The 288,358-nt window shown below is 32.9% G+C and overlaps 13 protein-coding genes and 1 long non-coding RNA gene across 27 annotated transcripts in view; 7 read left to right on the forward strand and 7 right to left on the reverse strand.

Moving 5' to 3' along the window:
• Nucleotides 1-506: 506 nt before the first annotated feature.
• LOC144854866 (signal peptide peptidase-like) lies at nucleotides 507-84,247 on the reverse strand. 2 transcript variants are annotated; one of them, XR_013614712.1, is made up of 10 exons: nucleotides 84,027-84,247; nucleotides 83,517-83,615; nucleotides 82,271-82,353; nucleotides 81,908-81,993; nucleotides 81,525-81,610; nucleotides 80,673-80,856; nucleotides 80,286-80,406; nucleotides 79,534-79,722; nucleotides 77,681-78,945; nucleotides 507-529 (listed from the first exon to the last, which is right to left on the reverse strand). XR_013614712.1 is itself a non-coding variant. In XM_078712866.1 (9 exons), exons 1-9 carry the CDS (start codon nucleotides 84,213-84,215, stop codon nucleotides 78,858-78,860), a joined length of 1,125 nt encoding a protein of 374 aa, XP_078568992.1. In that variant the 5' UTR covers nucleotides 84,216-84,247; the 3' UTR covers nucleotides 76,821-78,857. The 2 variants fall into 2 exon arrangements, 1 of the variants encoding a protein (XP_078568992.1); XM_078712866.1 differs by lacking the exon at nucleotides 507-529 and having other exon boundaries at nucleotides 76,821-78,945.
• Nucleotides 1,348-9,611, reverse strand: LOC144854855 (ATP-dependent RNA helicase DDX24-like). 2 transcript variants are annotated; one of them, XM_078712853.1, is made up of 14 exons: nucleotides 9,243-9,611; nucleotides 8,541-8,751; nucleotides 8,029-8,183; nucleotides 6,848-7,165; nucleotides 6,650-6,760; nucleotides 6,259-6,377; nucleotides 5,611-5,732; nucleotides 5,337-5,455; nucleotides 4,703-4,984; nucleotides 4,281-4,398; nucleotides 3,821-3,995; nucleotides 3,195-3,259; nucleotides 2,722-2,820; nucleotides 1,348-2,378 (listed from the first exon to the last, which is right to left on the reverse strand). In XM_078712853.1, exons 1-14 carry the CDS (start codon nucleotides 9,498-9,500, stop codon nucleotides 2,269-2,271), a joined length of 2,262 nt encoding a protein of 753 aa, XP_078568979.1. In that variant the 5' UTR covers nucleotides 9,501-9,611; the 3' UTR covers nucleotides 1,348-2,268. The 2 variants fall into 2 exon arrangements, with proteins under 2 accessions (XP_078568979.1, XP_078568978.1); XM_078712852.1 differs by having other exon boundaries at nucleotides 8,541-8,754; nucleotides 9,243-9,609.
• LOC144854868 (replication termination factor 2-like) lies at nucleotides 9,599-13,371 on the forward strand. 2 transcript variants are annotated; one of them, XM_078712868.1, is made up of 8 exons: nucleotides 9,599-9,715; nucleotides 10,286-10,380; nucleotides 10,493-10,580; nucleotides 11,082-11,221; nucleotides 11,665-11,743; nucleotides 11,970-12,080; nucleotides 12,217-12,280; nucleotides 12,521-13,371. In XM_078712868.1, coding segments are annotated over exons 2-8 (738 nt in total). In that variant the 5' UTR covers nucleotides 9,599-9,715; nucleotides 10,286-10,378; the 3' UTR covers nucleotides 12,775-13,371. The 2 variants fall into 2 exon arrangements, with proteins under 2 accessions (XP_078568994.1, XP_078568993.1); XM_078712867.1 differs by having other exon boundaries at nucleotides 9,640-9,843.
• LOC144854871 (MRG/MORF4L-binding protein-like) lies at nucleotides 11,009-17,466 on the reverse strand. 2 transcript variants are annotated; one of them, XR_013614714.1, is made up of 5 exons: nucleotides 17,275-17,466; nucleotides 16,250-16,371; nucleotides 15,683-15,803; nucleotides 13,958-14,892; nucleotides 11,009-11,034 (listed from the first exon to the last, which is right to left on the reverse strand). XR_013614714.1 is itself a non-coding variant. In XM_078712873.1 (4 exons), the coding sequence occupies exons 1-4, from the start codon at nucleotides 17,360-17,362 to the stop codon at nucleotides 14,750-14,752; spliced, it is 474 nt and encodes a 157-aa protein (XP_078568999.1). In that variant the 5' UTR covers nucleotides 17,363-17,466; the 3' UTR covers nucleotides 13,304-14,749. The 2 variants fall into 2 exon arrangements, 1 of the variants encoding a protein (XP_078568999.1); XM_078712873.1 differs by lacking the exon at nucleotides 11,009-11,034 and having other exon boundaries at nucleotides 13,304-14,892.
• LOC144854859 (uncharacterized) lies at nucleotides 17,524-23,967 on the forward strand. Its single transcript, XM_078712858.1, has 10 exons — nucleotides 17,524-17,616; nucleotides 18,391-18,527; nucleotides 18,713-19,617; nucleotides 19,934-20,163; nucleotides 20,646-20,777; nucleotides 20,976-21,065; nucleotides 21,838-21,915; nucleotides 22,153-22,218; nucleotides 22,492-22,685; nucleotides 23,282-23,967. The coding sequence occupies exons 2-10, from the start codon at nucleotides 18,394-18,396 to the stop codon at nucleotides 23,409-23,411; spliced, it is 1,959 nt and encodes a 652-aa protein (XP_078568984.1). The 5' UTR covers nucleotides 17,524-17,616; nucleotides 18,391-18,393; the 3' UTR covers nucleotides 23,412-23,967.
• Nucleotides 24,358-30,950, reverse strand: LOC144853937 (uncharacterized). The gene is made up of 6 exons (XM_078711806.1): nucleotides 30,827-30,950; nucleotides 30,314-30,500; nucleotides 29,642-29,832; nucleotides 28,869-29,078; nucleotides 28,018-28,299; nucleotides 24,358-27,580 (listed from the first exon to the last, which is right to left on the reverse strand). The coding sequence occupies exons 1-6, from the start codon at nucleotides 30,840-30,842 to the stop codon at nucleotides 25,800-25,802; spliced, it is 2,667 nt and encodes an 888-aa protein (XP_078567932.1). The 5' UTR covers nucleotides 30,843-30,950; the 3' UTR covers nucleotides 24,358-25,799.
• On the reverse strand, nucleotides 31,105-35,227 carry LOC144853574 (ADP-ribosylation factor-related protein 1-like). 2 transcript variants are annotated; one of them, XM_078711283.1, is made up of 8 exons: nucleotides 35,176-35,227; nucleotides 34,535-34,641; nucleotides 33,946-34,033; nucleotides 33,726-33,808; nucleotides 33,151-33,232; nucleotides 32,926-32,996; nucleotides 32,545-32,645; nucleotides 31,105-31,931 (listed from the first exon to the last, which is right to left on the reverse strand). In XM_078711283.1, exons 2-8 carry the CDS (start codon nucleotides 34,625-34,627, stop codon nucleotides 31,841-31,843), a joined length of 609 nt encoding a protein of 202 aa, XP_078567409.1. In that variant the 5' UTR covers nucleotides 34,628-34,641; nucleotides 35,176-35,227; the 3' UTR covers nucleotides 31,105-31,840. The 2 variants fall into 2 exon arrangements, with proteins under 2 accessions (XP_078567409.1, XP_078567408.1); XM_078711282.1 differs by having other exon boundaries at nucleotides 35,132-35,219.
• Nucleotides 49,016-52,428, reverse strand: LOC144854140 (uncharacterized). The gene is made up of 3 exons (XM_078712031.1): nucleotides 51,951-52,428; nucleotides 50,885-50,983; nucleotides 49,016-50,376 (listed from the first exon to the last, which is right to left on the reverse strand). The coding sequence occupies exons 1-2, from the start codon at nucleotides 52,311-52,313 to the stop codon at nucleotides 50,906-50,908; spliced, it is 441 nt and encodes a 146-aa protein (XP_078568157.1). The 5' UTR covers nucleotides 52,314-52,428; the 3' UTR covers nucleotides 49,016-50,376; nucleotides 50,885-50,905.
• Nucleotides 84,248-84,359: 112 nt separating the features above from the next.
• LOC144854843 (cytosolic carboxypeptidase 1-like) lies at nucleotides 84,360-115,300 on the forward strand. Of its 4 annotated transcripts, none has more exons than XM_078712833.1 (27): nucleotides 84,360-84,435; nucleotides 88,329-88,400; nucleotides 95,387-95,502; nucleotides 95,833-95,900; nucleotides 96,172-96,376; nucleotides 96,774-96,905; nucleotides 97,328-97,421; nucleotides 97,805-97,842; nucleotides 98,213-98,359; nucleotides 98,844-98,918; nucleotides 99,287-99,451; nucleotides 100,071-100,147; nucleotides 100,334-100,351; nucleotides 101,187-101,285; nucleotides 102,671-102,769; nucleotides 103,402-104,093; nucleotides 104,694-104,828; nucleotides 105,147-105,222; nucleotides 105,578-105,734; nucleotides 106,242-106,474; nucleotides 107,094-107,250; nucleotides 109,740-109,920; nucleotides 110,446-110,575; nucleotides 110,988-111,122; nucleotides 111,670-111,846; nucleotides 112,046-112,200; nucleotides 112,829-115,300. In XM_078712833.1, exons 2-27 carry the CDS (start codon nucleotides 88,384-88,386, stop codon nucleotides 113,007-113,009), a joined length of 3,759 nt encoding a protein of 1,252 aa, XP_078568959.1. In that variant the 5' UTR covers nucleotides 84,360-84,435; nucleotides 88,329-88,383; the 3' UTR covers nucleotides 113,010-115,300. The 4 variants fall into 4 exon arrangements, with proteins under 4 accessions (XP_078568959.1, XP_078568958.1, XP_078568960.1 ...); XM_078712832.1 differs by having other exon boundaries at nucleotides 84,406-84,463; XM_078712834.1 differs by lacking the exon at nucleotides 100,334-100,351 and having other exon boundaries at nucleotides 84,406-84,463.
• Nucleotides 115,301-116,108: 808 nt separating this feature from the next.
• Nucleotides 116,109-169,261, reverse strand: LOC144854688 (BDNF/NT-3 growth factors receptor-like). Of its 2 annotated transcripts, none has more exons than XM_078712628.1 (13): nucleotides 168,108-169,261; nucleotides 139,888-139,962; nucleotides 138,150-138,221; nucleotides 137,039-137,110; nucleotides 130,613-130,770; nucleotides 129,777-130,037; nucleotides 127,269-127,586; nucleotides 126,429-126,535; nucleotides 124,304-124,490; nucleotides 122,452-122,758; nucleotides 121,940-122,177; nucleotides 120,632-120,790; nucleotides 116,109-120,176 (listed from the first exon to the last, which is right to left on the reverse strand). In XM_078712628.1, exons 1-13 carry the CDS (start codon nucleotides 168,302-168,304, stop codon nucleotides 119,976-119,978), a joined length of 2,352 nt encoding a protein of 783 aa, XP_078568754.1. In that variant the 5' UTR covers nucleotides 168,305-169,261; the 3' UTR covers nucleotides 116,109-119,975. The 2 variants fall into 2 exon arrangements, with proteins under 2 accessions (XP_078568754.1, XP_078568753.1); XM_078712627.1 differs by having other exon boundaries at nucleotides 122,452-122,773; nucleotides 168,108-169,260.
• Nucleotides 169,262-191,951: 22,690 nt separating this feature from the next.
• LOC144854689 (uncharacterized) lies at nucleotides 191,952-250,070 on the forward strand. 5 transcript variants are annotated; one of them, XM_078712629.1, is made up of 17 exons: nucleotides 191,952-192,014; nucleotides 197,693-197,872; nucleotides 202,829-202,934; nucleotides 203,017-203,987; nucleotides 221,553-221,621; nucleotides 225,851-225,979; nucleotides 240,083-240,143; nucleotides 240,549-240,627; nucleotides 242,503-242,606; nucleotides 243,215-243,310; nucleotides 244,058-244,144; nucleotides 244,714-244,797; nucleotides 246,317-246,467; nucleotides 246,784-246,883; nucleotides 247,413-247,520; nucleotides 248,069-248,159; nucleotides 249,086-250,070. In XM_078712629.1, the coding sequence occupies exons 4-17, from the start codon at nucleotides 203,050-203,052 to the stop codon at nucleotides 249,188-249,190; spliced, it is 2,202 nt and encodes a 733-aa protein (XP_078568755.1). In that variant the 5' UTR covers nucleotides 191,952-192,014; nucleotides 197,693-197,872; nucleotides 202,829-202,934; nucleotides 203,017-203,049; the 3' UTR covers nucleotides 249,191-250,070. The 5 variants fall into 5 exon arrangements, with proteins under 5 accessions (XP_078568755.1, XP_078568756.1, XP_078568759.1 ...); XM_078712630.1 differs by lacking the exon at nucleotides 202,829-202,934; XM_078712631.1 differs by lacking the exons at nucleotides 191,952-192,014; nucleotides 197,693-197,872; nucleotides 202,829-202,934; nucleotides 203,017-203,987 and adding exons at nucleotides 207,586-207,680; nucleotides 214,241-214,378.
• A 343-nt stretch (nucleotides 250,071-250,413) lies between these two features.
• LOC144853870 (uncharacterized) lies at nucleotides 250,414-254,511 on the forward strand. Its single transcript, XR_013614448.1, has 2 exons — nucleotides 250,414-253,375; nucleotides 253,576-254,511. It is a non-coding gene; the product is annotated as an uncharacterized LOC144853870 (long non-coding RNA).
• Nucleotides 254,512-256,199: 1,688 nt separating this feature from the next.
• On the forward strand, nucleotides 256,200-262,455 carry LOC144853510 (serine/threonine-protein kinase ATR-like). Its single transcript, XM_078711204.1, has 12 exons — nucleotides 256,200-256,254; nucleotides 256,408-256,502; nucleotides 257,063-257,239; nucleotides 257,808-257,978; nucleotides 258,434-258,546; nucleotides 258,786-258,880; nucleotides 259,239-259,353; nucleotides 259,937-260,073; nucleotides 260,500-260,666; nucleotides 261,094-261,248; nucleotides 261,742-261,879; nucleotides 262,222-262,455. The coding sequence occupies exons 1-12, from the start codon at nucleotides 256,235-256,237 to the stop codon at nucleotides 262,453-262,455; spliced, it is 1,617 nt and encodes a 538-aa protein (XP_078567330.1). The 5' UTR covers nucleotides 256,200-256,234.
• Nucleotides 262,185-288,358, forward strand: part of LOC144853573 (serine/threonine-protein kinase ATR-like) — a 30,964-nt gene continuing 4,790 nt past the window's right edge. The window contains exons 1-41 of the mRNA XM_078711281.1: nucleotides 262,185-262,427; nucleotides 262,814-262,913; nucleotides 263,417-263,747; nucleotides 264,130-264,197; nucleotides 264,447-264,537; nucleotides 264,750-264,844; nucleotides 265,071-265,174; nucleotides 265,608-265,706; nucleotides 266,145-266,320; nucleotides 266,871-267,003; nucleotides 267,511-267,669; nucleotides 271,460-271,556; nucleotides 271,921-272,115; nucleotides 272,837-272,929; nucleotides 273,539-273,640; nucleotides 274,223-274,492; nucleotides 274,655-274,812; nucleotides 274,949-275,068; nucleotides 276,301-276,520; nucleotides 277,085-277,153; nucleotides 277,615-277,752; nucleotides 277,879-278,033; nucleotides 278,472-278,661; nucleotides 279,045-279,182; nucleotides 279,843-280,023; nucleotides 280,572-280,747; nucleotides 281,336-281,441; nucleotides 281,698-281,848; nucleotides 281,945-282,101; nucleotides 282,614-282,729; nucleotides 283,231-283,431; nucleotides 283,667-283,735; nucleotides 283,861-283,960; nucleotides 284,514-284,633; nucleotides 285,233-285,411; nucleotides 285,917-286,088; nucleotides 286,439-286,549; nucleotides 286,924-286,992; nucleotides 287,111-287,197; nucleotides 287,771-288,019; nucleotides 288,248-288,337. Of these exons, the coding sequence (XP_078567407.1) occupies nucleotides 262,911-262,913; nucleotides 263,417-263,747; nucleotides 264,130-264,197; nucleotides 264,447-264,537; nucleotides 264,750-264,844; nucleotides 265,071-265,174; nucleotides 265,608-265,706; nucleotides 266,145-266,320; nucleotides 266,871-267,003; nucleotides 267,511-267,669; nucleotides 271,460-271,556; nucleotides 271,921-272,115; nucleotides 272,837-272,929; nucleotides 273,539-273,640; nucleotides 274,223-274,492; nucleotides 274,655-274,812; nucleotides 274,949-275,068; nucleotides 276,301-276,520; nucleotides 277,085-277,153; nucleotides 277,615-277,752; nucleotides 277,879-278,033; nucleotides 278,472-278,661; nucleotides 279,045-279,182; nucleotides 279,843-280,023; nucleotides 280,572-280,747; nucleotides 281,336-281,441; nucleotides 281,698-281,848; nucleotides 281,945-282,101; nucleotides 282,614-282,729; nucleotides 283,231-283,431; nucleotides 283,667-283,735; nucleotides 283,861-283,960; nucleotides 284,514-284,633; nucleotides 285,233-285,411; nucleotides 285,917-286,088; nucleotides 286,439-286,549; nucleotides 286,924-286,992; nucleotides 287,111-287,197; nucleotides 287,771-288,019; nucleotides 288,248-288,337 (5,538 nt within the window). The 5' untranslated portion in view covers nucleotides 262,185-262,427; nucleotides 262,814-262,910. The remainder of the gene's footprint in view (nucleotides 262,428-262,813; nucleotides 262,914-263,416; nucleotides 263,748-264,129; nucleotides 264,198-264,446; nucleotides 264,538-264,749; nucleotides 264,845-265,070; nucleotides 265,175-265,607; nucleotides 265,707-266,144; nucleotides 266,321-266,870; nucleotides 267,004-267,510; nucleotides 267,670-271,459; nucleotides 271,557-271,920; nucleotides 272,116-272,836; nucleotides 272,930-273,538; nucleotides 273,641-274,222; nucleotides 274,493-274,654; nucleotides 274,813-274,948; nucleotides 275,069-276,300; nucleotides 276,521-277,084; nucleotides 277,154-277,614; nucleotides 277,753-277,878; nucleotides 278,034-278,471; nucleotides 278,662-279,044; nucleotides 279,183-279,842; nucleotides 280,024-280,571; nucleotides 280,748-281,335; nucleotides 281,442-281,697; nucleotides 281,849-281,944; nucleotides 282,102-282,613; nucleotides 282,730-283,230; nucleotides 283,432-283,666; nucleotides 283,736-283,860; nucleotides 283,961-284,513; nucleotides 284,634-285,232; nucleotides 285,412-285,916; nucleotides 286,089-286,438; nucleotides 286,550-286,923; nucleotides 286,993-287,110; nucleotides 287,198-287,770; nucleotides 288,020-288,247; nucleotides 288,338-288,358) is intronic.

Below are 288,358 nucleotides of genomic sequence, written 5' to 3' on the forward strand. Positions count from 1 at the left end.
TGAAAATATAAATTCAAATTGACTTTCGTGTTGTGCGAATAAAAATTATTATGCCGATTATGTCACAAGCAGCGAACCTATGCATAATTTCACTAGCAAATTCTGGTACTCATTAATTTATGAACCTCGGCCGTTTTTAAGATAGGCCTACAGTACCTAATAAACGAAATATAAAAGTTTGCTTTTATAGAATATATTTATAGTTTCAATTCTCCCGGATTGACAAAAATAAAGCCACGTGGCTCTTTTACAATTTGCTATTTAAAAGAAATACGGTAGTCGTTCGTGAAAAAAAAAAAACTTTTCATCAGTATTGCACGATCGGCAATCGTTAGTTACCGACGTACCAAAATAAGTTAGACGGTTAGATATCACGATGTTTAGTTGGGAGTTTGGAGCTAAACTATGGCTAAAGCTCTGTCTACACTATCAAACTAGTTTGACAAAAAAGTGTGCCCAAATATGGTAATGATATGCTTAAATATTGTAGTGATGTTACATCATCATGTCCATATATGGGCACATCACACTTTTTTGTCACATAAAGTTTGATAGTATACACAAGGTTTTATCAGGGAAAAATATGTTATGGCTTTTTATAAAAAAAAAAACCCCCCTCTTCTAATTCTGAACGTGAAACTAACATTTTTTAGTTGGCTTTACTCCTTCACCAATTGGCCTTCTTAAAACCAAAACTACTCAATAGGCCTAGTCAGGATATGATCATTCTACCTCAATACTACTCCATACGTTTACGCTATTTACACACTAATCGGACAAGAAGGGATTCATCTAATGTTTTTATTGCATGAAACAAAGGCACTTCATCTCAGACAATTCTAGTTTTGAAGTTGCTGACTTCCTGCCTTGGCCAAATTCTCGGAAATTATTCATCGTCTTGCACAATGCAACTAAAAAAAGTAGAATCCTTTATAGGCTATTATTCTAATTTAATAAAAAACGTGGAGTTCATTTGCCAATTATGTGCTGTGCTATATTTTACTCTACGGATGTGAATGAACCAGGGAAATTATAAATAACGAACATATTAAATATGTTAGAAATATAGTAGTTGGCCTTCCTTGTTTAATTGCTTCCTATCGCTGTCTCTTCTCTCTGAGATGGCCATTTTAATTTATTGTATTAATTAATTTCCATTTTGATTTATTTATTTATTTTAAAAATGTTTATGAATTCTATTTATTTAAATTTAATTATTATTTTTGTATGTTAATGTCAAAATGTATTTTTGTGAGGGTCTCTAATGATGGACCACTCTCGTACATAAAATAAATAAATACACAAGTCGACATACACTACTATAACAAAAAGACAAACATATTATCAGACTTAACAAGTTCATATTTAATATTTTAACATCCTCTGGTGATACACGCAAGATATGACATTGAAAAATAACCTTCTGTTTAAATCATATTTATTGTATTGCTTTCCTGCATTTGACTAAATATGCATTAGTCACGAAAAATGTTTAATTTTACTCTTTTTGTTATTGAAACTAGTGTTTTTATGGATCTTTGGTGTCCTCCCCACAATTGCATGGGGACTCGCCGCCTGGAGAGACACAGGGACTCGCCACCTGGAGAGACACAGGGACTCACCGCCGGGAGAGACACAGGGACTCGCCGCCTGGAAAGACACAGGGACTCGCCACCTTGAGAGACACAGAGACTTGCTGTCTGGAGAGACACGGTGACTCGCCACCTGGAGAGACATGGGGACTTGCCGCCTGGAGAGACCAAGGACTCGCCGTCTAAAGAGACATGGGGACTTGCCGCCTGGAGAGACCAAGGACTCGCCGCCTGGAGAGACAGGGGACTTGCTGCCGGGAGAGACACAGGGACTCGCCGTCTGGAGAGACCATGGACTCGCCGCCTGGAGAAACATGGGGACTTGCCACCTGGAGAGACCAAGGACTCGCCGCCTGGAGAGACAGGGGACTTGCTGCCGGGAGAGACACAGGGACTCGCCACCTGGAGAGACATGGGGACTTGCCGCCTGGAGAGACCAAGGACTCGCTGCCTGGAGAGACACAGGGACTTGCTGCCGGGAGAGACACAGGGACTCGCCGTCTGAAGAGACACATGGACTTGCTGCCTGGAGAGACCAAGGACTCACCGCCTGGAGAGACAGGAGGACTCACCACCTGGAGAGACACGGGGACTCACCGCCTGGATTCTGATTATTTTATCTCTTCTTTTTTAACTTTCATCATTGTATTCTGATTATTATATCTCCTCTTCTTATTTACTTTCGTTTATACTTTCTTTTTCTTGTTCGTTTGTTCAGTGTTACTGGTTCTTGTATACTTTGTTTTCCTTTAGCTGTTTGTAACGCATCATTGCTTTCAGTTGAACCTGTGAATGGCATTAGTGACAGATTGTAACATTCATTTAAGTTTTGTCTACACTATCAAACTAGTTTGACAAAAAGAGTGTGCCCAAATATGGTAGTGATATGACACTATCATGTCCATATATGGGCACATCACATTTTTTTTGTCACATAAGGTTTGATAGTGTAGACAGAGCTTTACAGTAGAACCCCTCTTTTGAGATACTTCTATTGTTATTAAAGGGACACGAAAAATACATGTTTTAACACTAAAGGGACATCACTTAGGTGAAATTTTGTTGGGTTCTACCTCTTAATAGGAGATCTATTGTATTACATAAACAGCAACAATTTCTTTTAATTTACCTTGCATGAACGGTATGGAGAGGTGACCTCCTGATGTCAAATAAAGTTGTGAAGATCCTCTTGGAAAAATAGGTGCCTTTAGCATTGCAGTTAACTCTTCTATAAGGGAAATTGCAAAAGTTAACCACATCATATATCATACTGTACAATTGTCAACATTTTGTGTACAAAAGACTTTCCTTACTTGTTAGCTAATGATAATTTACTCATGATAATGTATTGCATGGCTGTGGTGAGTCTGTTGTATTCACAGTGAATAGAAACGAAAGCATAGGGTACATTTCTATTGAGGTAAATTAACATAAAGGTTTTTGCACACATTGTCCCACACCATGTCATGTTAAGGGGCTTGGAACTGATCGTGTTGCAGCCACAGATAAACCCTTCCATCTCCGAAGCTCAGCATCCTGTTATTAGATTGCCCAGCTCTGATTCAAGCTACTTTAAAGTAGTAATTACTCTATTTTACTTACTTTTCTTTCTTTTCATTTCTACTGACTGATGTTTTTGTTGATGAGCATCTCCTAAATCATTATGTCTAAACATCCAGCAGATAAGGCAAATCAAATGACATCAAAATGAATGATTAATTTTGGCAATATTTAGGGGTTTTTATTATTATACAATATTGTTGGGAAATCTTATAAAAATAATTAATTGATATGCCTAGAGAGGAGATAGGCACCACTTGGAGATATGGCTTATGCCTGTGTATCGTATCATAAGTACAACTACTGTATCTCATCTGCTATGCCCCTACGATCCTCTAAGTCATGGGACAACTAGAATTATAACTAGAATTGATATGATATGAAGAGATTATTCTAGCAAATAATCATTAGTGTGTCTTGTAAAAAAGTGGTCATGTTTTAATGTTTTGCATAAAACTACCTTCTAAGGCTGATTGAACATATTTTAAAGCTCTGTCTACACTATCAAGCTTTATTTAAAAAAAATGTCAATTTCATATACGGACACAATGATGAATATCACTATACCATATTTGGGCACATCACACTTTTTTTGTGAAACAAGTTTACAGTGTAGATAGAGCTTTAATAGAAGTTTTGTGATTATTTAAACTCTAATGAAAGGATACAGGAGGTCTTCATCCAGTTGAACATCCATCTCTTTAGCTGCCTTGATGAACCAATCATTATGATGTCGCTTTTTAGCCAGACGATGCTCAATTGTTTCCAGGTCACGAACAGCATCAACACGACCTTTCACCTCTCGTAAATATCTGATTTCAGTTGGGAAAAGAGGAAGATCCTCTGTAAAGAATAATAACATCATTGATAGTTACAAAATTCAAACTGATTATATTATATAATATTATTTATTTATTAGAACTCAATACTATACATATCCAGTGGAATAATAGCTATGAGCGCTCACTGACTAAACCCAGGGGGGCCCATAAACAGTGTCCAGGGAAAAAAACAGGCCCTAACATATGCCGAAAAGACCCAGGGCCTCCAGCGTTGGAACCTGGAGGGCCACTTAGGTTTTCGTAACGCCTCTGCGTTATGCCACTGGTCAGATCGTAATATTATTACCTCTGTTCAAAGTCTTGCAAACTCGCTTGAAGGAAGAGACCTCAACTGGTGACACCAGCATCAAACTAAGTCCTTCTTTGTTGGCTCTTGCAGTTCTACCGCTTCGATGTACATACGACTATATAGACAAACATTTTTTTTTTGTCTTAATCTTTTTTTTTTAATACTACTTTTTCACATACACTAGCAAATACATTATCATTATAAATTATAAAAATCTGTCTTTTTATTGAATAGAAGAAATAAAACCAGTCTAAAGCTCTGTCTACACTATCAAACTAGTTTGACAAAAAAAGTGTGATGTGCTCAAATATGGTAGTGATATGCCCAACTATATTAGTGGTATGACATCATCATGTCCATATATGGGCACATCACATTTTTTTGTCACATAAAGTTTGATAGAGTAGACAGAGCCTTACCTCTGATGTGCGTGGTACTTGATAATGTATAACGTGTTGTACGTTTGGAATGTCTAGGCCTCTGGCAGCTACATCAGTCGCTAATAACACACCCTTAGGGTTAGCGGCAAACCGTTCTAAGTTCTTCAAACGCTGTCTTTGATGCATGGAAGAGTGCAGAGGTAAAGGACAACACTGTAGAAGGGTGAATACTGACACCAATCGTCGTATACAGTCAATACTGTTACTGAAAATGAGTGTTCTTCCAGGATACTGAAGTAAAAAGTAGTATAGGTAGATATCCTAAAAGAAGAAAAAGTAGAATAAAAAGCGACAAAATCAGTAATGATCACATACATTATGATTGATGCAACACTTCCCATATATGGTGTCTGTTGAAATGTTAATAAACATTCATGAAATACATGTTCTTTTTAAAACATTATAAATATGGTAACAGTTTATTGGCATTTTTATCATTAGACTTATTTTATATAGGCCAACCATGCATAATGTACCTGGCTGTGTAGGCTTATGATCACAAGAATTGGATAGAAACCATCAAAAACAGTGAGAGACCATACTTGAACAAAGTATTTTTTTCGAACTACTCTCGTTCTAGCTTCTCTTTGAACAAAATACATAAAGTACTAACCTTCTCATCTACATCACAAACAATCTTCGTTTCAATCAGTCTTTCAGCTGTTCCCTGTTTTCTTGTTAAATCACATAACTTTGCATCAGAACGAACACCTATTTTTTCCATTAATGAATCTAAAAATATTATAAATATAAGTTCAATTTATCATATAGAAAATATAAGCATAACACAGACATTTTTACACCAGTCAGTTGTAATTACAACTCCCTGTTCACACTACATATAAACTATTTCACATATGTGTTTTAAATGTAAACAAAATTAGTACCTAATTTTTCTTTCTTATCTGATTTATATCGATTTAAAAACTTCTTTCGATTTGGACCCAAGTGGATGAGGCTCAAAGTTGCTGAAAACACAAATGACTGTCGTTTATTGCGAATACTTGACCTAAAAATAAAAAAAACAATATTTAATTTATTACAAATTACATGATGATGTTTTTCAATAACGAAGCAAACTAAATAATGTTTTTATCAAGTTATGAGGTGTTCAAAGACCAGTATAACAAAGTTTTATAGACTTCTGAATAATACCTTACAAGTACGTAGTGTACATGCCATTGTAATAAGGTTTTGCACTTTATTGCTTGGAGATTGTATTTATTATATATTTATTTATTTCATACTCATCCAACAGTGAGCACAAACTCGCCAATTACAGGATGGATAAACTATTAAAGTATAATTTGAGGCTTAGAGAGTGGAGTTGAAAGAGTCGTGAGTTACAACTCTGGCACTAGGTCAGGATTGAACCCTGAACCTTGGGATTGGAAGGCAAGCATATTAACGACAAGCTACAGCTCCACTCCATATTTTTACCAAGTATTCATATAAAATATAAATTTCTGTATCAGTACAGAGATAAGTACTCAAGCTTCTATAAAACAGTGAAACAATATAAGAAAAAAACTTGCCCATTCAGGATATCTAGAATATTGGTAAGTTCTGCATAATGGCCTTTCTCCACCATCCTATCTGCTTCATCAATTACAAGAAAACGAGTCTGCGACATGTGCTTAACGTGTGGTGCCCCCTATACAGATCAAGAACATAACATAGTAGTAGTGTATGTCAGTAGAAAAAGTACAAAAATATTATTTACAAGTGATTAAAAATTGTTCCTGTCTATTTTACTATTACCTGTACTCTTTTCTGTATTCAGAGTGCTATCTAGGGTAGGGGTCAACAATAGAAATGGGCACAGAAAAAAATAAATAAAAACATATATTGCAACCACCATATGTGGCATTAATATCTACATTGTTACAGACAATTTTAAAACTGTTTTAAGACGAGCTAACTTACAGATTCATATAATTCCCACAACCTGCCAGGTGTTGCCACGACAATCTCTGGTCGCTTCTTCAGTATACGCAACTGTTTCTCTGGTGCCATTCCACCAACAACAACTGCAATCTATGAATAAAAACAAAGCATTCCATGCAGTTTAAATTATTGTAAAACTAAACTGATAACAGACATAATATGTATGTTAACATTTACCTTAATGTCTGTATATTTAGACACATTTTGTAGATGTTTGGCAACTTGAACAGCCAACTCTCTCGTCGGTGTTAGCATCAGACACATAAACGTTTCATCCTCATTTATCTTCTTTATTTTCGGCATCCAATCTTCATTCTCAATATCATCATCAACTTTAACCAGCCCTACATCCTCTGTGTCTATTGCCACATCTTCCTCCTCTTGCATATCTTCTGGTTTTGTATTAGCTGTTATTTTTATTTCACTTATACTTTTCTTAAGATGAAGAATGTGACTGAGGATGGGCAGACTAAATGCAAGTGTTTTACCACTGCCCTGTGGAAAGTATGAAAAATTAATTATATTCATTCTTTATTTAGCAATAGCAAAGCAAAGAAAATAGCTTTTGCTAATCAAAGGTTTGCCCCATACTAACAAATACATTTACTAAGAAGAATAACACTGAAATAGCAAAAGCATACATATCAATGAAATTAACATACACTAATAAAGGACATAAACAAAACAACAACAGAAACAAACGATGGGCCACCATTAATCAGTATCTTGATTATAAAAGTTCTGTTACATTTTTAACATTATTTTTAGACTTAATATTCTTTATATCTGAAGGCAGGTTGTTCCAAAATATTGAAAAAGTGTAAGAGATTTTAAATTGGTGTGTGTTATCTTGAAGACAATATAAAGTGTAAAACTTCAGCAACACTACACTTAATAAACAACCGATTCAGTCAAAGCTAAATTGTTTAATAATTAAGAAGGAGGATCTTAATAACTTAAGTTTTTAGTATTGTAGGCCTTCTTTGATGTTTATTAACCAATTAATTAATATTTCCTGTCACCCATTGGTGTTTGTTGTTTTTGTATAATTTGATCACTTGATCTTGAAAATGGCTCCATGATGGTTCCGAAATGTCGATCTTTTTGTTTTTTGTCATTAAATTTTATTGTAAAGTTATATAGTAAGCGTCTATTTATTCGTAAAATGTTAATGTAGAAAATAACTAAAACACTAAAAGCCAGAATTTTTACAGAAAAAAGGGGAAAACATCGTCATGATCAAGTGTAGTTATGGCAAATTTATCATCAGTTCTTTAAAATGGGGCTTCAGGCTAATCTTCAACATCCATATATTTTCAAATAAAGAAACTGAAGAAAATTAATTGTTGATATCTTACAGTTTCTGCTGCACCTATGATGTCACTCTTGTTGTTCATAGCTGTTGGGATTGTTTCATTCTGGATAGGTGTAGGGGTTGTGAAACCTTGTTCTTTAAGTGCTTTCAGTAAAACGTCTGGTAGTTGCATCTCCTGCCAAGCTGACATGTCAACCTCTACAATGTAAATTGTACCATTAAACTAATGGGGGTGTTCTAATATATATTTTGAGTCGTACTGTAGTTATCTTTTTGACAGAACAAGGTCAATATAAGTTTATCTGTGTAAGCTATGCCAAAATTTGCTTAAATTTTACTATTAATGAAACTGTGTTTGTAGCTAGTGTTCAATACTTACTTGATTAACATTTACCATTATTTTACATATTCTATTACAATAACAAATATGAATAAGATTCAAATATTTTTTTGGGACACAAATCAGTCATACAAATTTGGTTACAATACTAGTAAACATGATTGTACTTGACACAATAAGAGGACGTTTGAAAAGCTCTCAGAAATTAAATGTACCAGGTATATTTTGAACTTTGTGTTCTCTCTTCTTCTTTCCCTGCCGTCGTCTTATCTCTTCAATGATCTTTTGCTTGGGAGTTTTCTTCAACGTTTTCTTTTCTTTAGTTTGTTTCAAGTCCAATTTGGCCCTTTTAGATGGCAAGGTATAACTTTCGCCATTGTCTTTCTTGGTGACATCATTTGTTCTCTTTTTAGTTTGCTTGGCTTTCTTCTTTATAAACACAAAGAAAAATAATCTATCAATCAGTTATTTTTAATCACTGTGGCAAAATATGAGAAATATAAAATAAATCAAGTACTGGTGGAATAGTATTAGTACCATATCTCTAGAGATAACAAGAAGTTTTAGTTAAATATATTCGATTAGTTTAAACTAATTAAACAATGAATAAACCCCATGGAGAAAATTAGAATTTTACTTTACAATATAGGCCTAGGACTAATAATAAATAATATTTGATAATAAAAACAAAAAAATGTAACCAAATACTAGGCCTATAAATAGTATACATAAATATTTCAAGTTTTCCAAAGTAAAAGTAAATACAACAGTTACATTAATAATTATTATATTATTATTTATTATAGGTTTATATAGATTGATCGATAATTGTATAATTATGTGGCTGACAAATATCCTTGTAAACTGTGTAGGCATAATGATTGCAAAAAAAGGGTCGAAACGACCATACTCTGTACCTTCTTAGTGAGTTTTGTCGTCTGTGAGATTGGTTCACTTTTTGATTTTGATGAAGCTAGGCCTGACTCACTAACTCCCGTAATTTCATAATCAGTAAGAACTTCTAGTCCCATAAAACCATCAAAGTCTCCATCTGAAAGTAAATTGGTATCCAAATCGACTGGTTTCCATTGTCCTTTCTCAATTATATACCCAGAATTTTCTGCTTGTTTGACTTTCACTTTTTTCCTCATGTTAAACTTTGTGGAGGCTGACATGTTGGGTCATAGGGCATTTAAAAGACGTCTATGGCCGACTATTCCATTTCAATGGAGGGTAAGTCTTCCTGAGAAACGTTATTGTCATACATGACGAAAGGCACAAACATTATTCGGCTGTTCATACTTTGATCACTTCCTGCAGCGCATTTATGTCTTGTGTTACGATGCGAGTGACTCCTCAATCAAAAGAAGTCAAAGGCTGGCCTAGCTAGGTAGATCAATACCAGATAATTTTGTTTTAAATACTGATTAATTAATATTCTTAATTTTAATGGGAGGAGATGGAGGAAGTATACCTGGTCGTCAGGACCTTGTTCGGACAAAAAAAAAACCGGAACAGGTATTTCATTTCTTATTAAAACACTAAAGACTAATATGTAAAGACTAAAGTTTCTAAAGTTAGGGGCCTAGGCTAGCTAGCCTAGGCCTAGGCTATTCTAAATTCTAGGCCTAGGCTAGGGCCATGCACGGTTTAGGGAAGACTACGTGGTGTGGTCAGATATGGTACCAGGCCTAGGCCTAGACATTTAAATTTAAATAGAGTCATATGATACAAGGTGTGTTTTGAAGTATGGATATGTCTTCATTCAAACATTTTATTTATAAATTCTAGGCCTAGTACATTTTCTTTTTGATTTTTTGTAAAATATAAATGTTAAATGTATTTAATTAATTAATAATAATATTGTTTATTTTATTTTTTAAAAAGTATTAATATTAAATTTTACACAGTTTGATAATTTAAATATGTACTTATTTAGCCTACTATTTTATTATTTTAGGCTCAAAAAGAGTTTGAACGTGTTGCTAAGTGGAGACATTGTAGTATCACCCAAGAACCACTCAGGCAGCCAATTGTGGCGTGTCAACTTGGAATGTAAGTTTAAAATACTTTTTATCCATGACAATTAAAAGTAAAGAGGAAAGCTATGGTTGCAATATTGCATACAGTTAACATATTTTAATTATAAATCTTTTTTTTCTATCAGGTTATACAACAAAGAATCGGTGTTAGAATTTTTGATAGAAGTTGAAAAACCAGCCAATAGCAATTGTGACCACATCAAGTCATTAAAGGTATTTATTTTTTTTTTCATTTTTATCTGAAATCAGCCACATGATTTTAATTGTAAACTGTTCAACCTATTAACCTCTAAATAATCAATTAACCTAAATAAGTTGAATCTAAACCTCTTAATAATCTCTTTAATTTAACAAAAATGTTGCACCCAATCTTATAGTACTGTACATGCTTGGAGTGTACATTTCTTGGAACAATCTGCTTACGATTTAGCAGTTTTTAATACTGCTTTTTGTCTTATATTTTCAAATTACAGTATAAGTTGTAATATTAATTCCTAAGTATACAGCAGGTATAGGCTTTTACTTATTATTCTCATTGACAAAATTAGGAATCTTATATAATTATACTTTGGTATTTTAATTTCTGTATCTAATGCTCATAGGCTCAAAAGGCGTATCACTACCATATTATATGGGCATATCACTACCATATTTGGACATATCACTACTATATTTGGGCATATCAAACAAAGATTAAACTTATTTTTCCTGTAGGATATAAAAGACCTGAATCTGACAGATAATCCTACATTTAAAAAAGATGAGATAATGAAAGGTGGCGGTGTTTACAATGACACTTTAATAGCGGAATACATTTGTCCAATCACAGGCTTAGAAATGAATGGACGATACAAGTAAGTTGCAAATTGTTTTCAGGTAGAATGATGCAAATGGTTCAATTAGATAATTAACAAACAAGACGCATATTCACCAATTATAATAGGATAACATACAATTCAGTCTCATATGAGACTTAGGCAGTCACACCCTTTTTTGGGCTGTAAAGCTCCATCTACACTATTAAACTTTATGTGACAATAAAATGTGATGTGCCCATATATGGACATGTCATATCACTACCATATTTGGGCACATCACATTTTTTTTGTCAAACTAGCTTAAACAGAGCTTAAGGAAAATCTTGTTACCGCAACACTTGAACCCTAGATTAGTAAGCAAGCATGTTTCAAATGCATCAAAATTCACTTCAACCACAACATCTTTCAAAGAATGTTATACAGGAATCTTTTTAAATTCAAATTAAATGAGTTAATGTATGAACTTATTTATTTTGCAGATTTGGTTTTCGTTGGAAATGTGGATGTGTGTTTGCAGAACGGGCCTTAAAAGAAATCAAGTCAGATACTTGTCATAATGTAAGTTCTTAAGCTCTGTCTACACTATCAAACTAGTTTGACACAAAAAGTGTGATGTGCCCAAAAATGGCAGTGATATGCCCAAATATGGCAGTGATATGACATCATCATGCACATCACATTTTTTTGTCACATAAAGTTTGATAGCGTAGACAGAGTTTACATTTTTTTTTATAATTTAGATACATACTTACATTGATAAAATCGTTATTGATTTCTTCGACAGTGTGGTAAACCATTTGATGAAGATTGGATAATTTTAAATGGAAGTGACGAAGATGTTGATTTAATGCGAACAAAGATGGAAGAGCGCAAGGCACGGCTTAAAGCAGAAAAGGTAAACAAAAATTAAAGTTAGTATGGTATACTCTATTTCTACTGTCATTAAAATGCTCAAAAATAGCTATATGTTGATACCACTAATAATCTGTGCGATATAAAATAAATGTTAAAATATTCTTTCATTTTGACAGAAAGCAAAGAAGGCCCAAAAAAGGAAGTTAACAGATTCGTTAGAGCAACCACAAACATCTACAGGTAAAACATAATATTTTCTTATTCATCATGAGACCATCAATTACTTTAAACATTGTCCATTGAACTACTGGATGATCGTGTTTTCACATTTACGTTATCTTAAATGCAACTCCCCTACCACTTCCACTAAAACATGGCATATAAATTGTTTTTCAGGATATTTTGGTGAAAAATTAATAGAAACCTATTATTTCATTCCTTATATACTAATTAATTTGTACTGTGTGTGTTTGTTTTTAGGCTCAACTGAAGATCAAAAAACTATAGACACAGTTAGTAAAGGGGTGGAAGAAAAGAGCAAAGATGTGTTCAAAGTACCTGCTGTTTTAACCTCATCAACAAAGAAAACACACCTCAATAAGAAGGTTGAAACCGATAAAGAAAAGACACTTGAAAAGAAAATGAAAAAGCAAAAAGAATTGAAAGACATTGAAAAGAAAAAAAGAGATTACAATCCAGAAAAGAGTGAAGTTTATAAATCATTATTTTATTAATGGAACTTGACATTTGAATTGGAATAAAAAAGGGGCGAAATATGTACATTTTATAGTTTAATCTTTGGCATCATGGCCAATAAACAGGTAAAATGATTTATACATTGCTATAAGAACTTCATATGGTAAACTATCAAAAATAAAAGGGAGACTATTAAAAGTTTTGTAAAGTAGATTTGTAAATATTGTACAGTACTTACTTACCAATTAAATAGCAAGTTAGTACACTATTTTTTAAAAAAGTGTTATATTATGCCAAAAGGCGACGAAGGAAAATGTCTATTTTTATCATATGGGCACTTGATTTCATCCGTGATAACCCCTCCCCAAACTAATCTTTTGGATCAGTTCTCCCAGAGAGGGAGCATGCTGCTCATACAGTAGTAGAATGAGTTCCTAATAGAATACACAGCCGTTCAACTGGGCAGCTTACAAAGGATCTGCTATACATAGAGAAGTGTATACTGTTTAGATTGTATATGTGCTATATAAAGTATAATATAAATGATCAAATAGTGTGGTGTGTAATCAAATTAAAAGACAATTGAGTTTGCAAAGGAATGTATTTTATTTTAATAAATCATGGCAGCAATTTCACCTTACTTGAATTTATATCTTCTGATATTTATGCATTGCCCATGGCAACATATTACATACAATAAAAAAAACTGTAGCATACTCAAGGTATAATCATAGAGATATGATTATATGACTATAATATCTCTATGGTATAATTCATGTTTCAACATTTCTTTAAAAACGTTAGATTTAATTGTAACTGTAAATCGGACATTAACCACCCAGTCCAAAGCAATCTCATTCAATAATAGACTCCCATTGTTAAAGTTGGGTGGGGACAATGTTGGGTGGGATTGTTTTATCTACTGTAGCCCTACAATAGATTGTAAATACATTGTCACTTCTTATTCATTCCATTCTTATAGAATTCCAGGATCGATCCCAATTCCACAAGATAATTCAATTTAATGTATTTTAAATTGCAAATATCACTGGTGGCTTATGTCCTTTGAAACTAAACTGTAACAAACTAAGAAACCAATTTATAAAGCCCTACCTACACTATCATACTTTATGTGACAAAAAATGTGATGTGCCCATATATGGACATGATGTCATACCACTATCATATTTGGGCATCACTACTATATTTGGGCAGGCAAACTAGTTTGGTAGTGTAGACAGAGCCTTAGGGAAAAAAATCATGTTTCTTTGCTATACGATTACAATAAATGTTTCTTTTTTCAAATTATATTTGAAGTTTAAATTATTTGTTTATACTTATTGTTTGTAATACTATGTAAACATCTAGAGCAAGCAAAATATTTAATTTGAATACACATACATTATAAATAACGGCATAAAGCATAGATAATATCCCTGTCCATAAAGTATGATATAAAAAAGTATATAAAAAAATATACATTGATTAAAAGCAACAATATAAGGTAATTAGAAAATAACCATAGGTGCAGCTTACTGTAACATTAACTTCCCAAAGTCTCCCTGATTTTCTAGGCAGTGTCTCAAGAGAGAAACTAACATTTTGTTTTAAATGTTGAATTAAAATTGTCTATCAGCAGGCTATAAATTATTAGTTACTCTTTAGCAAAGATTGATCATACCGACTGCATGATATTGTTGGGACAGTATCACATCGCTCCTCTCATTCCTATCTACTGCATATACTGCATCAATCCTCGTCATTTCTGTTTTAATTAATTATTTAATTTAATTAATTAATTTTGCCTGAACTTTATAGACAGCTAGGCATTTAGTTGCTCAAGAATTAAATTCACTTTAGAGGTACTATAAATAAAGCTAGAGAATACTGTTTTGTTTCACGTTTTTGGCAACCAGCATACTTTATTTGCTGAATAGCGCCACCTATAAAAGCGCATAAAATTGCAAGATCTTGGAGAATTCACGGCAGAATCAAATTCTGTTGCCGTTATCTTCATCTGCGACGTTTCACTACTACAGGATCACTTGGACTTGCTGCATTGTTTCGTGTTCGTTTGCCTCTCTTTGGTGTGTCTTTTTCTCCACCTAGTCCAGGTGGAATGGCTGAGGGCGGTCTTGAGGGTGACTTTACACTGCCTGAATTGTTTTAAGAAAAGCATTGCAATTATGTTTTCTTGAAGATGAATACATATACATGTCATTATATCCAACTTATTAGTGGACCCAGCCGGTCAGTTATATGTTTAATTAGTAGTGAGGTGGAGTAATAATACTAAAAAACCACTGAAGTAAAAATCACTTATGAATTTGCTCAGTCAATCCTTTTATTGTAAAACATAAATCTATCATTTTAATTAACTATGTTATTGTTTATTCTCAATTTGCTATTTCTGTTTCAATCACTGTGACCATTTCCTGTCTATTGTCTTGTACACAATAAGGTAGCTTTTTTTCTAAATTCTTTATAAATAAACAGAAGTGTAGTATGCTTTTATTTGGCATATAGAACTTTGGCTAGAAACATCCAAGACATCTTAGACGTGTATTCAATCTACTGTATTTTTTTGGCTCCAGCATTTTTTAGGTAAGCTTGTATTAGTGTTTTTTTTCTTTAAAAAGGTCTTTTTTTGTATTTAGGCCTACAGTATTAATAATTGTTATGATTCTGTACTTTGTTAATTACAATAATTGTCATTTCTATTTGGTTGCTTTGTTTTGTGGAATCTTGTTTTGGAATAACATACAGTATTTCAATATTAAGACTAACATTAACTTTTATGTTCTTGTTTAACTTTAACTTAAAATATATTGTATATGCATCAACATGTTATGCACATTTACTGGTAATTCCATTTACTCAGCTCTGCATTGCTTGATTTTGTTTGTGCTAAAAATGAAATAGGAAGACTGAAATAAAATACAGTACCTTCATCATTGGTTAATATTGTTGACGTCTCATCTTTGGCTCTCATTAAATAACCAAAATCTGATTGTGGCAAGTCAAAATCTTTTTCCTTATTTGGAAATGGTACAATCTCAGACTCGTGCTAAGAAGAAAGTACATTTTAGATATGAATACTGAATGTTATTAAAAATGGTCACTAACTCATAATTTGTCAAGGTTTACTCAAAGTTAGTTTGAAAATAAATCATAAATTAAGATGTATTGTCCCTCGAAAACATGAAAAATGAAGATTAATTAAATCAGACATTGAATAGGTTATTTTGTAGTTTTAATGAAGTTAATCACTTTCATAGTCACTTTGCTTTAAATTACAGTTTTTTTAGGTAAATATATTTTTTTGCGATCCAATTTTTGGTCAAAGTGGATAACTATTAGGTGATATTAAAATGGCATATTAAAAAAACAAAATTGAGAATTTTTTATTCAGGGCGACAATAAATCTTTAATTTAAGCTTACTGTAGTAGATCTTTTTGGGAAAATCAATATTGTCTAGGCCTATAATATGAATTTGAACCGGTCAAACCTACCAGAGCTGCAAGGTCATACATTGTAGATAGGTGTTTCCATATTTGTTGTGATGTTAATTTCTTTCCAGTCATTTGAGTGAGTTTTTCATGAATGCACAACATGTGAAAGTTTTTGTTTACACCTGATAATAAGATTATTCAAATTAAAATGATTTCAATATACAGCAGTGCAATAATATACAAATAATTAACGTTTATAAGGGAGTGCGATGGTTCAAATAATTTCATGAGGTGAAAGATTAAATTCTATTTTCACAAGGTGAAGCCTGGGTGTGAAAATAGAAATTCATATTTTGCCGATTTTTGTACCATTACATTTATAAACATACATTATTTGTTTTATAACTTTTCTTGTTGTAAAGGATAGATTGTGCCGTGCGCATCACTGTTCCGCTATTGGAATGAAAAATAAGTATTATTCCACAATCATTATTTATAGTACGTACTATTGCATGCCATGTGATGCACAATGGTCCTATCAAATGAAATTTATTTAGGTGTTTAATATTTATTATAACACACCTGGAGTAGATTCTCGTCATTTTATTGGAGGATTGTGGGTCATGTAATAATATTCTAATAGCTAAAACTTCAATGAATTGAATTTTAGTTAGACTACATGATTAAAAAATCAATGGCATCTAAATATAGTAAAGCCAACTCAGACAGCGTTTTAAGATGAGATCCGATGAGGCCTCTAGTCAGAAGAAAAATACATGGATGTTTTTATTTTTTTCTGATACTATAGATAGTTGATGGTATTCACTATTTTTGGATAAATACAACATCGCAAGCCATCCATTCGCTTTTCCAAACACAAGACCAGGAATTCAGTAGAAACATTTAAAACTGTACTGTTGTACAGTAATTTAGTCATGTGTGGGAGCTGTTTGCTTCATGTTTTAAAGTCCATCAAGTTGCACATGCGCCCCCGCCTCGCCTATCTTTCCCTATCATCTGCTCCTCTCTCCGCTATGCACCTGCAAAAAAAAAACTTCGTTTAGTCATGCACATGTTATGCCTACCGACGGGTTTGTGGCCTCTCATCGCGTGAAATAAATTGACCTCCATATCTACAGTCCAATTTAATGGCTCCTCTCCAATAATTGCCATTTTTAAATGATATTTTAAAGAAAATTGTCTCGTTGACTTTTTTTTATTGTGTTGTGTTGACTAAACTACACATCATTATTGTTAGCTACACACAGTGTGTGGATCGTGCCGTTCCACCACTATTTAGTAAGTTGTATGTTGTTGGAATTCATGACCTTTGAACTTATTTCCGCGCGCGGTTTGTATATTTCGCGCGAGATAATCGTTTATACATTTGTTTGTGTTTTCTACTTAAAATTTACCTGTTTTGCTTGGTACGTATATGCCTAGATTGTCTAATAATAAAGATTAAAGATTTTGTTACAACAAATATTGAAATTAAATTGTGTAAAATGTGTTGTTTTTTGTATTTTACTGCATGCTGTAGTGATAATATTAAAGTTAGGTAGTAGGCTAGTAGCTTAGCCTTAGTTAGGCAGGCTCTAAAAAAGAGTAGGCATAGCCATAGCCTAGCCTCGGTGGTAGATACTACAAAAGATAACCTACACTTTTCAGCCACACGACACCACAACAGATGCCTGCCAGAGAGCAAGGGGCAGAAAGAAAGAGGGACAGTGCTAGTGCAACAAAACAACCTTTTGATTTAGGCCTAGGTAGGCCTAATGCACTTGTCAATTGTATGACCCACTATACGACCCCCGGGAGAGGTGCGTCATTTGTCCGATGTGCGTCATACCTTTGAATACCATGACACACCAGTGCGTCAAAAATGTGACTTACCTTTAGGTGACCATGACGCACCCATTTTGACGCACTGTGACCATGTTGTTTATGATATGGTGGGTGGTAAAGTGACGGACATTGACACACCTTGTTCATTGATGTGACGTACCTTCTAGGTTTTTTGACGCACCCCTGCGTCAGTAATTATATGTAAATGACGCACCCATGACGCACCTCTCCCGGGGGTCGTATAGTGGGTCATACAATTGATAAGTGCATAACTAAACTTTGATTCATACAAAAATAAAAACACGCCGGTCATTTAATAATAATTATTTATTATAAACTGTTTTATTTTGAAATAGAATATGATCGGGATGTCCACTCGAAAAGGACGTAAACGAAAGATTGTAAGTTCACCCCTGAGACTTTTAGGTGAATCACCAATACGTAAGGTTCGAAAATCCAGCATAGATGATGGCAATGATGAGGTCATCATATCGTAAGTACTTGCTTGGTTAATAATAAATATTAATAATTTTTCATCACAAAATTTTACTTTTAAACTAAACTTTTTCTCTTTTCCTACATAAAATGGTAAAAAAAATTAAATATAAATTAAAAAATATATATATTTTAAACTGTTTTGTATATATTATTTATGTTAATCATATTTATTTTAAACAGAAAACAACAACAAATTCAGAAGAGCTTATCCGCAGAATTTTTAAGCAAAAATGAATCAGATTCTGCAACATCAGCTGATGAATTGCTATCACCAATTGCTACAAAATCATTCTACAATAAAGGTACAAGCTGTAATTACCTAACACCACTCGAACGCAAGACACAAAGAGATCTTTTTGAGAGCGTAATCACTATACTTCCAGAACGGTTGAGTCAGACAGACAAGAACAAAGTGTCAAAATCGTCCAAGAAACAGTCAAAATCTAACAGTGTGCGAAAGACTACCAGTTCATCAAAACGCCTGAGTACAACTAGAAACAAAAAACTCAAAACAAAAGAAAGTAAATTGTTGAAGAAAAAGTCGTTGAAAGAAATTGATCCTGATAGTCAATCATCTCGAAAATCTGAAACAGAACTAAACAGTACCACATCAAAAGATTCCTCAAATAGTGATCAAGGATCACCAGAAGTGTCACCCATTAGGGATCCATTAAGAAAACATGTCTACCACAAAGGAACACCTACATCAAAATCCAAACGATCTAAGGTAAAAACAACTGGACAATTTGCACAAAAAGGAATACAAATGTATGTATCAGGATTGAGTAAAGGGAAGAAAAGTAGTTGCGGAAAAGTTGTGAAAGGGCAGCGCATAACAAAAGAAGTAAAGAAAAATTCCATGTCGAAATACCAAAAGCGAATGAGCAGTTTTGAAGATGAACTCAAAATTGAAGGAATTGAACCTTTGGAGCCAGTTAATGTACACTCGCCAAAGAAAGTAATTCATTCACCTCGTAGATCACCAAGGAAGCCTGTAACCAAGATTGATAGCCCTGATAAAGTTAAGGAGACGCAAGAGAATGTGATCATAGAAACGCCAGAAAGTTTGTCACATTTCTCTCAAAGTAAGTCTCACTGATTGATCATGTTTTAGATATTAAACTAAATTTGCTCTTAAAAATGCTACATATTGCTAAAATACAGTAAAACCACTATTAATAAAGGTAAACATCCGGGACTACTCAAATAATTGTCCCTTTAATAGGGGTGTCCCCTGAATAGGGGATTACATGGGGGAAAACCTAAAATAAACAATAGTTTGACCTGTACTTAAGAAATTGAGAAGAATTGAACATTTAGCAGCCACCATTTATTTCCCCATTGACAACTGTCAAAGATGAATGTGCATGCGTAAATTTTCTTGGTTTTTAATTTTTGTAGGTCCAATTGGTAATAAGCTAGTTGGTGACGCAACGTCTAATAAAGCATCAGTCAAGTTGTTCCCAGTGTTCACCCCTCCCACTAGTCCAAGTAGTGGAACATCGACACCATCACGGTCAAAATCTTCTAAAGAATTGCCAGCCACAAGTACACCTCAAACAGTAAAAAAAACGGGCAGACAGTTTATTACTAAGCTGAAGGATAAACAAGGCTTGGAACAGATGACATTGGTGAGTAGTGTATGGTACTAATATTTGCCTTTATAACACACCTGATTGTATTCTTGCAATTTGATTGGTCATTTAGGCATCATGGAAAAGTAATATCTAATGGTGATAATGAACGGTTCTGCTTTCTGTAAACGTTTTGAGAATTTTTGCCATGCGACGTTGTTGATTGATCACGTTCGGAAATCAACTTGCGCGCCGTCTATAACTGTTCTACTCCGCGTCTAAAGTTGGAACACTGCCTTTTTTAAGGGCCTAGCTTCCCGGCCTAGCATTCATCAATGATTTATGTTGGATAACTTGATGGATAACACACAGTAAACCCCCATGCTCCTCCCCTTCTAAATTCCAAAAAAATACAATTCTAACGATTGAAGATTGGGTTAAATGCAGTACATCATTTAGTTCCTGGTTTATCCTCCTCCACTGGAGGATCCTGAACTTGTTCAAATTATTTAAAAAAATACAAATTGTTGTTTTTATAGGATGCTGGTCAAAAGCAATTTGGTGCATTAAAATGTCAAACTTGTGGAATGGTGTATACGACAGGCCATCCAGAGGACGAGGCAGATCATGCTCAATTTCATAAGAAGTTCTTATCATTTGTCAAGTTTCCTGTAAGTATTTGAAAAATGGTTTAAAAAATTAAGAAATTGATGATTTTTTTATATGTGATATATATACATATGTTATATGAATATTGAATAAATTGATTGAATCAGATTAATAGACTAAACAGTTTCCAGGTATTTGGTGTTGCCTTTTGAACATATTTAACATATCATTTTATGTTGTATTATTGAATGTTTGTACAGGGTTGGAAAATTGAAAACATTCTTGAAGTATTTGATGATGGTAGAATTATACAAATCACTGAAAACGACCCAAAATATTGCAAGAAAAAGGTAAGTTACTTTGCAATAAATTTCTAGGAAAGATACCTGCCATAAACCAAATGTACTATAAAACTTCCCCAGTACAATTCTGGCCATTTTACAATACCCAATGTGTATGATGCGTGCAAGAGTTCAGTTTATGTCGCTTAGAGGTTTCACAACATTAGGCGCTATATAAATCCAGGATATTATTATTATTAAGAGCAAACTGTACATCCCTCTTTTAAAGTATAAATCCAAACGCAAATTACAGAAAAAATGACAATGCTGTGGGTATCAGTGGCTAGATCTCAATAATAATAATAATAATAATAAATAACATTTATAAAGCGCAAGAGACAAAGGTTTCAAAGCGCTGTGTTTTCCAAGATATGTGCAAGTAGTAGCGTGTGATTATGCTTCTCTGAAGAGATGAGTTTTGAGTTTAGTTTTAAATGTGATTACAGATTTTGATGAGCGTATTTCGAGGGGTAGAGTGTTCCAGAGTTTCAATGGAGATACAAAGTAAAAAAAGCTAAATCAAAACTATATACAGCCTGTAAAAACAGTCTCTTTTAAAGTATATATTTTCATTGTCAATAACAATTTGTTAATATAGATGAATAGGATACACACACACACACTAGCCTACTGTATGATCAAATTGGCTGTAAATAGATGACTTTATGACTACAATATTCATGATATTTCTTAGCACAACACATTTTTTATGATAATAGAATGCTGATAATGTATTCCATATGTATTATATTCACACCACCATTTATGGTTTTATTTGTAGGTTGATGAAGTTCGAGAGTTAGTTGATCATGAGCTTGGGTTCCCTAATGGCGGACACCCGTGCAGTCCATCTTCAAGGGTAATTAAACATTGTTTAATATTATTTAATAGTAATAAAATATCTGTTAAAATGCTTAATGTTGTCTACTTTTTAAAAATACATTACCAAAATAAACACCAAAGAAATGACTTTTGCCTCATGTTTTGTACTCACATAATAACAATTTGTCTAAACATTTAGGTTTTTTTATTTAACTGTATTTTCTAATAGAATTCTTCACATTTTCTACTATTTATTATTTTTATTCTTTCTTAGACACTGCTATTTATTTCCATCGACAACAAGGTTGCTGGTTGCCTAATAGCTGAAGAAATAAAAGAGGTGAGTTCTTTGCATGTACAAAATATTAACTATAGGTGTATGTAAACATAAAAATTAGGACTGTTTAACCAACAAGATAATATGTAGATAGCTCTGTCAAAATACAATATTACAGTAGTCAAATTATGTTATATTATAGGAACAATGTCACATGTGATGATTGTATTAAACCTAACTGTAAAAATAATTCCATGATACAGAATTAACATGTGACATATGACACGAAAAAAGTGATATTCAATTTTCTAACAACAATTTTTGAATATTCTAAAGGGTTATCGTGTGATACCAGAAAGCACTGAAGAGGACACGTTATTGAGTACAGGAGATGAGGTAACAGATGAGAAACAGAAAGCCTGGTGCTGTAGTAACAAAGCAGAACCAGTTGTATGCGGAGTCAGCAGAATTTGGTCATCGGTGCAGATGCGAAGAAGGAACATTGCTAGTAGGATGGTGGACTCTTTAAGGTTGGCACACTAACATGTTCTTTCATTTTGTAAACTAGTATTGTACAGTACCAATCAATATCCTTATCATATTGGTGCAGTTGTGGTAGCCAAGTGGTTAGGACACTTGACTATCATACTGAAAGACCCAGGTTCCTTTTAACAAAGACTCCACTCACCTGTAAATTAGTACCTGGTTGAAGGATGCTAGTGAGGATAAAGTTGATTTTCCACTAGGCGAATTTGTTCCCGCGAATCAAAAACATCAGCTTACATGCATGCGTATTCATGATACATCTTCCAAATCCCTCTCTACTCATGCATATAAGCTGGCGCTTTCGATTCGCACAAACAAATTCGCATGGTGGAAAGTCAGCTTAAGGCAGTTTGGAAAGAACTGGTCACCATACTACACAGTGCTATACTAATTACAGTACCCTACATTCATATAACGCAGGACTTGCTTTTCTTTTACCTTTACACATATAATATATGGTTTCTATTGCTGGTGAAAAGGTAATTTGAATCTGTTTCAGTATCTTTATTTACACCAGAATGAAAAGAAACAAACAGAAAAATATTTCAAGTTTTAATTGTATAATTTTTTTTATTCTCAGAATGAACTACATCTTTGGAACAACGCTCAGTAAGGATGATATTGCATTCTCGGATCCAACTCCGGACGGTAAAATCTTTGCGTCCTCCTACTGCGGAACTAAATCGTTTTTAGTCTACAAATATCAATAGATAGCATTACATATACAACAGTAGAACCTCTATTAAGGGGACACCTTCAAGACCAAACAAAGTTTCCCCTTATTTGGTGTGTCCCCTGAATAGAGGTTGATAGTAGTGTTAAAACATATAACCTCTCGTGTGTTTCTCAAAAGAGGGGTTCCACTGTATAACCTTAAAATTCAATTTGCTGATATTAATACAAATTTGCATGAAAACAGATTTAAGATTTTAATTAATATATTTTAATCTCTGTAATTAACATGTGTAGATATAGAACAGATCATCTTGCTGTAGATTAGATTGTAATTAATATGGTTTAACTAATCAAACTTATTATTTGACAAGCAAATTAAATGATAAACCTTAGTATGCTTGTCTTATAGAAAGATGTTAACAAATAAAAAAATTATGTTGAATGATAAACAGAAGCATAGTATTTGGTGTGTGTGCTAGAATCGGTTCGAAGATTTGGATGGAAAAAACATGTAAATATTAGAACAAGTAATTTGTTTACACTTGTAGTAGTGTTTAGACCTTGAGAATTAAAAATATAATTATTCATAAATGTTTATCTACTCTTTTTTTTCCAACTTGATGATGTAGTCTAGCAAATGGGGCAACATGGAAGTGTTTCGTTAGGGAGACTCCTCCCACCAGCTGCAGGGTAGGCTACACCAAAAGAAAAAGAGTGCCTACCCTATCAAGTTCAACAAAAATCCCCCATTTCTGGTTTCAAAAACAAAGAAAAAAAGGGCTTGGTTCCTGCCTTTACACTTATCCGGTGAAAACTTGTCTGTTGCCATTTTCTAAACTTGAATTCAATCTCTATAAGATGTACCTGTCACTGACGCTCCCCACCGAAAATAAAGCTCTGTCTTCGCTATCAATATAGTTTGACAAAAAAAGTGTGATGTACCCAAATAGGGTAGTTATATGCTTAAATATGGTAGTGATATGACATCATCATGTCCCTATATGGGCACATCACATTTTTTAGTACAAAGTTTGATAGTGTAGACAGACAGAAAAGGACATACTCTATCCACAAGACATTGTTTGCCAGATTGATAGCCTGCTATAGCCATTTATTTAATGAGCTAACAGAAGCAATTACAAACAAATCCCTTAACCATATTTTAAAAAAAAGCTTAAGATGCGCAGCATCAAACAAAACAACAGAAATTTCAAAGGTTCTTTTAAAGACAAATTTCATCTAATCGATACCTGAAACACATATTTATAATAATTATTACAGTAATAATGCTTTTTTATGTTGGGCTATCCTTGCTAATAAGAATATCCATACAACATAATTTCTATTAATAATTTGCATTTTGTCTTGATTATTAAAAAAAAATTATTAATTATAAAAAATATACAACCGTACAAATAGAGTTGTTCATTCGTTAAATATTACTGTACAATAGATTTTATCTAATATATTTTAAAAATAAAGTCATAGTATATCAAACTCATCATTCTATAACATACTTTTAATATTGTGGTTTATGATTAACTATCTAATTAGTTGCATTATCTATATATAATCATGAAACAAAAGATACTTCTGGATTAGCATGTTTTTGGATATTTTTTAATTATTATTATGTTAGCATCATCATATGAAATTGACAATGATAATTCGCAGTGATTTATTTAAAAACATTTATATTATTTTCTAAAAATTTCAAAAATATAAATATCATATTACAGTATTTATCCCAATTTAATAATTACAGTATAAAATTACTTAAACTACAATTTATAAAAGTTTGTATAAAAAATAAATATACATCACTCACAGGTTAATATTATTCATTAGGGACTTGTGAAACTTATTCTACTGCAGTAACTACAGTCTTTATTAACTGCAATAAACAGTGTGTATGATTTCCCATAAAATAGCTAAATAAAATGTTAAATGTATTTATTCTGGTCCTCAAGCTTAACTGGAAATTATTAGGCCCTCCATGGACCCACGGCAGCCAGCAGTGCAGCGCCTACCAGATCAGCATACCGGAGATGATCTCCTACTCTTTGCGAATAGTGTATCAAGTTCTTTAACATGCACTATATGTACACGGGACCAACTGCTTTACATCCCATCCGAAGGATGAGGCAATGAGAGTAAAGCATCTTGCCTAAGGATGCAATCAGTATGGTACAGATAGGCTTGAACCCATTCTATGCCTATCACAAATAATTGTACAAACGGGAAACTGCCATGCATCACCCTCCTGATTTTTTTCGTTCGGAATACTTAGATCTGTGCCTCTAGACTTAACTATTTTTCATTGAATATATACATTATAAAACGTGTATAAAAGTACAAAAATATTATGCAAGTTTCCAATCAGTTAATTTCATGATTAATATTTGGTTTGTATGTAGAATCGTCTAATTCGTAAACATACTAATCTTGTGAGCAACAGTATTAAGTGGGATCTTCCCAAGCGACCGTCTGCCTTTTTTCTCCGCAGTTCCTGGAGATTTTGTATTATTAGGACTGAAGAGTGAGAGTTGTAAACTTCTTACAGATGGAGATGAATATGCTTGTTTGCTATCAAACGTAGAAGTGACATTGGTGGGTTTTGATGCATGAGCATTGGCAGACGTTACTTCACGGAGAACAGTATGGAAGGTTTTGGGATCTTTCTTGCTGTTTGACGATTTACAGGGACTATTTTCTTTGTTATCAATGCTTGGCTTCATAGATGATGATTTAAAGCTGTTTGTACGTCTTGCACTTCTTATGACTGAAGATTTGAAACTGTGTTTACGGCTTGGAGTAGCCTCACTCAAAACTGACGATTTGAAGCTTTGTTTACGGCTTGGAATATTTTCACTGGTAACTGAAGATTTGAAACAGTGTTTACGACTTGGAGTAGCCTCACTTAAAACTGATGATTTAAAACTATGCTTTCGCATTGGTCTTATACTGCTTTTAAGCCCTGGACTAGTCTCACATCCTTGAGGTCTTCCATGTCCAAGACTAAGCCTAATATCTGTTTTCTCCTTTGTTTGGAATGTCTTGTGATAATCCACATTTGGTGCCAATATTGGTTCCACTCGTTTGGATTGATAATTTGGTGGGTTAACTTCTTTCAAAATACAAGTTGGCAAATCTACATTTACTGAATTCGTTTCACATTCATTTTTACATTCTCCGTCATGATTAACCATGATCTCTTCATTGTCGTTATTTAGCTTAGTTGAACTGTTTTTCTTTGTATCAGGAATGTTGTCATGCTGTCCTTCTGTCACCTTGATTTCTTTCTCATCAGTTGCCACATCTTTACTTTGTTTATCCAGCTTCCATAAAATGTAAGGCTTCTGTTTCTTTTTTATCCTTTCTGTAGTTGGCTCCACAACAGGTTTCTTCATCATTTCCTTAGATTCTTCTATCTTTCTTGACATATCTTCTCTCGATTTGAAAACTAATTTTCTTTGAGATGGCACAGAGGGTCGTCCTTGTTCAAGAATATCCAGATAAATCTTCTCTGCTTCATACCTGGTCATCAAACCTGGTGACTGTAAAGACATGTTTGGCATGTCCTTCAAGGATAACCCTTGTGTCATATCAAGAGAATCCTCTAAATCTTGATTACTTCTTGCATGAGTACATTCTTGGTGGTTTTCTAAACTTTTATTCTGAAGACTACTATCCATTAAAACGTTCTCTTTAGCCGCATCATAATGCTCAGCTAGAATACTTGCAAAACCAGTACAATTCAATCGATAGTCTGTGAAAGTGAGCCCAAGTTCATAAGTTATATCTTCCTGAACGAGGCAATTTATATTTGACATCTCCAGCTCCTTCTGGGTTTCCATTCTGGTGGTGAGATCAAGCAGACAACTATCACTAACACTTCTCTGAATGGCTAGCTTACAAGAGTCGTATGAATGCTGCATGTGGGTCGATTTCTCTGATGTAGCGCTGTAGTTTAACTGGTAAATACTGCCACTGTTGAAGCTGAAGTCTCTCGGTGATTTGTGCGGAGAGACTGACCTCGATCTGAACGATATCTCAGCATCTAGGCCACAAGATCCAGGTGTTGATTCAGAGTATACATGATCATGAGGGCAGTGCTTTTCGATGTCTTTGAGAATAGTGGTAGAGAGTGAAATGTGTCCACTTGGGTGGAAACACCTGTAGTATAATACCATGCTTAGAATTCCTGCAAGAAAACAAGTAAACCATCAGTTTGTAAATCTGGGCTCAGGTTTCTATGCATGAAACAGGTGTAAGATGTAATGAACTTCAATAGTGTATCGGCTGAGCAAGGAAGGTTTAAATACAGTCAACTATCCAAATAACGGACACCCTTAGGCTGGCCTATGTCTGGTTTTCCGGAAAGTGTAATATTCGGAATGAATTTCTAATGGTAAAAAAGAATTTGTGACCCTTTGAACCTCGAGATAAACTGTATAGCCATAAAGGAAATATATAGACATAAAATATATTTTAAATGTGGATGAAAAAATTACAAACAAAGAGCAGGTTTGGAAAAACCGTAACAAAAATGACATACTATTTTTGTTGTTGAAATGCTTTAAAAAATTAATTTATAAATCATTTGTACAATAATAAACAAGAAAAAGCATTCCGACTAACCTACAAAAAATCCACCAAAAACAATTGTATAGCCAGCCACATTATACTGATTATTTGGTTCGCTGTAAAGACTCCAAAGAATTACAAGAATCATGTCTTCTATAAATATGATGGAATAAAATGCAACTATACGGAATCTAGAGCTACCCTCCTTCAAGTTGAAGAAACAGAAGATGTAGATAATGCTGATGGTGACGTTGAAGAGACGCTCCTCAGGCCATGTTGCGCAGAAGTCAGTGTCTTGTTGATAAACCCACAAGAACATTACTAACCAATGGGCAGCTGAGAAGGCAACAGAATTATTATTAGAACATACTACAAGCGAACAATATAATTCTTCAATATATGAAATTCAAGAGTAAAAAAATAAAATCTAAAAAAATTCTATTTATAAAAACAAACAAATTACAGTCAGAAGCACATTGTTCCAAAAACAATATAGCATTAAGAAAAGATGGGACTATAGCATACTTAATAAATGAATGCATGTTATTAGTCAATACACAAACTGTTGTACATCAATGTAGGCCTACATAAGTCATTGAATATTCAATTTGTTATTAGTACTAATTTGAGGTGGGTCTTATCCAGTGTAAATTTGTTCCCCCAGCATATGTAACATTTCTGTCACCAAGTCAATGTCTGTTAGTAAAGATTTTTGTCTGTTACTAGAACTAGCTCAGGTATACATGAAATGCCATGTGTGTCAAAATGTTTATATTTTTACCAATACTATGTCAAATCTCTGTCTAGAATATCTAGTTTAGTACTGTTGTCCACCTTTGCCTTTTTTACATGTACCATAACTTTTATTAATTTTCCAAGAAAAATTGTAAAACAATAATAATTACCAACAACAGGAAAGATGTAGGCCTTAAATATGGAAGCAAACAGTACTAGTGACATTACACGTGATGAAACCATTCCAATCCGCCATATCGTCTGGAAGACGAGACCTGGCCATGAGATGTGAGCCTTGTCAATGCGCATCTTGCGTTGTGCTTTGCTGTAAGCTGCAATTGCCCAGCATAGGGATATGAGTGATACAGCAGCTGATACACCTACAACATGACATTTTATAATTTATAGAAAATGATTGAAATTGCATTTATAAAGGGGATTTTATTCTTCAATTAAAAAATTAAATTAAAAATTATATATTCAACCATAAGATGTCCTTGTTTGTGCATATAGGTTTTTGTTTTTTCACCAATATTTATATTAATTTACAGATTTATATTTATTACAGATTGAATCAAACAAGGTAGGTCCCGAAATTTTGCACAGAGAAATCTGAATTACACTGTATGTAACAGTGTGTAAAAAATATAATATGTATTTATAACACTAAAAATAACTACTACTAGACATTAAGAACATCAGCATCTAACATTTGAACATGTCAACATTTTAACTTGTTAGATGTTAGGGGTAGGGGTAATAACCTATGACTTGCAGCCTAACTGGGCTGAATTGCGTTCAGGTGTGGACGGCACATTTACAGTAACTTTCTTCTCTCCTAAGGGTCCACCAAACAGCACCCGTTCGTCTGTCAACAACGACAGGGGCTGAATGGACCAGTACACCGGGGTAACTACTACTCTGATGTCTTATTACTATGTACCTGTAAAGTAGTTCTCATCATTTGTGGCAACCATTATGTAGAGTTGAAGAACAAGTTGCGGAGCAGACTCCATGAACGACTCAAATAAACGTAGCATTGAAACATCGCTTTGTTGATGATACAGAAGTTCAAAATCACTAGAGTCGTGAGAATGCCTTGCGTCCATACCAGTCTGGAACACACATACATATCTGAACAGAAAAGAGAAAACAAATATTAATGAGAAAGGAGAAATACCACAAACCTTGTGGCTTGGTGGATGTGATGCTACAAGGCTACCAATCTAAGGGTCCTGGGTTCAAGTCCTGCCATATGTCAGGATTTTTTTCTAATGACAAATTACAACTCCACTCCCAAAGACTTGTAATAAGACTTTGTTTATGTAGAGAATCTTGTTTATATGTTTGTCTTGTGAACGGGATTTAAGAAGAATAGTGAATCATAATGAATTCGCTTATGTATGGTTATCCTTGACAATTTGCCTAAATTATAAAAACAAAACAACCTTACATTACTACTAGACTAGTTTTTTATTCACCATCATTAAATAACAATATTTTATGACAAATTTGAATGCAAGGAGACCAAAAGGCAAAGCTCGCAAAATATAAAAATACATTTACTAATATTTAGTCTAACTAGTACATTGTCATTACTGCAAAACTGTCTCACCTTTTGAGGGTACCGAGTTGAAATATGTGTAGCAGCCAATCAGATGTGGTCATGTCATCATCATCTAACAGATACCAGCGAGCGCTGAACACATGCACAATGACAGATGGAACGAGTGTGAAAAACAATGTAAGAAATCCCCAGAAGTACTCGGGCGCGCTGAAGTATTGCACACATACGATCATATCTATTTTTAAATTAAAATGATTCATAAACAATTTTGTTTTTGTTTCACACACACACAGCAGAAAAAAATGCAAAATGAATATGGAATAAAAATGTAAATTATTTTTTTTCACTTGGTTGGCATAGCCTAGTTATTAATTAGGACCTCTAAACCGCCAGCTCGCTAAAAGCGGTTGTGTATGCTCACAGTAATATAATAGGTAATGATTGTCCTAGCTAGGCTAGCCCAAGTCTAGGTTTGTACACCGGGCCAGGGCACACATCATGCATGGCCGCAGTGCGATGTTTGTGCTGACTGCGAGTGCTAGGCCTAGCCTTTAGACCTACCTGTAACGATATCCATTAAATATGTGGCCACAGAAATTCCAAGGAATGTAGCATCAAACAAATTGAACGTTGAATTTTGATAAAAGAAATACTTTTCACAGTGTTCACATGGTGGAACTGTCTCATCAAGAAAGGAAGGAACATCGCCTTGTTTTTTTCGCGGTGACATTTTGAATTTTTTCTAAACAAACTATATCAAAGTATAGAGGGCGCGCGGTAGAAAAAACTTTGCATCAGAATAAAAATGTACAGTGACATAAACACTCACATTTTAAAGGTACAGTAAGCAAATTACAATAACTTTATTCCATAAATATTTCTAATGGTTTACAAGTATTTATCAATATACACATATTATAATTTATGACCGGTTTCATACCATATAAAAAGTAATAGTGAATTATAAGTAGTTTAAACAATTTTGAATGCTGTACACATATTTTGTGTTTTAATATTTTCTAATAATATTATTACAGTCAAAAGTTGGCAAGTTATAGGTTAGAATTAGGAGAAGCATTCACCACCCCACTATGCATTTTCAAAAAGGTATTTCAATTAATATATTGATCCCTTTTTTGTCAACAATTTTTAAATAGACTAACAGAACAAAAATTGAAAAAAAAGAGATTTTTTTTCCAGAATGCAGAAGTTCGACAAACTTCAGAAAGTGAGCGGGAAAAAGACCTTTAATGAGGACGTTCCTTAGCCAATACTTTGGCAGCTCTGCCAAACTAAGTGGGATTGTATACTGAATAAGGGTGTTGTCATTTCTAAGACTAAGACATAAGAAATATTAGTAGGAATTGGGGTGAAGAATGGGGGGCGTGGGGTTAAGAATGGGGGATGTGGGGTGAAGAATGGGGGATGACTCGACTCATAATAGAAATATTTTGGAGCAGATTTAAAATGCTACATAGTTTATATAATAAACAAATTGACTAAAATATATTTATTTATACAGTATATTCCACTAATGGTACTCTTGTGTCGTATTAACATAGAGGAGAATCAATATCAGGTAATGTCCTTCTCAGTTGGGGGTCTTCGTATTGTATTTCTAACTACCATGTTCTTCATCCAATCAATGCATTCATGAATACCATCCCTAGAAAAAGAAGTATAAGTCTTAAGCTCTGTCTACACTGTAAAACCAGTTTGACAAAAAAAGTGTGATGTGCCCACATATGGTAGTGATATGACATCATCGTGTCCATATATGGGCACATCACATTTTTTTGCCACATAAAGTTTGATAGCGCAGACAGAGCTTTAAGTGTAAATTAAAACTCACAAATCACTTTGGTCCTGAAGGTGTCCCCTTAATAGGGGTTCTAATGTACTTACTCAAAACTCCTAATGCACTTGTGAATTGTATGACCCACCATACGACCACCGAAAGAGGTGCGTATCGGACATATGAATGCCATAACTTGCCTTTACGTGACCATGACGCACCCATTTTGACGAACTTTGACCATGTTGTTTATAATATGATGGGTGGTAAAGTGACGGACATTAACACACCATTGTTCGTTGATGTACCATTTAGGTTCTTTGACGTTAATAATAATTTGTAAATGACGCATCCATGAAGCACCTCTCCCGGGGGTCGTATAAAGTACATAGTAGGATACATCTATAATGTAATTTCACTCTTACTTGGTAGTACATTATAGTAGTAAAACAACTAGTAGAAATAATAGTTCTGTACAACTTACCCAGTTTTTGCTGAAATTGCTTGTACATGGCAATCCCGTCTGCCAATCTTTGTTGAACTCTGATTAAAAGTTTCCTTGATAGTATCAACGGATAAACAACCCTAAAAAGTGGGACAAAAACATAATATATAAAAGGTACACATCAATAGATCCAATACAGGACACTCCCAACAGTTTTAAAGCTCTGTCCACACTATCAAACTAGTTTGATGTGCCAAATATGGTAGTGATATACATAAATATGGTAGTGATATGACATCATCATGTCCATATATGGGCACATCACATTTGTTTTTGTCACATAAAGTTTGATAGTGTAGACAAGGCTTTAAACGCATTCAGAATTTGTAAATGCTGAATCAATTAATTATTTATTCTTACATCAACATCTTGTTTATTGGCAAGCACCAGTAGCGGAACTCCATTCAATGTCTCATGAGTAAGCATCTCATCTGAAAATAATAATTTACAAATATTGTGAAAATGTAAACATTGTGTCTAGCACAAAGCGTCTAGCTCACAAATATAGAACAGGTGTCTAGCACATGCGTCCGCTTACATGTCTAGCACATGCGTCTAGCTCACACACAAACACAAGCCACTCACCAAATGCCTCTCTTGATTCGTCTAATCTGCTACTATCCGATGAATCAATGACGTAGATCACACCATGTGACTCTGCATAGTACTATACAATGAGGTAAGACTAGAGTTAGTTTGAGCCAAAAAACTGTAATGTCTAAAGCTCTGTCTACACTATCAAACTAGTTTGACAAAAAAAGTGTGATGTGCCCAAATATAGTAGTGATATGACATACATCATTATGTCCATATATCGTATGTATTTTTTGTCACATAAAGTGCCACATAGTGTAGAGTGAGCTTAAAGCTCTGTCCACACTTTCAAACTTCATGTGACAACAAAATGTGATGTGATGATATGGACATGATGATGTCATATCACTACCATATTTGGGTACGTCACTCTTTTTTTGTCGAACTAGTTCGATAGTGTAGACAAAGCTTAACATTAAGATGTGAACAGTTCAAATAAAATTTGGGAAATTGGGGAAGAGAATTTAATTTTCTAGGCCCTATCATTCTACTTGCATAAGGCAGGGAGTTACATCTCCCTGCATAAGGTAATGTATATGTAAAATAAGGTAAATTGTAAATGTTACCTTATCCCATAGAGCCTGGAGTTCCTCTTGACCTCCCAGATCCCAGAAATTCAATCTGACATGACCCCTATCAATTTTACCAACTGCAATAAAACAAGTCAAAAACATTGTAAGAGCATGGGATCAATACATGGTTCAGCCTGGCCACCTGTGTGACAGTGTGTTCAGCCACCTGTGTGCACATTTTACCACGTATCACAAAAATGATTTTACTTCTTACTGTTTAATCCAACTGTTGTTGTAATTTTGTCAAGTTGTCCACCTTTGTAATGTTTATCAAACTGCATTTGTGATTGTTCCAAGTATGTCTGTTATAAACAAAAAGAGGCACACATTCAAATACAAAATAACTTCACAGTTTATTGGTTATCAATCATCGGTACATCTAAAAAATTATGTTATTAAAAAATATAATACATCATATATCAATAAATGTTATTGTAATATAAAATAATGTATATCTATAAGAGGATAGCAGGGTTTTCAACTTTGTATAATTTCAGCCTTGATAACAAATGTTATTGTTTGTATTATAATGTACATGCACACACAGAATTATTTTTTGACTCAACAGCTACAGCATCACACAAAAATAAAAAGTTAATTATTCTCTATTATAGATACAAATTTTCAAAAACAAGGGTATTTTGTAGCGTAGATCATAATTATCGTGTTTAATCAGGGGTTTATATTTTTGTATAGGTTAAAAAATAACATAAAATTCTTTCCATAATTCGCGAATTCGCATAGTAATTACAAATGTTCGGTGGTACTTGGAATGCTGGGTATATGGCTTGATGTTCACTTACTGTTTTGCCTGCATTGTCCAAACCAAGAATCAAGATGTAATATTCATCTTTCCTAAACATGAACTTCCAAAGGCCAGATAGAAGAGCAAACATTTTGTTTTCGTATCCTTAAAAAAATAATAACTTGATTAACGATAACATGAAACACATTTTTATTCATTAATAATAATATTAATATAATACTAGGCCTCGAATAATACTAATAGTAGTTCATTATATATGAATCAATGACAATAAATAATATAATACTAGGCCTAATAGCCTACTGGACCTGTATAAATAAAAATGATTGTTTTCAGTTTTCGTCTGTGAGTTAGTCTATTTAGGGCCTAGGCCTATGCAATTTTTTAAAACCCGATCATCTCTAATGGACCCGATCGTCCATGCAGACCCAATCGTCTGTCACCCGTCCGTAGGTAGGTGTAGCTAGCCTAGCTAGGCCCTCCTCCTAGCTAGCTAGCTAGTAGGCCTAGGCTAGGCCTAGTAAGAAAGGGTCCTAAATGTATGACATAAGCTAGGCCTATGTTATTATGCTAGATGGAATTGGCACTAGGCCTAGCCTAGGGAGGGCACTAAGTATGTTACTAGGCTACATACTAGGCAGCAAACGCTAATGCTAGGCCTAGGCTAGGCCTACCTACCTATATTATTTTATTCCACGTCCACACCACCACATCATTCATTCAATTCAACGTGTTCAAATGAAGCAATTCGCGTCGCGTCGTGTAGCTAAACGCGTCATATTTCTCATCGCGTTTATAAGAAAAATCCATTATAGATCATGGTCGATCGCCCTCTTTTGCATTATTTTTTATCATAAATTGGTTGGTCACGTAATATTTGTCAGTATTAATTACTATTCACTATAATTTACAATCATTTTAAACAATTTTAATGATATTATTAAGTTTCTATTGTTATTAGTATCAACTTAATTATGTTTACTATTCATATGATAATATCATTATTAATATTAATTATAGGTACCAATTGAAAATTCTGTGAGATGGCAAAAAGTATTAATCAATTCAGCGGCACTCTGTCACAAAATAAAAATATAAATTAATATAAAGCATTGATTTATATATTTCTTGCTAGCGCATATGCTGCTTGAATTCGTCACTGGGAGTATAATCGGTGAAGAACAATTTTGTCCATTGTTGGCCTAGAAAGTTTCCAAGTACTTACGTTTTAGTACCATTTATAAGGAAATCCGGCGCCTTAGAAACCGTTTGTATTATATTTTAATAACAAATTTACTTTTACATCCCCTAAATAGGATGTTATAATATGGCATAATAATGGTTTTCTCTGCAATTAGATAGACCTAAATTCTGCTCGGCACACAGTCAACTTTTATTTCAAGTGGTATACATCAATAAGTACATCTTATGGTGTTGAATTAGGTTTAATTATTAATTGTAAATATTTATTTAATATTTCGATTAGGCCGCGCCTATTCCGATCCTAGTTTCATGCACTTTCACAATCTTCCTCTACCACCGCTAGGTGGCGGTATTTATATTCCTACTATTAGATTATTACGTTGAACAATACAGAGAGCTGCAACAGGATTAGCCCCCACTTTTATTGAGCTGTTTTAACATAATTAAAATCATAATTATGAAGACTATTATTCCGTTAGCAGTACCCTGTGTTTAAACTAAGTAAATTACAATAAATTAATATTAAAAGTTATTTGTTTTACATGCCCGTACTTTCTTTTAACAATAAATTTAACAAACATGAATTGTTCATGTACCAGCTTAATTCACGTATTACCATATCATAATGTAATTAAATAAGTAAAGTAAGCACCACTATATCATTTTAGTGTGTAATATTATTTCAGGCACACCGTCTATAATTACATTTTAATTTATACTGTGTTTTGCTGGTTTTAATAATACAACCGTACTCGTGTTCTCACCATTTTTCAAAACCTACTGGTACTTCGTAGTATAGTAAAGCATGTAATGTATCCGACCTTTGTCTCTATTTAGGCCTACTGTCTTAGTATGTGATCTTTTGTAGCAAAATCTGTGCCCATTGATTCGCAACCGTTAAAGCTCTGTCTACACTATCAATCTAGTTTGACAAAAAAAAGTGTGATGTGATGCCCAATGGTATAGTGATAATGCTTAATGGTAGTGATATGATGTCTTATATATGGGCACATCACATGTTTTTGTCACATAAAGTTTGATAGAGTAGACGAGAAGGAAGCTGTGAAATAAAATCAATTTAGAGACATTCTCTTGTAAGGAACCCACAAGAAAATAAGGTTGTTTATCATGAAAGAGATGTTCAACAAGTTTTTGTTTCCATAGAAAACATTTACTCTTCCCTCACGTTTGTAATAGACACATAATGAGATCGAATTGAAATTAATGAACGCATTACATTATACACTGTTAAGATATTGCTACACAAAAAAGCTCACTTTTCTATACTCTCATTTTTCTGACTACCAAAGGTTTTATTCATCAAAAACATTGTGTGTAAATCGAATTACGTTGCCTGTGATTTCAAAATAATCGTACCATTGTGAAACATTACCTATACAATGGTACGCAAGAAGATATTGCTGTGCAATATGAAACTTCTGTATTTTTTGATAGAATTTTTAGGCTTCTTTATGAATTTTTATTGGTGTGCTATTTGTGTCTAGTTTATTGTAACATATTTTAGATTTTTATGATGATGATTGTGCTTGTATTGTTGTGTGCTTTTTTGTTAACGTATTTTATGAATACTTTTTTTGTATCACCACAATCAAATGGATTAAGCCTACCCAGTTGGGATAATACAGTTTTATTGATTTGAATTTAACAGAACTCTACAATACGTCTTCTGTACAAGTGCAATTTGCATCATGCAAGCAGCAGCAAAGAAAACTGGAATTAGGAAAAATTGAAGTTAGGTTTTGGTTTAGCTGCAGTCTCAGAGACAAAGCGAAACGCAACATCTCTCTTATTGCCGTAGGTAATAACACAATCTAGACTTATGAAAACAAAAACCAAACATCAACAGATTAATAATAATAAATAGTTTCAAATACTGTGATAATCTATTTTGAAAACAATTTTAAAGGGCATCGATTTTTAAGAATAACAATTCCATATAATGATAACATTGTTAAGATGGTTATATGATTTCACAGAAACCTCGATAAACATTAATGTTAAGCATATGCTTTCACAAAAACGTCTATAAACATTAATGTTATATGAATCAGTGTTTATATTAAGCGAGACATTGTAGGCCTACTGTATATGGAAAAATAATAATATAATATAGGCTAATTAAATTGGTCTCAAGACCTTCAAATCCACCTATTCAAACTCTACATTAATGTTTCCATGCTACGACTTCTAATTCATCTAAAATTTAAATTAAAGTAATGCATCTTAGTTGATCATGCTTCGGTAAGACAAAATAATATGAGATCGTGCGCAAGGCCAATTCATTAATAATAACATCAACAATACAAAAACATTGCGGGAATATGGATAAACGACATATTACAATTATGACCCATTTCTTGATTAACGCGCACAATGCTGGATACTATAGTGCATTGTTCCCAGACAAAGGATGAATGCCGAATTGCTTTGATAACTATTTTAGCCTAGGCATAAAAGATCGTTTCAAACTATATCTTGAACACGTGCAGCAATCTGTATGATCATTCATTTCCGTTATTGCGAGTCGAAACTCATTTACCGCTAATAAAATCCAATCAGTGGATTCGAAGAGCTCGATCGATCGCTATGGAAACGCACTTAGTCTTCGCGTGTTTTAAGTGATTATTAAGCATGCGTCGTATTTGAATGTCTAATGAAGAGCGAAGGGCGTGATGTTAAATTCGATGCTTTTCTGTCCCAAGTACTGATTTGAAGGAGAATATCATGGCCACTACTTTTCTATGAATAAATTTAAGCTGACGACAAAGAAAATTAAATTTTAGAAATTGCTATAACATGGAATTTACTTTTTCTAGGTTTTTTTTCTTCTAAATAGGCCTAGCACAAAATGGTGTATTATTATGATAACCTTGTGGAGTTTTCATAACTATTATTATACAGGTTTAATAATATTTCTCCATGATATTACAAATACTGTACGATATGCTTAAAACAAAATCATTTGTCAAACTGTCCTGATTAATATATTTTATTATTTTGGCACTGAAATGTCATAATAAGCGTTTCTGTTTTTAAGTGACCGCAAAAAAAACCAAAAAAACAAAACCAGCCAGAATATCACAGCAAACTGAAACTATTTGGTATCACATCATTCAAAACAGTCACAATTTATGTTTTCAAAGTAAGATATGAAAACATAATAATGGTGGTGCTGATAATGACAACGACAATGGCGATGGTGATGATGATAAAGGATAAAGAGTACGGCTGATAAGAATGTCGATGATGACGATGATGAGAATGACGATGATGATGATGAGGTTGATGAGAATGACGATGGTGATGGTGATAGTGATGATGTTGATGATGATGATGTTGATGAAAATGACGTCAATGTTGATGAGAATGATGACGATGATGATGATGTTGATGATGATGAAGATTATGATGATGATAAATGATGATGATGATGATAATTATAACGTCGATGTAGGCCTAATAACGATGATGATGACGATTATGATGAAGATGATGATAATGACGTCGATGTTGAAGAGACGACGATGATAATGAAAATGTTGAAAATCCCGCAACAACCAGGAGGGGGTATGTTTTCCACAACTAGGAATGTTTAATTTCACTCTTGTTTGAAAGGCACTTCAGGAAAAGTGGGGTTGGTTCGCTCCATGGTTTAATGTAGCTGGCCTAATATTATATGGGCGTACAAGATTATCATATGTTAGCAATGCATAATAATACTGAATAAGAATAAAACAATAAATATTTAATACAAATAATTAATAATAATAAACATCAGTCGATCTAAACCAAAATGATGTCCTTTGTTTCACAAACACTTGTTTGTAGTCGTGCAACGTTACGTCAAGCATGTTAATTCCACTGATTGGTTCAAGTTAATTAACTTTCATTTAATCTATGACTCCTGCTTGTTTCTCAATTGAAATCTATACTTCTCAGTGACAGGATATTGCGATTGTTAAAGCGGATAACAGGCTTGGGAATCGTACAGGTGCGGCGGAAACATACCCAAGATATCCAGTTACTTATAGAATATTAATAAAAATTTTAAAAAAAAACTTGATCAAATTTACTTGTATGTGTGACGACTATCATAACAGGGAGTAGAAAAAAAATCACCTCCCTGATCATAACATCATAGTTCTTGTAATGTCTTCCTTATATCATTCCTATTTATATTGTATAGTTTTGTTATCTATTGTGTAATTTAATAATAGTTTTTATTGAAATTGATTTTCACCAAATAGATGAATTAACGAATTATATGAACAGACAAGCACACGATTTCACCCGTGTTATTTTCCATTTCCCCGTTTGTCCTTCGTAGTTTTAAGCTATAGTTTTATTCCAGTTTAACTCCCATAATTATTACTGTTTGTTATCTTTATCTATTGTTTGAGTATTAATTGGATAGTTCTATTAAAATAGATTTCAACCAAATAAATGAATGATGTAGGTTACGGACAAGGTTTCTCTCAGTTGTTTTTTATTTTTCCAATCATACCCAAATGGGTTTTTTTCTTCGTATAGGCCTAGTTTAAGGTTATGATTTTTTTTAAGCAGAAAGATTTTACGGTTTATCATAATCTATTAAATTTTTAGTATAGGCCTAAATGCTATCATTCATTTTAATCCTGGTAGACACTTGGGGGAGCGACTGAACGAGCAACGAATCCAATTATTATATATCTAACTATTCACATGGGCCTAGGCCTACACGAATTTCGTTTTTCAATACTTCTTTTTCTTCTTATACAAAATTATATGAACATTTGTCATGTCAAATCTTCAAACTTCATCTCGTTTTCTTTAACCTGTGTCAGTACCACTATTTAAAAGATACAATTTGTTTACTGCAGTGACAGTTCTACATTGAAAAAAAATAAATCAGTGAGAAGATGTAGTTACTGCAGTAATAGAATAATTTCGACATGGTCCCTGATAATTCCTTAATAAACCTCTTGGTACTTTACCAGGTGTCTGTGACACAAATCTCTTTTGATTGGCATCGATTTACTTGTTTCTAATGCGAAAATCAAACATCATCAATTGATATTAAATACAAGATCAAATTCATAGTTTTCCCAGTCGCACTTATTTCGGATTAGTACGTTTAAAGCAAATATAATATGGTTACAAGTGTTGAAGGATTAGGTAAAATGCTGTAAACAAAAGCCAAGCAGCTGTGGTATAGAGATTGTCATCCACATGGTGTGGCTGAGCGCTGTATTGTATAATCCTGTGTGGGAATAATCCAAAACACCACCTACCTATCTTTTTTTTCATCCGCACAAACTCTTTAGCTTCCAAGCCTCAACTTCGAAGTAAAGGAGGGCTTCAGCAAGATGGGGAAGGGATGGGTGTAAACAAGTAGGCTATATGCTCGGCAATCTTGATTTTATTCAAAGACAAAACGAGGCAATTATTTTAAATCATAATGTTCACTTTATAGTCTTTATTATTTGTTTTTATTGGCTCGATATGAATGTTTGATTATCGTATATTATAGTTGTCTAAGATTGTATAGTCCTAATCGTCGTGCGTATAATGCATTCCTCATATCGAGCCTGTCATTAATATATGATGAGTGGCTTTACTAGGCCTACTCAAACTACTCCAATAAAAGTCAAGTAATATTTATATTAATATCAATATGTAGCCACTTGTTGTCCATCTTTTGTTTACTTTGAGAGAATCTAATATTAAACTTATAAACAAAGTCCGAACATACAAGTGTGGCCAACGAGAATGTTGTAACACTAACATTATAACCATCTGCATTACAAGTGTAATTAACACTGGTGACAGTTGCTAGGAATACAGTACAATTAAGATAGAACTTTTAATTTTATATACCGATACCCTCAATCGCAATATTGTCAGCACGTGGATGAGTTTACTCGTTTAAACTACCCATTGTCCCGAATGAAATTACTTTTTTGTGACGGTACAGGTACAGCATAATATTATAGGCTATCGAATCTTAAATAAATCGCAATTGTTGACATTTGAAACTGTTAAGTTATCAATTATTAATATCCAAACGTGTTCCGGTGTCTTCACCTTAATTAAATATTGATGAAGTTGTTGTCATTTATTTTGCGGCTCATCCGATATCATTGTAAGGTGTTTAAAGACTTGATCGATTTAATTGTAATACTGAAACCACATACATTTTGCCATGAAACTAACCCCAGCGAGTCAACTGCATATTGTTCTTCGTATTGTTCAAAGCTATCCTATTGGTGTACATTTTCAATGATGGAAATGGTATTATTTTCATCAACGAAAAACAAAATAAACACCAACAAAAGACTTAGTATACGGTGCACTAAAAACATAGGAAGGGACACGGCTTGACGCACGTGGGTAAAAATGGTGCCATCCATGCGGGGAAAATCGTTTACACACTCTTCTCTGTCGGAGTTAAATTAGGCCTACATCGTGCGTTCAAATGGATCTGAACTAAACGTTACATCCGATATGGCCCTGAAGCCTCGTAGTTACCAATAGGGAGGAATACGAGAGTTAAATAAATCTAATGTGGTTTAACCCGTCGTGCGTTCAAATGGATATGGGGGTGGGGAGGTTTGGTATGGTCTAAACGTTACATCCGATATAGCCCTGAAACCTATCGGAGTTATCGGATAGGAACATCGGAGTTGCAATAGGGAGGAATACGAGAGTTACGGTTAGCCTACCGATAACACGAGCACTTTCTTTTACGTTGTTGGTTGTATCGGATTTAGGTTCAGCTTGTGCGAGTAAGAACATTTTAACAATAAAAAAAACACTTCCAATGCATGCAAAATGACATTTTATCAAAAAACAAATACAAAGATATTGGTTGTTGAGAGGTAACAGAGTCTGCGATTTACCGGTAGGCCTACAGTTCGCAAACTCGTGCGAATTAGGCTTAGTTCTTCAAAAAATCGACAAAAATATAAATGATAACATTATTCAATGCTCATCAAAGAACAACATGCATGATCAATTTCCAGTAAAAACAGATAAACAAAATATCGTTTGGATTTGATGTGCTGGCACCGAATTATCTTACTATTTCAGTTCTTCATGTGTTTTTTTAACTTGAAAAGTAATATTTCAATATGTGTATTTTTTGTCTTTACAGAAAAAATATAAAGTGCATCTTTAATTGGCGGCGGAGGTTTTAGAATGAGATGGGGTGTATTCATTCGGTGGCATCGGTCCACTTGATAAAGGAACGTTGATATTTTAATTGCAATTTTCAACACATTTGTTTACAACACACTTTTGATGTGGATGCATGGAGGAATAATGGTTGATGCGTGTTTCTAATAACAGTTGCATCAATGAAGTACCGCACGACACGTTGGATGAAATTTATTAGATGATACGGTAATTAATCGAATTCAATTTTCTATGTATTTACACAGGTGCACGAGCAATGAATATGGAATTGGGGGCGTGATGTAATCAACATCGATTCTGAATCAAAACGTTTGTTATTGTCTTCATTTTGCACGTGTTATACTAAATTGTCCTGATTAAATGACGTCATAATTAACATAGATGCAGAAATTGAGATACAGGTATCAGCATAAATCGGGGAGGTATACAATCAATTAATTTACTTTAGGCCTATACCGTTTTTATTTATTTTAACATTATTTAGTATACTCCAGGATTTTAAAATCAGGTAAAAAACCTGTTTTACATTGTGGTCTTTTATATAATATGTGTTGTATCCATATATGGGCATGATGATGTCATATCACTACCATGTTTGGGAATATCACTACCATATTTGGAAACATCACACTTTTGTCAAACTAGTTTGATAGTGTAACAGAGCTTTAGAATATGACTGTTCCTGTTGTTAACATTAATCTTAAATAATATGAATGCAGTATTACCTTTTGTTTACTGATTTCTGAGTGATCAAACCAACCACGTGCAACAATTAAATCGGCGCCTGTAAACGCCACACGTGCGAAAATCACTTATGAACGAAGCAGTTACAACACGAACTCCTCAGCTGTAGTAGGCCTATTTATTTATTATTAATTAAGACTACGAAATATGAATATAAAGAAGAAACACCTACAGCACAGCTGTATGCCTACATGCTTTTGCAATAATAGTCTATGGTTAATATAGGCCTATGGTTATAAAATACTTCATTTGTATAGACCTACTGTATGTTAATAATATTACACTTTAGTCTTAAAGGGACGGTACCGATACAAGACCATTTCAACATTTCATTTCACATCAAAATAACTCATTTAATGGTTTTATTTACAAAGTGAGTCAGGCCCTTAGAAAAGAATACAGTACTTTGTATTTTAATAAAACCTAACACTGTAATAAATCATTATTGTTTTAGTTACCAGTGACGTCATGCGTATCATGTTAGGCGTCAATGCTGAATGTCATCTTCATTATTAATTACCTATCAATAATAAGAAATAATTATCATAATGACATAGGCCTATTTGATATCATCTAACCATCCAAAGTCTGTCTGCATATAGAAGATTCCTTTCAAATCTTGTTTGGGGCGATTTTACTTTTTTTTTTCACGCCTACTGTATTATTTCATATTGCTGGTTTCTCTTCTGTTAAAATTGTGACAATAATAATATATAATACCTTTTATCATTCATGCATCATATGACAGACATTATTATGGATAAAAGTTATGACATTATGGGAATTGGAATCGAAAGAAAATTATGTTATTGTTATTGTAAGATAAAGCTAAAACATCGTACCATCTCACAGATACTATTTCATTAGTTTCAGTTTAATTCCTCGGGCGTTTTTGTCTTTTTTATGCATTTATCTGCAAATTCTATTTGGTGTCTAAACAAAAATGATTGTGGTTAGACTATTAAATATAATAAATCATCATTAGAAAGTATAATAAACTATATAAATATGTATAGTGTGTTTGTATAAATTGTAATCTTTTTATACAAAAGGGGAAGAGAAATATTGTTTTAAAACTAAATTCACCAGGTGTCCACCAAGGCCCAGAACAATGATTCTTCAACCTCAAACAAGCTTTCTACACGCAACTTTGTGGTCAGTCGTCACGGTATAAATTTCTTTAAATTAATATAATACAATAGTATTAAGTGTATTATAAACCCAAGAAATGATTAAATTGTTGTAAATGCCGGTATCTATCACAGCAATTGATAACAACTCTGTGAAGATGTCTTCGAACGTACAAACGGTCATTGAAAAATACAAAACGTTATGAAAATATATTTATAGAAAATCGAAGTTGAATTTCTTATAAAAAGGATTGAAAATTGGTAAGTTATTCTCCCACGCCTGACCGGCCGTGGCTTTAGCAGACAAACAGACAACCAACAGACGAAGGAATGAGTGGCCGGCGTGGAAGGGTGGACTGGAATATTTGTTAGCATTATCACTGGACATGGATTGAAATACATGATACATATTTAGTGACTGAAACTAATTAACCTACAATTTATACTCCATGTTGCAAGAAAATAAACGCTAAAATGTGGGAAAAACTGAACTGAACCATCCAAGTGCTATTAGTATTAGGCCTAGGCCTATAGGCCTGTAAAATAGACACAGGGCATAGAAGAACGACTGCATTAATTCAGGCCTAACTTAACTGTTTAGCAGCTTTAAAATGTGAATAATAGTAGGCCTAGAATTATTTAATTCCAGCCACAATCTCAACAAAATAATTAAATAAAGAAAATGCTATGTGTAGACTTCAAATTGCATATGCGGCGTACGAGTTGAGACGAACAGTATGTGAATGTCCAATTAGATTATGTATACGTAAACGTGCTTTTCAATTCGATTACAAGATTGCTTATTCCATAATTTAAAAATCTGCTCGGTATTTATTTACATAGGTCAAAGGTCGTAGTATAATTACTCCTTATTTGTATGCATAAAGAACGCATGCTAAATCATGATTAAAGATTCTACATTTGCTTCCGTCATCTTGTCGTGCGTGCGTATAACATTGATGATAAATGACATTCGGATTTTTAACGGCAAACAAGTGAACGTGTTTGCTTTTTCATACGATTTACGATCTTACACCCGTCTACTGAGATTTGGCTAAATATTGAAAACGTGTAGAGAATTATGAAGCTGAGTAACGTTAAACACTCAGTTCTTGTTCTTTTCACCTATTTGTATCATTCTTTCGAAATTTAATGACTTAGTCAAAGTCAAATTTACAATTGCAAAACATTGAACAACAGAAATGGCATTGACTGATATTGTATAGTGGGCGATATTTCTGTCTCGTCGGTAAATTATGTTATTAAAACGTGGATTATGCATACAGGTAATAAATTTGGCATTGAAATGATGTATTGTTAAATAACTTACTATTTATAGATTCATTTACTTTCAATAAAGACACTAATAAATAAGAAAAGTACTTTAACTAAAATATCGGCTGCATTCCAGACAAGTTAAAAACATAGGCACGGATTGAGTCGAATCTATTTTTGCAATTTCAAAAGTGTGAAATACAAAAATAAGTTGTAGTTATATTCACAGTAATACTGGTACATACATTAATATACTAATAATCATTCATAATTTTCAATTGTAAGGTATAATATTGAGTGTAGGCCTATAATAGGTCATAGCGCCCCCTGTAATTTTTCTGAGCGATACTCTGAATTTTGCTCAATAATTATTGTTACGGTTATTAGTATTGCATTGTGGTAATAATGACAAAGATATATTATGTGAATCATTAATGGTGGTTAGGAAAGAAAGAACTATAGAAAAACCTGCTCTTGAGGAATATGATGATGATGATGATGATGATGATGATGATGATGATGATGATGAGAATCAAATCAAGATGATCATAATTATGATGATACTGAAGACGATAATCATGTGGCCGATCATCATACTCATAGAGATGATTGAGATGACGGTGACTCAATTATGATGATGATAATGATGATGATGATGATAATGATGAGAATGAGAATGATGATGATGAGAATGATGATGATAATGATGATAATGATAATGATGATGATGATAATGATGATGATGATGATGATGATGATGACGATAATGATGATGATGATGATGGTGATGATGATGATGAGGATGATGAGGATGATGATGATGATTATGATGATGATGATGATAATGATGATAATGATGATGGTCCGATAATGATGATATTGATGGTGATAATATTGATGATGATGATGATGATGATGATAATGATGATGATAACCATGATGATGATGATGTTGATTATGACTATGATGACGATGATTAATGAATCTGATAAACGTAAGAATATTTTCTCATTTTTTCTAAAATCTTTTTCCACTGTATTCATACTCAATGCATTAGGCTATTATCAACGAACAACGTTTTTCTTTCATTAATTTTCCTCGCAGCTCTCGGAAAAGCAACAAGGTAATCTAATATGGCGTCAACTGTCTTCTTTCTCGAAAAAGGATAATAATGATGATAAATGATAATTAGAATAAAGCATCGCTCTCAAACGTACTTGCCTTTTCAAAATAAGAAAGCAAGAAAATGCAAAATCGCCATGACAACGACTTGACTAATGGATTTGCAATCATTCTCTCCGCCATCATCTAATACTTGAAACTGTTTCTCTTTGTTACAATGAGCTTTTAAATAAAGTTAATCACATTAAATTACTTTCAAAAAAGGTGGTCACCTCTTAGTGAATGCACACCCGGTGTGTAGTTATTATGAATGTTGCATTTCGTATTGTATGTAGTCAATGAGTTCATGTTTTACGGTATGCAGTACTCATCATAATTAAGATATAGGATTACTGTTACCATACGGTTGAAGATTTGAGCTACAAAAACAGCAAAGTACAACAGAAATAAAGGATGTGCATTTTATCGCCACATACTGTGGATTAATATTTATAAGTACAAATGTACTGTAGGCCTATATATAATATGAAAAACACATTGTTTACTGTTTCTCTATTGTTATTTAAAATCAGATTTTATTTCAACAAGTGACTCTATGCTCATATTTACAATGAATTTACAACATCATAAGTACAAAACATAAATTAACGATAGAAAGTTATAATTGATAACCGACTTAAAAGTAGAAGAGCTCAACAAACATTAATGTTATTAATATTATGAACCGGGCAAATTTCCAACACAATCGTAATACTCATGTTCAATGGTAAAAGCCGTGCTTTAAAAAAATAGAGGAATTGTGGTTGTATTATTCAATGGAAAATGATTCTAAGAATCAAGAATTCTAGGCCCTACCACCTGTGTCAAAACTTAACTGTGTTCCGCTATGATTGGGGGTAGGTCGTCGTGGTTGCGTGTTGTCAACACAACAGCACGCGTCTCCACGAATCAGCAACACAAGTAGAAACATAAGGGACAACTGTGTCAACAATGGAAAACACATAACAACGACAACAACATACCTTACTCGTCCATCGATTCCATTAGGGAATGTTTTATATGTGTAGTACTATATAAAAATGATATGTTATTTTGGTGGCGAATAGTACTATCGTATTGTATCGTAATGTTATTAGAATTAGTGATCTGGCTTACAATATTTAAACGTATAAGCTCTCTAATCATTCTCTTTTATTGAAAGAGCCTTCGATGAAAAGTGTAAATTAAAATAAGAAAAAAACTTAAGTTGGATACATATATAAAACAGAAACTAAGAACATGTCCATATAATATGTAGTATATTCAATGATTTTATTGTCAGTATCGGCTGTATTTTGTATAGTCACGTCAAATGTCAAATGTTAAATGGTAGCCTACAGAATATCCATGTTTGGTTTCTTATTCGTCTTTCCTCTAAAAAAGTGCATGATTTTGGCGTTGATTGTACGCATTCATGTACGAGGCATATTTTGTAATATCAACGTACTAAAATGTATGTTTTATCGGTTTAGTCGTACTACAGTATTACACTACAGTAAGACGTATTGAAGAAATTATAATATAAGCTGGTATGATTAAAACTCGTAGGTTTCATTCCATTAAGTGTAATGTATACATTGTAAATTGGATTTCAGATTTGTGCAGGCAATATACATTTACTGCAATAAAATAAACATAAATCGCTCATATTTCATACGAGGTCATTGTTGAAAATCCAATTACTGTAGCCTGACGACTTTCGTATTCAAGCTATGAGCTACTTTGACACAGCGCCCCCTTTTCTTTGCCATTTTCGTAAAGACCTGCTGCAGTCAAAATGTCGTAAGATCAAAATAAAAAGGCAAAAGACGTTTTCAAGTTTTCATTCATTTATAGCTATACAAAATTTATTTCTCTATACAAATATACAAACAGTAACAAATAAAATCGACTATTCTTAGTCTTATAAACAATTAATTTAACTTCATTTTCAAACCATTTTCCCAAATGATCTTTTCTCGACCTAAATCGTCGATGCTGCAAAATAATATTAATGCAAGGCTTTTTAATTTTACAAATCTTAATTTTATATTTGTTCTAGTGAGTTAATGAAGTAAATGTTGGTCACGTGGCTATATTTAAGCTTGGTCCCATTTGGTTGATATTTTAGAAGCAGAAGAAACAGAGGATGTAACTCAAGATAAGGTTAATTATGTTGTAGTCCCTTTTGGCTATGTTTTTGTATACAATTACAACATACTAGGGCCAGGCATCGTATTATGAGCTACCCTAATTTATCGTACGTTTTTAACAAAATAAACTAAAGAATTGTGTCGCCATTACAAGGCGACTAACGCCCTGTAAGTGGCCGTAACACTTTACAACATTTTTAAAACACAACAAAAAATAGTAGAAACTGAAAATGTTATTAAACACAGTTTTAAACTATTGTTTAGTCGAAAAAGAATTTGCAAAACAGCCGTCATGGATTTTACGAGCCGAGTGTTATTAAAGGAATGCCCCAAATCATTAAAGCCCGGCGTGAGATCTGTCAAACCGACATTCCTGTGGAGTGGCAAGTCAACCGGCGTGCAAATTCTCTTTCGACACCTGTTTCACTGGGGCCTAGCCCCCTACCACCTGCTTCTAAAATAAGTGGTTATTAGAAATGTCATTATGAATATTATTGATTGGAATCTGTTTATTCAACATTACTAAAACCCAAGAAACAGTTGAACACAAGAGAGTTAATCCATTGCTATTGTACAATGTCACTGTAGGCCTAACTTACACAATTGACAATATAAAAATCATTCATGATTTTGTCGGATATTGCAGTATACAAGGTTAAGAAGAGTTCCGGGATAGACGTCACTCAACAACCATGTACTGACATCCGACAAATTGAATAGGATATTTAACTATCGATAAAGTAAAATATAGGTGTTAGGGTGTTTCAATAAACAAGCCAGCAAAATGTTCTAATACAAATAACTGCCAGTGTTCACGTTTCCACGGATTTCACTTCCCTTTGTTCAGTAAGTTTAGTTCTTGTTTCATTTTGATCGGATATTATTTAGAAATGTGTTCATTGAAAGCGTCTGTGCATATCAAGTTTTTGTTCTCTTCTACTTTTGGCATCATTATATGAAATTCTTCGTTCTTCTCGTAGTGAGAATGTCATCCGCATCGAAGGTGACACCACCAAGGAGTTATCCATAAACTAATTCACCTGGAAAATAGAAGAAATTAGAAATTTAATAAAATACGAGTAATAATAATTCAACTGATGAAAAGATATTAGGCTAAGTATTACAAGATGGTTCGGTTAGAAACCCCTGCCATGGGAACTGGTTGTACGGATTAGCACAATCGTAAGCTATCAATCTTATAAGTGTTTCATAGCTGAATATTATAATACGATTGTTGAAAGGAATTCTCGAAAATGTGAAGCACCAGCTGGTTATAATATAATCAGCATGGTCCTGTTTTTAGTCCGCATGGGAACCTGAACAAAATTGGGCATGTGTGCTAAGATTAGAATGATAGTAATCCCAAGCGATCTCTATATTATAATTGTAGTTTCACACACATTTGGAAAGCACCTGACAGAGCGCTAAATTTGATCCAATATCTAGTGGAACTGGTTCACATTTAACCATCAAAACCGAAACCCGTTCTGGTGCCATGAATATTATGTGATCTGTATGTTTTGAATTACATTGGGTTAGCATGCTTACCTCAATAATTTAAGACGGTATTCAACAGCTGCCACAGGGGCTAGACAAAGGAGATGATTCTGGGGTTTCGTATGCTTCTAGTGCTTTAGCTAGTTTTTCCTGCAAGATAAAGAATTAAGAAAACATTTAGTCATGATGAACAATCGATACTGTGTTGATATAAATGTACTTCTTGGTAATTCTATAGGAAGTATATTAAATCTCATTAAAATGGCATAATACTTTTATTAAAACAATAATGATTTAAAAGACGAATGTCACACAATGACCCCATATATGATACATCATTTAAATATGCTGAAGCAAATACTACTAAATAACTACATATTAATTACATTCAATTTAAAATTAAATTCAACAGATTGCAATAAAAGACACGCTAGTGTAACTGAGAAGCGTATCAATGAATATTATTAAGTCTAATTAATTTACAAATTTATTAACTTATCATAATTTTGTTATCTATTTCCACCAGTAATTATAATTTGACCAAACTTCCTCGCTCTTTATCTGTTTACAACACCACGAACGAAGAAATCGTTTTGGAACAGTATTACTACAGTATTAGTTAAATTCATTGACATTTTTATCTAGGCTCTCACTACATACTCGAGTAGTAATCGCAGGAAATTTGTTAATTAGAATCCGTATCAACTTCATTAGGTATATACACATTACCAAGTAACCGTATCATGAATCTCATACTTCCTTGTTTTTAAATCTATGCCCATGGCCAAAGGCAACATGGGATATGGCAGAGACAGGCCTCTAAAATACTTCCGTCAAAAATGCATTTTATCAAATTTACTAATTTACATAAATAAAAAATAAACCTAATGCAAAAGTGAAAATAATCTGATTTTTTATCTTTTTAATACATAAATATAGTTTAACGTAAATAAAAGAGGGAATTTCTACTCAGCAATGTTAGTATAAATCTGTGTTTTTGTAGACTGTTATTGCAAAATACCAATTTAAGTCAAAATGGACTAAAGAAACTACACTGTAGAGAGTATAATATATATAAACAATAACAACAAATATGTTAAAATGTAAAATTACTTACTTTTAATTCTGCTGTCCTATCTGGAGTGTTTTGTAATGAAAGTGACGTCAGTGGATTCCTGTTATTCGTTGATCCTGATCGAATGCCACAAAAACTAATATTTTGTTTTTCAAGTTCAGTTTGAAGATCTTGAATATAGTCAATGACATGTTGTAATATCTCCACCTGAGAAAGTTTTCTATCTTTGGGTATCGTGGGTACGATTTCCCTCAATTTTTCAAAACAGTCCTGCATGCTGAAGTTGCCAAGTGAATCTGTGCTGCTGTGTTTACTGCGTTTTTTATGAATTCCAGAATTCTGTTGCAATCTGTGTGCGCAGACATGGTTGTGGGTCTCCAGCTGAGCTACGTGAGTTTTCGTCATCTTTCAATATGATTCTAACCTGTCGAAATTAATAATATGTCAGTAAAACGATCGAATTGTGCCTTCTAGTAATTTTAAGCTAATCGTGTTCAGTTAGCAAGATCTAAGCTGAAAATGATCGTTCTACAGCTGTGAACACAACTTGTAGTATCTGATCGCATCAAGGTGACCAATCACAGAGCGGTAAGTCACATGATTAATTAAGAATAAACACATTGAGAACTGTATTACTCGATTGACATACATCACACATCTCTCGACCAATCAGCGTTCAGCATTGTCAATACGACCCGTCAATCGCGTTCGCCTACAGGCAACTTATCAACACAATACTTGATAGTTCTGTTCTTTCTAATCATTCCATATACAACTCCTAAATCCTTTCATGAAACCGCAATTAACATAATTTAAAATATTCAGTTCCTTTTTATGGAAAGTATTTCCTTTTACAAATATTAATACTATTGTTTGATTTAATATATAACCACAACAGCATTGTTGCGGGGATAGCTAAATCATGGAGGTACCTCCATCGTTTGTTTTTGTAACAATTTTACATGTTCAATACCAGGCAAAGTTATTAAAAAGTATACATATTTCATGAGCCGTTTCTAAGAACATTTTAATTTTATGAAGATTTATGCAACGCTATAAATATGTTTTATAAAGATAAGAACACTTTAGCATTACAATAGTTTTATTTTCGACCTTTGTTTGGAAATATTTAACCAACGGTAATATATTTTTTATTATAAAAATATATATTTTAACCCAAAAGCAAATTCCTCAAAAAATGGCTGAAGATAAAAATGAAATAAGCTAAATCAACACGACAGTCAGAAAGATATGCATTTTTAACAAAAAGGTTAAAATATGATATGAAACTGTACATTATTGCATACACTTAAAATTAGTTTTAATGATTCAGTCACTTTTGTTTCCCTGCCCACCTTAGGACCGTCATGTTTATTATTTTTTCTATTAGATATGTAATTTAAAGTGTGTAATTAATACATAAAAAAATAACATTGGATTTACTAAAACTTTTTCGCCAGTTTTTGTAGGCCTAATAGTTTCCTAATTGAAATTCAGTCAGTAATATACCCATGGGATTTGTTTTTTTCAGGGTGGTAATTTAAAAAAAACACGGCAAACAGTTAGGCCTACCCCAAACAAACTATAAACACAGATATTGTTTACTATTTGATGTATTGGAATTTTGGAGGAAGTATGTAAAAAATATAAATCAAACGTTTTATGATTTTAGCTAACGTTTTCAAGTAGCATGTATGTTTATAATAGCTTCGTGGTTTGTCATACAAATTCAAAAACATTTTTGCGGTGAGATACCATGGAGCTAAATAAATGGTGAGCCCAAAACATTCAAAAGTATTTCTCAAGCGGGTTAAAATAGCCAATGAACATCTGTGAGCACTTTGGCTATGTATTTACTTTAAAGTACTGGTATAGTATAGACTTGTGATTAATCGTATAGAGATTGTCACAATCAACAAGTCCGTTCTCGACAGTCTGGCGCCGGATTTATGACGTCATCCATTCATTGCCCATTGAGTGCTGTCAGATAGGCGACGGACTGGCGGTCGTCATGGGAACAACTATGCCAATCAGGATCTGGTTGAAGGGGACCGCTTTGAATCAATTACAAGTTAGCTATTCAAAACTGATAAAATACCTTTTTGAAATCATCACCTTTGCATCGGTATCGCTTGCATCTTAACGCACCTGCATGCTTGTTGGTGTTAACTCAGTTCCTGTAGCGCTAATTACACTATTTGACCGACAACTTACCTTGTTGACCTTACGACTCTTCACAGTCCCAAACATGCTGATAGACTTTTAACAACTTATTACATAATATTCACCTATGATTTTAATTATAAGATATGCATTTTTTCGTATATGATATTGATATATAGAATTAATTTTTTTTTCATTACAATAATATTTAAAACAGTAATTTGAATTGTATTGAAATATTGAAAATGTTTACCAAAAGTTTTTTATAATTAATAATAAATACATAATAATATAAATTTTTTTTTCGATTTTGTATAAAATAAATAATAATAATACTAATATGAGTGTCATTTACTGGCACAAGCTTTCAATCGCATCGAGTGAAAATATCAACAACTCAAAAAAAGTTGATTAATATTATTGTAATATACATAATTTTATCTGCAAGTCATTGAAGTTGAGCTTAAAAAATAGTTTGTTTATCAAAAACATTCGATACTATATTCTATAGTTTTTTTAAATGAGCCGTTTTTAATAACCATAGTATAAAAAGACATAAGTAAGCAGTAGGCCTATATTGGTATCACAGCGACACTAATTAAGGATAATTATCAGTCTGTTGAGTAACATTACGTAGGCCAACACATAATTAATAACAGATGAGATAATAATAATTAAGCGTAGGCCTATTTCAAGGAATTTATGTAGATAATCAACTAATTACTGTACATTTAAAGCAATTAAATAAAATAATAAACAATAATTGGAACTAACATTAACAAAGAGTTTTATTAGGACCAGATATAGTTGTAATCAATTATATTAGGTCTATGGGTCATTAGAGATACTGAGACGCCATTGTCCAGATGTGCCTCAAATATCATAACTATTATATATAGGCCTATTTATTTTTCTTAATATGTATTCCAGCACCCCCATCCCCCTACCTTATTGTCAATGTCATACCTTTTTTATTTCTTCGATAAGGTTTAGGTTTTACTCAAGGCGTAAAGATTTGTCTTAATTGAAGTTTGCCGTAACCTTTCATTTTTAACATTAAAATTACTACATCAGTTTTAAAATGCTATAATATGGATTGATGCACGTGTGGTAATAGATAAAGTAAATGGAAAGTAGACAGCAAGATGATCCTTTTTTTAAAGTTCTTGACGTAGGAGGATAGAACAATTATTTAGGTTTTTCTTTATCTGTAAAGTCAGTTTTTTTTTAACTGAGGAGGTTACCCAGTATAAAGAAAAAATAAATAAAAATGGTCAAGCACATGGGTGCACGTTGAGGGTTCAAATCTACATCTATTTGACTCATTCTCATAAACCTTGAAAGCATTATTTCTGATTTACACCACTACTAGGCCATATCAGTCCCTGGTAATGAGTGATCCTCCCTAATTAGGCTGCGTTGCAGGTATTATTAGTATAATTCATAGTTGCTCTTCAGTCAATTTTCTTTTCTGTTTAATGATTTTTTCTACGTTTTTCTACTTTCTCCTAAAATTATAGTTTTTCAAGTTTATAATAATAATATGCAGAAGTATCTCACTAATATATAGAAAGATTACTATGAGATGAAATACTTTATAATCTTTATACCAGCAAAGTCCTGAATTAAGTACTACTGAAAGTATGTGCTTGTTATGATCACTGGAGGAATTCCTCTACGCTCTGATTAAACTTGTTATTTTTAGTTACGGTAAATATAACGTTCAAGTCATTGAATAGATTCGTCAGCAGATCTAGAAATTAGAACAGTCGCAAAATGGGATTTTTGACAACACGATAGAATTGGTACTTGAGCTATAAGTAGCACGGCTGATTCAGATTATAGGATCGTTTTGGAGGGTCAATAGAGAAAAGGCAAAACACGTGTGATTGCAACACCTTTTGTCTATGTATACACTATCCGAACGCCCGGCGCCAGCCTGGCGCCGATAGAGATAAACTCCTGGAATTTATCACAAAAGGTCTATGGTGTTGAGTAGGGGGTTTGCAGTTAGGCCTAAACACAGCTGTGCTGGCCCAAGTAGGCAAACAAACTTTAAAAGGTAAAGATAGATTGACATGATACTCAAAACTTCAAATCTATCGGAATGCAGATAATAAATATTCAATTAATACTGTACAATCGAATACGAAAATACATTACACGTCAAATCGGTGGTAGAATTACATAGGTTTGTTTACATTATGTTGAATAGCATGTTGTTAATCCTGCTAGATAGCCATAGTAATGACGCAATAATACCATTATGTAGGTTATTGATTGGTTTAATTGAAATCTGTCTAAGCCAGACAAGACGTGGGAAAAGATTACCTTAACACCTACAACCAATTCTGTCTCATGAGTGCTGCAGGGACGATTTGCAAAAGAATAAAAAAATTAGGCCTAATTTCCCAGAACACTGTTATTAGTATTGCATTTTCATAGATAACTAATTTGCAGCAGCATGTAAACAACAGGTATATTTGTATTGGTTCTATGTAGAACAGTATTAAAGTGTTAATGACATTATGGTCCCAAACTCTATTGTAAACCGTTCTGTATAAAAACTTGATTAAAAGTTGCAACCAAATTGATTAAGGTAGAGACACATTGTATAGAATTTAATCTCACTTGTAATGTGTATCTTTAGCAATAGAGCAAAGCAAAACGAAGGTTGAGACAAGTCGATAAGCTATAAAAGTTAATTAATTCATGAAGTGAATAGAAGAATTAGCGTACCTAGATGTAGGCTTAAGATTATACATAAAATTTCCAAAGTTTGATTCGTTTAATCGGTCATCAAAATCGTCAGGTGTGCATGTTGTGCTTTTGAAATTCCTCAAATTATTAGAAATAAAGACTTTTAATATCATATTTATTGATAACAAATGAAGCAAATAAATTGTCAAAACTGTTGTGATTATATTTCGATTTTTTACGCCTCAGTAGTGGTTAGTCGTAGCGTCCATACCTACGACACACGTTCGAAACATTCCTTGACACTTTAAAACAATCTTCTAACTTTGAGCCTACAATGTCTCTTTACAGAGTATGCGTAGAAGCGTGTGAACTGAATTCCTGATATTAATTTAGCATGTTAAACACAATCATTCAAAATGCGATTAAGAAGCTATGCTTTCTTTTAGTCATAGCGTCAAACTATTCAACACAAATGTACACGTGGTTTGCCTTCTTCATATTTGTTGATTTACAATATTTTACGGTTTTGTGGTTGCCTAGAATGCAACAAAATGCTAGCAATACAATTGTATTGGTATTTCTAAAACTCCAGATGGTAAACTACTGAATTCATGTTTTTATATTTTAAATCTTACTCAAAATAAAAGAACAATATTTAAACACCTGAAATGAACAATACGTTGTTTTTTTCTTATTCTTCTTCTTAACAACAATAGGCAAGGGAATAGTGTTTCCGAAAGTTTGACACTTTCTTCCTGGCTGATTTACTTAATCTTATTTTTAGGTAGGCCTAGGCCTATATGAAACATGGATTTATGTTTTCTAAATGTCCTATTATTATCTAGAGAATGAATACTCTAACGAGGTATGTAACCAATAACCCTCCCTTATTTGTTTCAGTCACTCTTATTGTTCACACCCCATGCCGATTAATAACAAATATTTGTCACAATACAGATTTTATATAGAACTGTGATGAATGTAGAAGCACACCTGGGTGGGACGGTAAAACGCCTTGCAGAGCAAATTAAATCAACAATAGGCAAAATTTGTGTAACAGAATTTTAATTATATACACCTGCAGACCTATTTATCACTTTTTGATCATCTATTGTATTCGTTGGTGTTATTAAATACTTGTTGACATTTTATTGTATGCATCAGTAACGGCTTTTACATGTGTATAGGCCTATACAAGGAAACACATTTATTTTTTTTTACCTAAAAATCGAATTTCTCGAGGCGAGTCGAAACTTTGATAATGTTGACAATGACAACTTGTTTTTATTTCCTTTGTACGATTGCAAATATGACAAAAAACAATATTTCTATCTTATATTTTTTAAAAACTACAATTACATTTATATATAAGTTAGGTTATTTTGTTTTCTCCTAAAAAGTTTATATCCAATACCAATAGGCCACTGATTAACAGCTGCAGTGAAAATGGTGTTATAAACAAACCATGTACCTATTATAGGTCCCATGAACAAACAAAAAGATAATCGTTTTTGGCTCAGGTGTGTTAACAAGAACCAATACCTTAATCTAGGAGCTATTATAATTTGTGCATACATTACTATATTCTAATCAAAACATTGCAAACGATATATAACGATAAAGGGTCAGAATTTGTGGATTGTAATAGTTGAAAACAAAGTACTTGAAACGAACAGAAGTTGCTAAATTATTATTTCTTTTCTTACTATTTATGTAATAATTGAATATATATAATACATTTTAATTTATATTATTGTTTTGACAAAAAAAAGCGAGAATGTATGTTTATTTTTTTAACAACATCTTTATACAGGATTACACAATCAGGTAAAAGAAACCTGTTTTGCATTGTGGTCCTGTCTTGAATAAAAAAAAAATCAGGGCAAAAATGTTTAGTTTTGCGAGAAAAATTAGATGTAATACTAATAGGCAAACATAAGTTAGGCCCATTTATCGTGACGGATTGTAAAATTTAAAAAGATTAATGGTCTTAAATGAGGTGATATATGGGTATGTAAATAGGTATTTAAAAGAATTAATAAAATGATCAGTACAAAAATGATGAGGAGGAAGACTATATCGCCGACTTTGACAATATTGCTGACTTTGACGATATTAATAGAAGAATTCACCGGTGAAGAATTACAAATGAATGGTAAAGATGTATATAATTATTCTAAAAAATAGATAAAAATGATATATGCTAAAATGATACGAATGCTGCTGATGAATCGCATCCAGTTCACGGAATTGATGAATACGGTAACTTGTAAGGTGGGAACATGTTACGCCCAAGACAATGGGTTGGAATGTCAAGAATGAAGATCAGTTGAACGTGTAAAATATCTGAATCCTTTCTTTTTGTATCATCAAACTAACAGATGTCCAACAATCAATAGATCAAAAGTACAAGTAGAATCAAATTAAAGTAATTTACTCATTTAAATGTGTGTCTGTGTGTGAACACACCTAATAAAATATGAAATGAGGTGTTAAAAGAATGTCGACAATAGTCACGTTCGTAGCCACAAAAACGAAACCTTAGGACGATTGAAGCATTGACTAAGAAAATAATATACCAAACTTTTGTTGTATTATTTTGAAGTCAGTCTCAAACTTGTTTATTTAGTTGTTGTTACAATTGGGGTATTGGACACGCTTATAAATATGAAACATGCTTTGGTCTAACAACAACTGTCCTCATTATTGTATATATTATAGCAATAGGCCTAAACCAACATTTTTTTTAATGTTTTTTTTTAGTTTTCTCTATACATTGGATAAAAAAATAAAGATTTTGTTCGTCGAAACTTTTTTTGGTAAGTTCTTCCAACTTCTATTTCATCAGATATATAAAGAATATGGTAAAATCCACGGTATATTATTAATAACAATTTATCGAATATGCAATTGAAGATTTTCCATTGAATTTAAAACCACTTATGGCAAATGATTTTATTTTCTACATATATTTTATAAAAGTTGTGAGTGATGGTCTAACGTCAATCATCTACATTGTACTACAACCAAGAGTTAAAAGTATTTTTTAATTTTCGAAATTTAGGGGGCCTTCACGAAAATTAAAATTAGCTGATGTTTTATCTAAGGGCCTGTTCGTAGGGGTTGAAAATACCAGCTTATTCCCGATTTCCGTTCGCGTGACCCAATTAACTTTTGCCTCAGGCTACAAAAAATTCGAGGCAAAATGTTCACCAAATTTGCAGGTTATTTCAGCGATAATCCAATTATACTCGGCCTTCGAGGATAATAAATCTCCGATAGAGGCAATGTGTCAAATTTTGACAAACGTTCGCCCGTCATCTCTCCTACGAAGCTCTTCCATACACGCTTCGAGAGCGATCGTCAGCTGGTGCTGTCCTTGTTGGTGTAGACCGCTTAGTAGGCCTAGCTGGTCGGTGGTGTTTCGTGTAACATTGGGCTCAAATTCTTCGTCTAACAAGGAGTAAAATAATGGTCGTCAGGAGAAGGCATATTTCGGCAGGATTATCGGCGTTAAGAGGCATAAGGTTTGTCGCAAGGATAAGCAGTGTAAAAGGTAGCAAGTAATTGTTATTGTAAAAAAAGATCGCGAGTAAAAAATATACAACACGAAACTAGCGTGCGAAAATGGGGTCGTAGGTTGTAAAGACAACTGACCTTATAACGTAATTTCCGGTTTGTGATTCGTCGATTAAGCATTTATAAGCGGTTAAATATTTCAAGTACGAACAACGCTCAATTTATAACCCGAGGCATGGGTGAAATTAAGCGCTTATTTTAACCACCGTACGAACACGACCTAAGAAACTGTTAGCTACATATGAATAATTAAATCATAATTAACGAAAAACAGAAAAAAAAGGATATAATTCAAGATCCGTTTTCAATGTAATCGGTACTCAGCAGTTTCCGCTTAATTGAAGCCGAATGCATCCTGACTGAAAATCTAAAAATACGGTAATTAATATTCGCATTTATTTTGAACTTGTACATCTTTTATTTGGGTTTATTTGTGGACGTGATGAACTTCATCGAGAGACACATACCTCGCTTTGTTGTGGAAATGTTTACTCAGCGAATACTAGAAAACAAAATACAAGCCAAGCGGAATCGAACGGGGAAAACAATGGAAGATACTTGAATTGAACTTAAATCATTCGGTCGGAAATACACCCTTAACCTTGGTTCTACTCAAACGACTTCCCTAAACCCATAACTACATACAATGGAAAATCATAATCTAGAAACACCTGTACGCCTAAAAAGTACTTATGAACTGAAAAAAAAACTCTAGTTCCGGTATTGTTTGTTAGAACATGGAGAAAATAAAGGTTAGAAGAACAAGTTGTGAAATGTCAGAATCTTCTTTCAGAACTTCCTGCTTCTTTGTACACTATTTTAAAGTTTTGTATAAGTTACATTAAGAATCATAAAAATCGAATAAAACTATTAAGCCATTTTGGTTCATTATTTTATTCTTTATTTCACCAGGAATTAATATGACAGTCAGAGAACATTTAGATATGCAAATTAGCCAACGACATGACCTGTTGCTGCAACATTTAACTGTATACGAAATTTATTTCAAACTTTGAAATTCAGGTCTCTTTATTAATTTGCCGCTTTGTTGCTCAACAAGCCTATAAGGATTTTGTCAATTTATTCTCATTTTAGTAGGCCTAAACATTTGATTTAATTTCACTTTCTTAAGTACTATGCGTAGTGTTTTATTGACATTTTAGTGCGGCATAATGACTAAAATATTTGGGCATAACTTGCTAAAAAGTTGTACAAGCTTAATTATTAGTTTGTAACTATGAAATGAAGTAATTAATATCGTTAGTTCAAATGGTCTAATAGATACGGGGTCCTTGAAAGTTTCCCGGATACGGTTTACAAAATCCAACATCCTTCCTCTCCAATAAAACTTAACTCATGGTCATAATTACCTGACTGCCTATCTCGTAAAATATTTACAATTAATAAAACAATTGCTACTGATTTATCATTGTTGAAGTCAATGCATCATTCATAGCACAGAAGAAGCGTGATCATATTTTTGATGACGTCACACGCAGACCAAGATCTTTAACTAATGAGACTTCGTTATGGCATTAAGAAAATTAAATTAATTAAATTATTAAGCTAGACCTATCTCGATTCCGGGGCCGGACGAGGAAGTCGGCCAGTTTTTAAAACGTTTCAGACCGTCTTAATAAATGTTCACAAATAATTAGGTCGCCTTTTTATTTAAGCCTTGATTGATATAAAAAATATATGTTAAAATACTAGGAACGTGATTAATGACAGAATTGAAAGGACTCCCAATCATTGACTCCGCTTGACGAAATTAAAAATGCTTTCCGGCAGATGATAACATGGTAGGATAAGGTTCCTGTTGTCTGATTCCCACGCGGGCTTGTTACGGTTCTCGAAGATGTGCTCATCTTCACTGTTGGTTACTGCCATTCTCAAACAGGTGCCCGAGATTTTATATAAAATCCTAAGTAAGAATTCTCTGAACAAAGACGGGAATATTACGAAACTGTGATCGCCTCAAACAGCTGTTGTACATGCAAGTTGCTTGAAACTTGAATTAGTATGTCCTCGCGTATAAGAAGCAATTTCACAAAACAATACTTGAATATATTCCATTATAAAGTTGATCAAAATCCAACGAATGTATAAAAATCCAAGCAATTATTGACGGCAACTGAGGTTTGGGCTTACGATGTGGATGAGCCCATTCGCGTGCCGTTTGTGGTACATTAATCCTGTCGCGTGCCTGTTGTATTGAAAGTGGTAGGCAGCTTACAAATAATCTATTGTTCCGGTTCATCCATGACAATTACGGCACGCGACAATTCAGATAAAGTTAGAATTAGACCAATCGCAGATCCCCACGATTTGTGCTGCTAATCGAAGCGTGACGTGAACCTAAAGTTCTTGTTTATTTAGGGGTTCAAATTGTTCACTTTCTTTCCTTACTTTTTTTACTAGGCATATACGGTATTATAATATTGATCTCTTGTTTCGAACATTATGAAATCACAAGTAGCCACACACAGTAATCCAAAAACAAAATGCTTAAAACTAAAACTTGTTCTTTAACGGATAACTTTCACTTCGTGGCATTTATATAATGTCAATAAGTGATATGAATGATTTATCAAATTATGAAATAAATAATTATGAAGTTTGTAATTTAGTTTCGTTTAGGCATAGCCAAGTGTAGGTAGTTTTCCTCAACACATTGAATGTAACTTGAAATAATTCGTCTAAATGCGGTTTACACGGTTGGTTGTAATTGTATTATTTGGCTTAACATGGCCTCTGTTTAATGGTGTAGCATCGTGTAGAATACCAATTAATGGACACCTTTCGAGGCCAAACTAGCACCAAGTGCCCTCTGAATGGAGATTGACCGTAGTGTTAAATATTACCCCTCGTTCATTTCAGGGAAAAAAGTCCACTTTATAAGTGTGTCCCCTGAACATGGTGTCCCAAATGAGGGGTTCTTATAGGTCGTAGTTTTAGGACTATTTGGTGATCTTTTCCATTCTTAAATTGTTAAAATAAACGGTTAAATATTGTACAAAGCGAAAGGCGTGAATCTATATCAAACAAAACAACATGTTTAGATGCAAGTGCCAAGAAAATCATAAAAACAGTTTAAATAATATATAGTCCCACATCCGGGCAACTGACAACATAATCGAGAGAAACACACTGTGTTTAAAATTGATAATATTTTAGAAGGAGATTTCCCAGTTTACCTCGCCTTCAATCATTTTAAAACTTCTTCATTCTATTTTAATAGAAAGTTTGAAGAAAGTATAACAGGTGGTTAAGTAAGGAAACATGTTTTTTTTCTTCTGTGATATAAAACATGTTACTGTACAAATAAAATACAGATCTTTTTTAATGATCCGTGACACTGTAAAAGATGATGGTGAGAACTTATGGAGAAGTTAGGGTCCTTCTTTTTTATTACTATAAGCTTTGTGGGCTATACTGGTAAAACTTCTATAAATATAGGCCTACTGTATGTTAAATAGTTAATGTTTTCACTTTATGCCATTGATTTAAATAATGATTGATTTTCAATACTAATCAAACAGTCTATACATAAGATTAAAGAATAGAATACAAGAATGTATCAAATACTCGCAGGTTCACGTGATTATTCACTTAACTAAGTGGGGAGAGCATCTGAGCGGGAAAATGTAGGTCTCTGCAAATATTTCAGGCCAAATAATATATTATAATAATAAATTGATCATATATAATTGTATTTTGGAAGGCTATTTCGTATGGTCGTTGTTTAATATGAACAAATGGTTAATATATCGAAATATGACTTGAAGTGATGACGTAATCATAACGATAGTGAGTACAGCCTTGAGAGTCGGTTATATAAATTATCATGATACATCATATTTTAAAAATATAACCCACACATGTGGATATAGATTCAAGTAAATCAGTCAGCTTAAAGGGGTTTATACTGCTTTCAAGACGTATTCACTCAAATCAGACTTGGCGTCGTTTTCTCTTGACTTTCAGCTTCCGTCGAAATAAGTACCATCATGCAACACGCGATCTATTATTAATTGAATACCTGAAGTAATCGCCATATGATTATTTATGGTATTTTTAAGTACTCTTGAGATTTTTTTTGTGACGTCAAAATCACAGATGTATGCTTATTTTTAGATGTTCATGACGTCATCTACCACCCTCCTACATCTTAGGAGGTTCCTTGTCCGTATAAGAGTCATATATGTTGCCATGGTAACACTAACAACTTATCTATCACAATAGAAGCATTCTTGGTATTGTATGTAGTGATTAAATAGCTATTTTCCATTTTAAATTGCACTAGACCTATTTATGATAACTGAACATATTAATATAATTACAAATGTCATGTTTGTGATACGGGAAACATGCTCTCACGCTATTTGTAATTGAAGTCGTCGAGTGAGATATTAAAGAAGTTCTATATATACCGTATTGTTTTTATTTCTCATAAGACATCGCCATGTACATGATCAATAGTTTTTTTTTTTATATTTTATTTCACCTTCTTCCAACAGCGACCAAAGTCGCCCATAACAGGATTGAATCAATAAATATAATTTATATAGATACTTAATTAAACAACACAATTAGCTAAAATTACAGGTATTTCAATACCATAGCAAATTGTCACAAAGAAAGTAATTAAATAGATTAATTTATTAATTATGAACCTGACGTGTGTATGCGTATAGAAAAATGTATATTTTAGTAGATTTTTTAATTGCAACGTTGTCGCACTTTTCCTAACCCGTTGTTATTGATTTAGCGTTTGGAGTTACATAAAACACCAAAGTTAATTGTAAAATACATATAGTGATGATTATGAATTTCAACAGCTCAGTTACTAATATTTCAAAGTTCGTTTTTTTACAAACTACGACAGGTTTTAAAGTGCGACAGAACAAACAAACGTTCGTCCTTTGTCTTGAAACGAAAACTCACTAAATAATATTAATAATTAATATAATTTAATAAATAATATTAATAAATAATACCTCTTTGAACACCATTCACATGCTTATGCCTATTGGTATGAACATAGCGATAAATAATTTGTATAATGATAAATATCTTGAACTAATTCTGGAATATAAATGCGCATTTTAAATCTGTCTAATTATATTATATACATATTTTAATGTTGTTCCTTATTGGATAATAAGTACATTGCAACGACTGTGGGAAAATTAAATATTTCTTACAATAATTGCTAAAAGTCCTTGAAATAAAAGAATTAATAATAAAAGTAAATCTGTAGTCCGCCTTTGGGGAAAAAGATTTATCGTTCCTTACTTGCAATTCGCCATAATACTGTGAAACAAATCATAGGTCTAGTTTAATCGTCCACGAACAATACGTCTTCACTGATGGGGCCTGGGGTAGATTTTGCTTCATTAGTTATGGATATTGTTGAAACTAAATTGTAAAACATATCCTCAAGTTAATTATATTTCATTTAAAACATGACCGGAATAACCTTTCAACATCTGTTGATGTGTTACCGATTGCTCAATATATTTTTAGTACATACGTTTTCTTTAACAAGGGTAGGCTAGGCTAAAACACAATGGGCATGTAAGGACCCAATATAGAGTATATGGCATTATGTGTGTTACCGTACCGGTATATGATAGAATGTCTACTTTTATCAATAGAGGTCCAGACTTAGAAGCCAGTCCTTCAGTCTCCAAGAATAACATTTTTTTCTGTATGCTGTTTTTAAAATTGTTTTCCGTACTTTTATAGTGATAATTCAAGCGCTGCTTGTGTATTTAATGATAGGCTGTTGATCTGCATGGCATTGTATTTCTAAAATTAAATTCACAAACTGGGCATAAGGCCAATATAAAATCAATTTTGTTCACCTTCCGATCTTCAAAATGTGGACCCACTGTTTTTTTTTACTATAAACAGCTATTTTTTATTTTAATATTTATTTTATTTTTGAACGGTCGTATATTAAGGAAGTTGTTGAAAGAATCTTTCACTTTATACATCGAAAATGCATGATCGCGATCGCATCGTATTATTGCAAGACATAGGCCTACTAACTATCATTATGTTTGGTACATCGCAATAGCAAGTACATAGCCAAATTTTAAATTTTTATATAATAATGTTTTGCTATAAGAACGATGTAATAAAAGAACAATTGGATTTAAAACCGACAGGTTAAAAGTATGTAATGACATCTGGTGGATAATATTGGTGCCAAAAATGTGTCATCATTACCATACGATTTTATTAACAAGTGTTAACAATACGTCACTAAAACAATTGCTTTTTGAAGAATCTTCTAGGAATTTGGTCATTCCTTCAGACGTCCCAGGTGTTGAAGAAACCATACAGACGTGGTAGAAACATGCAGACAAATTCTGTCACTCCTACCAGTAAAGAATGCCAATTGGGTTTATCTTAGTTGGGTATCGCTATGTTAGTCCATTGTTCCACCGTATGTTGGGCCAGACAACTGGCGCCGTCGAGTGGAGTTTACAATACCTGTGGATTCTTGAGTAAAGAGAGTACATACACGTGTTCAGACCAAGTAACTGGATAACAATACGTTTCGCTCCGGTGTCGTTATAAACAAACAATGGAGATCAGCGAAGATTGTGGTTACACAATACCTCGAGGAAGGTGATTAAACGCCCCCATTAAGAATAGCCCTGAATATCAACTTTGAAAAAATACCCTATCTATGTATACAATCAGTACCACAATATGAAGGTTATTGGTACTAAGCTACACAGAATTTAATTACTTGTGTTTTCAATTTGTTTTATTAAGTATAATGAAATAAAAAAGCGCCCTCACAAAAGTGGTTAACTTTTAATTGATTACGATTCAATCCAATTTCAAAGGGAATACCGAAAGCATCCGCCTTTAAACAGATAATTATGATTTGGAGGAGTAGCCTATATACTATTTTGTTCTTTTAAAAAAAAGTGACGTCAGCATACAGACGGTACAAGTTGATAATTGTAAATGAAAATGCTAGTCTACTACTCTATTCACACATTGAAAATAGGCCTACATAAAATAATAATTATATAAATACGTAAGATAATAATTAATAAAAACATAGTATGTGTGGAAGGAAACCTATACAACTTTACGCCAAGGCTACCAGAAAAAAGTTAAAAAAAGTTGGGAAGAAAAAGAAACAAAATACGATATATTACGATATAATAAAAAGGGAAAAGAAGGAGAAGCACTCATATTTCTGACTTAAATTTGGCTAAACTATGGTGCGACGATAATAATATAATGGACGATGATGCAATAAAACCGAAGAAACTTTAAAATAATCATTGAAAAATCCTCAGTAGAGGAGAGAGTTGGTTGGGGTTGGTTTCTCTTGTAGAAGTGATGGGAAGGAACGGAATAAAAGCACCAAGCACTGCATTTATGGCAATAAAAGCTAGCTTAACTATTAATATTACACTATAAATTGATATTCTAACCTACAATTTTTAAACGTATTTTGTAAATCAAATTTAGTCTTGAAAAGATTTTCTAAATGTTTGATAGAACTCAACTGTGGTTTTGAAGAAAACTTACTTCAGCTTATATTGTAATGTTCGTTGAAAAGGTTCATTTTCGTTCTTAACTTATCAAAATTTGATTTTAAATTTTTGAATTGTTTCGAGTACAAGGTTAAGAACCGTTGAGATACCTGTTGTTTAATTATGCAAAAACATAAACACATTTATGAAAAGAATATAGGAAACGAGTCTTGTGTCTTAAACCTGTTATCGCATACCGTACGACCAGCGACCTGTACGGGATAACTGCAAAATAGTGGTATACAATGAACGAGTTAGCTAAATCACTACACTCCTGGTATTCGCTAACACTACAATCTTTTGTTATATTTCACAAATATACTCACTATATAATAGACTGCAGTTAAACTATCCTGGGAAAATTAAGAAAATAGTGTAATGCTATTTAATCGAATTTTTCTCCGGCAGGTGCAAGTTTTAAAATACAGTGTTAACATTATGGCTTATAAAAATGGGGAAGTTCGTTAAACCTCTTGACATTCCGTAACAGTTTTTCTCTTGGGAACATATTGTATTGTTGAATTTACTGTATGACCCAATTTTATTTTTAATATTGAAAATGTTGGAAAAAATAACTTCTGCAAAGGCCTACCTTTTTGTCAGGTTACGTCAAGATATAGCTTAGCCACCAGTAGTTTGATTTGACTGAAATTTCTGCAAAAGAACATTTTCCAAAACATCTGATTGGCATTCGATTCCTGACAAAAAGAATATTTCATCCTAAAATTCACCCGTTCATTGATTCATTTTGCATCGTAGTTATTTTGTCTGCTTTCAAAGAAGCATTTGTTGGTATACGGCATTCATTGTTGATCACTTTGTTTCAGAATAAATATTCCATATATACAACAAATACAAAAACGGAAAATCATATATGATTTTCAAAATTCTTGTTGCAGATTTTGACAAACTTAATAGAGGTTAAAATATCTTTAACTTACAGTATTTATCCGAAGTTACCTACTAACATTAAATCCTGGGCCTACTACAAGGTATGTCCGTTTATTAATTAATTTTAATTAAATATCATAGGCCTAATATGGTATAAATTAAACAGTTATTTACATAGGCCTAAACCTTACTATTACTATTATCTTAGGACCATCCTCGATTTTCTGATATTTTGACAAAAAATATATTGTTTTGTTCCTTAGAAGTCTTTTTTTCCAATTAAAAAATGTTACCGGTACTGTAGGCCTATATTGTACGGGTACATCCAATTTTAACGTCATTATATAGGCCTACGGTATATTTTTAAAAGAAATTGTTTATAGGTCTAACAATTTCTTTTAAAAAGTAAATACTGTATATATAGGCCTAATATATTAAAATATAAACTTTATATATCATCTCTTGCTCGTGTTTTTCTGCAATTAATGTTTAATTTATTGACATTTTATAACATTTTCATTTATTTCTTGTTATGGATGAATGCTGTACCGTGGATTAAATTAAAATAATAAAGATATAAAGTATAGTTTTATATTTATTATAATATAACATTAATAAGCATATCAATAATTTGGAACGTGAGTAAGGTATTAAAACCTCGACCCAGTTCATTGACATTTACTGGCTTATATCTACACACAGGTGTTCAGGCTGGTGATGTGTTTACAAATGAACCCACAACAATGCATTTCTCTGTATGTATTTGATCGCTTCGATAGACAGGTATAGTATAAAAGTTGATAATTATCGTTTAGTTGCCGTTGGCGACTCACTTTTCGAGACTCACTCGTAGGTCTCGGGGCACTGGCTCCGTTCGTCCGTAAGCCCAAAACGGTCAGTAACCAGTAACCAGAAGTATTTGAAATTCTCGGAATTTTTTTTTTCTCCAAAACTGCACCCATTTTTAGTGGGGAGCCAGTATTTAATTAATGTCATGAGAATTTAATTAAAAAATTGATTTGTGTATTTTTGGTTTTGTAGAATGTGTCACTTGTCAGGCAATGAAAGAAATAGCATGCACATTATTGACAATGTGGAAAGACAGGTATATTCGATTCGTCATATCCCAAAAGTGAAGGGTTTAAATGTTATTAGCACAGCAAACCGTAAGTCACAAATGCAGGTGTTTCGATCGAGTTCTGTTATCATTGTTCGGGTTTTTAAGTGTTGTACATCAACAACTTACATTCTATAGGTGTGTTGACTTACCTAGCTGCCAAGTTCACCTGTTGTCGGTCAATTTCTTTGATCATTTGGTATCGATTTGTTTACAGTCATCTTTTTCTTTGATGAACAGAAACTCGTGTATTATTTACATTTCAATAAGGCCTAATGAATGCTGGGAGAATAAATTCAAGTGTTGGAATAATTTACCTCTGTTGATATCAAACAAAATGTGACTTAGGCCTAGGCCTAGTAATTTTACCTTTTCCATACCTGTCCACAAAATCCGATAACTTAGGCCTAATACCCATTCTATCAAGGCAATAACATACAGATCTATCAACTGAACACTCCAAGCCTAGGCCTATATACAAATTTATTAACGTAGGTCTATCGAGACAAAGAAAGAACCTCTAACATGAGACTTGATCTTTTATAACTTTAGGCCTATTTAAACTTTCCATTTTCGTATGATTTAATGTTCTCGTGAGAAGCATGACTCATTCTACATATTTCTACATCAAGTTACATGGCCAACAAAAGAATGTTCAGAAAACACATTAAAGAAACTTAATAACTTATATCCAAATTGTTTTGTATATAGTTACCCCAGGTACGGAAGAGGAATGTGGTGATTCATTAGAAAGGTCCTCAATTCTTTTTTTTTTTTGGTATTAAAAACACATTCGGGATTCTGTAGGCCTACCACACAGCACATGTTTTGTCCAGTTGGCTATTGAGGACATCAATATGCAGAAAACCAGCAATAACCCCAACAAACATCATATCAGTAGGCCTACAGTAGTAAAATAACTGTTACCATACAGTGACAGTGTCAAATCAATCAAATATTATTTGGGTTTGATTACCCACGTGTGGTAGATTAGCGCCTTATTAGAAACCACAGGTTTTGGAATGTGGAGCTATATGATCCTTGAGCTAGCGCCAATGTGTGCAATGACGCGTGAAGTGTGCAACTGGACGCTGGGAACACGTGCGTTTGCAGACGATCTCTAAACATTTTTAAGAAGTGATAACCACTAATTATTAGTATTACGAAGCGCACGGGTTGCACCTGGCGCCTAAAAGTGTCTCACTCGGCCCATGAGGTATAATCTTTTTCGTCTTGTCAATATTCCTTTAATTTGACAGAAAAAATTTGCTAATTAGAGAAGCGTGTTCAACTTTCAGAGAAGGTCAAACTACAAATAAATCATCAGAATCATTATTTTAAACTAATTAATGTCGATTCAATCACATAGGCCGTTGTTTGTGATACAAATCATGGAGAATCGAAGTTTAGGCCTATTTGTATTTACTATATACTACAGTATAGACTTATGTGGTAAAAAGTTATTTTTTTCAACAACACAACAAACGACATGGTTGACAAATTGACAAAATTCGGACGGTAAAAATTGTTCAAAGCCTAATGTAAAGTGAAGGAAAGGTGGCGCTATTTCAATTTCACCAAAGGGACCACATTTTAAGTGCTATTGTAATGCTGTAGGTACTTACATCTTAAAAATATGGATAACACGCAAAGAATAAAAAGAGACGCCCAATACTCTTCAATCGGATCCGCTAAACCCTTTTTATCAAAAGCACACAAGCCCACTTTGCATAGAAGAAGAAGGGACATAAGATTTTAAAACACAAAGACATTTTCTCATGCTTTTTTTTTCTCAACGGAATAATCATAATCAAAAGCAAAGATAGAATCTGTTACGTAATCCCAATAAAGTAATTCCTAATGATGCAATATTGTTCTTCATCTTACTGATCTGTATAGATTAATTAAGCGCGCGGAGATTCATCATGATGTCACTGGCTTTCTTTCTTTCTTTCTTTTCAATCTTTCTACATAGCAAAAAAACAAACATAATATAAGTATAACAGGGGAGTAGCGGAAAAGCAAAAGTATAAAACTGTCATCTTGTGATGTGCTTGACCAGCCCCTGTCAACTTAATAAACGATTCCAATGTTTTCGGATGTCCTTCTGGGCCTCAGCATTGGTCTGCACTTTACTATCTATACTCTATCTTTAATGATTATACAAACAAATATCAATGTTAGTCTCAATAGTATTAAAATTAGTCTGGGTTCCAGACGAAGTTTTGACTTAATATTGGTAGATAAATATTTTGGCACATATGGCGTTTCATAATTGAAATAAGAAAGACAAAAAATACAGACTTGGGGAAAGTGGTGAGCAGTCAAAAACATTACAGATTTTGATTTCCGCAACCATTCAACGCCAGCTTATGGTATCTTACGGTACTCTATACCCAAATGCTGTTCCTGGTTCACACTTGGAACGCAGCGCAAGGACGCCAACGCAACGCAAGCGATTTAACCAATGACAAGCGGCAGCTCGAATCAATTGCCGAATTACGTTGAGCTTACATTGCGTTGCGGCCCTTGTGGAAATCAGTGTTTTATATTGGTTTACTTCTTTTTATTTATACTGTTGAATACGCTTTTTCATACATGTATTTTAGTAGAAATATATTAGGCCTTGCATTAATCTTGGAATTGAAAAAAAAGCTGTAATTTATAAGTGACATTCGATTACAGTTGCGGACCACATTTAATTATGATATTTGATCTCCCCGCTTTGACGACATCTTCTTGCTTGTAAAAAATATCCATCCTATTAAAATTCTTTTGGATATCTAAAACCATGATCTCTGTTTACACATGTAAAACACACAAACGTAACATTTATCAAAACGTGTATCAACATTTATCTTGTTTTCCATCAAATTGATCCATGTTGTAAATCACACTTTCTACATCTGTTCTCACAGCAACTGATAAGAGATCGGCATCTCTTTGTTATGTTGTTATGGCAATTAGTGTGTTTCTCGGCAACAATTAACACAGAAACGCGGTATTGTAGTTTTTAAATCATAGATGTCAAAACAATCTCATTAGTCGCATTTCTAAAAGGAACATCATCAGTAAAATTGATTGTTAGAGGCGTTATTAAATCACACATCCACATTCTCGTGCCCCTTCCTTCAACCAGGGAGATGTTATAAAAAAAATGTATTAACCTGCTATATGAGGCCTAACGCCTTGTCTACACTATCAAACTTTATGTGACAAAAAAATGTGATGTGTCCATATATGGACATGATGATGTCATATCACTACCATAATGTGGGCACATATACGCACATGCTATGGCTACGAGTTTATTTTTATATAGAAATACTGAAAAGTAAAATGGAGATATTGAACTTTGCGCCTCGGTGTCTTTCTTCTCATTATTATAAATGGAATATCATCGAGAGAGTCATTGCCTTCGAATACGAAAACAAATGGAAAATTAAAAGTATTTTATATTAAAGTTAAAGACCCGAAATATGTCCACATGCAAAATGGCAGAACACGACTCGAAAAAACAAAAGATGTGTCTCAACCGATGTTTCAACTTTCTTTCAATTGGCAGATGTAAATATAGGTTTATTTCTTGGAAGGACTTATTTCAAGTCACGTCTAACAGTTCAAATAAATATTTTATACAATTAATCAAAAATTATCAGTTAAACAATTAAAAAAATGTCAATACAAATGGGACGTTGTATTTAAGGGATTCCAGTGAGTAGGAGTGAGCATGCTAAGAGTTTTTGAAGTGCTCACTTCTAGATAAAATGAAGTGTGATGACCTTGCCTCGTGGCGTACAGGATTGTTGTAACTCTTACAAAACAGTGCTCTGATCTCGGCATTTGAACGAATGGGGCTAAGAAAAGTACTCTTGAACTTTTAGTTTATTACTGTATGAATAGTAATATGTATACCTATTATAGGGAAGAGTGAAATAGGCCTATACCTTTTATTTTACAATAGCCAAAGCTCTATCTACACATAAACTTTATGTGACAAAAAATGTGATGTACCCATATTATGGACACCATGATGCCATATCACTACCATATTTGGGCGTATCACTGCCATATTTGGGCACATTTTTTTTGGTCAAACTAGTTTGATAGTGTAGACAGAGCTTAACTTTAAAGACGAACTTGTGATCGAGCGAGGTAAATAAAGTTCTGTCATCCGGTTAGAGGAGGTTTGATAGTGAGGCAGAGGTCCTGGAGAGTTTTAACTTAATGTATTTATGCCTAACTTGTATTCTTTTGTATGAATTTTCCTTATCAATACGATATTTTAAAATAACAATTTATAAGAGAGATGATTTGTACAATAAACAGTTGCTCAACTTAATTTTTATCATCAGGACGTGAACTTCATACAACGATGATCGACCACACATGCACCACCATCGATGACATGCACTTTCATACGTTCGAAGAAGTCGTTAATAAATACTCACAAAATTGTAAGCACCGTAAAACAGTTGTGACAAATGATACACAGGGGTACGATTCCTCATGCAAGATAAAAAAACATCTGAAAATGGTGGTGTTCCCAGTTTGGAAGGTAAGAGGTTATATACAATGATAACATTATATGGTAGGACTGGCATCATCACCTTGATAGACAACGATGAAAAATAATAATAGGAGTGGGGAGGGAGGCAGAACCAATGTTATTGATAAATTAGCAATGGATGATGGTAAGTCAAGGTTGACACGGATAATGAGAACTCACCACATCACGACGAGAATCGTTTCAGATAAAATAATATGCAACTGCTCCAAATAAAGAGTACTCTTTTTATCGTGAGCACGGCAAATATTAGGATGTCTTGTTTGGAGTTATTTTATCTCAAATTATTCTGTGTCCACGTCTGTGGATTATCCACTTCATGACGTCACGGCAGCCTGATAACGGTGATAAAAATCATGTTGATTATCTTCATACACGTGAATTATCCCCAACATTACAGTGTTGATTTAGATATGTAGGCCCCTAATGATTAAGGTATCTATCATGATCTATCGTGACGAAGGTAGAGACAACATGAACGATGGGGAATGATGGACAAAAATAAATGATTAGAATTATGGGAATGATTTGTTAAATTTCCCAAACCTAAACTTGTTTGTTGTGTATAGTAATGTTGTCCTTCCATTATCATGCTCTTAATAGATGCATTTCTATTTGTCACCATCTATTCATCTGTGTGGTATAGGTAATCTAATGAGTCAATTAAAAACACGCTTTAAGAAGGACCTCCGCGGTGAAGGCCCTATCGTAATGATTGCCTATTCTTCGTTGAAATCTATCGCTAGGATAACTTACTAATTGGTCTCAGATTATCACTCAGTACTCGCCTAATCTAATCTGCCTTTTGTTGTTCAATAAAGATTTCAGGGTAGGCACAACAGGTGCTGTGGTGCATTCACACCCGCTACAAAACAAGGCGGCAGTCCATCTAGTGGGTGGTATGTTACCCTCTCAAGTGATATATGGGTAGCTTTAATTAGTATTGACTGTTTGTAGTTTTACAAACCCATTGACGATTTTTTATAAACAGAAAGCTTGATTTTTGTTTTGTGTAGTCCCGATTGTTCAGTTCCAAATTCATTGAAGGGTTTGGCTTCAATGAAACTGTATAGTAGGCCTAAAAGAAGAGCTTAATGATTATTAGGTAACAAAAGAGTAGGAACGTGGGAAAATGTTCTCAGTATGGGGTTTACAAAATTAAAATGAATAGGCCTACTACTAACTACTGCTGTTGGTTTTTCCTTTCATTTTCCTGTGTACAATGTATATCTACACATCATTGTTCTCACTTAAATGTTGGTGGAGTTCCTTACACAGCGTGTTCTTTTTAATAAATACAAATTTAAGGTCATTATTTTTTATCGCACAGCACTGAACATAAAATTATACAATTTTTTAGCCAAAAGGCCAAGGGGACAACGTGTCACACACACGTACGCCGTAGTGTCAAGGATATTGCTTAAAATAAATTGAAACATTACATCATACATTGATGTTTGCCAGATACGTATTGACAAGATAAAAGTGACCCCTGACGTTTGGTGAAAACTCACGGGAGTCCGGGTGCGTCTGGGATAGGAGGATAATGAGTTTTTTATATAGGGCTAAAGCTATAAGGTAAGTTAATCATGACATTTTGTAATGTGATTTCCTACATTGATGGATACAAGTTGACCATTTCTAGGATTGATTTTACACCTAAATAAGCAGTCATTATGATAACAATCACCAGAGTCGACTGTCTTATATCCCCCTCTCCCGACCACCAGGTGACTGCCTTTGACAGGTGCAAGACCCCCGGTTCGGTAATATCTCGGGTTATATGTCTCAATATCTAACACAAAATGGACACGAGGGGGTCGCCATGCTTATGTGAGGGGGATGACAAGCGAGGTGACAAGTAAGAGTTTTGCTGATTCATGTGTGTAGGCAAGACGTTAGGGGGGTTAGCAACAGGTGGTTAAAGTTGCCCCGAATGCGAGATTTCGGTTTTTTTTACTGAGACCGAAACTGTATTTCGCGCCACAGATTCGGTGCGGATGCATTAAGCAATATACCTAACCGATGGTGACACAATACAGGGTACACGGGCAGCGCATTTAAGCGTTACGTAGTTTTATCTTAATTGTGAACGGCCATTGTTTATTAATATCTATAGGATATACTATGGATAAAATAATATTCATCATTCTGTCCACGGATAGGCCTATCAAAGATAGTGTAGTATGTAGTATACAGAGTTAAGATTGTTCAAATGAGTAGAGGGCAGTATACACGATTTTAGAAACACATTTCGTATTTTGACGTGTCGTCTTTTGACGAGGAACATTTTCAGTAAATTAATCCAACTCCAGAAATTTGAAATGATGAATTTATTCTCCAAAAACAAATATTAATGTGCAAAATATTTCAAATTAAAACGAACAAATAAAAAGCTGACATTTATGAGTTAATGTAAATGGTCATGCTTATAAGAATATACTTTGTAATAGCACTTAATATAAAGAGGAAAAATGTTTCAACAGATTTAAATAAATAATGTTTAGCTCCAATCATGAATAGAAATTTAATTATTTAAATTAAACTTGTATTTATTGATTTAGATACCAACACTATTTTTATCCATTGAAACATTTTTAGTCTTCAGTTTAAAAAAAGGTAAGAACAAAATTGTAAATAAATAGAATTTTAGATTAAAATATAAACCATATGAAGAATACAGTGCACGGTTACAAACCTCTTTTCAAATATTTTTAGCTGCAAGTTACTATATTTTATAGGCCTATAGATAATGATATGCTAATATTAAAACGCATTAAAATGTTTACTTAATGACATATGAGATGAAGTGTGTGACTAGAGTGGTGCTTAATGTAATCATTCTGTCACCTCTAAACGCAATGAGCATTTAACAAAACCTATTTATACTCTAGCATAACATATACAAATATAAAATGGAAAAACCACTGCCCAACATTATTATATCAACATAACATATTATACAATTAATATAAAATGGAAAACACTGGCCAAAACTTCTGGATTTTAAACGAATAAAATGGAATCCAATGACAAAATGTTATTATTGTTTATGTAAAGCTCTGTCTACACTATCAAACTAGTTTGACAAAAAAAATGTAATGTGCCCAAATATGGTAGTGACATGACATTATCATGTCCATATATGGGCACATCACATTTTTTGTCACATAAAGTTTAGAGCTTAAGATCAACATCAATAGAGCAATAAAATTGAATCCACTTGCCAAAACATTTTATTCTTTATGTTATATTCTTATTCAATAAATTGTTCCATTTTCAAAACGCCATTTCAACGGTCATTGCTCATGGCGCTGTCGAAAAGAAAATTTAAAAAAAGTGACTTAAAACTGACCCAAGATGACAAGTTTCAAATTGTAAAGACAGATTGTTCCAACAATAGCATTATTGATGTAAATAAATAATAATTTTAAATGCACAAGTTTTAATTATTTACTTTTTTACATGAATAAATAAAAAGTAATAAAAAGCTTTAAGAAAGTGTGTGTATACAACAAAAAATATTCAATGAATAATATTTTGTAATACAGGAAAAAAAAATAATACAGGAATATTAAATTTGAATATTATAATTTAATATGGAGAAGCTATACAAAGTGATACATGTAATCATTTGTGGATAAGAATCATGGGATTTCGATCAAAACGAGAAAAAATTATGTCATTTGTGTTTCCAGGTTGTTTAATAACATGCCGAGATGTGGACACTCAACCGGGGAAACCGAGAACACCGAATCTCAGACGTCACACATACAATCTGGCGTCGTCATTCCCTGATGGGGTAGATGAAAATCTCCAGACATAAGTTACAAATAAGTTTTTTTCTTCAGATAACAATTTTGATGACATGTAATAAAATATGATTAAGTGACAAGTTACAACTTATGTTGATGTTTCAGTGTGGTATTTTTTTTTTATATCAAAATATTGTCATATGAAAGGCGCAAATCCTGACTGGATGGACATTTTGGGACATAAAAAATTAAAATTGAGGATTTATCTTAAAATTTATGACCTTGAAGAATATGTAATAAAATATGATTGAATAAGTGCTGTGGTTTCAGTGTGGTATTTTTTCATTATTAGTTATCATTACGAAAAAAAGGTTTGGATAAAACGACAAATTAACGACAGCAACGTGTACCAGCAAGCCATTTTTGCGCAATACTAACGACACGGATAGAAGCATATTAAGTACAGTACAATGAACGCAACGAAAGCTATTTCCTTAAGGTTGCCGTGATTGGCGATAATTTCGTTTTCTGCCTCATTTTACTCATTATGTGGAATTGTACGACAGCATACTGAACATTGTAATCGCACCCATTAGTAGTGCGAGTCTATTTTGATTTCTTCTCGTCACTTTCTTCTTTTATACTTTCTTCATTGTCCGTTTCATGTTTAGTTCCTTCTGGGCTATCTTCATATCTAATAAAAACAATTTTACCGTTAATGTTCTGAAACTTGTATGAATGGTGTTTTGTGTATAACTATTATGAATTGTGCACAGTACCAACATGCACAATTGTTTCTATTGTTTATTGATAATACAATAACAAAAGTAATTAATATAACTTACACTACTGCATACTCGGTATTTATAGCGATAATAGAAAGAAAGTTTAGCTAAATTTAAATTTGGCATTTTGTCAGTTACAGAGCATTGTTTAATATACTATTATTATTACTATTACCATACATCCTCTGGTATAATCCCCTCCTCCCTCCCGCTAGAACACGACATTGGACCGACTTTGGGGGGTGGGACTATACGTGGGGAATCTCTGGTTTAGGAAAAAAATGATTGGTAAGCATTTCTTGTAAAAACTCATCTGAACTGGCTAAAGAGAGAGGCCTACAACCAAACTGAATATCTGGTGATATGCCTGTTTATGAAATCAGACCCAAAGTGGGATTACCCGAGGATATACAGCAGATTACCAAAGACATTCATAAGTGAGTTCATTCACCGATATTAATGCTCTTAAATTTTATTGAAATAAAAAGAACACTTACTTTAAAATATCTTTAATTTCACCACGGATAAGAGCTACAAACAAGGGGAATCCAATGCACATTGGCACAAGGTATAGCAGAGCTGGCTGAGCATGTTTGTAGAAATGCATCACGCCAATGGTGGTTACAAGTCCAGATATGTACGCAAAAAATCCACAATAAAAATACAAATGACTGTTTGTCTTCTTACTATAGTAAATGAAATATAAAAAAAAATATGATAAAAACAAGAATAACAATAAGTGTACAGTACCAGTAGGGGAAAGACCACCTACTTAAAACAGTTTTAAAAGATTCTAGAAACATGACAGTCAACCAAACTACAATACAAGTATATATTTCATTTTCTTTGAGTAGGGTAGCTCTGTCAATAGTATTAATAAAACTGCTATTCTATGGGAATCATTTAACAATACAACAAAACTTAAAAAAGCATGGTTCCCACATCACTGACAACTGGCGCAAGGCAATTACCACCCAGGATAACTACACCTGAACAAACTGTCCTACTACCTACTAACCACCTATATGGAAAACTACCACCATCAACACCCACACAACAATTGCCCTATAATACTAGAACATATCTTAATTTTGACATCTTCATAAATAAATGACAAGTATGATATCCTAGATAAGTTACAACTAAAACTAAAAAGCTTGAAGGCTGTAATGAATTATGTGTCCAATAGAATGTTGTGCCCAACTCCAATTTATTTATAAGAGACAAATTTGAAAAGGAAAAAAATTACCTAACATCAAATCGAAGAAGTAGAGCAATAAAGATTCCAGGGATAACAATATCTCCTAGACCAAGCATTGCAAAGTTATTGGCAGCAAGACCATTTTCCAACAAATCCTGCGGGAATACCACTGGAAAGAAATAAAATATACAAGGATGACGTTTAAGGTTTATCGCAAATAGCTTGCCTTCTCAAGGAACGTCATTGCACATTGCACAAAACAAATCATGTACGTACATGTCATGGCGTTTGAAGTATTGCATTGAATATGACATTAACATTATTCATTCTAATGGGATTGTAACCCAACAATCAATTCAATTGATTATACAGTTTCATTTAAAATTATAATTGATTCTAAATTTTAAAAAAATGTAATGAAAACAAAACTCTTACATTTGATTGGTGCCTCGAAAGACTTGGCAACAGTAACCATGACGTCGGTACCAAAGACCCAAAAGATATCGTAGAAAAATAGACCACCCAGTAAAATGCAACCAGTGATGACAGTGTTGAGTTGAAGAAATTCAACAGCATTCACCGAGAATGCAAGACCAAACACATTGTTTGCAATCCAGTGCTATAGACAAGAAATGTATTGTAATTAGTAAATTATAGTATATAAATTACTTGTTGAGAAGGGAAAGCAATCAATCTACCACTGTAGATCTTGAAGGTTTTAGGACTATGTTATAACATTATGGATAAAACACAATAGTAAGTCACATGGGTATAGAGATGTGCACTAGAAGAGTTTCTCTGGAAGTTGACTTTATTATGTCGACCTTTCATTTTCACAAAAATATGGCACGCAACCCAAGAGTCATTTTGTGCATGTTAATATGTATTACCGTGTAATGTGCAGAATGTATATTTGACACCACAGGCAAGCAGTCTAGTGGCGCATCATAAAAAGAGAGGTCTCTATTATATCTGCTAAGGAGGTTATGTTTTCATGTCTGGTTTCTTTGGCAGTGTATGACTTTTCTGGGCAGGTCTGTCTGAGGCAAAAGAACAACTTTGGTCCAGATGTGGGCACTTATGTTACTCAATAAATATTAGGTTTTTGTCAATTTACATTTGGGCAGAGTTACATATGCTCTCTAGGAGTACTCACAATGTAATTGTGTGGGTTGGAAGAAAAAAGATCACAAAATTGTTTTGATTTAGATTGTAGTTAAACTATAGAAAGAGAAGCAGGAGTTGAGGATAAATTTTAATGTATACAAATTAAAGGCTCAATCATACTTTTTGAACAAGGTACCAAATACCAAATCCAGCTGATACCACCAACGCCAAGAGGTCTTTGCGATCAAATTCTTGATTTACTATTTCTGAAAAATAATATAATAAAAAGTATATTTTAATGACAATAGTCTTTCAGTGCAATAGTGTTTAATGGAACGAAATTATTCAATTATTCATCACGATTGTGTAATTAATGTAATAAATAAAAACATTAACATATCATTGAAACAATGAAATTAGTAGTAGTATCACAGAAAGGTATAAATTAACCTCATAAATAAATTCATTAAATATTTTATAAAAACATACATATTTAATTTAATCCATTCAGTTCATTTGCATACTTTTGTAGAGAAAACAAATAGATCAGTACTTTACATTACCTTCCTTTTGTTCCCCTTCTCCTTGTGTGAATATCATGTGGTATGGAACATTTGTGAAAATGTCTGGAAGTTTGTGTACCACAGGGCTATCAAAAGAAAAACAAAACAGTTATCAATGAATGAAAAAGTCTATAAAGCTCTGTCTACACTATAAAACTTTATGTGACAACAAAATGTGAGATGACGTCATACAATATTTAAGCATATCACTACCATATGGATACATCACACTTTTTTTCACATAAAGTTTTGGTAGTGTAGACAGAGATTAAGATATAAATGTGATTATATATGTGATTTTCACAATTTGAATGAAACTGTACTAAAATCCAGTCAGGCCAGGTAATTATTTTTATAACTCACCTAAGAATGTGGGCAATAGCAAGTACTCCAAGACAGAAGAAATAAAACGTCAGTAAAAGGTTTATGTATTCCTTGGAAAAAAACTAAAATACAAAAATAAAACAACTATTATTTAATTAGTTCAATGGCTTATTTCTCAATGCTTATACAAAAGATTATGTCTGCTGTAAAGATAAGATTTACAAAGATAATGTCTGCTGTAAAGATAAGATTTACAAAGATAAGGTCTGTTCAATTAGAACAAAACACTTCCTTAATTCTTGTATTGTATTCTCTATTCAGGCTGTTTAATCAATTCAGTAAAATCACCATTAATTGTTTTGAATATTTTTGTAGCTATGTTTTAATTATCTTTGTCTGTTTCCACTAGGTGAATCTGTTCGTGCGGAACAAAAGCGGCAGCTTATACGTATACATATTTTGTAGGAAGGTGGAAAAAACATGAATATGCATGCGTATAAGCTGACACACTTTTGATTCGTGTGAACAAATTCGACTAGTGTAAAATAGGCTTTAGTTAATCTTCAAATGAATTTCTTTTTGGACAAATATATTGAACTACTATGATGATATGTACAGTAAGTATAAAGACTCTTCTGATAAAAACATTTAATTCAGTGATACTATTATTTCTTTGAGTGAATTTTTTATACAAAAGAATAAATTTCATTTTGCTTCTGTTAAAAGTGGTAGAATGTGGTAGACATTTATACATGTTAATTGATACTTACATCAGTGTACTGTAGGCTACACTGTACAATAAAAACATGTAATATTAGATAACTAAGTCATTAGATAATTTAATAACTGTGGATTAGCAAACCCAATTAAGGTTAATCTTCAGAGTATTAGAAAATTAATCCCTGCAATATGTTAATGTGAAAAATAATATCATAAATGTATCAGTGCATTTATATAATGGTGAAATCAAACAACCACAAATGAAAACAATGTTAAAAATAATGTTAATATTCTTGAAATTGTGAAAAAAATATGAAAGAAAATATATTGACTATCAAAAGAATTAAGTTTAAAAAGAGATGGAGGACAATAGGACAGGTCAACAGTTGGTCGAAGAGAAGCAAGTTTCTAAGCAAGGATTAAGATTTAAGAAGTTCGAAAGATTGAATTAGTTAATACAAAGCATACATACTATGTTTTTGTTGACCCTATCATCGCAAGGTTCCCAATTGTTAGTGGTCTTTCCCCTACTACCAAAAGTTCTGAATGTTATGGTGGTGTTTACCTTAAATACCAAGTAAATACCAAACAGAGCAGCACTGGCATAAACAGGGAACATTGCCGCATCTTTACTTGTCATCGTTTCAACTGCTTCTCCATTTAGCTACAAAAAACAAAAACATACTTATCATCAGTGTATTATTGACATATTGTATAATTATTTTATATTAATAACTATTTTATTTATAAATGAAAGACCATCATGACATAATATCATTATTATTTATCAGATTCACATCATCAATCAAATCAATTTAGCATAAAAATGTTAAATCAAATCTAAAAATATTTAAAACTTTTAGTTGTATACACGCACGGTAAACAGTGCCGATAGAAAATAATAATAAATTACACCAATAACCACTTTATTATTTGTGCTTAGCAATCCAGCTGTTCGCACTCAGCCCCAGGCAGGACCTAGCCTAGGCCTATCAATCCGGTGGATTCGAACAGGCTGCTGCACCCTGCACCCATTCGTTCCCGTCCCGTATGGTGCGTGGTGAAATCGGCTTACCTTGCGGTCTTTTAAAAACTTAACAGAACGAAAAGATCCAACAAATATAGGTAGTAAAGCCATTATTAAAAGGCTGCTGTATGCCACAGCCATTCCTTCGGGAGTAGATGGGATTCTACCGGTGGCATTTGCCAAAGTTTCATTTAAAGTAGCGTTTTCCATGCTAACATCTGCTTCCGAATTCGCCATTGTTGCTTCAGATCCTCTGCTGAAAAAAATACTAATGCTGACGTGAAAAAAGTACCCCCTCTATAACAACAACATAAATGGTTTTTTTCCTGCTTAGATATAACATGTCGCCCTCTCTAAAGAAAAAAAAAAAGGGGGCGGGGATAGAGGGCCGAAATCTAAAATTATAAAAAAAAAAACAAGCAACCCGCGCCGTGGATGGAAACAGAAATAGGCCTAGGTTTGTAAACAATAATTGTTCTTTTTAGGTAATTACTCGTTAATATAAAGCCAATCTATTATTTAAAAGTTAGGCTAGCAAGTACCTAGGCCTAGAGCCTACCCCTGTCAGTAGTGCGAGCTAGGCCTATAATACTAGGGGCCTAACTACTAGCCTAGCCTCTCTAGCTAGTAGGGCCCTAGCTAGGCCCTACTAGGCCTAGGCTAGGCTAGCTAGGGCCGGGACGGATCTAGCTAAGTCCTAAAAATGAAAGTCCAGGCTAGCCTACTCTCTCATACCTAAGGCATAGATTAGTAGTAGGCCTAGGCTAGTAATACTAAATAATTATATAGGCTAGTACTTAGTAGAAAGCGTAGGCTAGTAGTAGGCCTACTAGAATGGAAGGCTAGGTAGGTAGATTAGGGCTGCAAGTATTGTAAACTCTAATTTAACAGTAATTAAGGCGCTAATGCAGTTTCGTACCCACCCCTTAAAATTACTCAAAATTGTTTCAATACTTCATCTAACCTACTCACGAGTTGTCTACAACATTCTGCAAGCATAAAATTGTAAAATATCGATAATTTTTTTATTTATAAATATTTTTAATCAATTAGGCCTAATAATTGAGCACCCTTCAGAAATCCATCGCCAGCTTAGCTTCGCTAGGCAGGCCGAAAAAGTACGGAGGCCTTAGCCACTTTTAATAATTAAAGTAAAGTTCCATTTGTTTGCACACAGTCAGAGTCTTATTGATGTGTTGTGAGTAAAAGGGAAGTACTTGAAATATTAGTTTAAACAAGGCAAAACTACTGTATAGTCCATACTGCACTCTTGAAGCTCTGTCTACACTATCAAATTGTATGTGACAAAAAATGTAATGTGCCCATATATGGACATGATGATGTCATATCACTACCATATTTAATCACTAACATATTTGGGCACATCACACTTCCTCCGTCAAACTAGTTTGATAGTGTAGACAGAGCTTAAAAAAGCATGTTTCCTGCTTACAGTACATTGTTGCATCCAAGTGGAAACCAACCTTAAATATTGAATGTGGTTGATTTCTTTATATCATATCATTTATTTCGCCAAATTTCAAATACAGTACAAAGTAACACATAAAAACAGTACAAAAAGTAAAAATAACCGTCTAGAGGCTCTCCACATAGAAATACTAAACATAAAATGAATTACACACATAGAAAACATGAATTTCTATAATATTAAGATAACATTTTTAAATTCTGCAATTTATATTTATAAACTCTATCTATTCTCTATGATATGCCCTAGTAGCCTTAAATCAAAGCAAACCATTGAAATATGGAAAAATAAATTTAAAATTAATAGAAAACTATAATATCACTGAATTTTTTATCACTGTATTAATCAGTTTGTATTCATACAATGTCTTTTAAATTTTATGTGTGGTTTTGCTGTGAATTTATCTATTTTTGGTCCGTCATTTTTAATGTTTTAATCTTCGTACTATTGTCAGACTTACAGTATGTCTGCTTTTTGTTCAGTTTTTGTATTATACCTACAAAAAAAAAGATGTAACCTTTGAGTGAACAAAATACTGTATGTTGTTATTCTACTATGCGGAAAAAAAGAGAAGAGGTGCTCTAAGAAACTCTGAACTTAGGATTAGGAAGCCCTATTATTAGAAGCAATTTATTTTCAAATAGAAAAGTATATAGTAGTAGTCCATTCCAAACAATGATAATTATAAAGAAGACAAAAAGTGAATAAATAAATTCTAAATAATGATTTACAATGAATTTGTATGACTAATTCACAATTACAATTTATTACTGAATATTTCAGAGGCCATAAACGGGTGATGCTCAAAATAAAATGTTTGATTAGCTACTGAACATTTATACATTTGCTGTTTATCATTACTGACTCATTATTATTTGCTCTTGAAATCTAACTGATGTAATGTTTACAATTTCTACTATTGCTGGTATGATTGTGTTGTATTGCTTGATGCTAGTTACCATGTAGTCTAATTTCTGTATCCTTTATTCAAACATGATTGAGTGGTTCTAGTCTCTCACCTAGTTTAAATAGTGTTTTCTAATATTGGCTCAGTTGACTAAATATATATAAACTGCTGATAGTTCAACTGTCCTTCGGATGGTACAATACAAATATCTTTGTAATTACTGGTGGTTAAAGTTACACAGTAAGACTTAAGAAAAAAATTAAATCTCTTGAAACGTTTTCCGTCATTCCGACATTATGCTTTCCACGATTTGTTCCCACATTTTTCTGTTTTTGGCAAGATGGTTTGTTATTGTGCTAAAGTCTACATTTTTTCCTTAAAATCTTTTTTTTATTTGGTTTATCCAGTTTCCTTTTGGTCTGCCTGATGGTCTTTGTACTTTCTTTTATTGACTGTAACTTGAGTAAATGTATAGTACAGTATGTATGAGCAATTACCACTAGTAATCAAAAATATAAAAAATTATGCCATGGAGGATTAAGATATTTAAAAAATAATATTCTATTCTATCCTTCTCTTATCACCAAGTCATCTGGCGCAAATACTGTACATGACCTCTTGTGACCTTGCTTGTTGTTGCTGCAATCAAGTATATTATTTTTGTGGTCCTGCTGTTGAAATAAGAAAACATAATTCATGTCAAATTATTTATGACTCCTTGCTTCAGATTCCGTTGATCAGAATAGATTAATTAACTTCACACAGTCGTAACAAAATTTATTCCTAATTATAATAATATATGCAAAGGCTAGTTTAGGTCAATCAATATTCGTGTTTTGACCTGAAATAAATATTTTTTAATTTTGTGCAATACTATACTTTTCATTTTCAATTTTCAGCATTCTTTTCATCTTTAAAACTGCCCTATCAAGGATTCATCTTCGAGATGAAATATGTTATTAATATATAGCACTTAATGCACAAAACCTTGAAGTTCTTCACATTATTGCCCCGGTCAATTTTAGGAACTAACATGCAACTAACATATAGATTTGTGTTTTGACCTTACCAGGTACCCATTTGTACACCTGGGTGGAAAGAGGAAAAGTGTCTTGCCTAAGGATAAAAGCAATACAATGAGCGTTGGATTCGATTTCACGATAAGTTACTACAATGTCCAACACATTGCTCCACACCCCCTCAGGGCTGTCTCTTGAATACAGTTGGGTTGATTTGTAGATAGTGTTAAAACATGTATATTATCCCTGTTATGTTCGTTTCATTGGAAAGTATCCCCTTAATACGTGTCTCTCAAAGAAGGGGTTTCACTATAATTAATTTAATTTAAAATCAGCGTAAATTGGCTGTCGCAGGCCTATTAGGCAAAAATTGCAATTTACACAAACCTACTGCAAATTAATTGAATCTCTAACTTAATTACCTCAAATACATTTTTAGGCTCAAGCAGATCGGCTTACCACCATTCATATATTCTATTTAATGAACCAAATTATCATTGCAGACAATAAAATGCGTCTCTCTTATTAACTGCATTCCTTAGTTAAAGCTATAGGTAAATTAATGTATGCCATGTCGGACAATGAAAGAATGTGCTTCATAAATATCTTCTTTTTTTTAAGCCAATGTTTTTTAGTTTTTTTTTATTTAAAAAAATCATCAAATAGATAAATGTAAATACTGCTGTAAATAAATTTACATAATGGAATCAATATTTTATTATAATATAATAAACATTAATATTTTTTTATGATAATTAATACATTAATAATATTGATTTAAATGAAGTTTAATCGATTTCTTCATATTATTTTTGATTTAATCTATTCTTGCCATACTACTGTGTTATAAATAATTTACTGTCATCTCCCATTGGGCATTGGCTAGATGCATAATGAAACGACACGGTTAAAGACATACATTCCTTATTTTACAGATGCCACCAGAATGCCAAGTGAATGCTTCTGTAGAATGATCAATGCCACTGCTCTATGATGTCTGCAACAAGGTAACAACATACTTCTTTATATTTATAAAATATTATAATTTATTTCTAGTTTTTTATGATTGAAATATAATATTTTTTGTCTTCTGTCTAAAAGCCAACGTAAATTGGAACAATCCATGTTGAAAGAATGATAATTTTATTTGATGATAAATTAGATGTGTGTGTTTCATTTTATTTTTACGAATTGTATAGGGTTTTATTCACAAATATTTTTTATTACAGTAAATAAAGGCATTAAAAATGGAAAAAAAAGAAGTCTATGAAATGTATTATACATTGCATTAATATAAATTTAAAGGGCCTGTTTGGTTTATGATTTATACTACAGAGTGTATGTGGAATACAGGACTTTGTGTGTGTGTGACATGTAGAATTTTATTGTAAATAAAATATACTACAATTTGACCTAATTTTAGGTACAAAATAAATAAATATTGTCCATTCTTTTTTTAACATAGAATCTTTAAAAAATAATGTAATTATTTAGTCTATACCTATCCACGTATCATTTTAAATATTTTTATCTTTTATTTAAGTTGTTGTTGACTTTTATTGTAGGGTATTGTCCTTTGATAATTGTACTTTTTATGTTGTTGTATGTTACAGGGGGCAGTGGCGTAACGTAGAGACCCTGGTTTAGGAACCCTAAGTGGCCTTCCAACGCTAGAGGTCTCTGGCATTTTTAGCCTTTTTCGACATATTTTAATGCATGTTTATTCCTCTGGGCACTGCTCAGGGGCCCCATAAGCTCAGGGGCCCTGGGTTTGCCAGTGAGCGCTCATAGCCGTTACGTCACTGATAAGGGATATCCATGTGTTACTCTCTGTTGAAGATCATGTAATACAGTATCTTGACTACTACTAGTGGATTAAATAAGTAAATTAAATGAAAAACTAAAATTGTAAAAGTAATCCAAATTTCTGAGGTGTACAGTACTTAAATAATTTTAATTTTTGAATCATTGTATCGTAGAAAGAATTGGTCATATTCTTGAATAAGCATGCATAATTTCTTCACATCTATCATAGATATTATGTATGTAAACCGTAACAACTTGTGAAATCTTAATAGTCCAGTCAAAAATCACCCTCACCATGGTATAAGAACGTACCCTAATAAAATTTCATCTGTAGGTTCTATGTATATAGGTAATAACATTTCTTGATGTTGCGTCTTGCAAAACTTGGGATTTTACGAGAAAATTAGACTTTTATACCCAATTTATAACCGCCTCATGTCGTATTATTGTGTACAGCGAATGCGACGAAGCGTGACTGAAATTACGAGACGCCGTTAGCGCCCGTTGAAAAATGCATTAACAAAGCTAAAAACCTACACAATTAATAGTTTATACAATAAGTTCAGTATAGTTTACAATAAATTATGTAATAAAATACATAACATATAAAGAAAACCCAAGTATAAACTAAAATATTTACAGATATGTGTTTAAAAATGTAAAAATAAAAATGGCCTTCCATAAAATAAAGTGCGCCCTCACGCGTCATACTTTTATCGGACTTGTATGGATGGTTATACAAGCATTAATAGAAACGATAATTATACGAAACCCGATGCGATTTGTTAGTTATTTCCTCTGCAAGAGGCAGAATATTATATTTTCACAACTATATTTCTATTTTTTATCATGGAAAAAAAGGATTGTATATTTAAACACATTACAACCTCCAGTATACCATCATGATGGATTAAGTGAAGCGCCGTATTGTATATCTGCTAACGCGTAATGATCTCCTAGTTATGTGGTTTTATTTTGGACATTCTTTTTTTTCACAGCATTACTTGCGTGGATATCACAATGCATTGTATATTCGCGATTATAGTCAATGTTAATTTGAGTAAGAATCATTTTTAAATGACAGTCCATTTCGCGTATACGATAATAAAAATTAAATGAATAAAGTCGTCTGAAATATGTTCTCATTGGTTACCCGCAACAAAGTTAATCCTTGTGATTGTTAGTTTTGTTTAAGTTTCTTTGAATTGTCTATTGGCATCCATATCGTATGATGTGTGAGACAATTTCGTGTTTTAGAAAATGTAATCCTGCCACCGAAGATTCTTTATAATGTTCGAAGACGTCTGACGGATAACTATGTTATTCTTTTACATTTTGTTAATTAATTAATTAATCTTCATCTTGACTTTTAGGGACAATAGCCTACATCTTTTAAGTTTAAAACGTCATTTATAAGCATTTGAATAAGCCAACAAATTAAACTACTGTGTTCTCCCAAGCTTTTTAAATATTATTTAAATGCATTAAAATGCGTCGGACTCGGCGGATAACAATATTTGAAATAAATGCACATAAAAACTTTTGTTTTGGGCTTTACTTTCTCGTCCCAAGTGAGAACTCAGGGCGTGGAGGTGAACCGATCGTTTATGACATGCTTTTGTGTATAAAATGTCCAATAATAATTATCATTGTAGGACTACTCTCCACCAAAAAACTTTATATTAGAATGTATTTAATACGTCGATCACGTCTTAAAAAAAGGAGAATTGGGATAATACAGTATGTCGTTTCTCGCGAATCTTACATCACACTCCAACATTATTTAGTGAAATGTGAATGGAAAAACGGGAAAATACTTTAACTTTAGAATACTTTGAATTCTGGAAGACGACTTCGAACTTAAAGAATCGTCATGAATGACGTTTATTGGCTCAAACTTCACACATCGGTACGATGTGGAGGCCACACGGATTCAGGGAGGATCAAACCGGCTCCTCCTCCCCATTGGCAGTGGGGGCAGCGGTGGGTGGCGGCGGGTGAAAGGGGAAAATGTAAAATGTTGATTCAGACAAATCCCAACCAGCCCCTTTGATACGCTCTTAATAATTGTTGGAAAGTGAAAAGTAGACCTACTTGAGGTAGTATCTTTCGCATAGGCCTATGCGAAATGTATTATCCTTAAATGATTGGTTCTTACTCTAATTAAGATTACAAATCGCGAATGATAGTTCAAAATATGCAATGCATTGTGATATTTACGCAAGCAATGCTGTGAAAAAAAAAAGAATGTTTAGAATAAAACCAGATAACTAGGAGATCATTACACGTTAGCAGATATACAATATGCACTTAATCCATCATGATGGTATACTGGAGGTTGTAATGTGTTTAAATATATAAAATCCTTTTTTTCCATGATAAAAATTATAAATAAATTTGTGAAAATAAAATATTCTGCCTCTTGCGTAAAAAAAAGGCAATAAGTAACAAACCGCATCGGGTTTCGTATAATTATTATTAATGCCTTGTATAACCATCCATACAAGTCCGATAAAAGTATGACGCGTGAGGGCGCACTTTATTTTATGGAAGGCCATTTTTATTTGTACATTTTTTAAACACATATCTGTAAATATTTTAGTTTATACTTGGGTTTTCTTTATATGTTATGTATTTTATTATATAATTTATTGTAAACTATACTTAACTTATTGTATAAACTATTAATTTTGTAGGTTTTATAGTTTTGTTAATGTATTTTTCAACGGGCGCTAACGGCGTCTCGTAATTTCAGTCACGCTTCGTCGCATTCGCTGTACACAATAATACGACATGAGGCGGTTATAAATTGGGTATAAAAGTCTAATTTTCTCGTAAAATCCCAAGTTTTGCAAGACGCAACATCAAGAAATGTTATTACCTATATACATAGAACCTACGGATGAAATTTTATTAGGGTACGTTCTTATACCATGGTGAGGGTGATTTTTGACTGGACCATAACAGCTTCTAGACAGATATGCTAGAATTTCGTCCAATTAAACAATCAATCAATCTGACAATCAGTATTGGCCAAGCCTACTGTATTGATCCTTGTAAAGCTATTCCTAACTGATAACCTAAAAGCCAGTTTATGCTTCGAGCAAATAACCGTTTAATAATGTGGCCTGTGTGAATAAATTACCCCCAATTTCTTGGCAGCAAAATGTTTTAATGGTGTTTCTTAATAATGTTTAAACACCCAATTGAGTGTTTGAACGCCATTTAGCCAGTTACGGCTGTGCAACTTTCAGCTGCAATGCAAAATAATGGTTACTGTTGATTAAGTGGTTTGTTGTAGCATTTTAAACATTTATTACATCTATTCCATTTTGTGTAACAATAACAACATTGAAATTTAAAATAAAAATTTGGTCTTTAGATACATTTTATTTTCTAAGCATTCGGTATTAAGATTGGGCCCAACTAGAAAAAAAATCCTGCCGCAATCACTGTTACGCTGTAAGCAAAGCAGAAAACGGTGTTGAATACACGTCTACGGCACCGTGCTTACGAAGTCGATTCCCACTTGTGACGCCAAGATTATGTTCAAGCCTATGGCACTTTACATCAATATGTAATGTTGCATCTATGTCCTAGTGAGAACTAAGCTTTAGGCAGTAGAAACAGGGCCTAAAATGGATACTACATTTCTTTCATTGCTCAGTATCATACTGTAGATTTTGTAAATTTGTCTGTCAGTGTACTAACTGTGTTTTGTAAATAATCAATATTTAACTGGCCTAGTATAGTTAAACATTCTATTTGTTCCTTAATCCTGTATTGTATCCATCTCATTACAAGACAAATGAATGTATTATTGATCTGTTGAAATATAATAAATACACACTCAGGGCAATGAATTAGATAATAACATGTCAATTTGTTTGTACTGCAATTATTGCACTATATTGCATTGTACTACATTTTGTTTACTTTAAACCTGTTAATGCAATTATTTAGCTTAGCTAGTTTTTAAATTGTATAAATTATACACAAGTGACACTGTTGTTTATTGAAGAAACATTTTGAGTTTAATTGATACTAACCAAAAAAAAAGTATTGGTAATAGTTTAAACCAATCAATACTGGATACAGTATTTCAGTAATTTTGACATGATCTCTTTCACTAGTTTCAAGATAAGTAAAATGTATGTTATTGTTAAAGTAATAATAGACGCCTTGAGCCATACTTTAGACAACAAAATGTGCTTTCTGTTGTTACTCTTTTTGGTATTGTAATGACATTTTGTATGAGAGGAAAAAGTTAATAAGAGAAATTATAATGAAAATAATAATATTAATACTTAATAGTAAAAAGAATGTAAAAAAATAGTACAGAAACATATTAAGTAGCTTCAAAGAAAAATTATTGATAGGGGTAACTATGTAAACTAATTAATTGAAAATTCATTAAAATCCTATTAATGCTGAAATGATGCTAATCTACAGTTAATGAAGATGTCATCCTAGTAACACAATCAACTCATAGCAACCAAAGTATTTTATCTTGTTTAGTTAGAATAGTGTTTACAAATCAACGATAGAGGAAATAGGTTTCATTTACAGCTACATTGTTCTTCTACTGATATACGAGCTTTGAAACCTGTAAACGTTTATTCAAGAACAGTTGTTGGTTACTAGACTAGACTTACGGCGTTCTAACACCAAATTGCATGGGTGTTTATAACCGGTTATTTTGCGCTGCCTTCTAACCAGATACTACAAATTTGTCCTGCTTCTGCTCCCAAGAAAATGGAATTAATTTATTCACACCAATTTTAACCGGTTATTTTTATGCAACAGAAACAGGCCCTTAGATTATTCGGTTTAAGATCGTGTATAAATTTGGATGATTCCGGTTAGTTGGATATAATATGGATCGAACTAAGCCACTGAAACCTGTTCGTCGGCGTCGTAGAAAATTGAAAAAAGTTGTGAAAAAGAGAGGACTTTTACTGAAGGTTTTTGAAGGAGTTATTGGGTTTGAGTATGTTTTTATATTTATAAGAATTAGAATTTGTTTTTTTGACAGCATATTGAGTGTTTTACTCTATAGTTTAGTTTTGGAGAACAGACATATTTTTTTAACATTTTGGAATAAGAATTTCTGAGGTTTGAATTTCAAAAATGTAAAGGAAGAAATATGTTGATTCAAAATTGCATTCTACTTCGATGTTATGGCTTGATATAAATGTCTATTTTTAGAATAACTATCTGTCTTTGTCTAATTTTCCTTGAGTTGTATTTTGTAGTTAAAATGTAATGTAGACTACTAGTAGACATTAGTATGAACATTCTTGTGTTGGAATAATGTGATTACAGCAATACACACAATCATAATGCAGCCAATCATTATGCTGTATGTATGTATGTTTGTGTAGTGGAACAAGCCCGCACAATCAAGACATTCCATGTAGGCCTAGTGCATAATATTATTAGTTTGATGTTTCAACTTTCAATTGCAGCAATGACACAGTAACATTAAGCAAAATGTCTGAAATTATCTTCTGTTTTAATTAACTACTCATTAATATTATTATTATATATATACTTTCAAAACGAAAGGTTGATAATAAACTGATTCTTTTATTTGAATATAATAAAACCCTATTAAGGGACACACTGAGGACACAACAAAGTGTCCCCTTAATAGTGGTGTCTCATGAATAGGCAATGGCCGTAGTGACATTTTTATTGCCCCTCATTCATTTCATTGTGTCATAATATCCTGGATATAATATAATATATCCTGAATTTATATAGCGCCTAATGTTGTGAAACCTCTAAGCGCTGAACATTATTACCCCAGTGTCATTTGGGATCAAAACACGTATGGAAACATACTCCCATAATGCAGCTACTAATCAGCGCAAAGTTGTGTCTTGATCTAACCGGGTACCCATTTATACACCTGAGTGGAGAGAGGCAAACATAAGTAAAGTATCTTGCCTAAGGATACAAGCAATGCAGCGAGAGTTGGATTCACACCTCGATTTTATGATCCCACTGAGCCACACGCCCTCACTTTTCATGTCATGTCATGTGTCGCCTTAATAATACGGGTGTTCCAAAGAAGGGGTTCTACTTTACCAACATGTACATTCAGGTTACATATACTATTTTACAAATTTAATTTCTATATAACAAAATATAATAATTAAAACAAAAATATTGATATTTTCAGTGCCAGAGCATGTGGGATGCTCCAGACTCTTGAGAAGCTGAATACACAAAGTTCTGAAGATGTTGAACAAATACGCTACTTGACATCACGGCTACAAGCTCTGATAAGAGATCAAGGTGAGAGGATGGGATGGGAAATGGGATGGGAAATTTCCGGTGCCTAAAATTGTATGTCTACTATTCGCTAGTTTAAGCTTCTCACTGTATTATATTATGTACTTATATATTGAACACCATGTAATGGCTGTATGCCGTTTATCAATAGAGACACAGGTTGAAAATGACTTAACCTTGTGTATTGAGTTTGCTTGAGGAACTTTGGCTGTATGCCGAATTAGTAATTATTGTCTTATAAGGTAAAGCTGTGTGCTATGATTATAATATACCCAATATATATTACATACTTTATTTGTATAAATAACTTTTGCTTTTATGTTTTCCTTTCAGAAAAAGTAAGAAAGGATGTTGTGTCCAAGACCACAAATGGCTTACATATACTTTTAGCAACGTTAGAGGTAATTTATTTTATGTTTACAAATTGGAGAAAATTGTATATATTATTTTTTACTCTAGAATTTGTTCATAGTAGTGGCTCTCTCCAAAGTAATGTTAATAACAGTCACAAATCACACACGATTTTTTTACTTAAACTCTGTGTACACTATCAAACTAGTTTGACAAAAAAAGTGTGATGTGCTTTGAAGTCAAGGATAGTTGATATTCACTTCCCAATAATGATCATGTTTTAATTTAAAACTTTTATGCAATTTTTTTTATTGATTTCAGAGTTCAAAGGACACTCAAGTGTCCATCAATATTGTGCAATGTTTTCTGGAACTCTTGCATTCTGGGAAAAGAGCTTCACTCTTGGTATCCCATGGTGCAACACAGATCCTACTGGGCATGCTCAGTTCTACATTCCAGCAACAACCAGTCAACGATGAATTGATGAAGATACTCCATCAAGTCCTTGCCAAGATTGGTCCAAAAGGTAAAAAAGGTTAATTTTTATTTAACCTAATAGTAGAAAAGAAAATTTATGTGGAAGTTGATAGTGATGGAACTAAGAGAAAATTTATGACACCACAATATTCAGGAGCTTTCGTTTTTCAATGATCTAAGAACTAGCTACGCCATGTTAGTTCATTGTGCACATATGAGTACATTGAGATGTGCCTCCTCATGTTGATTCCTTGATATCAATTTGGTTGATTCTAGGCCTACCAACCAACTCATAATATGCATACAGTAGGTTCTAGGTCAAATCAAAATCTCTCTAATATCACATTAAGTTCTCTATCCTGTTCAGACTAATCAGAAAATGTTTTGTAAACACTATTTATATATAATGTGTTGCTTTCTATTTACTATGACTGTTCTGTTCTTAGATCGTAAGTTTGGAGTGAAAGCAAGACTGTCAGGAGCTTTATCCATCACCTTGGGGATTGTAAGAACTCACACCAGCTCATTCTCAATACTTTTACCTTGTTTACTGGTGCTCAAAGTATATACCACTAATGGTAAGCACATGTCATCATCATTATCATCATCATCATCATCATCACTCTCTCATCTTTATAATCATGTTCACTCTCTCATCAGCATTATTTAAACTATTATCTATATTGCTAAGGACAAACAATCATGTGATTTTTTAATGTGTGGGAGTACGGCTTGCAGCCTACTGGCCTGAATTGTGTACAGGTGTGGACGACACAATAAACAACTTTCTTCTCCCTTATGGGTCCCTTTGTATTGTACAGCCATCACCAAATGACACTCAACGACAGCGGCTGAAATGGACCAGTACACTGGGGTAACCCTATACTCTTCCGCAAGATCATCTCAACCATCGTTATCATTATTAACCCCATCATTTTCGTTATTGTAATTAATGCTTTATATACATTGTACATTATTATTATTATTTTACTTTTTGCAGCTGTAAATTGTTCACACCTTGGCAAGTCCGGAGCTGTCACTACTATGTTGAAAATAATCACCATTTGCAGTAGAAAACAACATCATATTATGAAGTATGTATTAAGCTCTGTCTACAGTATCAAACTCTATGTGACAAAAAAATGTGATTTGCCCATATATTGACACGATGACATCATATCACTACCATATTTGAGCACATCACTACCATATTTGGACACATCACACTTTTTTGGTCAAACTAGTTTGATAGTGTAGACAGAGCTTAAGAAAATAATGTCATGAATATATAATTATATAGATGCTAGATATTATGTTTTTACTTTGACTATTTGGCACCAATGAAGCAACCCTGGGTAATATTTTAAGAAATATGACACACTATCAGTAATGTGATAGAGTAAAATTGTTTTTTTGGGATATGAAGTGTATGTATGACATTTATTTATTGACATGAAATATAATTTATATCTTACAGACATGCCCTTGATACTCTTAGTCACTTAGTAAAATCAAGTAAGTATTTGCAGTATATCGAAGAAACAGATATGATTTCAGGACTGTTGTAATATGCTATTTATAATCAAACATTATATATGCACCACACACTGTATGCACAAAGTGGAACTGCAACAGCTATAGCCAGTGGAGCAGTAGCCTTCAACTATGAAGTTTGCTTCTAATTGGAGAAGAAGAAGAAACTTAACATATATGTCCTTGTTTAGATAACATTACCACATAACATGATTAAATACTAAATAACAACAACACTAACAATGTGGAGGAGAGGTGGTGGTGGTAGGAATGCTATCTTTTATTTTTGTGTATTTATCGCAATAATAGTCTTATTTTGGTAATAAATACACCATATTCTAACATTTTTCAGAGAGTAATTCAGCTAGAGCCATTGGTCAGGGTGGAATGGCTGTACTACTATCAACATATGCAGAGTGGCATAAAGAAGATACACGTAACAGGCATATCACTATACGCAAAGGACTACTGGTCTCATTGAAAAATATCACAGCCCTGAGTAAGTAGAAGGGGTATTCACGACCCAAAAAGATTGAAGAAAAAAAATCAACTTCACCCAAAATAGAAGCCTTTATAGGTTGAGAGGCTGTTCCAAAACCATATTTCCCAAATAATAGTAATGTTCAATTTATATAGCGCAAAATGCAGGGTGCCTCTAAGCACTGAACAATAGACAGAATATGTAAGAAGCACAAAATAAATTAATGTTAGAAGTGCAAATTAAAACGGTGGGATTTGAGGAGTTGTTTGAATGTGGCGAGTTATTCAGTTTTCGTGAATCCATTTGAATTTCTGCTATTCTAAATTCTAAAAACCTGACATAGTTGAAGGTTGGGGTGCCAAAATGATAACGTGGGACCAAAAAAAAAGTTAGATGGGTTTCGGATGACTACTATTATATTTATGATATCTAAATACCATCAAAGACTTTTTTAATTGGCTTATATTCAATAGTTTTCTAATTAGAATGTACTCTATTGTAGAATCTGGTCGTAAGGCATTCATTGAAGCAGATGGGATTAAGATTTTATACAGTGCTGCCAAGGAAATGTCAGAAAGTATGTTATCAATTTGATTTCATTTCAATTTCATATTCATTATATTATTATGCCTATTTACACAGATGAGTGCTAACGGTAAGCGGAAAACCGCATAGCTTGTCCCACGTACAATATGTATCTATCCTGATACATATACCGCCCGCTCCGCATTGTGTGTAAATGGTCATAAGGAATAAGAGATTCTATATTTTTATTACCGTTACTGCTCGTCTGTGTAAATTGGCCTTATGGTGTTATTTTAAACACAAAATCTTCACTACAAAACAGTATCATGTAGCACTGGTCAGTCATATTTGACCACCCTGAAAGATTTTATATATAAACATTTACGAGTAATTAATTCATTTTTCACATTTCTTTACTAGTGTATGTCCCAGGAAAAGACCTTGAAAGCCTAACCTCTTCAATCAGTGTAATTCTGCGAAAGTGCTTTCCAAGGAATCGTCTTCCAGTACCAACCATTAGAAGCTGTGTTCCTTTCTCACTGCCAGAATCACCCACCATGCCTAAACTTGATCTTGTACAAGCAGGTAATATTTATTTCTCTATTACTTACTTACTTACCCAACCCAAACTTATAACAATGACTAGATTCCTCCATAACTTCCTATCTGCCATTGTGACAGCCAGTTCATCTCTCTGCATACCAGTCCATCTCTAGTACAGCAATGTATGTGAGTGCTGGTTTATTATAATGTGATTAAAACATTTTAAAATTCTATCATTAAATATACCAAATTAACAAAATACAGTAGCTTGATTAGCAAAAGGCAAATGAACATAGTAATCATTGAATGTGTATTAAAGATATTGTCCCCCTGAAAAAAAGAAATTAAAAATTTGTCAATGTCGCATAATAGTCAAAAATTGGATGATAAAAAATATGATTTACCTGAGAAAAATGTAATTTAAAGCAAAAAATAGTCAAATTGTCTGTCAGACAATTAATTTTTGGTTAAATTTAACTTGTTTATGTTGTCTTTTTATAAGTGAAATAATTTTTCGTTTTTTTCTTATGGAAGTGAATAACTTCATTAATACTGCAAAATGGCCTACTCAAAGTCTGAATTCATAAATCTTTATTTTTCATGATTTTGGGAGACAATACATCTTTAAATTGTAATGGATATCTAATAATTCTATTTTTAGCTGATGACGTAATCGATGAAAGCGAAGATGGAGATGATGATCTTAGTAGTGGGGATGAAATAGCAAAGGAACCTCAGGTATGTCACCTACTTATAAAAACACATTTTATACATCACCAAGTATACTTTTGTAGTAAATAATAATATAAAGAAATACAATAGAACTAAATTTTATACAGATGAAAATTTTTTTTCTTTGAGTTTCTTGTATAAATTTCTTCTTATTTTGCAATTTTTTTTAAAATTATCTTATCCTTACTTTAGGACGGTTTTGAGTTTCAGGTAAGAAATTATTAGTAATATAATTTATTAGAATTTGTTAACACCCTCACAAATATTGCAAACGTTGAAGAAAGTCAGTGTTCTCTATAGGCCCTTTATCATGGAACCTTAATAATGTATGTATGCCAGAAAGTATCCACTATATGTCCTTTAGGATTGAAATAATATTTATTTTATAAATAATATATTATTAATATTTGGAATCGCCATGCAACTGTGGCCTAGAGAGAACACTGCATTTAACATTGGTTTGATAACCACAAATAACAATTAATTTTAACAGATATTAGATGCATTCAAATGTTTGTTTATTAACTTCTTGATTTCAATTGATGGCATAGTAAATAATATAAACAGTTGAGGAAACCATTTAAGAATATGATTCAGCAAAATATTATTTCAAATTTATTTTTGCAATTAATACAATCTTTTTTTCCCCTACATTCGTCATAGGAATTTAATATGTGTGAGTCGTATATGGGTCATATACACGTGTATTCGAGCCATATAGGGCCGTGTACTTACATTAACTTTCTGTTATACTTCCAATATTTCGTGTATGTTTGTATATGAACAAATGGAATATTATATGAAACTTTATACGAAAAGTTATTTTTTGCAAAGCGAAACAATTATTATAATATGGTATTGTCAACTCTTCCAAAATCAGACACCCAAGGTATTATTGTCACCTAGAAACAGGATACTTTCTCAAAACACAATTTAACCCCAGTCTGTACTGTGTATTACATTTATAAGTATTTTTGTAACTGTAAATGTCAAAAGAAACAACATCAGCAACAAGAATAAATGTGATAATTTCTACTGACTGCAGGGAGCTAGTTTGACCTGTGAGGCTGACCTTGCTGGCACACTTGTTGAGAAACTAGCAACTTCTGACCAACGCTGTCTCTGTAAAGATTGTCTGCAACTGGTATGCCCCATGTGTTTCACTGTCGTTTTGTCTGTTTAATAGTTGTAGATGTTTGAGGTGAAATGTTTTTCTTTATGAGTGTACTCTTAGCGTCACTGGGTGATTCATTGCCAATTTACCCTTAACAAGACTCTTTGATTAACTTTTCCCAACCTCGCCCTTTTGTTTGATTCTTGTATGTGTAAAAACCCTTTTTCTAAAGTTGTGTCTACAATTTCGAACTTTATGTGACAAGAACATTTTATGTGCCCATATATGGACATGATGATGTCATATCACTACCGTATTTGAGCACATCACACTTTGTTTGTCAAACTAGTTTGATAGTGTAGACAGAGCTTTAGCGCATTACAATAGAAAAAGTATGAATTTAGTTTGTATTGGATTTGGTCACTCCACCAGTGTAAACTCAGCATGCATACCAAACCTACTTCACCCTGACATAATTTCTGTTCAAAAACTCACATTATGAAATGTGTAGAAGAAGTTGCAAAACATTTAATATTCATTTTCTTTTCAGTGGTTGACTTTTAATGAACATTTCTCTCTTTGTTTCTCATTCACATGTGTGTTGGATTCTAGTGCATGTTTTGATTGGTTGTAATTTTCCACAGTAAATGTTTTTTAAGGACAAGGGAGTGGAGGTGTGGCTTAAGCTCTGTCTACACTATCAAACTCTATGTGACAACAAAATGTGATGTGCCCATATATGGACATGATGATATCATATCACTACCATATTTGGGAATATCACTACCATATTTGGGCACATCACATTTTGTTGTCACATAAAGTTTGATAGTGTAGACAGAGCTTTATACCTGTGAGTGAGCATACCCTCGTCGGTACAGCACTAGAAGTCATGGGCTTGGAACTTTAACCCATATCACTGAATGATAACATACACTTTCAACTTTTTTTTTTAATGTCATATATTAATCCATTGACTATTTGCAGTTGTATAACCATTTTAATTTATTGATGTGTTTATTTCAGATGTTTTGTCTGTGTTTCATATGTGTTACTAATGATTTAATTTTGTGTTGATAGTTAGTAATAATACAGTACTGCATACAAAGTTTAAAATGTTTTTTAGGTTTTTAATTTAAATTGTATTTTTGTTGTTGATCTATGAGTAAGATAAGAAATAGCTTGATATAATCCTTGTTATGAAAGTAACTCCTGCTAACAGCATTTAAACACCAAATATTATGTGCTGGATAACATATTTAAATATATATGCCATAATATAGTAAACCCTGACAGATGTTGGTTCTATCATTATCCCATAAGTTACATTAATAGGATAATATTCTAGGTACCATCTATAACTATAAAGAAAAAGTAGTTTGTCAATTAACAGAACGAATATTGTTTTTCAATAGGAAATCGAAGGTGAATGTCCATTGTACATGTGCAAACGCTCATTGCAAGAGCTTCAGATCTACAACAAGTTTTTCCCTGAGATGACTGACTTTGAAGAGGTAGTTATAATGTGCCTAGGCCTACTTGTAGTTATATTGAGTAACATCACTTTTAATTACAAAAAAATGACAAAAAGCTAAATCAAAGCGATAAAATAAAACAGTAAAAATAAGTAAGATAGAGTGAATAATGTATGTAGTTCATGTCAGTATTGTATCATACATGACCAAGTATAGGAACCTGGTTTCAATTTTGGCAAAAATTAGGAAGTTAGATTTTATACTTGGATTACACACAATGGATTTACCAAAGTATATGATTTTAGCTAGAATTAAGGTGTAGGATTATACTGGAGCTTGGAATTGTACTCTGTCATATTAAGGTAATCTAACAACAGGATGATGAGCTCTGGAGATCAAAGGGTTTATCTGTGGCTACAACACTATCAGTTCCACGACCCTAAACAGACACCGCGCGCCACAGAGAATGTACATTGTACTGTTGCTATTTGTTGCAGCCAGACATAAGATCAAAGGATTGTTACGAGTTCATATCTTGGCAAGGCGAGCTTAATGTCCTGTTGTTAGGTTGTCATGGTCATATACAGTATATGATGCCAACTTTTTGTGCTAATAACTTTAAACGAATTTGATATAATGTACCCTTTTATTATTCCTTTTGCTGAATGTAGATAATTGCACAAAATGTGGATAAAAGTGAACTTGAACAGGATGAAAAATCTACTAGAATACCAACACCTATTGTGATACCAACAGGTGCAACAGAAAATGCAGAACCGCAGTCTTCATTTGACACAAGCCAACAAAATGGCGGGAAAAATGAACTAAATGATGTAAAAGAACATCGGAAAAACGTACCCAATTTGGATCAAAATCCTTCGGTATCTGAAGAAGACACGGTAGAAACAAACGGAAGTAAAACGTCGTCGGTGTCTGATTCTGCAAATAGAAGTACTCAAAAAGGTAAACAGCACAAAGTTAAAAAATCCACAAAAGGAAGCAAATCACCAGTAAAGATACGGAAACTTTCAAAGTCGTTGACGCATGTAAAGCATTCAAGTCCTGAACGAACATGCGTAAAATCCAACTCCTGCACTAACACATCGTTAGACTTTGCCTCGTCAATGATCGTATCCAGAATGACTCTTTCCAGTCCTGATAAACAAGATAAGACTTTGGAAAATATTTGGAACTTCACAGATGACGATGCAAACATGAATGTTACTCCAGAAATGTACGCTAAACTTGAAGAGTCGACAAAATCGGTTTTACCTGTAAGCAAAATAAGTTTTCCAGATATACATGGACATATCAGCCCACCATTTAGTGAAGAGTACAATGATAAACAAAGCAATATACAAAAGTAAGTACAGTACTGTATTTTGCATCAGTAAAAGGGACCTGGAAATGAAGATGTAGATAGAGAGACACATTAAATAAGGTGTTAAGAAACTTTTTGATCTGATTTATTTCGATACAATACAATACAGATAAAAACGAAACAAAAAACGCATTTTGTATGGTACCGGGGATAGCCCTCTAACTCACTAGGGAATACATCCTGAGGGGATCCCCTTTTGCAGCCAGGGGACTGTTATGAGATATACATAACCACCAAAATAAACTATAAAGTTGATTTTAGTGAAAATGTGTACCTCTATGGTGACTATGTTAAAATTCAAGACGGCTACCATGTATCACAAAATGTCTTAGACCTATATATAGAGAAGCTAGGAACATTTTGCAGCCACATAGAAAGATTTGGAAGCCTATGTAGATCTAATAGAGGATAACTGATGAATTATATTTTCATTGAGCCTCGGACCAAGCACTACCTATGGCAATGCAGCATATTAAAGAAAAATCATTTACCATTAACGTTCTTGCCCACTGTACCTCTACTTCTATAAAATATATAAAAGATGACTTTATACCTTAAGGAGAATTTCTTTCTTGTCAACAGGTCCTTGGTGTTTGAGGATATTGATAGATTAATATATCCAGAAGGGATTATTGACCGTGTCGTGTATGATCTTGACGCCATTATGAATGGCGATGGCTCCACACTTAACAGCAACCCAATGTCTCCTAAAGCAAGGTATATTTTATTAAATTTGTTTATGAAAACTATAATTATAGTAATCAGATTATGATAATGATTATAATGAAGATAAGAGAGATGATAGATTGTAAAATATGTTTTAGCATCTTTTAAAATAGAATAACCTTTCAATTTAAAATAGATATCAATATCAGAATACATTTGTCCTTACTTGACTATACCATCTGAACTTATTTAATGAAATACTAAAAGCTCTTGTTTAGTTTTAAATCATTAAGTTGTTTAAGTAGTTCTTTTGTATATAGTTATTCTGAATTTCTGAAAATATTCAATGCTAGATTTTCCTTATTCTAGAATATCAAATGGAACAGCGAACGGACTGAAATTCAACTCATTGTTTGAGTGTGGAAATTTACGAAAAGCCATCTGGGTGAGTTTCATTAAATTTATATTTTTTGCAAAGTTTATGTTTGTTTATGTCATATAATGTTGTTAAATGTATACAATTTCTGCATAAGTTTTGCCGAGGTTTTTTTCTCGCATACAACTTGGTAACTTTGTTTTAATAAAGACTGTGTTAGTTACAGTAGAACCTTTGGGACACTGCTTTTAAGGGGACAATTATAATAAGGGGACATTTTACCGTGAAATGAATGAGGCCCAATATACATTTAACGCTAAGGTCAATCCTTATTAAGAGGACACTGTGCTGAGTCCCGAAGATATCCTCTTAATAGGGTTTCTAGTGTATTTGTACTGTCTATCTGATCATATTTTTTTTGTAGGTACGCCAACATGAGTATGACCTCATCTTGAATTCTGATGTCAATTGTAATCATCATCATCAATGGTTTTATTTTGAAGTGTCCAACATGACACCAGGAGTACCCTACAGGTTTAATGTTATCAACTGTGAGAAACCAAATAGTCAATTTAACTATGGTAAGTTTTACAGTTGTTTTGTTTCTTTTCATCCCAAAAGAATTTAGAAGAGTTTCCATTAATACATGGGTATGATTGTGTTGGATAAAATGACAATGTTTTTCATCCACCCATTCAAAGGTAGGTAAGATCTTCCACCCACTTTCATCAGGGACTTTTCGATTTACGACTACAGACGACCAAACTATGTCATGTTAGTATTATGTGTGGTGTGTGGAGATATTGGAACGTGTGTCCTCTCTCCTCACCTCAACACAGGTTTGATGGTTTTTATGTCTAGGCAACGACTGATGACACTTCAGTTGACCTGACCTTGGCTAGTCGTCGATCATCACGAATCAAAAGCTCCTTATTTTCACCCAACCTGAGATGTTGTTATCGCTGAATTTAAAAATAATAATATTTACTTATGCTCCAGCAATGGCCAATACCATTATTAAAATAATTTAATAAAATGTATTAGTTATATTAATTTACTACTGTACATAATAAATGTGTTTTTAAAAGGAATGCAACCAGTAATGTATTCTGTGAAAGAAGCAATGCAAGGCAGACCAAGCTGGAAGAGATCCGGAATCAAGATCTGTTACTATAGGAACCACTTCTCAAGAAGCTCAGCTGCCACTGGTGGTCAGAAGGGAAAGAGTTACTTTACATTGAGCTTCAGTATCACATTTCAAGATGAAGATGATATGTGCTACTTAGCCTACCACTATCCTTACACATATACCATGCTTCAGGTATGTTGCCCAATACTATGCTACTTTGCATACCACTATCCTTACTCATATACCATGCTTCATGCATGTTGCCCAATACTATGCTACTTAGCCTACCACTATCCTTACTCATATACCATGCTTCATGCATGTTGCCCAATACTATGCTACTTAGCCTACCACTATCCTTACTCATATACCATGCTTCAGGTATATTGCCCAATACAATGGCAATGCTACTTAGCCTACCACTATCCTTACTCATATACCATGCTTCAGGTATGTTGCCCAATACTATGCTACTTAGCCTACCACTATCCTTACTCATATACCATGCTTCAGGTATATTGCCCAATACAATGGCAATGCTACTTAGCCTACCACTATCCTTACTCATATACCATGCTTCAGGTTTGTTGCCCAATACTATGCTACTTTGCCTACCACTATCCTTACTCATATACCATGCTTCAGGTTTGTTGCCCAATACTATGCTACTTAGCCTACCACCATCCTCACTCATATACCATGCTTCAGGTATATTTCACAATGTACTTCTTATACCACTGTAGTATAAGCATGGACCGATCAATCAAGTCTAATTTTATCATGATCTATATTCTTTTCTTCTTGTTTACAGGCTCATTTGTGGAAACTAGAGTCAAATTTAAAAGAATTAAACAACATCTATTATAAAAGGCAAACATTGTGTCAAACTCTTGGTGGAAACAGCTGCACATTGCTAACAATCACATCAAATCCTCTAACACTAGATTCAGATGGTATTCAGCAATTCAGTAGGTTTTGTTTGTTTTAATCTTGTTTACCATACACAAATAAAATAAAAATATCTATACTATAATACGGAGAGTTGGTACATACAAATTTTTGCTCAAGCATGTATTCATCCACATGCAGTATCAAAATTGCTGGGTTTGTACTGGGAAGGTTTTAAACTAGATTTAAATTTACCTTGGGCATGGATCTTTTCTAGTACAAGATATGTTTATAAGTGATACAAAAAACTCTTATATAAAGTGTTTTGTAACTTGCAAGTATAAGAGAAACAATCAATGATAGTAAAGTGGTACATAGGCCTATTTGCTTCAACGGGTGTAGCATAACAACCGAAAGCCAATCATATAAAGATATTGTGGAACCACGTCAGGTCAAGTTCAATATTGAATATCGAAACGTGGCAGGCTGAAGGCTCTTGACCTTTGACAAGATCGCCTAAATTTTTTAGTTTTTTAACATTACAATACTTAGTGTTGTATATTCTGGTACAGCCGCTCCATGATCTCTTTGCTTTTCTTCCTTATATCTTTACTCTTATTAAAAGTTTTACTAACAAATTTTATTCTATTTATATTTTTGCTTTATGTACACATCAACTAACGATAAAATAACAGTTTTCTCATCGCAACTTGTACAATGTAATTTAGAAAACTACAACCATTTTTCAATAAACATAGGCCTACACATCATACAACGTACATTTCTAGCCAAAAAAATTGTCAAAACTTTCTATTTTTTAAAAGTCGAAGATAGGTGGGAACACGAACGCTAGTTGATCATACCCAGTACCGTTTTGATCGTACGATTAATCGGGAAACCACCTCACGACGTTAGCTAAGTCATTCATTCTTTTTAAATGTGGCAACTGTTCACAGACAAACACATACACAAGATGCTCTACATAAACAAAGTCTTATTACAAGTCTTGGAGAGTAGAGTTATTTTTTAACCATGACAAAAATCGTAACATACATCTGACAAGATTTGAACCCAGGATTGGTAGCTGAGCATCTTTACCACCAACCCCCCCCCCCCCCCCCATTCTCAAATTTATTTCCTTTTTGGAAACATAATGGTGTACTGCAAGACCTGACTTTACCAGTGTTTATTCACCATGCAAACCTTTCAATAGTATTTCTCAATAGCATTGATATGATATAGTTTTTTCACCATGTTTCTGCATATCACAAATGTGAACATAATCGGAAGTTAAATATAAACAAAGCACTATAATAACACAGCAAGAGTACATTAGCATAGTACAGTTCTTTGGAGGTTCAGCAACCATTTTAAAATAAATGTTAAATGAGGCAAATGATGACTCGTTGGTAATTGTCTGTTAAATAGCTAGATCACACTAAATAATGCACTCATTAAAAGTACATATAGATCTTAACCGCAATTACATTTTTCTAGAATTAATACAAAAGTATTTTGTAAAGACTTTATGTTTTATTCATTGTGCATAGATTATTTACTATTTACTAGCTATTTCCCATCAAATGACTTTGAAAAGCGCTGATTTTAAACAACTTTTGACAACCCCTACAAACATCAAAGATATTTAAATCAAATTGTGCCATTTACATTTTGTGATTTATAATTATAAACCAATAAAATGGTAATAACACTTAGCAATAGTGTACAATTTATGAAAATTTAACCATGTGTATATTAAAATGTGTATGTATTGATTTGACCTTTAGCTGCAAATGAAAGATATAATATTAATAATAAAAAGGAAAATTGTTTATATTTTTGATTTAATCTTATACATAGAAGGTGACCCTTATGCTGACAATCAAGGGACTCTCATAAACATATAAAACAAACATATATGGAAAAAAACCAATAACTATTAAACTATACAAAAATATACTATGCAACTATACAAAAATATACTATACACTATATGCGATTTTTATTCGGTATCAAATATTTTTTTTAGAACAGAAATTTAGTAACACCACATTTCTCAGTTCAGAGGATAGCATATTTAGATTGGTGCTCTGTAAATATAACTGTTCCTGAAATTTTCTTTCACAGACACTTTGAATATAAGTATTAATGTCCTGGTTATTTTCAAATGAAGGATTTGTTAATGAATAGCAGCGCTATATTATTATTATTATAAAACAGACAATGTAGCATAGATAACAACAATTGTTTTCTCTCACTTTAACAAGGATCAATGTAAAACCTTTTATAATTCCAGTTTAGTTTATATTCGAAATGAAAAAAAAACAGTGACCTTCTGTGAAGTAATTGGTTTACCATAATACCGCCTCCGTACTACCCACAATTTAGAAGCTAGTTATGAAAATTAATATCTTCTTATTAAATTGTGAGTTAAATATAGATAGACATAATTAGTTTTCTTATCATAGATCAATTTATGATTATCATTCATGAAAACAATATCACTACAATATTATAGTACATTCATATACATCATCAATTTTATTCTAAAATTATTTTGTATTCACAGGAAACAGACCGTACATATTTCTATCAGCACGCGTTCATCCAGGAGAGAGCAATGCATCATGGGTAATGAAGGGCTCCCTCAAGTTTCTGCTTAGTTCACATCCAATTGCACAAGTTTTGAGAGACACGTTTATATTTAAGATAGTTCCAATGTTAAATCCTGATGGGGTCATCAATGGAAAGTAAGTCTTCTTCAATTATATTGATCTATCAATCAAAATTTGATATTTAATATTTTATTTAATCATACTGTACTTTAGTACCTTAATACCCCTTAATTGGTTGTTCACAGAATATGGGTTAACAGGAATAGGGGTGTCCCAAAGGATTCTTCTGAGTAAGCGAGCAGCCAAGCGGTTAAAACAGTGGAACCGTAATACATAGCCATAACATCGGCAAGGGTTCGCTTCATGGTTCTGGTGTTAGAACTTCTGTAATAAGGACTATGAACCGTAGGTCCAGTGTACACATCTGGCTCATGTGCACTTTAAAGAACCTAGTACATCTTTCGAGATTAGTAGTGGTGTACTAGTTCACACACAGCCACTGTCACAAACTCATATTCACAAATACACTGGGCCTTTTGAGATAACAGTCTTTGACTGAAGAGGCTACCCAGTATAAAGATTAAATAATAATAATAATTCTGTATTTGATATTAACAACCATTTTCAACTTCAAATATCGTTGTGTTTTTTTTTTTCAAGTCATCGATGTTCTCTTACCGGTGAAGATTTGAATCGACGTTGGATCAGTCCAAACCCTGAATTCCATCCAACTATCTACCACACTAAGGGATTATTACAGTACTTAAAAAACAACCAACGGCAACCATTGGTATGTACTCGGCACTGGCATAATGGCTATGAGCACTCACTGACTAAACCCAGGGGCTTCGGAGCTTATGAGCAGTGCTTATAGGAAAAAACAGGCATTAAAATATGTTGAAAAAGGCTAGAAATGCCCGAGGCCTCCAGCGTTGGAGGGCCACTTAGGGTTCCTAAAACAGGGCCTCATGTCTCTACGTTACACCACTGGTGCTCTGCCCTTCTTTTCAACTCAAAATTCCAAAGATAATTAGAATCTGTTTATATTACGCTTTTTCGATTTGATTTAATTCTATTTATGTTTGTCTATAGTTTCTTTTACTGTGATTTGGTGTCAACAACTCAAATTTCATGTATACCTAGAAATAAATGTGATAAAAAATGTATCTTTATCTTATTACTATTATGCATATTTCTTTTAGGTATTTTGCGATTTTCATGGACACTCTCGGAAAAAGAATGTGTTTATGTATGGGTGTAGTACAACGCAGTCGTACCTAGAAGAAGATCTGAATATGTATCAAATGGGAGACAATATTGAAGACACCAGTTACAAGGTAATCGGTTTTTGTTATTTTGATTAAAAAAATGTAATTTGAATAATTATATGTGTATTCATGTCCTGGTCTTGGTTTTTAAACTTGCTGGTGTGCAAACAAATGTAAACAAATTCATAGCTTATGTTTTATTGTTTTTAGTGTAGATTAATATCTTGTGTTATAAATACATTACCATTATTTAATTCATGGAACAAATTGTAAAATGTTTTCATTTGAAATTGGTTCATTATTCATTTATTCAGCTGAAAAATATAAGAAAAGAATTTCATCTCCGGCCAAGGATAGCAAAAGTTAACTAAATTACTATAACCTGCGGGCATGGCAGTCCAAACACAGAAAATCAATTTAAAGATTAATATTTTTAAAAGAATACGATAGAAAAAGATATAAAATGTTGCAGGTAGCCTAATGATAAATGATTGTCAAATAAATTCATTTTAGTGTTATGTTTTTATTCAGTAGTAATGTTATATATTTCTTTATTATGTGGAATGTGTAAAAGTGCACTACATGAGGTGTTTCATAATTAAATATTATATTGTAGACTCTACCACGACTGCTGGGCCAAATAGCGCCATCATTTGCTTTGAGTAATTGCAGTTTTACCGTAGACAAGGGTAAAGAATCGACAGCAAGAGTTGTAGTGTGGCGCGAGATTGGCGTGCTTAGAAGTTACACAATGGAGAGTACATACTGTGGATGTGATAACGGTCCCTACAAGGTAAGTAAAATGGGCAACGAAAAGCTGTAGAATATTATAAATAATTTCTGTAGCTAGTATAATATTTTAATGTGGTAGTTTTTTTTAAATATATACAAAAGAACTCTCTACCAAACAGATTGTGCTGATGGATTGTTTAATCAACAAATTTAAAAAAAAGTTAAATAAATTTAATGTTAATTTTATATTTATCTTTTAGGGTCTCCAAATCAATACAGCCATGTTAGAAGAAATGGGTCAAAAGTTTTGCGAGGGTTTGTTGAAATTAAAACGAGCTTCAACATCAAAGACGATGTTGGGCACTCAACCAATCTACCAGTATATACTTACATCGTCAGAGAAAGAAGATGACAGGTTAGGCTTGTGCACTTTCACATCATTCTTTAATCTTATTAAGAATATCCGTTTAATGCACTTGATAATTGTATGACCCACCATACAACCCCCGGGAGAGGTGCGTCATTTGTTCCATGTGCGTCACCCCTGCATCAAAAAAGTGGCTTACCTTTAGGTGACCATGACACACCCTATTTGAAGAACCATGTGACCATGTTGATCATGATATGGTGGGTGGTAAATCAACGGACATTGACACACCATTGTTTATTGATGTGATGTACCATCTAGGTTTTTTTTACGCACCCCTGTGTCAATAATTGTTATCCATGACACACCTCCCCGGTGGTCGTATAGAAGTAGAGAATTGCTTAATTGATGACAACTACTACTACTACTTTTCATCATGTTGGTGTAGTTACTGCTGCTCCCATTTACTTGAATCAGCACAAGGTCAGGTTTACCAGGCTGGTAATCTGGAGGTTGTGGGTTCGAGCCTTGGAATTAGTTACAAATTTGTTCCAAAAGTATACAATTTCAGCAAAACATCTAACCAAACTTAAACTTAATATAGTTTTAAAATTATCAAAGCAATGTATTTTCACATACAGCACAGATTTTAAAGTAACAATGTGCTCTTTTACAGTTTGGAAGAGACCCCATTGTCACCTCCACCTCCTTCTCCATCAGCTGCGGACATCGCTGTTGATGACGAAGACATCAGTCTAGATGAGGATGGAGATGAAAGTGATGATGAGGATGAAGATGATGATATTACCGGTATCCCAATTGAGGGCGCCACATCATCTAGGAATGGGTATTCATAAAGTCTAGTGTGATTGAGAAATAATGATGTGAAAAGGACACAGACTTATAATTACCCAATGTGACAGCAGTTAAAGTATATCAAGTACAACGTCAGTTACATGTCAGCAGTTATATAAAGTATGACAGCAGTTATATAAAGTATGACAGCAGTTATATAAAGTATGACAGCAGTTATATGAAGTACAACACCAGTTATATGAAGTATGACAGCAGTTATATAAAGTATGACAGCAGTTATATGAAGTACAACACCAGTTATATAAAGTATGACAGCAGTTATATAAAGTATGACAGCAGTTATATAAAGTACAACAGCAGTTATATAAAGTAGAACGGCAGTTATATAAAGTAGAACGGAAGTTATATAACGTACAACAGCAGTTATATAAAGTACAACAGCAGTTATATAAAGTATTACAGCAGTTATATAAAGTACGACAGCAGTTATATAAAGTATGACAGCAGTTATATGAAGTATGACAGCAGTTATATAAAGTATGACAGCATGAAGTACGATGTCAGTTATATAGTGTAAGGTATTACCAAGCGCTACATTGGAAAGTAAACACCTAGCCACAGTGTAGATGTCCTTGGAAGTGTGTCATACAGACAACACAAATAATTATTTAGTCATTTATGGTATATTTAAAAAAATCCTCAAATTCATTCAATAATTTTGATGGAAAAGGGTTTTTTTGCGCTTTAAAAACAGAGCTATAAAACATTCAGCTGTAGGTTAATGAAGTCACATGATTTTTCAATATATTGATAGTCTATTTTAAAATATTTTAATATTTTTAATTCATGCTTTCACATCACTTAACTGCTTTCAAGGAAAATCAACACAAAATATTTTAAGCTGATTAATTTCCTTTAGCTTTCCAAATCTAAATTAGTGCATTACATTTTGTCTTTCATATAGACGCACCTTTACTTCTTGTTAATTTAGTGTTTAATTTACTAAAATATGATTTGCCAGTATTGGTATTAATTAATAACTGTAAAATTGTAAATTGTAAAAAAATGAATTGATAAAACATTTACTCATGGATACAGCATTCAGAAAAGAGGCTTGCTTCACCAGCAACCAGATTATAATTTAATTAAAAAAAATAGGACACATAATTACTATGTTGATATGGCCTTTAAAAGTGGTCTCAACCACCCTCTCCCCCTCCCAACGGCAACAAATGGGGGAGGTAACACCTACTTCCCAAACTTGTTCATTTCTTTTGTGCTACTCAAGCAAATAAATCTTGGATTTGTTCTTTCTAATGAAATTTATTTTAATATAATATTGATTGGTTGGTTCTAGTACAAACATATCTGTAAAATAAATTTAGTGTCTGTGTCAAATATGTGATATATTACATTATGAATTAGATGTTGGTAAAATGCACCCTGCAGTGTCTGTTATATCCACCATAGAGATTTGATTTCTAGTAAATATAACCCATGAAATTATTTTGCCAATGCACTTCTATGACAGAACCCACAGTATGCAGAATATCATTTTAAAGTAAATGTAATTGAACCTCTATATAGGGGACACCTCCATGATCCTACATATAGTAGGGGTGTCCCTTGATAGAGGCATATCCCGAATAGTGGTGTCCCCTGAATAGGAATGTCCCAAAAGGAGGGGTTGTACATCATATTTGGACCTGATACATTGTTTCAATTACATGTACATACAAACATGTGATTATATTTCAGTTGAAAACAAATGCAAAGTATTTAATCAGATTACGGTGGTTTATGGTAATTCAAAGTATTGTAACAAAGTGCATGTAGTGTGCTGTGTTAGTACTATTACGTCTTTGCTTCTATTTTAAGCAACAGTTTATTGGTTACTTTATAATTATATGCATGTTAAAAAAAGAGGAATGTACATTCTGTGTTTTATGTAACAATTGCCAAATAGAATAAATATAATTGTGTAACTGAGCTTGTGGTTTATATGATAGGAAGACTGAAAACCACAATATTAGGAAATATATAAAAAAAAAGTTTTATTTGACATTTTTAATAGTATTTTTAATGCATTTTATTTATTTACTTCGTTTTACATTCATTCCATTTTATTTAAAATGTTAATTATAAATTTTATATAATATTGATATTCAAATAGGCCTACTTTCTTTAGTACTAATCCATTGGATAAGGTTGATTGTTCATTTTTTTTTTTGTATAATGTATTAGATACAATGCAAATGATATAGAAAAGTCTATAGTACTTGCTGTGATTACTTGTTGCATCTTTCAATAATTAAAATAATAAATAACTAAATATTTATGGAAATTTGTTTATTTATTATAGTAGAGTCGTATTCCACAACAATAATAATCATATTATAATGCATAGTTTAAAAAAAAAAGGAGATGGATGCGATCTGCAATTGTTTGACGTTCATTCGTAAGAGTATGCGCACCGGACGTGACGTGCTTCAAATCAGACGATAATACGTCGAACTACTGACCAATCAGAAATATCCATTGAGGATCGAGACGAAGACGTCGACACGAAAGGAAATAAAAAGAAAGAAAATTGGTAAGTTTAACTGTTTATTTAGTTATATTTTATCTAATTTCATATTTAAAGAATTGTATTTTGCTTTGATAGCATCAGGACTACGGTGAATCTAAAAGATTAAAGTGAAAACGTCAGTTTGTGGTCTAGCATAGGTGGCTAAGCCTAAGCATGGAGGCTCCATGGTGTAAGTAGCCTAGGCCCAGCTAAGGTAGGCCTAGACTCTAGACCAGGCTAGGCTAGACCATCGCGTCGTAGGATGCGAGTTAGGGATAGCATGAGAGACCCACACCACCGAAATTGCTGAGACTTAACTTGTCCACGCTACCGCATGTTGTTAACATTTTTACCAAATGTGAGCGATTATCTTTATATTACGCATTTACGAATTGGTATTACGTTTAAAACTGAAAACCACAGCACGACACCGGTCGCAATCACAACAAAAAGCGAGTTGGCGTAGGCTTCTTTACACGTGCGTTTATGGAATATTTATATTCAGTATATTATGTTTTATGAATATACTCAAGTGACTCAAAAGGCAATAGTTAACACAAAGAAAAACATATCTTTTGATACTTTCTTTATTATGTACTGTCTCGCTGTATGGTAACAATGCTTTTTTTCAAACACAATACTTTTTACTGTGTTTTCATTCAGGGCTGCTTCTATTTAAAGACAATCATATCCTTTGACCTTTATAATCTATTACATACATACATTAATTTCAACTGCGCTATAAACTAGCGTTTTAACGTTAATTAACATGTTTCATAGGATTTTCAATAACAATAATAGTTGAAACAAAACAGCGATAATTTAATTATAATTTGGAACAAATTAAGCATTTCAATTAACAATCAATATAACAACTTCGTAACATTTTTAAATGTGTGATAATAATTTTGATTAATTTTGAAAAATAATTAATTATACGTGCATTTTAAATGAAAACACTAGGATATTATAATTATTCCAAATGCATTAAAATGGATATCAAATTAGTATAAATCAGAACATTATTCGGAAACGAAATTTTCAAATTTCTATACACAATACTATTTGGTCTTTTTATACAGATATATGTTAAAATAAATAACTTTTCTTGAAACATTACAAATGAAAAATATAATATTTATATCTATATTATACGCAGACCGGGAGTAATATTAGGCCTACGGTATCTTTCAACTAACCAAGGAAGACACACGAAAAAATAAATAAAATGTATAACTTTTGTGCATAAGCTAAGATCGACACATCCTTTACACCAGACTAGCCATTTGAAAATCTTCAAATGTGGCTGTGTTACACCCTACGTCATTGCATTGCGTCCAAGTAAGTGGGAAACAATTTTAACAAAGATGTCTGGATATTTTCACGGGACCAATATATCTTCAATGCACATTTATGCTAGTCGGGTGGCCGGAAAGGTAACCAAAATGAACGGTGGTTTCGAGAAAATCAAAATTACATACATCGGTCTTAATATGTGTCGAAAACAATATAGAAATAGTTTACTCTGACTCATCTAATCCAACAGAAAATGAACTAAGTCTGAACTTATTAAGCTGTGGTTCTTAGCGTTTATAAGGCATTATTAAACTGTCTTGAGTTCGGCAACACCGATGTTATAACATACAAATGTTGGCTATACGGGTGGATAGACAGTGATAAGGGTGAATAGACAGATGAGGGTAAATAGCACGTTTGTACAACTTACACTGGCTACTTGAATAAAAATAGAAATCTATCGTCATAGCTACGGCTCTCTGTACATAATTTTACAATCCTAATCGTTGAAATACTTAAGAATAGGCCTCAAAACCAACCATAAACTCATTAAAAATAGGCCTATACCTTTATAATGTGTAACATAAATACATAGCTTGTTGTTTTATCATGCCTGCATATAAATAATAATAATATAGCAATTGATATTTTTTATATAAACTTAATTATAATTTCTTATATCATTAAAGGGCAAATCCGGATTTTTTTTTCTAACACCGGTTAATGTCTTAAGCACCCCGACAAGGCTCGCTCTGCTTCACGGTACTATCAACCGAACCCGGAGTTGCCCTTAAATTCTCACAACTATACCATGTTCCTGGTGATGATCTAAGAACATGATGTCATCAATACTTACATCTCATTGACTTACAGTATGATATAATAATGTATAATGTTGTACAATAATGTCAGTCCAATGTTAATTGTATATGTAAAGTATATTAATGTATAAATATGATGCATGCACATACTCATGTAAACTCCGTACCCAAGTCCTCCGTATACGTTATGCATATGTTATAATGCATAGTTATGTGTTTATACTATTCGTACGTATTCGATATGTAAAATATAATTTATTTATTACCTGACATTAGAGACTTTACTGTCTCAAATTATGTCTAGACTAAGATAATAGGGCAAACTCAATAATGTGTTAACTATGGGATTTTCGGACTATTAATTTGGCTTCATTTCTTTACCGTACAAGAAATCATCATCTACCAATGAATTAGTAGCGCAGTTAAACATGTTGCGCATGTCTTAAGTCCCCAGTTTTAATTAATTCTGAAATTATTTCTAATAATTTATTCGCACGTCTACTTTCAGTAGACCACTGGTTTGTCGATAATAACAGTATCTCAAATGTATCTTTACTCTATAGTTTTCATCAATAAAGTAATAATACCAGTATTAACACCTTAATCATAATGATAACTTTGTATATACCTTATAGATAGATTACTTTATGGTGGCAAGTATTTAAAATCCTATATTATTATACAATATGTTGACAAGATGAAGCGGTAAGTCCGGACTTGCATCAATTAAGCATGTCCACTATACGATTTATTAAAGAGAAATTCCGGGTTTCTAAAATGTCTATTGTTAAATAACTGTAGATAATTATCATAATTTGTGTGCATGTTTCATAATAGTTAACACTACACAGACCCAACAGCGACCCAAGAATTAAACAATCAAAGTTACAATAATATATTGTATTATTCCATACTGTTAGTATTAGGCCTATTTTAGTATTTATTTAATGTACGTCATTTTTTTAAAGGGCCTTATTTCATGACGCTGTCTTTGCTTTGTTACTGTCTGAAAGCAAGTCAAAACGTTTGATTGCAAATTATCATATTTATAATAAACAATATAAATGTTAAACCCGGATATACCCATTAATTCAACCGTAACCTTTAAACTAGATTTCTTAAAGTATTTACATGTATAACGTATTTACTCTGATCACATTTTCCTTTTAAAAATAATAATACTTAACACAATCATTATATACATCTGTTTTAAACAATCTTTCTTATAAATACTCTTTTAAAAGAAAATCGGCGTCAGATTAAAAACACGTCTAAATAATTCATATATTTAAATTATAACATTAAAGATGTATTTTCCCCCAAAAACATGAAATCAAGATTAATAAAACCAGACTTTGAATAGATTATTTTGTAGTTTTAATCACTTCCGTAGAAAAAAAACCCGGGGAAAATTAATGTTTTCACTTATATTTCACTTATATTTTTTGCTTTAAATTACAGTTTTTAGGTGAATATTTTTTTTGTCCAATTTTTGGTCAAAGTGGATAAATATTTTCAGGGGACAATACATCTTTATTGTTTCACTGCAAATATCAATAATACCGTAAAACGGATTTAAAATCATATAAAATGTTTTTGTTATCATTAGAAATCCACTAATCTTTATTAATATTTAAGCCTATATTATGTATAACACGAGATGATTTAATATACCTTTTTATGATTTTCAAGATTAAATAGATTAAAAAATGTTGACATCACAAAACCTTTATAATTTTAATATCACAAATAAACATTTGAGGAATCTTAAAACAAATTAAGTTAAACTGAGTTGATCTTACGGACAAGCCGATCAATAGGCTTATTAAATTACATAACATACTCGTGCTATACGTTCTTCTTTAGGATTCTATTTACCCGTCTTATTTAGACACCGTTTCTTCCATTGTCGTCGCACATTTTACGTCGTGAAAGACCGAAATAAACGTATTTGTAACTAATCTATACAATGAACACAACTTATAGTTTCGTCTTTATTCCATTCACCAACCAGGTGTCTTTTATAATATACAAATACAATGTCGCTTTTCAAGTTGTGTCTTGCTGGAACTGTTCAACAATTACAACTGTACATAGTCGGTTATGACACCTTAACATATTGGTTGTCATAACATTATTTTGAATATACAATAATTACACGTGAAACATCTACTGGTTTCCGTATGCGTTAATCGTCAATGTACGTGCTGCCACTGTATGGCACTTCCCATCCTTACGTCTACTACCGTGTTTAGATACAGTATCGGTCAAAACGTAGCATTTTAAGTACGGTAAACGAACAATTACGCTTGTTGAACGTTTTATACAAGAGTATTCTTTCCTGACATATCTAGAAAGGGCGGCATTTCCTCGGAGAACCTGGAAATCCTTTCGAAGATCTCCTTTATTGGTAACCTGTCTTGCGGCTTCCTCTCCCAACATCCTTTGATAATTTCGAATATTTCTTTGGGACAGGCCTTTGGACATTCAAGTTGCTGGTTACTAAGGATCTTCTCAATGACCTGCAAAAGAAACACATGTATTTAAAAAAATATTTTATGTATTTTTACACATTTTTTTTTCGTGAATTTGTTAGTTGAAGAGTACAGCATGTACATCAAACGATTTTGTTTCTATGAAACGATTAAAGTTTCTTCTATCTTGTATATTGTAAAGCTTATCAAACTATTTTTACAAAATAATTGTGATGTGTCCGAATATGGTAGTGACATCATGTCCATATATGGGTACATCATTTTTTGTCACATAAAGTTTGATAGTGTAGACAGGGTTTAACAAACATATTCAAACTACGTTAATATTTATGAAAATTTACAGAAACGTATACATTTAACACATAGACTATACAGTCTATTTGTATATCTGCAATTTCATAATGTTGATACATTTACTTTCCTATATCGGAAATTACAGTTTGCGCCGCCAGTGAATTAAGATAAATATTAGACTAGACTACCTCCACGTTTGAGAGTCCAAACCATGGTTGCTTTCCGTATTCAAATATTTCCCAAAGAACAACTCCATAACTCCAAACATCACTTTCTATTGTGTTGGTTCTGTAGTTAATACTTTCAGGCGGCATCCATCGCACGGGAAGCATCGTCTGACCACCGATCTAAAACGAAATTCAATCAAAAGAATTAGTCTTTACTTTTTACTAACTAAACATTTATATACGATATCGAATGGAAAAACATCATCAAGACCATTAATTGTGTAGGCCTACCACGTGTGTTGGTATTTCGAGTTTTGAGTTTGAGGTGCTTTATTAAGTAATCAAGGTCAATTAAAATACTGTACATAAATATCAAAATAAAACTTAAATAGAAAATATTTTGCGCAAAGGAACAGACCTTAGCCAAGAAAAGTTTCCTTATTTTCAATAACCGTTAACGAGCAAATGACTTGTTAAACAAACAAACATTTGTTGGAGAGTGTCTCAATTATTATTGTTGCTAAAACATTTAGGTAATCCTGTAATTGATCTATTTCTGTGTTCATGTTGTATGTACTGTAAATTGGCAAAATAATGATATGATAAACTTGATTTGCAATTGAAGAGTTGATTTGTTTCGTTAGATTGGTCAACTTTTTATTTGTGAATGGCTTCATACATGTGAGATAAATTGAGGACACCACAGCTGAGTTCAAATTAGTGTGAAGACAGTATAAACATTTCAACAGCATATGAAACGATTATCTACAAAGAAGCCTTTCTTCGATGAAAGTAAATATTAATAATCCTCGCATTAAAAAAGCGATATTTCTATGTCCTTAGCTTTCCTGTTATCTGCACTTAAAGTACTTTTTTTAAGTAGACAGGTTTGATATTTCTAAATATCTTTCTCGGTTTAGACTCCCACGCTAACAATTCTACTCTGGTAAGTCTATAAGATTATTTTGGAAATAAACGCATTGGTCGAGAGCAATGTACCGCTGTCGTTGTCATACATGAGTAGTCAAATAGTCAAATATTGTTGAATGATGGTGATATTAAATGTGTCCTCTTTTTTGCGTTTCCAAAATAGAAAATTGAATAGGTATATTAAACATGTAAGTAAGTAATAATGTTAATGAAAATAATTAATTTAGTAAAGCTCTGTCTACACTATCAAACTAGTTTGACACAAAAAATAAGTGTGATGTACCCAAATATGACATCATCATGTCCACATATGGGTACATCACATATTTTTGTCACAAAATTTGATAGTGTAGACAGAGCTTTAGAAGAAAAAACATTTGAAAAATTATATTAACTCACCCTATAATAATCTGTGCTATATACATCTCTTGACATACCGAAATCAGCTATTTTCACGACAAGTCGTTCACCTACAAGGCAGTTTCGCGTAGCCATATCACGGTGTACGAAATGCTGAGATGCCATGTACACCATTCCAGAGGCAATCTGCTTCGATATGTAGAGCAACTCGTTATACGTTAAGGGTAATAGGGATACTTCATCCTTTGTCAAACAATCAGCATCGGGACCTCGACATCTAGAAAAAAAAAGTTGAAACAGTTTACAAAAATGTCTAATACATGGAATAAACCCCGAAAATGCATGTGCCAATCGGATACCGAATAAGGTCTCTATGATCACGAGACACTTCACTCATGTCAGTCCGTTTGACGTATAGATTTTAGAACAATTTTGGCCGAAAAAGTAACGTTTTAATAATTTTCATGTCACAAGTCTTTCAATGGGGAAAACGATAACTTATAAAAAAGTAACAATATTTTTTTTTTAAATCGAAGGCTAAATACACTAACCGTAGGTAATTGTTGAGGTCACCATTTTCCATGTATTCGAACACCATCAGAAATGGTTCTTTTTCCATACAAACACCGTAGAACGTTACAATATTGTCGTGCTGTAAGTTTGCGAGTAGTTCGGCTTCCCGTTCGAAGTCTTTGCGAGCATCTCCACGTGCCGCGTCTTTCAAACGCTTGACTGCTACACGTGTGTCATGTAGTGGATCATTGATGCATTTGTATGTTCCGAGGTACACCAGGCCAAACGCCCCCTCACCAAGAGCTTTCATGAAATGAATCTTGTTTCTGTCAATGTGATGCGTTTCTAAAGAAAAAACAACTTTAAAAACTACAAAATTTAAATTACGTTGTCTCAGGATTATATACTAAACTAACTAAATGTCATGTTTGCCTATTTTTGTAGTCATGAAAATAAAGAATTATCTGAACTGTTCTTAGATAGAAATAGAAACACAGTTCTCGATTATTTTGTGACACTGTGAAACGCGTACAAAATGACGAATGAACAATGATAACACAGTAGAACCCCATAAAAGGATTTAATAAAGTAAGTGGGGTGTAATCTGAATAGGTAGTGGGTGGGGGGGGGGGGGGCATAGTATTTAAACATTATATTACCCTTGTTTGTTTCCCTGAGGAGAGTTTATGTGGCACAAGCGTTCTTTTCCTCCGAACGAGTACGAGATGAATATTTGTGAACGAATTGTAAACAAAATGATTTAAGTGACAAGCGACAATACATGTTTGAAAAAACAATATAACGCTGTTTGTTTTCCGAATGTATCATTGAAGATTAAGAGTGTATTGATAATTGTCTGTTGGATTACAACAGATTCTCCATAATGTATTATTAACCAAAACAACGTTATACATCACTTCGCCCACCTTTAAAACGGAAGATGATAATTATAAAACTAGCCTAATACTAGTTAATGATATCATTGACGCAAACCACTTATGTTCTGTTATATAAGCAATTCTTTATTAGTTTGCTTTCCAGTCTGCTACGACCACAAGTAGCACCGAGGGAAACCCGTCTTTAAATTCGCTAAGACGATAGATCTCATTTTTATTCATTCCATCAAGCCGCGATTTGTAAGAACTTATAGATGCTCAACACAATAGTCAATTTGTTGCGACCTTTTGCAGGGACATTGAATCTCTTCAGGATCGTCTACTGGACATATAATCCGCCACAACTGTGACGAAGCACATCCAAATGTCTCATAAGTAATACATAACATAACAAGTTTTAGGTCGTTGCAAGGCTACCCATTGTTAAATTGCGTGCCAATTGCGTCTACGTATTTGCGCTGCCACTATACCATGAATAGTATAATTCAATTCAATTCTTTATTAATACATCAAAAACAAATTTGATCAAATTAACACTGCAAGAAGGTAAGCAACAAAGCAAAAAAATAAACAACATCGAAACTTTAAAAAACAATTAATTATTTATCCTAAAAATAACTTTAAGTAAAACAGCACTATCAAAACAGGACCTGGATTTAGTGACGTTACTGATGTGTTTTTTTTATTAGGCCGAATATACATTTTTATAGGCCTCTCTACACCAAACATATCTTATTGTACTTGTAGTTAAAATTAATACATGTATTTTAGTTACATGATTGCCTTATAATCCCAAGGTCCGGGGTTCAATCCTGACCTAGTGCCAGGGTTGTTACTCACGACTCTTTCAACTCCACCCACTAAGCCTCAAATGAGACTTAGTTTATAAGCACGATAAATGATTAAATAGTTTATCCATCCTGTAATTGGCGAGTAACTAACGCTGTTGGATGCATATGAAATAAAAACAAAATATATAAAACGTGGAACTTACGTATTCCATTAAGATAGTTTGGATTTTCCACCATCGGTAATGTCGGGGCGTGTGGTCGTAAAGGATCCAGTACTTCACCATTTTCAAACGCATGATGATGGCGACGACTTTTCTTATGTCGAAACTTGATGAAACACGCCACTAAGACTATTATAGCAGCGATAATAGCTAGCACTATTACATATGGCTGGGAAAGTTTAAATAAATCAAATTATAAATTGGAAAATTATATGTTGGATCAGTTATAGTGAGATAAGAGCAGACAGATATCTCCCTGAGTTTGGGACACTTAATGGTACTTATTCTGGATGTTCACGGACAAGATTGTTTTCATAATTTTGATTATGGAAAACATATTTAAATGTATAAATAGATATCAACTTTATCAATGCATAAACAATGATAATTATGAAATCATTACAAATAAAATAGGTCTACTTTTCATATCAAAGGAACTAACATCTGTTAGGCAACTATGTTAAATTAATATAGTTAGTTAATTATAAATGTAATCACACAGAAGCTACTTAATTTATAGTCAGGGGAAATGGCAAAATCAGGACTGTGGTCATGTTACAGATGTCAAAACAATATATACTATCTGATACCTTAATCATATTATTTAGCCTTTTGCCATTTTCCCCTGACTGTAGTGAGGAAATAGCATAATGAAATCATGCATCTATCAGAGAAAAAGCAGATGATAGAACAGAATATTATGGAAGGAAGAAATTAGCCGTTTAAAAAACTTAAGTTTAATCCAAGCTTAACACAAAGCTTAGTTCGCACACTAAAACGTGGTTCCCACTAGGACGCAACGCAAGGACGTAAGCCGAAACTCGAGCGAATTTACCTATTAAAAACGATAGTTCGAATAATAATCCATCGCGTTGCGGCTTACGTCCTTGCGTTGCGTCCTAGTAGGAACCAATCTTAAAAAGGCGCAACGCAAAGACATAAGTACACGCAACACAGGATAATCCGAAATGTCACTTGTGATTGGTAAAAGTTTTGTTTTGTGTCGCGCCCTGGACGCAGAGTGGGAACCAAGCTTAAAATAAACATGCAAGGAAAAGTTAAGTAAAAACAGCAGAAATAAGTCATTAAAGATATAGGTGTTTATAGTTACAAAATAAAACCACCAATGTCCTGTTTTTATTATGATTTGTGGTATCCAGTATTGGGCCTACGTGGATAAATTAAACAATGATAGTGCCTATTATACAATATCTAAATATGTACCGCAGTTTATGTTAAAAGTAGTATTTTTTACCTATAATATACCTATAATACAGTAGAACCCTTATTAAGGGGACACCTTCTGGACGCAACAAGAAGTTCCTACGCAAGGACGTAACGCAACGCACAGTGATTTGACCAATGCGATGGATTAATCACACAGTCGCATGTGATTGGTAAACTCGCTTGCGTTGCGTCTACGTCCTTGCGCTGCGTCCTAGTGGGAACCAAGCTTTAAAATGGATGTCCCCAAAGGGGGGGGTTCTACTGTAATTGTGCTTGCTGACTGATAATTTCACTTACTATAATATTTGTCTCATTAGTTGGAACAACAGCAACCGGTGTAACACCAGTATTTGGAAGGCTTATTGTAGGATCTAATCAAATCAGTGACAAACACAAAAACACCAGTAATAATGATTTTCATCCAAACATTAAAATAAAAACACAAGTTGATGATCACAGCAAAAAAAAAAATGGCTGGTGCAAACTACAGCACAATGAGGTGTCTGCGTCGAGCGCCGCAGAATATGCGTTTGGTAAGCTGCTGCACACAAGCAAAGCGTCAAATGGACTAACAAACACATTCTGCTTGAGTTCGTTTCAATGTATTTTTTGCATGTACCGACAATTTACTCATGCATCAGATCTACCGACACCAGTTATAATAGTTACGGTAGATGAGTGTTGACGCGTTTGCGTTGGAGTGCGCATACGAACGCAGAGGAATTGCTCTTGTATGCATCAGCCTTTATATAAAGCGTTAGAATAAAAATGAAGCGCACAATATAACAGTCAGCTTTTCAAACAACACATGCACAGGTGGACACGTCATGCAAATGATCACAACACGTGGTTCGATACACCCTGTCACAAACATACTTACTATGGGTACAGAGGGTTTTGTTTCATACACTGGATAATTTGTCGGGCCTGTTAATCCTGTTGGAAAAACTTGCTGTGCTGTGCTGTTAACATGTTCAAAACCTGGGCCTAATGTCAAATTAAGTCAGGAAAAGTAACAATGGGGGAATGTCAGTTTTTATAACACTCTGTGTAGTACGTAATTCAAACTAACTGGGCTTCCTATACCTTGGCTTTGGACAAGTATCCATGTAATGTTCTCTCCACAGCAAAGTTTCCAATAGTGATTTTTGGCTGTTCACGTTCGTAGAAATTTTAAGTCACTACTACATCAAAACGAGACATTATACTACACACCACTGATACCACCACCCACAACCGAAGCAACTGTAAACGACTCAAGACAATAAAACAAAACCATCAATCCCAAACACCCTCTATTTGTAAGAAACATTCAAACGATCAGCCTCCCCGCACATAAAACCTCCACCGCACGTAAAACCACTCCCATTTCCTACAGAATCGCTGCGCTATAATTTTTAAGCAACTTTCGTTAATTCTATTTAAGCCATTCGTTACGATCATTATTTTATTTTGAATAGCATGATAATCAATAATGCTGTCGTCATCATCATCATCATCATCAGATTATCACTATATTGTTATCACTATCGTCATTGCGTCATTCATGTACTATCACACCATCACAATTTATAAACTTCGACAACTACACATTTTTTTAAATAATCAACTGTATGTTCGTCGTCAGGTTAAGTATTTATTAAGTTTAAATTCCATTAATTAAACGCCTTCATAATCGTCTTGTAAATATACATAATATACATATCAGGAAGTGCATTACCTGGATCACCGACGAATATTAGGTTGTATAACGTGGCTTTGTCAGATCCAAACGTGTTCTTGATGACCAGCGTGTAGTTACCATTGTTAGCGTGTGAACAGCGGACAAAATGTACAGACCCGTTAAAGCTATTCAGCGTTGGTGAGAAATTGTTTTCTCCACGTTTTAAAAAGCTCCCCTCCGTGTCAATAGCTAGTTTATCTGTACCATGAAAAATCTCGATTTCCGGCATAGGAATGCCAGAAATATTGAAGAACAACGTCTTATAGAATATCTCTTCTCCGAGGATTGCGTAAAAGTCGTTGATCTTGGGAGCAACTATAAATTCAAGACAATTATAATAATCAGTGATATTTGTCAAATAACAAGAATGTCAACATTTTGCAGTACAGTAATTGATGACAATATTAATAACCTAAAATAGTAATTAGAGTATACAATACGTAGGTTTATTAAACACTTAAGCAAAATATGAAAGTTAACCTAGATTTACATACGCCTCAGTTTAATTGAATACGTGAAACATGGCACTTATTACTATACTAATTGTGCTGTTGTAGGATGTGGAAACTTATCAGGTCACTTCAAGTTACTGTACGTGACGCGCCCAGAGAAAACGCGTTTTGAATAATAACTAACTCACCACGCGTTTATAGCTACAATCCAACATGTAGAAATCGACAGAAAACGCGTTACAGGGTGAATTTTATCGTTTTATCATTCCAACTATGGAGATGTACAGTAGGCCTAGATTTAAAGGACCTTTTCTGGTGGCGGTAATATACAAACAGTTAACGTCATATTATTGTTTTTTTAAATAAAGAATATGTTTAAATGTGTTTAAAATCAAGAAACGATGTAACAAAATATATTCAATGATGTACTTAGTGACGTCACACAAATATAAAGTGACGTGGCTAAACTGAAACCAATTACATTTTATGTTCAATTGAACCTACATCCAAGTTAATCATTTACTAAATCCCGATTGGCCAATTACAATATTATTAAGTTGAATTGCTCTATTTGTTCAGAAAAATATCGAAAATTCTGTTTGGACGTACGTGACTTATAAAAAGATTTAGTACACAAATTATTTGCACGTTACCAATAATCAGTAATCTTGAACAGTCTTCTTATTTAAATAAAAAAGAAAAATCACTTTCATTTGAAATTAACATGGAGCAATATGCTATTCAGCTGATGACCGATTATAATCAGAAGGCAATGAACGTACACGATAAACCGTTAAGCATTATATTATGAAAGACAAGCATTAGAAAGCACAGTAACGTGACGAAATGCAAATGTTTATTCTGTACAGATAGGATATCGAGGGATTGCGCAAGATAAAACTGGATGAAAAATAAATGTGAAAAATGAAAATGTTGTTGAAGTGAAAATGTAAATTTCTAATCTGTAGTAAAAATAGTGTTTAGATCTTAAACATGTTTAGATATGAAACATGTTTAGGTTCTAAACCTATTCTAAACATGTAGTATGTATCTAACTCAACACATCAGTGACGTGTTGATTGTTAAACATGTGGAGCAACATAAAGACACGTTTAGGTTTTAAACGTGTTTAATTTGCCATGTGTGGAGCTCATGCGTGGAGCTTTTTAGGCCACAGTAAAATCGTATGCACGCAACGCTAAACACGTAGCTAAACATGTTGACTAAACATAATAGCGACGTTTAGGATTTAAACACGCTAAACATGTAACCACGTGTTTAAAAGCTAAATGGGTGGAACAAGTAGGTAAAACATACATGTTTAAGATCTAAACGCTATTTTTACAGGGAGGCCACAGTTAGGAAATAGTATTGAGAACAAAAAGGAAAGCGTAAAAAAAAAACAATAAACTCGGAACACTAAATCACAAAATTAAATACACGCTATTTAGCGATTGAGCCATGGCAATACAAAGAGTTGACCCTAAACGCACCATCCTGGAATTAGGCGAAAATATCAAAAAGTGCAGTATAGATTAACGGAATTTATGTTCTCTTAAGAATGTTCAACAATTGTTCAGTAGTATTACAAATCATTGAATGAACCGAACCAAATTTTGAAATCACCATGTTATGGTAGGCCTATGTTTTTAGCCGCGTGCAACGCGACTCTACAGTTCACTATGTCGGTCGGTTGGTTGGTCGGTCGGGCGGTAAACACTAACTTGAGCACGTGACTGCAGCCATGTATATGGTCTTGTTATTTATCAAATATCGTTTTTCCAATCTTTCGCGCAAATAAATTCGACTAGTTCATCATGTTTTCAAGAGATATTTTGCGATAGGAACTAAATTATTCTAGTACGCCAGATTATTCCACTACCACAATTTATATGTAGAGGGCGTTGTTATTTATTTAGAGGGCGCTGTACTCCCGAGATCAAAATTCGTTTAAATACAAAAATGGATGTAAACAATATATTTAGAGCATTTTCATTATATTTTCTAAACGAAAAACTAACTTAATAACACAAAAATATGTCTTGTTACTTACATTGAACGGTGAGATTGACAACCTCAATATCGTTGCCCGCTTCGTTGCTAGCTTCACATAATATTTTACCATTGTCGCCATGATAGGCACTATGTACAATTAACTTTTTTCCATTCGTAATATTAACTATGGAATGATTGTTCGGAGTTGATATCCACTTTATCGTAGGTGTTGGAGATCCGGTGGCCGTGCAATCTATCTCAGTACGTTGACTTTCATTCAACCGTACGTAGTTGGTTGACACAGACACATTAGGTAAGACTAAATACAGAAATGATTAAACAAATAATTAGAGGCGCAGATGAGTTGAACAAAAGTCGTATTAGACCAGTCGTATTTGAGCTATAGGTGTCAGATTTTAAACGTGTATATCTTTGAAAACATCAGTCCGATCAACAACCAGATTCTTAATCTCCATCAAAAAATGCATTAGAAAAAGTTGGTTTAGAAAATTCTGCAGAAAAGTCACACCTGTCCCCAGATCTGACTGGTCTACATACATGGGAATCCCTAATAAATGGACACCTTCGGACCCAACAAAGTGTCCCATAAATATGGGTTTCCCCTGAATAGGGATCGGCTGTACAATTGTTAAATCTTATATTCACTCTCGTTTGTTTCATTGGAAAGCGTCATCTTGACAAGAGTGTCCCATAGGAGAGGTTTTGCCGTATTTTATTTATTTGTTTAAATAATAAAGTTTTCCTAAAATCGTAATTTGTAAGAGGCACCCGGGTAGCAGCAAGTACAGATTGTAGAGAGAGAATGATGCATTTAAAAGGAATGTGGTGGCTCCTATCTATACACATAAAACAACACTCGACGGGCATACTTACTGCAATCTTTATCAAATGTTAAATCATTCAGTTTGATCTGTTGCTTTGTTTTGTCATCCCAACATAAAAGTTCTTTGCTCGTTTTATTTTCATGAATCAGCTCTTGTAACCAATGATGATTACAGTCTCCACATTTAAGATGGTTACCCGCTAGTGTTCTGAAAGATTAACATGGTTGTTATAATGATGTCACTCAATACTCTTCTGACGACAAATGTTGATAATCAGCTAAATTTATTCGTACTGTATTTACAACACTGGCTTGTTACAATAGCATAACGTACATTGGTCTTTCGAATATATAACGAACATTTCCGTACATAAAGTACTGTAGTCAGAAACCATAGAAATCATATATGGAGTAAATTTTGTAGAAAATCACATTTTAAATTCGCACGATAACGCTTGTGAGCAATCATTCTCTCATACGTAAGCATGATTATAGTACCGTATCAGTATATTTTAACGTCATGTTGGGAAACAAATTACTTGGTCAGGTAGTTACGAATTTATCTTTACCCAGTAAATACACATTTCTATGTTTTAAATATTGTAATTATAGAGTTGTATTACCTTTCAATTTATCTAATAAAATCGGTTGGTTGGGAATTATATCTGACTCTATTAATCTTATATCTTATCTCCAAGCATTGACATAAATATTAATTAAAAATTGATATTTAGCATCCAATTGATTTAACAACCATCAACTTATAAAGTTATTGCTTTTCTAAAAAGTCTTTCCCTTATCCTCTTCCGATGGATCAATCAAAGCCTCTTTAGAATCTGTAGATTTCATTTTGACATTGTAGTAAGGACCCAGCAACGATACGAACCCAATTTGTTAATAATGTGATAAAATTTACACACTTTTAATACATAATGTATTAATGATTATAACGAAATTATTTACATGCGTCCTTGATGTAATTGCGAATAATATTATTCAAATACATACACTACTTAATTCTGAAACACCTATTGAAACGACTAGATTCATTAGTTAAAAACATATCTGATTGTCCTCATCAACAGTTAAGAAAGGCACCCATTAAACGACAATCGTGACAAGGAACATATTAGGCGCATGCGCAGATAAGCCATCTTATGATAAAAGGCGTATTTTGTTATTTTAAAGTAACATTTCCTAAGAAAAAAATTAATCATAGTGTATACCTTAAGTGCAACAGATAACTGTCTTTTTATACCAAGGTTTTTATAATTCAAATTGGCTGAACGTTATTATAATAAATAATAAAAATACAATCCAAAGATCGAGCTAACAAAACACACGGAAGTACTGTTATTTTGTCAATTTAATAAAACTAGGCCTAAACAACTCAAAATGAATACATTGCTTTTTTTCGAGTATTTTGAAAAATTATACCGGACTTTCATCTGTTTCCTTACTGATAATATTGAAAACATTTTCAAATATCACTTTGATTGACCAAAAGTAACAATAGCCTTTTGATTAGAGTCGTTTTTCTTACAACATGACGACATTAACTTCTTAAGTTTACAATGTGAATTATCATCTAATAGAGCATAGCCCAAATCTTTTGGAATAGAAATACAAATGAAATAATATCCGTTAATTAGTAGAATCTCGAGGTTAGAGTTACATCTGTTACGAAATAAAGTAAGAAATATCAAACCGAGCAAGGTTCCTTAGCGACCGAGTTCCATTCCTTCGGGGTTTGAAGAAAACTGTAAAATCTCTTAAACGCGCATTCCAAGATTATTAATTATTTTGTCGAGTACAAAAATGTGATGATAATTTAGAAGACAAAATGCTATACAAGATATTTCCTCAGTGACTCATGTTCATTCTTAGTCTGGAAATTACGGCTCTGTTGCAGCTTTCCATTTGTGGAGTAAAAACTACTTAAATTCGTGACGTGCAATTGCCAAAAGTGATATTATGCAAAGCAACATAACATGAATAAGACTGAGATTTACATGCACTGTTAATATTGACACTGAATGCAGTAAAAATTTACGAAGAAGAAATGAAAAATAACCGCGAATGCCCTTCCATGTACTCATAAATTAATTAGAATTACACTACACAGTTCCTTTTCAACAACACAGTAGGCCTATTATAAATTTTGAATTTTTAAATTTATTTTTAATTTCATATTATCTTTTTTTTCCATTTTTTTCATGATGTTTTTAATGTTAACACCAAAATCATAAATTTCTTAAAAGTAGATTCATTTACAACACTAGGTATATTATCATCATCATCATCATATCATTTATTTTTAATGCCATATGTTGTTTTTCGTTTGTTCATGATGTTTTATTGTTAATACCACAATCATAAATTATATCGTACGTTCACATTGCTAAATTATTGGGGACCTACCGACCAACCGACAACCTCCAGCCCCCAGTCAATTGTATTTAAATGAGAACGTGACACAATCTTAGATATTTATTTATGTGTCATCGGGATAACATTACACTGTTTCTGAGAATTTTCTCGTTAGGTTATTGACAGTTTATTTTACAAGGTATGAGTAATTAATTATTAAGAGTATATTTTGTGACATAATTATTTTGATTGAAACACAAAATAAATTCTCTAAGGTAGAAATGATGACGTCATCTTTGCCGATACTTCAACTCCACTCTTTATATACGTTTTACCTCTGTTCCATGCTACAACGTGTATAAAAATAAAAGAACATAGACACGGAAAATTGTACTGATTGTTAACCTTCCTCCCACAAGATGTGATCACACTGAAGTAAAACCGGAGTGAAATGTCTACAATTTATCATACATAGTATGGAACGCCGAATGCGCAAGTTTGTACTAAGATAGTACAATTAACTATGTAGCGTTCCCCTGTCAATACTCAGTAACATGAACTCCACAGAATACGCTTTATTACTATAGATTCAGAACCTTCAATCTCAGCGGCATATTGCTACTTTACATATATAGCTTGGAATAATAAATCGCATGCTTGTCACAGATGTCATGCTAAACATCGTTAAAGCTGACAATAATGCATCCGTTAGTTCTTAACACGTTCATAGCTAATCTATCCTCACCGTAAAAAAATTTAAAAAGTGCATTCTATTATTCGACTGGTTTACTTTATTATCAACAGTGCGAGGGTACGGCACTTTCTCAATCCAAACACTGAATAACAAGATTATAACTAAATGTAAAATGACTGTTTATGTTTATGTAAATCACACAAAAAAGAACAATAACATAATAAAGATATTAATTTGTTTTTATTAAACAAATATGACCTACTTTTAAATCTAAAATATGATATATTATCTGTTTTAAAATTTTGAATGGAAAAACAATTATTTGACAGGTTATGGCATACATTAAAATGATCAACTAGAGTAGATAAGTAAAGATGTCGTCAGTATCATGCGACTTTTAAAGAATTCGATTGCTAAGCATTTGCCGACTTTCGTAATGTGAACACCACTATGACGTAGCGCAAATACGTAACTGCAACGTAGGTAATTTGGCCAATCACAAGCTACAGTTTGGATGATCCATCGCGAGTGATTGGTCAAAGTACGTCAATTGCGTCCGCGATTAGGGGAACCAAACTTATATGAGTGTTCTGCTCTTTCCCAGCCCCGGGCTTTCCCAGCTCCGGGCTTTCCTAGCTCCGGGCTTTCCTAGCTCCGGGCTTTCCTAGCTCCGGGCTTTTCTATAATTGTATATGTAATTAAGGAAATAGGGTTGAATTTGGGACAGATTAGATAGTGTGCGCAAATTTGAAATGAAGTTCACACTTCAGGTGGAGGCACAGGTCAATCTCCTATTAACCTAGACCTATATTTTCCTCAACGTAATTACCTATGGACTTTTCAAAGGTGAGCCAGATTACATTTCAAAATACAGAAAATTAATGTCCATTATTTCTAGCGACAATTTTACACAATTACTGAGATCAAAGGTCTTAGAACAAATCCACAGCTAACAAAAGTAGTTTATACTGGGAAATGAAATGACATGTTGAATTTACACTCTAAAAGCGGATGAAATGTTAACAGTAGGCTACTTAGGCAAAGAATACAACGTGTAAACGGTCCCTTGTGGCTATGGCACGTTTAAACTCTCAATATACGCGTCGTGTATACGTTGGGATAAAACGTAAAATTAAAAGACGCCCATTTGGCCAATGAAATCGTCCTTAGTACTGTGATAAAGTATAGAAGTAAGGTCTTAAAGAAATGTCTTTTTTAAATGCTACTGTATGCCCAGCTATACTGTATATATTATTATTCATAAAATTATAACCTGTCTTCAATATCAACATGAAGACAGTTGCCATCTTCCTCCATACATGAAGCTAAAGCTTCTGTGATGTGCCCATGGTACTGATATGCCTAAATTTGGTACTGATATGCTAAATTTGGTACTGATATGCCTAAATATGGTAGTGATAGGGCATCATCATTTTTTGTCACACATTTTTTGTCACATAAAATTTGATAGTGTAGACAGAGAATTATGAATCAAGAATTTTGACAGCGCCCTCATTGAATATTATTAGCAATAAGCCTAAGGAGTATCAAGGAAAAATATAAGGGACTTAAACAAAACAAATGATCTTACTAAATTGTTGCTTTATGATAATGGAAAATAATATTTGACTTTAAATGAGAAATTGTTGTATTTGGGTCAATGTATAGAAATAAATATAGGTCTACATGCTTGCCTAAGAAATAAGTAGGTTATAATATTTCTGTTTCAGTCAAACATCTACGGCACTCGATATGTTTAGGTTCTAGACGATTTACTTAATATTCCTACCACAAAAAAAACAGATTTTGGCATACATGGCGTGTCATAAAAATATTTGAGTTTTTCCGAGAGAAAAAAAAAAGCCCACATTACAGACCCAAAGGAGCGTCCTCAAACGTTTGACCATGATTAGGCGAATAATTTAAACATACACTGAGCTAGTGTGACTGGGGTTTCTCGCAGTCTGTCACTTCAGTGTACCGCAGACACATTCCGTGCTTAGAATTATGCCATCACACGCTCAAACTGCTAACATTGTTTAGCACATTGTTTTTCGATAATTTAGCGGAAAAGTGAAATATTTTCCCAAAAGGGTGCCGAGTCGTTAACGGTATATTTCACACTTTCATCTTTATTTGATAGAATAGGCCTAATTGTGGTATAATTAATCAGTTTAGTTCTATTGTTGCACTTCTTTTCAGACTCAATCCAAGCTCACTTTGTGAAAAAATAACTCCATCATGTTATACGTAGATTGTAATACAACCCCTAAATTTGGTTATTAAATGTAAAAAAAAGAAGATAATTCAAGACAATCTCAACACGATGATTTAATTATTGGATGTGATTAGCGCACATACGTCAGTAATGTATAATGATGGTCACAAAATGTCAGCGTTTGGTGCACTATGTCTTTTGGTCGAATGTTTGACGTTTATGACGCAACACGCATGTAAATTGCGTCGCGTCGCGGAGGTGGGCAGAGTACAGCAGGATACGACCTCTGTGAACGTCAAACGTGGTAATCAAAGCGTGTTCTTTAAACGGATTTATGAATTAAGACTCTGTCTACAAAACGTAGTATTATTAGATGTTTGTTCTAACAACGTCAATAAAACAATACGGTAACATACGGAATAACAAGACATAACAAGTGTATTATGAGGCCCAGTCAAGTGAACATGTGTTGATCATGGTTTGATAATGAACCATGATCAATCAGTAACTTAATGCTTGAGTTACTCTGCGTAAAGAGTATAGTAATTACTGGGCCTAATAAGTGCCATTCAAATCTTATGGAAAAGTGTGTGCGCATTGGTGATGTACCTAAAATAACCTAACCAGCTAATAACATATACTTCAGAAGAGTGCCTTTACCACCAAAAGCTGTAAACAAACCAATCCATGGCTTGATACTGTAAAATCGCAATTTCACACTTATGCGCGCTCAGATGCGTTCCACACGAACCGCTATTTCCACCACGTGCACTTCAAATCCGTAGGAATGTTAGGATTCCGTCAGACGACAGATGCTGGCAGTTAGTTTAAGCATAGACCTAATTTATAGGTCCATGGTTTAAGCTTCGTTCCCACTTCTGACGCAACGCAATGACGCAACGCAACGACGTAGCCAACACAAGTGAGTTGGCCAATTCGGATGATCCATCGGTTGTGGTGGCCGACATGGATTGGACTGAATTAGGATTTCTACTACGCACGTTGTTGTGTTGAGCGCAGCCTAAAATTATTCTGCCAGTTTATGTCTTCCATTCATATATCTCGTATTCTTATGATAAGTATAACATAAAACTGTTTAAATAGTTTTCCACCACTCGTGGCGTGTTTGTACAATATACTTTTTATTTTGAATATGGAAAATATTTTTCATTCATTAAAACAACAAAAACTTACAATTTCTTCAGTTTAAACAAATACGCAAATGGTTGCCATGGTAAATATTGGAATCCATTTTGGTCTAGTTCTCTGTGGAGAGAAAACAAAAATCATAGTTACAGGGTGTTTCTGATGCAGTATAACGTATGTTTAAGTTGTTTTTGTTTTGAAAAATTTGTTGTAATCTATTTGTATAAGTACGGTACGACGGATTAAAGTATAACGAATATATTTTCGGCATGCATAATTTGGAGTTCATATGCCTCTAAATTATTACGAGAAGTTGTTTCGGTTTCATATTTACGCATTTCATGTATATTTGAATAGTATTACAGTATTTGATTAATTCATCATTAGGCCTATACAGGTGACTTCCAGCGATTACTTATTACAAAACAAACTTTCCCATGCGATTGCGTGGCGGCAACAACATATCATTTTCGCGCTTCACCCAATAAACTGAAAGTCGTCGGTCTTCAACTAAACAAACACACCCGAGTTGTGATTTCATTTGTAAATATTCTAAATAGTTGACAAGACCTTAATTGAGGTGAGAATAATCAAACACTATAAACCTTATTTAATATCAATTATCATGGTAGGTGAACGCAGATCATCGACTGTAAACGAACCAATTTATCCGCAGCAGCCCTTCGAATTTTCAATTTTTCTTCAAAATAGGTATCCCAAAGCTATAGGATAGTCGTCGATAATTTAGGGACAAATCATTGTCAAACCTTGGTTGGCGCATTGAATTGAATATTGAACAATAATGACTAACTAAAGCTTGGTTCCCACTAGGATGTAACGCAAAGACGTAAGCGTAACGCAAGCGAGTTGACCGAGATCCTAACGTGTAATCAAAAAACGTAGCCCTCAGATTTCTTCTCCGGTCACCGGAGAAAATCCTGACTCATGCGAAATTGTTTACAAAATTAATTTTATCAGTGAATCTGATTTTAATATTGTCATACCGATGATGTTTACGGTATTTTAGCGTTATTGCATTTTGGCTAAAGTTTCACTCATTGGCAATTAAAATATATGTCTGAAGGATCTATACTACATTATATTAATGTATGTAATAACAAAAACAATAGTCAATCTAGGTTTACTGAAATATACTTACATTGTGGTTAATTCCTTATTGCCCGCAAATGCATCATGTGCAATCTCTGATATGTTGTTTCCTGCAAGTTTTCTGCACATTGAAAAAAAGAGGATTGCATTATGAAATGATGTATTGTAGGGCGACATACAAAACATAACTTGATGTTATTGACGTGTAACGTAATAAATACCATCAAATGAACAATACTAATAATTCTGTTATATTTTGTAAAACTATTGTTTAAGGTGTTACAGAGCCGATATCCAATCAAATTTGAAAAAATACCACGAAGGCCACAGTGGTATAATGGTTATAAAACTATTGATTTGTTTTACTAATTTGTCAATTTCTAAATTGAAAGTTTGTAAATCTGTACCTTTTTTTTCATGTCTTTTTTGTGGTTTTGATATTATATATTTATATTATTTTGGGATCGTCGTTTGGATGTAATTAAAATAAAGAAATAGTTTAGATGCATAATTAATTTCAAACAAAATTTATTCTTCTACGTCTTGAGGACCCCATTGGAAATAAGTCACATATTGGGACTATCATGGGCTATCCTGCATTTCTTTTCTTTTTTGTCGTTTAAAATTGAAATTATATATATTGATATATCTTGTATCATACATTTTGTATGTTTTTAATGAGATGCAAATAAATCAAATCAAATCAAAACAGAAACACGTAATATTTTTGCGTTTAAAGAAATAGAAGGAACTGATTTAATGGAATTACAAAAATGTTAAAACCTTAGTGTGAATGTCTACATACAATACAAAACCATAAAAAGGCTTACATACATCAGTACTCGACCTGTCGTGCATCAGACACAAACATATTTCTTGAGGATGTTGCTGTTAATTAGTGCTTCTTAGAACCAAATGAGCACGTTAATTAATTACATTGACGTTCGTAGTGCTTAAGTGATTATTTGAATCACTTGACATGTCGTTAATTGGCTTGTTAGAGCAAGAATTTTTGATTTACTCCTAATTAGAACCAAAGGCTAAAGTTTAATTAATGTAGCAAAAAACGACATATGCTAATGATTGAGTACAGATCAGAATAAATTGTTGCTATTTTGTAATTTATGTATTATCCGAAGGTATTTAAACAAATTGAATATGTTTACAATTTGTTGAGCCTATTGATTGACTTATTGATTGAAATTATTTTAAAACTCGTTTAAAATACATAACACATTCATAATATTTCTAAAGCTAATGACATTGAAAATGCATTTACAGATTTTCCAGAATAACCAAGGATTTTTTTTCAATAGGGGCCCTGTATGGTTATAGATTATTAGCAAAGAAACATAAATTCTTTGTTTAGGCAAATCCACAACTGTAGGTTTTGCTTTTATGTCAATTTTAGTATAGGCCTATTAGTTTTATATCTTTTTCTTTGTTGTACCTTTTGTAAACTCATAAGATTTTCAACTTTTGTTGCATTTTGAGTGTTATACCAAAAAAAAAAAAATAAAAAAAAAAAAAATAAAGCTCTGTCTACACTATCAAACTTTATGTGACAACAAAAATATGATATGCCCATATGCACATGATGATGTCATATCACTATATTTTGGTATATCACTACCATATTTGGGCACATCACGCTTTTTTTTTATTAACAAAGCTTAATGTATGGCATAATTATATGATATCTATGTTGTTCAATTATTAGCTAGTTATTATTACTCGTTTACTTATCGTAAAAACTCGTTTACTTATCGTAAAACGCGTTTACTTACAATACTTGAAGACGAGGAAACGCTCTCAACGTAAAATTATCAATCCGGGTAATTGCTGTCTGTCTTTCAATTATTCTGAAAATCAAATAAGAGAAATATTAAGAAACAGATAGGTCTATGCAATGGTTTAAAAAAATTAACGTTATAATGCACAGCCACTAAGCTGCAAACCAACATGAAACACAAAGTAAAATTTATAGCCATTGGGTGTTTTTTATGAAACAAATATTATTATTATTGAATAATTATTGGAGCAGTATATTACCTAGGTTACACATATGCCTCATGTGTATTCTATTCCACGGTGTGAGTCACCAAAATGACATGCAATATCGAGAGGGGGGAGTGGGGGATCGCCTCCACTGAATTTAATGCAATGCAAAAGATAGAACATTAGGTTAAGTATTGGCCTACTCCATTTTACAAATATTTAGGCCCTAAGACCTGCACCCCCGCTCCCTCCCCTAAAGGATGCACCACTCAAGAGTATGCGTCTAGGCTTTGTTAAATCAAATGAATAAATAACTGATTACAAATCAAATCAATTAATCTTCAAGACCAGCGGTCACGATATGAAAATGATTGCATTTTATTCAATTTGATTGATGACGACTATTATTAACTCATTAAAATCGTAAGGTATGGCGAAATTGAAAAAAAGTTCACTACAACTATGCTTCCGTGACGCCATGTACGCGAAAAAATCCCCGATCGTCTGCCTGCTATCGCTACGCTCCAAATGATCTAATAGGGCAACGACCAAACAGCATTTTTATCTGTCACTAACTTTCCGACTACATCTAAAACAAATCACACAATTTATATTGATATCAATTCTTCTCTAATTGCTAGGCCTACACATTTTCAAAAATTTCGTTTTTTCCGGAGTTATAGCATTCGAACGACCAGCAAAAGTAATAAGTTTTGTGAAAAAGCACCCCCTGTAAAATCCTGACTACGTACTTGACAAATCATTAACAGGTAATCACAATTATTTCATGGAATTTCAAGTTAGATTTAGCAATCTATTCTGAAATTATATCACGTTAAAGTGATATAATTCGGTTAAGAGACAATAGTAATTGTCTCACATGGTTTATTGGTTGTTTTAACAGTTGAAATCACGAACGACGTTTCCTGAACAGATATGTTCCGAACCATTTACCTAAATTCACATCACACTATCACGTAAACGGTATTCTTTGACGCAACGTAATATAACCCCCGTAGCTTTCATGCATATTTGGATTTGGTTTGTCTAGCAAATTTAATCAGTAAGATATATTTATAATTATTTAGTTCCGAAAATCGCTTAATTATGACATATCCGCCGTACTTAGTTATAACATAGACCTAATTTATAGGTCCATGGTTATAATTTTCGATTTTTTAAATGGTTATATTTGATTTTTGTGTTTTCTTATGAAACGCCAAACCCGACAAATGTAAACTGTTGTTTCGTCAACTGAAAACAACATAACAATAATATTAAGAGGAAATCGTCTTGTTTTCATCAAAGTTGATAATAATTAAAGATAATCCTACAAACGAAACACTAAAATAGCCTTCATAGAGAGGCGTATGTGTGGGTAGCTTCAATAAACAACGATGAACTAAAATTAGAACACGTAGGCTAGGCATGCGCAGTGTATTGGTAATACGCACGCTCTACGGAAAATAAAATGTTGATAAAACGACATATGGACTAATCGTGGAGGAAAATTAGACTAACGTACTATATATTCCGAACAACTGACTAAGTCAAAATGTAACGCACACTTATATTTTGAAGCTGAAAACTAAGTGTGATGCGCGCGCCAACGTGATATGTAATTTGTCCACAACAACCACAATACATTGTGTGCACCTGCATTACGGTCTATAGGGTGTTATATTTTATGGGTATTTTGCTTTGATGTTACCGATAAGATGGTAGCAGCAAACACACGATATATGTAATATACATACTATATATAAAACCAATACAATAACATACCACCTTATAGAAATGTAGACTAAACAATCTGGTTACATAGGAAAAGATTTCACGATTCGCTTGATATCAAAGCCAGACATATACAGTAAACACGTAGATTATATCTCGGGCAGATGTCAATGTGTTTGATACGAAACTCAAATGATTATTCACAATGAATGTATTAATAATTAGGTTCGATCGTTCATAATATTTGATATTATTAATTAAAGATTAATAACGGATTATCACCTTATCAAAATTGCAAGAAAGTGGATGCCCTCGGCATGGTTATTATCAAAGAAAACAGATTACAGTATTTATACAAACATCATCAAAAAAGTGATGGAAAACGATATTAAGGCCAGGCATACAAAATGTAAACTCGTGTAAATAACCGTCGACAAAGGACTATTCAGATAGGTATGATGGGGATGGGGGCTCGAAAGTTTCGTTAGCCTTTTGACCAGACGTCACATGAAACAGAGACCTGCTGTATGATAACCGGTGCTTTTCTTTTCCAATCGTACTTTAAACTTTGAATTCACTATATCTCTGTTTTATAATTTCAGAACATTTGCCAAGTATAATTACTTGCCTTATTGCAGTTATCGTCCTGAATTCTTTTGCAAATCTATATAAAAACAGATAGTTATTGATTTCAAGGAAAACAAGCTATATGAAGTCTCAACAAAAGCTCGAGTTATCTGCATCTTCAATATGGGCTGAAATATTAAATAGCACGCCCTCTGCATGCATTTGACTAAAGTTTTCGCTCAGTTTGAGCGCTGAGGTGGAATATTATAAACTACGTGTTTCACACTCTCACGGAACGAGCTCGCAACAACCCAGGGTAAACCCATGCAAGTTATTAGTATGGATTACCGGTACATATTAGAAAGAAAGTATTAAACAAAACAAATTAGCACCAGAGCTAAAACACACTAACCATTAGCAAATGTCTAGCTGATTATAGTAGCGCGTTAATACAACATGAATGTGTCGAAGGCAGACGACATCTATCCACGAAATACATTATGTTGCACATTACAACCATTTCAATGGGGGAAAACATATCCAATAATTATTGTAGTTAATGGGCGTTAATGTAGCGATACATTCAACTTGTCGCGAGGCACACAAGGGGGGGGGGGGGGGGGAAGGCAAGAAACAGTGGATTCCAGAGTAAAATCCCGTGACCAATTAGCATTTGCTTGGACGATGCTCACTGCATCTTCCACACGTGAACGTAACGCAATTACGTAAGCGCACCGCAAGCAATTTGACCAATCGCGACGGATCATCCGAACTGTCGCTTGTCATTGGCGAACTCACTTGTGTTGTGCCTACGTCGTATACTTCCTAGTGGGAGCCACGTTTTAGTGAGTGTTAGACCCTTTTCGATAAATGTAGATTATTTGTGGTTCCCACACGTTTTCATTGATTTTACTGCCCTCTACGACTGTCTTTCAACCTCGTAATAGAGTGAAATACCGTCCATTTCGAATGCTATCGATTTATTTCATCGGATCCAATAAAGTAGAATTGTAAATTTTCTCTGCTGGCCAAAAAAAGGTTCCAAATTCATTATTTATCACCATCATCATCATCATCACCATGTGCAGAACCTCATGTGAGTATAATCGCACAATTGAAATCCCACCAAATAAAAGCCTAACGTAGCTTACCACACCACCTGCGGGTTAAGTTATGTATTGTAAAGCAAAGCATTAAACCTAGTCTAAGGCTAAATCAAAACGTGAAATCTCGGAATGCAGTTATAAATAAAAGAAGCTATAGTTTTCTCGTCAATTTTAGTATGGTACTTCAAACACACAATAATGGTATTGTGTACACACACTCCCACCTAGTCAAAAGTGTTTTCAAAAACAGGGTTCATCAGAACGTATCGATTCTAAGAAATCGAGCGTGGGAAGATTATGAAGGCTACATGTAACATTAGCCTTATAACGTCATCAGTTCATTAATTGTCACTTAAAATCGGTAGATCATTATACCATTATAATATATGGATTATTTTCTATTCATGTTTTTACACAGATTAAGTTAATGTACTTTGGGATTGACCCTCGATTGCACAGGATGGCCGTTAAGATTGTAATTACACCACGTTTGGAGTGATCTCTGTTTTTGCAGACGCATTAAACAAAAACGCGTTGGAGCTTGGTTCTCACACTAGAGACGCAAGGACGTAGACGCATCGCAAGCGGGTTGACCAATGATAAGCGACAGTTATAATAATCCATCGCCTGTCATTGGTCAAATCACGTATGTCACGTCCTAATGCGTCTCTGGGAACCAAGCTCAACATAGCGCGATATTTGAACGTATGTCGAAATCACGCGTCGGAATTATTCACTTACCACATTTTACAATCGGCCATAAAATATAATATATAAAATCATAATTTATAGTAAATAAAATTTTAAAATGGAGTAGAATATATATATATAACTACTTAGACTTGCTGCAAGTCTGTAGTTATTTCGAGGCTTTTCGATGTTTGTCCGAAATACAAGTTTACAAGCTCAAGTAGTATGAAACGCCATATGTGCCAAAGTATTTATATTTTTACTAATAAAGTCAAAACTCCGTCTGGAACCCAGACTAATAACTACGGTTTGTGATATATATTTCTAAGACAGTGTCTTGTTAAAGTAAATTAGAAATAAGTAAACTGCAAATATTATGTTTTCTTGAATTTGATTAAATGAAATATTGGAATGACATACAATGACCATTGATTCACCGTCTACTAAACAACTCACACTTTATCTAAATCACCCCGATTTGCGTAAATATTTATATATTTCGTCTTTAATGCGTCTTTAGCTGCTTACATAATATTCGGATCGATAAGATTTGTTCCACTTGAGCCAATCTATGTCTAACCAAAAGTGTTAATGTAATAATGCACGTAGAAAGTGTTAAAGACTCTAAATCCATATTTCCATCCGAGTTTATTTCAGAAGGAAATAGCATAAAAGAATTCTGTGTAGTGAAACAAAGTCGTATGTATAGTAGGCGTGGATCAAAGGGGGTCGACTCGTGACCCCACTATTTTTAAAAAATTCAATGCAAATGGGATATTAAACGTATACCACTTGTTTCAGAATCCAGTGGCCGTATTCATCAATCACATTTGAGATATTTCCCTTAAATATTAAGTATTTCACTTAACTAAATACATATTTAAGTATTTACCTTAAATTGTATTCACTTAGATAGGAGACTTTTTTAATTTTAAGGGTAAATGTTTCTCTTAGCCTACGTGTAAATAGTGAATACGGCCACTGGATCCACTGTATTTACAAACAAAACACGATCCTAGTATGATTTGCGGTATGGCACGATGGATCATCGCGTATTCTAATATTCTACTCTTTAAAACAAATGAAGTCGTAAGCGTCTTGCCAAAATGTATGCACGCTGATATTCCAATCTACTTCATATAAGGTCAACTAGTTAGTTTAAAATGCACGTCGTAATTAGCTAAGAAATGATATGTGTTTGGTATTGGGTTTGATAATCAGTGTCTCGTGTTGGTGAAATATTGACAATTCAGATGTCGTCTGTTTTGCTTGACGACTAATGGGAACTTGTCTTATTGCGTCCTTCAAAATACCTCTCGATTGCACAGCAGACGGTACAATAACAGAGCATGCGCATTACTTCCCATTAAAGCTCAAACATTATCACAGACATAAATGTATGTAAAATTATTCATGATAATTATATCAAACGGATAACCGACATTGTTTATTCTTACTGAAATATAATGAATAATATTGGGTTGCCTTATTTAACTTTGTATTCACAACATCAGCCAATCATTGGGATATTAAACACCCACTCTGAATTATGGAGATAATAATAATACAGTATATGTATTATTATATATCTCGTTACTATCACCATGTATTATTATTAATCTATGTTATTACATAAAACATACAGGACTGTATTTACATTAGTCATTATTAAAAAGTTGGGTGTTTACAAGTAATTGTTATCTAGCGGAATAACGATAGGGGCATTTATCATACAGAACTGGGTTCTCCTTCAATAAAAAGAAAGGTGGTTACTAACTTTCACTCTCCACATTAAATTATAAATTTTCTTTTCTAAATTATTTATTGTCATTTTTTATGTATTTAAAGTAATTTTAAAGTAATATTTATAATTATGGCTTGTCGAAAGTTTCCATCAAAACCGCCCTAATCAAACTGCAATCCATTATGTATTGCATTTATCTATTGATTTGATAATCTTTATGGTCTATCGCCCATAATAACCTTATTCGAGGTCATCTTGAACCGTTGGTCAAGCTCGGTAAATGTGGAAAACTCGTATAGACCGATCAAAATAACCAAGTATTAGGGACAAATAGAAATATGTGGTCTTACAAAATTATTAAAATAAGGAAAAACTTATTATCAGCGAAAATTGAGCGAAAACGTTTAGAAACGTTTTAGAAAATAAATTCGCGAAAAGAACGCGAAAAAATGGCCAGGAATGTAGTCCAAAAACAAAGAAAAATATAAAATGGTTTTCCTATAAAGCTCTGTCTACGATATCAAACAACATTTGATGTGTCCATGATGGACATGATGTCATATCACTACCATATTTGGGCATATCACTACCATATTTGGGCACATCACACTTTTTTTGTCAAACAAGTTTGATAGTGTAGACAGGGCTTTACACGATTATGCTCTGCGCAGGTCCCACTCCCTGCACATTCTCCGCGTAAAGTTGTTACATTGCTTTCATTCGTGAAATTGTATGGGTCCCCTTACAAAATCAGAAATGCAATCGGTAATATTATCCAGAAAAGATGTATTTTCCCAACGGGCAACATGTCGAGTACTGTCATATCACTAATTTCATAACTGTTCCTAAATTGCGAAACCTAAGTATACCTGAGGAACACTGTAAACTGCACAGCGTAAGCTTCGGGGTGGGAGACGTAATATTATGTTTTCCCGTGGTCGCCCAACTACAACCGATTGACGACTCTGTAAATCAGTATCATACCGTAGTGAAATACCGTGATACAGCCTCACACATGTTTCTCATGCTTCTCCTATTTATCATAGACCATAAACTAAGCTTAAATGACACAGGCACCATACACAAGTATATATACGCAATTTCCAATGGACAAATATTGATATGTGGAGATAGATAAATGAAGAGAATCGGGTGCCTATACCTCTATCGTATATTGATAGAAAGACTTACTGTAACGCTTCACTCAACGTTATAATACAAAGATACCTTGTAAAACAATATATGGAAGAGAAATATAATCAGGGACCGATGAGCTGCTAATAACCCTTCGGGTATAATTATTATTCCTGATGATTAAAAATGTTAAAACCAAAATGTGTAGGTGTTATTCGTCCGATCGCTGCCATGTTATAATTGTTTTGTAATTTATTCATATCCATACTTTTCAGTTTGAATGCACAGTACAAAATATTCAAAAGAACTATTGCCATAATTATTAACAACTTTATACTGTAATTGGTTTCCTTGCTCTGTCTTCAATTGTTGTCCATGTTGTATAGGCCTAATGGGTCTCAAACGCTGAAGGAAGGGCAACGCCCTGGAACCTGTGAATATAATCCTTCTGTGGATCTTGATTTTGGTCACGCAATTTCCAGCAAAAGTAATACCACGTCCCCGTCTCTCCTTGTGGTTTGGCATAATTTCATGCTTATAATATTACAGTACCGTATTATTATGCTAGTACAGTAGTTATATTGACATGTGAAATATGAGTAACGTGGAGGATGGGATGTTTGCTTGAAATTAAATGGTAACATTTTGCTTGAAATTAAAGAACAAATTTAGCAGAATAACTACGGTACTGTATTAACTACAGTTTAACGTTGAAGGGTTCATGGTCTTACACCCCTTACCCCATGGTCTTACACCCAATAACCTAAGAAAATATGTCTTCTTCGTCCACCCCACCCCCCCCCCCCCCCGCCCCTCTTTCAGGTGAAACCCCAGCTATTAATAGGCACTTTCCCGTGAAACTTATAACGAGAGGGAAAATATTTTCAACATGGCCAACTCATATTCAGTGGACGCCATTATTTATATCCTTTAATATATTTTAATTTATGTCCCTTTAATAGGAGTAGTACTGTAAAACAATTTATGTTTTGTTTTCCAAAAAAACACTGGTGAAATTTCATAGATTTGAAATGGAAATTATGCATAGCAGCACAACGATTCTAACCTCTGCTCACGTTTATAAATTTCATTGAAATTCAGAACAATCATAATTATAAATATAATGACAATCATTTTTGGTCATAATAGTGGACAATAGATTATTAAATATCCATAATATCTTGATAATGCATGGAAGGCAGGCAGATAAATTACCTACAATTTGAACTATTCACCGTAAATGGACGACAGAGACGATATTCATTCATAAGAAATTGGCTCAACTCACAACATGATTCGTTACCGTATTAACATTGAAATTCTAAATGTAATTATGGGCTTAGATGCTTAATGAAATTGCTAGTCAATGTAGCATGGCGCTAGCATAGCATCCTTAGCCAAAGCCATGATTCAATCGATTTTCACAGGCTTCGAGAGGCTTGACATTCTATGTGAAGGTACGAGAATACGGGCTGACTTATCCGATACGTGTTATCAGTTTTAAGCCCTGAAATTACATCAGACCACGGAAAGCAAATGAAAGAAACACTGAAGACTGCTTGGTTCCCATTTGGACGCAACACATCATCCGAACTGTCGCTTGTGATTGGTCAACTCACTGCGCTACGTCATTGCGTAAGCGTCTGGAAACCAAGCTTAATGCGTGATTTCCACTATAGACGCAACACAACGGCGTAACGCAACGTAAAGGATTTGACCAATCACAAGCGATGGATTATTCGAACTGTGGCTTGCGATTGGTCAATTCACTTGCGCTGCGTCGTTGCGTTAGCGTCTTAGGGCACAAAACGTATAGCAACTAGAAACTTGTTTGCGTTGAAACGCTTAGCAGCGATGGGCAACGGTATGTAAATCTTTACAAACACAAAATGCGATTAATCTTTTCCTTGAATCATGAATTAGTTAACAAAATTACCAGGTCCTAATTAAACTATCTAATAATAAAGTGCACTTTGAAGAAAAGAAAAGAAAAATTTAGACGCAGACGTTTACGTTTTTGACCGTTCCATTAAAAAAATCGGCCCACTGTGATACGTGGTAGCGCTGCATACAGTGGAATGCGTTTCATACAGAGAATCACTTACGTTAATTACTGTACGTTTTTGTTTTTCATACCATAAATATAAGGATTGAGTCGGATCTCGACGTTTCTTTACGACATCAAATAGGCCTATTATGCATTCTTCTCTTTATTTATTCAGTACGCGATTAAGAGGGTTTTACCAAAATTTGCACAACAGGAAAAAAAACAACCATTATTTAGCCTATACTGGCGGTCAGCCAATTGAAAGGAACGGATGCACACGGATAACACACACGCATATCATCGTCTCTGTTCCCACGTGAACGCAACGCAAGGGCGTAAGCGCGCCGTAAGTATCACGACGGGATGGATGTATAAAAACTGTTGCTTGGTGGATTCACTTACGCCTACGCCCTTCTCGCGTTGCGTAGGATGTTGGAACCAAGAAGACTCGTGTTCGCAATTTGATCCCCACATTATATAGTGCCTCGATGGGAGTTTATTAGTTGCTCTCGACGACGCATCAGAATAACTTATAAACCTGACTCTCTCATCGGGATAGCGTAAGTAGCTCGGTCACCCTAGGGGCTTAAACCAAAAGGACGAATTTGAAGCCTCCCTCTCACGCAAATTCCAACAGATAGGTTTTTCACACGTAGTACTGTCCCAGTAAGCACGGTATGTACGAAACGGCTGTATCAAGTCAGGTATACGATGATAGATACGGTACCATCAATGAGAATGGAAACATCACTGGACCTTAACTAATCTATGACACTAATTAAACGTCACGTGAGTGATCCGACTAATTAACCATAATCCGCGTACCAATATCCTAGGCAGAGTTATCGAAGGTGAATAACCGTTGATATAAGAAATTAAAGACTTAAAATGTGTCTTTGTTCTTGTTACCATTTCGCTATGTGCCATATGTTTCAAAGTTCAGTGCTAAACTATATGAATATTTTTATATTCGTATATATAAACACAACAGTCACAGACTAAATTCTAAACCGCCCGGTTATATACTGACATTTTATTAATTAATTTGAAACGATAAAGATGAGGAAATCTATGAGAATGAGAAAAAGTCGCCCAACCGATTCGAATCCGGAACTTTATAGTTTTTATATTCGTATTATATATGTATATATAATACTAGTTAGCAATGCACAATCATGGAATTTGAATTCTATATGATGTACGGTAGGTAATATGGAAAGGTTATTGGGATGACTTTTAGATAATGATGATAACGTCGTTTTGTCTATAATATATTTTTAACGAAATAAAATTTTGTAAACGTTTGATTTTTTTTTTATAAATAATTTAGCCGGATAATGATATGCAGAAATGATTATTTCTTTATCAATACAACCTATTGACATCATGATGATTGAAAGGGAAATTCAAAGTGATCTTAATGCGAAATAATCTACTTTAGGCCTAGTTGGCAGTAATCAATGATTAATGCGTATGATAATGATAAATATACATATTATCATTTTGAATATGTCGTTGTATTGTATTGCCATACAAGAGCCGACTCGGTACATTTTGTTCCGTGATATTCGTGTTTCTCATCACGCCGCGGCATCATGACCGGGCGCTGGTGTCGAAGACCTAACCTTCCATGATAAAAGCATCACATAATATGCTGTATAAAGGAATATGTATGATACTGGGCAAATATTGTCATGTGTAGATACAGCACTGAGAATCATAGTGTTTCGGAACATCAAAGTTGACTATGGGACAGTAGTCAATGGGACTTCGGTGGACTAACAGAATTCATTTTGGCGATGCGATCCGTATTATGGACATGTCTTTCCGAGTGTCACTATTTTGTTATCATAGGCCTATGAAAGAAACCTAGGTTAACAGTAATTGAAATCATTCATCACGGTGGAGGATTTCCATAAGCGTAGCTAGAGACGAGAAAAGCAAACACACTACTCAGAAAAATCAATACCGTCATTGCATTCCATAAGAGAAATTCAGCTTTCTGGCCTACCTAGCAGCATTACATATGTGATGAGCACACATCGGAGAGGTCAATGCATACTTCCATAGTTCAATACAGCAGGCTTTATATAAATTAATATATACAGTAGTAGTTTAATTATAATTTATATAATATATCACGAAACAAGATACTTGTAGTAGTAGAAACAATTTGTTTGACATACACGAAACGTCAGTGCGTTCTAAACTATACTGTACAGGTGTACTATTATGTTTCAATTTTAAAAGCAAACAAGGAAACTCAAAACCACAGTAATATTATGTTGATGAAAATAAATTGTGAAACGGTATAAATGAGGAAATCTGCTAGACTGAAAAAAGTCACCACGTGCTAACAAAAAAAAACACTCCAACTTAGGTACGTCTCTTGCTCGTTTTCAGACATTTGATCTATCAAACTTTATGTGACAAAAAATGTGATGTATGGACATGATGATGTAATATCACTAGCATATTTGGGCATATCAGACTTTTTTGTCAAACTATAGTTTGATAGTGTAGACAGAGCTATAGAACCAGTTGAAAAAGAATTATAAAATATTAACTACCGATAGGTATTTTATTAATCCACCTCAAACCGAATTCTTACTACATTCAAATGTTGGTCAGGTTTCTAGTATTTAGGTGGTAATGTAGTCCCACAATCTACTTTTAAATTCTGTTACAAGATATTTTTTTTGTGAATGAGAAAGAAGGAGAGGCCCAATTAAAAATACGACGTACGGGAATATTAAAATTATTTAAGAAATTTATATAATTTATTAATCCTTATAATCTGTAATACGTAATTTTAAAAAACTTTTTAGGAAACATATTAAAAATCAAATTTTAAGTCAATACGAATCAATCAAATTGTTGCTCCACCTTTGTAGATATCATTCCGCCACATATATCAACAGTACATCATATTCTACTCTGTTACGTGTAATTTATCCCATTCTTATGCAACTCTGTCCCAGTCGAAGAATGTATTCATTATGAAGATAGACCGAAGAAACTATTAACCCGCAATTTGACAATATGTTGATGATGTCTTATATCACAAGCTCGTTCCATTGCTGCTTGTCTGTAAATTATATTTTTAATCAGAATTACTTGTATTGCTTTATAATGAATACCATCGCGTGTAGTAACTTAAACCCCATTATCATAAGTGACCTGCTCTGGCATAGTGAAACATAACTCGCTGATCTTTATTCAGTGTATTGACCTATAGAAGTACTATATACGTTAAAAATCACTATCTTGGTGAAAATAGGGTTTTCCCCTTTTTGGAATCTACAACTATTTAAGAATCAAGATCAAGTTTCATTTTGTGTGAATTAAGTTTATAAAAGGGCTAAATAAGTGATTTTAATGAGTACCTTTTTTGTCTTGATTTCATTTTGTTGCAAAAAAATGAAATAAAGTGCATGAAACACTGTTAGAAAACTGTGCAATTTATGAAAATATTTGTATAGCTACCTTTAGAAACATGGTAGAGTCTGAAAATTTAAATATTCATAAACCATATTCAGTGGGTATTTCAAGTGGTTTTCAATATTTTTGGCTTCTTCAGCGGGAATTGACTTTAAGTCTCGTGACAACGGTATTAATTATATAAAATAACACGAAGCATTATAACATCCATCTCTACGAATCGGAAATGAATTTCTCGTACCTGGTAATTCTCCCCCAAGCAAGGTGAAAATAACTGACTCGGTGATGACACGACGTAAGATGAAATCACGTGACGATTGGGGGAAAACAGGGAAAAACGTCCACAACAATAACAATTATAGACTAGATAGCAAAGTGACTGATTTATTGTTAAAATATGTGAAATTAAGGAGCGACATCTATGCTAATATTGTAAAACCTTGAGTCTGTTTGTCGCAGTCTTTGAACGACGCGCGATATAATGACAATTTTACGCATTTTATCGTCGGGATCTTATAATTTTATTTAGCCGCTTAGGCGTTTTTTAAAGAGAAGCACAATGAGTCAGCATAATAAGATATTTCTTCGAGAGAGATAACAAAATAAGGTTTCTTTCAATTTCATTATTATTATAAAATAATAAAATAGTGAGTTATATTATAAGCAGTACATCGTGGCGAGAGGTGATGGCGAATGACGACGTATGAAGGTATCGTAGTTAGCCAGATGAAAATGAATAGATAATTATTAGCCCTATGTTATATACGATATCGTAACATCATTCAACAATATCATTATTTTTCTTTTAAACGCCTGCTTTCGGTTTTTAAACAAAACATAATCGTCAACGGTCAACGGTTTTTCTCTTAATTTAAACACCATCTTCAAACTAATTACAACATTAAATTACAATGTTGTTTATGTAAATCCCTTTTTCCAAAAATGGCGCCAGTCAATGTATTCATTCAAAATATGAATGTGTTGCAGGTTTCACCATCACGTCTCTCGTCACCGACAACTCTATAGGGACCGATATTAGTGTGTTTTAACATTATTGTCGTCACGTAATTACGCACAATGACGTGTAATTACGCGCAATGACAATTGGGAGAATTCACCAGTATGTCACACGATGAGAAATAATCTAAGCACGCGTTCAAAAGTTGATATTTAATGGTACGGTACATCATTTGTACGCGCAAGCCAGATTTATAATGTATATGCTAATCACTAAGAACAAACAGGAAAGAAACAAATATCGTAATATTGTATGTCTTCCTTCATAAAGTATTTGCGAGTAAATTGGTGCGATACATCTTCGGTTTTAGATGTATGTTTACAAGTACACTGAAGTATGGCCTTTATTTAATCCATACTTGGAATAATAATTGTGTTTTTTGACAAATGTGCGCAGGTGCGAAATGTAAATATAAGCACGTTTTTATTTGATGTCTAATTTTATAGAGAAAGTGTATTGCGCTAATGTACTACCGGTAATACCGTAGTTCTAATGACAAAAGTTAATCATAATTAACCATAGGCCATTTGAGGTCCTTAATAGGGAGCTTTAGATTTTCGATGATCAACCTAGATCATGTCAATCGCTTGAACCTATAAACCATCAAACCTGTCGAATTGGGGAGCGAGGATACACGTCCCAATATCTCCGCATGCGCATAGTGAATAATTGTACATGACGTAGTTTGGTCGTCGGTCCTTACACTGAATAGGCCTGTGCTGCGCGAGCGCTTATCAGAACGCATTGTTTACACGTCATCATCATCACAGAGTGTCTAAATGCCAATAACATTTTTCATTTGACTTTTATTAAAATCGTACCTCCATGACCTTTAACCCTCAATGTACAGTACTATTCAATTTTATGCCGTTTAGAATTCTCACGTACAAAGTACTGACATTCAATGCATTCGTACCATATTGTATACAACAACGACTGTCTGTTACAAGTGCATAAGATGCCAATCAAGGCAATCTAGATTATCTTGCGCCAATCACCCCAACCAGCACTACGTATTTTATTTTACGTAACCGTGTTCTTAAAAAGTAATCATGCATAGCGAATAGTAACTAGCGCCATCACATAATTGAAATTTTACAATACATTTTTGGGGAAGGTAATTAACTGAAAATGTCTTTTACGTGGTGGGGGAATATGACGTGCGGGAGGGGGGGGGGGGGAATATGAAGTGCGGGGGGGGGGGGGTAGTGTGAAGTGGTGATATAATTGTCTACCACTTGTGGTCGTCGATCGAATAGCCATAAATTAATATCGTCTACTTTTAGCAGACGTACTGGCACTTGATTGTCTTGTTTAAAGTCACATTTTAATTTGTTTGAATCTATGTTGTATAGATAACTAATGGATGACACTGTTCATGCTGGTACATTAAGCAATGTTAGTCCAAATTGTTTAGTATCTATAGATACCGTATCATATAGCATTCAATCAGAATGCCTTTCGTTCAATTCCAACGTAGGCTTAGTGTCAATAATATTTTTGAGTAATGTATTGCTGATAATGTGACGTCGGAAGTAGGTGCGTGCTACGGATTAGCAAAGTGGATGTCGTAGAAGAAAATAACCGAGCTTACAAGCAGGTTGTTGTTTTTTCCGGGGTTGGCAGTTCGATCTTCATTTGGTCATCGCTAGCAGCAATTAATTTGAAAATGTTGTTTTTTTACCACATGTAAATTGACAACCCATTTCACTCTTAGACCTACACCGAAAGCGTGTTACTATAGATAGGCCCAGTTTGCTAAAAATGGGACAGAACATCAGGGTAATGCCTATAGCGAAACATGCACTGGGTTATTTATGTGCACAGACGAGCCCAGTACACTGGTACCTCCAGTTTCAATCTTTATCCGAAAACCTGTGCCGTATGGCTGTAATGGCCATTGTCCTTCTCTATAACTCGATCGAAAACAAACATTTCTGAACGAAAGTTCTGTACATATGGGCCAGTAAACATGATTAAATAGGGAAAACTAATGTACCGATGTTATAACAACCTTGTACATAAAATAATTCTGTTATGCTGTTTTTTATTATTAAAAAAATAAATAAATAAACTCGTGCATTTAAAACCTATTTCCCAAACTATCAGTAAGAAAGCAACGATTACTGAAAACAAAATACTCAACATACGATTGCAATGATTATCTTTGACATAAGGACTTTCGATTGCTGTTACATCATAATAGTCAATACACAAAAGATGCACAAACACTACAACTCCATTGTCACCTGTACAACACGAGGTCGAAATAGAGAGTATTCCCTTGATAGCGATTAGGATAATTATACAATGCAGTACATCAACATTGATAAACAGGCTTAGAAGATAAATCGCTATTATTGAAAGATAAATCCTCTTTCTGTTCGTGGAATAAAAAGGTCAATTATACAGGTTACCCTTCCCCTCCCTTTCCCTTCCCTTCCGATGATATACGTTGTCATCGGAGAGTGCAGTGGCGGATGTAGATCACACGGGAAAAATACAGGAAAAACAATAATTAGAAAATACAAATTGCCTTATTTGAATAGATTTTTAAATTTGATTGAATAATTTCATGTTGGACAGTTTAGGCCCACGGGTTCTTTTATATAAACATCTGTAATTACAAGTCGTAGTAAAAAATGTAGTAATAGATTTATAGTAATGCAAATTAATTCGTGTCCAAAATATGACGAGGGGACGTGAAACCAACATTGTTATTATTGATTTAAGCTCTGTCTGCATTATAAAAATAATTTGACAAAATAAGTGTGATGTGCCCAAAATATGGTAGTGATATCCACAAATATGGTAGTGATATGATGTCATCATGTCCATATATGGGCACATCACATCTTTTTTCACATAAAGTCTTATTTTATAGTGTAGACAGAGCTTTATACGGCAACGTCACACCTGCAGCCAATGCTGCAAGATATATGATTCATCATTCGCATCATTGGTGAAAAGAAAAAAACGAGCAATGATATAAAGAGCAACGAGTAAAGTACAGAAAGATCTCTAGTTTTTTATTCGATGGCCTCTGGGATAGATAATGGTAATGGCATTTTACTATGCTGAGCAATCAGAGCAAGACGTCTATGGAATTAAAGCAAACTGAATATTTATGAAGTAAAGCTAAGTTTATTCTACAGTAATTACTTAACGCGTGTCTCTCTCACAGCAGAAAATAATAATGAAGTTGAGGATTTAATGGGGAAACTAACGATATAAAAATCTGTGTTTGAGCAAAACGTTATTCAAATATTTATAATTATTTTTTATCATTTATTAATACGAAATATAATTTCCATTATTTATAATCTGCATACAATAGGCCTCTGTACATTAAACATTATGTTGCTCTAACTGAGACCGATACGCAAATACAAGAACGGCGCTAAAGTATAAACATCTCGACAAAACATAAAAATCCTATTGTTCTCGTACATTCAGTGCCAATATAGAAGCTGGATAGTAGAACCTACTGTAGGTGTATTTGTAATAAAAACTACTGTATTTGACGAGAGATGGTGGACCAGTATAACGTCATTATTTGCATCACTATACACCCTGTACACCACAAACACCACTACCAAGTACAAAATATAACTTATAATTTCGTATCACCATAGCCCCCACTTCATTACCACCACCACTACTAACAATCATGTCCATACTACTATACCATTCTGGTACCAATGTTATGGTAGGTCCTAATATCGTCACCACTCTAAAACCGTTGCCGTCATCAACATACTGCAATCATCCCCTTCACCAATGTCAACTAATCATCATCAACACTAATAATCAACTAATCGTCACCACCACTACGTAATTATCCGCTACTATATCAGTGGTCACCCCTAAAACCAGATCACAAAGTACATTTTTTTGTTAATCTGATTCTAACGCATGGAATTAATTTAAATACCTTGGCAGCAGAAATTGATATAAAGTTGAATCGCACTGGAAACTAACAAGAGCGCCGTTAAACATGACGATCGTGTAAACACAACCTAGCATAAACAGTGTGATTCTAATTAAATCGAAACTTATACTTAATATATTTAACACGTCCATATGCTAAAATTAAAATTAGAAATTTAATCCAGTTATCAACAGAAATAAGCTAATAACGCAAGAATCTACAGTATAACAGTTATCTGTTATTTCAGGGTTATCGCAGATTATCAATATAAATAAATAATAATAATTTATATAAGATTATATACATACACTTCATTATGCAAATTATTTTATAAAACTTTATTTTATTTAAATTAAATAATATAAGTAAGCCCCATATCTTCTTAGGCCTGGACGTTTAACGTATTTTTTCAACAAAGATCAAATGTAGTAGGCTTATTGTCAGTAATGTATCACAGTATTTAAAAATTGATATTTTATTTTAATAATAAAATGTTAAAAATAAAGTACATTATACTGTATGCACTTTTTCTAACAGCGCCCGCAGTTAATTATTTCTATTTTCTGTTTTTCTGATTTTACCTTTTACTTATTTTCTTTAAAATATGCATATTTGATTTACGGACGATTGTCACAAAAGTACACCGTCCTTATTATTTTCATATAAATATCAAACATATTATTGTTATTGTGCATACAAATAATGTATATCTGTGGTAGTATTATCAATTATTAAAACCATGTCATTTATTACTACGTCCCATAATCCGTCGGTTTATCAAGATGTGGCTCAATGGATGCGTTTCGTTCCACTGCCGATGAGTCACAAGAAGGAGAGCAGGACAATGACCATGGGTTAGCGACCTTGCGAGGGACTTGTTTCATTAAAAAAAAGAAACCTTGAATGAACGAGTTATATTTGCTGAGTTGCATACATTTAGTAAATTGGAAAGGTACAAATTAAAAACGTAGCAAATGCATGGTAATCTTGCCGAGAACGTATGGTTGTGAAATCATACGAAATTAACACAAAAGAAATGTATGGACAGCAAAAAGTGCCATATCGTTTCTTTATTATCGTATTTTTATTACTTCCGTTCTGAGACACTAAAAAGTTGTCTTTTTAGATCAAGTATATTATATATGACACGCCGTATGTGCCAATATGTTTACTTACTAATATTAAACCGTCTAGAATACTGTACAGTATATTATGAATGGAATTTGTTACGTGTCCGATAAAAATTACTGTACACTTTAATACAAAAAGCCACACACAAATCAATACATGTTACGTCGTTTGCCCTTAAGGCTGGGCGTCTAGTTACTGCTGTAGGAAAACGTTTCTCTCTCTAGTCAATCGATCATTAAATCTAGCAGTATACTTTTTAAGTAAAAAATGAAGAATTAAGGAAAAGAAAAACAAAATTGAGACATGCATCCTACAGACTACCCTGAAATATAACAAATACAAAAGGTCTACCAAAAACAAGAACCGGGATTTTTTAAATCGACCAATACCAACGCATAAATGGATGGTCTAGGCCTACAGCAGTATAAATATTTCTATCGGAAACCAGCTTTAATGTGCCGGTATTAAATTTATAAATACCGCCAGGCAAAACTGTGATAGATTGATTGGTATTTTTGTTTTCAGTGTAACTTGAAACATTTGAATTTTGACCCTCGAGTTACGAGTAATTTCCTCAAGCGTATTACTCAATACTAGGAACTAATCAACACGACACGACGAACTTTTTCACTCTACCCTTGAATATATATTCAAATTGACTGGCCGGTAATTATCTGACCAAGGCTAACATTTCAACACACAGTCCTTGAAGGAATGACCAAACAAGGCAAACAAATGATGCAGGCGTAGAAAAGTGCTGATCGATTACATTATTATTGATTAATTAGGGTTCAGAAAAAAATGAAATTTCTTCTCGTTAACGAAACAATCACCATGTATACAGATAATAAACAGTAGGCCTATAATGAATAGGCGGATACAATGGGTGGGAGGAACCGGCCCCCGGTCGAAATTTAAAATGCAATGTCTATTTCAAAATTTTCCAGTTGATTAAAAAGGGAATGTACTATAATCATGGACCTATAATTATTTATATTATTATATAATTATTTATATTATTATATAATTCAAGGTTCATGTTTTAATCATGCCCTTTGGCGTTCCATAGGTGAATGCGATTAACAATTTAGCATTCAAATTAGACAATAATTATGTCAATGTGAATATGCTTTAAAACATAACAACTCAACGTCCAGTTTTGGAAATTATACGTGATAAACATCAATTATTAATACAAACATTAAATAATATGATTGTTGTTACCAATAACAGACGATTCTCGTATTGTACTCTACCTAGCGACCTAGCGACAAAAAACATTCTGCAATATCGTGTCTGTTTACTAAAACACCAATATCACTAATTACTAATTATGAACTTACCCCTCTCATTGTGTCAGAAGAAGCGATACAGGGTGTCAGAGTATTGTCGCTAGATATCATACGTAACTCGTGTATTGGGTGCCTAAAATGTGACTACATTCGTTGAACTTAATTAGCTTGATCGACGTGACATCAAATGACATACAGTATACAAAGTTGTTTTTAAAATTATTAAATCACATCTTTCTATCAATATTATCTCATTACATTCCAACATTCGTCTTATCTCATGTCGTAAATCATGTCGCTTCACATGGCAATTGCCTATCTTATAATTCCATCATATCTACAGTTTCATTAAACCTTGTTATGTCATCATACAACAACATTCACAACAATTATTTTCGTATCATTACATCATTTTACGTCATGTCACATGGAAACATTCATAACCAAATCATCTCAAATCAAAATGTGTCATTCAACATTATGAAATGTAAATAGAGTGTCAGCAACTTATACTATAATTAAATCATGTTAGGCCTACTGTCCAATAACCTCACAACATTAGTATCAACATAAATTTCAATATATCATCATTTTTTTCAGTACATGGCAACATATTAATATCATCTATAATATCTCTTTCACATTACATTACACAACATTCATAAAATATCTTAAAACTACCAAACTTCATGTGACAACAATGTGATGTGCCCATATATGGACACGATGACGTCATATCACTACCATATTTGGGCACACTTTTTTTGTCAAACTATAGTTTGATAGTGTAGACAGAGCTTTACATAATCATCATTGTTCTGTCACACTGAATTACATCACATCACGATATCTTCCATATCCATCCATTCCTCCACATAACAAAGGCACACTTCCTACTGCTATATTTGTAAAAAAAGATAAATATTTTGGCACATATGGCGTTTCATATGTATAATCTATACTTGAGCTTTAATTCCACCAAGCAGAAATCGAAACGCCGACTGGTGGACTAAACACACAAAAAAGACAATTGCCTAGCACCAATATGTTTATTTATTTTTCATGGGAGGAACAAACACGGCTTACTACTGCTAACTATACAGTCCTTTATTGACAATAAACACATGATATTGTTATTGAATTATTATTGTACGTATATCTCTAAACTACTGTACATAAGGTGACGTACTGTATTCATTAAAAGCTCATTGCTGTTGTTCACAACAAATAAAATACTGTATCCTATATTTTTTAAACATTAACTATTACATAAGCTAAATACTGTTCTTCTACAATTTACTTCTACTGTACAATAAATCCGGAGGATTATCCTTCGATTAAGATTAGTTTCAAAGATATCTTTATCGTATACGTTTAATAAAAATCCGACTCAATATATAGGTTAAATATACCGCAAATTGAGTCGCATATATTAGATTATATATTATAGTGTACATAATGATGTTGATCTGAAGTATAATACTACACGTGACTAGTATTAGAAGAATCGTAAAGAAGATTTGTTGTGTTCACATCTCAATATACAGGCGGATGATGCGACCATTAAAGTCACTCCTCATCCGGGTTGTTTTTATAGGTGCGGTTTATTTTATAAACATAAAGAAATGGAAACGCTATAAAAATTGTCACCACAAAACAGTACACTTACAATCTTAACTGCTGAAATCAACAATGAAAATATATATAATATATTTCATACTAAAACTAATCATGAGAAATACAATTATGTTAATATTCTTTAAGCCAGTCTAGGTTCCAGACTGTTGAACTTAATATTAGTTAATAAATATTTTGGCATACGTGGCGTTTCATACGTACAATACTTTCCCGTAAAAAACGTTGGACTACCATAAAAAAGACAATAAGTACAGACTTGGGGCAAATCTAACTGTAGGCCTCCACACATTAGATACAGTAGGGCCTATGTGCATTTTATTGCACAAACAAACTAACAATTATGAATTACGATTATTAGGCTAAAACCGCCAACAAGTACGTGGCCTATTGTACAAAACGAAGAGAATTCTAAATTAAAAATCAAATTATAATATTCTATAGAATTCACAAAGAATACATTACGAACTTTCGATTTGCGTACGAATGTGTAAATTTGCTGGCCATTAATATTATCATCAATGTTCTTTAAGTAAATTAACATAACACATTCTCGTCATGATCAAGGGACAATAGAAAAATAATGTTTAGTCTGTTTTGTCAGTGGGTGTGTTTATTATGGCTCCTGCTAGATGAATGGCTTACGTTATTTCATTGAATAATTTAGTAGGCCTGATGTAGTATTGTTACATGATGGAAAGTATACCAAGAGGTACATGACATGAAGCGTGTAAGCGTGGTTCTCACTAGTAACGCAACGCACAAAGTGTTGCGTAATCACAAGTGGGAACCGACGATGCAACAGTGGTGGTGAAAACATCGCAGGTTTGATTTCACGCAGGCGGGGGCAAACACAATTATTGGAAGGGCATTTTCTTACGTTGCGTAGGTTGCGTTACGTTGCGTTGCTGGTGAGAACCAAGCTTTAGGGAGTGTGTGAGGAGGCACAAAAAGGGACACAAAAAATATTCGTGGGACTAGAATCAAGATTTTTGTCTGTTGTACAATGTACTACTGCTGTTGCAATCACCTTAGCTTAGACTTACGTTCACATTGACCATGAAGTAACGATTGACCGACATATCGATATTACGATTGGTTTTTAAATACATACACCTTATCTCTTAATCTTTAGTTGTTACAGTTGTGAAAATCAACTATTAACTGTGCGTGAACATAACTGTATAATAATCGATTTTAATAATACCGTAACACACATCTACATCTATCTAGTCTATGGTTCTAGATTGATTAACCTTAATATACCTTTAAAACATTTTGGCACACATGGCGTGTCATAAGTATACTTGAGCTTGAAAATCAAAACGTCCGCTGTAAGCGATTGTGGTGAATAAACACTGAGTTAGCCCGGATCATAAATCTAGAACGTAGGGGTGGGGGAGGGTTTGAAACGGTTATTTTTATCGTCTAGTCATACCGCCATGGTCTAGCCTAAAGCGTTTCCGCTTTTATGCGCTATGAGAATGTTAGTGAGAGGTTGATATCACATCCCGTTGTTGCTAATGTTGTTAAATTAAATTCTGGAAGTGGACAGAGTTATTATCAACAGTATACATTATTACCGTGTATATGTTAGGATGTATACATTCTGACGTATACAACTTGTTAACAACCAAACATGTTCAATTAAAAAGATTTGTGTTTTGCTTAATTAAACGCGTTTATCGTGAAACATGTTTGATGTAACGCGATAACCGACGCGAACTTTAATCGCGTTTAGATTAGACCATTGTTGATATGCGGGTTAATTAATTTATTGAATTATTTCCGAATCGTCTTAAAACGAATTACAATTGTTTGAGAAATTAACCATTTTAACAAGGTACAGAATATTAATTCAATCTAGTGTATAGTTTGTCAAATGTCATCATATTTATCGTCGTCAAAGTGTTAGTTACCATAATACCAATAGTGATGATGTAATATAAAAATATTAGCGTCATAATTTTTAATAGAAAATATCCTATATCACCAATACTAACCCGAAGAGTGAGAGAATAGGCAAAAGCCTACTGTAAACATATTTTGCACTCATTCCATTATAAACAGTAGGCCTACAATATAACATTGGCACCAAATTGAAATCGAGGATGGCATAGATTGTTTAATTTTTTCTGTAGGTCCAATGTACACAGGTTTCGTAATAGTGATTTATTTGTTCCGTGAGTACAACCAAAGCAGTAAAAAGACCCTCACAAGATTACCACTTCATAACATAACATGCCTTCTGTACAGTAATCTTGTTTCTAGACTCCGATTCGACATTTGCAAAAAGATAAACATGTTGGCTCGTTTGGCGTTCCATTACGTATAATAATAGTTTTTATAGACAAAAATCGAAACGCTGACTGGTGGACTAAGTATATAAAAAAGACAGCACTTTTTTGGAAATTCTACTTCATTATATATACAGTATATCGTGCATTAATATTCGGGCTACGGTATTTTTTTTTTACGGCAGCCAACCTGTATACCTGCGGCCTACTTTGTAGTTTTCTAATTACATTCTTTCTGTTCACCTTAATCTTTCACTACAAAAGTAAATCAGAATGTCTAGGATCTTCTAGGCAACGACCTTCCTCAGAAATATATTCGATTAACATGAATGAAACCGCCGATCGTAATCTGACAATGAATTTGTTTAATTGAATTAAATATTCACAGTACATTTAGGTTGATGATATGCTATTTTTACCCATTTCGTATCCTGATGTATGTGTACAGTATGAACAGACGTAACGCATTTTTACTGCGCATTGTTTAACAAAAAACTGTGTAAAACAGCCCCAAACGTATACTGTAATCCCTTACCATAACAACAACACCCCCCCCCCCCCGTCCCCAGATACTCGTTACGTTCCGAACACTGTGATGGAACATCCAATCAGACACTGTCACTAGTCCATCGGTCAAGAATTGTCACATTCGATGAACATTATTTTCCATACAAGCTAAAGCTCTGTCTACAATATCAAATTTTATGCGACAAAAAATGTGATGTGCCCATATATGGATATGATGATGTCATATTTAAGCATATCACTACCATATTTAAGCATACCACCACCATATTTGGGCACGTCACACTTTTTTTGTCAAACTAGTTTGATAGTGTAGACAGAGCTTAATACGCGAACCGCTAATAATAATAGACCACACTGATAAGTGTTCGTTGTATTGCGCAGACGCGAACTAAAGAGCAGCAGGGACTTAAGTAAGACTTATTCCAGAGGCAAATTTGGGACAAACGTAAAAACCCTGAACGTCATTGATCCTCAAAGAATTCGCATTATTCAATTTCTCTTACACCCGTGGACAAATCGATATTTGTTTCATCTGATTAAAATAAGTATTTATATTGAGATCCTGTAATTTTTGCCAACCCATGTTCTCACTAGTATTATAAAAAGCACGCGTATTTTGTGCTTACAATATTAAATATTCATAATATTACATTTTTAATTTACTTGCAATTTCACTAATTATACAAAGAACGGACAATTGACCGGTTCCATATTCATAAAATATCTGACCCTTTGTTTATTTCAATTATGGCCAGAATCTGCTACACTTTCCACTATTACTATTAGCTTGGTACAGTAGGCCATTTTTGTTTAGAATAATTTATTTTATAAAATCGAAGCTTCTTTGTCTTACTCGACCCACATCACGAGCTGTCCTTGGCCTTCATAACCAAACTAAACAGCTTTAATATTAATAATTAGGTAATTACTATATTTTGGGAAATGTTACAAAAACAGTATGGGACGCCAAAGGGGGCAAAAATATTTTCTGGCACTTATTTTTCTACGTACTGTATTTTCCATTATGATATGGTTCGCTGTAACAATCATAACCGGTAATTATTATACAATACTTCTAACATTGAGTATCCTTATTACATGCAACCTTTGTTAACAGACTGATACACACAACATATACAGTAACGGTAAAACCAGGCCTATAGATTATACAGTAGTATTACTGTATGCCTATACAACAAAACTAGATCTATACTATATAATTCGTTGCAAACCCCTTCTTTTATACAGTATGTTTCGTTTTCTTAAAACGTTCGTCGTTGTACTAATAATTCAGTACATCATTATTACACTATTTATTAAATAAATTAATATTATTTCATACTTAATGATTTAGCTGATCCTCGATACCCCACGAATATTACGTGTGTCACACGCGGAGGCAAAATATTATTGTTATCGATGCATGCTTGCATGAGTGTCGACAATGATTTCCTCTTTATGTAAAATATAGGTTAATGGTCTAGGCCTATTCTGTTTTACGACCACTTTATTTCCAAGACTGATACTAAACCAGCTGAGAGAGCTACAGTACCTGCCTACCCGCATCTAAATGGTTTATTTTATACTGTATTACACTTTAATCAGTGTGTGAAGAACAATTAATGCTGCGTTGTCATGTTATACTGTACGTTACATTACAGCCATCAATTATGTGCAACCGGGACCCCAATGATAACCATGACGTCATCATTATTGATATTATTTATTTATGAATATTCGAATAAAACTAATATTATTATATCTGAACGTTTTTTTTATATGACAGCGCTCAAATAATTCCGAATCATTTTTTTTTGTCTTAAGACTCATGAAAACTCATGAAATGCGATACATATTAGCATAGCACACTATGGGCGTGGATATGCGTTACTATGCAAGTTATATCTTCTTATCTATACTGTGATATAAGCTCGGATTAATATTTTCTCGATTACATAAATACTCAATCGTATGCACGCTGCTCGGAGAAAATTATTTGATTGCGAACATTTTTTGCGATGCAAAATGCGATTCAATTTACGTGACACGATATACCGAACGGGGTCACAAGCAATACGCGCTCATATTAAGTAGGTCTAGGCGAATACTTCCTGCTTAAATGACCGTACAATTCTTTACCTGCAGACATTTAAAAGAATAATAAATCACGTGATGATAAATCAAATTATGAATAAATTAAAAGCATTAGCATTCTTACATACTGATTTCCAATTATGTGCGATTTTTTTTTCTTTTTGTAAACGGGATGCAGCAATGCAAACTGGATACTCTTTAACGTGTCTTGTCAATGAGTATACACGTTTAAAATTATGTACAGTAACGTGTGTGATTTATCATACCATGGAGCTATATGATCATACACATTCGAAACTAAAGTTATGTGTTTCTAAAAAAATCGCTGACGTTTGTATTTTATGCAAATGAGGAAGGTGTTCACGAAAAAACAAGACGGTTACATGTTGGTTTGTAATTAGGCTTTTGACGTTTACAAGGCGCGGCCAAATGGGTGCGACTATATCTATGTAGTCACTATTTTAATGAATGTGAAGACAATAATTGCCTTGATGTGAACCTATCAGAAATATTAAGGAGATGCGTTTGTCAGACAAATGAGTTTGTATCAACTTTAAATTGAATGTAATGGAAGCGATTTTATGTAGATGAGGAGGTTTTATGTAAAGGATGACATTTCATGTAAATGAACATACGCGCGCGTATTGCCTATTCGTGAAGGAATCAAAGATTATGACGTCATCACAGATCATATAACGTATTTTACATTTTGACAGAAAGGCATATAATGCCATTATAAAAGACCACAGATTCATTTATTAGGAATTCCTTCTTGGTATTTGGAAGACACGTGGATGTAGGTGAGAACACCACTGGTAAAAGGCCCACATTTCGAATGCAAACATTAACGAACCAATCAATATTGTAGATGACGATGACGTAGGCCTACAACAAATGTATAACATAAGGTTCTTCGTCACTATGCAGGATCCTTCTTCTTTTATATAACACAATTTTATTTTTTTTATTTACATTACAAAATAGTGTAATAATTTATGATTTGGGCTATGACCTATCGGTAACAGATTGAAGTTAACAATCCACACTGACTAGGCCAATTGGTTTAAACTTTAGCAGATTTAAACAGTGATAAGGTGTTTACAAAGTAAAATTACAATCATACACTACAGATTAAAATAATGTTTCGAATACAAACAAAATGTTCAAGCACACAGCAGCACAATAAATGAACACCACTTGGTCCAAGGACGTTCAGTAGGAAGATAACCTTGCCATTATGTAATTAGCCGCCCTTGTTGCACCGATTCGTTAAAAGAAAACATTACTTGTAATAGCCCATGCAGGCTTCATAAAATGTAATTTTTTTCGTACGGGAATACATTTTCATTACGACCGGGTCATTCCGCTGTGTTTTACTTTTGGCCTATATACACAGTATTATGGCGTCTCTCCCGTAGTACGTGTGGGATTGAGCTTGCATCGTGTATACGACGCGCGCGCGCATACACGACGCAGCAGAAAGACTGATCACATCACACATGACATTTTCACACACACAGGTGTGGCAGACATGTTGTTATTTGTAAAACAGGCTTTTCAAATAAAGAAATAAAAGAAAATATTAGTTATATTGTTTAAAAAAATGAAGTGGCTACTTACAGTTGTTCAATGTATGAATAAACATCGGGATCATCGTCGAATGTCGGGAGAGAGGAAAGTGTATTTATATCGTCACATTCAATCCTTAATTCCGTCAATGGACATTCACAATTTTCCGGACACGCTAACAGAGGCGTGACCATATAGAGAAGGCTAAAAATCCAACAGAAAAACACAGAGTGTAGAACTCTCTCCATGCTGCCTCCGCCACACACGTAATATACTCCAATTAAGAAATACGCTGGCTTAGGCCAAATGCAGAAGAAATGTAAATATTCAAATGAATTAATAGTTTCCCTGCGAAGTCATTACCGAGAATTGTTACACATACAATTACAGCAGGTATGACAAGCCGCAGAATATATTTTCCCAAATATTCAAGTAGATTTTGTTTTGTCCAATGCTAACATTCCTATCCACACCTGACGCCGATTCACTGTAATTTCTCAGTCGTTTTGTATGCAACTATGTCCTTGTATGCGCGAGGATGTAGCATTGTTTTTTTCAACAACAGTCTATTTTGAATCACAATTATTTTGACGTGTGTTACGTAACCACACAATCGCTTAACTCTGTCAAAAAGGACTTGCTTGTTGACGCACGTCCACAAACATGGAGAAATCGTTTACACAGAATAATCTATTCCAGTTTTGACGATAATCTTAAGCAGGAATAATTAAATGCTTTAAAGTTGGCTGTGAAATAGATTCTTTATCAGTCGGCGAATTAAATAGAAAGACAAGTATCTCCGGTGCATTGCACAATATGAATAGTACTATTACAGAGATTTAACAGTCGAAGCATTCACGTCGCTAGCTATACGTTGTACCAGCAGTAAGACACTCAGCATCTTGTTATTATGGTGAGTCGGCAACCTGCCATCGTAATCTCGCTTATTCCGTCAAGCGTATGTACATCTTCTTCAGCCGAGACAAAAGACACTAAAAGCAAATCCCAGATAAATAAATTAGGCTTTGTTTTATTTCACCACAGATTTCCGTGCGTTGTCCGTCGATGTTATGTGCAGAATATAATTTTGCGTTACCAACTTTGATGCTGCAGAGTTAAGAATAAGAAAACTAGCGTGCATGGCTCACCTAACCACGGGACTATCTGCCGAGCACATTAATTTAATAATTCAGTATTTTATTCACCTCGATTGAGTATTGCTTCAAGTGACGTCAAATAGGATTCCCTCGTTGTGTTTTCAAGGGCATTCAATGAGTTCTTTGTTAATTAACTTCTAATGAGGGCGCTATATCAAATCTTAGTTGGTTCGTGTCATCTATGCGTAACACAGTAGCAAATTGGTATTACGTACTGTTAAATATCTTTCGTGTGACACGCGTGCAATATTCGCGTATCATGAGATAATTACCATCTATAAGGAATGAGTTTACTAGATTTGTCGGTCTGTCTGTGGATCAATTTTGGTGCTAATACGGGTCATAAAAATGTGTAAAACCTTTGGAAGATCAGAGGTCAATTTTATTCCACTCAATTCAATTCAATTCAAAATATTTATTTCCAAAATGGTGGCGTCAGCTCGAAAAATACACGCGAGGATTTATTGTGTCATATTATGATAACGCAGTTTGTTAAACATTTTTGAAATAGAAATATCTAATAATAGTGAGATGTTTAGAAATATATCACAGATTTGATTAACATAGAGTTTCAAAGGGCAAAAGTATGTGTTATATATATCGAATTTTCACTCAAAAATACACGCGAGGATTCATTATGTCATTATTATGATAAAGCAGTAGTTAAACACATTTGGAAGAAAAATATCTAATACTAGTGAGATGTTTAGGAATATATAAGATTTGATTAACATAGAGTTTCAAAAGGCAAAAATCTGTATTATATTTATCTACGAATAATAATCGAAAAACCTTAGTAACGACAGACATAAAGTTCACAAATGCATACAGTATATGCAAACATCGATTATATCTTTGAAATTAAAACAGTCAATACAGTATAAAAAATAACATGACAGCAGTAATTAAATAAATAGACGAATAACGTGTATTTGTACACGTTTAATCGATGATTAAAAAGCTATTTTGATTGACCCTTAACCTCATCTTATTGATCTATGAACTCCGTAAAGGAGGAACGGTGCGCTACAATCTCAGTATTAATGTAGTTATCTTTACTTGGATATTTGATTTTTGGCCTTTTTGACAACGACGCGATGGATTATCGGAACTAACGCTTGTGGTTGGTCAACTCACTTGCGTTGCGCCTACGTCGTTGCCGGCCTTGTGTTCAAGTGTGTGAAGACCACAGCATTTTATCATTGTGCATGCCTGCCAGACCCATAGCCTCATCATCCCCGTCCATTCCATCGCTGTTGGTTAAAAATAGATCATTTGACGCCTAGTTATTTTTTCACACGTTTAAACATATGTCAGTAATAAAACAACAATTTCTAAACGGATAAAAGTATTATTATGATTGAACCAAACAACCGCCGTACAAATTTGCGTCGTAAGCTGTTTTTCTTTAAGTGCCGTACAAAGGGGTGTCAATAATAGCTGCATTTCGATCAACACATCCTGTTTTTAATACTCATTTATTTTCAAATCTTCAATACTCTTTATCTTTTATCAGAATAATTATGTTAAATTCATTATATATTATTTCTAGATGTTTATTTTAACGAAGTGACACCGTAAACTTAGCAACGGAAAAAGCCTTTCTGTATGTACTACAGGCGTCTTGTACTGTGTATATTCTAACTTTTAGTCAAACCAAATCACCTTAACTTTGTTTTAAGTCAGTGATTTTGCTTTTTAGAAATAATCTAAATCTTTTAAAATCTTAGATAATAAATCCATTCCATAAGATAAAAAGAACTTTTTTTTCACGAATGTCTTAATTATTATAACAATATGAATCTAATTAGTTATTTTAATAACTAATTATAGATTCATATTGTTTTTCATATTGTACCTAATATTAATTTTATAAATGTATTATTGTATATAAGCATAACGTAACAAAAATTAAATTTTAAATTGTCTTTCTTTAGCCTATGCTGTATTGCAAAGTGTGAAATTTTATTTGAATAAGGACAAACTCAACACAAAAGTCAAACATAATGAATATAATACTTAATAGCTCGTTTATATTTGGATCTAAATTTATATTTTACACCAAAAACAAACGTTTGTGTGCCTAAGGCAACCCATAAACACTTGACTGTTTATTCCTATAGGTCGGAATGATTGTATACGTCCAATAGCATTATCACTTCTAGTATATTAAGATTTAAAGGAAAGAGCGTGTAAAGTAATGAGCGACCATCTGCCAATGTTTGGTTGTAATATGCCGGGCCGCGGTGTACCAGCTGTACTTTTATTTCTTTGTGATTTTAGTACGGTACAATACCAAGAATACACACAATAACAATGAGTAATATGTCGTACCATAGGGGACATTTTGTTTCCAATTTATATAGTAATTAATGCCAAAGAATCTAAACTGCATAATTTGCAAGTATTTAATGCTTGATGACGACGCGTTTCAATATCCCTTTATGATGTCGCGTTTCAGTATCCCTTGATGATGACGCGTTTTAATATCCCTTGATGATGACGCGTTTTTAATATCCCTTGATGACGACGTGTTTCAATATCCCTTGATGATGACGCGTTTTAATATATCTTGATGATGACGCGTTTTAATATCCCTTGATGATGACGCGTTTCAATATCCCTTGATGATGACGCGTTTCGTGTATAAGGTATTGATCTCTGATATTGAATAACATTGATGAGCTCTGGGCCATTTTCTGAATTAATTTCGGCATGCTTTTATAGGAGGCCGTTTGAGGTATGTTTTATCCCCAGCCTGATACCAGATGCACCTGCATAACTAAACCAAATATGACTATTATAATAGTTGTCAATCCGAAGAAGTAGAAGAAGCATTTTAGGTCCAATTAACCATCTAAAATTTAAATTTAAATCGTAACGAAATGTATAGTCAAACTCAACAAGGTAAATCTCCTCGTAAATTATGAAAATATATAAGCTGATGCTAAATTAGTTTGATTATCCTAATTATTATGACATTACAGATTATAAAGTGTTCATTGACCGAGTGGAGAGTAAGCACACCCACATTTAGAATATGTCCCTGTTACTTGACATCGGTCAATGTAACGTAAGTTGCAAACGCAATGACACTTACACCAGCACTTATTGCGTCATACGAACACATTAACTCGTTAACATCGTTAAATTTTATCCAAACAATTACTCTCATTTGCAATAATGTAATCTTGAGATAAATGGCAAGCCGACAGATAAATCGACATTATAATTGACATGTTTACTATATTCCAAACGATTAGTGTAATGTAAAGTCTGGTTCTACCCACCCCCACGGATGAGATAAAATCGGACGCGATTTTTCTTTTCGAACCCCTTATGTGAAAGATAAATATAATTAAACCTAATCCTCTAAATAATCTCATTATTAGTGAATTGTAGTTAGATCAATTCTTACGTCACACCTTATGGATATGACTAATGAATAAATTTATTTTGTAACGTTTCATGAGGGGTCCCTAACTTATGTATGAAAAAAAATATCGCAAACGGGACCACCGCAGTCCTTGTTTTATTTCTTAAACCACAATGATGACCTTAATATTAATTAATCCTGTCTTGATATAAACACTTATATAATAATATAGATATAATATTTATAATTTTGTTATCTTAAGGCCTATCATAGACTTTCTCCATGTCTGTAGTTATTTCGAGGCTTTTCGATGAAACGCCATATGTGCCAAAATATATATCTTTTAACTAATATTAAGTCAAAACTCCGCCTAGAACCCAGACTAGGCCTATCATAGCTCGTACAATTTCGATTGAATGCCGAGCCTCAAATCAATATTAGCTAGTTACACGCATGTCACGCGCGAGTCCGGTATTAAATTGTAGGCCTATTTAATAAGGGGTAGGTTGCAGCCAAAATGTGTTGATGGTCAATCGAGTTCAGACATTTCAGTAACAATCTGCGCCAAACATTGTACTGATGTCAATTGTAATATATGCAATGGATACCTTGATCATTGTGGAAGAAACAAAGGTATGGAAATAATAACACGGTACTATGGAACAGCTTGACTATTACTGCAGCCATCGGATGTATATCAAATCAACATACAGAAGAAACAAATAATAGCCCACCCCTCTTATAATGACAAATTAAAAAAGTATATCATCTTTCAGATTAGAATATAAGCTGTTGGTTTATAAGCAACGTTACACTGTACGGGTCCACTTTTCAAATCACGCCTGAAAGACCTCAAATGAATTCAGTTTCGACATGTTGGTGTGGGCATTGTCTTCCGTTAATTCGGCTTGGAAGAGACGTATAGTTATGAACGGTATATTTTTCTCATAATGCTTGGTTCCCACTATAGAGACGCAACACAAGGACGTAACGTAACGTAAGTGAGTTGATCAATCACAAGCGATGTATTATTCGAACTGTCGCTTGTCATTGGTCAACACGCTTACGTTGAGTTTACGTCCCTACGTTGCGTCCTAGTGGGAACTAAGCTTAAGGTAGAAGATGATTATGAAGTATTACAATGAATTACCACAAGCATCTCTGTGTTATTTGTCTAATACACAGTCCTGGTTATTTATAATGCGTTATAAATATACGACAGAATACAAACACGACTTATGGGCCTCTATATCAATTTATTTCTGGAATTTTAGAGTCCAGATTTGGCGAAGTGATGAGATTCTCTTTAATAAGCAATATCACTGTTTTCAAAATAGGATTTGGTGAATTGAAATAACGCCAACAAACAGGTGACAATGACCGGTTATTTTTAAAATAAAGATATTAGTTACGTTTAATTGTTAGTGTATATTTAAACATATGCCTATTTAGATATTTTTAATGGTAGGCCTACTACTCTAAAGCTCTGTCTACACTATCAAACCAGTTTGACAAAAAAAAGTGTGGTTTGCCCAAATATGGTAGTGATATGCCCAAATAGGGTAGTGATATTACATCATCATGTCCATATATGGGCACATCACATCACAAGCTTAAAGCTTGGTTCCCAATTGGACGCAACACAGACGTAAGTGATTTGACCAATCACAAGCAATAGATCAAACTATCCTTGTCATTGGTCAACTCGTTTGCGTTGCGCTTCACGTCCTTGCGTTGCGTTCAAGTGTGGACCAAACTTTAGTATTTTACCATACCGTGCCTGCGAGACCCATCCTCTCATACCCGTCCATTCCTTCGAAAGCTTAAGTGGGAACCAAGCTTAACAACAATTACAAAACAACGCATGCTGCATTGCTCGCGCCTGTACGAAGTGTCTCTGAACTGTAATGATATCGTGTTAATCCTGACGACCATAAACATAGGTTTGCATTCAAGCTTTTTGAATCCTCGGGGATTGAAGCTACTTCGTTTTACTCGTAATGGGAAGCAAATAACCTAAAAGCTAAGCAACATCGGCTTACAATTATAAACCAAATATTCCAGAAAGATCTATCTAAGAGGCTCTGCGAAGGAATTACTTCAGAGGTTTTAAAGCAATATAGGGCTATAAGCAAAATTCATATCATAAAAAGTAAAGCATCGTTTTAGCCTTTTATTGTTGATGATTGTTCATTTTTGGTTCGGTCACCTTACACTGTAAAAATAGTGTTTAGATCTTAAACATCTATTTGTACCCACTTTTTCCACACATTTAGCTTTTAAACACGTAGTTAAATGTAGCTTGTTTAAAACTTAAACGTGTTTATAGCTACATGTTGTTTTCCTCCACTTGTTGAGCAGTCAACATGTCACTATTATGTTCAGTCAACATGTTTAGGTACGTGTTTGAGCGTTGCGTGCATAATGTGGCGCGCGGGAAAAAAAACTCCACACATGGCAAATTAAACACGTTTAAAACCTAAACGTGTCTTTATATTGCTCCACAATCAACACGTCACTGATGTGTTGAGTTGGATACAGACTATGTTTAGAACGTATTTTAAAACCTAAATATGTTCATATCTAAACATGTTTAAGGAGAAAGTGAGTACAAAATACATGTTTAAGATCTAAACACTATTTTTACAGTGTATTTTCAATCGTTTGCTATTCATTAATTTAACAATCAGTTAAGTTCTATCTATCTATTCTGGGGTTTTTTTCGTCTGAATTGTTCGATTATTATGTACATATTCATGTATTTTGATCTTTCATGAGTGTTTTAATTCATTTCCCATTGATTTGTTTAATCATCGATTTTAACGTCGAGCAAATATATTTCTTTAAATAACGGACATGAACTTTAAGTATTTGTTATCAACAATTTATTTAGTTAAAATTAAGTCATTCATTCTTAAATAATAAAAAGTCTTTTCTTTATTTCATATAGCTTCTTTTTGTTTAAATCACGAATATTTACTACTGCAAGTAGACTGCGGTGAATGTCTAAGATATATGCCTCACTCGTGGTTCACGGATTAGTAAGTTAGGGTGGTAATTATTAAAAACATAGGAAACATTGGTGGTTTGAGAGATTTGGAGAATGTGGGATATAATTTGATACTAAAACACATACGGTAATTGTTAAACACGATTTTTTCTTTTTTTTTTCGAATACAGAATTGTCTTCATGAAAAAATATATAATGATTATTATTTTGATATCATGTAAGGAGGCGTTTGTACCGGAAACAAATTTGCTAGAGTTTTGCTGTAGTAAAGTAAGAGAATCATCTCACAATTGAGTGGAGGTTATCTTCCTCATCCTTTACGATCTGCGCATGCTCCCCATCTTACTCAATTATCTGTATCTCCACATACGACTTGGGCGGCTTGAATTTGTAGACACCACGTACAAATTGAGGTATGACGCAATGTACATTGGATAATATGAATATAAAGAAGTGATAATGATACTTAAATAATTGCTCTTTTGGGAGTAGTACGCCTTCCTGCTCATTAGCAACTTGTTATGTTCCATCCATAAACATCTAGAAGCCATTATTTAGCTTATGAATATTTATGAGGCTATCTTCTTCTCTAATGTGAATATTTATGAGCGGTATTTACTTACTGATAGTTTTTAATAATAATTACAGATATATCATTTTGGTTTATCGTTATTCCTTTTGGTTAAATAAGTAACAAGATACAACAATCATACCTTTATTTTGATGTTAACCTCCTGCAAGCCATACCCCTCCCTCCCACCAACTCTTTTCCCCTCGTAGAATAAAAAGTTTTCACAAATTCATTCCTACAACCCGTCATTCAAAATGTTGGTTCAATCCCAATTTAAAAAATAAACGTCGAGGATCAAGCTTGCTTTAATCGCGTGTTATACGCGCTTTTAATCGTGTGAAATTCGAGGCCTAATGTACCCCCTACAATCTTATACCTCGAATTCTACTACTAAAATATCCCGTGTCTTATGATGAGGATTTTTAACAGATAATGTGGGATTGATAATCAAACACAAAGTTGTCATAATCGTCAAAACTTTGAACCATTCGATGTATTGGTCAAAAGTAACAATGACTTTTGTTCTATGTATGCCTAACGTAGGCCTACCAAGTGACACGTATGTGACCCCTGTCTTGGTTTTGAAAACGTGAACAATTTGTGCAATGATGTAACACACGACTATAAATATCATTCTTGTAAACGATTTGGCGAAGATTTGTCGTCGTACAAACGAGAATAAAATCAGCTTCCAATGCTAATAGCACTATTAACATTATACAAATTGCGTAAACAAATATGAATCAACCTTTAAAACGATTTCAACCATGATGACGAATAATTGAGACTATAAGAAAATGTCATTTCTAAGGATTTTTTTTTGTACATGACCACTGCCACATCAACGACAGACATACGTTGACGTATGCACGTAGTGCTGCAACCACCAAAGCTCGAGCAGGGTTGCTAAACCCTGCAAACCCCGCAAACCCCCACAAACCTCCAAAAAAACATAACAAACCCCACCGAACCAACATAAAAGTGATTGAATCATGTAGTGCACGACCTACTTGTTATGTACATGTAAACAAATTATTAAATTTCTACTGTTAACTATGTATGGTAATAAGTATAAAAGTATAAGTGCTCAGCCCCAAGCATGGTGGGGTACTGAAAGATTCTTATACATGTTGTTTGAAAAATAATAGATGTCATTTTCGGGGACCTTGCAGCTCTATTTTAAACAGTTTGGTATGCCGTGCGTTGTTATGCAAATGAGTTTGTGCAGGTGTAGTGGTGAAGATGGTATTGTTAGCCATTCGCGGTCAACACGACATACTGTTAAATTTTGATGTTGTTAATCTTTACGTTTTCCGGCTCCCCTCTTTTAGTTTGCAAAAGTAATCTCGAAAAGAACTCCATGTGGAAAAGAAGCCCACCCAAGAGTACTAAAAATGAATGTTTAGGCCTGACATTCACAACCCTCAAAGAAAAACAACATTTATTTTCAATTCAATGTAAAGTGCTATTTTTTTCGAGCGGGAACCTATGCAGCTCTATTTTTCAAAATTGTCTTTGCTCAGCCCCAAGCATGGTGGGGTACTGAAGATTCTTATACATATTGTTTGAAAAAATAATAGATGTCGTTTTCGGGGACCTTGCAGCTCTATTTTGAACAGTTTGGTATACCGTGGTTGTTATGCAAATGAGTGCAGGTGTATTATTGGGAAGATGGTATTTATTTATACAATGTACTCAAGTGTACCCAATTTGGCACCAGGCGAGCACAGTGATATAAAATAGAAATAATTCACGGAGTTTTAATATCTTTTCGTATGTTACTACACTGTGCTCAAGTGGACCCAACTTGGAGCCAGTGGAGCACAGTGATATAAAATAGAAACAAGTCACTGAATTTTAATATCTTTTCGTATTAAGCATATTTGAATACCTACCGGTATGGTACCATACATGTTCGACAATACAGTGTCACATATCTCTATTTAAAAAAAAACAATATTAAAAAAAAAAAAAAAATATCCGTCGAGGTTCGAACCCCAGCCGATAGCACTCAAAACTGAGCATTACCCGTTAAGCCACAAAGTAGTACATTCCTGAACAGCTGATAATAGTCTATTTATACGTATATTACGTAATTCAACACTACGTCATAAATATCCTATTAATCTTGTTAAAACCAAAATGATCAGTTAGCTCAGTCGCCTGAGCGTCGTGTTGACAACACGTATGTCGTGGGTTCGATTCCCACGCTGGTCGGTGGAATAGAGTTAAAGGTATGCGACCACTGTGTTTGGGGTTCACAGATTATACGTCCCCCTTTCCACCACACATCATGAGGCGACAACATCAATGCATCTGGTGATGTGGTGGGAACGACCCCAAAAGGCTGTGGCAGGGCCTTAGTGCTGAGGCAGGGAGAGCACATTTAACATCTTTTTTTTTATTTAATTTTTTTTTTCAACCTGTATTTGATCTCGTAAATTTTATGTTTGCCGCCCTCAATTTAAAAAGAAATTGAATTTATTATTTCATCGCAGGTGTACGAAACGGTTTGGTATGCCGTGCGTTGTTATGCAATGGTTGTGCAGGTGTAGTGGGAAAGATGCTATTGTTAGTCATTCGCGGTTAACACGCCACACTGTTAAATTTTGATTTTGTTAATCAATGTTGCTAATACATTGGTAGTGAAATGTCCGATTCATGCAAGATATTGTATTGTAATATATTATGAATACACGTTTATGGTAGTTGGTGTGTATGGCCGCACCATCCCAGATTAAACATGTTTTAAACAGATAGTTTGTCTCCCGATGGTTTTTGTATGGGGTTAATGGAGAGTGAAATAAGATAAATATAGAACATTTGCAAATATTCCGAATTCTAGACCAATTTCGAAGCTCAGACTCATTTTGCCGCCGGCTAGGCCTTAGGCATATACGAAGTCGAGTTTTAACGTAGAAAACCCCACCTACAATTTTGAAGTCGCATCTGGATAGTTGAAATTTTAACATTATCATAATTATCATAGGTGATTAATGTATAGTAATAAGTATAAGTGCAATTCTGGGCTCTATTTTCATTATTAGCTCTGTCCCAACGATGGGCTAGTACTGGAGACTTAATATTAATTAATTTCATATTTCAATGAATAGGTGCACTTTCCGCGGACAAGCTCTATTGTCCTGGTGTGAGTCTTATATAGCTTGTTTCATATAATTTCAAATCATGTAAAGTGCCATTTTTTCAGGCGGGAACCTATGCAGCTCTGTTTTTCAAAATTGTCTTTGCTCAGCCCTAAGCATGGTGGGGTACTGAAGATTCTTATACATGTTGTTTGAAAAAATAATAGACGTCATTTCCGGGGACCTTACAGCTCTATTTTAAACAGTTTGTTATGCCGTGCGTTGTTATGCAAATGAGTTTGTGTATGTGTATTATGGGGAACAAGGCATGTTAATTCGTGGTCAACACGCCACACTGTTAAATGTTGATGTTGTTAATCTTTACATTAGAAGATTGTTCAAATCATGTAAATTAAACATTTTTCGGACGGGAACGTAGCAGCTCTTCTCTTTTAGTTTGCAAAAGTAATCTCGAAAAGAACTCGATGTGGAAAAGAAGCCCACTACTCAAGAGTACTAAAAATAAAGGAGCACATGGGATTCTTTTCGAGGTTTTATGGCAGTATATTTAATGGAAAATAATGCCATGCAACTTTGTTTCTGATTTTAAAAAAGGTCCACTTGTTTAGGCCTGACAATTTACAACCCTCAAAATATCTCTCTTTTAAAATAAAAGAAAAAACAATATTCAATATTTTCAAAAAAAAAAAAAAAAAATCCGTAGAGGTTCGAACCCAATCTACTAGAACTGAGAGCACCCAAACATGAGCATTACCCGTTAAGCCACAAAGTAGTACATGCCTGAACAGCTGATAATAGTCTATTTATACGTATATTACGTAATTCAACACTACGTCATAAATATCCTATTAATCTTGTTAAAACCAAAATGATCAGTTAGCTCAGTCGCCTGAGCGTCGTGTTGACAACACGTATGTCGTGGGTTCGATTCCCACGCTGGTCGGTGGAATAGAGTTAAAGGTATGCGACCACTGTGTTTGGGGTTCACAGATTATACGTCCCCCTTTCCACCACACATCATGAGGCGACAACATCAATGCATCTGGTGATGTGGTGGGAACGACCCCAAAAGGCTGTGGCAGGGCCTTAGTGCTGAGGCAGGGAGAGCACATTTAACATCTTTTTTTTTATTTAATTTTTTTTTTCAACCTGTATTTGATCTCGTAAATTTTATGTTTGCCGCCCTCAATTTAAAAAGAAATTGAATTTATTATTTTCATCGCAGGTGTACGAAACGGTTTGGTATGCCGTGTGTTGTTATGCAATGGTTGTGCAGGTGTAGTGGGAAAGATGCTATTGTTAGTCATTCGCGGTTAACACGCCACACTGTTAAATTTTGATTTTGTTAATCAATGTTGCTAATACATTGGTAGTGAAATGTCCGATTCATGCAAGATATTGTATTGTAATATATTATGAATACACGTTTATGGTAGTTGGTGTGTATGGCCGCACCATCCCAGATTAAACATGTTTTAAACAAATAGTTTGTCTCCCGATGGTTTTTGTATGGGGTTAATGGAGAGTGAAATAAGATAAAATATAGAACATTTGCAAATATTCCGAATTCTAGACCAATTTCGAAGCTCAGACTCATTTTGCCGCCGGCTAGGCCTTAGGCATATACGAAGTCGAGTTTTAACGTAGAAAACTTAACCCCACCTACAATTTTGAAGTCGCATCTGGATAGTTGAAATTTTAACATTATCATAATTATCATAGGTGATTAATGTATAGTAATAAGTATAAGTGCAATTCTGGGCTCTATTTTCATTATTAGCTCTGTCCCAACGATGGGCTAGTACTGGAGACTTAATATTAATTAATTTCATATTTCAATGAATAGGTGCACTTTCCGCGGACAAGCTCTATTGTCCTGGTGTGAGTCTTATATAGCTTGTTTCATATAATTTCAAATCATGTAAAGTGCCATTTTTTCAGGCGGGAACCTATGCAGCTCTGTTTTTCAAAATTTTCTTTGCTCAGCCCTAAGCATGGTGGGGTACTGAAGATTCTTATACATGTTGTTTGAAAAAATAATAGACGTCATTTCCGGGGACCTTACAGCTCTATTTTAAACAGTTTGTTATGCCGTGCGTTGTTATGCAAATGAGTTTGTGTATGTGTATTATGGGGAACAAGGCATGTTAATTCGTGGTCAACACGCCACACTGTTAAATGTTGATGTTGTTAATCTTTACATTAGAAGATTGTTCAAATCATGTAAATTAAACATTTTTCGGACGGGAACGTAGCAGCTCTTCTATTTTAGTTTTTAGTTTGCAAAAGTAATCTCGAAAAGAACTCGATGTGGAAAAGAAGCCCACTACTCAAGAGTACTAAAAATAAAGGAGCACATGGGATTCTTTTCGAGGTTTTATGGCAGTATATTTAATGGAAAATAATGCCATGCAACTTTGTTTCTGATTTTAAAAAAGGTCCACTTGTTTAGGCCTGACAATTTACAACCCTCAAAATATCTCTCTTTTAAAATAAAAGAAAAATATTCAATATTTTCAAAAAAAAAAAAAAAAAATCCGTAGAGGTTCGAACCCAATCTACTAGAACTGAGAGCACCCAAACCTGAGCATTACCCGTTAAGCCACAAAGTAGTACATGCCTGAACAGCTGATAATAGTCTATTTATACGTATATTACGTAATTCAACACTACGTCATAAATATCCTATTAATCTTGTTAAAACCAAAATGATCAGTTAGCTCAGTCGCCTGAGCGTCGTGTTGACAACACGTATGTCGTGGGTTCGATTCCCACGCTGGTCGGTGGAATAGAGTTAAAGGTATGCGACCACTGTGTTTGGGGTTCACAGATTATACGTCCCCCTTTCCACCACACATCATGAGGCGACAACATCAATGCATCTGGTGATGTGGTGGGAACGACCCCAAAAGGCTGTGGCAGGGCCTTAGTGCTGAGGCAGGGAGAGCACATTTACCATCTTTTTTTTTTGGTTCTCGCTAACTGCTTTGATGTTTTAAATTTTATGTTTAGCGCCCTCAATTTAATTTATTGTAAAAAAAAAAGGAATTAATTCTCTTCGTTACGTGTTTAGAAGAGAATTAATTTTATCTCATCGTAGTTTGGTATGCCGAGCGTTTGTTATGCAAATGAGTGTGCACATGTGCTGTGGGAAAGATGGTATTGTTAGTCATTCGCGATCAACACACAACACTGTTCAATTTTTATTTTGTTAATCTTTTACATTAGAATTGTAATTCTACCGTTACACATTATAGTGTACTTTTAAATATCCGTTTCATGCAAGATATTGTATTGTAGGCCTACTAATATGTTGTGAATAAAAGTTTATGGTAGAATAAATAAATAAATAAATATGTTTTAAGCAGATCTTCGAAATTAAAGCATAATTATAAAGTCGAGTTTTTTAAAACCCAACCTAAAATTCGCATCTGGATAGTTGAAATTTAACATTATAATTATCAAAGGTGATATGATAATTCTAATTGTTTTCTAAATTATAGAAATATTAAAATTAGTACCGTAAGTAGGCTTTTGTGTGCTAGCTCTGTTTGTATTTCATAATTTTGTTTTGTTGAATTACCGTCACGGCCGCGTGCATTGCATGTCTCACACTTGGGAAACAATCACCGTTGTATGGCTGGTCCTGAAGACTTTTATATTTCGTTTCATAATTTCCGAGGACCAAGCTTTCATTCTTAGCTCTGCCCAACCATGGTGAGCTTAACTGGAGACTTAATATTTTAATTTCATATTTCAATAAATATTTTTTTCAAAATTGTCTTTGCTCAGCCCCAATCATGGTGGGGTAGTGAAGACTCTTATATTACATGTTTCAAAATACTATAGGTGTCATTTCTGGGGACCTTGTAGCTATTTTAAACAGTTTGGTAAGCCCTGCGTTGTTATGCAAATGAGTTTTTGAATTTTTACTCTTTTTTTTGGCTTTCGCTACATGTATTTGATCTCGTAAATTTTATGTTTAGCGGCCTCAATTTTAATGTAAAAAAGGAATTAATTATCTTCGTTACGCGTTACGTGCTGAGAAGAGAATGTATCTCTCATCATAGTTTGGTATGCCGTTCGTTGTTATACAAATGAGTTTGTGCAGGTGTAGTAGGAAAGATGGTATTGTTAGTCATTCGCGGTCAACGCGCCCCACCGTTAAATTTTGATTTTGTTAATCAATGTTGCAACATTGGTAGCGAAATGTCCGATTCTTCATAGTAGTTGGTGTGTATGGCCGCGCCGTCACAGAATAAACATGTTTTAAACAGATAGTCTCCGATGGTTTTTGTATGAGGTTAATGGAGAGTGAAATAAGATCAAATATAGAACATTTGCAAAGATGCCGATTTCCAGACCAATTTCGAAGCTTAGACTAATTCCGCCGCCGGGCTAGGCCATAGGCATATACGAAGTCGAGTTTTTAAAGTAGAAAACCCCACCTAAAATGTTGAATCTGGATATTGAAATTTTAACATTATCATAATTATCATAGGTGACTATGTATAGTAATAAGTATAAGTAAGTGCATTTCTGGGCTCTATTTTCATTGCTCTGCCTCAACTATGGATGGGCTAGTACTGGAGACTTAATATTTAATTTTATATTTCAATGAATAGGTGCACTTTCCGGGGACAAGCTCATATATTGTCCTGGTGAGTCTTATATAGTTTGTTTCATTCAAATCATGTAACGTCATTTTTTCGGGCGGGAACCTACTGTATACAGCTCTTTTTTTTCAAAATTGTCTTTGCTCAGCCCCAAGCATCGTGGGGTACTGAAGATTCTTATGCATGTTGTTTGAAAAAATAATATTTATAATAATATTTTTACTATATTTTACTATAATATTATAATAACAGTTTGGTATGCCGTGCGTTATTATGCAAATTAGTTTGTGCAGGTGTAGTGGGGAAGACGATAATTATTGTTAGTTATTCGCGGTCAACACGCCACACTGTTGAATTTTGATGTTGTTGATCTTTACATTATAAGATTATTCAAATCATGTAGGTTCCGGGCGGGAACCTACCAGTCTTTTAGCTTGCAAAGGAAATTTCTAAAAAAGAAGTCCATCTGGAAAAGAAGCCCACCCAAGAAAACTAACAAATGAAGGAGCACATGGGCTTCAATTCGAGGTTTCATAGTAGTCTATTTAATGGAAAATAATGTCATGCAACTTTGTTTCTGATTTTTAAAAAGGTCCACTTGTTTAGGCCTCGAGATTTACAACCCTCAAAATATCTCTCCTGTATTTTTGATGTTGTAAATTTTATGTTTAGCGCCCTCAATTTTAATCAGAAAAAAGGGAATTTATATTAAATTCTCTTCGTTATGTGTTTAGAAGAGAATTTATATCTCATCGTAGTTTGGTATGCCGTGCGTTGTTATGCAAATGAGTTTATGCAGGTGTAGTGGAGAAGATGGTATTGTTAGTAATTTTGATTTTAGAAGATTGTTCAAATCTTTTTTCGGATTGGTGGAAAGTTGCTGGTTACTCAACCGTGAACAACCAGGAAGTGAATGATGCATGTGCACCAACTCTTGAGGACAACAACAACAGTGTAATGGACGAGAATTGATGACAGAATGTGACGGTATATCTAGCTAGCTAGTGCAGTAGTAGGCTAGATTAGTAGAATTAATGTTTTTTTATTTTGATGACATGAATATTTTTGATAAATGCAAAATGATTTTATAAAAATATATGCTGCAATTTAGTCATACAGGGTGTGCTTTTAAAAAAGACATACTGTCTCAAGTAGACCTAGCTAGGCCTAGCTAGCCTAGGCTTAATTCGTCCTGCTCTTAATAATAATATCCAACACAACAGCCAGGCCTTGTTGAAAGTTGGTTGGTGGTGTCAGCCATCACTGTGAAACAGAGTAGGTTTAGTTTTACAAATGTCAAGCATTTTCAATAATGGTAAGCGACAGAAAACGTACAAGGAGAACGTCCTTCTAAAACCTTTTTACCCGAGGCATTATCATTCCGAGAACCATCATCTACACTTCCTAGAGGGGGCGCGAGCGAAGCTAGCTCACCCTCTAGTTTACATAATTAACACTACAGTAGGCATGTTTGTAAATCCAAATAAATGCTACTGTTTCAATGTGAATCAAATGTAGGCTACCTTTTCCCTTTGTTTCAATTTTATTCAAATGATAAGATTCTATTTATTTAGTTATACAAAACAAATAATGAATGTTTTATATTCTTGTAATGGTTTAAATAATGGCATAAGGTGAATGATGAAAGGTTATATCGATCACCTCATACCATTAATTGCACTCATAAACATTCATTATTATAATATTCAAGGGGCTTTTCCAAATGATGTTCTATGGGTGTACACGTTTTCGTTATCTATTCGAGGGACACATTTATTCAAAGTGGGGCGTTTTTTCGATTAAATATGGTAATTCATTTCTTTTTTTGTATCTGGCTGTTAAAACTACCTATGTGATTCTGAGGCACAATAAGATTATTGATGCTGGAAATAATTTCATTCAAAAAAGGTATTTTTACTGAAGTATGACAGAATTTTACCATTTGTTGTTTGTGATTGGTCAAATATTAACTTTGTTTCATGTTTCCTTAAATTGTGTTCTCTCCTTCCTAGGCCATGGTTGATGAAAATGAAAAATTAATGAAAAATGAACACGATAGAGTTAAGCTCTGTCTACACTTTCAAATTTATGTGACAAAAAAATGTGATGTGTCCATATATGGACATGATGATGTCACATCACTACCATATTTAAGCATATCACTACCGTATTTGGGTATATCACACTTCTTTTTCAAACTAGTTTGATAGTGTAGACAGAGCATTTGGTGTGTTTATCTCATTTAATTCCTTCTGAAAAGTACCCTATAGATCCAGAATGCTTTGGAGTAATAATTAGTTAATTATTACTCCATGATAAGATAAATGCAATACTTAAATAAAATAAACAACCCTTTGACATAATCAAACTAGCCTTATGACATTTACATTGTTTAGCTAAGCTAATTAGATCCAATACAACAAGTCCGTCATGGCCAATTAGACATTATCCTTAGCATTGCTTGTTACACTAACAAGCCAACACTACACACATACAGCCTAGTCAAATTTCTGTTATTCACAGCATATGATATCTATAGCCAATCAGACACGCTTATTGTACTCAAGAGAATCTGTGAGAATCAATAGTAGGTTGGTGAAGTGGTAATGATTTTTTTCTGTGTTGATTGACTCACAAGCATTGAAATGTGTCATTTGATTGATATCAGATTTACTGTACATTTACACGTGTTAAGGAGTGCTTTTGCTATCTTTCTGGAAATACTAGATTTTACCATTTTTACATAAAATATACGTAAGTTAAATTTTGTTGAGTAGTTAGTAAATTTAGTTTCGGACGGTTTTTGCTGTTCATCATCCCACGATCAAGTTACAAGTACATTTTTGTACTTCAAGTTGACGTGTTCCACTCCATACTCTTCTTGGTAATTTTATCTTTAATTGTTTTAACAAGCAATCAGTGAGATGGTGTGACCAAGTGTAAAGTGTAGGCATAGAAAGTAAGACATCTTTCTAAAGTTCTGTCTACACTATCAAACTTTATGTGACAAAAAAATGTGATATATGCCCATATATGGACATGATGATGTCATATTACTACCATATTTGGGTATCACTGTACCATATTTAGGTACATCAAACTTGTTTTGTCGAACTAGTTGATAGTGTAGACAGAGCATTATGTGTTGCAACATTTTGTGATTTAAAATAAACGGACAAAAAATATATATCTATATTGGCAATTGGAAGTGGTTTTATAAATGTTTATTCTTTAATTAAATATACAGTAGACCCCGAACCCCTCCTTTCGGACATCTTTATGGAAGACCCCTATTGAGGGGACACTTGTGAAAAGGGACAATGTTTTAATACTATAGGATGCCATGATTAAGGGGACACTTAGTTGAGTCAAGGTCCCTTAATAGAGGTCCAACTGTACTTCACTGGTCATTTTTTAATTATTAAAAAAATTAATTTCTGATTTTAATGCAATTTTGATGTTGGATGGATGTATACATGAACTAAAATAATGATGTTATTCTACTCTACAATATGTTTAATACTACTATACTAATATTATGCATAGTCATTAATTAATATCTAAAAATAATATTAATATTTTGCTATTTACTACACTAAAGCCGATTATTACATGATAATTCAGACAGAATAATACTGGTAGTAGCAACATTTCCGTAAACTAATCTTGTCTTTAAAGTATGGATTATTAAATAACCTGGTTATAAATATTCCTAGATTTACAGTACATACAAAAATAGGTTTTTTTGCATTGTAAATTCCTTTTATTCAGCTGTTCTTCAAATTTAATATCACAAAATATTCGCCAAATTTGAACTTGAATTTGAAAGATTGGCTGTTGTGAGAATATACAGTACTGAGTTGATACTGTTGTAATCTGTCTGTACACTATCAAACTTTATGTGACAAAAAAATGTGATGTGCCCATATATGGACATGATGATGTCATATCACTAGACATATTCGAGCATATCACTACCATATTTGGGCACATCACATTTGTTTTTGTCAAACTAGTTTGAGTATATTTTTTTATTTTATTTTATGTCTTTAGGCAATGTGGCCAAAGATTACCAATAGTGAATTAATCACTGTCCTATCAGATAGGTAGTAATCCCTCTGTATAGACAGAGTTTTAAAAACATTGTCCCCATTCAAGAATACACACAGTAATATAGACCTACAGTAGAACCCCCTTCTTTGGGATATGCCTGAAACGAACGGTATTTAAACACTAAATTCAACCTCTATTTAAGGGGACACTGTTGAATTTGTTGTTGTCCCTTTAATAAATGGGTTCTACTGAGTATCAGAATGGTTATGTTTTAAATTTGTGTGCAATTTTTGCTGTCCAAACGAAAATGTATTTTAGGTAGTTAGTGTACAGTAGTTGTATGCCTACTAATAGTTGAGTGACATTGAATACACAGATTGTTCATATTTGTGAATGGTGATATTGTTATTGACACTGACAGTACTATATTTACATATTCTAAAATAGAATCAATAGTCATTGGAATTAAAAGCTTTAGTACAACTTGCTTGAATTTATTGAAATATTTTATTAGATTTTATTTTGTTGAAATATATCCACCTTGACTACCTCATCAACTGTTACATTGTCACTACAAAAATAGAGCCTATTACTACTGTATTAGATACGGTAGAAGCCCTCCATTAGGACATCCCTATTCAGGGGACACCCCTATTAATGGGACATCCCTATTATCAGTGGACAATCCTAAGGGATACCTGTGTTAAGTTGACACCCCTAAAGTGACATCCCTATTCAGGGGACACCCCTATTAATGGGACATCCCTATTATCAGTGGACAATCCTAAGGGATACCTGTGTTAAGTTGACACCCCTAAAGTGACATCCCTATTCAGGGGACACCCCTATTAATGGGACATCCCTATTATCAGTGGACAATCCTAAGGGATACCTGTGTTAAGTTGACACCCCTAAAGTGACATCCCTATTCAGGGGACACCCCTATTAATGGGACATCCCTATTATCAGTGGACAATCCTAAGGGATACCTGTGTTAAGTTGACACCCCTAAAGTGACATCCCTATTCAGGGGACACCCCTATTAATGGGACATCCCTATTAATGGGACATCCCTATTAATGGGACATCCCTATTATCAGTGGACACTCCTAAGGGATACCTGTGTTAAAGATGTATTGTCCCCCAAAATCATGAAAAATAAAGATTTTTAAAATCGGACTTTGAATAGGCCATTTTGCAGTTTTAATGAAGTTGTTCACTTCCATAAGAAAAAAAACAGAGGAAAAAATTATTTCACCTATAAAAAGACAAAATAAAGAGTTAAATTACCCAAAAACTCATTGTCTTCCAGACAATTTGACAATTGTTTGCTTTAAATTACGTTTTTCTCAGGTAAATAAATTTTTTTCAGACCCAATTTTTTGTGAGAGTGAATAACTATTATGTGACATTAAAATAACATATTCAACAAAAAAATTTTAAAAAATATTTTTTTAGGGGGACAATATATCTTTAAGTTGACACCCCTAAAGTGACATTCATATTAAGGGGACACCCACTATTAAAGGGGACATCCTTATCAAGTGGACGCTCCTAAAGAAATACCCATAATAAAGGGACACCCCTAAAGGGACATCCATATTAAGGGGACACCCTTATTAAGGGGACAGCCCTGTTAAGAGGGCCGTTTCCTGTAATAGAAAGGGACACTTTTTAGGTACAGTTTTACTTTTTATAACTGTAATAACATCAGTTCTACTGTATTAATTTCCTTTTAACGTCATGGTGTTAAAAGTCTCCAGATTATTATATTATTTTTAGCTGTTTTGTAGTGTACTCAAGGGAAAAAATACACTCAATAAAAATGTTGTTTTATAAGCTTTCTACATTTTATTTAGTGTGCACCTGATGGCCATCATGTGATATGAACTGTACAATGCATGATATGGCTTAACGGTACTTGTAATGATGTTACTTAATTGCATTGTGGGAACTGATTGATACAGTATAAACAAATCTCATGAGATGATGTCATTTTTTATCTGTCAACGATTTTAACTTTTATATGAATTTTATATAATCATTGTAAATTTTAAGCCTTTAATATATATTATGTCATTTGAATATTTAATATTTTATGTGTTGTACTGTATGTATGTTTTATCGAGGGCCCTGAATGATCAGTTCTATTTGGAACTGGATAGGCTACCCTCAGTAAAGATAGTAATAAATAAATAAATAAAATAAAAATTAAAATTTATGTCACAGATGGCAAGATCAAAGAATATTCCATAGAATATTTATTTTTCAAACAAGTCAGTTCTATCATTTGATTTTATTTATTGTTATCGTAATAATTGTTGTCATCTTCAATCTTTTTTCTCTATCTTTTTTGATCTATGACCTTAATTTTTTTGTATGTAAAATGGAAAATGTCATAACCAAGTTTGATTATCATTTGGTATCATGGTTAATAATTAAGAGCCGCATACATTGCAGTCCGCTAAAGTCACTCTAGTGACAGTCATTGTGTTTTGCGCTGAACCGAAAAACTATAGGTATCCTTTGGCGAATCAGCGGTTCGAATCCCATCGTCGCTCTCTGTGTGTTTCAACCGTGGCGTAAAGGCTATGAGCGCTAACTAGCTAAACCCAGAGGCCTCCAGTGTTGGAGGACCACTTAGGGTTCCTAAACCAGGGGTCTCAAGTATTTACCTCAAGTCACTGCAACCGCCAGGTTTGAATACATGATAGTAGATAGTGTACCGTCTTTCAGATGGGACATAAGCCATTGGTCCTTTGTGCAACATTGCTCATGTTCATATGTTATAGAATGTAGTACAAACTTCGAGAAGTATATGGGATCATCCCAGTACTACCAAATTCACCACCAGAAGGATCGACTCCACCTGAAACAAGTCTAAGGACACCAAAAATATTTATCATATTCAATGTCATTGGACATAATCAGTATTGTATTGTCTGTATACCTACTTTTATTACTTCTTTTTATATTATACAATACAACAGAAGAAACAAATATAAACTGGAAAAATGGAGACCTTTACTTGATTAATAAAAACCATGATTAAATTTGATGTTTTGCTTACATTTTACTCAACATTATATTATTGAATTTTACATTATGATTTATTTTTATGATTACTTACTTGAACGAAGTACTTACATTGACAACTGCAAATTCAAGGGTTATTTAATAAAAATAATTAAATTTTATTGATTTTTCTTTCTGAACAATCTATTTTGTTTAATGGACATTTTACACAGAATTTTAGATTGACAGAAAATGAGCTATGAAATATTACGATTAATAATCATAAATTGAACAATTGCACTTCAAAAGTTTTGATAGATTTTAACACAATTTATTATACAATATTCAGCCTCAAAATTATAGTAGTAAATACTGGACAAGTAATGGCATTTTGTACAATTTATATGTCACCAAAATTTTCTTTCAAATTTGGCACCGTCCCACTAAATAGAGAACGACGATGTGTGTTATTTGTAACTTAACATTTACAATGCATTAGCGTAAAAGCCATATTGGTTCGTGATCATTTTCCTCTAGAGACTAGTGTGCTAGTCAGAGCCCTCTTACTCTAACGCATCTCTTATTTTAATATTCAGTGAATGTCAGGTCTGGCGACAAGAGACAAAAATATCCTCATCTGATACTTAATGCAAACATGTTAATTAATCTCATGAGTCAAACATGCATATATTTTAAATGGCATTAATTTAGGAACAGATGTGAATTTTGCATGTTACCTTGCATATTAAAAGCATGCATCCGCGGAACTTTAAATGACCGTATCGACATGATAATAGTTTATTGCGCACCTAATGTTGTGACTTGCGCGCTTCACTGAACATCAGACAAGGATGATATTAATGTTATCTAGGTAGGCTTGTTACACATGTGTTTTGTTTGGTTGTTCACTCTCTCACACAGTGAGCTGTCTATCTCAATACTGTAAGTTCAAGGAATGATGTACCATAATCTTCCTCTCTAGTTTAATCATCATCTAATTGCTGTTTAATTAGTTCAAGTTCGCATAATTACTGTATATTGTCGATTCTTATACAGGTAAAGTAGCCAATATATTTTTCTATACCATTCGAAAATTTATCCCTTTTTTTTGTATAATTGTTCAACAAAAAGCGTAATATTGCTATTCATATGCATGCTTTTATGATGTTATTATTGCGTTTTTTGTTCATGATAATATGATATGACTTGGCTCGCCCATGAATAGATATTAAAGCTCAATTACCTTGTTAAATACTGTACTTTATTATACAATTGTTAATATCGATACTACTACTACAGCATTATTAGTGTTGTAAATGAATTGAGTATATTTTTTGATAATAATGCCACACTGGTTATTAATAGACTATAAATTTCTAATATTATAATAAACATATGCAGCAATTAAAAATAATTCAGGTACTGTAAATATAGTAAATTCATACTTATTTTAGTGGCAAAAGAATAGGGATTAATAATAAAAAAAATTACAAAAAAAATTAGATTAAAAAATATTAGTGACATGCTGTATATGACAAGTATGTCCCAGGTGGGATTGGGTATGAAATTTGTTAAAAATGTTTCAGCTTGCATTAAAATGCATTTACCAAAGTATTTTAGCCAACAAAATTCAGGCCTTGTCTTTTAAGGCGAGTGAGTGCGATCACTCACATAACACACTCCTTAACTGCCCTTGAGGAGTGCGATTTACAACACGCCTTAATTTGGTAAACTTCTACACACGAAAATACAAACGGCACACCTACAGCACCCCTAAATGATTTTCAAAAGACAAGGCCTGAAAATTGTGGTAGAATATTGAAGTATATGCATACATATTGTATATTCTTTATAGAAAGAAGACTCCGTAGTACAATATAATATAATAATATTAATAATAATTTCATATTTTTATTATATTTCTTGATTATTTGATAATGCAATGATTGCTGAAAATAGTGAAGTAGCATCATTGGTCGAACTACATATTTTATTGATTATATTGTGACATTGTTTCCAGGCTATAATATGTAAGTGAGTGGTAGTTGATCTGAAACTTGCTTTTAGGACTATGATAACAGACATTAAAATAAGCCAAGAATATTGTTAATTTTTTGTGTCACTATGTTTGACAACATTTTTGCGGATACTGAATTAATGATCAAATTAGTTCTTAAATGTTTTTCCTTGCTTTCTTCTTTGAAACGGCAAACATTTCATTATATTCTTCACAATGTATAATCAATAGGGATCACATGTGTCAACATTATTCTACTGCAGTAATTACATTTGTCCCCCCCCCCCCTAAATAATTTAAAAGAAATAAACAAGTTTAGTTAACCTATTTAAGTTTACTGCAATATAATAATTTGATATTCCTAATCAACCAGGATTTAATCTACAGTACAGTATTTGGATATTGCAGTATAGATATTATGTATATATTATTATGTATGCTATAACAGTACAATATTGTTTACAGGTAGGCTTATAATTTGTTTTTCCAATTAAACAAAAACATAATTTGATTCAGAAGGCCGAGAGGAAGGCCAACAACAATCATTACTTCCTTTGGGAATGCATTTCCAGAATTCTAATTTCGCTACCAAACTATTATTCATTTTGTACTTAGTCCTACGAAAATTTATGTTGCATCCATCTAATTAAAGATTCTCTTTGATTTTAAGCTCCATCTACACTATCAAACTAGTTTGACACAAAAGTGTGCCCAAATATGGTAGTGATAATATTCTTAAATATGGTAGTGATATGACATCATCACGTCCATATATGGACACATCACATTTGTTGTCACATAAAGTTAGATTGTGTAGACAGAGCTTTAGACCTTTTCGTCATATTTTGATAAAAGCATTCTGATTTAATAGATGAGCTGTTTAAAGTTGAAAAGTGGCAAGGAAGAAAATTGGTTTTTGGAATATAGTGATTTATCATTGATGTTGTTGGATAATAAATGCATGTGTTTAATAGAAAGTCAGAAATGTATGTTTCAAGAAATTATGTGATAATATTGTCGGCTCTTTGATGTTGAGGAGCCTAAAAATTGTAAACTAAAATGCTAAACTGTGACTTTAATGTTTAGTGAAATAATTCCGATCCTAATATTATAGAAAACAATTTTTTGTTGATCCAATAGATCGAAAGTACTAAATCTTTTACATATTGGATCTGGCTATAAATAATATATTTTTTCTGTTACATATCCCACTACAAGGTTGTACATGAATGCAGCTTCATTTTGGCCATGGTAAACATCCTGGTAGGCTAGAGACAATGGCCTCTATTATTTAATAACAGGAATGTGAGCTATAGCTAATGTTACCCGTTCATAATTTGTATACTAATGTAAGGGATGATATGGATACTTAGGCCCTAATTCACATATGAGAGCTAGAAACAAACAACTGTGGGGAATAGTGTACTGTACAATATGCTGATTTAGAGAGGTTGAGGAAGGTTAGCGAGCTCAGTGGCACCCTCTCTTGAAAAATCAAAAAAGAATAAAATGCCTGTTTTGGGAGTAGAATCGATGTTTTTTCATGTTGTGCAGGGAATAGAGTGGAAACAATGCAAGCACTCAAGAAGAAAACAAAAAAAGAGTATCAGTACAAAGTTGCTGATTTTTTGTTTGTCGTCAAATCATCCTCCCCCTTCCCCCCCCCCCCCCTCCACATTTTTCTACAGAACATAATCATCTTGTGAAGCGCCTCCGTGTAATATATTGAATAAAAAAAATAAATAAAAAAATACTTAAAACATTTCGCTAATCTATCATTTTCTAGAAAATGTTTAGTACTATCCTCAGATGCAGCAGACCGAATTATTGACTACATGAACAAATCAATAAATTATATTTCATATTACATAGAATGTTGGTTAATGTGATAAGATGTGCTGGAGGGAATTCTTTTGAATTGAATTGATAATGTCCTCTAGTATCTAAAGCACTTAATGACTGTTGATGTACAAAGGATATTGGTGTCGAATATTATGATAAACTACAGTAGGACTTGAACAAAGAGGAATGTTATGTCTGACTATCTTAGATTTGTATTGAATGGATAGGAAATGACTTGTCATTAAAGTACTATAATGAGTGCATATATTTATGAGCATGGAAAATAAGACTACAGTAAATCTTATTGTAATACCAGTCAAATCAAGGCAATCTAACAGCAGGACACTGAGCTTGCCTTGCCAAGATAGGAACTCCAACAGTCCTTTGATCTTATAATAAATAGAATATTGTTGTAAAAGATAGAATAATCATTCAGTATTGGATATTTATTATTTATTAAAAGGTATTGAAAACAAGGCATGTATACAATACTTGAATACATAAATACTTGTGTGTGAAAAGAATCAATGATTTATTTATTCAGGAATTTATTAAAAATTATCCATTTTTTTTTTTAATTTTCTATTCCTTCATTCAATTATTGATATTCATGATTTATTCAACTATACGTTCAATAAATGTTCACTTGTTTTTTTTCTTACTTACTGTATGTTGAATTATTCTTTTATTTATTTATGTATTCATTTAAAGTCCCATTCCCTACAATTTTTTCGATCTAATAAGGTCACACACAAGGAATGACCTGGTTTAAATTTTTTTATAGTAATTTGCATTATTTTTACAAATCGTCAAGTTGTAGGGATGGGTCTTTAAGTATTCATTCATTCGTTGAATTGTATATTTAATTTAACATTCATCTATTTTTCATGATTTTCTTTATTGATTTATTAATTCTCAATTAATATTTAGTCATTGATACATTCATTCTATCTTAGCTTAATAAAACAATCCAAAGAAAAAAAGCATTATAACATGTTTAAATGTTTAATTGACAGAATGTATGATTGAATGAATTAATGTATAAGTGAATAAATGAATGAAGAAATCATTAAATTTAAAAAAAAAATGAAAGTAGTAGATGAGTAATCCATTTAATAAACTAACTGTGCAATTCAATCATACTATTTTCTTACATTTATTATTTACGTATTTGTTAATATTCATTCTTTTTTTTATTTATTAAAAAATGAAAATTTATTACTTCATTAAAAATAGCAAAACTGACAATTATCTGTATCTGAACACTCATTTTCAAAGCTTGGTCCGGTCATGTGGAATAACCTACAAGATGATAGATTAAAACAACTCTTTAAAAATGATCTAAAACTGTTTAATAATACGCTAATGCCGGTTGAGCACTGGAAAGGCGCTTAACAAATACCAAACTGACTTTCACAGCATTGAGTCTCATTTTGTGTTTTTAAAAATGAAAATTGTTGATAAACGAAATGCAGTTATGTGGGTTTTTGTCTAGTTTTACAGTAGGTGCGGATTAGTTTTTCCTTTGGTTTTTCCAAATGCCTAGATCACTTTGGTGGATGTACGCTTAACAAATCGTATTTCTGTGTCACCTACAAACATACAGTACTTGGTATATTGTACAATTTGGTACTTCTGATATTTAGTAATTGGTACTTTAGTTATAAATTTGATTTATATCTAAAGGAAATAAACTGAATTAATCAGAGACTTTTTCCCTCTTTTATGTCTACACTATCAAACTAGTTTGACAAAAAAAGTGTGATGTGCCCAAATCAGGGAGTTGTAAAATAAGTACTTATTTTTTTGTCACATACTGTATAGTTTGATAGTGTAGACAGAGCTTTAATCTAATAAACCTCCTTACAGCACATCATCTGAATTTGATTTATTTAATCTTTTATGTTAAGTGAATGCATTGTAATTAATAACCATCCTCAACGTTCTTATCGTCTTCATCTCATCATTGATAATCATTTCATTTCATCACACATTAGGCTTGCAAATGTGTAATAATTTCACGTTTGAATGGTAACTAATTACATTATTTTATCTGTAAATTTGCCGCTTTGAGAAAGATTACAGAGAAATTTCACGTAGGGACGTAGTACTATAATTTTTTTCTATTTAAATATTGAATAGAATCATTCTGTGAGGACATTAATAAATAGCTACTTCAAACAATAAGTTAGTAAATTATTACAGTTAGGGGTGGGGAAGTGGGGGACTCAGGCTAGAAGTTCATCAGAACTTTGAAGCTCCCAATTGAGAGCATGTTGGAACAGAACTATATACTATCTACAAAAATCTGATAGAGGAAAAAAATAAGAAGATGTTATTGTTACTTTTAAAAAAAGATGTTACTTATAACAAAAATAAAAAGATGTTACTTTAACAAAAATAAAAAGATGTTACTTTAGCAAAAATAAAAAGATGCTAGGAATTTAATAAAAAAAAACCTATTGACACCTTTGTATCAAATCAAGTTTCTTCTTTTCCTTTTAATTCAACAAAAAATTATTTACATACGACATACGTATGTTAATTTACTTTTAATAGTAAAGTATAAAATATATAATGAAATAATGTAAGGTTTCCTTTCAATACCAGACTCTATACTGTAAATTTATGTCATAATAAAATAATATGCTCAATAAACAAATGTATACATTAATATTTGTTTAACAAACAAATTTAATGCATTAATGGTTTTAAAAAAAACTGTCATAACATTCATTAACACCAAATATGGTTATTTACACTATGTGAAAATTAAATGTACGCAAATAAGTAATATTCTAAATGTATGAATACTGTGACAAATATATATATGTCTCCAATTTATTGATGATTTCCATATTTTCCAATTTTTCAGCATATGTTCATGAAAAGTGTTATCCCAGTGGAAATAGCCATGATCACCCTTCCATACAGTGATATTAGCAGTTCTAAATGATTGTATCTACACACAAAACCAATTTATTCAGTGTAATTCAAAAGAGGCATATAGAAGGTTTGTTTAATACAGCTGAACTACAGACAGCACAACAATATAGTAAGTTATATATGTGTTTGATTAGAATGCACACGATGGAAATTAGGCACCGTATACATTATGTTTATAAAAGATGAACACCTGGGCCTTACGGATATGCAAAGGTTTTACTGTGAAAGAAATACAGAGACAGTGAGACGATGCTAATGAAGGAAGTGATGATAATACGTGAACAGTGATGATAAAGGGGTTATGCTGATGCGGTCTGACAATGAACTTGGCGAATGCATTAGAACGTTGCCAATATATCAGGTAGACAAGTTATAAAATGTAGGCCTATTTGTTTCTTGCATTGAATTTCTTTATTATAATAGGGGCACTGTAGGTTATTAACATGCTTGCTTACAAATGTCCACAATGGCAAACCTAATATCTTCTAGCTTATAGTGCCACTTGTGTACTGTATGTATACTATATGCCTCCAGGACATAAACCTACTACATTGACATATAGACCACCTGCCACCTGGACAGATACCTGCCACCTAGACATATACCTGCCACATAAGCATATACCTGTTGCCACCGAGGCCTATACCTACAAGTTGAGAATATCCGGCACCTGTAAATATACCTGTCACTTTTACATATAGACCTACCTGCCACCTGGGCAGATACCTGGCACATACTGTAGCACACTACCTGACACATAAGCAGAAACACTACTTCACACATAATACTTGCTGCCACCTCAGCCTATACCTGTCACCTGGCCATGCAGTAGTAACCTACACTATTGGCATATCTGCTATCTGAGTATATATTACCAACACATGTGAGCATTTTGGAATATTTCATCAATTATGTTTGAAAATATGTACTAGAAATTGATAATAAAGAGCATAAAAACACTTCTTCATCAAACTTCTACATCATATTGAAATAAAAATACATATACAGTACTGTATATAATTTTGAGAATACTTTGCCTAGCAGATGATTTATTCGTCATCTTGGCATTGTAAAGCCTATCACGCATTCTTCATTTTACTTTGCAATCTAATCCCATTCATCTCAAGACTTTTATCACCTTTTGATCCATTTATTAGGACATTTTATTGCAAATTTATTTAGCCTCTCTGTGTACCCATCTTAAGTGGTGATATATCATTGTAAGAGTAGAGGTAGTGTAGAAGCAACGAGGTACTGTACGTAACAAGACTTTGCAGGCTTCATCTCATTATTATTCTAAATTTATAACATCAGAAATATGATTTACATCATAAAACAGTATATCTATACTTGCTATAGTGAATTCTACATCGTAACAACTTCTAGTGATAATGGCCTATTTCCAGAAAGCTGTACTAGCAATAAATTATATTTGTTGATATTTAAAATTATAAAAATTTAAAATCCTCTGTAATTTAATTGTTGTATAATTCTTTGTTAAAATTTGTCCCTTATGGGCAATTTCAAGGATATAAAGACTTCAATGATTCTAAAATAATCAAAAAAGAGAAAAGTATATTTTATTTATAGTTTTATGAAATTTATAGTTCAGCGGATAGGAATTAGATGTTAAAACTTTATCATCTTGCGACATTATGCTTTTCACTCTTTTTCCAGTTTGTTCTCATTTGGGTTAGGTGGTTTGTAGATGTTGTGATGTGTATATCTTGTCCTTTATTTCACTCTTCCAATTTTATTCCATTCTTCACATTAACCTATCTGTCCAGTGTTGGCAGTATCAAATAAAGTGGAGGACTCTGTTAAAGTGTCGTTCCCACTAGAGACGCAACGCAAGTTCGTACGTGCAATGCAAGCGAGTTGACCAATGACAAGCCACTGTTCGAATAATCCATCGCTTGTGATTGGTTAAATCACTTGCGTTGCGTTACGTCCTTGTGTTGCATGTCGCTAGAATGGGAACCAAACTTAAAGCTTGCAAGATAATGCTCTGAGATGTATATAGTCATTTTCCTGCAACGGTACTCCTGAACAAATCTATTTAGTTGTATGGACCTACATATTCTTTTAAACAAAAGATTTTAATTACTTACACATTATCTGGCCATAGACATTATCACTTTCACCCTGCATCTATTATACTTTTCAGTATGCATGCATTAACACATTTATGTATTACTATTAATACAAAATTCAAGATTTAATAAATATGCATGCGTCTGTCCTTGTAAGTAAAAGAAATTAGGTTGAGTATGTATAACATGAAAGTACACAATATGTCAATGTACAATGTTCAATCATTAAGGAGTCACATATCATAAAAACTACTCTTCACATCCTGATTAGTATCTGTTTTTATAGGAAGTAATTTTAAATATGGTAATTCCCTTTTGTCAGGTCGAGGTTTTATTGTATACAATTTGTACTGTAGTTTATATCTTTAGTCTACAGCCTAGAGGGAAATATAACCAGACTAAATTAAATTGTTTGCAGGTAAATTATTTTCTCTTTTTTAAGTTGCTGATGTGATAGACACTTTAGTTTAGATTGTATCAAATTATGTCTCATCTTAGGTATACAAATAATGAATGTTTATCAGTTGAATATGAAGAATATTTATACTTAGACCATTTAATGAGGCGTAGCTGTGTTAATTAGGAATATCGGCTGTCAATAATTTTAAACATTCATTATTTGTTAGACACCTACTGTTCTCAATTTTTTTATTCAATATCTGCTGCTTCCATTCTGAATCAAGGTGTGGAAGGCTAGGCAGGAGGCTATTAAAAATGGCAGCGCTCACATTCACAATTTTAGTGGATTTATAGAAGCACACTACAGTCAACCTTTTATCGAAAAACACTTTAGTCTTACCAAAATGGCATAATGATTCTGGTAAAAGAATATTTCAATACTGCTCAGTCAAACTCTGGAATAATCTTTCACCAGATATTCGCAGCTCTATAAATTCATTAACTTTGCAATCGTTTAAAAATTTGATCTAACTGTATTTTTCTCTTGCTTCTTGTGATATTGTAGTCTTTAAAAACGTTTTCATAATTTTCCATTTTTATTGTTTATATTTGTAATTTGTAAGTGTTAACTGGACTTCAAGGAAGAACAATGTACAAATATTGAATGAATATCCAGAATAAAAAAAAGTATGTGGGCCCCTCGTCATGGACACCCCTATGTTCAGGGGACACTCATAAAAGAAAAATGATCAAGTAAAGGGGTTAACAATATTATTAGTTAAAGATCTAGTGTGCTCTGCGTAGCACATTGAAATATGCATCCTCCATGTACAATCATAGGGTGTGGTGTATGTAGAAATAAAATAAAGAATAGAATTGAATTCAGTGACTTGAACTATTCAGAGGACACCCCCCTTCCCCCCCCCCCCCTGTTGGTTGGGTCCCGAAGGTGTCGTCTTAATATGGGTTCTACTGTACAAACATATGACTTAGAATAGGGTGTTTGACTATACATGTACTGTAGGGGCGGCAGTCGAGCAGTTTAAAAAAAACACAAAATTAAGGGTTTTTTGTTGTAATATGTATAGTCTATGATAAAAATAGTTATATAATTGCATTTTTTTTATAAAATTACTGCATTAAAAAAACAATATATAAATTTTGGTAGAGGCTTTTAAAATATAGGGTTGACAGGTATGTTATATTGTATTCTTTATTGATCAAAATGCTTGAAGGCATAATTCACTAAATGAAATTCACATTTGCGACATAGCAACCAAATTGTAGAATGTGTACTATAGCCTTCTGGCTAAAATATTCCCATACATTGTTACATACTAATTATTCATTCCCTGATGTTATATCGATGATTTGAAGCATATGATACATGCTGTTATTAATTTTTAAATTATTAAGATTTATTTGTGTTGCTTTTTTTTATATTGTTGCCTATATTGTGAATGATATTGATGTAATTACAAACAAACATATGTTTGCCATATTACTGTATTTTTAAAATATGATTTAATAGCATATTAAGGAGGTTGTCATTTCGTGTCCATCATGGAACCATTTTAAAGATTAAATAATCATACAATAAACATGAAATACCCCAGAGGATGCCAGAACAATCTATGAAAGTTAGGATATGTTCAGACGGCGGCGTTACGTTTGTTATCTAACGCAAAGCGTACGGTAATCTGTAATATGAAAATATCATATCGCTGACGCAAACTGTACTATTCCTTAAAATTAAAAACCTGATCGTTTGACGTTTAGCTATCTCCCTGTACAGGTATGTTGTTGGCCTGCTATCCGTGGTCCTGTCGTTTCATTGGTTAAGGTTAAAATCACTGATACATCACTGGATTAGCGTTATTAAATCTACCCGCTACTGCCAGGGTTATTAACGCCACTGACGTAAAAACTCCCTAGCGCTAATCCGCGGCCTATTTCAGACACAAAAATATGTACGCCGTTTAAACACCACCTTAACGCTGTGAGTCTGAACATACCCTTATATTTAAAAAAAGATTTAACTTAAAAAGTCTGATATGATGGGGTCACAATGTCTATTAGTAAATTAATACATATATTGTAAATGATTATTTTTGGTTTGTTTGATTGAATGGATGAATTGTACAAAAAAAAAGAGAATTGTCCATGGAAAGGTTTATGTTGTAGATCCAGAGAAGGGCCTACACATTTTGAAATTATAACTTATTTTTATTAATTAATTTTTTGTATTGAAAATATTCAAAAAGAGTGTAGACTCAGTGGCGTAACGGCTATGAGCGCTCACTGGCTAAACCCACGGGCCACCGAAGCTTATTAGCGCCCCTGAGCAGTGTCCAGAGAAAAAAACAGGCATTAAAATATGTCCAAAAAAAGTCTGAGGCCTCCAGCATTAGAGGGCCACTTAGAATTCCTAAACCAGGGTCCTCGAGCCTCTGAGTTATGCCACTGTATAGACTTTTATCTCCTCATGTTCTGACAATGGCAAGAATGCATGGTGCAACATAAATGATAAATTGATGGTTGTAAATTTTCTTATTCTCACTTTCTATTGTCAGGAAAAGCATTTAACAAAGACCAACAAGTAATTTAGTAGGAAACGCAAACAGGAACTGAATTCCTATGAGCCTAAGTGTTCCCCTACCCAGTTAGTAGCACATGAAGGTAACATATAATGTCAAAAATATTCATCCGGTTTGTAATAAAGAACAAACAAATCTTTGATTACACTATGTTTTTATTTCAGAATCATCTTTGCATAAAGTAAACTGTTGAAGTCATGCCTTATCTGTGGATGCAAGTTAGTGATGATGATACAACATCTTCATCCAGTATCTTAAATTCCGTGATCGCAGAATCGCACATTAGAAATGAGTATGATCCTAATATCAATGATCAATACACTTGCTGTAAACTGATCGCATCATTTCCTCGCAGCACCTCATCCATGAGAATAATGCGAGGCTGTAGTGTGATATCAAACGCTACAAAATCTCATGAACCTCACGCAATTCCGGGGCTTTTGTTTATGAATCCGGAAATATGTGCTGAACTCTACAACAAAGGAGCTAACACAAATTTACCAGAACTTATAACAGACGCTACGCAAAGTATCGCGCAGGATAAAAATCGCAATAATGTAACTGAATCGAATACGTTAATTAATGGACCCGAGTTGATTCCAGATACAAACAATTCTCAAGTTAGTTTACAATGTGAAAATAAAGATCCATTAACTAGTGATTTGTCACGAAAAGTCTGTGATGAGGCACTTAACGTCGAGTTGCGGCCAAACGTTGACTTAGAGTGCAGCAAAAAGCTTGCAGAAAAACATTTATCTGGAAGCACTTTACACATATTGGACAGTAATAGTAACAGTACGCTAACATGTAAAGCGGTAATTGATAACGAAACCATTTTAGTTGAAGCAAACGATGCTGACCAATCACTCACCACAGACCAAGAATCGAAGGTGATTGCGTTAAATAAAAAAACAACGGATCCAAAGGTCGTAATTGGGTCAACAGTAGAACGTGATGATTCACTTGATCAAGAAACTATTGTTATTGATGATGATTTGGAGAAAGTTTTTACAGAGAAGGAGATGGTTAAGTTCAGTGAGGAAGCCGAGGCAGATAGATTCCGTTATGGGACACATGTCGCAAGCTTTCTCGCCAACAACACTGTCGCAATTATGATGATGTTGGATAATAAGATGTAGGTATTTTTTAAAGCTCATATATACCGTATATCGCCAAATATATTTCCAGGGATTCTGAGTACTAAAGTTGCTGAAAATTAAGGGTGGAATTACATTAAAATGGACTTACAGAAGTATCATGTCAATATTTGGCCTAAATTAGGGGGTGGGATTATACTTATGAGTATGGGATTATATTTGTTATATGTGGTGTTTTCTCTTTTCTTTATGTTGATGGTTATTATTATTTCTGATTACAAAATACAGACAAGATTTTTTTCTTATTGCATATTTCATGGTTTTGGTTTTAGAAAATTGTATTCAAAATTTGGCATTTACTCATGCTCAGATAAAAAAAACCAGGGTAACTTGAAATAAAGATCTGGCTACACTATCAAACTTTATATGTGATGTGCCTGTATATGGACATGATGATGTCATATCACTGAAATATTTGGGCATATCTCTACCATACTTGGGCACATCACACTTTTTTTGGTTTGATACTAGTTTGATAGTGTAGACTGAAATAAAATAATCAAAAGTTTGATTAGAAAAATCAAATGTTTTTGGTGGATGTTAGCAACCCATTTATAATATAGAGATTAAAAATCAATACATTTAATCCCTACTGTGAAAAAGTCTCCTTCCATACAACTCTTGTTTCATTAATTTTAACTTTTTCATAGAGTATACTGTATAGGTACTATAAAAAAAATAGTATGTTATTACTGTATACAGTATTATGTTGTTACATTACATACAAAAATACCCATTAAAACAATAACAAATTAGTATTTCTGTATGTCAAAATCGATATCAATTATAATGTTTCTAACATGTCCATTACATTTACAATATTACAGAAGGACATATTGTATGGTGTTTGTTTAACAAACTATTTCTTGATGAAAATGTGTTTTATGTAAGAGACTAAACATCTACACCTTTCCCCTTCACCTTCTCCCCTCCCCCCCCCCCCCTCCCCCAAAAAAATAAACAGGTACAGTAGGACGGCACTATAAAGGTGAATGCACTTCTGCATACAATATAATGACAAAAGGTATTTTCCAAAAAGAGGTACACTAGACACTGTTGCTAATCCCTATTGTTCATTTGTTCCAGATCAATACATTCATTGAGGCATACTCTGTATGTGCTGTACATAACAGACTATGCAATGTTCTTTAAATGTTTAGGTAGCTAGCAAGTTTTGGTGATACTACACAAACATGTCTGTGTTTCTATATGATGATACAAGGTACAGTTAATTATGTTTTATCTCTGTGGTTTTGCATATACTAATGTCTATATTAATGGTATGGTAACTGTCAGCTCTCCCAATGCCCAGAGGGGCTCAGCTGCTGGCCCAAAATGACTGACTTTTCTAGGATTTTGTTTTTCAGAATGATTTTAGAAATAATATTTGAGACCTTTTTGACCTGTAGAACTTTGTTTTTAAAGAAAATCTCTATATAGTTTTTAGGGATTCTGTCCTATGGGAGAGTTGAAGACTATAATATCATGGAGGTATACCTCCATGATAATATACTGTAGTCTTCAACTAATAATATTATTAACACTGCTACTAATTTGGAACTGGTTTCACTGTCGACATTAAGCCTACTTATGCAAGTGGTGTTTGAAAACTAACTAAAGGCCTATACATAGGTAATTTACTACTATTGGGTTTTAACAGTTTATTTAATATAAAACAGAAGATTAAATGGTGCATCAATAAATTATAGTAGATCCCCTATTAAGGGGACACCTTCAAGGCCCAACAAAATGTCTCTGTAATAGGCGTTTCCCATGAATGTCCCAAAAGGTGATTCTACTGTAACTCGATCCATTCTCTCTCAGTAGAACATTTCTATTTAAAAACTACTTTTTTGGTGTTTATTAAACATTTTGGTATTATTTACAACCAATTAATACTAAAAGAAGTGAGTGGCTGAGCGGTTAAGACATTCATAATATCAGCAAGCGTTTCAGTCTCGCTTGTTCCATGGTTGTGGAGTCTTCTCGGATAAGGACTTATAAACCGTAGGTCCACTGTACACAAAATGCTTCTGTCCACCTAGAACTTATTACATTCAATGAGATGAGTAGGGGGTTAACCCAATGTACTAGTTCATACAGCCACTGTCACACACAGAGCCATAGCTGCAAAATCTTCAACTTGTTGAAGGCAGCAACTTTATAGACGAAGGACTTAGTTATTTGTTATGCGGAATTATGGACTTTAATTATTTACAGTGAAATACTGTATTTTAAGTGAAATCTCATTGGCAATCTGTGAATATGGCCACTGGTCTGATACATGGTAGAATCATGGTATGGTATTGTTCTAAAAATGTTTGCTGCCCTCTACAATATTAATAATTCTGGTACACGTAGTAATCGGGAAGTAGTGTACTTAGCTTAATTTCAATCAATATTGTTTTGAATAGTAGAAGTCCAGAATATACAAATAATGCTATAGTGTTCATAATTTTGCAAAGTAAATATAGGGTTTTTTAATTGGCTTATAGGCTTAATTAGTAATGTATTTTATAATTACAATTTTATTAACACTTTAGTATCTTAATACTATTAGTAGCATACTTTTATTTGAAAAGAAAAACAATCTCTCAATAATATTGAAATAAATAATTTCTAAATAATAAAAAAAAAAATATATTTTTATATTTTCTGAACTTAATGTGAACTTTATATTCTTGGAATCATTGAATGAAAAAAAAAAATACATTGAAATTGTGCATCCCACCCGTTCAAGTACTGTATGCAATAACTATTTTTATAATATCCCACTTTTCAGAATGTTAATTGTATATGCCCTGCTTTTGAATGACAAGGTGTCGGAATGTCTGCCAGCGCCTTTGTATTGTATTGAATAATTGTACTTTATTAAAGCAATCTTTTTATAACATAAAATATCATGGTAGATTATTGAAATGATTTTAATTCATCAATGAACAGGATATAGAACAACAGGTTCCGTGGCCCTCAATGTAATCCCACTCAACTGTTGCTATGGTTATCTTTGGAAATATCACTGATCACTCACTAAAAGTATTGTGGACGGAAACACATTTTGGGGTAATTTTCATTCCAGTTGGTTTGATATCGCCAAGGAGAATCAATACCTATATCTGATTTCGCCGTAGTGCACAGCTTGTAATACCTTCATACAGGATCACACACCACTATTGATGTAGAATTTGCATAAGAAAAGCAACACCGTTTCTGTAGAGAATTCTATAAAATATAATCATGACATTGCTAGAGTGTACCATTATTGAAGTAGGGGATCTAATTTAATTAGTGTTTGCAGTAGTATAAATTATCGTAATAAATATGCTTATGCATTGACATTCATATAAAGAAAATTAAATTAAAAAATAATTGTAAGGATCAGCATTATTAGTAAAATATGTAATTAAATAAACAAGCTGTATTGGTTATTTTATATTTGTTGCTTGTAACTTGATGACCTCTGTTTAAATGGAAGAGCCCAATTTTTGTTCAGGTCTAGTAATACAGCATACACTGTAGTACAGTATACACAAACTTTAAAGAATATGCACATTGAGCAGGGCATTATTATGGAGAAAACAAACACTGTTAGTTTGCACAACCTCAGTTCTAATGAGTCCATCTACTAGAAGTCTGGCAGTTCCTAATCAACTGGCAGCTAGCCTGCCCAGGTACCTATTATATTATTATTAGTCTGTTGTTAGACCGCATATTATCTTTTAGTATTTAGGTTAGTTGCACTTTAGTTGTCAGATAGCTGATAAAGTGGGAATCAATCTATAGAAGATAGATAGTAATATTGACATTATGAACTTGTACCACATCTATCTTCATCGTCTTAAGTTCTCCAATCAACAAATTGATTATTACCGAACTAGGAGGCATTTAAATATAGTGGCTGTGTGTGACAGAGTGGCTGTGTGAACTAGTACACTGGGGTAACACCCCCTACTCGTCTCAGAAGATGTACTATAGGTTCTTTAAAGTGCACACGATTACACATCGTCATCAAGTTGAGCAGGCGGCCAAAGAACATTCAATCTTGCCAAGAAAAAATAAAATTCCCCGTGGTGATAGTGAGTAAAAGCCTATACTGTATAAAGATCAGCATATATGACCAGGCCAGGCTCAACTTGGGGGCGGATCTACCGATCCTATCCTAATCCTGCAGATAACAATAGATGTAAAATAATAGTAAAATTCAACCTGATAATCTGGTTGGCAAGTATAAAAAAAAGTCTGTATACAATAACATAACAACATTTTTGTTTGATATAATCCAACTAAATATTATATAATACCCCGATTATGTTGAACGTGACTTTGAAATCATGCAAACATAAAGAAGAACCAGGATGATGATTTGTATCTAATAATAGTATAGCAAAAAACATAATGAATATAACATTCATCTATTAAAACCTTGTTTCCAGTAAATTAATAATTCATCTTTACAAGATTAGTTTTGATGTAATAAGACGATGTATACAATACCGTATAATCCCACTCGGTAATCTATGCTAAATTTGGACACAAGACTTTGGTAAATTTTATTTTTAATGCAATCCAATATAATCTCACCCTTATTCAATTCAACAAACATTTATTTGATCAAATGCGATAGAAATAATACAAAGCATAAAATTAGGACCAACCTAGAAATAAAACTTGTCTCAGTTGGTCTTTTTAACTAATTTTTCCTCTTGGTACTAAATACTTGTTGTTATACATTAGACTTCATATATTGTAGTGTGTGTTTCCTACCCTGTACAGTATGTAATCGTAACTATTGGGTCTTTGAGTAAAATTACTGTGCTACACCTAGAAAGAAATCAAATCGTCTTTTAATCGTAAGTTACATGATCTTTTTAGGCAGAACAGGTGCAAAAAGTTATGCTCATTCAAAAAACTAATTTACTGTGACTACTAATGATTCTGTTTCTTTTATACTTTGTTTATATTTTATAGAAGTCTGAGTTTTTTTTATATTTCAAATTCATTTGCTGATTTCGGCATTAAAAATGTTGTGATTCAGTGGAAATAGAACTGAAGGTGGATGGGTTTTATCTGAGAAGAACCTTTTGTATTTAAGTTTTAGTATTGTATTGCTTATATAATAATACCGTGAATAATGATATGTTCAATTGAAGTCATATTATAGCAGTGGTATCCTATTGTGGAAAATCACTCTGGGAGGTTGTTTACTTTTTCCCCCTTTTCACATAAAATGCCACACAGAGAGTGTAATTTCAGTACTTTTTTAAATGTACTTATTTATTAATAATAAATGAGGTTATCTTTGCATATATATTATATTTCTAATTAAGAAATATTAGATGAATGATTTTTGTATGTGATTTCCTACAGCTAGTGCAGTACTGTAGTTTCAAAGACCATGTTTGACCATAAAAATGTGATTTTATATAGCCTATGGCACTATGAACAGCCACGTAGCCACAGCAGTGTAGTTCAGGTTATATTCTGATAACTTTTTGACAGGACGTTAATTAATTAATAATACATTAATCTTCGTATCACTTGATGATTTCCCAACAAGAATATTTTTTAATATATCTAGGGAGATGCACGAGAGGAAGGTGGCGGGTGAAACACTACCCTGAGCCCTTGACAGCATGCCTTAACATCCCCACAAGGTGTTGCTTGATTCCTTTTGTGGGCATACAATATAGTGAATAATCACATGCAATATTTATTATATTTAATTTGAGTTTCGGGTGTATGCAGCAACTGACAAAGTATGACTCTTATATCTAGCCCATAAAAAAAACATATTTTGAAATTATATGAAATAAACATAATATTATTTTCAATTTCCGTTCCATCAATTTGACAATATAAATGATTGATTCTGGCAATGTCTGTGCTAATATAAACAGACAGACTGCTTGCCTCATTACTCATAGAAAAGCAATAATCATCATCTTTACTGTATTCTAGATACAATACTAGATACTGTATACAAAACAATATAAAGGCCTATTTTTATGTTTACTAAATAGTTCTTTTGATGTGTTTTTTGTAAAGCAGAATTCCATGCTGTCAGGAATGGCTAAATTTTCACATGGATGATTCCATTATTCTTAGCATTTCCCTCACCATATATAATACTGCATTCTGATTGGTTAAAAATCCTGAGGTGGTTGTGTGACCACCATAAGTGAATTTAATATTTCAATTCCAGTAATTCCTATTTCATATCATTTTCTAGGAGTAGTGATTAAAAATAGTAAATTTATTTTAAAAACACATACTGTTAAGAAAACCATAACTTAAAGCTGAGAAAAAGCAAGTACACATCTTTGTCTTTTTAGAAAAATTGAAGGAAATGTTCAATATATTTGATTGGAAATAAATATTTTTCAAATGCTAAATTGTTCAGTTTGCAGTCATAAATTCTTACATTTAATTTACTTTTTTAGTTTAGATAGAATTAAATAAAAAAATCACTAAAATATGAACCACTAGAAATGTATAAATAAAGTGTTTTTAAGTGAAATTGTTGAATATAATAATTGTTTGTGGAAGCCGATGAAAAATAGAAAATTTGCATTATTTTGATATGGAAAATTCCAACCATATGTTACAGTAAATAATTTATTATCATATAAAAAATAATAATTGTTAAACATTTAAACTCTAACCTATTTTTAGAATGGTCATGACAACAGTACAGTATTTAAATATGGATTTACACATTTATTGAAATCATAATAATCCTATGCGGGTGATTCCATTATTGTATGAGCCTTTCACACATCATATATAATACTGCACTTTGATTGGTTGAAAATTGTGAGATGATTGTGAGGTGGTTAGAGTTTACCAATGAATGAATTCAATATTAATTCACTAATTGATATTTCATTAGTATAATTTCCTATGATTTACTAATATACAGTGAGTATAGTTCGCAAAGGAATAATGTGAATTCATTGAGATACTTTTGATTTATGTTTTTTGTCTGGTTATTAGCCCAATGTTTTGCCCTAACTCTCTCAGTAAACTTTGAGAAAAAAATTGTTTTCTACAAATCACTATTAGCTTCAAGTTCATACCTCTGGTTAAATAATGCTATTTAATTGACATAAAAGTATTTGTGGAATAAAAAATCGAAAGGCAAATTACTGAAAAGATGATAATGCTGTGGGTTTGGAGTGGAATGGAGATACAAAATAAAATATGCAAAAACCTAAATCAAAATAAGGTAAACAGCCAGAAAAATTAGCAGAGCTTTCGGGCAACACTAGCCCTTCATCAGTGTAATAAAAAAAGTACATTTCCTTTAAAGTACCTAAAACTAAAATCAATTAGATCAAAAATTATATATTTAATCTTATTAATTAACTAGAGGTTACTAATTAACATTAATTAGACAAGGAAGAATTTTGACATAAAAAAGGGATGTTTGTTCTATTCTGCGCACTCGTGGCAATTTTTTAAACGCTTAAAATTGCCTGAAACGTACTCTAATTTCATCAAAAATAAATTTTGACAATTTTAAAACTTTTAAGCGCGTGTACGCATGCGTTATATGCGCTACGCACGTAATTATATTGCCATATGATGAAATATGACCTGAAATTTATGAGTACCAAATTTTGTTTAAAAGTGATTCATGCTTGTGAAGATATGATTACAAACGTGATTTCATTAAATCGCGCGTAGACCGCGTAATTTATGATTGCGCACCGTGAAAACATAACCACATCGATTCCTGGCCATAAGGAATATACTCTGAAAAATTGACTTAGCTAGATGAAACTGATGCCAAGATAATTCACGGACAAAATAGTGCTAAGGAAAGAATAAATAAATAAATAAATAAATAAATAAAGATCCTGACAGAATCAAGAGGTTATATGCATATCATGCATATAACCTAATAATGAAATGGGAATAATAAAATATATATATGAAAATTAAGTTATCTGCACTGCTCTTCAATTGATTATTTTTATAACATGTATCATGGTCACATTGCACAATTATTAACAAGAGGCATTCAGTTTTTTAATAATTTAGGGAATTGTTGAGTTTTTATATCTATTGGTGCTTATTCTAGGTAATGTAAATCTATTGGGGTTACGTAATCTAGATACTGTACATCTGCTCTTTCAGCAGGCAACATAAAATGTCTCTCTGACTTGAGGATTCCTTCTCCAAATTTTAATAATAATTTTTCTCTACATTCTGCAACATTCAGTGAAAAGGGGTGACTCAAATTTTGGTGGATTATTGCACTTGTATGTCAAGATGTTTTTTAATTAATAAGAAAACATTATTAAATTGTTCTGTTACATTTACTTCACCATGCTGAGCTAGATAGAATATTATATAGATTATCAGATTTATTTGGTCAAATAAAAATACAATGACATACAAAATATATATAAAAAAAATTAAGATAAATATGTAAAGTTGTAAAAAAGACACACTACTGTATAAAGCATAGAGACTATTTGTATTTTGCGCTAAAATTTAAAACCATTAACCATTACTGTGTACATAGACTACAAGGTGATTCAACAGTATTTAAACTGTTATTCAATGTAAAAGTTTAGTAACAAAAAACAAACATATATTGCAAATTTCTTTAGAAGTGTACTCCTAATGTTCTTTTTCATTACAAATTTTAACAAAAAACAAAACTGTAAGCAAATTGTTTGCTTCTAAAAACAAGTCCCTGGACAGAATTTTAATCAATTTTAATGGATGTGATTATCATTACATCTTATATTGCTGTTCTAGGTACGAATCGAAGTGAATTTTTGATAGAACTATTTTAAATTTATGGATTATTAGATATATCATATTCCTTAATTACAATGTAAACATACACATATGGTAGAATTGATTTGTTACTATAGCAACTAACGGGCTACTTTGAAGAAGGCAGCACACTGTGTTTACTATCAACTGAGTTTGTAATGGGATAACCATCATGTTTGTTATTAATTTAATAAAATTGATACATCAAAAATAGTTTATTATAATTATTCATTTTTCCAATTTTTTTTATAACAAGTGTACACAGTATGTAAAATCAAACAATCGGCTAAAATGTATAGACTCTGTTGTTTTGTATCTTTGAAGGCAACATTGTCATCCATTTATTTATTCATTCTTAATTAAGTTTTTTTGTTGTGTACCAATAAACACATTTTTTACAATACACATACTATAGAGTTAAATACTGTATACAAAAAATTAAAGATTTTAGAAAGTAAGTCGTGCATTTATTATAAACACTTGCACGGAAAAATAATCTTATGAATATTGGTTTACAAAGTAAATCTCTCCTGCAACTGTTGTAATGCTTGTAAGCATTTCTGTTTAGACAAACTACCTCATTTATATTCGCCGTGTGGGTGTCTTAAGCATTTGCTAATAGTTCGATCATAGTTTTTTTTTGTCCATCATATAATATTTGCTGAATTTATGTAACTTTTTAGAACTATACAATATATGCACTGTCACCGAACAATATGGAGCGTTTATTTACTGCGTATGCCTGTGATTCCAAGGTTTCCATCTGGACCTACTGTAGAATCGACAACATTGGGTCGGACGACTTGATAAAAAATGTTCAAATCAAATGTATGCGAATAGTACCTCGTCATAAGTCCTATGTCTTAGCTTGTTGCAACTTTATCTAAGTAATATCTGTTTTTATTAATACTTGTACAGTACAACCAACAATATTTAAAATATAAAGTATAATCATGTATAACAGAACATGCACAGTAAGATACATAAAATAGTGATTATTAAATTATGATCCCAACCCTCAATTTTTTTTTGCACTAAATTGGGACGAAACTTCGCGGCCTTCTGTTTGTCATATAGGATCAATAATTCTAGAAATGATAAACTACAGAATGTCAATATTTTCAAGAAATTGAGATTGACGAAAAAGCGTGAGATTTTAAGTGTGTGGCGTGAGAGATTGACTTTGAATCAGAAAGCGTGAGTCTCATGCCAGATATGTGTGACTTTGATTTGCATGATGTACATAGAATAAATAAGCATATTTTATTATTGAGTGATAGTACTCTGTAGATAATTAATTTAAGATACACAAATAAACTAAATAGGCAGTAAACCTAGATGAATTATTATATCATAAATAGGCATTAATAAGATGTTATAAAAGTACAGTAGTACCTAATTTTGAGAATAAATTGTGTTAAAAGTGTTTATCAATCTTAAGGTAATGAATGGAGAATAGATTGAAGATAAGATCTGTTAAAAGATGGAAGAGATGGCACAGAAAACGTAGTAAAACCAGTGCAAATTGCAGTGCATGCCCACAGCATCCTAACGTCTTCCAAAATGCAAACCAAACAGGGTAAGGAGCTGGGCTTTCAGAACTTAGGCTTCACATGTTTTTTTTGGGCCTAGATATTTTGAAGCTTTTATTTTGTATTTATGTGGTTGAAATTATTTTGGCAATTTGGTTTGTTTATTTATTGGGGACGGAAAATGGATATTGGAAAAAAGAAACATTTAAATTGCTATTATGAAAAACTGATGCTAAATTTAAATATTATGTTAGTATATTGTAATAATACTATTTGATTTTATGGTAAAATGTTTTTGGTTTAGTGTAGTGGTAGAAATAGACCTCTGATCTCCAGTCTTTTTGTCCCTCATTTTTCAAACTGTTGAAAGCAGAAAAGGCATGGATTGTGAATTTTGTTTTTCTTGCCACTGAACAGCCTAAAACCCTTGTGGTAATAATTCTGATAATCGAATGCATTTTTACTTTGGTAAATGTATACACTGTAATGTTTAATAGATATATTTTTGGCTTTGAGAAAATTTGTTGTATTTTATTTGGTATTATATGCTTTGGTATTTTATTCTTTTATTCTATTCTTTTCTATATACTCATCATTCCTTAGTGAAGAAAAATAATCATTAATCTCACCCAACGTTTCATGCTTTGAAATCATGCTTTTTCAATGTTATGTTCAGCTTGATGTAATTTGGTCCGTCATTAGTCATTTAAAAAACAATAGAAAGATACACCACCACCCATCACACCTACAGCACATCTTTAATCATTTTTAACAAATTGTAAATTTCTGTTATTCAAAATATCTGACGTGTTATGTGTGATTTAAGAGTAATGTCATATCAAACATAATCCTATTGAAATATAGATTATGATACACCTAACCAAATATTGTTTTGTGATAAACGAAAGATATAAGTTGAATAAACTGAAGTGATCATTAACATAGATTGCATTTGATACCAATTGATAAGAACAAAGGTCGACGGCCAATCAGTATAAAAGCGTCCATCGTTAGTTTGGACGTAGCTAGCACTGGACGTAGAAACTAGGAGATAATACCATTACATAATAATTTGACGAAGCCCCACTTGGAAGCTATATAAGAGAACCACAAAGTGTTAATTGTTTCCTTGGACTATGATATACTTGATGATATAATAATTGATTGTAATTCAAAAGGATAGTGATGAATAAGTTACCAACGATTGAATATGCTCTTTTTGGCAGGTATGTAGAACTGAAAACTGTTAATACAGGGATAATGTAGATTAGTTAGCATATGTTCTGTTTTGATTTTTTATAGGAAATGTTAGTATTATTTACTTACAGTAAAAGAGTTTTTTGGTAATATTAAGATTTTATCAGCAGTGAATCATCTCTAGTATGCCACCTTTGTTTACAACTGGTTGAATAAACTAATTTCTTTATTGTTTGCAGCGGTTTGTTTGCAGCGGTTCATGTGCAGCGTTAAACTTACAGCACTGTTTCTGTTGCATACACTAGTGCTGAATAAACCATTTATTTCAAAATAGATTAAAAAATACAATTTGCTATTGACTGCATTTCTGCTAATTTGTGCTTCGTCAAAATAATCAGTGGGTGGTTGTCAATGTTAGCAAAAACATAGACATTACTCAAAATTCAATACGCTCAGGCACCCTTAGTAATTATTATTATTATTATTATTAAACATTATTTCACATTTCTCCATATAGAGTACATATAGAAATATAAAAAGTTAGCAAAACATTCAAACTATATTTATAAAAATATCATAAAAAATAATGGGCAGCACGAAAAAACAAACTGAAACACTAGGTGCTCAAGTACTTCATCCATGTGTGGCATAAACTTTTGATCCTAACATACTAGATTGTACAACAACCTTTACGAGAGAATTGTTACTATTTGTAACTCTATTCATTCCTTAATTAAGGACCTGTTTTTCTATATTATTAAAGTATAATATATATTATACAGTATAACCCATCCTAAAAGTTTGTGTTGTTGTTGTAGTTGTATATTACAGTAGCTTACAGTGTTGTTGAAAAATGATGGATGGAGTGGGTTACAATTTTCAGTGTCTAGATTAAGTTTAAACAATAATAGTGCAATAGAACAGTCAAAGAATAGTAAGGGTTACTATAATTAGAAGTTTTACGATTTGTGACTGGATGATTTAAACCTTATACTGTACTTGTACAATTTATTTGCAATAATCAAAAGTCTAATATTACCTTATACTGTACTTACAGTATAGGAATAGATGATGGATCAGATAGCAAATATTCATGGTTAAATTTTAGCCATAATCAATCATCATATGTAAATGCGTTTTACTTAGCACCCTGGGACACAAAGTCTTAGATTATATAAATAATAACATAACATTAACAACCTTATATAACACTAAGGAAAGAACACCTATTTGCTCTGTGTTATCTAAATAACACATAAAATAATAACTCAAAAGTCATCCCCTTTTTAAATTTACTTTTTCTCTGGCGTGGGTTAATGTTTACTTTCCGGTTTCAAAGCTTGTAAATGTATACTCTTGGCAAATACATGATAACAATGAAAAGTAAAACTGATTGGCTAGGTTGAATTTTATTCTTGTTTGAGTAACCCAATAATGCATTACCACTAAAACATTAGATAATTTCATTTAAAAGCACTTAAAGAACACTTTATAGTATAATAAAATTGAACATTGACGTTATATAAAGATAGTAAAATAGAATAATGTGTGAAGTACCCCAGACATGATTAATGTTCCTATTTTATTACAACCATTAAATTGAGCTGAACCTTATACCTGATTCTTTTACAAACGTGTGAAAGCGTAAATATCAGAAAAAGTCTGTAGCCTTTACAGGCCTCAGCAACACATCTATCTGCGCATGTCCATCTTTCCAATGAGTTTTTTATACGGCCATTTCAAGTTCAAGTTCAAAAAACATTTATTTATTCAATAATTGCATATTATTGTACAGTATAACATAGGTGTGTATTTACAAGAACATGGTACATACACACACCATAAAAATCTAGCATGTGAAAGCCATTTACAATTTTTCAGGGGTATGCTGTATTCATGTAACAATTTGTAACATCTTAATTGTTACATTTACTGTATACCTGTACATGTGGATCGGGTATGTAAGTGTGCCTACTCTGTGCAACCAGATAACAGTGAGATTACAATCTTACTCTTCTCTGATGCTTTTACTGTCCTTCGATGGGCTTCTGTTTTGATGGAGGTGGAGGAAGAGGAGGAGAGAAAAGAGGAAGGGTGCAGAAAGGGAGTAAAGAAGGAGGGTGGAGAAAGGGAGAAAAGTAGGAAAGGAGTAAAGAAGGAGGGTAGAGAAAGGAAGAAAAGAAGGAGGGGAGAAAATAAGGAGGGTGGAGAAAGGGAGAAAAGTAGGAGGGGAGTAAAGAAGGAGGGTGGAGAAAGGAAGAAAAGAAGGATGGAGAAAGGGAGTGTAGAAGGAGAGGAGAAAATAAGGAGGGTGGAGAAAGGGAGAAAAGAAGTAAAGGAGTAAAGAAGGAGGATGGAGAAAGGGAGTAATGAAGGCAGGTGGAGAAAGGGAGAAAAGAAGGAGGGTGGAGAAAGGGAGAAAAGAAGGAGGGGAGAAAATAAGGAGGGTGGAGAATGGGAGAAAAGAAGTAAAGGAGTAAAGAAGGAGGATAGAGAAAAGAGTAAAAAGGAGGGTGGAGAAAGGAGTAAAGGGGAGGATGGAGAAAGTGAGAAAAGTAGGAGTGGAGAAAGGGAGTGGAGAAAGGTAGTGGAAGAATATGTTAATAATGAATTTTTGTAATTAGTGTTTAATTTCCTGAGTTAATCATGCTTTATTGTATTTGTATTAAAAATAATATGTTTGTTTATACAATATATTGATTGCTTTTAAATTAATTTCCTGTCAAGTAATAATTTTACAGCTTATTCACCTGTACAGTATTGTTTATTGTCAAATGTACAGTACAGTATTAACACTATCTGTTATAATAGACTGGAAATGTATTAATAATTAATGATAATATATAGCATGGGTGTCCATTTTTGGTTGTACTTTAGTTAATAAACATTTATCACCTATATTATAATTAGCACTAATATATGCCACCAGATCACAGTGAGATTACAATCTTACTTTCCCATCTATCCTAAACTGCATGAACAAAACTTTTATTTCCCTTTATCCTAAGCCTAGAATGTAAAGTTTGTGCGAAAAATGTGTTTTTTAGGCCAATTTTTGGGAACGGCCAAATGCCATGTGTAACTTTTTTTCATGTTGGTTTGATTGGTTGGTGATTGTTTAAAGTTTATTTATAGATTAATACAAGTTTGTATATTTTTTTTGTGGTGACAAACAAGCCATATTAGTATACATGGCATAGATTAAGAGTGTCTCTCCATTTCTTGTGTCGATTTTTTTGTTAACAATATTAACTGACTATTATGATGCAGCATGCTGTGCATAAATGTTGAATTACTATGAAATATACAAAACATTGAACAATTTCATAAAAACATGCGTCTCTCCAGAATAACTAGAATCCATTCCTTTTAGTCCATGATTGCAATATTCCTTTTTTTTCAAAATTATTTTTTGTACAGTATACAATTGTATATTTGACATTTTGCACTCTCTGTGGTCTTGCCCGTTTTCAAATTACAATTATATTATAATATTATTATTATCTCTAAAAAATAAAAAACGATAAATCATCTTCCAGTTTCGTCCTTTTTGCCCAACTATTCAATTTTATTTTGGCATAATTACAAGTTTGTGAGTAATGCAAAATGAATAGATTCTTTCAATATAATGCTTTAAAAAAAGTGACTGGGAAAAATTGTTCCTGTTTTATTAAACAAAAAAATGTATATTTTTATGCTCACTCTTAAACCATTGGAATGTGTTTTTTATTTGATTTTACTCAAACAAATAGTATATGGTTTGTTCCAGATTATCCAGAGAATAAAGGATATTGGAAGTATTACTGTATATTATTGTTAAACTTCAGATTTAGAATAAAGGGATTTAGTTGACTTGAAAATTAACATAATAATATTCATTTATTTATTTTTATTTATTTTATTCAATTTTCAGGCACAAAAATACATGACAACAAGACAGCGGTGCAGCACCCTGAGGATTGCCATGAGTGCAAAGCACTATCGAGATGGCTCTCCATATACTGCACTTGAACATATAAGTAAACCATAAAAAGACAAAGATATAAAAATTTAAAATTGCGAGGCATCAAGTTGAACAATCATTAAAATTGAATCTAAAAAATATATATATATAAATATTATGTACAGATAAAAATGATTGTTTAAAGATAAAAAAAAAATAAAAAGTTTAAAGTTGCCTGACATAAGACCGGAGAGCTGTCACAAATGTGTTAAAACTAAATAAAGAATGTTCTCTAATATAATTAGGAATCTCTTGCCATACACGGGGAAAATTAGTGTACAATGAATATTTAAAAGAATTGGTTCTGGCATATTTGTGTTTAAAAATAACTGATTCGGAATACCTTGGATTAAAATCAACAAAATCGTGAATATTAAGATCAATTCGACCATACATACATTTCATAATAAAAAGTATACTGAGAAAACACACTCTCTGGTCCATAGATGGCAAATTTAAATGTTCGAGCCGTTGCTCGTAATCGCCCTTAGCACACAATTTTGTGATCCTTCGAAGAGGTTTATTTATGCTAGTAATATGTTGTTTTTGATGAGGCACCCAAACAGGGGCAGCATACTCAAGTATGGGCCTACATAAACCGTTAAAAAGCCTCATCAAAATTACAGGGTCGTTAAATATCACAAAACGCTTTATGAATCCGACAATTTGGAGAGATTTTGTGGTAATTGCGGACACATGCGTTGACCAAGAGAGATTGCTTTCAAAGTGAATACCAAGATATTTGTAGGAGGTAACTGCTTGAAGGTCATTAGTGTGAATATGATAACGAGCATGAATGGGATTACGTTTGCGAGTAATATGGAGAACTTTGCATTTTTTAGCATTAAGTCTCATCATGTTATTTTGACACCATTCATCGATGTTATCTAGATCTTTTTGAAGTAATATCGCATCATATTCACATCTAATTGGCCTGAACACCACCGTATCGTCGGCATATTGTCTAATTTGAGAGGTGATCGACATAGGGAGGTCAAAAACGAACGAGTTGAAAAGTAATGGGCCAAGTACCGACCCTTGAGGTACACCTGAAACAACTTGTGTACGGTCAGATATCAGTCCATTAAGGACAATCTGTTGGCAACGATCAGTAAGAAATGAGCCCATCCATTTCAAAATTGGACCACATAGACCAAAATTGTGGAGCTTACGTAATAGTTTAGGGTGACTCACACGGTCAAATTCTTTTTCCCAATCAAGGAATATAGCATCGACGACTGGTGGGTTCGTACCATCTAATATTTTGGACCATTCGTGGTATATGGATGAAGCTTGTGTAACACAAGATCTTCCAGGATAGAACCCGTGCTGTACAGGACTAACAAACGCATTACATTGAAGATGAAATAAAAAATGATCAGCCACAATACGTTCTAGAACTTTGCCAACAACTGAACAAAGTGATATTGGTCTATAATTACTTATATCATTCGTAATTCTTACAGTATATAGCGCTTATTGTTCAATGCTTCCAATCGCTTCGCATTATTACCTCAGTCATTTCTTTTAATCAATCATTAATCATTTAAACATACTCCAATAATGCAGCTAGTAATCAGTGCAAAATTGTGGCTTGATCTAACCAGGTACCCATTTATACACCTGGGTGGAGAGAGGCACGGTAAGTAAAGTGTCTTGCCTAAAGATACAAGCAATGCCGCGAGAGTTGGATTCGATCAGTAATTCAACATCCAACACACTGCACCATGTGCCCTCACAGCAACAAGCAACTTTGTGTTGTGTGTTAAAAAAGTATTACATAATCAATGTTTTCAATAATTGACAAAATTGTTGCCTTATATTTAATCATTTTTTGTCACAATTATTTTAGTAATTTTTAATTTTCAGTTGTTATTGTTACAGTAAATCTATCGTCGCACTTATAACAAGCTCATTCCAGTCACTGACGCCCACAGCATTCATTTTTTTCAGTAATTTGTCTTTTTGATTTATACTATATTATGATTAATATTTATATTTTATTGTTGTATTTTTGATAGGGTAACTGGTGCTTTCAGACAAGACCTTCCTGAGTCTACTGGCAATATTCAAGGAACAACAAATGAACAGTAAGTAGAATACTTGTATTTGATATTTTAATACAAACAGGATACCACTTGAATTTAAAGAGAGATTCAAAATATTATGGTATGCCAAACTCTCATCGAAAAGTTTCACAAATTCAAACTTATCGTCATTTTATGGCCTTTAATCAATCTCTTTATTCATCTCATCAAAAGCAATACACATAACTAAAAGGAGTAAAACAAATTTAAAGAAGATGAAAGGGACCTCCAGGAAACCCAAGGGGCTTGTGATAGGAGGCCCACAAGTTACAACTAAGTTACATTAAATAAATAAATAATTAAAAAGCCTGTATAGACGAATAGACCATGACAGGATCAACATGGGACGCGCATTTTATGATAATATAATAAAAGTTAATACTACTTAGTTATATGAAATCTAAATAAAGGCCTACTTATGAAAAAATCAATTGGTTTCCAGAATAGACAGTCCTTGAAAAAAGAAATAATTGGTTCATTCATTTCGTCGTCTGGTAATTATATCATGGAGCTATAAAATTAATTTATAGCTCCATTATATTTTATATTCTCGGAATTAATAAATAGAATATTTGTTTTCAGCAAACTCTATGGTACACTGCAGAAAATTGGATATTTATGAGGTGTACAAAATCATTTGGGTATCCATACAGTATATAGAACCCCTAACTATTAAAGGGACACCTTCGAAAGCCAATAAAGTGTCCATAAGGGTTGGCTGTAGTGTAGAAAAATGTCCTTGTTGGTTCATGTGAAGTGTCCCCTTAATAGAAGTGTTCCTTAAATAGGATAGTCCCAAACATATGGGTTCTATTTTAATGGTATGTAGACAATTTGTCTCATTTCCAAGAGAGTGTGGATTCGAATCTCTTCTCTGGAGTTAGTGTTTTCACATTTGGTTGTTCAAAGTTCATTAAAAATTGTGTCATTCTATAAACAGTTTTGTTGATTATCAGCTTTATTAATTATTCTGTATTTATAGGCCTACTGTCTATTTATACTGTCTATTTATACTGTCTATTTATACTTTCTATTTACAGTATATTGTCAATTTATTTACAAAATAATAAACATGACCAATGTATGACATACTGTATGTACTGAGTAACTTTAAGCTTACATTTTTGTTCACGTGAAATTTTGGTCGTCGTAAGTTTTTGATTGTTGTATTCGTGTTCTATTTACATTACATTAGTTAAAGTCTATTTTCTTTTTTTCACGAACACACTAATTGCTTTTGAGTGTCACCCGGCCGATATAAAGGTGTAAATTCAAATAAATAAACATTAGGCTCTATAAGGCTTTATTTACGTTTTATTAGTTTTGTTTTTTGTGAACTTTTCTATTATCGTCTTCTGCATGTAACCTATATACTAGATAATATTTGTTTATTTTGTGAATTGTTGACGAGGAAAATAATCTTTTGGAATAGTTCTAGTACTCTAGTACAGTATTAGTTTGATAATGATAATGGTGGATTATTTAGTATTATTATTTCTATGTCAATGAGGATTTGATAAATTAAGGTCATTTAATTGAAATTTGGATTCCACTTGTAAACGACTATAATTTGACTATTGAGATCGGACAAATCACTTGACTTACAACAGGAATCTAGTACGCATACACTATTGCTGTTCTCACGTTGTTATAGAATACTGATAGTATCTGAAATCTACCGTATGTATTTGGATCTGGTAGACATTATTTTCCAGAGTTAAAGGTAGTTTTATGCACTGTATAGGTGTATTTGTATACTAGGCTCGAGAGGCTAGACCCCACCCCAGAACGGCAAGCAAAAAGAGTGGTGGTGCTGGTATTGTAAGCAAGAAAGCTAAAAGGTAAAGCCGTGAGTCACGCCAAGAGTAGGCCTGCGTATTGTAGGGAAAATTGGAAAGTGCCGTCATTATCCATGTTTACTTCTGAAGGTTGATGTTCTGAGATTAAATTGCAAACAATTTTATATGGAATAGATGAGTAGTAAACAAATGTCAGGCTTGAGATACTGCAATTAATTATAACACAATCGGTGTATCTGACTCGTCACTGCTCATAAACAGCGAAGAATTTAGGAGCTAGATCAAATACAGTAAACCAATGTTTTAGTATGAGGTCATCACCAGGATTTTGTTTTATTCAAAGTACAATTATTATATACAACTAGAATTTAATTCGTCACTTTGACGAATTATAGGTGATCATTTTTATCATTTTACTGAAATTAATTTTTTTTTAAACATGCACGTACGTTAACATACGATCGGAAAATGTTGATGTATGCCATCCTATTATATGCTTATAGTGCTGAGTTGTGCCTATATGCCATATACAATATGTACAGTATATACTGTATATCTATATACAGTGTAGCATAGGTGAAATTACGGGACACATGTTCTAATTTTTTGGCATGATGACGTTATCAAACTAAACTTTAAGATAACAATTTCGAAAGATAATTAATTGAGCAAAAAAATATAAGATTTGGAAAAAAATTTGGCACGTAGAAGCGCTGTGCGCGCTCTTTGAATTGTGTATAACTTTGACGAAAAATATGAAAAAACTACTTTTTCACTTCAACTGGCCATATGTTAACGTCACAACATCCGATAGGCTTAATTTTTATATGAATTAATATCTACATTTTATCAGCTTTCATAATAAATTATAATCATCAAGGTAACCTTCAATTCTGAAGAGCTGTAAGATATTCAAATTTACTGCGAAGGTGAAATTACACGGCCTACGTTATTTAAGTTTTTACGCGTGATGACGTCATTAAAATGAAGGTAGTGTCAACTCATGATAAAGATAATTAATTAAGCAAGCACATACTGAAAGTTGTGTGAAATTCGAGCACACATAACCAAGATGCGCTCTGTTGAATGTGATAATCTACACAAAAAGATAACAAATCCTAATTTTTAAATTCAAGTGGCCATTTGATGACGTCAAAACATTTTGTACGTAAAATGTGTACATGAATTCATATCTACAACTCAATGGCTTCCAGAATAAGTTAAAAAAATCGGGGGTCATCTTGCATTCTGAAGAATTATTTTCATTTTAAAAAAGACTTATTTTTTACCATTTTCAGAACTTTTGTAAAATAAATGTGCGCATTTTGTCATTTTTAACGTGCTCGTATAGCGTTATTTTAAGTCGGAACTGACTCAAATTTGGTGAATGTACTAAGGATGGTGAGTAGAATGAGATTTGTAAAAAAAATTCATATTTTTTACGCTTTTTAAGTATCGCGCGCGCAAAAACGCATTTTTGCGCAGTAATTTTTTGAAACACGCAAATGGCCTAATTCATGCTCTAAATTGATCAAAACTTAATTTTGAGCGTTTTAAATTTTTAACGCGCGATATCACGCGCATGAACCTACGTGCGCGTGCGTTTTTATTTGCTAATATTTTTACCCTTGATCTGAAGTTTACGTGTAGTGAATTTCATTAATATGTGATAATGAATTATGGAGATATGATTGATAATGTGATTTCGCAAAATGGCGTATAAATGTCGTCACGGATGAGTGATCACGCTGGAAAGCTTATTAGGATTAAGTTGTATTATTTGAAAGATATTCTGAAATTTTTGTAATCATTGACATTAAACTTTTTGAGATAATTGTTACACAAAATAGTGTACAGAAACAATAAAAAGAAAAAAAATAATAAAAAAAAAAAAAATAATAAAAATAATAATAAAGATTTTATACAATAACAATAGGTGATCATTTTATTCTAAATGATCACCTAATTAGTATAAAAAGGAACTGGATATAAAATCTGTATGATAATTGGCATGATAGTAAACCAAGTTGCAAACAAATAATAACTTACTTACTGTTTCATTTTTAAACTATAGGCCTAACCGGCAGGTACTGTTACTAAGTTAGTGTAGCCATTTTTTTTCACTGAACTTTTTTTACATTATTTTTTTTAGCATCATCACAATGCAAATAACATATGTTATGCATGTTTCTTTAGTGATCAATATTATGTTAATGTACTACTTATTATCAACAAAATATTAGAACAACGCGCTTTTCCTTTTCAGCTGCTGTTCTTTCCAAACTCAAACAATAAAAGCTGAATCTCTCACGAACAACTCCTCAAATCCCAACTTTTTAATTTGTACTTGTACTGATTGTTCAGCGCTTAGAGGTGCCCTGCATTTTGCGCTATATTAAATTGAAGATTAATTTCATTTTGTTATTTTTCCAGGGATAATAACACTGGTGCAGTGAGAGAACAGTTTCAGTATGCTGACCCACATGAATCAGCTGGTGCAGATCACATGTTGATGTCAAATACGCAAGGATATCTTAAAGGAAGAAAACCGCCAGATGCAAGGTATATATACATATTATATATTTACAGTAGAACCTCTATTAGGAGACACCTTTTGTACCCAGTAGAGGGATATCTCTTGAATGAAGATTGACAGAAGTATTAAAGTATATTATTCTTTCACCTTGTCCGTTTGCCGGGAACATTTCCTACCACACCTTAATAGAGGTGTCCAAAAGGAGGGTTCTAATGCTCTGGAGAACCTTTGAGTGTCATCATCATCCATCATCATCCATCATCAATATCATCATCATTAGTATCATCATCAGAAACATCATCATCATCATCATTATCATCCTCATCATCATCATTATTATCATCATTAGTATTATCATCATTATCATTTATTATCATCATCAGCAACATCATCATCATTATCATCATCATCATTATCATCATCATTATTATCATCATCATCATAATTATCATCATCATCATTAATATCATCATCATTCTCATCATCAATTAGTATCATCATTAGTATCATCATCATCATCAGCAACATTAGTATCATCATTATCTTTTAATATCATCATAACCATCATTATAATTATCATCATCATCTATCATCATCCATCATCATTCATTATCATCATCCATTATCATCATCATCATGTATGTCATCCACTGCTATGCATCCCTCCTTGAGTATTTTTCCATTTCATCTTCTGAAGCTATTGTATTTTAAGTTCCAAGCTAGTTGATGTCGTCACTCCATCTTATTCCTTATCTTACTTCTTCCTGTTCTTGGTTGGTATTCGATAAGATAATTACAAAATAGTTATTACTAACAGACTACTTCTGCACGACTAAATCAAGAAGGATACTGGTAAAATTGTATTAATATTGCGGCATCTGTACTTATGTGCAATTATCAAAAACTTCTCATCTATAGATAATAGGGTTATTGTTCGGTTCAGTTATTACTGTAATATTCTTTTCAATATGCCTGGAGATATTGTTTCTTCAGATGATATAGCAGAAAAACCAATTCATTTCAATCGAATAGCTGGTTCAATGGAATCAATATTGATTTCACTTTAATAATAATGGTCAACAAGTGATGTAATATTGCGCAAATGCAGAATTGTTCCTCGTTGATAACCAATCAATCAAACGTGGTTCATAAAATAGTTTTAGATTTCCATGCGGATCGTATGCAACACTCAAAACCTCAATCTTATTCACCTATGCTCATATTTAAGCCTCTCTGTATGAATCTTTGTTACGTTTATTTAAACTGTAATGCCAACGTTGACATAAGTGCATGTCCATCGTTGGTATTATTAGATCAAATATGCTTGCGTGTCATTGTAAATAGAATCTCTATTTGTGCACTTTCTTACCCAGTCGGATATAATGCATATATGATCGCGTTAGATGCATTATTTCTATATTTCACTCCTGGTCTCAAAATGCTGTAATCGCAGAGAAAGTTGTTATATGTCATTTCTGTTTCTTCAATATTCTTTGTTACAGTTTTTTAAATATATATTTATATATGGTAAGTTGTTGCCTTTTTGATTTATTTATTTGACCAAACATTTTTTTTTAATCACTTATAAAATTGAGACATTTCATAATAATTCTCAACTTTAGTATTAATATATCATATGCTATACTCAGTAGTCTCAGTAAAACATGTCTGTTGGTACTGTATGTGTTATACAAAATTAGAATACTGTGTTAGCGACATTTTTAGCTGAATGAGTGTTTCTGTAGTAGAGAAGTTTCCTATTGAGAGAGGTTTATATACTGTACTCTTGATACATTTTCGGACAAGCATCATTTTCTTAATGGATTTGTAAAAATTGAATGCGAGTAACTTAAAGGGTAGCTCTGGGTATAACGTTTCTGTGATAAAATATAAACCTAGGCAAAAAAACATTGATCAAAATTCACATAATTTGTTGTCAGCTGTAAAACAGAACAAGTGTTGTGAAATAAGTGGTGCTACAGAACGTTTCTGTAATGTTATACATTATGATAGGAAATTCATCAACATTGACTGTCATTTATGTCAATTTGAGACACATTTATTAGGAAACAAAGTACTGTATATAAATCAGGATACTTCTTTTATTAGAATTATTAGATGTAGCATCAAATAATTGCAAGTCAGAAAATTGCTATCTTATTATACATTACAAATTCCCGTTGAATACATATATTGGTTTTTTTTAATATGTTTATGTTTCTCTTTTATTTTCTATCAGACCAAACATCAATTCTAATCCCTTTTACACTCTTAAAATCCGTCGTCACTGTATTCCAATACTTATTAGACGTAAACAATTTTTTTCTTTCTTGGTATTGTGGTCTTGCAGCCTAACATAAGCTGATTAATATTGGATCAATAAAACCAGAATTGTGAATAAAATTACTCTTTCAATAACTACAAAGCCATTCTAATTTCACATCAATGTAAATATTTAATATTTCTTCAAATCAACAATGATGATGATAATAATAGTTTTATTTTTTAATGAATTTTAACATGTTTCTAATTTATTATACATGTATGAATTTTAACATTTTTCTAAGTTATTATATACATACATGTATGAATTTTAACTTTTTTAAATCTATTATGAATCTATTTTAACATGTTATGAATATCTACAATAATGATGATAATAATAGTTTTTTTTTATGAATTTTAACATTTTTGAATACCGTCTGCATATTTTTATATTGTTTTTAAGAGGATGTATTGCTGTAGTTAAAAGAAAGTTGAATAAATGAATAAATAATAAATAAACAAGGAATCTAATTAGTATAAAGTACAGTATATTGAATTAACATGACATTTTTTATTATCAGATACTGTATGTCTATAACACATAATAATATAGAATCTGAATAATGAAAGCTATCACTAGGAACAAAATTATATAAATTCGTGCTAAGAAAGCATTTTATTTTATGTAGTTAGTTTATTCATTTAAGTAGGCCTATTTAGAGTGTGCCACTAAATGGCAAAAGACAAAGAGGGTGGAAGACCAGTTTCGCCTAATGCTCTGTCTTCACTATCAAACTTTATGTGACAAAAAGTGTGATGTGCCCATATATGGACATGATGATGTCATATCACTACTATATATGGGCATATCACTACCATGTTTGGGATCATCACACTTTTTTTGTCAAACTAGTTTGATATGTACTGTAGACAGAGCTTAAGTCTTTGCCACACTCAACAAACAACCAACATTTGAACATATTTACATTGTAGATTCAGAAATCCAACTTTTCTTCTTTATGTGCTATCCATGGTATGCAGTAAAATAAGCTGACAAGGAAAATGTTGCCATGAAATTGAATATAGCCTATATACACAGGAGGATGATTTCATTCCCTGTCTTATGTCTTAGCTTACACAGAATTGTTATTGTTGATGCTGAACTTTGTATTAATATTGCAAAATATAGATTGTTTTTCCAATTTGATTTTTTTTGTCAATATCTAATAGCTCATTGTCATAATCTACAAAGTAAAGGAGCTCATCATTGTCATGTGACCGTGCATTACTATAGTAACATATCTTTAAATAGGTTAATCTGGTACTCCTTGATAGACACTTGAGATGATTAAACAGTATCTTCTTTAAAATAACATCATTTATATGATGATAATGCATAAACATTATAATATCTTCATCAGAGTATTTGGTAATTTGTTGAACAGAGGTTACAGTTATATTACTTTAATAAACTTATTTTGATTTAATGAACCTATTGTTTACGTACATTAATTGATTAATTGCAAAACAGTATCTTTAATGTTAAAAGGTTTTTAATTTAGGAAATATAGCCTAAGCCTTGATTGCATTGGACTTAATTTGGTCAAACTAAACGCGTCATTGGCTAAATTGAAATGAAAGTTTTGTTGAAAACACCATTCAAGAGGTGAACAAAAGTGTCACCGTAATCAAATAAAGTATATTATTATTATTATTATAAAAGTACTCGTGGTGACCATGGATACATTTACCATTTTTCAGGTACAGTGAGAACGGCTTTAGTCATGCCCTATTGGCTTAGAGAAAACTCTCAATTCATATAAACATTCCTCCTGTGTCCAGAGGGTGAAGTCCCAATTTAATAAGTGCTTCCTCTGAAGAGAAATAAAATGATTAGTGCCTATAACTTCTTTCTTTCCTTTTAGAGAAATATCTCTAGTGTACTTTAGTCTATGTTAAACATTTAAATGTAAATCATGTATATACTGTATATATACATGTATATACATATATGCCCGAAAGCTAACTTTTCAGGCAGTTTTACTTCATCGTTTTGATTGAGCTTTTTTCTTATTTGATTTAGTATCGGCGTTGAGATCCAGGCACTGATACGCACATCATTGTCATTTTTTTCAGTAATTTGCCTTTTGATTTATATATGCATATACAAAATTAGAATATCATCTTAGTAACATTTTTAGCAGTAATATCTGCATAAAAAATGAGTGCCTCTGTAGTTGAGAAGTTTCTCATTGAGAGATAGAAATAAAATGATTAGTGCTATAGTTATAGTTAGTGCCCCCAACTTCTTTCTTTCCATCTAATAACAGAAAAATCTGATGTATTATATTACTTATACTTTATTCATTCAATGTAAGATTTGCAGAAAAAAAAATCAATATAGTACCGGTAATATTACCGGAAATTCATAACAATACGAACTACTTAGTATATCACTGTTGCGCTGAAAAGTATATCATAATCATAACACTTACTGTATAGTAATATATTATTCAAATTTATTATTTATTACCCATCAGTACGTACTTTATCACATAGTAGACGTTATTGATTTTAGGCTATGCATTTTTTAACACCTAAAGAGGTTCTTTTAATATGTAATGGCAGATCATGTTTATTCAAGATTTTCAATACTTTGAACTCTACAGTATATCTATAATTATAATCATATAATTATAAAGCTTCAGAGTGTGCAATATCTTTTATTGATTTAATTCAGAATCGTATAATAAACGGGATGTTAAAATACTATAATTATGAGTTTTACTTTCTATACATATAAAAATTACAATTGTATATTTATGGAGTTTCACAATTAAATCGTGGTTTTTAAGTAAATAACAAAAGCTCTACATATTCAATAATAATAAATACCAGTGTAAACTTATTATGAGCCAGCGTCCATCAGAAAAAGATAGTCATCGTAAAGAAACATAAGCACGACAGCACAATGCAAACAAAAAAACATAATAATAATAAATGAAAAGTTAACAATTTTATACAATAATTACAATTGTATACAATAATTACAATTTGATATTATATTAATAATAGATTGGAACTCACCATTTTGGATGGTTATATTTGTTTTCTTTTTTAAATAATTAAATTATTAAATACAATTTCCTTTCTATATTTATTAATTATGATTATTGTACATAAATATAATTTGAAAATTATAATAGAAATAGTACAACTGATTTACTGTGTTAATGATATAAAAAAATTGTTCATACAATGGTTAATTAATTAGTTACTTGTTTTTTAATTTTTACCTAAATATGAAATGAGGACCTTTTTATTAGTGTCAGTCTTTTTTATCATAATTATAATTAATAAAATGTTTTAATACTAAGAACATGCATTAATTGATAACATTAGACAAAATATATTCTATCAATAGGATTTCCTTTGGATATTGTTTTGAATTTTTTTTTTCTTTTAGCAACACTTAAGAGTCACTAATTAGTCATAAACAATAGGAAGTAATATTATTTTGATAGAGCTGGAAGTTTAAAAGTAATCTATGATCTGTAATCTTTCCTGTTATAGTGAAACTCATCGCAGTGATTCAAGCAACATAACTTTATTTTTATCTGGCCATATGCTTATGCATTTCCAGCTTCATTATACGCTGTTATTATTCCGTTATAAACTGCCGAATGGATCTTAGTATACACACTTAATCATGTGTCTTAGGTGGCCTTGGTGGGTTGTTTCACAAATGTGTTTATTCTCCCCCTTTTAAAACATCTTCAATACTGTTATGTTTTCATTTAATTTGCAATGGATAATAGTGCTTATGCCATTTTACCAACCGTCGAACATCGTACTGGGATGCTATTCACAATGAACGATTGCTTCCCAGATTTCTTTGAAATGGCTGAGGACGAGGACACTTCACACAGGTAGGATCGTGAAGATATAAATCAATGCATATTAAATATTAATATTAATTTTGAATTAAGTCAATTTATGGTAGGCTTTACACTTATACTACTTTATGCTTATCTTGCATATCTATAAACAAGGTACAGTATTATCACTTACAGTAGATTTGGACCACAGTTGTCTAAGTTACCCAAATTTGTTTAAGTGCTTATTTAAGAAATCTTACTGGCTGTCAACTTAGCTTATTTTTAAGCTGTCCATTTAGCTTACTTAAGACTGTCCACCCATTTAAGGCTATCTACCAAGCTTAATTTAAGTCTTTGCACTCAGCTTATCTAAATCCAGCCAGCTTATTTAAGACGTACCCAGTTTATGACCATCAAACTAATTTTTGACCATCTATCAATTGTATTTTGTGACCGATCCAACCTGAACGTATTATTTGCACTCATCAAACACCAATATTTGGTTTCTTATAACCTACAACTATGAATGTCTAATCACTCACCCTAAATTATGCACTACAATTAACCTAGGTTTATAATTATGTAGTACCTCTTGTAGATAGTCCAGTGGCCGAGAGGTCAAGACAGGACAGTGCAAACCATAATATCGGCACAGATTCAATGCTCTCCACTACTGCTCGTGGTAGAACGGATAAGTAAAGCTGGAGGTCTATACTTCTGGTTGTGTGCACAAAAGATGTACTGGGTTCTTTTTAAAAAAAGAACCCAGTACATCTTTCGATAATTTTAACCAGACCTGATGTATAGGCTTTACTTTCTTGTTTTTGGTACTTTTAAGCACTGTCTACACTATCAAACTAGTTTGACAAAAATGGTAGTGGTATGCCCAAATATGGTAGTGATATGACATCATCATGTCCATATATGGACACATCACATTTCTTTGTCACATAAAGTTTGATAGTGTAGACAGAGCTTTACTTTTACTTGTACAGTATCTAACTTGATAATTCACTTCAAAGATTTGTTCATATTGTTATCCAAAATAGGAATTATTGTCATATCAGTGACTTGACTTGATATTTTTTCCCCATCTATATTAAGAGTTTCCACTTATGCATATTGTACTTTAAATGTCACAGAACAGAAAGGCTTCTTTCTATATCATTATGCATAAACGCAGGAGCTCTGGTATGAAATATATGCGCAATCTCTGTTGACCTGAAATATCTCCTGCAGGAAACAGATTTCTAAAGTTTTCTGAAGAAATCTTGCAGAACTATCAATTTATATCCAAAAGTTGAAATAAATATTTGACAGTGTGTTTTAGCATGATATTGTACATTTATAGTACAGTAATAAATATAAATATTTATGTAATAAACTTTATGTATCTAAATGCCAAACGGACGAACGTTAAATTATAATCTTCAAACCTTATTTGTTTCTCTTATATTTTAATTTTTCTTAATCTTCTCTCAAGTTAATGTAATAATAGGTTTATGAAGATGTTTAGCCCAACTTAAGTACTGAATATATTATTTAGTACATTTCATCATATTGAAAGAAAATCGCAAGTTGTTCTTGAATACTGAAACCCAGATCACGTTATAATCGTAAAGTGTTGTTGTAGAATACATTATATTTTGTTGTTGCACTTTTCATAAGAAAACATGTTACATGTGTTTTGCAAAGAGAAACAATAAAGTTTCAACAATATTTGATATTGCACAATATGTGATAGTTTTATTCCTCTGATGCAATATGTTGTTAATGGTGGTCTATGGTCACGCCAATGTTCACCCATGGTCTGGCACAACACTTACAGTAAAATGCTGAACATGTATAATGAGATTTCCGCTGATCAATATAATAATGAGATATTGACTAATAAGGAAACACTTACTGCTTAATTAGAGAATTAAAATCTCAAGACAATTTTCTATGTATTGTACAGTACATTGGATCATCCTTTTTCTGCGAATTTTTTATGATCAATAAATGCTGAGTCGTTGTTCAGTACATACTTTGACATTTCGATAATTACACACATTTTTAGTCAAAAACGCATAAAACACTGCAACACTTAAAACATACTCTTGCGATTGGATACGCAAAGTTGAGCTGTAACTAAGACCCATATTGCATAGAAATGAGTTGATTTATAAAAGTGACCTTCAATTTGAGAATTAGCTTATACTTTTGTCCATGTATCTTAGTCTTTGTGTTACGTAAATGATTGTCCATAATGACTCAATCTTAAAAAGTGACGATGTCTTTCTTAAAACGTCTTCAATCGTTTGTCTCAACTTCCAGGAAATCCTTTCAGAATTACGAGTGCCTGCTACTGAGAAAGGTTATGTTCAGATATTGGTCATCAGCTGGTGTAAATTACTTGCGCTCACATGCCATTTTTGCCATACAGTTGAAATTCATGAAACATGAAATTCTTTAAAAATGATTCCTTATTTCCTCCACGTCGGCTCGACATTCACCGTAACAAACTAGCATTTTTCTAGTATAAAGTACAGTAGTAGACTTCCATAATTGCTATAATTTAAAACCAGTTACTAGTTGTAAATTTTGGAAAAAAATATTTACTTTTTATAATTTCGAAATAGGCGGTAGGCTTGACTAATTCTGTAAGTTCATCATTTCTTTAGGCCAAAAAAATTGCTTGATTGATAGGCCTACTTGGGTTGCTCACTTTGCTAGTATAGATCTTTTTTAACAACTACCAAAAGTATTGTATTAGTAAATGTTTACAGTATAGCTCTGATTTCTATAAAATTGTAGGTAGATTCTTTACTTGAAATAATAATATATGGAAACTCGCAAAATATATGAATAAATCAGTACTCAAAACTCACTTGTTCCATGAGCAATGATCGTTGGAATGGCGCTTTAAAAATGGAACGAATAATTGAAACTTATATTCTCTTTTAACATGGTACTCTGTTAACATGATGGTCCTTCTATACAATGGTCTCTTAATATAACGGTCTCTTAATTAGTAGTTTGTATTTTATTATATAGGGTGTTGAATTCTGTAGATATGCATACTTTACACAGTTTTTTTTCACCTGACAACAAAGATTAGATTAAATGATCTGGTTATTATTTTTCAAGGACATGATTCATAACATCCTGGTAATTTTTTTTACATTAAAATACTATATTATAAGTGGATACGTATCACATGCTGTGCATTATTTCCCCTCATTCTCATGATTTTCAGGTCTGTTCTATTCAACAGAAACTATATTAAGTGTATACTTGCTATTTGATTGGTCAGTTACGTATCACATGCTGTGCATTATTTTAATTCATTCTGAGAATTTTCAGGTGTGTTCTATTCAACGTTGAATATAATGTGAAAATGTTTCTTCCATTTCATACAACATTCATTATTTGTAGTATGATATGATCAGGGAGTTGTTATATGATACAGTAATAATAACAATCTGTTTTAGTTTGACCACATCTGATTGTTATCATTTCATTTTGTATATTGTTTTGTTATAAAATTAATATGCATTTACATATTACCAATATGACACCACTTCACTGCAATGCTGACTTCTGTTACATATTTTGAGGGCCTCAGTAATTGAAGTTAATTAGCATGTAAGAAAGTGCTCAAAAGAAAGCTTGAACCAGGACCCTGGGATTGTAAGGTAAACATTATTACCACAAAGAATATATGTAGTATATTTGATATTAGTCATACTGTATTTCTAAGCATGATGAAACTTCCTGCTCTGCCACGTCAGAAGACAAACTTTTACTTTTGGTTTGTATTATTCATAGCCTTGCAAGTTGTAGTTTCTTTCATGACAAAGCATTTTTTTGCCCTTTTTTTATTCTACAAAAATAACTTTTTTCAACTTTATTATGCTTATGTAAACAATACAGTAGTACATGCTGCCCAGTATTAATTTTGCTGGAGTTTAACCAATCATTTTTTTATTTCCAAATTTTGTGTTCTTGATTCTTCAAGATTTTCTCTTTTAAGGTTTCCAAATTAAATATATCCACCAAATATTATAGATTTTTATATGGACCACATAGCATCTTGTTCTGAATGTACTCTTTACCAGTGGATGATCCAGGGTTTTTAAATAAGGAGATCCAGAGCTTAAAAACTAAAATTAGGTGCTGACAGTGCTGTAGCCACAAGCAATAAAGTGATAATAAAGTGGTCACAAGAAAACAATCTGTGGACACAGGGTTGTTAAAGGCTTTGTGAAAGTGGTCAGGTTGAAACCTTGCCAACCATACTGGTGTCTAACTACGGCCCTGGCTGATCTGAAGCTAATATCCTATAACATTTAGGCATATGCAAGGAAACCCCAGATGTTTGAAATCATTTGCTTAAAGCTCTGTCCAAACTATCAAACTAGTTTGACCAAAAAAAAAATGTGCCCAAATATCATGGTAGTGGTATTCCCAAATATGGTATAGTGATATGACATCATCATTGGATCATATATGGGCCCCATCACATTTTGTTGTCAAGTTTGATAGTGTAGACAAGGCTTTAGAGATCTAAATTTGAATAAAAATCCAACTTTATGTGATGAAATTAAGTATTTTAAGTTGAAAACTCTTGCAATGTAAAAGATTAAATGTTATCTTAGGTTATAAGCATTATTTTGATAATCTAAACACTTTCACTTTTTGTTTATTTTATGATTTCTTTCCTAGGTTTTTTTTTTATTTTCAGCCTGCCCTATTAGTTCATTTACAATGTTCCTATATATTCTTGTCTGGAAAATGATTTTCACCTATTCTTTCTTTCTTTATTTCATGCCAGACCAACAGCGAATCATTGCCACTAACAGGCTGGTTAAAATCTTAATAAAAACTACTTTGGATAAAACATTTTAATCATTAAAACAAGATGACATCGAAGATAGAAAAATGATATTACAGGTTCACTAAGTGATGTAAAATAATATGTTAAAAAAAATTGTTGGTACGCTTGATACTGTACTAAAATTGCAATTCTAGGATTCAATAATTTAACTACAATAACATCAATTATTATCATCATCATTCTTCCTGACCTTTTAGTTTACATTATTTACAATTACACTTAATTATTTAACAATGGTTGCTTACAATGGCTTTAAAACTTTCACTAATGATTTATTAGGGAAAACCTAGTTATGAATATTTTTCTAAATCACTTGGCATTTTTTTAATAATTAAGAATTTATATGTACATGTACAAATAATACAAATTTTCTAGTAACACACAGTAGAAAACAGGTGGGAAAAATAAATGTAGCAATTATTTCTTTTATAGCATGTGCATAATTCTATTGAATAAATTTCCTAAATAGATTTATTTTAAAAGCTTAAAGTCTGATTATTTGCAAGGCTATTGGTAATGCATTGGGTGGAATACATCCTTAATTATCTGAATTTCCATTGCTAATGCATTCAATTTAGGATAAGTTAAAAGTGTTTGTGTGTGTAATTTATTTACGTGTGTAATAGTTTTTCTGCACAAATGAATGTCTCTAACTCTTTTAACTAAAGTCACGACTCTCCTGATAAGGTGTAGTTTTCAGGGGCATTCCCATAATTTTTTCAAATGGAGCTAACAAATATTAAATACTGTATCAAATAGTTCATATTTCATTTTAGCTGTCAAAAAGGTGGAGCATGTGCTCCAAGCTCAACCCCATAATCTGCCCCACATTTTAGATATTTTCACCAACATAAAACATAAATGTTTCCAGAAATTAAAGAAACAGTTTAAAAGGATCACAATTATCATCAGAATTTGTATCGAATCTTCATCATCATCACTGTCATCATCATCACTGTCATCATCACCCTCATCATCATCATCATCACTGTCATCATCACCCTCATCATCATCACCACTGTCATCATCACCCTCATCACTGTCATCATCACCCTCATCATCATCACTGTAATCATAATCATTATCATCACTGTAATCATTACCCTCATCATCATCACCCTTATCATCATCACCACTGTCATCATCATCCTCATCACCCTCATCATCGTCACTGTCATCATCACCCTCATCATCATCACTGTCATCATCACTGTCATCATCACCCTCATCATCATCACTGTCATCATCACTGTCATCATCATCCTCATCATCACCCTCATCATCATCACAGTCATCATCACTGTCATCATCGCTGTCATCATCACCCTCATCATCACTCTTATCATCATCACAGTCATCATCATCACTGTCATCATCATCATCACCCTTATCATCACTGTCATCATCATCATCACCCTTATCATCACTGTCATCATCATCATCATCACCCTTATCATCACTGTAATCATCACCCTCATCATCATCATCGTCAGCCTGTATCATTCTGGGCAACTCCACAAATTGATTTTAAGGCTTGTTCAGAACAAAGTTTGGTTTCTTATCGTACTCTGCATAAAGTTTCCCTACAGCTTTTGAACTAAGACCAGATTAGACCTTTGCGACACTTTCCGTTCATTGTGAAAGCTTAAGGTACAAGATTAGTGAATGCTTGCAAATTTGACCAACAGAGTCAAATTTATTCCTGCGTACCAAATTGTTATACTCTCATTGATGATACTTCAGTTAGTAATGATGTTATAGTTAATCAAGTTTCTAAATATTGCTGTTAAAATGCTGATTGTAATGTGATCTTGATTTATGATATAAAACCATAAACCCAGATTTTTTTTAAAATGCTTTTAAATGTCATTTCTCTTTCAATTGTTCTTGTGACTTCTTCTGCTGTCTGGGGCTTCTCACAAACAGCTGGTATGTTTATAGCCCCAAGATAATGGTCTGGTTTAAGAAGTTTATTTAATAATAACTTTGGTAGCTGTCAAATTTGTAATCTAATATTGAATATAGTTATGTATATAATTTTATAATGTGCATAATTTTGAAATATGTAGTATAGTATATTATTAGTATTCAAGAGCCACTTGCATGAAAGATGAAGGTAGTGTTTAGGTAGTGTTTAGATAGTGTTTAGGAAGTGTTTAGGTTGTGTTTAGGAAGTGTTTAGATTGTGTTAGGAAGTGTTTAGGTTGTGTTTAAGTGAAGAACCACCAATGCATTGAAATGTATACTGATGATTGTATTCTAAATCAATGTTTTATGATAAATAAAAAGCATGCCACTTAACTCCAACTAAAAATAATATATTACATAAACTTATAAAAGATATAAAATACCTATATAAAAATGTATACTATAATGTACAATAAACAAAAATTCCAAATATGATATAAAATATTAAGTAAATTCATGATTTCTAGTTTCCACTATAACAGTAATTGCAAAACGTGTTTGCAATTAGGTGAATTATTTCCTAATAAAATATAAGTCATAAAGCTAGATTAATTTTACAATTGCAGTCATTAATTTTAGTTCCACAGTTAACCCATCGTACAAAATACATTCTAAAATGTTATGTGTTGCCTTTGTTTTTGTATAACTATATCTTTTAATTATATGTATGCTTCAGATATTTCAAATACTTTTAATTAAGTATCAGCTCTTGATTTTGAATAACTTTATCACAATAAATAAACGCAGTGGTGTTTATGAAGTAAATGTTCAAGCATGCTACTTAAAGTCAAGTAGAAGTTCGTAAATTAACGTGGAGAATGTCCCACTGGAGCCGAACTTGTAGCTTTACTGTATTTCACAAAGCTAGGCAGAAAGGAAAGGGTTATATACAAGAAGTAGGAATTGAAATTTTCACACTTTCAAAATATGATTTCTCATGTTGTGAAATAAATCCGTTTATAGACGCTTAAGGAGGTTTGATACTATTTTAATGTGTATTAATGTGTTTTAAGACACGAACATATCTGACCTACTTCTAGTAAACTTTAGGTGTTTTGTAATGAAAAAAATATGTTTTTAACAATTTGATTCTGGTTGATTAGATTTTCAGTGATTGTTTTTTGATTTATATCTTGCAGATCCAAATCATTTAGTAACTCCGTCTCAGAAGTCTTCACAGAAGCGTTTGCAAAGATTGAGGTTGGTGAAAAAGCTAATTAGAAATTTAAGCATTAATTTTAAATTTGTTGTATTTACATATCATAGGTTACAGTATACCCCTCCTATAGGTCATCCTTATTAGGGGACATATTTTTGTGGAACCAAGGAGCAATATATGTTTTGGCGGTGATCTATTGTCTCTACTCCACCTCCGTAAGCTTTGTTACCACTAGGACTCAACGTTATGACGAAGCCGCAGCGCAAGCGAATTGACCAATCACAAGCGACAGTTTGAATTATCAATCGCATCTGATTGGTCAATTGGCTTGCGTTGTTGCGTCCTACCGGGTTGAGACATAATTGTTTTTTGTGTAAAAATAAAACTATATTTTTTTTAGGGAAAAGTCTCAGTGTACCGTAATTTATCCTTTTTGTTTGTTTTAGGAAATGGGCCAAGAAACCAGGAATAAACAGTTCCATAAGCATTTCCCTGACATTCCTGCAGATGAAATAGTTATTAATTGTAAGTAGCAATTAATTTATATAAATTGTCATTTAATTTTTGAATACAATTGAATTTCCACAATAGCAATTAATAAGGTTTTCCTGAAAATAATGAATTCATTATGAGCTACTGTACTATGTACAATGTCAGTGGAAATTGAAAACTAAAATTGTTTAACCATTTTTTAATCATACAGTTTTTATTTTTGACTTTGTTTGAATTTATTATTGACAATATGAAGCTACAAATTTAGAAATATTCTTATTAATATTATTCTAAAAAATTAAAAGGCTACAGGTTTTATAAATATTTTATTTACGTGAAGTCTTAATTAATTAGATGATACCATGTTTGAATATGGCATATGAGAAGAGCATGTTGTAGTCATTTTATAATTACTCTACATACATTTTAAAAAGCAAGACTGCTCAAATCGTTTTTTAAAGCTCTGTCTACACTATCAAACTACTTTGACAAAAAAGTGTGATGTGCCGAAATATGGTATTGATACTGTAAGTAGTGATATGACATCATCACATTTTTTGTCACACAAAGTTTGATAGTTTACAGAGCTTTTGTCATTATTTGTCATGATTCCACATTTTGTACTTTCCTGTAGGACAGTCACCTTTTATCATATCCTATGTTACCATGACAAACCATATTGATTTTAGATTAATTTTTTCAATTATGCTTAATATCAATAAATAAAATAAATATTAACACTTAATACGTTTCAAATACAAAGAGTAGTAATAGTAAGAGTATAATTTGTATAACAGGATAATCAGTATACCATTGCAAGCAATTCCATATGTTAATTTTGATCCTAAATATCACAATATAACATACATTTTTATAATCATGTATTTAAAATGTCAAAGGTTATTATTCTAGACAGATCGTAAATCAAATTGAATAGCATTTATGTCTAGAAAATAATGTAGTTATAAAGCATGATTTTCATATAATATTTGAATGAATTATGTGTTGTTAAGCTCTGTCTACACTATCAAACTAGTTTGACAAAAAAAGTGTGATGTGCCCAAATATGGTAGTGGGAACCAAATATATACATTTTTTTGTCACATAAGGTTTGATAGTGTAGACAGAGCTTTAGACATCTTTAACAGGCTAGTCTACTCTACCATAATATTGTTTGATGAAAAATGGTTGGAGTTTCATATACAATCAGAATAATTTGATAGGCCACAGTTTTATGAAATTAGCATAATTAAAATAAATTCAATTAAAAAAGTATCAATTAGAGAAATATATAAATATGGCTATATAAGTCTATGGCCAATCATTTCTCAGATTGGAGAAGTCTTGTTAAGCGCGTTATGTCGCAAGACATTGAGAGTTCATGATGATTAATAATTGATTAAATTAATATTAAAAATGTAAGATAATTTCAATGAATAGTGGTTATCTAATTACTGTAGGGCATCATTTTAGTATTCTATATTATTCTAATATTAATTGGTTATTTAAAGTAATATTTAAGTGACTACCATTGACACACTACTTTCAATTGAGTGAGTAAGTGGCCAAATGGTGGAACCGTAATTACGTAGCCATGACACTGTCAAGGGTTCGAGGCTCACTCGCTCCTAGTTCTTGTGGTAGAACGAGTCTTCTCGGATAAGGACTATAAACATTAGTCCCAGTGTTCACATCTAGCTCCTTAATAAAGTGAAAGTTTCATCATAATTACATTCCTTTATAGTTTGATATAATAATCAAACCCAATTTACATCTTCTACAATATAAAATCAATTTGTATCAGTGAAAATTTACAAATAATATTTAGTAATTCATAATGATGCTTTATTTTAAAGGGGTTTTTTTTGGTTGAATTTCTAATGAACTATATTTTATGTTTATTTTCAGCTTATTCGTGTGCGTATGTTAAAGATATCCTACTTCAAGGTCGATTATACGTCTCGAAAAATTGGTTGTGCTTTCATTCGAATATTTTTGGGTTTGAAACACGCGTAAGTCACCAACATATATTGAAATTTGTTTTAATTTTTCAGTGTTAAGAATTAAAACCAATTTATATAATAACTTAAAGACTTATTTGAGGCTTAGCGAGTGGAGTTACAGCCCTGGCACAGGTCAGGATTGAGTCCTAGACCTTGGTGTTAAAAGGCAAACATGTTAACCAACAACCTATCAGCTGCACTACAAGTTTCATATATCAGAATCGCAATGAAATTTGTTTTATTTTTTCAGTGTTAAGAAATTAACCCAATTTATATAATAACTTATAAACTAAAGACTTATTTGAGGCTTAGAGAGTGGAGTTACAGCCCGGCACTAAGTCAGGATTGAGTCTTATACCTTGGTGTTAAAAGGCAAACATGTTAACCATCAACCTATCAGCTGCACTACAAGTTTCATATATCAGAATCGCAATGATAGCCAATAGATATGAAATATGCTACCTTTCAAGCAGTACACTTGAATACATCCACAAGAGTTATATTGATTAACTAGTGGGTGTCACGTAGGTGACATTTACATCTTGTAAATTCGAAGCAGAATTTCAATCATCATATAGCTTTTTATTTGAATTGCCTTTTCAATGTTTCATTGCTAGGTTACTGTTGCTATTGGAGAAGTGAAAGATGTGACACGTGAGCGGACGGCTTTGATTGTGCCAAATGCAATTGGAATTCACACAGAAAATGAAAAGGTATAATGAAATTCTGATTTATTCAAAGGATTATTGTTGAAATTATTACATTACATTTTTCTGTAAACCACTCAATCTACCACAACAAAGATATATACACATAAATACATTTATAATAATTGTTAATACTTTATGGGTCTCTATTATCTTTTGGATATGCTATATTTCAAATGATTATTTGTTCCCCAAAACTTGAAAAATAAAGAAAGTATAAATCAAATTTTCCATATTGTAGTATCAGTACAGTTATTCTGCTAAAAAAATGCCAAAAAATGTCAAATTGAATAACTATGTGACATTAAAATAATAATAACAAAGTTCATTCTTATAAGCAAGCTGTCAATACGCTGCACATTATTACCCCGGTCATTTTTTGGATCATAAACGTATGGAAACATACTCCCGTAATAATACATTTATGTGGTGTGGGTACCCATTTTATGCAACTGAGGCAAATTTAAGTAAAGTGTCTTGCCTAAGGATACAAACCATTCGGCGCAAGTTGGATCCGAACCACGATCAATAATCCAATGTCCAAAATACTGCGCCACACGCCTATTCAGGTTCAGGGGTAAATTTTTTTAAATTTTGTTAAATTTTATTTGTAATGCAATTCATTTCAGTCCTTGACTGTCGTTTTGTAATTGGATGTATTTTTATTATACCGAATAAATTTTAAAAAAAATAAATAAATATATGTTGATTTTACATTATATTAACAGACTGTGAATCTGTTTTGTTTTTTAGTATGTTTTTGGTTCCCTAATGTCCAGATCTGCAACATATAAATTAATAACCAGAATACTTCAGGAATATAGGGAGTTACAAGGTTTGGTAAGTTGCTGATTTATTTAATTCCTTGCCAACAGCATCGTCATTACCGCAACAATATTTATATTCACTTTTAGTTTGCACAGCTTGTTTAATTTACTTTGAAGTGACAGACCAATTAAAATAAAAGGATAGGAGAGTTTTTGACAATATTTTTGGTTAGAAATAACTTAATTATATCTGTGTTATAATTATTATATTACTTTAAAACGTCTAGTGCTATCTTGTATCCTTGAGAAAGATAATGAAATTATCTTATGATAGTTAAGAAATTGGTTCTGTATACACAACGTTCATGTGCATCTAGAAACATTCAGAACAAGTGGGGGATCATTTCCTGCTGGGTTAATCAAGTAGATGCTCTCCTGTTGCTGACATTGGCCAGAGTGCCTACTCTTGCGACACAACCATCTACCTTGATGGACAATAGCACAAATATTTTTATTTTATTATAATTTCCTCATTTTCTCGTTAAGACTGAGGATGATTATAACTACATTTACATGTGCATTTACATAATTATGAAAATGCAAATTCAGAAATGATATCGTAAAACTGGTTTTTTTTTTCAGGAAGCTGTTCCTTCAGGAAGTAGGGAATCGAGTATAAATGACAGTGAACTGGATACACCAGATAGTGAAAATGTTGTAAACAATGTAAGCAACTATATTATTTGTACAAATTCATTTATAGTCTTTGTTTTACAAGAACTTATTAAATATAGATAAAGCTCTGTCTACACTATCAAAAAGTTTGACAAAAAAAGTGAAAAAAAAGTATGGTAGTGATATGCCAAAATATGACATAATATATGGGTATATCACATTTTTTTGTCACATAAAGTTTGATAGTGTAGACAGAGCTTAAGGTATTGTGAAAATACTTCAATGTTTAAGCCATGGTTGTATTTGCCTCCTGAATTATTCATGAATCAAGAGATTGCTCTTACACAATAATGATTTTGTAAAAAAAAAAAGGCATTTATTTAGGCAACGTATCAACTGGCTGTTTCTAGGAAATGGTTAGCCTAGAGTGTTAGGCAGTATGTTTGATGCGATATGTGTTTCTGGGAAAAGTCTTGCTCGATAATGTTTGTTGAAGAAAGTTTTTAGTGTATGAAATTAAGGCGTTAGGTATTTGATAGTGGCATGCTATGGAGTTTTTTAATGAGTTAAAAAGGATAGGGTGCAAATAAAACCAAATATTGAAGAGAAAACCAAACAGAACACTTGGAAGTTTGCTATTCTAAAGCTCTGTTTCTACTATCAAACTTTATGTGACAAAAAAATGAGATGTGCCCATATATGGAAATGATGATGTCATATCACTACCATATTTAAGCATATCACAACCATATTTGTGCACATCACATTACATTTGTTTGTAAACGATGTTAATACTCAATGAATACAACATCTATGATTGGATGATAATCACTGTTATGGAATGCTTAATCAGGAAAAAGCAATTATTTTTTAATCACTATAAATACAATGAATTACCATGACAACATTACACAATATCCCCAAGGTTATGTAAAATATACTTAGACTAATTGTTGCATTTGCAATAATGAGATAACATCTTCATAATGTTATGTTCATGTCGCTCCTTTATATTTTATTATGTGTTTATATGTTTATGTATTTTTCTTCTGTAGAGAAATATAAACTTATATTTTTATAGTTTTAGCATTTATTTGTGGTACTTTTTGATACTGTTGTATAATAGCAGACTTTTAAATTTTGTAATTTTCATGTACTGTATATACAGTAATAAATATAGTAATGAAATTTTATATCCCTCTTCTAAATGTGAAAGAATGCTTTTTACTTGTATGTATTGTTTGGAAGATAGAACCCAGATCTTAAGATTTTTAAACAAGCTAATGTACTTATTTCAAAAATAAACTGTAATGAGCACATATCATGTATGATACCACCAAACCTTCGGGTTAAAACCAAAATCGTAAGGCATTTAATGAACAGGCAAACTGCCTTACCATACCAGACATGTTTCGAGAATACTATTCTCATCATCAGAACTGAAATCAATGCCTAGAGTACTTATATACCATTAACACAGATTGTATTAAAATGAGGCAATAATTAGCATGATAAATGATACAATATTAGGAATTTTGGAATTAATATTGGTTGTTTTTGTTTTTTATAGTTTGACAGCAAATGTTTAAAAGTTGAGGAGGAGGAAGAGGAGACGTCGTTTACATTAGATCCAAATTCCAATCCTGTTACTACAGAAAGCCAAAGAACTCCACCAACGAAAGTCTCCTCAAAATCTTCATTTGGTCAAAGAATGAAAGAAAGTAAGTTCAACTTTTGCCACAATTGACAATTACTGATGTTGCGAGACTTTGTCCCCACCTGTATCCTGTTGTAATAACTTTATTTGGATTGACGCTTTTGCAACAGCGGCACAAACCAAACCCAAATATAAAAATTACAACCATTATCAAAAGTACAATATAAAACAATACAATCAACAAAAAAGTAAGAAAATAAAAATAACGCTACTGTCATTTATGGAAAATCAACTGTATAGACTGATTAAAACGGTTTCTTTACTTGACTTTAAAAACGTACAAAGACCACCGCCTCAATATTTGTTTTCTTTTAATCTAGTGGTTTGTGCAATCAGCGTCTTTAAGTCGTTATTAAGGACAGGAAGCTCTATACGGAATTTACCTCACTCACAGCTATTTTTAGTCGTCACTTTCTTCTTGTAAGTATTATAAATAAAAAGAAATAAAAGTTTATGAAAAAATAATTATGTTATTTTAACAGAATAGGTTTTTGATCAGAACATCATTTTCCATTTTAGTGAGCCACTTGACAGTGATTCATTTCACTTTTTAGTTAACCTGACATTTGGATTTTGATCTCTTTTCATTTGATATTTGCTTTATGTATTTGTTCTTTTCTAAAGCCTTGTCTACACTATCAAACTTTATGTGACAAAAAATGTGATGTGCCCAAATATGGTAGTTATATGCCCAAATATGATAGTGATATACCCAAATATGAGAGTGATATGTCCAAATATGGGAGTGATATGACATCATCATGTCCATATATGGGCACATCACATTTTTTTTCACATAAAGTTTGATAGTGTAGACAAGGCTTAACAAAGTAAATGAAATGACATTGAAAATAACATTTACAGCAATTAAGAAACAATAGATGGATTTGTGATAAATAAGGAATGATAAGTTCAAAATAATCTAAAATAAACTGTTTAAATCTTACAGAATTGTTTTCCTGTTCATATCAGCGTTGTTACTTAGTTTTAAAGTTTGGAGGCTTAGTCCAGAATGCGACCAAACTAATCTTGATGTTGGGATAGATGACCAAAGTTTGTAAGTCTATGGCGATTGAATTTTATAAAGCAAATGTTACCACTAAATAAAGTAGAACACATAAAGGCCCGTTTACACTAGGACGATAAAGATTGATGATAAATAGACAAATATGCTTTTATTCATACATAAAACAATAGAAATCTAAAAAGTTTTCAATCTAGAACTACAAGATAACCATCTATGCTTCCTTTGATGAAAATGATATTTTCACACGTCCAATCAAATGACGTCATGATTAGTAAGAGTAATAATATCATGACAATACAACAATTTTATTGTTTTTATTGATCATGACGTCATTTGATTAGATTTTTAAAAATAATATTTTTAATAAAGACAGCATAAATGATCCTATAGTTATAGAATTAAAATTTATCATTTCTTTTGTTTTATGGAAGAAAAATGCATGTTTTGTCTAATACTTTTAAAACTTAAATATTTCAAATATAAATATTTATGTATAATATTAAATTATTTTGTCAATAATACTGATTGATTGATCATTTGGTTTTCATTTATATATTTTTTTATTGATTCTTCTATAGACATGGCTTTCTTAAGAATCATGAGAGGCATTCAAGAACAGTGAAGTCAATACAATTATTAATGGAGGAGCATCTGCAATCATTAGCCAAGGTCTGCTTCCTATTAATAATGTTTTAAACAATTCTGTTCACTATTAATGAGGCATTTTATACATGATGATTCACGTGTACTACCCAAGTGTAGTTCTAGTTTCCCATAGTATAGACATGGATTTCCTAAGAGTCATGAAAGACATTCAAAAACAGTCAATATAGTTATTAAGAGCGAGTGAGTGGCCCAGCTGTTAAGACATTGGAACCATAATTACGTAGCCAAACATTGGCAACGGTTCGAGGCTCACTCGCTTCAAGGTTCTGGTGATAGAACGAGTCTTCTCACTTAAGGACTATAAACCGTAGGTCCAGTGTACACAACTAGCTCATGTGCACTTTAAAGAACCTAATACATCTTTCGGGACATGTAGGAGTTTACCACGGTGTACTAGTACACACACAGCCACTGTCTCTCACATCCACTAATTATAACTGGGCCCTCTGAGAGACCAGCTTTTGACTGAAGAGGTCACCCAGTATACAAAAAAAAAAAAAAAAATAAAAAGGTGTAAAAAAAAACTCATTATAAAATACACGATTATGCAAATGTGTAACATCAATGTAATCTTGTGTCATGGAGTCGCTTTCACAACTTTGTACCAATTAAGTAACAATTTGTTACATTTTGTAGGATTTTTACGTGTAAATCGGGTATTAATCTTATACACAGTCAACTCTCCCAATACCGGACTCTCTAAAAACCGGAAACTCTCCCAATACCAGACTTTTCTTGAAGTCTAAACAGTCTCAAATTCACTTTTTTTTTCGACTAAAAACACATTCCGAATACCAGACTTTCCAGAAAACCATATTTGGCCAGCCCAAAGGTGTCCGGTATTGAGAGAGTTGACTGTATACAGTTGTATCATGTTATTTTTATAATTGATTGATGTTAATATTGTTTTTCTCCTTTTTGATTTTTAGGTGCAAGATTCATTACAGTACCTGCACAAATCAGTAACCGCAATACCAGAGTCAGCAGAACCAGTCATGGATGCCAAAGCAAAAACCAACTCTGGTGAACTATAACCCCAAACCTGCTTTAAGGAGCCTATATAAACACCTTGATTTAAAGAACACTTCCATGGCTGTCTTCAACCTAGCTAGAGAGAATAGCTGTAGCTTATTGTCAGTTTTATGTTGGTGTCATCATGCAAAAGATATACAAGTTCATCATTATTAATGACTGTTTGCAAAGTCTTATAATATTCTGTATTCATTGTTTGAAAACCGTTGGATGAACACAAATTTTCTACTGATCTTGGTATTAAGAGAAAACGGTGACAAAGTAGCGATGCAGAAACAGTCACATGTTACGGATGTTGCAAGGACCTAGCATAATGTATTTTACTTACATTTATCACCTCATTGGTAGACCAGTTTCAAAGTGCTTTCAATTGTTAAAAGAAATAGACATTTTTTTTTGCAATTTTTAACATGGTTTCTAACAAGACCCACCTTAGAAAATGTATCCATTTGCTATCTAGTGAGTAACAGTAAAAAATATATGGAGAGCTTTCCAGTCAACTCATAATAGTCTACCTCAGGTTGAACTATGACCTGACCTCGTTGATGGAAAAGTGCATTAGACATTTGAAATGTTACAACTTTGTATTTAATTCAGATCTGTTGAGACTAAGAACTTGGAATACTGTACTGTATGTATTCAAGGGTTGTTAGCATGCCCATAGCCGTCTTACCTCAGATGCCAAAGCCTTACCCCTTTTCTACTTCCATCACTCCACTCCACATCCATCATATTCATACAGTACAACAGTAAACATGGTTGGGACAATAACGTAATTTCGATTAAAATGTCCCTACTTAATCACTTAAGTATATCATCATTCTCCCTCCAATGAGAGACATTTAATTTTTAAGTACATCTTTCTTATAAATAAATTTACTTATGATGGGACGGTCATTATGATTCAATGCTTTGATGATTTTTAAATCAATTAACTTAAATTGAGTGGAGTTAATTTATGTTTTTTGAATATTTTAAATCATAAACACGAGAGCTGTTATCACAATTATTGTATAAAACACAATACAGTAATTGTTTTCAATAAATATCAAAGCATCAAATTAAATCTTTACAACTTTGTATAACATTTGGAAACCATTTTTGCTTACTATATTAAAGGTGCCTTTTTATGAAAATATATAATAGAAACAGTGAGAATAAAACTATAAGGCCATTAGCAAAGGTTTTGCAAAAACAGAGACCCCCATTAAAACGTCTTAATAATGCATTTGTATATTTTAGAGGGGAGTATCTGTTTTCAAGATTTCACAAAGAAAACAGATATTCCTTATGAATGCAATTTTGAGAGGTTTTAGTGGGAGTTTCTGTTTTTCAAGATTTACTGAAAACTGAGATGGTTGAGGTCTCATAACACCTGCCTCAGTAGATTTCAGTTTAGGACTAACTATCTTTTAAATTATTTCAAACCAATAAAATTTACTTATTATTGGTTTTTTGTTATTTTGAAAAGGATAGTTTGTTAGGAAACAAAACAAACCTGGATGTGTTTGGTCTGACATCATTTATAAAAGTGAATACCCATAGTATCGGTAAAATTTCATAATTATTAAATTCTAAAATGTGATTTTGCTTCTGGTCAATTTAGAATTGATTGTCTTTCATGTTAAAGTATAAATAAGCATAGTATATAACCAATTATATTATAATCAATTAAAACTGTACAATTTGCAAAAAAAAATATATATAAATATTATAGACCTTTTACAATATTGGTAACTAATATTATACAGCAAATTAACCACCTTTTGTCTGTAAATTATATTTATATATTTGGTAAATATTATATTTACATATAGCAATGTATATTAAGATAAATATATTTTTAATAAGAATAAGCCTCATAATTATTATAATATCATAGCTGAATATATATAAACAAATAAAACAAATTAATGAATATTTTTTATTCAATACAATACGTGGTTTTAAATATATACACTATGTGCACTGAAATATGTTTATTTTTAGATTTAATTATTATTATTTTAGTATATTGTTTCTTCTTTTTGTTCATGCCTAGTTATACTACATTGTAGTTTGTTGGGTAAAGGCAGTGGCGTAACACAGGTAGAAAAGGCCCCTGGTTTAGCAATCCTAAGCCCTCCAACGCTGGGTAGTTGCATTGGGGCTGTTCATGCTCTGGAGCCCCTTAAGCTATAGGGCTCCTGGGTTTAGCCAGTGAGTGCTCTAGACGTTACGCCACTGTGTAAAGGGTGTGTTTAATAGGGTATTAGATAGCTTTCAATTTGCGATGACAACAAGGTAGGTCATTTGGTCCTAGTAGTAGTAGGTTGTTATTGTTGCAGATTGAAACGTCCCTATTGTAAAGTTCCAGTGTAGCATTTAGAATATAATGATGTTTTAATTTTTAAAATTACTTAACCTTGTCATTTCTATTCTTTTATAAACTTGGGTTATGAAAATATGACTTTATTTGTATAATATTATTATGGTAAGTTCTTATACTTTATGAAAGATGTGTTTCTTATATTTTTTGTATTACTGCTATTTTTAACTAAATATTAACTAATTAATAAAAAACAATTACATTCCAAAATATGTTTTCATACATACATAATATATTCATTTTTTTTTATTATTATTAACAAAGGTTGTTTGTTATGATGTATTATAATAGTTTATGATCTAAACTTGTATGGGTTTTAGATGAACCTTTTTTTAACAGAACGCACACATTTCTTATACTATTTGATTCAAAGTGTGTTTTTGTGTGAAAACTCAAATGGTTGTTAAAAGTGCAATTAATGATTTATCCTTAAAATATTCATAAAAAAGGATTCTGAAATACGAGATTATATTGTGTATATACTTTTTCGTTTATACGCACAGGTTTTATTTGATTATATAATTGATATTTGTTTTTATACATTTTATGTTGCCTCTCCCAAAATTGAAAGGGTACTTTGATTTTGATAAAGTGGTAAGAGATTAAAAGTTAAATAGTCTATAGTAGAAAGATTCTACTAAGCATCTAGTTTTACTGTATGAATTCATCATATTTTAAAAGACGTTATCTTTTCTTAACTTTTTTAAAGGGTAGCTCCGAGTTTAACATTTTTCTATTGTTTATTATAAAATATAAACTTTTGGAACAACATTGAAAATAACAGAACTTATTTTTTGGAAGCAGAATTAGCATTGTGAAATAAACCTACTAGTGTATTGGTTCCATTTCCAATTATGCCAAGTTTAGTACTTGCTTTGTTTGTATGTTAGCATGATAGCGCCTACAATTTTTAAGTTACCGTTCTGAATTTTTTCATGTAAATACTTATAGAACATGCCTATTGAAAAAATTGGTTATTAAAAAAGATAAATTTGTATTCTTTTAACTTACCTGTATCTTTCATACAGGATATTAAATAGAACGCCCTCTGTATTCTTTTAACATGGACCAAAAATAAAATATCAATTAGTGAGCCCTCTATGAATATTTTTCCCTGATATATTTGCCAAGTACTTCACTCATGTTTGTTGGTGTTGTTATTGTAAGGTTTATATTTTATAATGTACTACAGACATTTTAAACCCGGAACTACCATTTAAATCTGTGTTTGTAAAAAGCTAAAAACATCATAAAATTAAATATAACTTCTAATTTTAATTATCAGGGCAAATATAAAAGTAAAAATATATTAATTAAAGGATGTTTATTTTGTTTGTAAAAAATTTTTATTTACTGAATCTGTAATAGATGGATAATAATTGGATAGAAATGAAGATACTGTAAAGGAAAAAAACTAAGTTGTGTGTGAGGTTGGAATTATGTCAAAAGATTATTAATATTAATTAATAAGTCATAATAATATATTTAAAAATACATGTATTTAAACTGAACTATAAAAAAGTGAGATTTGCTTTGCAAGTAAAATCAACAAATCAGCTTTAATATTAAATGATGTTTATGTGTACAGTATCAATTACAATACGATTTATGTGAGGATTAGCACATATACTACAACCTTTGATAAATTTATAATTTGTATATTTGTATAACTATATAATACTTAATTATAATTTCTACAGAATTAAAGACATTAGTAAAGTTAGATTTGTGGTACGACCATGTAGTAGTGTTTATTCGCAGGGGTGTATCCAGGATTTTTCAAATATATTAATAGTCTGTCAAAGATAGATATCAACAAGTATTTAATTTAAGCCGTCAAAAGGGGAGCTTGAAAACCTTCATAGAATATTGTACAAAGGCCCATTTACACTAGGATGATAACGATCGATGATAAATAGATAAATATGCATTTTTCTTACATAGAACAAAAGAAATCTAACAAGTTTTCATCCTTCAGTATAACTATAGTATAACCATCTATGCTTTCTTTTATGTAAGAAAAATGAATGATTATCTATTGTTGATCATTATCGTCCTAGTGTAAATGGGCCTTTAGTTGCGTTATTTTCAAAATATATATATGTAATTGTTATTACTCAATAAGGACCAATATTTAAAATATAATATTTTAGTAATCATTTTGCCAGTACCAATCATAATTTAATTTACCTACAGTGCTTTCAATATTATTATTATTTTATGAAGAAATATTGTTAAATTATTCAGGACTTTGTGCGACGAACTTGAAGTTATCATCGATAGTTGAGTGTTATACTAGGATAATCTAGAAATCTAAACTTGTATAATCTAGTGCAGTTTTGTAAATTTTGTTGTATACCATGCAAAAAATAATTTTAGAATGGTTAAATTAGGTTTTAGCTTGGAGGAAATTGTATATTTGATGGTTTTAGCATGATCAGCACAAGTGTGTATTATTCCATTATGGTACAGAAAATGAATTAAAATCTAATCAGGAAAGAGTGAAATTTAACTCTTCCCTGATATAATTAATGTACTCACTTCCTACAACATAGAAGAAGTCTTCAATGTTAAAATGTTGAATAACTCTGAGAAAATTTTAGAAAGTTTTAACTATGACATATAGAAAGCCTCTGGCAGATCCATTTATTTTTCCATCAGAAAGTTGTTACTATGATATAGCCCCTGTCTGTAGAAAACCTAGTCCTCCGCCAGATCCTTTCTTATCTTTTCCATCAGTGCTTGGAAGTAATTTTGTAATGTTTTAATAATGAACTTTCTTAATTCATGATATTTGTGGTCTAACTTATTAACATTTTCTATAAGTGTGCCTTTCATATTGGATTTGAGGGTTCTTTCTCATCCACGTTTCCACCTTCTCTCACCAAAGATTTTATAATCTATTGTGTTTTCAGTTTGTTTCATTCAGAAATAAAGTATATTCAAGATTCTTAATTATTTTGTCAATTAGTTTAATTTATTGTTTTCTAAAATATCCAGGATATGCTGTCCACACACCATCCATAATGCAATATTTTACTATATAAATGTCAACATAAAAAATAAATAAAATAAAATGAAGAGGATGAATTAGAATCAGTACTAGTATATGCTAATCAGCGAGGTTTTCCTTAAGGGTTAAATATGGATTATTAATAAAACAAACATTTCCCCTCATTCATTCATATGGGTGTCTCCCTTCAGAATATGGGTGGCTCAAAAAGAAGACACCATAGGAGTTGAATTTGCAGCAAAAAAAAACTTATTGGGCAAACAACATCTCCTTTGATGAAGACTGACACCGAATCCAGATTTTTTGCACTGAAAAAAAAACATACTACTATACACAAATTAAAATGCATTTTGGAAAATTGTGCTATATAACAATGGATTACATTTAAAAGTAACCTAAGGGAAAATTACTTACCCGTTGATTAAGTTAATAAACAATTGTGATGAAATATTACAGTACTTTGTACTTAATTTATTATTAACATTTAAAACATATTTTAATGTAAATTAAAAATAATTTTATTTTATAGTTGTTTATTTATAATTTAATTTAGCATTTACATATATAAACTATAGGCTTAATATAATTAAGTTATTCTTTTAAGATATTAATTTATCATCATCTATATTTATATATTATTTGTAATAATTAGTCACTGGTTGGAGGTACCTTTTGCCTGAATAAATAATAAAAATAATACGCAAGGCAATTATTGACGCATTCCCGCAATAGTTAACGCTATGTTGACGCTTTTTGCACGACATAACATTTGTGTATTAAAAAAACGCCGACGAGAGGAGGAAAACCCTGACAAGTAAATCGCGTGTCGCGCGAAGTTTGATCTGTGTTTTCTTTTTTTAATGAACAGTAAGGGCCGTTATTAAGGGTACATTTAATATTCTTATTTTGGTTACGTGGAGTAAACTAGGCCTAGCCTAGTATATGCTATTATTATATATCTTTATTTAAAATTAGGCTAGCCTAGGCCCTAGCCTCGGCTAGTTTAGGCAGGCCTCCTGCCAGCAGGCCCATCCAGTCAACCACCATCCCAACCACCGTGTGTAGGCAGAGCTAGGCCTGGTCTGGGCCTAAGTACTAGCTAGTAGTAGTAATAGTGTAGCTATTCTTGACCTAGCTTAAAGTATGTAGGTTCTTGAAGGCTAGCATAGTAAATTAGTAGGCCTAGGCTAGTACGTTTAGTTTAGATTACTTGATTGAAGATGAAGTAATTAATTGGTGTGTGTGCCTTTTTGTTGCATGCTGCGGTCGGTCATGATGGTCTACTTTAACTAGCTAGTAGGGAGAGGCCTTATTAAATTTATTTATTAGAACGATCAGTCATGTTTTATAAAATCGACTGGTGTAGTACTGGAAAAGTAGCGGTGCTACTAGGCCTACTTTAGTTGTCTGCCAGAAGAATGTAAACTGTTTATGTGTTATGTTATTAATCAAAATAAAATATCCATCATCAACTAGGCTAGGCAATGGTTATTTCTAATATTAACCAAGCTACTTAACAGTACAGTGTCCAGGCCTAGTTATGTTTTTTTCCTCATGTTTTCTCACAGACGTAATAGATATTGCATCATGACGGACAGTCCCGCAACAAGCCGTTCTGGCAGCAGCATGCATGCATCATTGGATGACCTGAGAGCTTCTTTAAATATGTTACAAGACACAGACACGTAAGCTAAAGAAAATATAGATACGTTTTCCTTTCATTAACACCCTGTATATACAGTACTACCTATATTCACCATGGTGATTTTTTACCAATTTTCTTCTAATAAATTTTACACTAAATTTATTGTTGTTGGTGATAATATTATTTTACATAGAATGTGTACACAGCCAAGAGAAAGGGCAACCTTACAAACGGTGCGTAGAATCTTCTGTCAACTTGTGCAGGACCATCTTACAAACATAACTAAAGGTAAGTAGGCTTAGAGGAGAAAAAAAAAGTTGGTTTAATTTTGCCCAGGACATTGTATAAACACTAAACTAACGGAGGCAGAACAAATTTTTTATTTTCTGATCGGCACTCATGTTTAAATATCTGACTGTAAAACTATGTATTGTTTAACAAGATTGTGTTTTTGATAGCATTTTTGGTAAAATTGTGTCTTTCAAAGTTATATCAAAGAAACAAAGATTTTAAAGGGTGTCTAAAAAACTCAGATCTAGAAAACTCAGATCTCAGATATATCCAAGTTTTCTAGATCTAGATTGTACTGTATTTTCTTTATGAGTTGTAGGCTTCTACTACAAGTTACAATATTAGTAAGAAAAACATATATATAGTATTCATATAACATACCCTCTGATTAATAATCCATTTGATGATCTTAGTTTTCTAGTTGAAGAATGAAACTAGAAAACTCAGATCTTGATATCTGATTTGATTTCTAGATCTAGAAAACTCAGATATATCTAAGATCTTCTAGACACCCATTTTTATACCTAATTTTAGGAAAATACTTTTTTCTTACACAGTTTCTAGAGAATTGTCTAAAAAAGGAACCCCAGAAAGTGTAGTGATTCTAAACTTTATGAAATTCTGCATCCAGCAATTTCCACAAATATTTTGTTGTAGTGCAGTACATTCATCTGATGACTCGAATGGAGCAACCAACCAATCAACAATTGACCCAGAATATTATTTATGTAAAAGTAAGCAATACTTTTATGATGGTAAAATATTTCGTCAATATACAGCAGACTATCAAACTGGTTTGACAAAAACAGTATGATGTGCCCAAATATGGTAGTGGTATGACATCATCATGTCCATATATGGGCACATCACATTTATTTGTCACATAAATTTTAATAGTGTAGACAGAGCTTTAGAAAATGTATTTGTAAAGTGAAAACTCTTCTGTACAAGACTGTTCTTCCAGAAGGCCCAATATAAATACAATTAAAAAACCAATACACAAAACCTATAATGAAACAGTATCCAAACTGTATTATTTGCATTATTTGTAGTGGAGCTGTAGCTTGGTGGTTAACATGCTTGCCTTCTAATCCCTAAGTCCAGGGTTCAATCTCTTTCAACTTTACTCCCTAAGCCTCAAATGACACTTAGTTTATAAGCATGATAAATTATAAAATAGTTTATCCATCCTGCTATTGGCGAGTTACTCGGTGTTGGATGCGTTTGAAATAAACACATTTTGACACAGACTATTCTACATTTAATTTCCACTAATCAGTATCTTTGCTGTAATTTATTCAGATTTAAGCTGTTGGATTTTGTTAAAACTGATTCGCATTCTTAATGAATATGACTGTGAGCCAATCCACAGCCAAGTACAAGACATTGTATGTATTCTACTCAAGAACTTCAGGTTCAAGTGCCCACGAATGTTCCATGAACTGATATCTGATTTCATTGATCTTCTTACAGGTACATTTATACATTTTTTTAGAATATTTTAAAGTCCCATTCCCTATGTTTTTTAGATCTAATTTAAGGTCACCAACTACATTTAATGTAAAAAGAAATACTATATGGTCCTATTGCAATAACTATTTTCGTTTTTAAACTGTTAAAAATATGAAAAATAAATTGATTCTAATAATTTAAGCGGTCCGCTATAAATTCCAACATGCATTGCACGTGGATTGATATTTTCACACATGCTCTTTTAAAAGGACTTATTTTAAAATACAGTCAACTCTCCTAATACCTCAACTAATATATCTGGTTTTCCGGGAAAGTCTGGTATTCAGAATGTGTTTAATGGTAAAAAAGAATTTGGGACCTTTTGGACCTCAAGAAAAGTCTGGTCAAAAGAGTTTTTGATTTTCAGAGAGTTCGGTATTGGGAGAGTTGACTGTATCAAGCTTGTTCTTATTCAGAATTGAGTGAAATTCATGACAGGGATTTTAAAGGAGGTGAAATCCGACTCTTAGAGGAAGGCATAATATTTCAGTATTTTCAAGTTAATTCAAAAGATCTTCTGAAATACAAGGTAATTTGAACAAAATTGTTTTTAGGTTTGTAAAGTTAGAATCTATTTTATTCTCCTAAAGCTCTGTCTTCACTATCAAACTTTATGTGACAAAAAAATGTGATGTGCCCAAATGTGGTAGTGATATGCTTAAATATTGTAGTGATATGACATCATCATGTCCATATATGGGCACATCACATTTTTTTATACTTGTATAATGTGTAGTATATGAAATGATTTAAAAAATTTCTTTTTAGGATGCTGAAGAGGAGTTTAGTGTTCTATTATCAGAAGCCTTACCTCTTACTATTGAGTATTACTACAGTTGTTACTACTTACAGCTTTATTTCAGGTTAGTTTGCCTCTTTTATTTATAATATATACCTATTTGTATAGGTATAGTTTATAACATTATAATTATATAACAGTTTTATTCCACTTCTCATTTTAATGAGAAATTTATTAAAAAGAGTCATATGTATCATAAGAGTTGTCATAATTATGTCTAATTTAAAAAAAAATCTGAAAGGTTTTGAAAAATAAACAAAAACAAGACATATTATTACAAAGACAAAAATAGTAGAATAATAATTACCGGACAAGTTTCACGAATAATAGTGTCTCTAAGGATGGGTTGTACTGTATTAGGTAATTCAACTAATTTTGTAATTTTAATTGTTCACAATTTCATTATTTTTATTATTATTTAGCAACATTTTAAAAGACCTGATCAGTGATATCTGCCATCTTTGTGTTCGCAATGTTCCATTCCTCTGGATGACATTTGCTCACCAGCTTGATCAAGGTCAAATTCAGGTCAAACTAGTAAGTGTACATACAGCTCAATACTTTAATCTTCCAAAACAAATAAAACACATTTTTTCATCATCTGTTTATGAGTATTGTGTTTTTATTGATCTGTTTAATTGGAAACTGAGAACATTTGGTTTGGCTGCATCAGGCATTGTTCAGCACACTGACAGATGATCCCCTACGCTTTTTGAATAGTGTACCAAGTTCTTTATTGTGCGTTGTATGTATGTGAGACAATAAAGCTTTTCCTCCCATATGAAGGATGAGGCAATGAGAAGAGAGAAGAAAGAGTTTTTTGCGTAAGCATACATGGCAGAGAAAAGTGTCTACACTATAAAACTTTATGTGAAAATGTGATGTGCCCATACCTTATATGGGCATGATGATGTCATATCACTACCATATGTGGGCACATCACTACCATATGATATTTGAGCACATCAGACTTTTTTTGTCATACTAGTTAGATAGTGTAGACAGAGCTTTACATATGTCTGATATCCCTTGCATGCATGCCTAGAACATAATACTTTTACTTATATTTTGTAATGTTCCTAAATTTCGAATAAATCTATTTGCATATCATTATCACCAGGTGTCTTTAGATTTAATCAGTCAACTTATTGAAACATCTGGCTTGTATTCACAAGAGATTACTGACTACCTGTTTGAGATGATGGGAGGTTTGCTGCAACGTGTAAGCAGCAACCAGTGTGATGTTATGACTCCAATGTAAGTGTACATCAACACTATCATGGCTCAATTTAGTACTAAACCCAGTCTGCTAAAGATCACTATTGGCATCAGCACACTATTGGCAAGTAAAATCTGAAGGCAACTAGCCCAGTGAAAATGTGTGCATATTGCACATGATGAAAGACTAAAAGTAAATTGGCTTTAAATTGAGCTCAGATTGTTGTCTTTCAAGAACAAACATCTTTTTCTTCTGGGGAAAACAGTCATCATGTGCAAGCCAAAATAGAGGGACTCCTGCTTTTAAAGCCAGAATACTGTTTTTATCAAATTCTTTATTCATCAGTTGTTAATATACGGAATGTTGGTTGGGTGAACATATTAGCATTTTAATCGTTGTCACCTATACCTGTGAATTTAACCTTAAACAAGCTACAGATCTAATAATATATCTTTCTTTGACAGTGATAAAGAAAAGCTAGAAGCAATGTTAGGCAAATGTCTCCTCCAAGTGTTTGCTGTTTCACAGGATGATAAGCCACACTATTGTTTGTCGCCGTACAATATTGATCTTATGATGCAAACGGTAATTAAGTGCTTGGTTGAGGGCAAAATTCTACAAAGAGAAACAGGTTTGTTATTCAATATTTCATTTTAGAAGAGAAATGCGTTTAAATCCCATGGATGTATTTGTGTTGTGGTATCCCCAGCCCAAGTCTTGTTCCCATTGTTTTAAAGGTAATTGTATTCACCATTGTACCTAAAACCCTGCCTAATAAGCCAGTAAACACATGTAGAAAACACATACCGATCTTCGCAAATATGGACTTACCCTGGAGGTTCAGTATACACTTCTGGCTTGTGTACGCTTAAAAAGAAAGAGTAGGGGCTACCTAGGTGTTATGGTCAATTTTCAGCCCCTGTTGGTAATTGTAGCCAGACCATTCTACAAATTTTGGTTTCAGTATTTTCACTTAAAATTCAAAGTTATTTTGAATTCTTGAATGAATTGAAATTTGAAACCTACAATTTACAAAAAATTTATTTTATTTTACCTAGCAGATATCCTGAAGCACAGTATGTGTCATATACTGCATTACGTGTATTCATTTATACCTAGTGGCTACGAATCAACTAATGATATTCGAATGAAACGATCCAAAATATTGAACACTGCCCTCATCCAGTATATAGGCTGTTCCAAATCAACTCAGGTATTGTATTCTACTTTTCAGTGTACCATAAACCTTTCCATTTGTAAAATTACTTTTTAATAATAATATATTTATTTTCCTCCAAAAATATAAATAAATGCATATATAAATGAATAAAAAATATAGGCAAACAAACTGAGGAACAAGTTCCTATAACCTTAAAGGTTTTGACTGCCCTTAGAAAAGACAATATAAATTATAATTTGAATTTAGAAATTAAACTTGAGCTTATCAATTCAATTTTTATTTACTGTAGTTGCTCAAAGTTATTTGTCAGATACTTTATACTGTATAATACTGTATAATGTTTAATTCTCTTTACATATTCTCCATAATCTAGTTTATTAGTTTGCACACATTTAAAACTCTTGCAGTTTCTTATTCCATCTCTTGTTTTTGCATCCAACAAGAACATGGTAACAATAATCTTCCTCATAAATTATGTACACTTGAGAAATTGATTGTCCAAACTCAACATCTTTTTCTCTTGCAGTTTCTTATTCCACCTCTTGTTTGTGCCATCCAACGAGACCTTGGTAACACCATTCTTCCTCATAAATTATGTACACTTGAGAAATTGATTGTACAAACTCAACATCTTTTTCTCTTGCAGTTTCTTATTCCACCTCTTGTTTGTGCCATCCAACGAGACCTTGGTAACACCATTCTTCCTCATAAATGATGTACACTTGAGAAATTGATTGTCCAAACCCAACCTCTTTTTCTCTTGCAGTTTCTTATTACACCTCTTGTTTGTGCCATCCAACGAGACCTTGGTAACACCATTCTTCCTCATAAATGATGTACACTTGAGAAATTGATTGTCCAAACCCAACCTCTTTTTCTCTTGCAGTTTCTTATTCCACCTCTTGTTTGTGCCATTCAACGAGACCTTGGTAACACCATTCCTCCTCATAAATAATGTACACTTGAGAAATTGATTGTCCAAACCCAACCTCTTTTTCTCTTGCAGTTTCTTATTCCACCTCTTGTTTGTGCCATCCAACGAGACCTTGGTAACACTATTCTACCTCATAAATCCTCAACATCTGCATCAGAAAGTGATGGTGGAATCACGACAACAACTACAGATGTGAGCTCAAGTAGTGGTGATGAGAGATATGAAAAGGGCAAGGCAAGGTATCTGGGAAGGACGCCGCTGAAACAAACAAAGAAACGGTTGGTATCATTAACTTCTAAATTGTAACCGCATTTTAAAACTTTAGTTTTGTGCAAGATTGTGTGTGTACTCTGTAAATGAATGTTTGTTTTATATTTAATATGTGTGTGAAATGTATAGATCTGTATTTCTATCAAATTATGTATCTTAGCTTGATTTTTTTTAACTTAAACTGAAGTTGAAGAATAGATAGATTATTAAAAACAAATATTTAGTGATCTTTTGAAATTTTAGTTTGTTTTTTCTAAACCATTGGTGACCTGAGAGTCACTGAGGCAGGTTGAATGCATTTTTTGGTTGGCTAGCAACCATGCAGCGCCCTCTATCGTTGTGACGTCACACCCTACACTCTATATTTAACTGTTTATATAATTGATATATATAGACATTTAGAAGAAACTGTATCACCTAAGTACTCATCACTAGTCTTCCAGGAGATTACATCACAGTTGACAACATTAGTGGAAAAAAATGACGGAGATATGGTAGGTTTTAATGTGGATAATATTCCATTGCTGTCCTCTGAAAAATGATGTCACTTCTCCTGGGTTTGTCTTAGAAAAAATGTCAATTTATAAAGTACCAGTTATTAATTTCAAACAGCTGAAAAATAGAGTTTCTATGTTCTAATCCTAGATTATCATGCTTTCGTAAACGGAATACACGTTCCACTTGCCATAGTCAGTTAAATTTTACCATCCAACATTGATAGTAATAATTAATATGTAGTTCATTAATTGTAAACCAGTAATTTTAACTTACACTTCAAGACATATCAATATACTAACCGAAACCAGAGGAAAATGTTTCACTAGCTGGCTAATATTATCTTAATAAAAAAAATATATAAAATAAAAGTAATTTAGTTCTTTACAATTTTTCTTTTTTGACTTAAAATTTTAGCGCATTTTAAGTTAACATCTTTATAATTTTTTTATCAATATGATTTAGAATAAATAACTGAGATAAAGTTTTATTTACTTTAAAGATTGAAGAAGTTTTAGAAGGAATTCGTAGCATCATAGAAATTACCTGTAGATGTTGTGCATCATCTGTTACCAAGGAAACATCAACAGGGTCATCAACCGTAAAGGTCACACCCTCAAAACTCACACCCTCAAAAATGAAAACATATAGCCATAAAAATCAGCAGAAGAATTTTCTGAATTCTTGGTTAAATGATGAAGATCTTGGCTGTGTTTTTCAAAAGTGGTGTTCGACAATGCAGAGTATGATTTTGTATGACAAGAACCAGGACAGAGTTCAAAGGTGTTTCAGGGTCATAGTTCAGAGTATTACATCCCTGTTGTCAATTATTGGTAAGTTGACCATTTTGTGATAATTTAAAAGCATAAAAATAACTTCTGCAAGATATTCAAAATCAAATCAATCGGGCGCACCCAAACCCTTGATCTAAGCTTTCCACGTGTCCCTGTCTGCCATCGTCTGCTTTAGCTCTTCCATTGTGAGATCCGTGTCATTTTCCAACTGGGTGACATAGTTCATCATTGGTCTTCCTGCCTCTCAGTGTCCATGATTAGCCTTCCAAGTGTCAGTGTTACAAGATATTCACATATTATTAAAAGTTACTTTTAGTTATTAAAAGTTTTTTTAGTTATTGATGTTTTATCTTGCTACCATTGTGACATTATGCCATTAAAAATGTTATAAATAAAAGAAAAAGTTATCTTTTATTTTTAGATTGCTGGTCAGTTTCTGCATCAATTCAACACAAATTTGCCTGGTTACTTTCTTTACCATGGCTTGCAGTAAGTTCTGTTTAAATTAAATGTCAAAACAAAAAAGTATTTACTTACCTCATGTCATTTCTAAATTATTATTATAATATAAAGGTCTGTATACACTATCAAAGTTTATGTGACAACAAATGTGATGTCACTACATACACATATTTGGGCACATCACACTTTTTTGTCCAAATAGTTTGATAGTATAGACAGAGCTTTATAATGGTGTTTTAGAAGTGATTATTTACATGCTTTCTATGTGTACATCAGATGGAGTCAAGTTGGCTAGACTTGAAGATCCAGGGTGCTATTTCTTCTAAAGAGATTGGAGAGATGAGTTCCAGTCTGGTTGAAAAGACTAGTAAGTAAATTATTCTACTCAATCAACTTAAGTAAATCAAATCCTATAATCCTAGTTAAAGGGATAATTAATTTGACTTTTTAAAAATAAATTTACAAAATATTTTTGAAATATTTTATTATTAGGCTTGTATTTTTTAAAAATATTTTTTATATTAAAATATAAATAAATATTTATTATATTTTTTTATGTGTCTTTACTTTTATATTTAGCTTTGCAGAATAGAAGTCTCTGTATTCAAGGTTTGAGTTTATTTCCCAGAGAGATAGCAAGTAAATGGCGTACGCATATCTTCAGAAACTCGCTGGTAATTAATTAATTAAAATAAAATTAATCAAAGTACATATACCCTTGAGTATTGCATTTTTAAGAAAAGTACTGTAAGTTGAATACAACGGGAGAAAGAAATTCTGCTGACCTTTTTAATGCTGTTTTATGTCTAATACAATACACAAACAATTGTTCAATTTAAATATGCTTCTTTTAAAAAAATCTAATATATGTGTAGTAATTTTTTTTTGTTACAATTCTAGGCCAATGAGAATGAGGATGTCCGTCAAGCTGCAGTGAAATACTTTCCTTGGTTGCTATACAGCCTAGGTCCAAACTCCAGCCATCTTGTTTTTGATCTACTCCAGTAAGTGACTATTCTCCAACATGAAGTACTTGAGCCACAGCCCCCATGTTGGGGCCTGTGACAAATTGAATTTTGTTAAATGACACCCCATGCCCTGAAGTGGTACTCGCGCACATAAAATTCATGTAAATGGCACCTCTAGTTTGCCTGAAATGACACTCTCAACCAAGTTTCTATGGATTTTTCATGATAGCAGCCGTGGTACCTCTATGCATATTGGATATGTCATGGTTGGGGGTTCTCGCCCGACCATAAAACCCCCGCTGGGTGCCTGATGTACCAATAGCATAATGTCCAAGAATTGACTTGAACCCATGCCTCCCACATGACAGTGTCTGATATCCCTCACCATCGCCCGCCAAATGTCAGCCTCCCCACAAACCTAAACTTTATACCAATATATTATGTAGTTATATCTAATGTATTTTGACAGTGTAATGGTTAAAGACAAGTCTATTAAAGTTCAAGAGGAAATGTCTAAATCAATTGGAAACCTTGTCTGTACTTTGTCAAGGCAGACCAAACTGAAAAGGTATTGTAGTAATTTTTATTTTATTTTATGCCTTTAGGCACATGTGGCCTAGGATTACAAATATCCTATCAGATAGGTGGTAATCCCCCTGATACGGGGGTTATTTTGTGAACCATTTCACAGAGGTAACCCCCTGCTCGTCTCGAATGATCAACTGGGTTCTTTAAAGTGCACACAGGTTATAACTGTGTACACTGGACTTACGGTTTATAGTCCTTATCCGAGAAGACTTGTTCCACCACCAGAACTAGGAGCGAGTTGGCCCGAACCCATGATGCCGATATTGTTGGCTCTTTAGGTACGGTAAACAGTGCCTCTGCCTTAACCGCTTGTCCATTTGACTCACTTTACTTTAGTCCTAACAGTATAATAACTTGTGTACAAATCAATATAAATTTTCTCAAACTTTAAATAATTAAAATACTATTCTCATTTCAGAAAATCTAGTTCAAGTTTTGATAATGAATTATACATGCAGATATACTTACAATGTGATGTATGTTCCAAATGTGAAGCCAAGCAGACAGATTCAACAATAAAAGCCACAACTATTGAACCTGATGCCATCTTTCCCTTCGTACAATTGATAGAGGGCAGCACAGATGTTCAGTTAGGTAACACAATCCATTTCGGTTATTGATTTCATTTATTTTCTATTGATTTCAATAAGTTTAAAACAACACATAGGAAAGAAGGAATGGCAAAAAAGGTCGGAAGACCACTGTTGCCACAACAACACTAAAAGTGTACATACATAAAACATAAATCAATATAAACATACAGTATGATTGTAAACATTAAACAGGCATCATAACAATACTGAAATATTTCTTTTCTTGAGTGTTTATATCTTCATTCTTTTTGACTACACATAATTAATATACCTTATATTTTCTGGTACTCTGTATTCATTGTATGGCCATATTTAAAAAACATAAAGTGACCTCTATAATCTTTGTATTTACACAGTTATATTATAAATGTAATGTTTTTAATAACCAGTGGCTGTATTCACCAATGACAGTACTAAGGTCAATAAATATTTAAGGATTTTCTGTAAAGTGGTATTCACTTAGGAGAATGTTTAGATTTTAAGTGTAAAGTTTTTTCTTTAGACTAAGCATGATTGTGATAGGCTACAGGTATTTGTATATTTTTTTACAGCTTTCATCAGTAACATTGATAGAATATTTCGACACCTAAATCTGCAGACGAAGAACACTGTCGTGTCCAATATGCTGAATGCATGCTTTGATCTTATAGAGAATACAGACTACAACGTCCGCCTCGCATTCAGGTACGCTAAGGTCATAAGGTTTATCGCAAATAGCATGATTTCTCGAGTAATGTTAGTGCATAATGGGAAGAGTTTGGGAGCAATCGTCACGCTGCGGATAACAAAACACGTACGTACGTGTCATGACTCCCAAACCCTTCCCATCATGTATCACGCACACTACCCTTATTGTTAACTATGTGAACAGAGTATAGAAATTGCTCTGAAATCAGAACGTAATGTCCTGTGTATTTTTAAGCATAGATTATCAACCAAAAAAAAAATGTAATAATAATATGAAATGTGTGGAAAAACAACACAATTTAAGGAAAATTAGAAAGCCCATCTGCATATTGTAACCAACCCATGTGCTACTATACTCAAATGAGGTTCTGGACAGTATAGGAAGATGATGATATGACAGTTGGGAAAGTAGTTCAGTAGTCCATATATTTTTAACACAGAGACCTTTTCATGGATAACATTATTATTTGTTGATATAATACTGTTTTTTTCTTGATTTTTCAGTAAAACTGTACACTGTGTTGTTGATGATAATGGATCAATCAATAAAGAGAACATAGAATCTATTGTAACAAAGCTTAAAACTGCATTCCTGTCGGCCAAGTCATCTGGAAATTGTCGAAAACAAGAGACTGTTGTTCTGACGATAGGTCATCTTGGAAGGTAAATTTATAGATTAGGATTTTGGTTTTGAGGGGGAACAACCAGAAATACTATTTCAACTGCGTATTGGGTGACAAAACAATTGTTTATTAGCCCACACTCTCAGCCTGAATAATTAGTAAATAAACTTAATAGTTCCCACACTGTTATTTTTACAATGAAAATTATTTATTATAATAACCTAATTAATACATAATTCAATCAAGACATCTTGTACCAAGATGCCATACAGTTATCTAGGTAGTAAACCAAAATAAAAACTATAAATCATCATCTACAGTAATTGCAAATTTATAGTAGAATTATTAATAAATTTAATACATTTTTACATTTTTTGTCTGTTCACATTAAAGCCCTGCAAAATAGTGTAATTTATCACCACAGATTTCTAACAGACAATTTATTAATTTCTATGTTTAATTAGACTTCCGTTTTTTTCCCAGAATTTTTACACCGATAACCGATTCATAACATCTTTATAAATTGTACTATAACCTTACATAAAACTAATCTATACTATAGAAAACATATGTATTAACCTTTTTGCCTTCACAATTGTAAATAGTTTTATATCTCTTTTTCTTTCTTTTTGTTTTTCTTTTATATTTTATTTTTGTTATAAATATGTTTACTGAACCACTTTGGAAATCAGTACATTTGTTGTATTGAAAGTGTATTTCAGTTTAAAGAAAGAACAAATAAAATAAATAAAATAAATAAATAATCCCTTACTTTCATAGTGGGCTACTACTGTACATTGATGATTGTGCTCCTTTAATAAGTTACTATTACTATTTACAAAGAAGGAATTTTTTCTCTTAAATAATAAAATATTTTAATTGTGTTATTATTTGCTACAGCAATCACACATGGGTTGTATGAAATAATACATAACTGCTGTGGATAACTAATTCCATCGTTTTCATCAAGTCTTTTGATAAAATTTCCTTTACTACCAAATAGTTGTAGTTTGTTTTGACTTGCTATGATGATGTTATCATCCTCATCAACTACAATTCCTCGTGGGATCATCACATTACCATCTTTTGATCCTTTAGTAATAAATTGATCATTTAAAAGACTATATTTGGTGTCATTATTAAATAATGACACTCTGTGGTTTTCTTCATCTGATACAAGTACGCTTTTAGTTTTTGTAAGTGTTACATCAGAGTAAGTATGTGTTTTGTATGTAGGTGTTACGTAAGGGTATGTAGATGTATAGTTTATTGTTGTTAAGTGCTTACCACTATCAATGTCAAACATTAACACACACCCAATCTTCAGATCTGCAACATATACAGCATTACTTGATTCATCTATGTGAATACCACATGGGGAACCCAATACACCTGTACCAATGCATTTTATCAGATCACCATTCATATCACATACTTGAATGCATTTATTACCAACATCACTGAATGCTATGTTGCCGTTCTTCATTTTGTACATTCTGCTAACTTTCATATTTATTGGTAGTGTGATCTTACTTACATATTCTCCTGATTGTTTGTACTTGTGAATTTCATTTGTGCAAAATGAAACCAGGAAGCAATCATCATCATCACACTTTGCTACTCCTAGTGGCATACTCCCTACATTGATAGTATATGAATTGATTGTAACATTTCCAATATCGTTTTTATTCAATAAATCAACGGGATGTTTGTTTTTGTGAAATGTAATTTGTCTATTCTCATTTTGTTTGATATCTTCAGAATTATTAATTTGATCCATCAACTTATTTAGTACAATCTCACTTGATTTCATAGCAGTTGCTGACTTGCTTTTTAACAACTTGTTTAGGAAACTCAAGTTTGCATTTAATTCAGAATTTATTGTTGTTAATTTTTTCAATTGTACATCATTAACTTCTTTTGCATTTTTATAAATAACTCCTACTTTTTTCTTCATTTCATCTGCTTTTTCCTGGATTATGTTTATCATTTCTTGAACATGGTTGTCAATATCTGTGAGACTTGCCTCTTTGCTTTCTTCTAGTTCGTTAGCATTCTTTGTAAGTACTTTAAGTGCATTTTCTGTTTTTTCCATGGATTCATTGGCAGCTTTCTTTATCTCTACTGAAGTTTCCTCAAACATCTTGAATGCTGTTTCAATGTTAATTAATTCATGTTTTCCATCTACTATTGCGTGTTTCATTTCAGTGCATTCTATGCATATTGGTACTTTACATTTTGTACAATACATCTCCAATGGTTTAGTATGAGAAAGACACAATGATGGAATTAGCAATGCAAATTGTTCTTGATTCATCGATTGCACTTCCTCCGCAACAATTAGCGTATGAGTGGCTGTTATTGGCAATACTTTGTGGTGATTACTACAAACAAAACACAAGTAATGTCTGCACTCCTTACAGTAGTATGTTACGCGTTCTCCTGTTTCACAAACACATTTAACCTCATTTTTGTTTTGTTCATGTTGTTTGACAGTTTCTAAGAGGTTGTTAAGAAACGTATTTGGCACGAGCTTTTGAAGCCCTCCTACTGGAATAGGATATGACTTGCGACAAATAGGGCATGTTAGCTTACCGTTGTTGGTTTGAACCCATTTCTCCAAACACTTCAGACAGAAAGTATGGAGGCAGCTAAGTGATTTAGGTTCTTCTAGCCTTTCGTTACAGATGGAACATTCTAGTACTTTTTCATCTGAAAGTAGATTTACATCGTTGCTACTAGCCATCCTGCAATAGTAATTTCTTTATGTTATAATAAATCCTATTATAGTGGCTGTTCTTCTCTAGCCCTCTTAAGTGTGAATAAAAGTCACTAACATAGATCCACAATAAACCAACTACCAAACTGAAAACTGTTTATATACAGTTCCACTTAACTATACATTGAATTAACTACATAAAAACAATTCAATATATTTAAATACCTTATACATTCACAGCTCAATAATGTATCTAACTGTATCAAAACTGATCTTTTACAGCAATTGAATAAATTTGATCTTGTTCTTAGTATTTGACCAGAGTCATGTACACTTCATGTGACGATTTTGAAATGAGTAATACAAAACACGGAACTTAAGCCATACAATTCAACACCGTATTGCATAAAAATTGTATTATGTTGTAATAATGACGACAGTGCCAACTGTTACCAGTATCGTGTTTTACAACACCTTGTCATTTCCAATTTTGTTCAAAAAGAAACAAAAATAATATTAATACAGCTTTACAAATAGTACAGTACTACAATTACACAATATTTCACAATGCATTGTTCTTTACCTCAAAGCCCAACAACATGTGGTGACCTTTTTCTACAGACTTCCGAAATTCAGATATTTTGTTTTTTCATTTCAGTGTTTTAAAACTCTTACATACAAGGGTACTGCACATGCAGTTTATACGGAAATCATTGAAATCAAAACTTTCACAAATTAGAAAATAAAAAAAAAATTCATCAAATATTTTTAATAAGATTCAAATAAAAGTTTCCCATTTGTATTTAATTAATCAACCTTATTAACACAAAGGTTACAATAGATGAACTAAAAGAAATTTCAACAAGTACCATATTGGCGTTAATATTAGAAACAATACCATACACAACAATCAGACAGCAATATTATAAGTAGAGCGGAGTAGTTGAAAAGTTTACAATAATATGCATAAACAATAAAAGTTGCCATCACTGTTACCAGAATATATTATGTTATCAGAATATATTACTGTTAACTAATACTATATGCATAGATAAACAAATACAAGTAATACAAATATATAATAAATATTGATATATATTTTTTTTTTAAGAGTTGCAGAAGGTGAGCTGTTACTGGTTGCTGTGTTTAGTCTTCTTGAGAGCTTGTTGTCGTCGGCTCCACTTGTTAAAGCTACAGCTTATATACAGGTTGGTTACTATAGTAAAAGGTGGTAATGTTGCTTGGTGCCTTGCTTAAATCTCAGGTTGTTTGGTTCAATTCCAGCATTTAGTTATTTACTAGGATATTTAAACTAGCATATACCATATAAATCTCAATCTCACCCCTTACTTCAGGCTTTTCTTAGTAAATCCATTATAAATATGCAATTTCCCTCAAATTCCCAGAGACTATATTTAGTCATATACTGTATTATATTAATTATAGTTTATACTTTTTTTTTGTTTATTTAATTTATTGAATGTTAAATTCAATAATTTCCTATATATTTTTTAGGGTATATAAAATTCTCTTTATTTTCTATACTGTGTACTTTTTATTTTATTTCGACAGCTTGAAGAGTTAGCAAAAGCAAAGAGTTTAACGATGTCAGCACTGTATGTTAAATTTAAGCATTCGGTATGCAAATTCCTTATTGAAGCATTACACGAAGCACATTCCATCAGTGACAGTCAAAAAGAGAATCTTTCCATCATCGCAGAAATCTCCCGAGTGTTTACGTTTAAAAATATTAACTCCTTTCTTGAAGTAAGCTTTCCATTTTATGAAAAAAAATAATGTTGGTTTTTATTTCTACTAAATCTGTTACTGAAAATGAATATTCTGGAATATATATGTATAAAAATACAATTCATCATCCATTAAATACAGTAGAAATTTTATTTTGGAAGTCTTCTAAGGTGACTCTTTTAACACTAAGGAGACACACCACACAAAGTCACCTTGTGGTGAGCGAGTGAGTGGCCGAGCGGTTAAGACAGCCGAATGGTAATACTTAGCCGTAACGCAAGTGTTCAACCACTCGCTCCATGGTTCTGGTGGTAGAACAAGTCTTCTCGAATACTAGGACTATAAACCCTAGGTCCAGTGTACACATCTAGTTCATGTGAACCTAGTACATCCTTCAAGATGAGTGGAGGTTACCCCAGTGTACTAGTATACACACAGCCACTGTCACACACAGACACTTCATAACTGGGTTCTCTGGGAGAACAATCTTTGACTGAAGAGGCCACCAGTTTAAAGAATAAATAATAATTAATATAATTTGGAGACACAATAGATTTTTTGTTAGCAGTCTGATTTGAATTTCCAAAAGGACCAATAGAACAAGCACAAGCACCAAATCAAATCCATGTTGGGTATAAAATTACAGTATTGTACCACGCTTCAAGGGGCATACTGCAAACTATAATCGACCAATAAACCTTATATTAAAATCACTATTCTGCTTGCCTTTCTTATTTAGAGCTCATTGAAGTTTACCTTACCTCATATTGTAAGCAAAGCTACTCCAGCAGCATCATCTGTGCTCAGGCTGATTGCAAAAACTTTAAATAAGGTATTTGAAAAAAGCAAAATTATTAGTTTACTAGGCCGAAAAATGTTTCTAGTACTAGTACTGGTTCAGGTAACTGTCTACATAGAGACATCTGGTAGCCATTGACATAAAGTGTACACAATATGTTTTTGTTTTTGAGAGTGATATACCACAGTTTGTAAATGAGGAGACCAGGTTTTTATGTATTTTATTTATGGGTAGTACAGTATCTTCAGTACAATGACTGTTTTACTATGGTGGTCCGGTATACAGTACAAAAACATTGTCAATTGAAATTGATTTGAAAAATTACTATTATTATGTGGGGGCGTGTGGTGTAGTGTGTTGGGCGTTGGACTACTGATTGTGAGATCATGGTTCGACTCTAACTCTCGCCGCATTGCTTGTATCCTTAGGCAAGACACTGTACTTTACATTTGCCTGTCTCCACCCAGGTGTATAAAATGGGTACCAGTTAGATCAAGACACAACATTGCACTGATTACTAGCTGTATTATAATATATATTATACGTGTTTGATCCAAAAAATGACCAGGGTGATAATGTGCACCCCATTGAGAGCTTGCTTATATGCGCTATATAAGAATGAACTATTATCATTATTTTCAGAGACACAGGGAAATGTTGGTGGACAATTTCAAGTACATTTTCTCATTCCTTGTAAGGACATGCAATAAAGCTGAGCTAGAGACATCTCTTCACTACATTGAGGTAAATTGATGCAATTATATATTTTCACAAAATGGCGATTGATCTAATTATTTAAAGAAATTAATAAATGAATAGATAAGGAAAACAAAAATAAACAGTTGGTTTGATGATATTAAGCTTGTTTTCCACTTGGCGAATATATTTGCACAGACATACCTTTATAAGCTCTATGATTGGTTGTTCAATTTTTTGCGTCACTTATATGTATGAATGCACATTAAGACCAACTCAGATAGCGTTGTACGACAATCAACTCGTCTGGAGAAAAGTTAATATGTTTAAAGGCGATAACCTAAAAACTACGGCCAACTCTATCTCAAGACGATTCGTCTCGTCGGAATTCAACTCAGACAGCACCGATGAGTCAAGACGTTTGTCGGGCCTCATCGTTACAATGCTGTCTGAGTTGGCCTTTAGCCAACACTTTCTATTTGTGTAAATTGATTCGGCTAATGGAAAAAAGGCTTTAGGAAGAGGTTAAGGTGCCCACAAGTAGTCCAAGACATGTACAGCATTGTGGTTAGATTTGCAAACTTGATCAACTGTCGAAATACAGTTTTTGGAACTTTCCTAATCTTACAGCGTGAGACCGATGTAGAGATGGGCCGGTTGATCCGCATGGAAGTCCAGAATCTGCACAACCAGTTACTCCTCTACCTTGGACAGAACTTCTTGCAGGTGTTCAATGGTCTGGTTATGCTAGCCTCTAAGGATGAAAATTATAAAGGACCTAAGCCTATCACAAAGGCTGAGAACATGGCAGACTTTTTGCAACCAAGGCTACTTGGCATTCTAGCTTTCTTTGATTCACAGCTGTTGACCAATAGCATTGCTCTAGAAGACAAGAAATTGGTAGGCTTGCATTTGATCTTTTTTTTTTCCATAAATTCTTTGCCTTTCTCGCATGAGTTCAATGGTGAATTTCAAAGATACTAAAGATATTTTAAAAATGCATTTCATAGAATGTTTTTGCTTGTAAAAATTTTTTTTTTAATCATTTTAATATTTTTCTAGGCCTTGGAAAGTTTGGTCTCAATTATGAAGTTAATGGGAGCAAAGCACATCACAACAGTGAGAGTCAAAGTAATGACAACCCTAAAGATTAGCTTAAGATTCAAAGAACAAGGGTTTCCCATACTGAGCTGCAGGGCATGGGATTGTTTTGTGAGGAGGTAAGATTTTACCTGGAAGTTGAATTTCTTTGTTTATTTTATTTTATTTATAGCAGATATAACTCATACATACTACTACTACAAATGAAAATTGTATTTATTAAAAAGATTATTATTCATATGTTCATCTTTCCAGTGTGGATCTACCATCGCTTGGTCCAATGTTAAGCCAGATAGTTATCACTTTGCTTCCCCTATTACATCAACTACCAGAACAGGTGGCTAGCATCTACCATTATCTTATTGTAGAAAACAGGTAAAAACACATTTTTTTACATTTATTTATCCCAATATGACTTAATTTATAACTGGCAGTCTTGTATTGTATGTTCACAAAACTTTGAGAAATGATTCTAGGTCTCCTAAACACTAACACTAAATCAGCAAAATTTTGTTCGGGATTTTTGCAATATTCCCGCAGCCGGGATTTTTGGGCTGTATTTGGTAAAAATATCCCACTTGTTTATGGTAAAATTTTAATCAGGATTATCTTGTACTAAGATAAAGATTAAACTGATTCACATTGCCATAGTAATTGGCAACATTTTGGTCATTTGATTTTGTTTATGTATACCGTTTCTTTCTCTTTTTTCAGAATAAAGTATGTGATAAATCGAGTACTGTTGTACAACTGATAATTATAATAATTGACTTGATTAACCATGTTGTTTGCTTTACTAACAATGTTCATTATTTATTCGATATGATTATTTTTATTAATATCGTAAATGATTGAACAACCGATCTGCCGATAATATGTCATAGATATTATAATATAGCCAGAAATGTGAGATTTCCAGAACCCTCTGCAATACTCATCCGGCATTATTAGCTGTGTTCCATCTTTTATGATTTGTTGTTTATGATTTAATAACGAGTTAAAAACAGCAATTTGGAGTTGGTTTTTTATGTTATTGTTATGTTTTCATTGTTTTTTATGATATTGGTTGACCAAAAGTTGAGTTTTATTAACTTGTGAAGGTATTAAGCTATTGGTTTCCTAGCTGATGAGTGCAATATGCGCTCCTACATAGACAATGTATGTTTCGTTTTATGCAGGACATCCAATCAATAGTCACCTCCCTGACTTTAAGAATCAAAACAGCCATAACATCATCGACAATATTTCCCCTTTAAATCTTTGATAATTAATCATTCTCAATAATAATTTTATAATATAAAATAATCCTTTTTTTAAAGTAATTGTCAAACATTTTCTAAATAACTTAAATGAAGGTGATGATATGATTTTCCTAGGATAAACCCATTTCAATTCAAGTGTTTTTCACTTAATGTTGTTTTCGAAATGACTCCTACAAATATGATTATTATGTCTCTTATTAACGAAAAGAGAGCGTAATATATTAAAGGTACGTACAATGTGTTTTTTTTTTACTGATTATACGTTTTGATCCAGAATTTTTTATGGGAATAGTCTTAAACAATATTATTTTATTTCTAATACTGTACTATTCTATTATTTTCTAGGCAAGTGTTAAGCTGTCATTTCCATGAACTCTACTTCATGCCAGAACTACCTGAGCTGCAAGAGGTTCAGAAGATTCTCCAGGAACATACGGATGATCCTAGAAGTCAAACAGACTTAAGAACCCAACTAAGCCGCTCTATCAAAGCCATCACTCACGAGAGTATGGATGTCAGAGTTCACGCTCTATCTAAGCTGAGGGATCTTTTGCGTGATAACCAGGTACTGTAAATGAGGCTTGGTGTTAATAATAATAATTTCAGCCAATACTATTGATTCATATATTGAGTGTAATTTAAATTTTCTAATGTGCAGTCAACTTGCAACAAAATTTCTTACCCTCCTTGGCGGCTCTATTTGGTTGCTGATTGCATTGTCACAGGTTCAAGTCACTCCTCAACCATTGTTCTGGTGGTAGAACAAGTTCTCTCGGATAAGGACTTAAAACTGAAGATCCAGTGTACACATTTGGCTCGTGTGCACTTTAAAGAACCCAGTACATCTTTCGGAAAAGTAGGGGGTTACCCCAGTGTACTGGTCAATTCAGACCCTGTAGTTTTGGACAGACAAACGAGCGCCGTTTGGTGGCAGCACTCTTCACGAAGGGACCATTAGGGGAGTAGGTGATGCTCTAGAACAAACCTAAAGCTCTGTTTACACTATCAAACTAGTTTGACAAAAATATGGTAGTGGTATCATGTCTATTTTATGTCACATAAAGTTTGATAGTGTACACAGAGCTTTAAGCTCTTTTGAGAGAAAGTTTTACTTGTGTGTTTATTCCAGGCATCTTTCCATGAGTTTGTAATTGGAAGTGAGACTGTTGACCCAATTGTTTCCAAGCTTGTAACAGTTGTAAGTATTTTTCAGTTTATAAAATTTCTTTACACTTGGCAATTTAAAATTGTTAACAATTAATTAATTTTGCTTTTAATACACATATGGTTTTTGTTAGAGTTTGGGTGGGAGACCATCTGGAAATATCAGGTGCTGATATAGAGCTGTTGTCCTATTAGGCATTTGAAATGAGGCATTTGAAATCAGCACTGCTGACTCTTATGGCAGCCCTGCATCTAGCATCTGCCTCAGACGTATTGGCCCATGCCTTTCCTCTGGTCAAGGTGGGCACTAGACGAGAGAATCCCTTGGAGAATGATAGCCAAAGGTGCTTTAAACAGTTATGGCTTAGTTTCATCCATCATTGAGATGAATGTAAAAACTAATTGAAATTGTCATTCATGACAGACGTTGGCCTAAACAAAAATAAAACAGGTTTTTGTGATATAAGAAATACACATTCTTCTTTTTAAAAATAGATGTTGTCAGGGTGTCGGGATTCGAACCAGACAACTCGTAGTCTGTATGCAGAGTGTCTGGGAGAACTTGGAGCAATTGATCCTGGTAGATTAGACTTCAGTTCTGACAGAAAAGAGGGGAAAAATTCTAAATTCCAGGTGAGAGTTGAATCACGGTCACATTAGGGAGGTTTCGCACTGCTATGAATACGATATTGAAAATATAAGTGTTCTTTTTGGTTATGTGCCAAAACCCAGAGATTATTGTTTCTATATTTTTTTTAGGGAGATGTGAATGATATAAATTTTGCGTTTAAGCTGATAAGTGAGCTAGCTAGAGCCTTTCTAGCAGCAGAGGACACAAGAGCTCAGGACTGCTCAGCCTATGCCATACAGGAACTTCTGCAGATATACAATTGCCAAGAGTCTAAGATTGACAAGTAAATATTCATCTTTCATTTGATTTATATGTGGCTGTATTCACCAATTACACATATACATGACATATTTTACCTAGGTCATTAAATATTTTAAGTAAGGATTTCCCTTACTCACTAATAATAGAATGTTTTTAGGCATGCCACTTTATCCTAAATGTTAAATGGTGAATACGGCCACTGGGTCTCAAATAAACTCCACATTGTATTGTGTACAATTTCTCTGTCTCTCACATTGGCAGATAATACAGCTTACGTTAGTCAATCTATCAACCATTGATATGTTTATCTATTCTTGGTAATGCTCTTAATTTAAAAAATGTGCAGATGAAAATGCCATGTTACACATGTACACCTCAATAGACAGACTTACCAAGGTTTATGTTGTGATACATAGTACAATTACTTATCTATATTGTATCTACCTATTTATCTATTTAGCCCTGGCAGTAAGCTGTGGAAAATGTTCCCAGAGCACATTCAAGAGATTATGCTGCCATTGTTACACACAAGATACGTGCCCTCCCGCCAGTCAACCTGGGCTAGCCTTACTAAGCCTATCTATCATAGTAAAAGAGGCAAGAACTACAAAGAATGGGTCTGTACATGGACAGGCTACTTAGTGAGCAAGGTAATAGCATTCTTTCTATTTAATGTGAATTACTGTATTTATTCGAATAAACAGTCTAGGGGTTTTAAGAGGGTGGAGGGATGCGTTTATTTTTTGGGTGTAAAATGGTTACATACATACAATCAAATAACCCTCAATATATGAAAAAATGCAACACAATTAATATTGAGAAGTGATAAAGTAAAGTAAAAATTGTATAAAAATTCTTCGTAATTGTAGATCATGTCAATCAATGATATATAGACAGTACCATTTAATTATTATTATTATGATATAAAAATCAGAATATTTGAGTATTGTATAAAGAGCTATGTACGTAATGTAAAATACACATTTATAACAACTAGAATAAGATGTGTAATTTGTAACTATTCTTTTCACAGGTCAAACAAGATAAGCCAGCCAAGGTGTTTCGTTCATGTAGCATGATTGTCAAACATGACATCAAATGTGCGTTGTTTCTCCTACCTCATATTCTACTGCATGTGTTACTCGGTTTTAATGATGAACATAAAAATGAGGTAAGTTTAATTTCATGTCCTCCCTGATAAGTAGTAATGCACCTTTCACATCGCCTGAAAATACACTCTGGAGTTTACACACACCGGGGCATCAACATCAGCGCCTGAGGCCCCGGTTTAAGGACCCTAGTGGCCCTCGCACGCTCGAGATGTTTTTCGGCATATGTTAATGCCTGTTTTCTCCTCTGGCTGCTGTTCAGGGACCCCTGTAAACTCTGAGGACCCCAGGGTTTAGGGAGCGCTTATAGCCATAGCGCCAATGGCGTTATGTATGGTGTGTTTTACCTCCAGAGTTTTGCTCGGCAATGTTAAAGGGCTATTACATTTAGATGTTACAGTGATTACACAAGGTTGTCTACTGGACCTAAAAGAAAACATTCCCCTCCGTCTAAATTGACCAGTTTTCTAAAATAGAAATGTTGTCTGCTATAGTGTCTATCTATAGTGTATGAGGTTATATGTTTTTTATTCAAATTTTAACTTATCCCATACAGTTAACATTTTATGCTATTCAATTAGTTTCTCAATATGCAATCCTTTAAGTTTAATTATTTAGTTACCACAACCTAAAGGCTGTTATCTATAAAGATATCATTGTATCTACTTTATAATTAAACCATTACCAATATTTATTATTAAATCTATCTAATTTATACACAGATTTGTGGTGAGATCTTGGCAGTGTTAGCTCATGCAGAGAAGATAGATGATCAACACGTTGATGATGTCTGTCAGATGTGCTCACAGACTGTCTTCTCAGTTCTTGACCATTTGACCCAATGGCAGGGTCATCGCATTCACATGTTGACAAGTACTAGAAATCCTAGGATGGTGCATAGTGGTAGGTAACACTGTCAATTGATTACAGCTGCCTATAAATTCCAGGGTTATGGGTTCAATTCTTTAAAAGCACTAGAAATTCTAGGGTGATGCATAGTGGTAGGTAAACTGTCAATTGATTGCAGCTTCCTATAAATTCCAGGGTTATGGGTTCAATTCTTGAAATGCACTAGAAATTCTAGGGTGATGTATTAGTGGTAAGTAGAATTGTCAATTGATTGCAGCTGCCTATAATTTCCAGGATTATGGGTTCAATTCTTTAAAAGCATTAGAAATTCTAGGGCGATGTATTAGTGGTAAGTAGAATTGTCAATTTATTGCAGCTGCCTATAAATTCTAAGGTTATGGGTCCAATTCTTTAAAAGCGCTAGGGATTCTAGAGCGATGCATTAGTGGTAAGTAGAACTGTCAATTGATTGCATCTGCCTATAAATTCTAGATCACTGGTTCAGTTCTAGAAAAATACTATAACTACAAATCTTAGGACGATGCATAGTGGTAATATTGAACTGTACATTTTTTTTAATAATTTGTTTGTACTTTTTTCAGAAGCAGTCCATGAATCTGATCGAGAGTATAGATTCATTAGCCAGTTCTTAGATCAGATCCCTCAGAGTGTTCTAGCCAAAGCATCATTTCACTGCAGAGCTTATACTAGAGCTCTTATGCACCTTGAGAACTCCATACATAAGATGGATATTGAATCTCATCTTGGCTTCTTGCAAGTAAATAAATATTATATATTGTTCATACTATTTACATTGGTCAATCAAGGTAATCTAACAACAGGATGCTGAGCTCTGGAGATCAAAGGGTTTATCTGGTTCCACTCATCTTTACAGACATCGCGCGCCACAGAGAATGTGTACATAGTACAGTACTGTTGGTAGTTGTTGCAGCCAGACATAAGATCAAAGGACAGTTACGAGCTCCTATCTTGGTATGGCGAGCTCAGCGTCCTGTTGTTAGATTGCCTTGGGTCAATTAACCAGAGTGGATTTATAATATAACTGCTGCTGTAAATTAAAATAGCACTGTGTTGATAAATGCTTACCACAATCGCCGGCCCTTGATTCAGATCATGGCTCTACCTCAGTTTCAGTACACTACTTAAACATCATATAATACTTGGTTTGGAAAGCATGGGTTTTCCATTCTATAATTGGCGAAGTGTGTGCTGTTTGATTGCGTCAAAATGAAATTTTTAAAAACAAGAATCTCAAACCTCATTTCATTTAGTTTCACCTCTAATTCATAAGATATGCCCTTGAGATTTTAATAATTTATTCTTTAATAATTATTTCATGTTTTAGAAAATTTATATAACAATGGATGAGCCAGATGGGGTGGCTGGAGTGTCTGCAGTTCGCAAAGGAGAACCTAGCCTACGTGAGCAAATATTTGATCATGAAAGTATTGGTAAGGAAGGATTTTTGTATGGTTGTAGTTTGGTTTTAAGCTCTGTTTACACTATCAAATTTTTTGATAAAAAAAGTGTGATGTGCCCAAATATGGTAGTGATATGCCCAAATACGGTAGTGATATGACATCATCATGTCCATATATGGACACATCACATTTCTTTGTCACATAACGTTTGATAGTGTAAACAGAGCTTTAAAGTACTTGTCTATCTGGATTTTAACTGAATAATATTGTATAATTTATGTCATAGGTCAACTTGTTGATGCGAATGCCTGCTATGGACGGGCTTCACAACTTGAACCTGATAATGTCTCATACCACAAAGGCTCAATACGTACCTCAATGGAAGTTGGTCAACTAGATGCCGCCCTCTATCATGTCAACAGTATATTAGTAGAGAGGTTTGTAATATTTGCAGGTTAAAAATGATCTCCAAAAATTGATTTTTATATTGTATTCATTGTATTCACTTTACTTGCTAATTTGTTTATTTTTAGACCGGAATGGAAATCTCAACTGTCATCGTATCGCATTGACGCTTGTTGGAAGCTTGCCAAGTGGGACACGCTAGAAAGTCACCTACAGAATGAAAGTGCCAACTCTACAGATTGGAAAGTTGGATTGGGCAGAGTTCTCTTAGCAGCCAAGAAACGGGTATATATACAGTCAACTCTCCCAATACCGGACACCTTTTGGCTGGCCAAATAAGTCTGGTATTCGGAATGTGTTTTTAATGTTAAAAAGAAATTTGGGACCTTTTGAACAACGAGAAAAGTCTGGTATTGGGAGATTTTCTGGTTTTCAGAGAGTGGAAGTGGACTGTACCATTTTACAGAAAAAAAAGTTTTATCAGTAATTTCGTAAAGTTATGATTGTGGAAGCGAATGTGTAATTTTTCGTCTCAATTTCAAATATTGGCTGTGTTGGTCCTAGACTGTTTGTTCTCTGATTTGACATTAACATTATATTAAACTGTGTCGTTACACAATTTTAACAATCAGTTGATGGCACAAGTCCGTAGTTAATGAACAAGAACATAAATAACGTTAATAGAATTAAATTTAATTAATTAATTAGCAGATGTTATATTGTGATATTTACAGGTGTGGTTCTATAACATTGGGTACATGATATTCTTAAATACATGCAATTGTTTACTTGATTAGGATCAAGAAGGATTTTTCAAGCAGTTACAGATAGTTCGTAGTGAGCAGATGGGACCCTTATCTGCAGCTAGTATGGAGATTGGATCTTACACTAGGGGTTATGAATATATAGTGAGGTAATTTCTCAACATCTCTCATCTTTATTTTATTCTTAACCAGTTCGATTTTCCAATAAAATATCTTTCTTTTCTTTTCAAATTTAGGAAAGGATAACTATAAGCAAATTCATTCATTATCCTTCTTAAAGGTGGCAATCCTGCCCACAAGACAAACATATACAAAAGATGCTCATAAACAAAGTCTTATTACAAGTCTTTGGGAGTGGATTTATAAATCCTGACACCTGAACTTGACTTGAACCCAGGACCCTTAGATTGGTAGCCAATCATCATAACCACCAAGCCACAACTCCATATCAATATATGAGTATATCACTGATTCAAAATAACCATAAGGAATTGTATATTTATAATTCAATTTTTTGTAGTTTTTAGGAACACTATTGAAATAGCAAATGGATTTTCATAGCTATAAATGTGTCAAGTTTTTCATACAGCCTGGCTAATAGCTTACTGATCAATTTACCAGTTTCTCAGTTGTTATATAATTATTTTAAGGTTACACATGCTATCTGAAGTTGAGCAATGTGCCAGAGCATTGATGGGATTCCAGTTGACCAGTTCTTTGAACACGACGTTGAAGTACAAGAATGAGCTGCTAAGTGATTGGGAAAATCGTCTGAAGATGACGCAGCCATCGTTTAAAACGCAGGAGCCTATTTTGTGTCTTCGTCGTGTGCTCCATAACTTGACGTATGAGTAAGTGTAACATAGAGGGACCGTACGGAATAATCACATGGGTGATTACCTTTTCTTATTGCTGGAGTACATATTTAACTTGTTTTAAGCTCCGTCTGTGCTGTGCCCATATTTGGACATGATGATGTCATATCACTACCATATTTGAGCATATCACTACCATATTTGTGCCCATTTTTTGGTAAGCTAGTTTGATAGTGACAGAGCTTTATTTATATCAAATGTTTCTTTCTAGTGGACAAGATCCTAGCAAGAATAAAGTTGTTGGTCACTGCTGGTTACAAAGTGCTAAGGTTGCCAGAAAGTAAGTCAACATTTTGAAATTATCGTTCTGTTAAAAAAACAATTATAATTAAAACTGAAAGCGTGTAAGGTTATTTAAATTCTGTTCAGACGTTGTACATTTCTGGTTTTTTATTCCTCTTTTAGAGCAGGAAATTTACAGACTGCATTCAACTCTCTACGCAATATAAATCTGTTCTCAATACCAGAGCTGTGTATTGAAAAGGCCAAATGCCTGTGGAGTAAGGTGAGAAGGTTAGGTTCTTGAGTGGTTTATTATAAAAGATAATATTCATGATATGTATTCATTCAAATAAATATAGTAAATAGAGTAAATCCTCACTATTTTACCATTTTGCTTAAATCCGATTTTATTTTATAATTGTATTTTAGAAATGTTTTCTTTTTGTTTTAGACTATTAGATTATATTACTACTATTATTTGTAAACATGTTTTTTCACTCCCTTTAAAACATTGTAAATATTATCTGTCTTTGTATTGTGATTTTAACATTTTATTTTAAGTTTTTTAATGTCTTTTTATGAATGTTTTAAAGCTATTGCTCTAAAAAACAGGACCATATGTAAAACAGGTGTAACTATACCTGATATGTTTTTAAATTAATTAAAAAAATAATGGTGTTTTATTAGTTTGGTTATCATCTTTGTAATGTAATAATAATAATAATATGTAGATTTTATAGAGCCATATCCATAAATGTGCTCATGGCCCTCTCCCAAATCAAAGGAGGATTAAACATTCTTTAATAATGCTTTGTTTATATATAATTTTTTTATAGGGGAATTTCCACGAAGCACAGATTTGTCTGCAAGATGGTGTATCAGAGCATTTCTCCAATAGTAGATATGATAGTCTACCCCGGGAAGAAGCAGCATCAAAAAGATTAGCACATGCAAAGGTACAGTAAATGAATGTATGTATGATGATAGATATGTCAGAATGTGACATTTCTACTGGTTCTATTGGTTTATGAGCTCCCCTCTTGCGGGAGAAATCTCTGGTCGTATTGGCATTTGGCCAACAGTAGCAACTACATGTATGTTTATGATCTGCCAAGTTCCAATTAGTTTTCTTTGTGGTTGTAACTTTTGTATGTGTACATACTTCTATTGTTGTTTAGGCCATTCGAGTCGCTGAGTGTTTAAGGCAGGGGCACTGCCGCAAACCATAGCTATACAATCGGCACAGGTTCAAGTCAAGACCATTGTTCTGGTGGTAGAACAAGTCTTCTTGGATAATGACTTAAAACTAGTGGTCCAGTGTACACGTCTGGCCCGTGTGCACTTTAAAGAACCCAGTACATCTTTCTGAAGAGTAGAGAGTTACCCCGGTGTACTTGGTCCATTCAGCCCTTGTTGTGGACAGACGAACGGGCAGCACTCGACACGAAAGGACCCTTAGGGGAGTAGAAAGTTGTGGTATGTGTCGTCCACACCTGTGCGCGATTCAGCCCAGTAGGCTGCAAGTTGGAAGTTATTCCCCCATTTACATTTACAGGCATTGCTAATGGTTGGGCGTCTGATGGAAGACACTGCCAACTTTGAGAGTAACTCTGTGATGAAGCAGTATAAAGATGTAGTGGAAGTGAACCCAGAATGGGAAGACAGCCATTTCTATCTTGCTAAGTACTATGACAGACTCATGCAGAATGTGGCTGGCAGACCAGAAAGGGCTGGGTAAATAAATACTGTTGTGTTATAATATACTGTAGTTTGTTGGTTAATATGCTTGCATTTCAATCATATTGGTCTAGGGTTCAAATCTGACCTAGTGCTAGGTTTGTAGCTCAACCTCACTTCCAAAGCCAAAAAAGACATTGTTTAAATGCCTCCTGTAATTCGGATGAGAATTTGGGAAAAAAACATATTAAAGAAAGTGTCCCCTTAAAGCGTGGTTCCCACTAGCAACGCAGCGACATATTGATGCAAAGTGGTGTATTGCAAAATCACATGTGGGAACCAACGACGCAATAGTGCTGCAAACATCACAGGTTTGATTTCACGCAAGAGGAGCAAACAATTGTTAGAAAGGCATTTTCTTACGTTGCGTAGGTTCCGTTACGTTGTGTCTCTAGTGGGAACCAAGCTTGAGAGAGTTGTCCCTGAATTGGAATGTCTCAAAGAACAGGTTCTGCTGTTTCCTCTTTTTTAAATGTTGCTTTATGTGTCTTTATCCTTCCAGTGAATTTGTGCTGCAAGTTGTCATGAACTTTGGCCAATCTTTACGCTATGATAACCAGTATATCTATCAGTCAATGCCTCGTCTGCTAACCCTCTGGTTGAACTATGGTGCATCAACCGCAGAACAAGAAAGAAATAAGTCACTGAAAGTTATCTTAAGCAAACTTAATCAGGTAGATTTTATGTATTATATTTTTTAAAAATGTTGATTATTATTTTGTTTGTAGTGAATGTTATTACCTCCATATTGATTGATTGATTGATTGATCACTTTATTACAGAATAAAAATTCCATATATACAACAAGCAATACAAAACGGAAAATCACACTAAAATAGGATTTTCTCCCATTTAGTGAAGAGATTTTAATATCGTAACAGATAGTTTGTAGTACACCTAACAAGATCATTTTCACTATTCAAAACTCTTATTCTAGAACCATAGACGCACTTAGTAGAAAGAGGGAATTCTCCTTGTATATTAAGTAATCATTAACATCTAAACTTGTATTATGTTTTTGCAGATAATATCAGATTTGACAGGATTGTTGAAACCATATCAGTTTTTGACTGCATTTTCTCAGCTTATCTCTCGTATTTGTCATTCTCACCCAGATGTCTTTCAGCGTCTTAAGGTAACAATCACATTTTGGATGGTGTGTTTGAGTTAATAATGCATGGCTGCGAGTTATGAGGGAAGGCAACATAAGTTGGTGGATCCCTTATGAGAAAGATAGCCAAACTACTTCCTAAATATAACTAAACCTAATCCTCTAAATAATCTCTCTCTCACTATTGATTAAAAAGAAGTTGCTCATGAGATTCGAACCCCATACATTGACATGTAAAGTCCATAGTCTAATCCAATCGACTACAGAGATGGCTCAACGGAAAGCATTTGCATTAGCGAATTGTAGTTATCTCAATTCTTACGTTATACCTTATGGATATGCTAATTTTTTTTTTTAATACATATGATGCCAGTTTAAAATATTGTTTTATTTTTCAGGAGATAATTGCAAAAGTTTTAGTTGCATATCCACAACAAGCAGTTTGGATGTCAATGGCTGTGTCAAAGGTCAGTTTTATTGATATCAACTCCGCTACATTATATGAATACAAGCTTACATTTTCACACTGTATATAAGTGTTTTTCTTTTATATTTTACATTTCTGGCGCTTTTCTATGTTTTCAGTCAACTCATCCAGTGAGACAACAAAGATGTCAGGAGATCTTTGAGCGGGCTAGAAATCTTAATAAGAACCTGAAGAAATTCATAACAGTGAGTATAAAGCTCTGTCTACACTATAAAACTATTTTGTGAGTGATATGACATCATTGTGTCCATTATGGTCACATCACATTTTGTTGTCACATAAAGTTTGATAGTGTAGACAGAGCATGTATTCATGTATTTGTAGATGAGCTGTAGATTATAGTGGTTAACATGCTTGCCTACCAAGGTCCAGAGTTCAATCCTGATCCTGATCTGTTTCTTCTCTGCTCCCTTAGTCTCAAATAAAACATGCTTATAAGTAATTGGGAAGTTGGCTTGCTGTTGGATGAAGTAAATAATATAAATGGGGGAATAACCTACGACTTGCAGCCTACTGGGCTGAATTGCGCAGAGGTGTGGACGACATCACAACTTTCTACTCCCCTAAGGGTCCCTTTGTGTCAAGTGCTCCAACCAAACGACGCCTGCTCGTCTGTCCACAACAACTTAAAATATAATGAAGAAGTAGTTCTTGTTTCTGGATACTTTTGACTTGATTAGGTTAAAAGACCTTTATTTATGCCCATCCATTTTTTAACTTTGATATGACATTCATTTCTTGTTCTCTTGTTTTTTAAGGATGCTACAAAGTTGTCTGATCGATTGCTTGAACTTTGTAACAAACAGCCTCAAGATAGATGTATGACGATGAGTATCAACACAGAATTCCGCTCACTCAAGCGTCTTGTAGATGACCCCAATTTTAGCAATATCATCATTCCATTACAGGCTGCAATGAACGTCACGCTTCCTAGTAGTCAGGGGGCGTATGAACATCATGACCCCTTCCCAGGGTCACAGATCTTTATCAGTGGCTTTGATGATGTGGTAAAATATTTTTTTATTGTATAATTAGGAAGACTAAAATTGATGTATTCATTTTGTCTTATTGTCTTTTAAAGCCACTAGACCTACGTTTTTTCAACCTAATTTAAAGTTACACACTACAGTTTATGTAAAAATAAATAATATATGGACCTATTGGGATAGTTTTCTTTGCATTATTTTTACAAAACATCAAAAATTGTATAATGTATAATCATTATTTTCAATAAGGTCGAAGTGTTGCCATCATTAATGAAACCAAAGAAAATAGCAATCAAAGGGAGTAATGGCAGATTGTACCTGATGATGTGCAAACCAAAGGTAAGTGGTTCTTCAGCTTGG

This window comes from Antedon bifida, chromosome 10, assembly GCF_963402885.1.
Source record: "Antedon bifida chromosome 10, ecAntBifi1.1, whole genome shotgun sequence".
NCBI lineage: Eukaryota > Metazoa > Echinodermata > Crinoidea > Comatulida > Antedonidae > Antedon > Antedon bifida.

Excerpts from the sequence above, each read along its gene's own strand:
- LOC144854866 (XM_078712866.1), bottom strand. The coding sequence starts at position 84,215 with ATGGCGAATTCGGAAGCAGATGTTAGCATGGAAAACGCTACTTTAAAT. Across the intron at positions 83,616-84,026 it reads AGTTTTTAAAAGACCGCAAG|CTAAATGGAGAAGCAGTTGA; the intron begins GTAAGCCGATTT and ends TGTTTTTTGTAG. Across the intron at positions 78,946-79,533 it reads GAAATTAAAGATATTTTAAA|ATATGAAGATAGCCCAGAAG; the intron begins GTAAGTGTTCTT and ends TGTTTTTATTAG.
- LOC144854140 (XM_078712031.1), bottom strand. The coding sequence starts at position 52,313 with ATGACGAAAACTCACGTAGCTCAGCTGGAGACCCACAACCATGTCTGC. Across the intron at positions 50,984-51,950 it reads ATAGGACAGCAGAATTAAAA|GAAAAACTAGCTAAAGCACT; the intron begins GTAAGTAATTTT and ends TTTATCTTGCAG.
- LOC144853510 (XM_078711204.1), top strand. The coding sequence starts at position 256,235 with ATGTTACAAGACACAGACAC. Across the intron at positions 256,255-256,407 it reads ATGTTACAAGACACAGACAC|AATGTGTACACAGCCAAGAG; the intron begins GTAAGCTAAAGA and ends TATTTTACATAG. Across the intron at positions 261,249-261,741 it reads GCTGTTCCAAATCAACTCAG|TTTCTTATTCCACCTCTTGT; the intron begins GTATTGTATTCT and ends TTTCTCTTGCAG.
- LOC144853937 (XM_078711806.1), bottom strand. Across the intron at positions 29,833-30,313 it reads CAACTCGGTACCCTCAAAAG|ATATGTATGTGTGTTCCAGA; the intron begins GTGAGACAGTTT and ends TTTTCTGTTCAG. Across the intron at positions 29,079-29,641 it reads TGATGAGAACTACTTTACAG|GTGTATCAGCTGCTGTATCA; the intron begins GTACATAGTAAT and ends GTCATGTTGTAG.
- LOC144854689 (XM_078712629.1), top strand. The coding sequence starts at position 203,050 with ATGCCTTATCTGTGGATGCAAGTTAGTGATGATGATACAACATCTTCA. Across the intron at positions 240,144-240,548 it reads AAGCGTTTGCAAAGATTGAG|GAAATGGGCCAAGAAACCAG; the intron begins GTTGGTGAAAAA and ends TGTTTGTTTTAG. Across the intron at positions 243,311-244,057 it reads TTCACACAGAAAATGAAAAG|TATGTTTTTGGTTCCCTAAT; the intron begins GTATAATGAAAT and ends TTTGTTTTTTAG.
- LOC144854871 (XM_078712873.1), bottom strand. The coding sequence starts at position 17,362 with ATGGCAATTATTGGAGAGGAGCCATTAAATTGGACTGTAGATATGGAG. Across the intron at positions 16,372-17,274 it reads GAGAGGCCACAAACCCGTCG|GTGTAAACAAAAACTTTCAC; the intron begins GTAGGCATAACA and ends TCTTATTATCAG. Across the intron at positions 14,893-15,682 it reads AATATTAACCAATGATGAAG|GCAGTGTAAAGTCACCCTCA; the intron begins GTACTGTATTTT and ends AAAACAATTCAG.
- LOC144854859 (XM_078712858.1), top strand. The coding sequence starts at position 18,394 with ATGATCGGGATGTCCACTCGAAAAGGACGTAAACGAAAGATTGTAAGT. Across the intron at positions 20,778-20,975 it reads TATCATTTGTCAAGTTTCCT|GGTTGGAAAATTGAAAACAT; the intron begins GTAAGTATTTGA and ends ATGTTTGTACAG. Across the intron at positions 22,686-23,281 it reads AGGATGGTGGACTCTTTAAG|AATGAACTACATCTTTGGAA; the intron begins GTTGGCACACTA and ends TTTTATTCTCAG.
- LOC144854868 (XM_078712867.1), top strand. The coding sequence starts at position 9,775 with ATGGGAGGAGATGGAGGAAGTATACCTGGTCGTCAGGACCTTGTTCGG. Across the intron at positions 9,844-10,285 it reads CAAAAAAAAAACCGGAACAG|GCTCAAAAAGAGTTTGAACG; the intron begins GTATTTCATTTC and ends TTATTATTTTAG. Across the intron at positions 11,222-11,664 it reads GAAATGAATGGACGATACAA|ATTTGGTTTTCGTTGGAAAT; the intron begins GTAAGTTGCAAA and ends TTTATTTTGCAG.
- LOC144854843 (XM_078712833.1), top strand. Across the intron at positions 98,360-98,843 it reads GAAAAATATCACAGCCCTGA|AATCTGGTCGTAAGGCATTC; the intron begins GTAAGTAGAAGG and ends ACTCTATTGTAG. Across the intron at positions 105,735-106,241 it reads AAATAGTCAATTTAACTATG|GAATGCAACCAGTAATGTAT; the intron begins GTAAGTTTTACA and ends TGTTTTTAAAAG.
- LOC144854688 (XM_078712627.1), bottom strand. The coding sequence starts at position 168,304 with ATGGAGAGAGTTCTACACTCTGTGTTTTTCTGTTGGATTTTTAGCCTT. Across the intron at positions 126,536-127,268 it reads AATATTCGTCGGTGATCCAG|GCCCAGGTTTTGAACATGTT; the intron begins GTAATGCACTTC and ends ATTTGACATTAG. Across the intron at positions 124,491-126,428 it reads CAAAACCCTCTGTACCCATA|CCATATGTAATAGTGCTAGC; the intron begins GTAAGTATGTTT and ends AAACTTTCCCAG.
- LOC144854855 (XM_078712852.1), bottom strand. The coding sequence starts at position 9,500 with ATGTCAGCCTCCACAAAGTTTAACATGAGGAAAAAAGTGAAAGTCAAA. Across the intron at positions 8,755-9,242 it reads CGACAAAACTCACTAAGAAG|AAGAAAGCCAAGCAAACTAA; the intron begins GTACAGAGTATG and ends GTGTTTATAAAG. Across the intron at positions 5,456-5,610 it reads AGATAAGAAAGAAAAATTAG|ATTCATTAATGGAAAAAATA; the intron begins GTACTAATTTTG and ends TAATATTTTTAG.
- LOC144853574 (XM_078711283.1), bottom strand. The coding sequence starts at position 34,627 with ATGTTTGCTCTTCTATCTGGCCTTTGGAAGTTCATGTTTAGGAAAGAT. Across the intron at positions 34,034-34,534 it reads TGGACAATGCAGGCAAAACA|ACATACTTGGAACAATCACA; the intron begins GTAAGTGAACAT and ends TGTTTATAACAG. Across the intron at positions 32,646-32,925 it reads CCAATAAACAAGATGTTGAT|GGTTGTTTATCCGTTGATAC; the intron begins GTAAGAATAAAT and ends CCCACTTTTTAG.